General features: G+C 43.7%; 9 protein-coding genes and 1 long non-coding RNA gene across 14 annotated transcripts; 3 read left to right on the plus strand and 7 right to left on the minus strand.

The window, feature by feature from the left end:
* Positions 1-6,197: 6,197 nt before the first annotated feature.
* Positions 6,198-24,921, minus strand: LOC109893133 (trafficking regulator of GLUT4 1). Of its 2 annotated transcripts, XR_004210362.1 has the most exons (6): positions 24,635-24,921; positions 14,889-15,141; positions 12,652-12,938; positions 11,927-12,059; positions 10,591-11,058; positions 6,198-10,459 (listed from the first exon to the last, which is right to left on the minus strand). XR_004210362.1 is itself a non-coding variant. In XM_020486195.2 (5 exons), exons 2-5 carry the CDS (start codon positions 15,055-15,057, stop codon positions 11,042-11,044), a joined length of 606 nt encoding a protein of 201 aa, XP_020341784.1. In that variant the 5' UTR covers positions 15,058-15,141; positions 24,635-24,921; the 3' UTR covers positions 6,198-11,041. The 2 variants fall into 2 exon arrangements, 1 of the variants encoding a protein (XP_020341784.1); XM_020486195.2 differs by having other exon boundaries at positions 6,198-11,058.
* Positions 24,922-31,340: 6,419 nt separating this feature from the next.
* Positions 31,341-45,229, minus strand: LOC109893134 (major vault protein). Of its 3 annotated transcripts, none has more exons than XM_031827107.1 (17): positions 45,090-45,229; positions 42,913-43,082; positions 42,090-42,285; positions 41,609-41,732; positions 41,043-41,174; positions 40,778-40,872; positions 39,769-40,005; positions 39,466-39,591; positions 39,036-39,239; positions 35,396-35,631; positions 34,977-35,174; positions 34,520-34,664; positions 34,114-34,325; positions 33,313-33,429; positions 32,822-32,948; positions 32,446-32,634; positions 31,341-32,080 (listed from the first exon to the last, which is right to left on the minus strand). In XM_031827107.1, exons 1-17 carry the CDS (start codon positions 45,090-45,092, stop codon positions 31,958-31,960), a joined length of 2,634 nt encoding a protein of 877 aa, XP_031682967.1. In that variant the 5' UTR covers positions 45,093-45,229; the 3' UTR covers positions 31,341-31,957. The 3 variants fall into 3 exon arrangements, with proteins under 3 accessions (XP_031682967.1, XP_031682966.1, XP_031682968.1); XM_031827106.1 differs by having other exon boundaries at positions 39,036-39,242; positions 45,090-45,227; XM_031827108.1 differs by lacking the exons at positions 42,913-43,082; positions 45,090-45,229 and having other exon boundaries at positions 39,036-39,242; positions 42,107-42,264.
* Positions 45,230-45,449: 220 nt separating this feature from the next.
* On the plus strand, positions 45,450-47,473 carry LOC109892200 (uncharacterized). Its single transcript, XR_002255583.2, has 2 exons — positions 45,450-46,052; positions 46,387-47,473. It is a non-coding gene; the product is annotated as an uncharacterized LOC109892200 (long non-coding RNA).
* A 3,678-nt stretch (positions 47,474-51,151) lies between these two features.
* LOC109893135 (ceramide synthase) lies at positions 51,152-71,382 on the minus strand. Its single transcript, XM_020486198.2, has 7 exons — positions 70,732-71,382; positions 67,858-68,465; positions 67,598-67,681; positions 63,587-63,812; positions 63,012-63,107; positions 62,569-62,678; positions 51,152-54,629 (listed from the first exon to the last, which is right to left on the minus strand). Exons 2-7 carry the CDS (start codon positions 67,980-67,982, stop codon positions 54,353-54,355), a joined length of 918 nt encoding a protein of 305 aa, XP_020341787.1. The 5' UTR covers positions 67,983-68,465; positions 70,732-71,382; the 3' UTR covers positions 51,152-54,352.
* Positions 71,383-72,221: 839 nt separating this feature from the next.
* LOC109893136 (serine/threonine-protein kinase NLK2) lies at positions 72,222-92,132 on the minus strand. Its single transcript, XM_020486202.2, has 11 exons — positions 90,586-92,132; positions 90,270-90,399; positions 87,987-88,042; positions 87,560-87,666; positions 87,200-87,285; positions 86,028-86,237; positions 80,522-80,623; positions 75,710-75,796; positions 75,350-75,548; positions 75,114-75,207; positions 72,222-74,995 (listed from the first exon to the last, which is right to left on the minus strand). Exons 1-11 carry the CDS (start codon positions 90,897-90,899, stop codon positions 74,947-74,949), a joined length of 1,434 nt encoding a protein of 477 aa, XP_020341791.1. The 5' UTR covers positions 90,900-92,132; the 3' UTR covers positions 72,222-74,946.
* Positions 92,133-92,304: 172 nt separating this feature from the next.
* Positions 92,305-107,692, minus strand: LOC109893137 (myc-associated zinc finger protein-like). Its single transcript, XM_020486203.2, has 7 exons — positions 106,728-107,692; positions 106,263-106,413; positions 98,639-99,006; positions 98,210-98,478; positions 94,858-94,921; positions 94,033-94,204; positions 92,305-93,824 (listed from the first exon to the last, which is right to left on the minus strand). Exons 1-7 carry the CDS (start codon positions 106,758-106,760, stop codon positions 93,493-93,495), a joined length of 1,389 nt encoding a protein of 462 aa, XP_020341792.1. The 5' UTR covers positions 106,761-107,692; the 3' UTR covers positions 92,305-93,492.
* A 10,028-nt stretch (positions 107,693-117,720) lies between these two features.
* cdipt (CDP-diacylglycerol--inositol 3-phosphatidyltransferase (phosphatidylinositol synthase)) lies at positions 117,721-127,430 on the minus strand. The gene is made up of 6 exons (XM_020486205.2): positions 127,191-127,430; positions 124,197-124,331; positions 121,766-121,919; positions 121,053-121,134; positions 120,571-120,652; positions 117,721-120,204 (listed from the first exon to the last, which is right to left on the minus strand). Exons 1-6 carry the CDS (start codon positions 127,231-127,233, stop codon positions 120,059-120,061), a joined length of 642 nt encoding a protein of 213 aa, XP_020341794.2. The 5' UTR covers positions 127,234-127,430; the 3' UTR covers positions 117,721-120,058.
* A 2,694-nt stretch (positions 127,431-130,124) lies between these two features.
* On the minus strand, positions 130,125-167,090 carry LOC109893139 (serine/threonine-protein kinase TAO2). 2 transcript variants are annotated; one of them, XM_020486207.2, is made up of 20 exons: positions 166,556-167,090; positions 162,479-162,619; positions 162,209-162,280; positions 161,888-161,989; positions 161,764-161,809; positions 161,510-161,606; positions 159,649-159,762; positions 159,434-159,525; positions 158,981-159,074; positions 158,674-158,755; positions 158,387-158,554; positions 156,555-156,761; positions 156,180-156,308; positions 155,647-155,883; positions 153,644-153,772; positions 152,339-152,542; positions 135,124-135,363; positions 134,810-135,022; positions 134,271-134,453; positions 130,125-134,130 (listed from the first exon to the last, which is right to left on the minus strand). In XM_020486207.2, exons 2-20 carry the CDS (start codon positions 162,608-162,610, stop codon positions 133,204-133,206), a joined length of 3,468 nt encoding a protein of 1,155 aa, XP_020341796.1. In that variant the 5' UTR covers positions 162,611-162,619; positions 166,556-167,090; the 3' UTR covers positions 130,125-133,203. The 2 variants fall into 2 exon arrangements, with proteins under 2 accessions (XP_020341796.1, XP_020341795.1); XM_020486206.2 differs by having other exon boundaries at positions 134,801-135,022; positions 166,556-167,089.
* Positions 167,091-172,441: 5,351 nt separating this feature from the next.
* On the plus strand, positions 172,442-188,397 carry LOC109892202 (trypsin). The gene is made up of 6 exons (XM_020484636.2): positions 172,442-172,571; positions 180,723-180,743; positions 180,866-181,028; positions 181,504-181,772; positions 184,388-184,536; positions 187,468-188,397. The coding sequence occupies exons 1-6, from the start codon at positions 172,514-172,516 to the stop codon at positions 187,783-187,785; spliced, it is 978 nt and encodes a 325-aa protein (XP_020340225.2). The 5' UTR covers positions 172,442-172,513; the 3' UTR covers positions 187,786-188,397.
* A 25,638-nt stretch (positions 188,398-214,035) lies between these two features.
* saxo3 (stabilizer of axonemal microtubules 3) lies at positions 214,036-217,669 on the plus strand. Its single transcript, XM_020486208.2, has 5 exons — positions 214,036-214,327; positions 215,031-215,210; positions 215,306-215,422; positions 215,761-215,855; positions 216,066-217,669. Exons 1-5 carry the CDS (start codon positions 214,226-214,228, stop codon positions 216,439-216,441), a joined length of 870 nt encoding a protein of 289 aa, XP_020341797.1. The 5' UTR covers positions 214,036-214,225; the 3' UTR covers positions 216,442-217,669.
* Positions 217,670-248,209: the final 30,540 nt, after the last annotated feature.

Here is a 248,209-nt window from a genome sequence, read left to right on the forward strand (position 1 = left end):
CCAGACGGATTAGCAGGACGTGTACTCAGAGCATGCGTGGACCAACTGCCAAGAGACTTCACTGACATCTTCTACCTCTCCCTGACCGAGTCTGTAATACCTACATGATTCAAGCACACCACCATAGTCCCTGTGCCCAAGAAAGCGAAGGTAACCGGCCTAAATGACTTCCGCCCCATAGCACTCACGTCAGTAGCCATGAAGTACTTTGAAAGGCTGGTCATGGCTCACATCAACACCATCATCCCGGAAACCCTAGACCCACTCCGATTCACATAGCGCCTCAACCGATCCGAAGATGACGGAATCTCAATCGCGCTCCACACTGCTCTTTCCCACCTGGACAAAAGGAACACCTATGTGAGAATGCTGTTCATTGACTACAGCTCAGTGTTCAACCCCATAGTGCCCATTAAATTCATCACTATATTAAGGACCCTGGGACTAAACACCTCCCTCTGCAAATGGATACTAGACTTCCTGACGTGCCGCCCCCAGGTGGTAAGGGTATGCAACAACACGTCTGCCACGCTGATCCTCAACAAGGGGGCCCCTCAGGGGTGCGTGCTTAGTCTCCTCTTGTACTCCCTGTTCACCCACGACTTCGTGGCCAAGCACAACTCCAACACCATCATTAAGTTTGCTGACAACACAACAGTGTTGATCACCCACAACAATGAGACGAGGAGGAGGAGGTCAGAGACCTGGCCGTGTGGTCCCAGGACAACAACCTCTCCCTCAACTTGAGCAAGACAAAGGAGATGATCGTGGACTACAGGAAAAGGAGGGCCGAACACACCCCCATTCACATCGACGGGCTGTAGTTCCTTGGTGTCCACATCACCAACAAACTATTATGGTCCAAGACAGTCGTAAAGAGGGCACAACAACTTATTTTCCCCCTCAGGATACTGAAAACATTTGGCATGGGTCCCCAGATCCTCAAAAAGTTCTACAGCTGCACCATCGAGAGCATCCTGACCGGTTGCATCACCGCCTGGTATGGCAACTGCTCGGCATCCGGCCGTAAGGCGATACAGATGGTAGTGTGTACGGCCCAGTACATCATGGGGCCAAGCTTCCTGCCATCCAGGACCTATATACTAGGCGGTGTCAGAGGAAGGCCCCCCCAAAAAATCTAAGACTTCAGTCACCCAAGTCATAGACTGCTCTCTCTGCTACCGCACGGCAAGTGGTACCGAAGCGCCAAGTCTAGGTCCCCCCCCCCTTTGTTTTTACACTGCTGCAACTCGCTGTTTATTATCTATGCATTGTCACTTTAACCCTACCTACTTGTATAAATTACCTCGACTAACCTCTACCCCTGCACATTGACTCTACCCCTTGTATATAGCCTTGTTATTTTATTGTGTTACTTTTGTTTCATTTATTTGTAAATATTTTCCTAACTTATTGTCTTAAAACTGCATTGTTGGTTTAAGAGCTTGTAAGTAAAGGCTTCAGGTCTCAGGAAAGGTTACTCATCACACTGGCGTAGTAGTAGGCATATTTAATGAAACTCAGGTGAATTACAGGTCAAGATGATTAAAGACGGGATCTCTTTATCTTTGATAGAGAAATTGGCGTGCTCAGCTCAAACGTTTTGTCGTCCAAAAAATGATTTGGGTGCTGGGTTCCAAAGGCTTATGCTGGAAGAAAGAAATGAAATCTGTTTTGTTTTGATCACTGCTGCTAAAATATAAGACATTTAAACTTACAGAATATTTCCTTTCTTCAATTATAACTCCTTATCTTTGCCACGTAGCAGGGAGCTATATCGACATCAACTCTCTACTCCTCTGCAACTCTTCACTGGGTCAATTGCAGGCGGTGGCTCTCCTGGGAAAATGCAGGTAAGTACAAAGGAAAGTGTCTAGTGTCACCTGAGTGTCTAAGAAAGGTTAATAACAGTAGCTACATTTGAAGAAAAACACCCAAGAGAAATCAGACACTGGTAACTGCACAGAGTGAGCCACTGCCAGCCTAGGCCCTCCACCAAACCCCTTGCGACTGGGATTTGGTCTTCTGGGTTTGCATCCCAAATGGTACCCTATTCCATATTCACTGCTTTTGACCAGGGCCCAACGGCACTACATAGGGTGCCATTTGGGACGCATCCCGGGTCTGCCTCTAATCTTCCTGTGGTATCAACGTCAGGGCTTTATCGGGAGACGAAGAGGTGCGTGACCCTCTGGACTGGACTGCCATCCTCCATGCAGGAGAGGAGATGCAGATTGTGTGGGAGAGGCTGCAGTCCCTTAATCGGATTGATTGATTAGATAATTCAGTCAGAGAAGCAAATGAAATCCCTGAAGGTTAACTGTAACCTTCTCTAAATGTCTCCTCTACTCTCTTTAACTCTCTCCCTCTCTCTTGACTCCCCTCTTCTCTGTCCCTCTCTCCCTCTACTTCTCGCCTTCTCTCTGGGAAGATCTCAATTGCATACTACTCACGTCCTCTCTCCTCGTCTCCTTCTCAAACCCGATTGGAGGAGAAGATCAGAGGGTGCGGGACATTTTGCTTTCTCATCCAATTGGTTTTGAGAAGGAGATGAGGAGAGAAGACGTGAGGGGTAGACAATTGAGATCTTCCCATAGTCGCTCTCTCGCTTCCTCTCTGTTTCCTTCTCTTATTGGTGAACCAGGAAAATATATGAAGGGTAGAAAAGATATTACTGCATCCTGTACTGACAGAACCCCCCTCCCCTCCCCCAAGTAGGAAACTGTGAAATAAGCAAGATGTAATAATGCACAAGCATGTTAATGTAAAGAGCATGAACAGTAGAAAAAGTTGGAAGAAAATGCTAGGTAGTAAAAAAAAACGATACAACACCAGGAGTCAGATTGCAAATAGTGAATTTCCGGATCTATGGCGCCCTCTCAGAAGTGCATTTATTTCGCACAGCAATGTGTCCTGGGTGATGAAGAGAGTTGACACTATATAGAAAGGTTATAGATATGGTGGTCATCAGAGCTGAATGGGTCAGGCCACCGCAGGTCTGCCCCTTTTCCATGTCATTTTGGTGGTGTTGTTGTTGCTGTGATCATGTCGTATGTTAATGTTATGTGGGTTTTACGTATCTACACTACCGTTAACATTATTGGCCCCTGTTGGATAAATGAAGTGTTTTGAATTGAATGGGATCGAATTGACTCCCTCCAACCAAGGTCAAGCTGCTGTACAAATCAAACACACTTTTAAAATATGAAATATCTGGCTTTCTGGAAGGCAATGAATTGAATACTGATTCTCCTAGGAGGTTAAAAGGCTACGTACTGAATTACCAGCCTGAACTGAAAGACTCTTTGAATCAGTCATTTCAGAACAATTTTGAAATAGTTATTTACCTGGAATCATTTGGATTTGGACCATTTAACATTTGACAATGTCAAAAAATAAAGCGTTGCATGCAATGGGGGGGAAAAAAATCCTCTTAGAGAATATGGAGTGTAGCAGCCGGTGTAACAGTCCCAAATGGTGTCTCCCAGGAGATCTCCTCTCCCTTCCTTTCCCCTGTCCTCTGCAGCACACTGCGTTCTTTCTCTCCATCTGCTAAAACCAGCCAGTCAGAATCTATCTTCTCACAGAGTTTAGTATGTAGACACATCAATCCCTTTTTTACTCCTGCTCGGATCCTGTGCCCTGCATACACACACCCTCCTTTGAACTCTACTAAGACGTGTGTGTGTGTGTGTTTGTTTCATGGCTCTTGGTTCAGAACATCAAAGGCACAGCACATACAGTACACTATTTATTGTTTAATTTTCCTCTCGCATTCTCTCCTTCTTTTACAGCTCTCTTTTTTAAAAACCTTTGGTTTCAGACCCCTCCCTCTCCCCCTTTCCTCTCTGCGTTCAACTGCATTATGATAGTCCAGATTTGTCTTCTTTCTCTCCCTTGCTCGACATGTCTACTTTTATCTTTACCTCTGTCTAACTCTCTAGTTCCTTCCTTTTCTGCTTTTGTGTCGTTCTACCTGTTTTTAAAATATTTTTTATCTCCCTCTTTCTATCTCTCTCTCGCCATCTGTACTCCCACTCTGCTCTCTGCCTCCCCACCACTCCTTACAAACAGAACAAGTCTTATCCATCTCATTATCTGTCTGATAATGCCTTGTTTTTTCTCGTGATTTGTAGCTACCCCTTTTATTTGAGTTTACCTCCATCACCTTTTCTTTCTCTCTTACTGCCATCTCCAGTAGCCGTCCTCCCCAACCCACCGTGCTCCCCCCTCTACCCCTCTCTCCCTCCCTTTTCTTTCTCTCTACTGCCATCTCCAGTAGCCGTCCTCCCCAACCCACCGTGCTCCCCCCTCTACCCCTCTCTCCCTCCCTTTTCTTTCTCTCTACTGCCATCTCCAGTAGCCGTCCTCCCCAACCCACCGTGCTCCCCCCTCTACCCCTCTCTCCCTCCCTTTTCTTTCTCTCTACTGCCATCTCCAGTAGCCGTCCTCCCCAACCCACCGTGCCCCCCCCCTCTACCCCTCCCTTTTTCTCTCTCTCTCCTCCTCACACTGCTCTTTCTCTATCCAGCCTATCCCTCTTTCTCTGCAGCCCCCACTCTTTCCCCCTATCATGTTTTCTCTCTCCTTAATTCCCAGCCACAGAGGCAGAAGCTTTTAATAATTCATATGGATTTCAAATGTAAATGAGATAGAATTTTTATTAACACTGAGAAGTCAGACCTCACTCCCTCCCTGCTCCATCCCCGCTTCTCCGGTTGCTCTCCCTCCCTGCCAACTGTTGCCTTGACAACCGCAACATCCTGGAAACACGTAACAGAAATTCACACACACAAGACAAGAGTGGGTTTCTCGGATACCCTATCTCAAGCACATTCTTAAGGTATGGAAAATGATGGAAGGAGAGCGAGTCTGACGCAGTTCAGGACTAACATGTAGCGAGATGTATTATTGAACATATATATAAACGCAACATGTAAAGTGTTGGTCCCATGTTTCATGAGATGAAATAAAAGGTCCCAGAAATGTTCTATACACACAAAAAGCTTATTTCTCTCAAATGCTGTGCACAAATTTGTTTACCAGTTAGTGAGCATTTTGCCTTTGACAAGATAATCCATCCACCTGACAGGTGTGGCTTATCAAGAAGCTGATTAAACAACGTGATCATTGCACAGGTGCACCTTGTGCTGGGGACAATTAAAGGCTAAAATGTGCAGTTTTGTCACACAACACAGATGTCTCAAGTTTTGAGGGAGCGTGCAATTGGCATTCTGACTGCAATTGCCAGATAAATTAATGTTCCTTTCTCTACCATTACCCGCATCAAACGTTGTTTTAGAGAATTTGGCAGTACCTCCAACCGGCCTCACAACCGCAGACCACGCCAGCCAAGGACCTCCGCATCCGGTTTCTTCACCTGCGAGATCGTCTGAGACCAGCCACCCAGAGAGCTGGTGAAACTGTGGGTTTGCACACCCGAAGAATTTCTGCACAAACTGTCAAAAACCATCTCAGGGAAGCTCATCTGCGTGCTCGTCATCCTCACCAGGGTCTTGCCCTGCCTGCAGTTTGGTGTTGTAACCAACTTCAGTGGGCAAATGCTCACCTTTGATGACCACTGGCATGCTAGAGAAGAGTGCTCTTCGCTGATTAATCCCGGTTTCAGCTGTACCGGGCAGATGGCAGACAGCGTGTATGGCGTCGTGTGGGCTTATTGTTGACAAAATGCACCATGGAGGCGGTGGGGTTATGGTATGGGCAGGCATAAGCTATGGACAACGAAGACAGTTGCGTTTTATCAATGTCAATTTGAATGCAGAGATTCCGTGACGAGATCCTGAGGCCCATTGTCGTGCCATTCATCCGCCGCCATCCAACTCTTATGCAAAGGAGATGTGTTGCGCCGCATGAAGGCAAATGGTGGTCACACCAGATACTGACTGGTGATTTACTGATTGCAGATTTTTTTTGTAGTTATCTGTGACTAACATATGCTTATCTGTATTCCCAGTCATGTGAAATCCATAGATTGAATTTGTTTAAATGAGTGAACTTGTTCAAATTGACTGATTTTCTCACATGAACTGTAAAGTCGTAGAAATTGTGGCATGTTGCGTTTACATTTTTGTTCAAGTGTAGCAATGTACCGTGTAAAACAGAGCTCGTACTCAACTAGGGTTGATTCACAAGGTTCCTTTCAAACTTGATCAATAATCATTAATAATCAAACAGGATCAAGATCAATACAGAGTGCTTTATCAATATATTGGATTAACATAGTAGTGTACATACATACTCATACTGTATGTTTATAAAGCAGTCAATTAAGGCATGCACAGTCAGGCAAGTCTGCACAGATGTCTGATTCAGGATTATATTATAGATCTGTAATCAACGACAATAAGAACAACAACACTGATTAACTAATGGTCTGATGGTCTGGTACCACCGGTGCTGCAGTCTGTGGTTACCTCCCAAATGGCACCATATTCCCTATATAGTGCACTACTTTTGACCAGAGCCCCATGGGACCAGAAATGGAGTAGGGTTTCATTTGGGAGTGAACCAAGATCTCTCCTCCAAAGAGATAATATATCAAAACAGGATATAGATTATATTGGGCAGGATGTAGTTTACAACAAACAGAAAAGGGGATCAAATAGATAATTGTAAAGTGATCCGACATGGCTCAGTTGGTAGAGTGTGGTGCTTGCAATGCCAGGAATGTGGGTTCGATTCCCAGGACCAACCATATGTAAAAATGTATCGCTTTGGATAAGAGCATATAATAAAATAATGATAATCTATAGAAAATAAGAAGGATCAGAAGAACATGAATTAGTTGGGAATAATTCAGTTCTTAATTAAGGAATTCATGAATTGGTGGGAGAAAGAAAGACCTGAGAGATTAATAGGAAATTACGAAGAAAATATGGAGATTTACTCAAGACATTTATGTCGGTGTGTGTATAAATTATCTCATGAACTGGTTGGTCATCGTCGTTGTGATCACATAAGGTATCTGCATATGAATTGTGTAACTAACTGTAAACATGCTTTTTGCGTTCTCTTGTCAAGGAAGCTCAGAAACCAACCGAGTTGAATAACAGCGAAGGCCATTGTAGAATATTGTTTCCTTTGTGTTGTTCAATTGTCATAAAGAGAACAACAACTCTAGCAGAGATAACAGTGAAATAGAACCATAATCATGACAATAGTGATACTAGTGATGATAATAATGTAATAATACAAAATAATTAATAGCTCAATAACAGTCCATATCAAACCAAAGGCATAATCAGGTATTTAAATAAATATATACATACATCTACAATATAGTGCGAGCAGGTTAAATATCCATAGTTGTGCACAACCATTGAGAAATGGAAATAAAAGAAGCCAAAAGTCCGCTTTCACTTTCAGCTGCATATATTTTGCTTATGTGGTTAGTACGAACAGACATGCTACACTTTGGCGTGAATGGGATTACAGGAGACTTGGGCAATGTCCTGATGATCTCTTCTTCCTCCCAAAGTGTGCACTTGTTAACTTTGAAAATAAATAACTGGTACAATAGGTATTGTAGAAACTCCCTCTAGCCAATGCCTCCAGGGTGGGAAAGGAAAACCAGCCACCAGCCAAATGCTGGTAGATTTTGTCATTAGCTGGTAGAATGTCTTTTCTTACCAGCCACATCGGCGGGTGATCACACAGAGCATTTTGGGGCAGTTTTATTATTTATTTATAAAGCCCACATGTCATTTTTTTGTTGTTGAAAAAACCATATTTGTTTATGCGTTTTCTGTGATTTATCTTCATTTTTTTGTGGCTGGTCAAATTTGGGCATCCACGGCTGATGGACTAAAAACGGAATTTCCCACCCTGCATGCCTCCACTAATCCAATGCTTTTAGATTAGTGGGAACTATTGAACGAGTGTACACTTCAGTAGAAAGGATATATTATTGGGACACACCCCCTCACTAACCTTCCAAACATCAAACTCTGGCACTGTCAGAGTGGAACATTCTCACTCATGGGAAACCTTCCCCTTTGGTTTTCAACCATATTGTAGCCTTTCTATGGTAGCTAGCGTAGACCTCAAGGGTGGTTCTGAGGAAGTGCTCCAAACGGTCGGGTGGAGCAGAGTCTCAAAATAACAAATTGGCATAGATTATTCTGGACCCACAAACAAATCGCAGTGGAAAAAGTCAACTTTGGACGTGAACATCATGTGTCGTCATGACAAATAAATATGCATGTGATTTATTTACAACGCGCTGTACGGGTCAACGAGCCTCTCAGCTACCTAAAGATGTCCTTGGTGTAAAAGCATTAGAGTTAACCCAGCCTCCATTAAAAACTCTTAAGTATAAACGCACTCTAAACGATACTGTAAACATGCACAGGGGACTGGGCTCAGGAAGTGAAGGGAATGTGGGTGCCAAGTAGAATATGACACCTTTAAAGTGAGTGGGAGGGGACTGACTCAACTGCTTCTCCCTAAAAACAGCGTCCGGGGGCAGACACACACACACACACACACTGCATTTCTCTCTCACACTCTTTTGCTCTCTCTCTCTCTCACACACACACACTGCATTTCTCTCTCACACTCTTTTGCTCTCTCTCTCTCTCTCACACACACACACAGACACACACACCGACAGAGCACTTAGCCAGAGTCAAGCAAAAGACTGCCTTGCCCCTACTGTATGTGGCTTGGCTCACATTCCAGGCTTTGGCACACAGTGACACACTGACTGACTCCCAGAGGGAGAAGAGGTCATTCTGCTCTGTGAATAACAACCAGACAAGGGCAAACACTAAGCACATAGGAGCTGATACTGACCAGGGAGGAGAGAGAGTAACAACTGACCAAACACCCCAGTGAGGCATTTGTATAGAATTTGAACAAAAGAGGCAAACATCAAAGATAACGAATGCATACTTAGAGAGGTGAGAGGTAAAGTGGGCAATACATTTGCAATACTGAAGTGAGAGGAATGAATTCAAACTGACCAGAGATGGTAGACTATGTTTAGAATTGTGTAAATACTGTCAAGCAGACTGTCATAACATTGTTGTTGTGGAATTGGAAGATGCATGGCTCCCTTGCAAAAGAGACCCTGGTCTCAATAGGACACCCTGTTAAAGTAAAGGTAAAATGAATAAATAAGTTACCAATAAGGAATAGATGATATGGAGGTATATACTGGACAGAAGCGGGGGAAATGAAGAGTAAGCAACCAAATTAAAATGACTGCCTGTCTTTTGTGTTTATTCTAGAACCGGCTCTGCTCAGTCTGTTTTTCCAGTCTAGTATATTCTCTGACTTTTATCCAGCATCAGTATCAAGCACCACACCATCTCTCTTTCTCTTCCCCTCTCTGTCTCTCTCTGTTTCTCTCTCTCACAAGCACGCACGCAAACACACACACACACACACACACACACACACACACACACACACACACACACATCCTCTTTGCCTCTATCTGTGCCAAACAAAGGACTGAAGCCCATGCAGCTATCCCCAATCCTCCCCTCCCTCTTCTCCTCTCCTGTTCTTTATCTCCCTCCTTCTCTCAGCCAATGAGAATGTCATTCCGCTGTATGGGTGTGCCTGCCTGTGTCTCTGTGTGTAACTGCGTACATCTGTCTTCTCTCACATTCCACCGTATGGATGTTTGTGTGTGTGTGTGTGTGTGTGTGTGTGTGTGTGTGTGTGTGTGTGTGTGTGTGTGTGTGTGTGTGTGTGTGTGTGTGTGTGTGTGTGTGTGTGTGTGTGTGTGTGTGTGTGATGTTTGTGTGTGTGTGTGCATGTTTTAGAGTGCATGCGAGTTACCAGCCCTGCCTCAATCCCCAACCCAGAGTGGCTCATTCTCCCCAGATTCCAGGTATTTTTAACCGAAGACGATGAAGCAAAGATAGATGGGGACCCAAGGTTTTTCCCTAAATCAAACTACAGATGGTCCCATCTGTCTCTAACTCCTCCCCCCCTTTACAGAAAAGAACGATATGGAACAAATTCAGAACAAAAAAGCCCCCCCCCCCCCCATCAACATCATCACATTTATCAAAGATCAATTCCAATCCTGTCACCTCCCTCCCTAACTCTCCCTTTGACTTCTTTAACTTGCTCCCATAGTGTGAGATGGTTTCTGACGTCACAGTTAAAAGGATTCCTTGGTTGTGTTACAGTGGTGTGGACTGACTGGAGATGAATGGTACAGTGGAAGAAAATAATCCCAGTACAGAGAAAAGCAGATGTCCTTTGCCGGTGACACCGTGTTTTGTCACGTTCGGAGCAGCTCGGGAGGAGCAGCCTGGGAGGAGCAGCCTGGGAGGAGCAGCCTGGGAGGAGCAGCCTGGGAGAAGCAGCCTGGGAGGAGAAGCCTGGGAGGAGCAGCCTGGGAGGAGCAGCCTGGGAAGAGCAGCTCGGGAGGAGCAGCCTGGGAGGAGCAGCCTGGGAGAGGCAGCCTGGTCCTGGAAAACTATGCAGAGACATTAAATACAGTCTGAGAGACTCATGCAACCATTGCAGGGGATCATGGCATCGTTGACCAGAGTTAGACGTGTCTCTCTTATTCAGAGGAACCAGTCTGGTTGTCACTGTCTATCCTACCTCAGTGTTGTTCTACATGACGCCTTCGACTTTCTGAGTGATGGCGGCAGCAAGTGACGAGTGGTCAACAAAAATAGGTGGGTAACTCCTGATCGCTGTTCGCGGTAAATAATGCATTTGTCTGCAAAAGGTGGGTAAACACTAGAGCAAAATTAAAAACGTGCGTATCCGGCGTTTACATACGTTTACCGTGCCCTAACACCACTGGTGGCAGCGTTGGGGTCCGTGGTGTAGGAGGTAGAGATGACGGACTTGTCTATCCATTTCAGAGAACATATTACAGGCCATACATGCTCGTGCAGCAACAAAAAAAGGGACGAGGGACTATACTGTAGGTTGCAGGTGCTTTTGTAGAATAGTGTTTTGATCGTAGGAAAGGGGAAAAGTCTGGTTGGGATGGTTGTTTTGTGTGCTTGTCTTGTGATCTTGCTCCTGGTTTCCATGGTGACCCTCAGGATTTTATTATGCCTAATAATAAAAGAGAAAACACAAGGGTGTTTGCAAAGATGTCATCGATAATGTTATGAAGTACAAACACTGAAAACGGTCTGACTCAAACCAGCCACAAATGGACGCAAATAAAGAACCAGACACATCAAACGCAGGTTGGCATTTATTGGGCTGAATCTTGTCCTGTAGGCAGCTCTGCAGGGTGGTCACTAGCTGGCCAAGCCACAAAGTGGCCCCTGGGCACAAACCTCCAGGGCACCCCTCCCAACCCTGGAGGTTGGGGGCCCCAGGGCACATGCCCTGTGTGCCCATTCTGTAAGCTGACCCTGCCCTAACCTTAACCTCATGCCTAAGACTAACTTTTTAAAAATCTCATTACTTTTTTACGATATAGACAATTTTGATTTTGCGGCTCACCCATCTAGCGGGGAACCGCTCAGCTCTGCCTCCAGGACAAGATTCCTCCCAATAAACTTCAACCTCCACCACAAACAGAAAATCAAAAACAGATAACAGAGCTACAAAGTCCAGGATTCAATCTGATCGTGTTTGTAGACAAAGCAGCTTTTAAAAGCAATGATCCTGTGTTCACATTCACGGTAAACGCTGCATATGTCGACTCAATAGGAAATTACCATTAAATGGCGCATTGTTGACAACGCATTCAGATTGAATCCTGGCCAAGATAGGGAAAAAAACGAACAAAAAGGTACAACAACGGGCACTAACCTAACCCAGCACCAAAAATCAAGCACAAACACAAACACATACATGACCAAAGCAGGATAGAACACACACAAACAAACAAACAAAAGCTGCATGTAACGACAGACACAAAACAGCACCGCAACAAGAACTCGAGAGCTCAGCCACTTTGGCCACTCACTTCCCCAGTTTAAGACGATGGCTGCGATGATGATGATGACCCCGCCAACTAGCGAGACGATGGACAGCACCATTGCGTTCCGGCCCAGACGCCGCGCCCCGTCAACGTTCCCCAGCTGCAGGCTGTTCCTCGACTGGAGAGTAGGGAGACATGTTATTGATTAGGTTACAAAATGCTAGTAAGTTTACCAAAATTACCAGGTTGTTCAGAAATCCTGGTTGGAAGAATCCTAGAATCAGGAGGGAATTAAGCAGGAAATCCAGGAATCCATAATCTGGGATTTCTGGAAAACCTGGGAATTTTGGGACCCTAGTTGGTGTATATAAAGGGACCACTGCATGAAGAACACAGATATGACATATAAATAAATACACACAGTAATTCATTCACATACCCCTTCTTCAACATACACACACAAATATACCCATGCATGCAGGCAGGCAGACAGACAGACGGAGAGACAGACACACAGGCAAAACTCACTGTGAAGACAAAAAGTTAAAAGCAGTGGGTGGCAGTCCCATCTCTTCTGACCAGAACATTGGCCATCATTTTCTGTTCATTTCCCAGCAGGTGATCACTAACACATTGCGGCCTCCCACTGCTTTTAGCTGTTCATCTTTGTGGTGTTTCTTAGATATCACAGGCACTCATGCACACACACACATTCCTTCACAGACAACACTTACAAACCACATGTCAAATACTTAAAAAGTTCCACTCGCCATAACAGAGAAGACGAGAGCCACGATGTTGATGGGCCACAAGGGGCAGAAGCAGGACAGGATGGCCAGGATCAGGTAGTCTCTAGGGGGCTTGCCGTTGTCCTCCTCTGTCACAGTGCTGGGCTGACGGCTGATGGAAGGCCTGGGAGACCCTGCCCCATGACCCAGCAGGGACCCAGAGCGGCTTCCTTTCCGCGCCCGGCCGTTGGTTGGTTTTGCGTGTTGCAGTCGCTTGGGGGACGAGATGGAAGATGTGGGCGAGGAGTCGGCAGCACACATTCCATTACCTGTAGTAGGGTGGGTAGAGGGAGGCAAGGAGGGGAAGGAGGGTGAAAAGGAGGGACAAAGAAGGAACGAGAGAATGTCCTCATAGTTTCGTTGCCAAAATCGGGAATCCAGACATGATTCAACATCTATAGACGGGTTGGCTGACAACGTCACAAAAACTATGTGCGTGTATAAATGTGGTCGGAAGAGGGGTGTTGTTATGATTCCGAACTCTCAGATGACTAGCAACAATGACAAGAAGCCGATGTGCTAGCTAGTTTAGCCTACTCAAACACCCTGCTCAAACAGAGGGATGCTATGTTAGCTAGCTGGCTATGACTATCCAACCCAACACTGGAACTCTTCCAAGTCAAGGTAAGCTTTTGGTTTTACAAATGTGTTGCCACCAGGGCCTGCCGGCATAACTGCTTACTGACTGTACACTGTAACGTTACTGCATGATTGTAGCGGGTTTACTAACGCGTTAGTTCTATTAGCTATGTTGACTATGATGTTACTTTAGCTACTATGGTGACAACGATGCAGGCTGTGTGTAGCGGTTATGGTTCGGCTTGGAAAGTTTTTTTTCGCCTGGTCACATACAGCTGATGTGTTGTGCATTGAAGTCCACAAGCGAAGGGAAAAGGTGAGAGGAGAGTGAATAGATGTGAGAAGGAATAGAACGAGGCTGCTATGAAAGTGAACTGTGTTTACGCATGATCAGGGGTATATTCATTCTGCAAATTCTGTTGAAAAACGTTTCTTAAACGGAAGCAAACGGAACAAAATGGGGACAAACATACCTGAATTTATCCAATAGAAACTTTTGTTTGCAACTGTTGGACTAATGATTACACCCTATATCAGCTAGATGCAGGCAAGAGTGTACAAGGCGGTATTGAATGTGTCACTGTCTGTCCATGTGAATATGTCTCTGTCTGACTCGTCAACTTTTTCTCTCAACCTGTGTGCACCTACATTGTAAACTTTCATTCATAGACTAGGTTATAGCAACCTCATGTAGTAGCCTAAACCTATCACTGTTACATTGAACTGGGTGAATGGAATATGAATTGACAATAGAATGTAATAGAAATAAGGCCATGCTCATGAAAAATCGTCCTCCCTCATCTTAAATGGCACTGACCACCACTGATGTATAGATATGTGTAATCTAGAGCTCTCTCTTGCTTCTCCTTCACTTTGGAAGAAATTAACTTGTTCAAAACTGTTCTAGAGCGTGTTGATTTTTAATCCGAGGGTATCCTGTTATTGACACACTTGTTGAATTATGCTGCACAACCTGACAACAACAGTAATTCATGAGGCAGTCTAGATAGAGCAGGTGAGTGCAGGTAGGCCTAGACAGAGGCATTTTTTTGTGGTTCAAATCAATATATTTGTACAATTCTCAAATGGCTCTGATACCCCTTCTGAAAAAATATTGCATTCAGAGTGCAGTATAATTTCTATATGCTACAAAAACTGCATCCAAAGTACCACAGTTGACTGCAATTACTGCCCTTTTACTGCAGTTTCAAACCTTTAAATATTTTTTTTTTTGGAAGGGCACAAGTGATTGACGTATGGTGTGGTCAAGCCAATAACCTACATATACTTTTCGTTTGGAAAGGGATAGAAAGAAAGAGTTTAATTGAAAGACTAGTGGAGGGAGGGGAGGATTGAGTCATTGAAAAAAGAAAGGGTGCTGAAGAGAAGGTTGCTATCTGTAAATCATGCATCTGTCTTAAGTGATTCCCGGACGGACAGGGCCAGACACTCAGGGTAATGAGAAGGGGAAGTGAAGGGACATCTCTAGAAAACAAACATTTGTAGAGTCGTAGATCACAACAACAGAGATGAGCTCAAAGTGTTGAGAGGGGTGTTCATTTCAAGTTGGGGTGGGTAGGGTGGAGGAGAACGGGGTGGGGTGGAGGAGGATAGGGGGGGGGGGTGGAATATTTATTTACTGGTCTCCATCTTCTCGCTGATTACTGCCAAGTGGTCTTTGGGTTCTGATTGGCTGGAGTCAGGGGCTGTCTCTTGGTGCTCAGCGCTGGTTGGCTGGGAGGTGACAGTCTGCTCTGGCTGCTGTTCTCCCTCCACTCCACTGGGGGCAACATTGGTGTTGGAAGCCATGGCAGAATGCGGACGATGTTGTTTTCACTGGTAGTTTGGGCCTGTTTGATGATTGGTCTTGATTGGACTTTTGATCTTCTTCAACTGAAATGAACAGAGGAAATAGAGAACATGATTCATTTGACAGTTACTTGCATTGTGGTGTTATCGAATTACCAGTTTGTTAGCATGGAAGTCTTAGAGCTCCTGCAATGTTCTGATCAACCGTACAATATACTATAGACTAGCGTTTCTAAACATTTTATACAGGTATACCAGGGACCAGCCAGCAAGCAATGGCTTTCTTCATTGGGACTGCTTAGATTAAAACTTGACATTTTACCAAATCGTAGTCAGCTAACCATCTGAGGGGTGGGTAAGCAACATCCGGGGACCATATAGAAAGGAAACTACTCAGGGATTTCACCATGAGGCCAATATTGACTTCAAAATAGTTACAGAGTTTATTGGCTGTGAGGATGGATCAACATTGTAGTTACTCCACAATACTAACCTAATTGACAGAGTGAAAAGATGGAAGACTGTACAGAATACAAATATTCCAAAAGATGCATACCATTTGTAACAAGGCACTAAAGTAATACTACAACAATTTGGCAAAGCAATTCACTTTTTGTCCTGAAGACAAAGTGTTATGTTTGGGGAAAATCCAATATAACACATTGCAGAGTACCACTCTCCATACTTTCAAGCATAGTGGTGGCTGCATCATGTTATGGGTATCCTTGTAATTGTTAAGTACTGGGGAGTTTTTCAGGATAAAAAAAATGATGGAATGGAGCTAAGCACAGGCAAAATCCTAGAGGACAACCTGGTTTAATCTGCTTTCCACTAGACACTGAGAGAGGAATTCACATGTCAGCAGGACAATAACCTAAAACACCAAATCTACACTGGAGTTGCTTACAAAGAAGACAGTGAATGTTCCTGAGTGGCTGAGTTACAGTTTTCACTTAAATCTACTAGAAAATCTATGGCAATGGTCAACAACCAATTTGACAGAGCTTGAACAATCCAGGTGTGTAAAGCTCTTAGAGACTTACCCAGAAAGACTCACAGCTGTAATCGCTGCAAAAGGTGCATCTACAAAGTATTGACTCAGGGGTGTGAATACTTATGTTATTGAGTATTCACACAGGTATTGTGTGTAGATGGATACATTTTAAATTACGGCTGTAACACAACAAAATGTGTAATAAGTCAAGGGGTATGAATACTTTCTGAAGGCATATACTGTTGGGAATAGGGTGTTAATTGGGACATAGGATGCTATTTGAGACTACTGCCAATAAACATTTTACCTACTCTGTTAATAATGCACTGTTGCCAGTAGCAACCGACTGACTGACCAATGAGAATATCTTTCCACATAGGTATGACAGCCTCTGGGAATGTAATAGATGTTCTTCAAAGAGAGGAAATGTTTGGAAAATAACATGTTTTTTTACAACTATGCAATACAATAAAGCAATAAAACAGAACGGAGTAGGCTATGACTGAAGACCTGCAATGTTAGACAGAGTAAATGGCAGAGGAAAAGGCACTTCTCTTATAACTAGTTGGAACCGGTTCAGGGAACAGAACCGAAAACCGTAAAATAAAGGAAATTATTTGAGGAACAGAACCCAAACCAAAAACGAAAGTGATCTATTCTGTTCCGAAAATAACATTATATATTTTTTTTTTCCAGTCCCACAAATATCGCAACAAACTGCCTATGCAAAGCCCTCACTCTGTCACTCAGAAACGTATTCCAGGTGTATTGCCGCCACCAACTGGACGGGTTGAAAAAACTGTGTAAAAATTAAATCCATACATGGTAGGGAAAACTAACTTGATCCACCCCCCCAAAAAAATGTACATTGACAAAACCAAAACAAAAATCATACTTCTTCCTTCCTTCATATCTCCATATCTCCCTTCTCAGGCTCTAGGGCTTGAGAGGGTGGTACGGCTTGTGACAACTACTCCACCAAAAAATCTTTCAGTACCAGTAACCGGCTCCGCCAAAATCCACAATGAAGTATGGTTGGCTGGGACAGAGAAGCTGCTCCTTGGTAGGTATGATTCTGTGGACCTAATTAAGATTATGCATGTCATAACTAGATATCCAGCGCTTCGAGGCAAGCCTCCATCCTCTCTCACTCTCAAAGTTGCAGTTGCATCTCGCCCTACATTGTGGCAAGCAGCACAGTGTGTGTTTGTCTTTCATTATGATTAAACCATGCTTTTACGGCAAATAAAATGTGCTTTTAGTGACTTTCCTATACAGATAATATGACTTACCCACTCCAGAAAAGCTGCTCTATCTGGTAAAGTAATTTAGTGTTGAGTTAAAATTTTAAATACATAAAGTACCAGTCAAAAGTGTGGATACACCTACTCATTCAAGAGTTTTTCTTCATTTTTTACTATTTTCTATATTGTAGAATAATAATGGAGACATCAAAACTATAAAATAACACATATGGAATCATGTAGTAACTAAAAAGTGTTAAACAAATCCAAATGTTTTATATTTGAGATTCTTCAAAGTAGCCACCCTTTGCCTTGATGACAACTTTGCACACTCTTGGCATTCTCTCAACCAGCTTCACCTGGAATGCTATTCCAACAGTCTTGAATGAGTACCCACATATGCTGAGCACTTGTTGGGTGCTTTTCCTTAATTCTGCAGTCCAACCCGCCCCAAACCATTTCAATTGGGTTGAGGTCAGGTGATAGTAGAGGCCAGATCATCTGATGCAGCACTCCATCACTCTCCTTCTTGGTCAATAGCTCTTACACAACCTGGAGGTGTGTTGGATCATTGTCCTGTTTAAAAACAAATGATAGTCCCACTAAGCGCAAACTAGATGGGATGGCGTATCACTGCAGAAAGCTGTGGTAGCCATGCTGGTTAGGTGTGCCTTGAATTCTAAATAATATCACTGACAGTGTCACCAGCAAAGCACCCACACATCACACCTCCTCCTCCATGCTTCATAGTGGGAACCACACATCCGGAGATCATCCGTTCACCTACTCTGCGTCTCACAAAGACACAGCGGTTGGAAACAAAAATCTCACATTTGGACTCATCAGACCAAAGGGCAGATTTCCACCGGTCAATGACTATTGCTCGTGTTTCTTGGCCCAAGCAAGTCTCTTATTATTATTGGTGTCCTTTAGTAGTGGTTTCTTTGCAGCAATTCGACCATGAAGGCCTGATTCACACAGTCTCCTCTGAACAGTTGATGTTTGAGATGTGTCTGTTACTTTAACTCTGTGAAACATATATTTGGCTGCAATCTGAGGCTGGTAACTCTAATGAACGTATCCTCTGCAGCAGAGGTAACTCTGGGTCTTTCTTTGTTGGGGCAGTTCTCATGAGAGCCAGTTTCATCATAGCGACTGCACTTGAAAAAACATTAAAAGTTCTTGAAATGTTCCGGATTGACTGACCTTCATGTCTTAAAGTAATGATGGACTGTTATTTCTCTTTTCATATTTCAGCTGTTCTTGCCATAATATGGACTTGGTCTTTTACCAAATAGGGCTATCTTCTGTATACCACAACACAACTGATTGGCTCAAACGCATTAAGAAGGAAAGAAATTCAACAAATTAACTTTTAACAAGGCACACCTGTTAATTGAAATGCATTCCAGGTGAATACCTCATGAAGTTGGTTGAGAGAATGCCAAGACTCAGCAAAGCTGTCATCGAGGTAAAGGGTGGCTACTTTGAAGTATCTCAAATATAAAATAAATGTTAACTTGTTTAACACTGCCATGAAGTATCAAATCAATGTCATGAAGTATCAAATCAATGTCATGAAGTATCAAATCAATGTCATGAAGTATCAAATCAAATCAAACTTTATTTGTTACATGCGCCGAATACAACAGGTGTAGACCTTACCGTGAAATGCTTTACTTACAAGCCCTTAACCAACAATGCAGTTCAAGAAAGAGTTAAGAAAATATTTACCAAATAAACTAAAGTAAAAAATAATAAAAAGTAACAGAATAAAATAACAATAACAAGGCTATATACAGGTTAGTCGAGGTAATTTGTACATGTAGGTAGGGGTAAAGTGACTATGCATAAATAATAAACAGTCTCGTGGGTTGGGGGTAGAAGGTGTTAAGGAGCCTTTTGGTCCTAGACTTGGCGTTCCGGAACCGCTTGCCGTGCGGTACCAGAGAGAACAGTCTATGACTTGGGTGACTGGAGACTTTGACCATTTTTTGGGCTTTCCTCTTACACTGCCTAGCATATAGGTCCTGGATGACAGGAAGCTTGGCCCCAGTGATGTACTAGGCCGTACGCACAACTCTCTGTAGCGCCTTATGATCAGATGCCGAGGAGTTGCCATACCAGGCGGTGATGCAACCGGTCAGGATGCTCTCAATGGTGCAGCTGTAGAACCTTTTGAAGATCTGGGGACCAATGCCAAATCTTTTCAGTTTCCTGAGGGAGAAAAGGTGTTGTCGTGCCCTCTTCACAACTGTCTTGGTGTGTTTGGACCATTATAGTTTGTTGGTGATGTGGACACCAAGGAACTTGAAACTCTCGACACGCTCCACTACAGCCTCGTCGATGTTAATGGGGGCCTGTTCGGCCCGCCTTTTCCTGTAGTACACGATTAGCTCCTTTGTCTTGCTCACATTGAGGGAGAGGTTGTTGTCCTGGCACCACACTGCCAGGTCTCTGACCTCCTCCCTACAGACCGTCTCATCGTTGTGGGTAATCAGGCCTACCACTGTTGTGTTGTCAGCAAACCTAATGATGGTGTTGGAGTCGTGTATGGCCACGCTGTCGTGGGTGAACATGGAGTACAGGAGGGGACTAAGCACGCACCCCTGAGGTGCCCCAGTGTTGAGGATCAGCGTGGCAGACGTATCGTTACCTACCCTTACCACCTGGGGGCGGCCCGTCAGAAAGTCCAGGATCCAGTTGCAGACGGAGGTGTTTAGTCCCAGGGTCCTTAGCTTAGTGATGAATTTTGTGGGCACTGAGCTGTGTCTGACTCCTCCTTAAGATAAGCCACACCCATCAAGCCCCACCCCTCTAACCTTTATGCCACACCCCTCCTATCTGCACACCTCTCTCAGCATTTGGTCGTGTTCCAGGCTGACTACATTTCAGACTCCTGACATATCTCACAACACCTTGATAGGTGTTTTAAATGTCTGCTAACCACATCATATGATCAAACAATCTGATGCCTGACTCCGCAGTCGATGATGTGGTACTCAGCCATTGTTTGGTGAAACGTAAAGTCTGCAATGTAGTCGACCTGGTAAGTGAACAAAGTCTTCCGACAGGTGACGTCACACTTACGTGGCGCTATTCCCTTACGTAAGTTACACAACCTAAGTTAGCTAAGTTAGACAACTACATATCACAGTTACTTGACCGACTAAATCGGACATAAGACAAGTCTGTCAACCCTCTTATCATTTTGAATGAGAGTTAGAGTGAGGATTAGAGGTAATAAGGATTAGTCCGTATCAAATAGTAAGGCTGGGATACATTCAAACCTGCCATAGAGACAGAATCATTGGATCACTTATTTTGGTTTTTGGTTGCAGGTTCAGGAATGGCTGAAGAATTGGAGCATTTACTTGGAACTAACTCTGCAAATAGCACTGCTAGGTGATTTGAAAAGTCATAGTCAATCGATCAATAATATATATTGAACAAAAATATAAACAGAACATGTAAAGTGTTGGTCCCATGTTTCATGAGCGGAAATAAAAGATCCCAGAAATGTTCCATATGCACAAAAAAGCGAATTTCTCTCATATTTTGTGCACAAATGTGTTAACATCCCTTTTAGCAAGCATTTATTTGTTTTCAAGATAATCCATCCATCTGACAGATGTGGCATATCAAGAAGCAGATTAAACAGAATGATCATTACACAGGTGCACCTTGTGCCGGGGACACTAAAATGTGCAATTTTGTAACACAACACAATGCCACAGATGTCTCAAGTTTTGAGGGAGCGGGCAATTTGCATGCTGACTGCAGGAATGTTCACCAGAGCTGTTGCCAGAGAATTGAATATTCCTTTCTCTACCATAAGCCGCATCCAACCGGCCTCACAACCACAGACCACGTGTAACCACACCAGCCCAGGACCTCCACATCCAGCTTCTTCACCTGTGGGATCGTCTGAGACCAGCCACCAGGACAGCTGATAAAATTGAGGAGTATTTCTGTGTGTAATAAATCCCTTTTGTGTGGAAAACTCATTCTGATTGGCTGGGCCTGGCTCCCACTGGTTGAATCAATGTTGTTTCCACGTCATTTCAATTAAATTACATTGAACCAACATGGAATAGACATTAAATTGACATCTGTGTCCAGTGAGCTGGTAGTAGTAGTTGGTTAGACAATTTGACCATTGGAAAAAGAGCTACTGCATAAATACTGCAATGCGGGTTTTATTGAATTGAGTCCAAAGTGTTAATGAAATTATAATTATTATAAACTCGATTTAGGGTGGGGACGGTTTGAATTCCCCAAGCAATCAACCTAACCTGGCTCTTACATATTGTCCACAAGACAAACGTACACCCCTTCCCTCACTTCCTTACTTAGGCAGGGATTTAAGTTGCCCTTTTCTGCAATCAAATGACCGAGTGGCCTCATGGGTGGAATGTTATTAATATTTTAATAATTTCATAATGAATAAACTTTTTTTTTTTTTTTTTACAGAAAATCTGGTGTTTCTATGTCAAACGGTTTTGTTATATTTCAGTCTTCTGTGATGCACAGTATATAAAGTGTAATGTTGGAATGCAAACTCCAATTGAATACATTTAAACTCTAAATCTGACATGTTACATGTATCTTCTTTTTTTTAAGCTTATAACCATTTGTGTGAGGTATATACTTTTTGTTCAAAGTAGATTTGTTTAAGACTACTAAGAAACACTGTGTGGCCGATTTTGCCCACTGCAGTAAATGGATTAAAGGTGCGTTGTTGACAAGCGCATTGCACTGTCGACAATGCACCTCTTAAAGGCAATGTTCTCGACGCTTGTGGAGATAACATTAATTGTAAACACTGTAGATTTTCGGTTTAAGTTTAAATAAGAGGTTTGCACAGGACTGATTTCTTCATCCCACTTCTGCTGCTTTTGCACGCTCCCACTGGCTTCTTGTCTGACTCCCACCCGCTCCTGCAAGAACTGGTCCCGAACCTGACCACAGTCCTGCAATGTTATTTTAGGTGTATGTTACACAGCTTACACAGCAGTTTTGCCGGCCTAGGCAAGATCAAAATGCGCAAAAATAGCCTAAGAAATATGAGGATGAAGTACCATTGATTTTGGGCCTAGTGCTGAGCGATTAGTCCTTTTTTGATGTCAGTTCGTTTAAAAAACTAAATATTAACGGTTTTCGGTGTTGATAGATATATTTTTGTTTTTCATTAAATGCATTATGAAATATGACCTTTAAATTATTTACAGCTTTTAAAATTTAAATTCCAAAGCCACACATTGAGAACATTCAATTGCCAAAACATTCAAAACAGTCCATTGTCTCTAACAACTCAGAATGAAGCAATTAATAAGAGCCCCATGATAGTAGTGAAGGCCCATTACTGCTTATCACTTATTATTAACCATCATTTATTCACATGACTTTATTTAAATAAAATATTTCAGTTGTGTATATTACTCTATTATTTAATTTCATCATCTCATCTCTGCTCAGGCAGCAACAGCCAGAGAACCATCTAATGTAATTTCTGTTCTCCCCAACGAGCCAAGTTCTCCTTGGCTAGCGAAAAGGCTAGACGTGATCATTGGGTTGCCACATCTGCCCATGTTGAAGAGCTGACGAAATCACTATTTTAGTAGTTCTTCAAAATAGGTATGGCATACTTTCAAGACTGCTACAACTATCAATCGGGAAGTATAACTATACACCCCAAACTTCCCCTATCCCTCTCATTGCTGTGTTGAGTACATTCCTCTCTCAAGAGGTCTGTGTGGGTCTGCCGGGAAGAATATGCGCAATGGATTCTGGTCATTGTAGTGAATTACCAAATTACTAGGTTTAATATTTGCCTATTAAAAACTAAATTCTCTGCAGCGTTTTTGATTTGATGTCTTTCGTGCTTGTTAGGATTTATCTCTAGAGAAACAGCGCGCTGAGCTCATAAAAAAGGAACTACGCCATTTAACCGACGTTGGTCAATTAGTTGTTTAATATTCGGGGGAAAAAAACGACATTTCGGTTAATTGCTTATTGGGCGATATCAGCCAATAGGCTAGACATAGTTTGAAAGAAAGCCAGAGTTGGGTTGAAATAGATTAGGAGAGTAGACACGTGCACTTCGCTAGAACTACGTTGTGCATAACTTTTAGCAGGCAGAGACAAATAAATGTGTTATCAATACTTAATATCTAGTCAATGTAGGAACCGAAACTATCGCCTGTCATACTTCGGAAGTGAATGTAATTGGAAAGACAACTGCCTCGGGCTCCCCCCCATGCATATAGCCTACAGGCTATTTAATTGAGACACCACATATAAACACACTTGATCTCGAAAGCCCAACAAAAGGGGAATACTGTTATCCAACGTAATTTACCTTTAAAAGTCAGGTGCAATGCGTTTGCCGATAAGGTGCATTTGACTCCCGGCCTTACTTCCTCTACAACTTGACATTTGGATATTCTCTGTCCTGTAAATACTTTCATTCCATTTACAGGGTTGTTAGAGTATACTGTGTGTACATGTAATTTATAAAAAAGTGTTCGGCTTCGCTAAGAGGCGTTGTTGAGTAATACAATTAAATCTAAGTACCACCCAACCCGCTTTACAAAGATGAATGTTGTGAAAATATAAACATACATGGGAAATGTAATGGTTATTATAATAAATATTGTACATTTTGATGACATTTACATATAATAATTATCTGCAATTAATTCAGGGAGTGAGACTGACATACTAGAGGAGAATGAAGAGGGGATGGAGGAGAGAAGGGAGGGGAGGAAAGTGGAATGAGCACATCATGGAAAATGTGATTTTAGCCCACCTAGACGTGTTTGTGGAGGGGGGGGGGGGACTTGGGGTGAATTGCACATGTAATTCATCAAAAAAGCAGGAACACTGTAAATTCTAGCAAATTCTATGTAAAGATGATCAATGACTTATGCAGACTAACATATATCTGTTTGGAAAACCACTGAATGCATAATGCAAGATGCCTACAGACACATATACATGCATGCCCGCCTGCCTTACACACCACACACACACACAGAGAGAGAGAGAGAGAGAGAGAGAAAGAGAGGCATAAATACACATGCACCCTCTCCCTGCCCTCCCTCGCTATTTCTCTCATGCACAGGAGTAAATTGCAGAATGAACAAATGACTGGTGCATTCTCTCAGACACACGCGCGCGCACCATAGCCTGCATGCACACACAATGATGACACACCCACTTTAAACCGCACATGCAGTAGTGCATACTGTACACTACAGACTGGCTACTGTACACTACAGATAGCAAAATATGAACAAAATCACATAGAAACCGCATGCTATCCACCTAGGCCTACCTGATCTTATTGAGTGACATGAAACATTATCCTTAACATTTTGCTTTTCTTGATCACAAATCCAAATATTACAGAAAATGCAACGTGCGAGAAAAGAGAACACAAGTTCAGTAAGTTACGATTAAAATCTCCACCCAGAATTCGCCGAATTGTCTTTTTCTTTTGATACAAGCTATGGTAAACGGTAACGGTAAAATTAGGCTACAGACCACGCCGTGGGATGTCAAATTGAGCTCTTGTGCTTGCTATGTTGCTACCTCATCTCTCTCTCCCTCTTTTGTTCAACAGCGCTGCAAGATTGAGGGGGGGGGGGGGGGGGGGGGGGGGGCTGGGAAGGGGAGGCAGGAAACTCCCGTGCCCGGAGGCGGGTAGAAAGGAGGGGAGAGAGGGAGAAGTCGACGCAGCACATGCTTTCTCTCGCTTATCTCTCTCGCCCTGCTTTCCTTTATTTTTTTCTCTCTCAGGCTCTATTTCGCTGATGGGGCAAATAGGATACCAACGCGCCACTTGCGCCGTCCACATACCAGTTTAGTTAGTCATACCCCCTCAAGCGTTCCTTTGTCGCTGGTGCACTGACCGACTTATGTTAGCCTATATTTATTCCTATAATCATGTGGTCAATATTGTTGACAGTATTCACCAGCAATTGAAAATACAGTGCATGCTTGGCTATTATTTGGTCATGTCTGGCCCAACTTTGCTCATCGCACCTGAAGTGGAGATTTTCAGTACCAGCCAGGCCGAACCATGAGGGATACTTTAGTGTTGTATGCTAGCGACGTCCTGTGGACAGAAGTGTAGGCCAAGTTATACTGGGTCTGTTTGCTCTTTGGACAAACAAAATATTTGATCACGTTACCAGTTAACGTTATCTTTTTTTTTTTTTTTTTTTTTTTTTTTTTTTTTTTTTTATTATTATTTTTTTTTTTTTTTTTTTTTATTAACAACAAATCAATACATAAAGCACATGAGGGAACACAAGCATACATAGATTACAAATAATAGACAATCGAGCTAGGGGGTACAATATCACATTACAATTACACAAGGACCTTAAGGGACATGCATATACTTACAATTCTAACAGCTTTTTTGTTAGTAGAGCATTTAACCGTCTTAAAATACAGTTCAATTTCTTTTTGTAGGGTACGAAAATGTGGTTTTCTGTTTGTAAATTTACATTTGTGTATATGAAATTTGGCCAAAAGAATAATGAAATTAATTACATAAAAATGATTCCGCTTATTTCTATTGTATGTAAAGAATCCAAACAGTACATCTCTCCACAATAGTGTAAAATCTTCATAAATGTGTTCAATTATAAACCTACTGATGTCTTGCCACAGTTTTCTTACATGCATACAATGCCAAAAAAGATGCACAACTGTTTCTGGGTGGTCATTACAAAAGGAGCAATTTGAGTTGATGTTTTCCTTAAACTTCTTCATATAGTGGTTGGCAGGATAATATTTATGAATAATTTTAAAGGAAATTTCCTTAATTTTGTTAACAAGTAGGTATGTTTGTGGCAACATCCAAACTTTTTTCCAACAGATATTATCAATAAATCCATTCCAATAAGGCATGACATAAGGTATAGATACAACATCCTGCTGAAACAAGGATCGTATCGCTCTGTTGTTGAATGGACCAAAAGAGAAACAAATCTTTCCTACTGATGAGTCAACAGGGTCAATAGAAGGTAGGCTCTGAGGGTCAGGTCTTGACATGTTCCTGAATAACATAGCAACACCTGAGGGAATGGCATCTAAAACAATTGCAAAATCTTTAGGTGTTACAGGGACCTTGTAAAGTGATAAGAATTCTTTATAACTGAGTAAAAAACCCTCTGCATTTACCAGTTGGCTCACCAATAGGATATTATTTCTGAACCAATATTCTAAAAACAGAGAGGTATTTTTATACAATATATCCCGATTATTCCATATATAATATCTGTGTGGAGAAAAATTGTGTTTATAAATTAAGGACCATGACAAGAAAACCTGCCGATGAAAAGCAGAAAGTTTCACTGGAACTTTGTCAATATTATAATTGCAAAACAACATGAAGTTAAGGCCACCAAAAGTAGAGAAGACATGATGAGGAATAAAATTCCAGATAGAAGTGGGTCTTCTTAGGAATTGTTTTATCCAAATGATCTTGAAAGTATTATTTAAAGTAGTAAAATCCAGAAAATTCAGTCCACCATTCTCATAAGTGTTCATTACAACAGTTTTCCTAATGTAATGGGTACGGTTTCTCCAAAGAAAGTTGAAAAGCATCTGGTCTATCTCCTTGCTTATTTTACGGTCAAGATATAAAGATAGAGCACCATATGTTAGTCTAGAGATACCTTCAGCCTTGGTTATCAGGACTCTACCTTTTAAAGATAAGTCCCTCTGTAGCCATTGATTTAGTTTCTTCTGGGTTTTTTTAATAAGAGGGTTAAAATTTAGTAAGCCTCTAGACTTCTGATCCTTTGTAATGGTTATGCCTAAATATGTAAGTTCTTCTTTTACTGGAATACCATAATATGAAGGTGTCACACAATCTTTGACAGCCATGAGTTCACATTTCTTAATGTTAAGATATAGACCAGACGCTTTGGAAAAGGATTGTATCACATTGATCGATATGGGAATTTGGTTAGCGTCTTTCAGAAAAAGTGTAGTATCGTCAGCCAGCTGGCTTATAATAATTTCTTTACCAGCTATGGAAATACCTTGTACAGGACTATTATTTAAAGAATTTGCAAGAAGTTGGGTGATTAATAAAAACAGGTATGGAGAGATAGGACAACCTTGCCTAATTCCTCTCTTTAACTCAAATCTAGGTGAGGTGCCATATTTCAATTTGATAGAGCTGTTACCATTTGCATAGAGAGTCTTAATAGCCTTACAGAAAAAATCCCCAAAGCCAAGTCTCTCAAGGGAGTGGAAGAGAAACTGATGCTCTACTGTGTCAAATGCTTTATAAAAATCTAAAAATAATATGAAGCTATCCTCAGTTATTAGGTCTGAGTAGTCAAGTACGTCTAATACTAGTCTGACATTGTTAGAAATATGTCTGTTCCTCATGAAGCCAGACTGTGTTTCATCAATAATTGCATCCAGAACTTCTTTAATTCTTTTTGCAAGTAGTGAGGCTAATATCTTATAGTCATTATTAAGAAGACAAATTGGACGCCAGTTATCGATGAGCAGCACTTCTTTTTTAGGTTTAGGTATCAGTGTTATTAACCCCTGACTCATTGTAGGAGGGAGAACATTGTTTTTAATACTCTCTAAAAAGACTTCAAATAGGAAGGGAGCTACTTGTTCAGAAAATAATTTGTAAAATTCTGATGTAATTCCATCAACACCTGGTGATTTATTGTTCTTTAGATGTTTGATAGACTCTATAATCTCTTCAACTTTGATGGGTTCATCACACTGTTTAGATTCTATATCACTGATAGAGTGAACATTATTCAGTGAGTTAAAAAACACATCTGTGGATTCCTGACAGTACGTAGAGCTATACAATTTTCTGTAAAAATTGCTGCAGTATTTAGCGATTAATTTTTGGTCATCTGTAATAACACCATCAATGTTTAACTTATGGATAGTGTTATTTTTAGAGTGAAATTTCTCAAGTCTAAAGAAATAGGATGAATTCTGTTCTCCCTCCTCAATCCATTTTTTCCTAGATCTAATAAAGGCTCCTTCTGCTTTTAATTTATATATATTATCCAGTTTATTTTGTAACTCAATTAGTTCCATCTTCTCCTCCCCCAAGAGGTCAGCTGGGGACCTCTGAGAAAGGGAAGTTATCTTAATGATCACCTTTTCCTCCTCAGCTCTTCTGGTCTTAGCAAGATTACTACCATATTTTCTAAGATATTTGGACACCTCAAATTTAAAGAGCTCCCAGTTCTTGCAATAAGATTTTTCTTCACAAGCCCTTTTCCAAAAGTGTGAGAGCAGATCTTTAACCTCAAATGTAACGATATCATTATTTAATAATGAGCCATTTAGCTTCCAGTAGGATGTTCTACCAAGGTTCGTATCAGGGGTAAATATTTTGATATCAATGTAAATAGCCTTATGGTCTGTGAGGGGAGTAGTACAAATATTTGTAGTAACACACTCACTATCAATACATTTGGATATAAGCCAAAAATCTATTCTGGATTGTCTGGAACCTGTTTTGTTACTCCAAGTGAAAGATCTTTTGGCCGGAAACCTCTCTCTCCATATATCAGTAAGATCAAACTTTTCCATAAAAAGTATTAAACCCAAATTCTGATTGGTTGGCCTACCTGGGGGCCATCTATCAGTTGAATTATCTATTGTAATGTTAAAGTCCCCTCCTATCAATAATAACGAATTGGGAAATTTAGATAACCAATGAAGTATATGTTTCTCTATAGATTCAAGCAACTCATCATTCTCATGTTTGGTGTTGTACCCGTAGAAGTTTACAGTAATGAGTGTAATGTCATTGTAACTGATCACAAGACAAATAAAGTGACCAAAGGGGTCACATTCCGAGTGTAGAATATTACCACCAAAGGTATTTTTCATTGTAGTGACACCAGCAGAGCGTTCAGATCCATGGGAAAGCCAAATATCGTTGCCCCACTGTGACCTCCAGAAGTTGGCATCAGCAGAAATTGAGTGAGACTCTTGAAAAAAGCAAAAATCTGTTCGAAATTGTTTAGCAAATAGAAATAAGGCCTTGCGCTTCACACTGTTTCGTAACCCCCTAGCATTAAGAGATAATATAGACAAAGACAAAACAACAAAGATTATATAAAAGTATAAACTGTAGTAGGATGAGTCAAAGACGTAGGAGCAGTGAACGTAAACGATAAGGAACCGAGATCTGCACCATTTAAGTCAATTTAAAGTGAAAATAGCTTATTCCATAACCTTTGAAATTCAACTCAACTGGAAATTATGTTCAAGACCAAACCAAGGGTTCTTGTAGTAAGAGAGACTAAAAATCCTCTTTAGTGTAATCAGGAACTATTTTGAGAAATAAAATAAATAATAATTTAAATAAAAGGGTACCTACTATTTTAAGTACATATGAAAACTGATCATAAAATAATTGTATAACAAAATGTTTTACATATAAACGTTCCTAAGACCTTTTTTGGAAATAAGTATTAATAACTAAATAGAACAATAACCGTGTAAAGTCAGAGCAGACCTGTATGCCATTTAGGACAGTATCTTAGTTACTGTATACATAAAACATAAATTCAGCTTTCAATCTTCTTCGTAAGTTTATAAACAAAATAGGACTTCTGGTCATACAAGAACAAATTAATGAATTGAAATACCTGAGTATTCCTTTAAAATAGTCACCTGATGCTTGTTAGGTAAACCACATAAGGAAAATGAGAATACCATGGCTGAAACCATCAACCTGTTCCTTCTGGTGAGATTTTAGGGAGGAATATGGATTTCTGAACCGTTGATGAAACCTCGTCCTCCGACGAAGTAAGCAGCCTTCCCCTCACTTCGTGCTATCTTGATCGTTGGCCACAACTTGTTCCTTCTTTCTATGTCTTCCGGGCTGAGATGCTCGGCGAAACGCATACCATGGCTCTGAAGGAAGGCGTTCTTCCTAGCAGCTTTCCAGACAGCATCCCTGTAGAATCTGGTAGTGAATAGGATGATGATACCCCTGGGTCTTGAATCGCTTTGCTGTTGCTTCTTGCCGAGGCGATGTACAACGTCGATGGTATCACCAACTTTGTTCTTCTCTGCAGGCAAAACTTCTTGGCAGATACGGATAGCCTCTCCTCGCACATCTTCATTCTCCACCTCTGGCAAGCCGTAGAGTCTCAGGTTCCATTTTCTTGTGTATTGTTCCAGATCAGTGAGACGTCTATGGTAGACATTGTTATTCTTTTCCACCCTTTCCACATTTTTTTCAACTTTTGCCACTCTCGTTTTCACATCATTAATTTCACCACATGCAAACTCCACGGTCTTTTTCAAGCCTTCGATAACCATGGTGTTCGCGCCTACCATTTTCTCAATGGCGTCACACCTGGAGTTGATGAGTAAGGAGAGGGTAGCCACGATGTCAGAGTTCATGTTGGGTTTTTTGGAGGGTGGAGGTTTGCACGGAGTAACCGGTAAAGAGGGGAATTCGTCATCTTCAGCATTCGAAAGCATGATATTATCCATAGGCCAAGTGTAGTTATGGCAGTTGTCTATAAGCACGTTTCTCTCTTGTTGATTAGCAATAGAACGGCTAACTTTTTCCTTTCTTTTTTTGTCACGACTTTGCATGGACATGCTGAAATAAATTATCCAATTATCATTCCAGTCACAGGAAAGGTCTTATATCTTGAACAAATAAAAATAATGACTAAACTTTAAAGAAAAAAAAACAATTTTCACAATCTTTCTGAAGTTTGGTACGGAGCTCGGTATCTTCAACTAAACCCCATGTTGTTCTACGTATATTACATGGTCACATGCATTGGGATTGTCGAAAATAGGTTTATCAAATTGAGGAAAAAAATCTGTGCTAAAATCTCCAGTGGTCTTCTAATAAAAACGTAATCAGTATCAAATCATTGATTAAAGGTGCAATCAGTAAGATTTGTAATGTTGTCCAATGGTCATTTCAATTAATGATATGGTACAATTTGAGTCAGATTTTTCAAGCTCTGTAATAGATAAAGTCAGGCCAGAGCATGTGGCTTAATGTTGTTTTTATTAGTTACTACACAAACTGTAGATGAAGAGTTCGATGCATGGTGGTAATTGCAAAAAAATATGATTTATTCAAATAGATTGAGACACATTATCCAGTGTGTGATTTATCCATGTTCTTTCTGTACACACAAATGGAAGAATTGGCACTCAATGTTTTGGGGAAAGTTCATGCTTTAATTTCTTTGATAAATGGACCAAGAAATGAATGAAATAAATTTGCATAAACCTCAAACAAGGAAAGATTCCTTTACTATCAAGCATTCCGGTTAGTGGAGATATAAAACACATGGAGTTGGACAGCACTTTATATGGCATCGACGGCACCAAACAGATGAGTAAAAAAAAAAGCGTGTAAACCAAGGGAATGTTCACTTGGGCGTCTTTAGTCAGACACACAGCTGTGTGTACACACACACACACACACACGTCAGAATAATCACCACAGTACAGTCGCCCATGTCATCTCCTTAAATGGTCAGTTACTACATCAGACATAATGGATAAACAACCAGAAATCCCACATCTGTAGGGGATTCTTTCAGACTGGAAATTCTCTTCTTGTCGACATTCTCCTCCTTTTCCTATTCTCTTCCTCCTCTCACTGGCCCGGGCTCTGAGATAAAGCTCCCAGAAGGCCGTTGGCCGTGCTGAAGAGGTTGATGGGAGAAGAGCCGTCTGTGATCAGGGTGGACTTCAAACCCAGAGACTGGAGCAGCTTGACCTAGGGGAGGGGAGGGAAGGACAAAAAGAGCGAGAGAGATTATATATCAAATATGATAATTGTTCCTTTCCATTATAACTGATTGAAGAAGAGCCAGTATTCCAGTTCCAATATCTTAAACGGTATCTTATACATGCTGATAATGTTGTCACGCTAAGATAGCTAATTTATTTAAATTGAGATTGGGTGGGAGAAAGACAGACCTGCTCTGTGAAACGTAAAGTAAAACGTTACAGAACGATTCTGACCCGAGCAAGAGCTTAAGGATTCTCCAGGTGCCATTTTTATTCAGACAAAATGTATTGTGTAGCACAAATATGACAGTATATGAATATGACAATTACGGTGTGTCAGGAGTTATGTACCTGTAGCTCGGGGCCGGCTCTGGCCATCTCCTGCAGGGTGTCGGCGCCGATACTGTCCACCAGCTGTTTAAAGCGGTTGCTCTCTATCTCAGCCAGCTTCTGCTGTTTCTCCACTTCCAAACGATCCATCTCTGACTTATAGTTTAGCTCTTGCTCCCTCGCCTTGGACAGACGGTTCAGCTCGCCCTCCTGCACACACACACAATTACAGGTCAGCTACACATAGTATGTGAGCCTTTCAGAATTACACAATGTAGAACACCTTCAAACATTCATCAAACAAAACAGACCCACACACACAGGTCAGCAATTACAGGTGAACTACTGGTTGTTTCAGAATTAAACCATGTAGAACACACAGCAAGAGGATACGTACAGCCTCAATCCTCTGGGCCTCAGCCTTCAGTTTAGCCTCGTTGACTGCTGCCTCTCCCTGGATACAGGCTGCCTCTGCTCTGGCCTGGGCCTCTGCCTTGGCTGCCCCTGTACTCTCCACCGCCGCACTGCAACACACAACGACACACTGTTAGATGGTTAAGGTTGAAAAAACTGATCCTAGTGCTGTACCTTGTGGAAACTTCTTCACCCCAGCGCCACATATCTAACCTCTGCATTCACACAACTCACAATAGCATTATGTTAGGATCTCTGATCTAAAATCTTACTCGATACAACTTCACAGTCACACTACTAAGAACAGCATGATGCTAACTCTAGCCATACTAATTCTAGTCTCTTGCCATAACATTTTCCCATCAACGATGCTAACATGTGTTAGCGTTATGCTAATGCTATCCCCCTACCATTACATTTCCCATAAGCGATGCTAACATTCGTTAGTGTTAGCGGCAGAGCATTAATGGTCACCTGAGGGCCTCCAGCTCCAACAGCTCTTTCCTGGTCTTCTCTGCCTCCGCCTGGTCTGTGATCCTCTGCCTCTCCAGACGACCACGTGCCTCCTGCTCGAGACGCTCTGCCTCATGGCTGTAGGGAGGGAGGGGAGAGAGAAGTTTACGCTTACCCAATTGGCAAAAACAACCCAAACTGAAGATGAACTCTGTGTGTCTGTCTGGTGGTAGGTAGTCTAGCAATTGAGAGGGTTGGCCAGTAATCAAAAAGGTCACTAGTTTGAATCCCTTAGCCGAACTAGGTGAAAAATCTGTCAATGTGCCCTTAAGCAAGGCACTTAACCTGAATTGCTCCTGTAAGTGTGTGTGTGCACATGCGTGTTTGTCAATGACATATGGACAAAGCCATCGATCACGAGCCATTCATTCCCATGTGAAGGCGCATTGAAGCCAAATGAAGTCTTAAGGTGGTGTCTCATGGAGACATAACATGTGCAGCTTGAGCAACTCCAAGAAGTGAGTTGCAGGCTAGCTCAGTGCTGCCCAATCTCATTAAATAACTAAAGTTGAAGGTAGACAGGTGTACTGTAGGCTGCCATTAGCAAACAAATTATTCTTATAACTTCTGTAATGAGATTTTAAAATAAATCGGTTCAAGTAAATATATCTAGTGTATTAGAAGTCATGATTGTCTTCAAATTTTGTATGCAAAGATATACATTTTTCCATTCACTATAATGGGGGGGGATCCTATTTTATGCTAACAATTCCTGCAGTACCATGTTCGGCCTTGAACTTCGACGCGCATCTTGTGTCCTACCGTGCGGCAGCCTCCTGGGAGTTGGTGGTGATCTCGATGGCCAGCTGGACACTCTTCTGCAGGGAGTCTCTGGTCCTCTGGTCCACCGGCTCCACTGACTGGATGTCCACACTGCTGATGACCAGACTGTTCTGGTGGAAGCGCAGGCTGGGACGCACTGCCAGCTTGTCATCAAAGCCAAACACAGAGGAGCAGATGATCCGGTTGGAGTTCTGTAGAGTGGAGGGGGTTAAAGAAGAGGTTAAAGCGTGGGGGTGTTATTGTTGCCTTTGAATCTATTGGCTTGCGGTTTCCATAGGCCTACCTAAACTACAACCGCTCAGGGCTGGAGGCCATGTAGAATTTTAAAAGTGTGTTGAAAAGGAAGAAGAGTGCAGATTTAGATGACTGAGGTGTGTGGACGGACCTTGTGAAAGTCGTCAAACTGCACGGAGGCGACTGCTCCCCTGACGCGGGAGGCGATGGCTTTACAGGCATCACCCACAAAGTCTGGTACCGAGAACAGAGCCGCAGCCTGGGACGGGTCCGCGGGAGACTTCAGGTCAAAGTGCCTGTGAGTGAGTGAGTGAGTGAGTGAGAGATTAAATGCATCAGCTGGCCTACAGACTAGACTAGGGACACAGAGAGACAGACCAAATCGCAGAGGATTCTCAAGCACACACATACGCGAGAACAGAGCCGCAGCCTGGGACGGGTCCGCGGGAGACTTCAGGTCAAAGTGCCTGTGAGTGAGTGAGTGAGTGAGTGAGAGTTTAAATGCATCAGCTGGCCTACAGACTAGACTAGGGACACAGAGAGACAGACCAAATCGCAGAGGATTCTCAAGCACACACATACGCACGCCCCCCCCCTACAAACCCTACCAGTTGTAGCTGAGCTGCAGCTGCAGGCGTGCGTGGTCGGCCGTCTCTATGGTGATGATGTCAGTGAAGAAGTCCGGCCCCAGCAGCAGACACACGGCCTTGATGACATTGGTCCTCTTGGGCTTGTCCCCCGACAGGGAAAGCACGGTAAACTGCTCATCAGGACCCAACATTACCATCTCTGGCCCAAACACCACCCTGAGAGAGGGGAGGGAGGAGAGAGGGAAAGAGAGGAGAGGGGGTGGGAAGAGAGAGGGAGGGCGAAAGGGAAAAGTTAACACTAGGGGCCCTGGTTAAAAGTAGTGCACTATATAGGGAATAGGGTGCCATTTGGAATGCAGGCTCGTTTTATGGGTTGTTTCTGGACAGGGCCAGTGTCATTGTCCCTCCACGTCCGTCTGCCTGTCAGCCATGTGTACCTGGCCTTCTTCTCCCTGTAGTCGTAGACCTGCACGGCAGCGTTGTGGGGAACCCTGTAGGACACCACCTCAGTCTTGTCCCGGGCCGGCATCTCTACTTCCTTTCTGCGGTCCGAGCGGTCAGCCAGGGGATCCTTTGTGGAGGTCAGGAGGGTCTCAACATTCTGAGGCAGATTCTTCGCCCACAGCTCCTCGTCCTGCGTCAGCATGTAAGTGTGGCCAATCACAGCACGGACCTAGAACCAGGCAGCCAATGTGGGGGGGGGGGGGATTTAAGGTTGTTAAATAACAGGTGAATGGATTCCCTGGATCATTTGAATCAGGTGTTTTAGTGTATGTCCTAAATGTCCCCCCTACAGTACATGGTACACTACTTTTGACCAGAGTCCTGTGGGCCCTGGTAAATCGTGCACTATATCATTGGCGCCTGAGCAATGGAGCAGGTGCAATCCCATTTTTTTACCAGAAAAAGTATCCATGTCCTTTTCAATGTTTTTTAGCTAGTCTATATTAAAATACATGTCTGTTTTATTAAAGCTGCAATATGTAACTTTTTGGGCGACCCGACCAAAGTGGGAGTTATAGATAGATCGGTCATTCTCACTGAAAGCAAGTCTAAGAAGCGGTAGATCTGTTCTGTGTGCTATTTCTACACTTCCTGTTAAGTTTCATATTTGCATCTTTGACTTTTGGTTTTGTAAAACAGAAGAAAAAATATATTTTTGGTTATTAAAAAGATATTTCACAGTGGTTTAGATAGTACAACATCTGCTAACCATGTGTATGTGACAAATAAAATTTGATTTGATTTACAATAATGTTTTGTCAAACAAAAATAAGGCAACCTATTAGAATTTTAGCAACCAGGAAACAGCGGAGCGATTTCTACATATTGCACCTTTAACAGATTGCATTTTTGTCTGATTAGGCTTCGCTGGACGTCTGGCTTTCTCATCCAATGGGTTTTGAGAAGGAGAGAGAGGACGCAAGGAGCATGCAATTGAGATGCTTCCCACTGACTCAAAGTAACCTTCCATCAGCCAAAAAAGATTGCACCTTTGCAGAAAACCGAGCAGTTTGCAAGAAGATAATGAGAAATAATCAGTAAGCCTAGTATTACATGATTAAATGTGAAATCATTTCTCCCCAAGCTGTTTAGAGGCATTTAACACCATTCTGCATTTGCACCATATATTTTCCCAACATTAAAATCAGTTAAAAATGTTGTTTTCATTCAGTTACAAAAGTAACAGTCCTGACCGAGCCCCATATGCGAGAGGACCGCAGCCGCTTCGCGGTTATAACGTGGCCATGCTGTCTGTACGCGCAAAATGGAAAAAAATCACAGAATATTTGTAGCTCGATGAAACAGTTCTGCTTTGCTTTATAAGTAATAATTGTCCAAATAAAAACAATTTCTACCCTCATTGCATCAAATACACTACATGACCAAAAGTCTGGACACCTGCTAGTTAACATCTCATTGCAAAATCATGGGCATTAATATGGAGTTGGTCCCCCTTTTGCTGCTATAACAGCCTCCACTCTTCTGGGAAGGCTTTCCACTAGATGTTGAAACATTGCTGCGGGGACTTGCTTCCATTCAGCCACAAGAGCATTAGTGAGGTCAGGCACTGATGTTGGGCGACAAGGCTTGGCTCGCAGTCGGCGTTCCTATTTATCCCAAAGGTTGTTCGATGGTGAGTCAACTTCTTCCACACCGATCTCGACAAACCATTTACATATGGACCTCGCTTTGTGCACAGGGGCATTGTCATGCTGAAACAGGAAAGGGCCTTCCCCAAACTGTGGCCACAAAGTTGGAAGCCCAGAATCATCTAGAATGACATTGTATGCTGTAGCGTTGTTCTATTTTATTCTGTTAAATTACTATAAAATAGGTGCGTCTTTGACTGTGATAAGGGCTCGGGAAATAAGAGCATCTTGTCTGCTAAATTAACAAAAACAAGGCTATGCCATTGAACAGCCACAGGCTTCTACAAGCAAGCGCAACTGCTGAGGCTACTGCCTTTTGAAGATTGTGTTCCACAATATAATATAACATAACCAGTTGATATTACGGTTTCAATAAATGAATCTTAATGGCAGTTTTTAATTGACTGAATATACTGTATATGGGGCAATTTAGCCATTAGGATTGGTTATCTGTAATGTTATGATAAATTAGCCATTGTTGCACACTGTTGGCATATAGATATATGCACACGTTTTCTTTTCTGGCCTTGTGTTCAAAAATACATTCAAATAATTTGAGTACTCGAGTTCAATATAATTTAATAATTTGAGTACTCGAGTTCAATATAATTACTTGTGGCAAAACCTAATAAATAGTTGTATTCTGTTCATATGGACTCCCCTTTTGAAGAAACAATTTGGAATTGCAGGATTTTTTAAATATATTTTTTAAAGAAAGCAAAAAGTGTTTGACAGTCAGGTGCCCAAGCACTATAGAGAATCAGCCAGGTCACACCAGATCCACTGCAGTATTAGATGTTTGTCCAGGGGCCTCATTTATAATCGTTGCTTAAAATGTCACAAAATTTCTGCGTGTGCCATTTCTGAAAATAAAATGTCGATTTTTTAAAAATTTAAATCGCCGCACATACAAAAATGTTGTACTTGACGTACACCATACTATAAATATGCATGTTTCTCATTATAAAATCAGACCGGTTGTAAAACTCTGCGTGCGTGAACAAGCATTAAAACTCAGCCTGGAAAATGCCCTCCATTCAACCTTTTGACACCGCAAAGGACATGGTCAAAATGGTTGTGGACCTGTCAGCAGAACGTTTGAATTCAACAATGTTTGCGTCGACGTTTCCCCAACCGAAACATGGACTGCCCGCACATTCTGAAACAGTGTTTACGCCTGGCTATTAGGTCCAATTAAGTGAGAGATTCACATGGTAATTGGTTGTATGGCTACGACGGGAATATGAACTCAGCACAGCCAGAAAAGATTAGGTATTTATTCTGCAATGGTTGTTAAGATAAAATAAAATGATTTCTAGGTCTTAATTATTTTAGATTTTTTTTTTATAATTCAAATGATTTTTGCTCTTCTTACTAATGGCAAATGGCTGAATTCTTGTTTGTTCTTTCCTGCTTTTAATTTTCATCAAATCCCACATTTGCACAAAATAGCCTACTCGCTTGCAATACAATATTTCAACCACTAGCAGATGTGCATACGCATGGTCTAAGGTTTGCGGGGAGGTGAGCACATTCTCACGTCAAGATTTTTGAAATATAAAAAATGCAAAATTTTGCGTGAAAATTGGAGCACGCACATGTCGGGGTGTATTTTGTACGTACACATAAATGAGGCCCCAGTTCCACAAGACATGGAGGGATACTGTCCACTAGGGGCAATGTGAGCACCTATTACCATCTAGTTAAACTGTGAGCAACAGCTCTGAAGATGGTCGGTTCAATCCCAGTGCTAGGCACATCTCAAACCTTAACCCTTTCCTGACCCAGTCGGAATTAATGTGAAAAAATGTACTGTCATGTTCAGGTTAACCCTATCCCAAAACGATTGCCTAAACTTAACGGTCAAGTTGCCATTTGGGACGTAGCCCCCCGTCTTCAAACATTCCGCTGGGTAAAAACTCACCTTTCCTGTTTTGATGTCTCGGACATAGAGCCCTTCGTTCTCGTCCAATGGGATGGCCTGTCGCCGTAGCATAACCTCCACGGCAGCCGGGGGGACGTACTCGATTGGTCCGCGTAGCATCCAGCGGTCACCGGGGCGACGTTGGACTCCACCCCTCCGGGAGAGCTTGGCCCTCTCCTCCTCCCCCTCATCCTCCTCTTCCTCCTGCTATCAGAGAGGAGAGGGAGAGAGAGAGGAGGGACAGAGAGATAAGGAGAGGGAGGGAAAGTGAGAGAGAAAGAGTGAGACAGTGTGAAAGCACCAAATGTACATTGAATGGATTGTGTACCAGCCAAACCAGACAGTCCTGTTTAGGACCGTCGTTGTATTTGACCAAGGTGCATTTGTGTCCCCTCCCATCTGCATTTCAATTCTTCCACCCTTCCCTCACCTCCTGCGTATCGTTGAAGGCCTCTACGGCCCTCAGCACCAGGCCCTCCTCCTCAGAGAGAATGTAAACATCCTGGATGCCCTCCTCTAAGTGCTCCCCTGGCTGCAGGAAGAACGAACGCTCCCCCTGAGAGGAGGAGGAGAGGAGAGTGTTAAATGAAAGCTCATTGGGGAAGTGACTAAAAGCTACAAAGGCGAATTAATGAACAAAACAGAAGTCACTGAACTTCCTCAAAAAGTGTGTAAAACACCAACGAGTGGCCACACAAAAGGCGTGAAAGACGGAGCTCTCGTTCAGTCTCACCTTGACCACCCTCTTCTGACCCAGCTGTGGTTTACCGTCTGGTCCCACCGGGTCCAGGATCACACAGTACTGACGGCTGCTCAGCGTGGTCACGTTGACCACTCCCACCACTTCCTCGGCAACAGACGGGATGTGTGCCTCCCGCTCCGCCATGGTAACGAGCCACTCTTCCCCAGTGCGCCGGTCCCGCCCCCCGGCGTCACGGAATGGCCGCGTTGCTCGCACGTGCAGTGCTTTCTGAGAGTGGGGGGAAAAAAAACATCAACTCATTTAGGCAGGTCCTACGAAACATCATAAGACTAATAAAATGTATTTTCAAAATAATAGAAGAGCATATTGAGTTTAATTAGGCCTATGTTACGGGTCAGTGCAGCCATGGCTGCACCATTCAAATCAATAGTCCGTTGTTTTGTTTATTAAAAACAGACCCACCTATCCAGTCAGACATATTTTATAGTAAGAATATAACAGAATAAAATACACATTTTTCTCACGGGGATGTGTGGAACCGCTGTTATAAAACAAAAAATAATAATAATAATATTTTGAAACAATCATTTTTTTTATCCACATTTCAGCCCTTTCCTAACATTCACTCCACCTCGTTAGGGAGCAGGCGTAGGATCTGCTCATCATGATACAGATAGAAAATAATACCAATCCTATTTTCAAAAGCACGCGAGTGTCATATTCATAGTTCACAACCTCCTCAGGGTTTTTGGAGTTGGCTATATACGCCAACTCCAGCAAAAATAATAGGCCCACTCTTGATTTAGGCTACATTATTGCATGCTCAGTGGCGACCCGTCATTCAGGGCTGCCCTACCTGTTTTGAGCCCCACATTTTGGCATTAATACAAGAGAGATAGGAGAGAGAAGGAAGGTGAGTGATAGGTCAAAGAGAGGGAGAGAAAGATAGAGGGAGAGAGAAGCGAGGGAGTAAGTGATAGGTAAAGTGTAAGAGAGAAGGGGGGGGTTCTAGATAAAGTGAGGACGAGAGAGGTGTTACCTTGTCAGTGAGGATGAAAGCGTTGACGATGTCGAGGACCTCCTCATGAGCCCCTGGTAGATACGCCCCCACCTTTCTCACCTGCCACTCCTCACCTGGACACACACACACACACACACACACACACACACACACACACACACACACAATCACTCAGCTAGGTAGGTGTGTGCGCACGTCTGTGTATGATAGCGATACATCTGCTACTTGTGTACATACATTATATGTACAATAAAAAATATTAAATACAGTATATGTGTCTCACCAGTGACCCTGCGGACTCCGCCCCTGTCCACGCCCTCCTTGCGCGCTCGGAGGCGGATGGCCTGGTTCTCTCTGATCACCGTGGCCTTGATGGTTTCCAGCACCGCCACCTCCTTCCTGGGGATGTACGTCCCTATGGGTGGGGGTGGGGGCAGAGGTTAGGGGTCAGTGGTTAAAGAAGCATTATTAGGCAACCAGGCTGTGTTTAGAATCGGGTACTACATACCGTTTGGAATATACTACGTGTCTTGCATACTACTTTCTTCTACTACTTGTTTTTTTGGACTTTGATTATATTGGTATTATACTGCACTGTTGAGAGCTCTCAATAATGTATTTCACTGCACCTTTTACACCTGCTGCAAACTGTGCACGTGATGAATCAAATTGGATTTGACTTCAGCAAGTTAAATTAGAAACAAATTGAAAGAGCACTTGCTATCTCTTTAAAACAATGCTCTGATTTGGTCCCCAAAAATATATGCATTGATCAATATGAATATGACCACTGTAAGGACCCAAGAAAGTTGTAATGGATGTGTTAGGAGTTGAACCCAGAGAACTCACCTGGCCCTTCAAACAGCCACTCATCTCCGGCAACCCTCTTCTCTCCTCCCGCGTCCTCAAAGTCCAGCAAAGCCTGCAGGCGCAGAGCAGTGTCTGGGTAGACGATCTGCAGTGCTGTCATGTTCTGGGAGTGGGTGGGGATAGAGGATAAAAACATAATTGCTTTAACTCTCCAAACTTCTAATGCCTAGGCTTTAACTCCACAGGCTAACACAGTTGTGGCATGCAGGAGAACGGGGCTAGCACCCAGGTCCCAGACAGTTATATTATCTATCCAAGTGAATGCCTACGCTTTAGCTCAATGGGATCATAATGGAGGGGTTTCAGTGAACCACACTTGTGTGCTGAGTAACCTCTGCTCGGACACCTGAAGACTTGCATTAGCACCCTGCACTGCTAACACCTAGGCTTTAGCGCTGACGTCTAACAGACAGACAGACAGACAGACAGACAGACAGACAGACAGACAGACAGACAGTACCTGCTGGATTTCCTCACCGGGGTAGAGGGGGAAAGGGTCCTGGGTGAGCCGGATCTCCAGGTCAGCATGGCGAAGCTTGGCCTGTCCCGATGGGTCGAAGAGCACCTGTCCGTTGTCGTCGCGAGCGACAGGGTTGAGCACCACGCAGTAGTGGCGAGGAGGGACCATGGTCATTCGCGCGGGGGAGAACAGCACTCTGGGAAGGAGGGGACGATACAGTCACCTAGTGACTGACACACTAATCGACACTGATGCGCCCGGATACAACAGGTACCTTACAGTGAAATGCTTACTTACAGCCCTGAACCAACAATGTTTTAAGAAAAATAGGTGTTAAGTAAAAAATAGATAAGTAAAAAAATTACAAATAACTAATAATTAAAGAGCAGCAGTAAAATAACAGTAGCGAGGCTATATACAGGGGGTACCGGTACAGAATCAGTTGGTCAGCGCCTGCTCGGACTACACGTCCTGGTAATCCATCTGGCCCAGCGGCCTTGTGAATGTTGACCTGTTTAAAGGTCTTTCATCGGCTACGGAGAGTGTGATCACAGTCGTCCGGAACGGAGTGTAAACGTGTTTGTACAAGGCATATGTTGACTAACCTAAACCTGTAAAGAAACACCTAAAAGGTGCCATTAAAAACTTCATAGTTGGTAACGTTCAAAGTGTGCTGTCAAATAGTGTGTGATGCTGTAACCACAGAGACAAATGGCTTGTTTGGCATCAGGAGGCTTAGACGAAACTGAAAACAACCAATCGCACTAGTAATTAGGAAACTACATGCAGACCTTATCAGATAAACACACACACACTTCCTCACTTCTCATTGTTCTGTCTGATGTAGGTGAGTGGTCCTATCTCCACACGGGCGATATTGGTGTTTTGGTCAAGGACATGGATGTAGTGGTGGGGCGGAATACGAATGATTGACACATCCACATGCCCCACAAATTCCATCCCGCCTCTGCTCCCGCCATTCTTGGATGTCATCTGGAACGGCCGGGGTGGAAAGAGTTAACAGGGGTCTATTCAGTGATGTGAAAGGTACCACAATATAATGAAATAGAGCTGACACAATTTCCTATTCTGACAGATAGACAAGATATAGATTATAGAACAGATATATGATTATCTGAAAAGTTCTGTAATGTTATGTCCTCCAGAACAGGCCCCTTGAAGTAGCCTGCCCTACTGCCTAAAGGTGACGCTGGCCATGTTCGAGAGCATCAAAACCATGATGTATCATGGTCAATTGTGACAGACTGACCTACAAATAACATTGAGTAGTTATTTATGATGCAAGGTGATTTGTAGATCAGTCCGTCTCGGCCCGCCTTTAAAGTCAGCTGCAATGTCTCGGCCCCCCCCCACCACTGTCTGCGTTTAGGGAATTACTATTTATTCTAGAGTGTATGCTATATAACTCAAGAGAAAATGATTCCCATTGGACAGTGTTCTTTAACCGACATGCTCATACATTTGTTGGAACGCTCCTGAATTGTGAGAGCAAATACACCTGACAATAACACTACTGGGGCAACTGACGCAAACTGGATGGGCCAGGTAATAGATACACAGAGGGGCTTGACAGAACAAAAGTAAGTACGGGTCTCTTTATACAAGGCAAAACTATGGACACTCCCACCAGGTACACACATCTGTGCCAAACACATGACAAATCGGTCATACAGACACACACCTTTCAAACTGGCACGCCCAAAACTATTGCTATTTCACTGTACAGTGTGCTGTGTACTGTACTAGGTGTGAAGGGACAGTAACCATCGTCACCCACACCATCTCACAGAAACAATCCCATCCATGACACCAAAAGCACATATGGTATACAACAAAATGTCAAGTGCTTTAAAAAAAAAAAATTGGGGGGGGGGGGGACAGATATTTGCAGACAGCAGTGGATGCATAAATTCTGTCCTGATTTCAAATTGCAATGATCAGTCATGCTTTTGGTCTTAAACTCATCTGGCATGTGAAGTTTGTTGTCTCCACAGCAACATGTTTTGCATTGATAATGCTCTGTGTTCTAGAGGCAGAAATGCAGATGTAAGTGTGCAAAGTGTCTACAAAATAAATCTCCCCTTTTCATCTTGGGTAAAATCTAAGCCTGACATTCAACTTGCCCTACATTGAACACCACAGTGGAAAATAAAATGTTGCAGAATGAGTCAAAGAGCATAACGTTCATCTCTGCTGCTTAGAGGGAGAGAGGAACCCCATAGATAAAGAATTTACAATCAGTGGTGTAAGAGATATGGACATGATAGTTTATTTGAGTGGGTAAAGTGCATCTGTTTTGCGGTTAGTTCCGTACCAGGTGATATGTGTGTTTCCCTTACAGAATTAGGAAATAGCACACAAAGCATTATTGTAATGGCTAGTTCTAATACTTTAACAGTACATTATTCCGTCCTCAAATTCATCTTAAGGCTAAGTTTATCGATGAACATAGCCTTAATAAAATATTTTTGGGAAACCGGACACTGTGTATCCCTTTCAATGCTGTGACCAGTCAACTCCAAGGAAGTACGACGCATTTTCATTTGGAAGTTATGTTCTATGCGTTTTATTAGCAACTTTTGAAATGTCTTGAGAACAGATTCCAAAAGTTCAGAATGTAAATGTAAGCTTAATGCATTGGACCAAGTTGAGATGTAAATGTTATTTTTTAAATTGAAAGCGCATTCTGTTTCACAAACACAAGTTGTAGAAGTTTCCTTTTCCAGTACTAAAGCATGCACTATATTTATCTAACTAGGCAAGTCAGTTAAGAACAAATTCACAATGCTGGACTACCCCGGCCATACCCTAACCCCGCGACCCAATGGGACTCCCAATCACGGCCGGTTATGATATAGCCCAGGCTCGAACCTGGGTCTGTAGTGACGCCTCTAACACTGAGATGTAGTGTCTTAGACCTCTGCGCCTCTCGGCAGAACGGCTACTAACTAATCTAGAGTAGCTATGAGAGTTTCTTACCATTGTTGAATAATTGAGCAGATTTTCCACTTCTCCTAGCTTGGCAAACGTCTGTAGCCAGATGGTCTGTTTTTTTAAACAACTTTATTTGCGCGTATGTGTGTTTTGAGTGGGTTGGTGGGCGTGCCTGGCTAGGCTATGCAGAAGAGGCGTCACTAGTTACCACAGACACAAAGTCATAAACCCCGCCCATTTCTAGAATTTCTCTTCTTTAAAATTTGATTTGAACCTAACCTTAACCACACTGCCAACCTCATGCACAAGACGAACCTTAAAATAAGACCAAAAAGCACTTACTTTCATAATTTTTTACGATATAGACCATTTTTACTTTGTGGCTGGGCTATCTAGTGGAAACCATGCGGAAGCAATCCCGGAAAAACGTTTACAAGTAACGTGATTTACTGGACGACTGCTGTTATGTAGATATTCATAAATGTCCTAGATACGCTTGATAGTACGAAAACCATTGTAGTATCTAGTTCCTTTGCTCTAGGAGCCTATTGACGCAGTACTGACAAATGTTTTTTTATTTTTTATAATAAATGCTACGTTCAAGTGCCAGTCGGAACTATGAAACTTAAAAATGTCCGACTGGTGAACGCGGTACGTGTATAACTTCAAACAGTTAACAATTCTGAAATATCCGAATTTCCAAGTTCCGACTGGTACATGAACGCGGCATAACCCTGTGGTAGGCTACCATAACTCGATTTCTTTTACGTCATCAGTCCCGAACACACCGAATGCGTCATTGCATCAATGCTGCATAACATTTTGCACAGCTAGGCGACTATACTGATGCAGGTATCTTTTGCAGACGGTTGGACACATGGAGGAGAGAATCATGAAAGCAGTATCCTCAAAACTATGTATTTTTGACACAACTGCTGACAGCTACTGGGACATAAACACAAAAAAATGCTGCTTGGAGACAAGTGTCCACGATAGTAGTATTGCCAGGTCAGTTTAGTAGTGAGCTTGTGCTAGATGTGACTAGTTAGCTAGCTATCCTAACCTAGCCAATGAGGTGTGTGTGTGAAAGAAATAGTCATATAAATTATGCTAGTTACTACCCCTGATAACTTCCCCAAATGATAATGTTTGAAAGAGTGTGAGTGGGTATGTCAGATAAATAGTAATAGAAATGGTAGATACTACTGTACCCCTGATAATTTGATCAGATAACTGTGTGTGTGTGTGTGTGTGTACAGTAGGTGGCATGTCCATGATGGCTATCTAAAAACCAAAGTAATGCTAGGTGATGGTTTGGCTTATCATGTTCATGTCTATGTAGAAGAAGACTGGAGGAGGAAGTGGAGAGGACTCCGGGACAGGCATCGGAGAGAGAAGGGCAGAGAAAGATAAGAGGTCTGGGTCAGCAGCTTCAGGCCAGCAGCCTTGGCGCTTCTGCCACATTCTTTCTTTTCTGGATCCATTTATTGTGCCTAGGGCAACGAGTGGCAATTTTACAGCCAGACCCTTTACGTCCTCCTCAAGTGTGGGCGCCACTTTTGCATCAGAGCCCTCAACGTCATTTACAAGTGAGACCACCCTCCTCCACCGGTGCAGCGAGACCCTCTACAACGTCTACATCATCGTTCATCTCTGATGTGTGACCACCACCGGTGCAGCGAGACCCTCTACAACATCGTTCATCTCTGCTGTGTGACCACCACCGGTGCAGCAAGACCCTCTACAACGTCTACAACATCGTTCATCTCTGCTGTGTGACCACCACCGGTGCAGCGAGACCCTCTACAACATCGTTCATCTCTGCTGTGTGACCACCACCGGTGCAGCGAGACCCTCTACAACATCGTTCATCTCTGCTGTGTGACCACCACCGGTGCAGCGAGACCCTCTACAACATCGTTCATCTCTGCTGTATGACCACCACCGGTGCAGCCATGGAAGATGATGAAATGGAGGAAGCACCTCTGGATCTGAGATTGTGACCCTCGAGGAATCAAGGAAATGCAACTGAGATTTTCCAACTGTCCTTATTCCGCTTACTATGTCCTTGTTAGTAGTTTCTCAATACATAGGATAGCATTCATTGTTAGTTGTACATAGATTGCATGAAAATTGACTGAATTGACACTGACACACCGGAGAATTTTGATGCGCTCGTTTTTTTTTTTACAAGACTAAAGGTGAAATGTGTGTTTACCTGTATTGTGGCTACACATTCACTCTTAGTTTTTTTCAGACTCGCACACACACCTCTCCTCCACTCCTCTCTATACCTCAGATCTCCAGTGCCCTGCCCTTTCTGTCTTTATGGCCATGTCGGAAGTTCCCCTACTACATCTAGGCTTTATGAGTAGTCCCTGTATCTGTTTTCAGTTGTGCCAAAAATACATGCTCTTGTTGTTCTTACAGATTACAGGTTACACATTCATTTTAGTATTTTTACGCACACACTTTCAATATTTTTTTTTTTTTTTACAACACACATACCTGTCATGTTCTTTCCTGTACTTGAATACTTATTAATTCTAATGTTTTCATAGTCAGTTTCATGTGTTTATTCATATCTAATTTAGACTTCATTTGTTTATTTCTTCCCTACATCTTTGCAGATCTAATTCAAGATGAAAGTAAAAACATTCTCTTCCCAATAGTTTTTTTCCACACCTGCATTTTGTCAGACCAGTGAAGATGGTGGTAAACTACTATTTGTATGGACCCTAGGTTACCTTTTCCCATTGTTATCATACCAACTGTATGTCGTATATCCTTAGAGGTCCTGCTCACCTGATGTTAATGGAGAGGGAAGGGTTTAAGGTGTGGTCTTTACTCCCACATTTCACTTAAACATAACTTCCAAATGAAGAGAGACAAGGAGACATAAAATAATCTGGGGGGTGGGGGGGAAATACAATTTTATGTACAATGGTGGATGGTTCATAAAATAACCTTGGTGTTAGGGGGCTCTTAAAAGGGCCGTTTCACTCCACGGCATGCTGCCATGGGACTTCACCTGCTGGCGATGAGAAGAAGTAGGTGGTCAGCTTCTCTCACTTGGTGTGCCTGTCTGGGGGTGTTGTTGGCACTTGCCCTGGTGACATCAGGTAGGTGACCATTTGGCGTGCCAGTCTCCATCCGGAACGGGACCTGGAATGACCTCTGCAGGTAGTTGTGGAGAACTTCGCAGGCTTCGACATTTTAGGGACTGAGACCAAGCACGCTGATACAGGGCTGCCAGAATCCCAAAGGCGCATTCAAAAACGAACCTTGCTCCGAATAAGGATTTTAAACCAACTCTGGGAAAAGCTATAGTTCTAATGAACATTCTATAAAAGTACATCTCATGTCACATAGGGTTTATTAACTAGCTAGGTTGCACGTAAAATATATCTAATATCAATCAATTACGGTATCAAAGAGTTAAAAAATCCACTAGAATGTAGCTTACAGGAGACACATCGCCAGAAGTTCAACTGGGCTAATGGACCCCGGTAGTTGGTATCCATTGGGGCGATCCTGGCTCCAACCATCTGGAGCAGGTGATCGCTTCGGTCCAGACGAAAGTAACTTTTAAATTCCTCTCGAAATTGTCGAAGCTCTTGAATGAGACGGTGGAACTCACCTGCATGCTTTCGGGACTTCAACCACCTCTGGACCCACACAGACATGCGCTTTCTGCGGGGCTGGTCCCGGCCCAACAGCGCGATCAAAACCACCTTCCTCAACGTTGGTCTCATTGTTGGAAGGGCCTCTCTCTGCTATCTTGACTATTATTGCATTTCGCTATTTTGGAGGGAAATTATATTATAGGCTCTCACAATACCTTTTTAGATGTCATCGAATAAATAATAAAACACAATGTAAAGAAATGATGCAATCTAATGTTTTTATAATGTAATTCCAGTTTTTACTGGATATGTGTGCAACAAAAATTCAACATTCACAATTTGCTACTTTCTGTCAACTTACCGTACAATTTGATGCATCTGCACCACACAGAACGCTCTGCAACTGCCTCTCAAACGCAGCGTTCCATTGGAAATGAATGTACTTCTGGTGTACTGAAACGCAATGTGTTCGAAGTGTAAGGCACTGCACCTCATTGCTAGAGGCGTCACTACAGACCTTGGTTTGATTCCAGGCTGTATCACAACCGGCCGTGATTGGAAGTCCCATAGGGCAGCATCCGGGTTAGGCCATGGCAGGCCGTCATTGTAAATAAGAACTGACTTGCCTAGTTAAACAAACTGGATTAAGTGGGCCTTGAAATGTGTTCCTTTGCTATGGGAGACGCCGACTGAACAAACTATCTGAGCCGCCATTATCTCACACATACGGTATCGTCCAATGATTTATATATACACTAGATGACAGACAGGGGGCGCTGTTTTGACGCCACCGCGCCTCCATCTTTGCACTCCCCCACTGTTGTAATAATATTTTGGAAGCTATCAAAATGCATTTACTTATATCTACATTCGTTTTTGCGACGTGTATTTTCTTACATTCCAAAGCATACTTTTAAATTATATTATGTGACCTAAATCTTTTTATTCTTCCTTAAAGTATACATTTTGGAAGTTCTAATTTTACTGTCCCCACTACAACAAAAAATACTTAAATACATGTAATTATGTCTTTGAACCATTAAACATGAAATACTGTATAATTCCATTCATTCCTATGGAGGACTGCTTTTCTGAGGCCAATCAATGGCTTCAAGCATCTAGAAATCATAGTATTATAAATCCAGGGTTTATATACATATTTGGTATCATCACACAATTATATAGTTGCCATGGCACCCTAGTAGCAGCCTAAGAAAATACCTCCTGTAAATGTGTTGCTACATATTTAGATATTTTTAGGTCTTTTCAATAATTGTTTTTTGATGCAGCTCTTTTGTTTTTGATAACATTGAGATTTTATTGGATGTTTTTTATTTAAATATCTGGCCTTTTCAGCAGCTTCCAGCCTATTTATATAAGAAGCCAAGTATTGTGTTGGCAGTATCATGTTATGGGTATGCTTGTCATCGGCAGGGACTGGGGAGTTTGCCAGGATCAAAAATAAATATGAAAGGAGCAAAGGCCAGGTAAAAAGTTAGAGGGAAACTGCCTCAGTCTTCTGAAAACCTAAACCTGGGATAGAGGTTTATTTTTCAGCGAGACAGAATTGCTTTCCAAGAGGTGTTTAGTGTTCCTGAGTGGTCTAGTCTCAGTCCTGCTTTTAAAAAATCTGAGGGGTTTAAATAAAGCTGCCCATCAATGATGCCCAACCAAATTTACTGAGCTTGAGCACATTTGACCAGAAATATGGATATACTATGCCCTAAGAGTTGTGCAAAGTTGGTCAAATCTTAATGAAAATGATTCACAGCTGTAATGGCTGCCAAAGGTGCTTCCACCAAGTATTTACTCAGGGGGATGGAGAGTTATTTCTTAAGTTGGAAAATGTTCTATAACTTTCTTTCACTTTGAATATCTGGAGTAGGTTGTGTAGAATTGTAGAACAAAATCTAATTGAATCCCTTTTTAGATTGGATTTTAAGACAGCAAAACGAGAAAGAAGTTCAAGGGGGTGTAGGCTTCCTATTGGCACCGTACACAATTATCCACAATCTAATGTTATATTTCTATCTGCTAAAAGGAATTAGTCTATGTTCAACTAAAATACAATATATTTATAGTATATTTTCCATTTATAGAATCCCACCCCAGTTTCAGACTAGCCTACCCTCAAATTGAGCTATAATAAAAATGACATTCTTTTCTAAATATAGGTACAGACATGACATGCATTTCAGACAGTATTGGCAGTATTTAACAAGCAGCAGTAGTCCTACTTTGACCCTAGTGAAACAGAATTGCCGAGCCCTGGGTACATATTCATAAAGCGTCTCAAAGAAAGTGCTGATCTTTAGCTTTTGAGATCCTAGATCAGCACTCTTACTCTATGAATGTGGGCCATGGACAGTAGCAAGTATAGCCAACTGCAGTCTTGAGAGAATTGATCAAGGAATACCATTTCAATTGATATCATGGTTCAAAGTATAGTGATTCTTGAATTAAATAAACGGACTCCAGGAATCTCCTTTATGCACAAACAATGGGGGACGATTTTATTGGTCAGTCTGTTGCATGTAAAGCAAAACTTCGCTCAAAGTTCTTCACCACGATGAGACTGGTGCTTCTTTTCAAAAGCAGTGCATTGGTGCTAGAATGGTAGATTCCTGATGTCATATTGGTAGTCAGAGCAGAAGAGGAGAGCAGAGTATATGTCAGCCAACAGAACAGTTCTGCGTCCAAAACAGCACCACGGTGTTCCCTACATACTGTAGTGCACTACTTTTAACAAGGCCCTGGTCAAAAGTAGTGCACGATGTAGGGAACAGGTTGTCATTTCAGATACAGACAGGAGTTTACACAGTAGAGCCCACAGTTAGTCAGGCAGCAGTCAACAAACCCATACGTACAGGATATATATCATTTATACATGTATTCGTATGTACATTCAAACCCATTCAATAAATAGAGACACATTCAAATAAATTAATAAAATAAACAAACAATATGGAAGATTTTTGTTGTTGTAATACTTTACATGACAGAGGACATGTAAACTGGTAAAATGAATGACGTTTTCGTTTGGGAGTTAACACTTCCCAGTGAGCAAAATTGGTGGAAAGACATTATTTTGCTCATAGGGTTTAACATGAAGGCATCATTTATAATAGACTAGAGGGGGTCAGTTGCAACAGTAGACATTAGAAGAAGATACCGTTTTGGCTTAAATCGTCACCATATTGTCTTTTAACTCCAACGCCTCTCACTCAAAGCATATCTTCCGGAACTAAACTTTGCCATCGTGTGCAAATGATATATAGTGGCAGTTTCAGCGACCTCTTTCAGTCAGATGAGGAACACTGCCTTTACATTTCAATCACGATGTCAAGCTGAACTTCGACCCTAATCTTTGTTACAACTGACATTTGTGAACATATAATTCATTTTTGAGGAACGATATTTGATTTGTATGATCAACTCCACAGTTTATATCCCTTGCCGGAGGCTTAGGTCTACTTTTTTTTGCATGGAAAAGAATGTTGATCATACAATTTGCCAATGTACCTTTAGATCAGTTATAAAGCATGAAAAAAAATCTATCATAAAAAATCTCAAAATGTTAAAATCGAGTAGCTGATTTGGTTCTGGGTGCGGAGATGAATAAGTCCTCCAATAAGCCATTTTAAACAGTACCATAACTGACCATTGTAAATAGTAACTAAGTTAAGAGTTACAGTGTTCCCAGGTTAATATTGGCCAATGGTCAAAAAAGCCATTCTCTCATTCCTATCATGCAGCAGAAAACAGCCACGATGCATTAAGTATAGTCCAGCGTATTATACAGTAGTCCCTCTATCTGTTCACTTTTCTTCCATGTACCGGTAGAGAGATCTGGGACCAGGCTAGTCGAGTCCCAATGTCAACCAACTCCAAGTCACAACCCAAGGCAGTGGTCAAATGTTCAAGGTCTGTTCACCTTGGGGATTGAGCTTCAAGGACCACATTTCAACCCTCTTGACTTAGGCTTCGTCCCAAATGGTGTTCATGACCCAACCTGAGCTACATCGGTGCCATTGCACGCTGTCAACATGAGTAAACGGCGCCAAAACGGAATTAAAATCACAAGTAAAACAAAATAGTGGTTGAAATAGTGGCGAAAAAGGAGAACTTGGAACCTGTGTTTGCCCCTCCCAATCCAACCTTATCAGTCCCTTCTTTCAGTGCATTGTCAATGTGTTTCTTCTTCGGTCCGATCACACAAATCCCTCAATGCATAAAAGAGAGTACCAGCTGCCAGTGAAATCTACTTCAAATTCCGCCCATGCCGTTGAACACACTACACCAACTTACTTTCTCGAAATCCTTCATAATACTGCTTTAGATCATCTAGGAATCCCTTACATCAGCAGACTGTAGAAAGCCTGGAGAACGAACGCCTGTAGAACGCATCTAGATTCTAAAATGTGGTTACCTTGTTTAGCATGGGGGGGGGGGGGTCTGAGACATTAAAACACATCTCCAGGCATTGCAAAGATCTGCTAAGCTGCACAGGCCCACCCAGTCGTGTATTGAGGACTGCCTTCCAGCGTTAATCAACTTGGATGGCTGACTGGGACAGCGTAGCTGCATCATTGTCCCAGTCGAGTCTACTACTCCCCCCATCTCTCCCCCTCTATGAGTCTCTCCAACATTCAATCTCTCTCTCCCTCTCCTCTTTTGATTGAAGTGGGGAGTGAGCACAGGAGAAAAATCACAACGCATAAATTAAAATTTAAAAACGATCAACATTAATAAATAAATCAAATGCTTTGAATGAGAGCAATATAAAAACCTAAAATGACATTTACTCACCAACTGTTATAAACCCCCATTCCCCTCCTCCCACATTCGTTGTCTAAACAGGAGAAAAGGGAGAAGGACCATTTCAGAGGGGAGAGAAGGCTGAACGAAGCGATACCAGAGGCGCTGTTTGCGTGTCCATCTGTCATGTCCCAAGACAAGACCCGCTCAAATGGATCCCGAGTGGATCATCTTGGTGGACAAATAATACAGGACCGGGATCACAAGTTGAAATACTGGTATTGTCTTTGTCCCCCTTTTTACAGCCACCAAAATCAACTGGTCACCAAATAATAATTTACTACACATTTCTATACATTAATATTCATTTTGTATCCTTCCCTAAATCTTGAACAGCAGTTGAATCTCTTTCAAGAGAAGAATACTTTTTTAATCTATTCTTTTAACTCAAATAAGATGATCACTCTTGCTTCATCCGCCTGTATTCTTCTCTGTATCACTCGATCACTATTGCTCGTCAATGTGTTCTCTCATCCTTTTGCTTTTCAATCCAGTCACCCCCCCCCCCATTCAGTTTGAAATCAGTGTGTACAGACACGTAATATTGAAATATACTTGCCCTTTCATAAGTCTTTCTGTCTATGCTTCCATTTCTCTCCCTTATTAATTTCTTTCTTTCTTTCTGTCTCTTCTTCCAGAGGTCCATGCAACTCTAAAGGGACAATGGAGGGAGGGAGAGAGTGGTAGAGGATGAGAAACAATCTCTCTCTCCCTCTCTCCTAGGTTACAGTGTCATTGCAATACAGTACAATAGATTCCCTTGACAGACCTCGGTCTTCCCTCCCCCGCCCTGGTCTGGCTGGCCCCGTCCCCACAGTGATCTCTCTTCCTCTCCATCTCTGCCTCCCTCTTTCTTTCCCTTTCTCAGTGCGTGTCAGTCTCTCTGTCTGCCTGGTGGGGGACGGGACTGTAGCCGTTGGCTGGGGGAGGTAAAGGGGCTCCCTGGCCGGGGTAGCAGCCCCCATCTTGCTTGTTGAGTGCAGCCGGGGGCCGGGAGCGCGAGGCCCCGGTGAAGAGGCGGAAGGCGCCCCTGCAGATGAGGGTGAACCAGTAGACCTGTGGGGCCATGAGACAGAAGGCCCCCACGTTGTACTGCCAGGGAGCCCCAAAGGGCACTGTGTAGAGGGGGATGGAGGCATACCTGCAACAGAAGGAGGAGGAGGGGGAGGAATGAGGGTTAATGCTCACTTAAATGTTGCTAGTTAACAAGCTTACCCAGATTTTTAAATGTACTTAGTGCAAACTTGTTCATTTGAACAAGTTCTAAAACAAGACACCATGTCTCAATATAGCTATTTATTTATTTATTTTACCTTTATTTAACTAGGCTAGTCAGTTAAGAACAAATTATTATTTTCAATGACGGACTAGGGATAACTGCCTTGTTCAGGGGCAGAAAGACAGATTTTTACAATGTCAGCTCGGGGATTCGATCTTGCAACCTTTCGGTTACTAGTCCAACGCTCTAACCACTAGGCTACCTGCCACCCCTATCTTTAAGGTTTATGGCTAATGTTGGTTTGTGGCTAATGACTTTAAACAAATAATGGAAAAAATACATGAAAAAATACATGCATTTCACATTGTGAACGTCATTTTGCGAAGTTAATTTGATAACATGAAGCAACATGTGATATCAAACAACACGTGACAACATTTCACATGGGAAAACGTGTTTTTAGAACACGAGATCATGATGTCACATGTGCTGACATGTCACGTGTGGTTTCATATTTGCATCCCCATGGGTCACATGTTTTTCACGAGATCATGTTTTCACATGTACTCACGTTGTAACATGTAGATTCATGTACTCAACGTAGCATGTAGATTCATGTACTCAACGTAACATGTAGATTCATGTACTCAACGTAGCATGTAGATTCATGTACTCAACGTAACATGTAGATTAATGTACTCAACGTAGCATGTAGATTCATGTACTCAACGTAGCATGTAGATTCATGTACTCAACGTAACATGTAGATTCATGTACTCAACGTAACATGTAGATTCATGTACTCAACGTAGCATGTAGATTCATGTACTCAACGTAACATGTAGATTCATGTCCTCAACGTAACATGTAGATTCATGTCCTCAACGTAACATGTAGATTCATGTACTCAACGTAACATGTAGATTCATGTACTCAAAGTAACATGTAGATTCATGTACTCAACGTAACATGTAGATTCATGTACTCAACGTAACATGTAGATTCATGTACTCAACGTAGCATGTAGATTCATGTACTCAATGTAACATGTAGATTCATGTACTCAACGTAGCATGTAGATTCATGTACTCAACGTGACATGTAGATTCATGTACTCAACGTAGCATGTAGATTCATGTACTCAACGTAACATGTAGATACATGTACTCAACGTAAAATGTAGATACATGTCCTCACGTTGCTTTACATGTTGTCACATTAACTTCACATAAGAACGTGAAATTCAAGTTGTTTTGGGACCATGTTAAGACATTTGTAAGGCGTTTGTTTTACCAGTCGTCAGGACATCACGTGATGGTCCCAGATTGTCGCAAACCATCACCAACCATTATAAATTCAGTAATGAAAATGGTGTTATTTTATTTTTTAGGGCTGACCCCATTTAGTCGACTGGTCGATTTGTTTGGTTGATAGGCTGTTGGTCTACCGAGATCTCTTTAGTCGAGCAGTAGCAAAAAATATATACATACAATTGCAAGAAAAAGTTTGTGAACCCTTTGGAATTACCCTGATTTCTGCATTGATTACTCATAAAATGTGGTCTGATCTTCATCTAAATCACAATAATATACAAACACATTCTGACTAAACTAATAACACAAACAGTTGTACTTTTCAATTGTTTTATTGAAGACATTGAGTAGTCCTTCACAGTTGCAGGCTGGAAAAAGTAAGTGAACCTCTTAACAACTTCTCCAAAAGATATTTTGAGTCAGGTGTTTCAATTAAGGAGATGAGATTGGAGGTGTGGGTTGCACAGGTGCCCTGCCCTTTAAATGAAGGCACACAAAGCCTGGTTACTGACACATCTGTTCTTCTCTAGAAAGATTGGTTCGTGTGAACCGTGCCACGATCCCAACAACTTTCACAGGACCTTAGAAGACGCATTACAAGAGATGCACGAAGCTAGAAAAGGTTACAAAATCATTGCTAAAGACCTTGGTGTTCATCAATCCCCGGTGAGACAAATTGTCTACAAATGGAGAAGATTCAGGACTGTTGCTCTGACTTCAACTGTATATCTCGTGGTGTACAAGACACCCGTCTGATTGGCGCCTGTCTGAGTGGACTAATCCATTGCGGAGGCCTTCGAGTCCATCACTCTGACATGTACTACTGAAATTGTATATGGTTATAATACAAAGGAACAATGGAGAAAAACACAAAAAATACTGCACTTTCTCTCACGTTGGATAGTGGTCGCTGTCCGCGGTTCTAAAACACAGCGCGCTGTTGAATTGGTGCCTTTTCCTAGACCATGTTGCTACGTGCATAATAGCTAAGTTAACATATTGGTGCTGAGAACGCGGTGGAGGCAGTAGCAGAGTTAGAAGACGAGAAAACAGACCTTGCCTTAATTGTCTAAGAAAAGTGAGGAGAGAGGAAACCAACTTAAGTCTAATCAATAGCCTAACTGTTTAATGTGCCTTATAAATCATCAATATATCTACAGAAATAAGACAGATCCTAATTCAGTTTACATTGGCGTGTTACGTTCAGTAATGTTTTGCTTCAAAACATCCGGTGATTTTGCAGAGCCACGTCAATTTACAGAAATACTCATAATAAAACATTGATAATAGATACAACCATTATACATGGAACTTTAGATAAACCTCTCCTTAATGCAACCGCTGTGTCAGATTTTTTTTTTTTACTTTACGGAAAAAGGTTTTGTCGTGCCCTCTTCACGACTGTCTTTGTGTGTTTGGACCATGATAGTTCGTTGGTGATGTGTGGACACAAAGGAACTTGAAGCTCTCAACCTGCTCCACTACAGCCTCGTCGTTTTAAATGTGGGCCTGTTCGGCCCCGCCTTTTCCTGTAGTCCACGATCAGCTCCATTGTCTTGATCACATTGGGGGAGGTTGTTGCCATGGCACCACACTGCCAGTTCTCTGACCTCCTCCCTATAGGCTGTCTCATCGTTGTTGTCAATCAGGCTACGTTGTGTCGTCAGCATTGGTTAAGCAAACTTAATGATGGTGTTGGAGTCGTGTTTGGCCACGCAGTCGTGTGTGAACAGGGAGTACAGGAGGGGACTAAGTTCACAACCCTGACGGGCCCCAGTGTTGAGAATCAGCGTGGCAGACGTGTTGTTGGCTACCCTTACCACCTGGGGGCAGCCCGTCAGGAAGTCCAGGATCCAGTTGCAGAGGGAGGTGTTAAGTCCCAGAGTCCTTAGTCCCAGGCTTAGTGATGAGCTTCGTGTGCACTATGGTTTTGAACGCTGAGCTGTAGTCAATGAACAGCATTCTCACAGGTATTCCTTTTCTCCAGGTGGGAAAGGGCAGTGTGGAGTGCGATTGCGTCATCTGTGGATCTGTTGGGGCAGTATGTGAATTGGAGTGGGTCTAGGGCAGGGGTGGGCAATTCCAGTCCTCGAGGGCCTGATTGGTGTCACAGTTTTGCCCCAGCTCTAGCTAGCACACCTGACTCCAATCACCTAATCATGATCTTCAGTTTAGAATGCAATTTGATTAATCAGCTGTGTTAGCCAGGGATGGAGAAAAAGTGACACCAATCAGGCCCCCGAGGCCTGGAGTTGCCCACCCCTGGTCTGGGGTATCCGGGAGGATGCTGTTGACGTGAGCCATGACCAGCCTTTCAAAGCACTTCATGGCTACTGACGTAAGTGCTACGGGGCGGTAATCATTTAGGCAGGTTACCTTTGCTTCCTTGGGCACAGGAACTATGGTGGTCTGCTTGAAACATGTAGGTATTACAGAGTCGGTCAGGGAGAGGTTGAAAATGTCAGAAGACATTTGCCAGTTGGTCCACGCATGCTTTGAGTAAACGTCCTGGTAATCCGTCTGGCCCCGCGGCTTTGTGAATGTTGACCTGTTTAAAAGGTTTTTCCTCACAATGGCTACCGAGAGCGCGATCACACAGTCATCCAGAACAGCTGGTGTGCTCGTGCATGCTTCACTGTTGCCTGCCTCGAGGCGAGCATAAAAGGCATTGAGCTTATCTGGTAGGCTCGTTCCGTAACATTTTGCAAGCCCTGCCACGTCCAACGAGCGTCAGAGCCGGTGAAGTAGGAGTCCATCGTAATCCTGTATTGACGCTTTGCTTGTTTGATGGTTCATCTGAGGGCATTGCGGGATTTCTTATAAGTGTCTGGATTAGTGTCCCGCTCCTTGATAGCGGCAGCTCTAGCGTTTAGCTCGATGCGGATGTTGCCTGTAATCCATGGCTTCTGGTTGGGATATGTACGTATGGTCACTGTGGGGGCGACGTCGTCGATGGACTTATTGATGAAGCTGATGACTGAGGTGGTGTACTCCTCAATGCCACTGAATGAATCCCGGAACATATTCCAGTCTGTGCTAGCAAAACAGTCCTGTAGCGTAGCGTCCGCGTCATCTGACCACTTCCGTATTGAGTGAGTCACTGGTACTTTCTGCTTTAGTTTTTGCTTGTAAGCAGGAATCAGGAGGATATAATTATGGTCAGATTTGCCAAATGGAGAGCGGGAGAGAGCTTTGTATGCATCTCTGTGTTTGGGGTAAAGGTGGTCTAGAGTTTCTTTCCCCTCTGGTGGCACATGTGACATGCTGGTAAAAATTTGGTAAAACGGATCAAAAGTTTGCTTTCATTAAAGTACCCAGCCAATAGGAGCGCCGCTTCTGGATGAGCATTTTCTTGTTTGCTTATGGCCTTATAGAGTTGGTTGAGTGCTGTCTTAATGCCAGCATCGGTCTGTGGTGGTAAATAGACGGCTACGAATAATCTAGATGAGAACTCTCTTGGTAGATAGTGTGGTCTACAGTTTATCATGAGGTACTCTACCCTCAGGTGAGCAATACCTCGAGACTTCTTAATATTAGACATTGCGCAACAGCCGTTATTGAGAACACCCCCACCCCTAGTCTTATTAGACGTAGCTTCTCTGTTCTGCCGGTGCGTGGTAAATTCCGCCTGTTCTATATTATACGTGTCGTTGATCAGCCACGACTTGGTGAAACATATGATATTACAGTTTAATGTCCCATTGGAAGAATAATCTTAAATCGTAGGTCATCAATTGTATTGCACATTAGCCAATAGAACGGATGGCAGTGGGAGTTTACTCCCTCGACCTACGAATTCCCAGAAGGCAGCTCGACCTGCGCCCCCTTTTTCTCCGTCTTCACGCAATTGACGGGGATTTGGGCCTGTTCCTGAGAAAGCAGTATATCCTTCTCGTCGGACTAGTTAAAGGAAATCATTTCTTCCAGTTCGAGGTGAGTAATCGCTGTTTTGATGTCCAAATGTTATTTTCAGTCATAAGAGACGGTAGCAGCAACATTATGTAAAAAATAAGTTACAAACAACACAAAAGAAAAACATACAAAATAGCAGTTTGGTTAGGAGCATGTAAAACGTCAGCCATCCTCTTCGGCGCCATCTTATCAAAGATATGTTGTATTCGGCGCATGTTTTATTTTATTTTACCTTTATTTAACCAGGTAGGCAAGTTGAGAACAAGTTCTCATTTACAATTGCGACCTGGCCAAGATAAAGCAAAGCAGTTCGACAGATACAACGACACAGAGTTACACATGGAGTAAAACAAACATACAGTTAATAATACAGTATAAACAAGTCTATATACAATGTGAGCAAATGAGGTGAGAAGGGAGGTAAAGGCAAAAAAGGCCATGGTGGCAAAGTAAATACAATATAGCAAGTAAAACACTGGAATGGTAGTTTTGCAATGGAAGAATGTGCAAAGTAGAAATAAAAATAATGGGGTGCAAAGGAGCAAAATAAATAAATTAATTAAATACAGTTGGGAAGAGGTAGTTGTTTGGGCTAAATTATAGGTGGGCTATGCACACGTGCAGTAATCTGTGAGCTGCTCTGACAGTTGGTGCTTAAAGCTAGTGAGGGAGATAAGTGTTTCCAGTTTCAGAGATTTTTGTAGTTTGTTCCAGTCATTGGCAGCAGAGAACTGGAAGGAGAGGCGGCCAAAGAAAGAATTGGTTTTGGGGGTGACTAGAGAGATATACCTGCTGGAGCGTGTGCTACAGGTGGGAGATGCTATGGTGACCAGCGAGCTGAGATAAGGGGGGACTTTACCTAGCAGGGTCTTGTAGATGACATGGAGCCAGTGGGTTTGGCGACGAGTATGAAGCGAGGGCCAGCCAACGAGAGCGTACAGGTCGCAATGGTGGGTAGTATATGGGGCTTTGGTGACAAAACGGATTGCACTGTGATAGACTGCATCCAATTTGTTGAGTAGGGTATTGGAGGCTATTTTGTAAATGACATCGCCAAAGTCGAGGATTGGTAGGATGGTCAGTTTTACAAGGGTATGTTTGGCAGCATGAGTGAAGGATGCTTTGTTGCGAAATAGGAAGCCAATTCTAGATTTAACTTTCGATTGGAGATGTTTGATATGGGTCCGGAAGGAGAGTTTACAGTCTAACCAGACACCTAAGTATTTGTATTCTAAGTCAGAGCCGTCCAGAGTAGTGATGTTGGACAGGCGGGTAGGGGCAGGTAGCGATCGGTTGAAGAGCATGCATTTAGTTTTACTTGTATTTAAGAGCAATTGGAGGCCACGGAAGGAGAGTTGTATGGCATTGAAGCTTGCCTGGAGGGTTGTTAACACAGTGTCCAAAGAAGGGCCGGAAGTATACAGAATGGTGTCGTCTGCGTAGAGGTGGATCAGAGACTCACCAGCAGCAAGAGCGACCTCATCGATGTATACAGAGAAGAGAGTCGGTCCAAGAATTGAACCCTGTGGCACCCCCATAGAGACTGCCAGAGGTCCGGACAGCAGACCCTCCGATTTGACACACTGAACTCTATCAGAGAAGTATTTGGTGAACCAGGCGAGGCAATCATTTGAGAAACCAAGGCTGTCGAGTCTGCCGATGAGGATGTGGTGATTGACAGAGTCGAAAGCCTTGGCCAGATCAATGAATACGGCTGCACAGTAATGTTTCTTATTGATGGCGGTTAAGATATTGTTTAGGACCTTGAGCGTGGCTGAGGTGCACCCATGACCAGCTCTGAAACCAGATTGCATAGCAGAGAAGGTATGGTGAGATTCGAAATGGTCGGTAATCTGTTTGTTGACTTGGCTTTCGAAGACCTTAGAAAGGCATGGTAGGATAGATATAGGTCTGTAGCAGTTTGGGTCAAGAGTGTCCCCCCCTTTGAAGAGGGGGATGACCGCAGCTGCTTTCCAATCTTTGGGAATCTCAGACGACACGAAAGAGAGGTTGAACAGGCTAGTAATAGGGGTGGCAACAATTTCGGCAGATAATTTTAGAAAGAAAGGGTCCACATTGTCTAGCCCGGCTGATTTGTAGGGGTCCAGATTTTGCAGCTCTTTCAGAACATCAGCTGAATGGATTTGGGAGAAGGAGAAATGGGGAAGGCTTGGGCGAGTTGCTGTTGGGGGTGCAGTGCTGTTGACCGGGGTAGGAGTAGCCAGGTGGAAAGCATGGCCAGCTGTAGAAAAATACTTATTGAAATTCTCAATTATGGTGGATTTATCAGTGGTGACAGTGTTTCCTATCTTCAGTGCAGTGGGCAGCTGGGAGGAGGTGTTCTTATTCTCCATGGACTTTACAGTGTCCCAGAACTTTTTTGAGTTAGTGTTGCAGGAAGCAAATTTCTGCTTGAAAAAGCTAGCCTTGGCTTTTCTAACTGCCTGTGTATAATGGTTTCTAGCTTCCCTGAACAACTGCATATCACGGGGGCTGTTCGATGCTAATGCAGAACGCCATAGGAAGTGACAAATAAAGTTTGATTTGAGACAGAGACAGGCAGACAGAGACAGGCAGACAGAGACAGTCAGACAGACAGAGAGTCAGACAGACAGAGACAGAGTTCAGTATGTTACCTGCTGTAGGCGTAGTAGAGGTAGGGGAAGAGCAGAACTCGACAGATGAAGAAAGTGACCAGCATGAGAGCGCCATTCACTTTATGAAGAAGAGTGTGCTGCTTCTTGTACTGAGGGGGACAAAGAGAGAGAGAGAGAGAGAGAGAGAGAGAGAGAGAGGGCAGGAACAAGGGACGGGGAAAAACAAGAGCAGGGTGAAGGACAGAGAAAGAGCTTGGGTAAATGTCAACCCAAAATCACAGGAGACAAGAATGCTAACATGAAAGCTAGAAAGTGAGCCCTTCAAAATCAGAGAGACTTGAGGCTCTTAGACTGCTGCACAGAGAGTAAGAGACTGAGGAAGAAGAGAGAGGAGAGAAAAAGAGAGAGCAAGAGAAAGAGCGAAAGAAAGAACAGGGGTTAAAAGAGAGGGGGAGAGGTAGGAGTGAGTGAGTGAGTATTACCTGGATGAGGATTTTCCCCAGGCAGACGGACGGAGTGCTGAGTTCAGCCATGAACATGACACCCTGGAAATAATCGCCCTTTCCCTGCCTCCAGAACTAACATCAAGAGAGCGAGAAAGAGGGGAGTGGGGGGAGAAAGCCGGGAAGAGTGAGATGCGATAGAGGGCCATGATATGGCTGATAAAGTTTATAGACAGACCATTGAAAGAAAATCTCAAACACGCACACCTCATCTCCCCTTAAAAACACGTGTCCATAGAAAGGATGTTAACATTGGCGTCCCGTGCCGCTGCCAGTAGCAACGGGAGGCAGATGGGGATTGGAGCAAGAGAGAGTCTAGTCTGCAGATGGTTGCCGGTTAGGGACATTTTTAGCGATCAGAAACCAAGTCACCAACGGTTCATCTCTTTCTATCAAGACTTAAAGGATTATTAAGTGTGTGTGTGTGTGTGTGTATGTGTGTGTGTAATTTATCATTAGTTATTTTCCCCCCCTTTAGACACAAGACAGACCATGCCACGGTAGACTACCAAGATAGTCCGCTAAAGCCACCCTAGTTACAGCGATATAGTTACCACGGAGACGGGGAAGCAGATGGTCACCATGACGACGTGGTGCAGCACCATGAGGAACTCTCTGCGCAGGTAGCTGGCCACTGCCGAGCCCATTGGCTTAGGCCTGCCGCCCTCCTCCTCGTGCCCTTTGACCTGCAGCTTGTGCCAGTAGCACAGGAACATGGCGTAGATGTCGTACGCAAAGTAGGGCACCGCAAACAGGATGTAGGTACTGGTAAGCCAGTGTCTGGAAAGGTAGGGCGCAAGGGGGGGAGAGAGACAGAGAAAGTGAGAAAGGAGAGAGCGAAAGAAAAAGTGCAACAGTTTATTTTCTATGCAACAATGTGTACCTACACTGTAACTACATGTACACTGTAGCTGCCTATGTGACTACCATGTAAATACACTATTAACTATTTCAGTGAGGCCCCAGCCTAGATGTCAGGAAGTTAAGTGACTGGCCAGGATGCACTGCTCTGGGCACGTGCGTGATTTGGATGGGTTTGTGATTTGGTAGTCAAATGCACCTCCCGACTTTGACTGGCAAATGAGGGCAAGGGGGAGGGAGTCGGTGACTGGCAGTATCTCCCTCCTCTCTCTCCTCCTCCTCCTAATTGATGGAGAGATGAGGGGGAAGAGGAGCGGGGGGGGGGGGGGGGGGGGTTAAGAAGAGCAGCTGTGTCACATTGTGAGTTTGTTCTCAGGACAACAGGGTCTGACTCAGAATCACAGCATCTCAGTAGTCTAAAGAATCTTCCTTGCTTACTCTGCTTTTCCTCTCCTCCAATCCTCCTCTTCCTTCAGCCAAAAACAAACCTTCCTCCTCTAACCAAAAACATGACACTGTGTGCATTTCATATAGTTTTGCTGTAGTACACTGTTAACAAAGTTGCAGTTGTAATACCAGTGGAGACATGTTTGAGTAACTACTCCTACAGTTCCATAGCAGCATGCTGCAGTCTCGGTTTCTGGTTTCTGAGTGACTGCATTACAGATACTAAAATAGCTCTGCTGGCTTTGGGACAAATAGAGGTTAATTGGGTTGAAATACTAATTCGGTTAACAGGGACAAGGTGAGCAGGGAGAGAATGACAAGAGAATGACAGATTATTACGCACACACACACACTTCAATACTTCATTTGGATCTAAATTTAAACATACACAGTAAATTGGCCAGAGTTAACTTGTTGATTTTTCAATGTCACATTTCTAGTGTTGATTGTGGAGTTAAATTAACTCTGTAAGAGTGAAATTAACACTCAGTGGTTTAAAATATCCCCAATGTGGGGGTTTATAACCAGTGTTGAGTGTGAGAGTGTCAGTTTTACTCTGGACAGTAAAACATTCCCATCAAAACCACACCCATCATTATCAGATTTCCCAGCATGCTCTTCTGTTTTTTTGCATGTACATTGACTGATTAAATCTTATGCTACACAAAGACAAATAACATACATTCTTCTAAACTGATCCAATCAGTTAGATTTATTGCACCATTTACCAAAATGGTTGTTCCAGTTTAAACTGGTTAGGTCGCGAAAAACTCTTGGGGGAGGAATGCAAGTGTAAGTTTCCGTTTTGTTCCTAGAAATGTTGCTCTAACTTTTAAATGATTGAAGCTACAAAATATTATGACCCCTGAAAACACAAGACTTTCAGAAACACACGTGTCTTCTGTTTCCCTCAGAATAGAGTGGACAGGACCAGGCAGTAAATCAGACTAGTGGAAAAAAAAACATGATCAATGATGGTTCTTTTCTACACAGAAAATCATACACAATTATTGCCTGATGTTTTCCTAAATCCTAAACTTCGCAAATCCTTTCAGATGTATTTCAAACCATACTTCAGATTGATTTGTAATAATGTTTCAGTCTAAAACAATGTTTGACAGACGGTCATAACGCCAATTAAAAAAGTTAACATTGGTCGCTGATTACATCACTTTTTGGGGTTGCGAAAAAAAATGCAATATCAAAATGGGGTCACGGACCAAAAAAGTTTGGGAACCCCTGATTTAGGAAGTCTCTTCACAATGTCACTAACCCCAACAGTCATTCAGAATGCAGCTGCGGGTGAATAAAAATTCCAACTGTTGGATGTCCTAACTGGTGGAATTCCAATAGGAATCATATATCACTTTGTAAGCCAGCAGAATGTGACTTACAGGCCCGATGTGGCCTGTAAACCAGGAGGTTTCTAACACTACTGTGTTAGGGTAGAACTTTGCTATCAAACTAAGGCCTTATGATATATTTAATGTATTGTCCTAAAGAGCTTAATTTTAATGATAACATTTGTCTACAGTAGGAACTCATTTGGTGAAGTCCACAGGACTGAAAATGAATGAATTCAACCACCATGTCTCTGTCACCAACAAATACAGTCATGGGTGTAACTCTACAATTCACTCGAAAAGGCAAGGCACACTGGCAAATTATATTGGAGGAGTGGCTTAGTGGGGGTGTGACTTTCAATTTGTTGCTTTTGGCCACCCGTGAGTGGAAGTGTTGTACCAGTTTAAGTGGTCTACAGTTATGTTAAAGTTTGAGCATGTCTGCTGCCAGGCATTAAAAGACTTGTAATGTCCTTAATCCAACACGAGCGACCTTGTCAAGAGATTCAGACCTCTTTGCGTAATGGTTAAAAATACTACAGGGGGTGTTATTGCATAACACTAAAAGTGTTAATTCCCTGACACAGACAAAGTGTAGGGGAATAGTATGGACTAGTATAGACACTAGTCCAAATTTAACACTGTCAGTATCCACGTCTCCATCCACAGGTTTATGTGAGTAAAGTAAAGTAAAGTCATACCGTATTTTATAAAATAATCACGATTGCTGTGATGGAAATAGGTAGTTTAGGTAGAATTTTATAAATGCCGACAGAATTTGTTCGTTGGACATTGTGTGATCTTTTTGTGTTGGTAACAATAATTATTATGTGAGAAATGGTGGTGGAAACGACTTTATGCGCAAATATTTATAGAATAACCATCATATCAAAGTAAACTTGGAGTCACGCGATGACATGGTGTGTGGTCCTCCCACTATGACTGGGGAAACCATGCAGTTTATTAAGCTTCAGATGAAATAAACGATGATTAACTTCACAGGTTGGTGAAAGTACATGGGTATCTTGATGCGCCTTCCCAATAAAAATCGGAGGGTCTTATTCTGGTGACATGACGCCGTCTGACAAATAAAACCAGAATCTCATCATGTAGACCAGGCTACCCGCACTGTGTCTGCAAGCTGTTGGCCAGAGAGCACGTGCCAAGACCAGTCTAATTTGTGACAAAACTATCCATAGAGTTTCAAATACGATGGAAAAACATTGACTTATTCGGTACATGAAAACTTAAGTGAAAAAGCACATTTTGTGTGCACTACGTCATCACACACTGGCTTTTATCTGCAACATGTCCATTTGGTGGAAACACACTATTGGTGGGAAAATATGCAGATTTTCTTGATGCAGATTTTAGAATATTCGCATGAAAATCTGTCGCCAATTGGATGGAAACCTAGCTAGTGACGATTTAACACTGGAGAGTTTGCGGTGTCGTTAGGGACCCAAATATATTAGACGTCACACTTCTGACACACAGACACACAACAGGGCCGTGCACAGACCTTTTTTTTGGGGGGGGGCAAGTGCTCAAGCGAGAAAAAAAAACGTAACTGAGGTTAATGACTCGTTGAGCAATTATGACTGATTATTTAGTTACATAAAAGCAATAGATGGCCACATCTTATTGGCTAATTAAATGACATATATTTAACAACGACATGCGGGCAGTAGGTTCAGAACAACAATGACAAAAACTGTATACCCAAATTAAAGGGCACTTTAGAGACTGGAAGGGCAAAGAGGCATGTGCTCTGCACAAGTAGAGCCCATCTGTGCAGGTGCCCGCAAACACACACACACACACACACACACACACACACACACACACACACACACACACCTGGAACCCAACTTTACAGCAACTACTACTGCATTATCATTATTCTGTACTTACTGATCCTCGATGATGTCCTCACAGGAGGATGCGATGATGTATCCAGCTGAGGAAGCCATGATGGCTTGGATGGATGACACCAACCTAGTGGGGAGAGAGAGGTCAGAGAGTGGGGTTTCAGTTGACATATTTATACCCATAACTCGGAATAGTATAAAATGTCAAGCAAAGCAGAAGAGCATAAGGTAAAAGGTACGATAGGTAGGCAAGGTCCTCAACATTGACTCATGTATCTGACTTGTAAGTGTGTGTGTGTGTACCTGGCAGACACGATGGTGGCGTCTCCCTCGCTCAAGCCCAAGCCTGGAGTCCGTTTCAGGCCTCTCTTAGACAGCAGGAACAGGCCCGGGAAGAAGATGGAGCCGGCAGCCAGGATGCTCAGCATGGTTCCAGTGTGTGTGTGTGTGTCAACAGGTACCTCACTACTGCCCTCAAACCACTTGACAAGTGGGAAACGGTTGAATGACTGATCTACGCAAAGCTATGGTAGCCGAGTTTCCAACTATCACTCGCTGCTAGATGGTTGAAGGTATATCATTAGAAAGTGTGGCAGCGTGTAAGTGTTGTCAACAGAACACAAATGTTAGTAATGTTATGCTAGTTATGTTAATACTGTTATGCTAGTAGTAATGTTTTGCTATGTTATGCTAATGCAGTATGTGGTCAAATTCTGCATTTGTTTTTCAGTAGGCTAGTTTTGGGGATATTTCGGGAATGAAAATGGACTTGCTAGTGGTTACGGTCCATGTTAATTAAACAGATGCATAAGGAAAGAGGGTTACGATACAGCCGTGGGTGGTATGTCTGTTAACTCCCCACACCTCCCTCCCAACCCCCTGCTCATAACCAGCAGAGGCCTGGGTGGCTTCTGGATCCACACACACACACACACGAGACAGAGAGACAGAGAACAAACAGACAGATGATGGGGCGGATGAGAAACAGAGGGAGAAAAAAAGAAGAGAAATATCAATCAAATCCGTTTCACACACCTTGATTAAGAGTGCAGTAATTGTACAATAAATCAGTCATGTGTAACAGGGTTGGTTGTTTCCACTTGCCTCTAAAGAAGTGTGTATTTAATGTTCAAGTACTCTTATTGGTTGGTTCAATTCCCAATGACAATAAGGCATGTTGTTATTGGCCCCGCTTGTAGAACAGGGGAGATCGTGAATGTCAGGTCTCCCTAGTATGAAAATGTGATGCAAGGGGTAGGTCACGTTCTGAATACCGTATTCTATTTTACAATGTGTATATTCCTGATTTATACACGTGTGGGTATATGGTACCGTTGGGGATTGAGGGGCTTTCTGGGATGTGCTTTGGTATAGGATTGTTGTATATAAAAAAGCGTGTTAGCCAGCATGCACCGATGTAATGGTCAATAGTTCACTGCTAACACAGTTGTTTTCATGCTACAGATTTGACCACCGACAGCCATCAACATCATTAAGCCCTGTACAACTAACGTGCCGTTTCCTGTTTAATCACAGATCATAAACAACGGTCAACTGGGAACACTGGCTGGGATGATTTCTATGAACTAAACACGACGCAAGGATAGTACGATTAACATCCGTTACAGATGCACATATAAAAACTGCCAGCGTGGTGTTTCTATGAATGTCATATTTATTCAGTGTCATCCCTGCAGCCTTTTATAACATGATGAACGTCGTACTCAAATAATTACCTGGTGCGTAGACAGCCCTACACTACACTCTAATCTCACAAACGCTGACAAATCCATTGACTACACTGTAGGCGTCATGTGTCGCTGGCTGCACCAGCTATACGCCGCCTCCGTTGGGGTTATGAATTAATTTGAGGTTTTCCACTGTCATTGCTCTCCAGGCGAATGCATGGACTCAGGGGGACTGGGGAGAGAGACGGGATGAATAGGCAGAGGAAGAGGAAAAAGGTGGCTGGAACCAAAATAGATTTAGAAAGGGATTAGAAAAGCAGGAGATTTAGACAGATTACAGCTGGGAGAGAGGGAATTAGAGAGAGAGGAGATGGAAGGACATTTGACAATGGGGAGTACCTACAGTACATATGGGATATGATGAGGGATATGAAGGGTTGGGTGGAAGAGGATGTTGGGGCGGGGCCTATTGTTCCATCCTAGGCTGTTGGACAATAGATGCACCCTCACAACACAACAGGTTCATCCCATAACCAAAAAATGGGTGCACTTGCATGCGGTTTTGATAAAGGCCTATCTGGGCATAATATAAATACTGTCAGATTTATCTTGGCTAGCTGTGTTCTTTTGTTCAGCACAGCAGTGCATAGGCTGCACCTCCTGACAGTAGACTGTACCAGCAATTTACATGGGGGGGGGGGGGTGATAAAACCACTGCCCCCCTGTATAACCCCAAGCATATCCTGACGTTGCTAACTTGACAGAAAACACAGGCTCGTTAGCGTCAAAACCTAGCTGGCAGACCCGTGCAAAAACGTGTCTCAGACTTAATTGTCAAAATACGCAATGCGCGTCAGTAGCCTAAGTAACACGGTCCTCCTCTAAAATATCGGGACAAGTCTGTTTTGCACTAAATAAGAGTAAACGCAACAATAAGCAACATATTGTTTTGAAAATGGGAGACTTGTGCCGGTCTTGGCACGGCTCCACATCTGCATAGGCTAACCGTTGTCATGTTTGTTTGCTTGCTACTGTAGGCCAGTGTAGACTACAAACCGGACAAATCAATGTAACTATGAGTGCGACTGCGAGCTCGCTAGATTTGCATTCGATACATTTTTACCTACAGTCGTTTCGTGCACAAGAGTGATTGAAGCTTCTAACAGGTTGTGTGGCACGCTGTTTGTCTATTATTAACAACACACACACACGCAAGGGATAAAATTGCCTAGCTTGGCTTCAGTTTTTTTTTTTTTTTTACAGAAAATGCATGCTTGCTTACCAACCAACATGCGATAGATGACAAGATTATTCAGGCCTGTATAGGCTAAAACGTGACCGTTTACGACACACAGGCACAACATTTATTACAGACATATGACGTTTCTTGTTTAACCTCGGAGCAGGGTTGGTGAGAATGAATAGTTGGGTGTTGAAGGGGTACTAAAAGGGAGAGTAAAACAAGAAGAGATGGATAGGCTAAATTTACATTTGGTTGTTGCGGCGTCCCGTTCTGCGGCCCGGTCGGTCGGATCAAGGGGAAATCAGTGTGTTTGGTCCTGGTGGTTGCCTTCAAGTCGAGAATTGTTCCACATTCTCTTTGTGTTTTGTCTTATTCCGTATTCGGGATATCTGCGAGAAATGAGAACGTGCGTCAAGCAAGACAAATAGATGTGTGTGTCCTCCCCGCTTCTGGCGTGTGGTCTCTGTCTTGGTCCGAATCAGAATAGGACTCCCGCCCGACGTGCTGCTGTCGGATCGCTGCTTCAGCAATTTTATTTCCGAGAGGCGAAATGCTTTTGAAGTCGATGGTTCGCTCGAGTGTTTTGATTTATACTGCGAGGGCACTGCTCTTCTCGCCTTTGGCCGCTGTACAACCCTACTGATATCTGAACCGTTATGCCATATCGACCGACCCTATTGCCTGGCCGATAATATTCGATACATTCACTGTGAAGTCTTCTCTGCAGATTATTTTAGGACCTGTCGTACAACTAATTTCAGTAAACAGTCTAGGGGGAAGAAGAAGAAAAAATCCTAGCGTATGCATGATACAGTCACGCTGTGGCTAAAGTGTTGCCATTAAACCGGTTACATAGCCAGTTCGCTACCACCCCTCTCTCTATCTCATCTCCCTTGCTCCCGGGTATGGTAGGCTAATATCCAAGTGTAATTGGCGGATGAGGTCGCCTCATTGGCTATGACTCCTAGGACTAGCCGTGTTGTGACAGACAACAGCTGTCCCTGGATAAAGTATTTTGCTTTTCAAGGGCAACGGACTAATAATAGCCCGAGTCATTTTTCAGATCAAGCTGGCTAGGAAAAAGTCCTTTCGTTTTTTATAAAGACATCAAACTGCAAGTTGTCAAACCATGGGTTGAATTATTAACTTGACTAATTTGGAGAATGAACGTAGCTATGCTCAATCAGATAAGACTGTACAAAGTTCCACAAACAGTTGGGGTCCGCTAAACAAGCCAGCCTACAGTGCTTAAATAGGTCTATAGGCCTACAGCTCTCTAAACATGTCTGGTCTTGGACATTAAAATGTTTAGCACATGGATAGAAAATACAGAAGCGATCTAAATTTGCACAGTCTCTACAATCTCTGCAACCTCAAACTGATAAGCTGTACAATAATGTTTGATAAATTGGGTAACACTTTACTGAAGTATAATACACATTTGTCATATGTATAAACTGATTATAATATCTCAGTATCACATAATTAGGGCTATAATGCAATAGGCATAATAGCCAGTTATTATCAGACACGTTGAAATTTAACCTGTTGAAAAATTGCCAGAGAGAAATTACATTACAACCAACCTTTCTGAACGGGAGAAAAACAACCCTCAAAAAATAAAACACGAGACAAAAGAAACAACAGCCCCTAAATCAACAACCTGACACAGTACAATGTAACGTTGCCCTTTGAGCCCCCACCCCATTGATAAGCAGACAGACACCATACAGGAATATTATCCAGTGACTATCCATTTATTCATTCACTACTTTACTCTAGTTGTTTTCTTAAGAAATTCAAGTATTTGTTGGGAACACAAGTCAAGGACTTTTCCTAAAATAGCATGACAAAAGCATGACGTTTTTTCTTTTCTTCAAAACATCAGTTTCATATTCAGAACAATCAAAAACACACGTATCACTTTTTTCTCCCGTATTTCTAACATCTACATTCCCAGGTGTAGTCTCTCTCCCCGTGCCTATTGATGCACAAACGAAGGATACAGACTTGCTTCCTTTCCTTCAGTAAGGGGTGTACGTCCCAAATGGCACCCTATATAGTGCACTACTTTTGACCAGGACCCTCAAAAGTAGTGGACTAGAAAGGGAATGGGTTGCCATTTGGGACAGATCCTGGCCTGAAGAGAACTGGGCATGTGAAAGCAAATCCCCAACTGAGCTTCTCTCTACTACATTGCTTCAACCTGTCTTCTATCAGTGCCAATAAAGGAAAGAAGGAGAGGATGAAAAGCTGCTTTAAACTATTTAACTGCCAGAGGAAGCTCCTCCAATGAGGAAGATGTCCTTATTTGCTTCTACCTCAAGCATAGCTGGGTCATACTCCTTGATGCAAAATGTGTTCCTACAGTGTGCACTAAGTTTCTTATTGGACAAGTTCAAGTAGTCCCTCACAGTTTGAGTCTTTTCTTTTCGGTGCCTAGGGAATATGACCCTGCTATAAAAGGCAAACAGAGACGAGAGGACAGTGTGAGGGGGATAGAGAGAAGAAAGGAGGGTGTAAGGGAGAGAGACAGGCCCTGGTGAGCTCTTCTAAAACCCAGCCTGCTTGGACTCTCTACTAAAGACAATAGCCAAGTTGTGAAAACCCCCAAAAACGTTTTAAATGAATCACATCACAAAACAGTCAGAAATAAAAACACATTAAAACAAAAAATATTTCCTAAAATCTAATTAACATCACCACAAGGAAGGTTTGTCCATGGTGACAACTCCCATTGCACTGCATCCAAATCCTCTTCCTTTAAAAAAAAAATCATAAATACATACATGCAGGTTTAAGTGAAACATTTTGGCAATCCCCATCGCCCCCTAGCCTACACTGCCAATAGCACCATCAAGTGGTGGGACAAGGGCCTGACCACTGCCATGATGGCAATGCCATCAAGCACAGTACGGCGTCTTCAGGAGCCTCATTTTAGTTAGTACTAGCTCCAGTCAGAGCTTCAGAGCACAGAGCTTTGCGGTTCCTCTTTGTGGGTAAAATAAATAAAAAAATTGAGGCACAATGTTATTGGTGAATAATATCGGTGTGTATTTGCGTGGTCGGGTCCACAGTACTTTGCAACGGAACACCTGAGCCGTGAACTCAACTGGAAATAAACCAATAAAGGAAAACCAATAAAGGAAAACTAAAACACAGCAGCATTTCACCAACACATTTCAACAAGCTGTTCTTCCTGCCACCTGTCCCTCATCCTCCTTCCCTCTCTCCAAGAGGGAGAAAGGAGGCGAGTGACAGAGAGAGCTTAAGGACAGTGATTTAGTACAAAGGAATGACATCATGTTACAGTACATAGTAGTTGAGTTGGATCTATGTACACTTTACCCAGTAGACTCTCTCTGGGTTCCCTTTTTGACTCCAACTGTTTGAGGTAATGAGATCATTGAAGTAGAAAACTGCACATTCCCTTAAACTCTACACACGTGAGCACCCACACACACACACACCGAAATGGCTGACTACTCAGTACATGGGAACAACATGTGCTCAAGTTCAAACTGCCACTCAGAGAAGCTAAATCAAACAATCAATTAAAATATAAAATAATATGATTTTAAAAACATGGGCGAGGCTCCATCTACCTCGAGTCCCAGAAGCTCCTCCCCTGCTGTGGCTCCACCCAATCAAAGAACCCGGTCAATTTGTTGTCTTGAAAATGGTTTGGTCTTATGGACAAGGGCAGATTGTGAGGGAAGATTCAAAAGTAGCACGGAGCCACGCTCAAGGCCAGAGGTTGCTTTGTAGCGCAGATCTAAGACCAGTTTACCGAAGATATTGAGAATGGGTCCAGTGAAACTCTCAAATCAAATCAATAGAACCAATGATTAAAAAAGGTAGGGTCATCAATGTGACATTAACATGCCTAAGTCACTGAGCGCACAGGTAAAGAGAGTATGGTATCGCCAGGAGCACGTTGCTTTTCATCATATTGCACGCAACTGGAATGACTTAACAGAGCAGAACAATTATTCAACATAAATAATAAAACAGCTATTCCTTTGTCTCCGCCATCAACCACGTTGGAGCACAACACAACCAACCTCAACTCTTCTAGTAATAAATGTTTCCAATCCTTTTCCTCTTCTACCAGTCTTCGCTCTTTCTTTATTCCTTTTTTAAAATTCAGCAGCACATTTTAGTTTTCAGAAATGCCTATAGCGTTGGTGTCCTCAAGTCTTCCCCCAGTGTCAATAGTAGTTTTCATAGTTGGGAACTGTAGTTTTCATTGAAGGGAAATGTAGTCTTTAATAAAAGTGAGGATTTCCTCTGACAGACACTGTTCTTCTCTCGGAGAGGCTGGCGTACGGTTTCATTCACACCTCCCCTTCATCCAGAGAAACCCAAGCCTCTCTCGATTATATGGACCAAAGCTTGTCTTGTTCTTTTTATCAAACTGAATTTCCCACGATTCCTCTTGTACATGAATGACACTCCCCTTCATCTCTCCTCCTTCCTGGAGACTTTGGAGGAATGCCACGCAGTAGACCTGAGAGAGATCGAGAAAGATAAACAGAGAGAGATGTAGATAGTACATGGCAAAATAGTATTTTAAGCTGCATGTATGTTAGTTGCGTTCGTCCCTCCCTCCCTTTGGTGTTCCTCACCTGATGAAGGTCTTGAAGGCAGCACTCTGGGGGTTGATGCACAGCGGCACTCGTTTCCCCTGCTGGTGCTCTGTTATGAAGTGATGGATGAGCTCTGATAGAGCGAGAGAGAGGAGAGATTGCGAGAGCGAGATTGCAACAGGCCATCAATTTCAATAACAAGCTGGGTTGGAAAAAAGACAGAAGAGAAGTGACGAGAAAGAGGAGTAGAGGGAAGAGCACCAGATAGCTCCTACCTTTGCCCTGCCAGACAGAGAGCAGGCTGTTATCGTAGCTGTGGCTGAAGTTCCGGTCGGCGGGCGGTTCAAAGTCCCGCGTGTACACACGCCCGCTGGGCACCGAGTAGCAGCACTGGCACATGCACGTGTGGTAGCGCAGACGGCCCTCGTCCAGGTAGGGGTGGGAGAGGGCGTCGCTGCCCGAGATCCGTTTGGCCTGAGTCACACACACGGAGAGAAAGTTGGTCCCCCTCTAATCTTGTATTTTCTCCCTTACTGTAGCGAACTACATTTTTCAGCTCTTGCTTGAACGTCCCTATAAAAAAAAGAGGAAGCCTTTAGAGTGACGGTTCTCTATAGACTTTTGTCTGTACTCACCGGATCAAACACCAGCATACGACACAATAGGTGCACGGCCTCGTGGGTCGCCCCATCCGACAGCATGTATAACACAGAGAGTGACGGCTGAGGGGGAAGAGAGAGATTTCACTTCATGAACTGCTGCACCTAGTTTTAGATAAGGATTGTGGGCAGGGTATAGATCCTATCTGGGCCCGGTTTTCCAAAAGCATCTTAAGGCTAAGTTCACCAATGAACTTAGTCTTTCAAGATGCTTTTGGGAAACTGGGCCATGAGCAGTAATATTTTGGCACCCTTGGACGTTTCTCTATTTCTTCCAAAATATTTTTTGGAGGGTATTAACATAAACACGTTCAGCATCTCCTGGCTTGCACGCATAGCCTACAATCCAAGTACAAAAAAGTACAATAAATTAATTTAATATAGCGTACATCACAATAAATCCATTATTTATTTTAGACAGGTCGAAAGAAACGAAGAAAATGTAGCCTACTTCAGAAGAACAGAATAGCATATTCTGAGTAGTCCTTATGTTAGGCCCTGGTCTGGCTATGGGCTCGACTAGCTCAGCTCATTTAGCAGACAAGATTTGCTTAGAATTCCATGGCATTATTTTAAAGTATGAAGAATACAATTGAACATAGCTGAATATCATAGAAAGCTATTCCCCCCCCCCCCAAACAATTTCAGAGGGAGTGACACATGCAGCTATTCTGTGTTGAGCAGTTAATTAAACATATAGGAGCACCCGTTTCTTTTAGAGTTATTTATGCAACTTTTGTTGTGATAAACTTTGAATGGATTACAAATCTAAACATACAGCCTAAGGCTGCATGATGGGACTAACGATGATTTGAAAAAAGTTGCATGAAAAGGCATGAGTTTTCGCAGGCTGCACATACTTCAGTCTCTCATTCACAATGTGACAAGCACTTCATAACATTCTGACCCATCAGACTATTCTTCATTTAAATCTGGTCGTTACATATAGCCTACTAATATACACGACATGATCAAAAGGTCATCAAATATCTCAATCCAAAATCATGGGTTTTGGTCCCCCCTTTGCTGCTATAACAGCCTCCACTCTTCTGGGAATTCTTTCCACTAGATGTTGGAACATTGCTGCAGGGACATGCTTCCATTCAGCCACAAGAGCATTAGTGAGGTCAGGCACGGATGTTGGGCGATTAGGCCTGGCTCGCAGTCAGCATTCCAATTCATTCCAAAGATGTTTGATGGGGTCGAAGTTCTTCCACACTGATCTCAACAAACCATTTCTGTATAGACCTCGCTTTGTGCACGGGGCATTGTCATGCTGAAACAGGAAAGGGCCTTCCCCAAACTTTTGGAAGCAGAGTCGTCTAGAATGTCATTGTATGTTGTAGCGTAAGATTTCCCTTCACCGGAACATGAAAAACATCCCATGACCATTATTCCTCCACCAAACTTTACAGTTGGCACTATGCATTGGGGCAGGTAGCGTTCCCCCTGGCATCCGCCAAACCTAGATAAGTCCGCCGGATTGCCAGATGGTGAAGCGTGATTCATCACTCCAGAGTACGTATTTCCACTGCTCCTGAGTCCAATGCAGTGAGCTTTACAACACACCAGCCGATGCTTGGCGTTGCGCATGGTGATCTTAGGCTTGTGTGCAGCGTCTCAGCCATGGAAACCCATTTCACAATGCTCCCGAAGAGCAGTCATTGTGCTGACGTTGCTTCCAGAGGCAGTTTGGAACTCGGTAGTGAGTGTTGCAACCGAGGACAGACTGTTCTGTGAGCTTGTCTGGCCAACCCCTTCGCGCTGAGCCATTGTTGCTCCTAGACATTTCCACTTCACAATAACAGCACTTACAGTTGACTGGAGCAGCTCTAGTAGCGCAGAATTTTAAAGAACTGACTTGTTGGAAAGGTGGCATCCTATGACGGTGCTACGTTGAAAGTCACTGAGCACTTCAATAAGGCCATTCTACTGCCAATGTTAATCTATGGACATTGCATGGCTGTGTGCTTGATTTTATATACAGTGGGGCAAAAAAGTATTTAGTCAGCCACCAATTGTGCAAGTTCTCCCACTTAAAAAGATGAGAGGCCTGTAATTTTCATCATAGGTACATTTAAACTATGACAGACAAAATTAGAAAAAAAATCCAGAAAATCAGTGTAGGATTTTTTATGAATTTATTTGCTAATTATGGTGGAAAATAAGTATTTGGTCAACTACAAACAAGCAAGATTTCTGGCGCTCACAGACCTGTAACAACTTCTTTACCTGTATTAAATGGCACCTGTTTGAACTTGTTATCAGTATAAAAGACACCTGTCCACAACCTCAAACAGTCACACTCCAAACTCCACTATGGCCAAGACCAAAGAGCTGTCAAAGGACACCAGAAACAAAATTGTAGACCTGCACCAGGCTGGGAAGACTGAATCTGCAATAGGTAAGCAGCTAGGTTTGAAGAAATCAACTGTGGGAGCAATTATTAGGAAATGGAAGACATACAAGACCACTGATAATCTCCCTCGATCTGGGGCTCCATGCAAGATCTCACCCCGTGAATGACCTGCAGAGAGCTGGGACCAAAGTAACAAAGCCTACCATCAGTAACACACTACGCCGCCAGGGACTCAAATCCTGCAGTGCCAGACGTGTCCCCCTGCTTAAGCCAGTACATGTCCAGGCCCGTCTGAAGTTTGCTAGAAAGCATTTGGATGATCCAGAAGAAGATTGGGAGAATGTCATATGGTCAGATGAAACCAAAATAAAACTTTTTGGTAAAAACTCAACTCGTCGTGTTTGGAGGACAAAGAATGCCGAGTTGCATCCAAAGAACACCATACCTACTGTGAAGCATGGGGGTGGAAACATCATGCTTTGGGGCTGTTTTTCTGCAAAGGGACCAGGACGACTGATCCGTGTAAAGGAAAGAATGAATAGGGCAATGTATCGTGAGATTGAGTGTAAACCTCCTTCCATCAGCAAGGGCATTGAAGATGAAACGTGGCTGGGTCTTTCAGCATGACAATGATCCCAAACACACCGCCCAGGCAACGAAGGAGTGGCTTCATAAGAAGCATTTCAAGGTCCTGGAGTGGCCTAGCCAGTCTCCAGATCTCAACCCCATAGAAAATCTTTGGAGGGAGTTGAAAGTCCGTGTTGCCCAGCAACAGCCCCAAAACATCACTGCTCTAGAGGAGATCTGCATGGAGGAATGGGCCAAAATACAAGCAACAGTGTGTGAAAACCTTGAAGACTTACAGGAAACGTTTGACCTCTGTCATTGCCAACAAAGGGTATATAACAAAGTATTGAGATAAACTTTTGTTATTGACCAAATACTTATTTTCCACCCTAATTTGCAAATAAATTCATAAAAAAATCCTACAATGTGAGTTTCTGGATTTTTCCCCCTCATTTTGTCTGCCATAGTTGAAGTGTACCTATGATGAAAATTACCTCTCTCGTCTAAGTGGGAGAACTTGCACAATTGGTGGCTGAGTAAATATATATATATATATATATATATAAGTGCATGTTGTTGAATTACTTTTGATTTAGAATGGTCCACAAAAAAATATAATACTTGTAATCCGTTGCCTGCACCGGACGTTACGTTAGGGGAAGCTAAGCTTTCCCGAAAGTAAATTGAATTAAATTGCCAAAATTATATAGATAAATAAATTAAAAATAGGATACTAAAGCATTGATTTGCCATGCATTGAATGTTATTTGACACTGATTTGAGTTATATTTTTAGTAGGCTCTCTTACATAAGTCTGCAAAAGCAATTATGCATGTAATGCTTTTATTATAAAAGTTGCATTTTTAAATGGGGAAAATGACCTTCCCCAAAGTTAACTCACGGGCCGTCTACGTATGCCAGGTAGGCTACACTGCTTGTAAAGCAGATTAAAGTGCGTCATTTTAAGAAGTGAGCAAGAAATATAGCATCACAAGAAAGCTGGAATCCTCTTAAATAGAGGCCAGTCAAGTCTTTACACACACGAATGCGCAACAGCCGGGCTTATAAGAACACTTTTCACTAGGCTCTGTAGAATATGGGCTCTCCAACCGTGTTCCAGGGGTCGTATGCCTAGGCTATAGGCTACGTTTGGAGTTATTTGGCCACTTTAGTTGTGATACAAACCTTAAAACATATAGGCCTATGGACTAGGCTACATGGTGTGTGACTATGATTATCATGCACCTGTCGGAACAGAGGCGGGAAAAAATATAAATCAATAATACATGTCATCATATGCACAAATAGCAAATGGAGGACACTTTTCTTGCGGTTCATTTTCATACCAGCCAGGTAGGCTATACTCCTGTTGTAAAGTGAAGCAATGTGCTTAATATTAGGAAAGTTGAGGAAAGTTGAGAAAAAAAAAAAATAGTACTGTAGGCTTAGCCTATAGAAATCTGATGGGAACCTCCCTCGTCGTTTTAACAGGAGCCTTAAAAACTGTATTTTCTCACGCAATTGCATAGCCTATAGAAATGTTCATGGGCTCTCATGAAGTGTTCAATTAGATTTTTGATTGCATTTGCATTGCCGTCAGAGTAATTAGAATAACAATAAGTGCCAGGCCATTAGTGACCGGCAGTTAGCAAGTTCGGTAGGCTACTGATGACAATCAGCGGCATCAGAGCGCAGTTTTGGAGAAGCCTAGATACCGTGACTAAACGGTCACATGGAATTTGATTGCAGTCATGACTCGTGACCGCAGGTGTGGTGATAATACGGTCACAGTAACAACCCTAGTTGGAAGTAAGGTGTTTTCATTTGTAAAATGCAAGCAGTAGGTAGTGAGGAGGAAGTACCGGTTTGTGAGGTCCTCTCAGGATGTGAGCTCTGGCCCCCTCACAGGCAGATGCCATGGCAGAGAGAGGAGGGGTACCCAGCAGATCAGTGATCAGATCCAACTGCGGGGTAGAGGGAGAGAGAAGAGAGAGTGAGGGTGGGAGAGATTTAATTTGACAAATAACCTAAATAAATAAAAACCGACCATCCACAAGGGCCAAAAAATTAAGATACATTATTTGATTACTAATTGTTAGATAAAAGTACAAATTATTGCCCAGACAGATTACACCTTTATATGGCTTTCCCTCCTTCCTCCCTCCCAGGGTTCCCTGCCTCCCACCACTCTACTAGGGTGGTCACAAAATTGTCAGCCGGTGACTGTCAAGCAAATAACTGTCGGCCTCACGGTAAATGACCATTAACAAACACATTTAGCATCTCCTGGCTTCCACACAAGCCACTGATGCAGATCTTTGGAGCATCTACATTTTAAAATGTTTATAAATCCATGTAATATAACCTACACCTTCACAATAAATCCATAATTTATTTTAGACCTGTCTAAAGCAGCATGATATTTAGTCTATTTCAGAAGAACAGAATAGCATACTCTTGAGTTGTCCTTATGTTTGGTCCTGATCTGGCTATGCCAAATATTCTTATTAAAATACTTTTTTCTTTACATAGTTGAATGTGCTGACAACAAAATCACACAAATTATCAATGGAAATCAAATTCATCAACCCATGGAGGTCTGGATTTGGAGTCACACTCAAAATGTAAGTGGAAAACCACACTACAGGCTGATCCAACTTTGATGTAATGTCCTTAAAACAAGTCAAAATGAGGCTCAGTAGTGTGTGTGGCCTCCACGTGCCTGTATGACCTCCCTACAATGCCTGGGCATGCTCCTGATGAGGAGGCGGATGGTCTCCTGAGGGATCTCCTCCCAGACCTGGACTAAAGCATCTGCCAACTCCTGGACAGTCTGTGGTGCAACGTGGCGTTGGTGGATGGAGCGAGACATGATGTCCCAGATGTGCTCAATTGGATTCAGGTCTGGGGAACGGGCGGGCCAGTCCATAGCATCAATGCCTTCCTCTTGCAGGAACTGCTGACACACTCCAGCCACATGAGGTCGAGCATTGTCTCGCATTAGGAGGAACCCAGGGCCAACCGCACCAGCATATGGTCGAGGATCTCATCTCGGTACCTAATGGCAGTCAGGCTACCTCTGGCGAGCACATGGAGGGCTGTGCGGCCCCCCAAAGAAATGCCACCCCACACCATGACTGACCCACCGCCAAACCGGTCATGCTGGAGGATGTTGCAGGCAGCAGAACGTTCTCCACGGCGTCTCCAGACTCTGTCACATGTGCTCAGTTTGAACCTGCTTTCATCTGTGAAGAGCACAGGACGCCAGTGGCGAATTTGCCAATCTTGGTTTTCTCTGGCAAATGCCAAACGTCCTGCATGGTGTTGGGCTGTAAGCACAACCCCCACCTGTGGACATTGGGCCCTCATACCACCCCCATGGAGTCTGTTTCTGACCGTTTGAGCAGACACATGCACATTTGTGGCCTGCTGCAGGTCATTTTGCAGGGCTCTGGCAGTGCTCCTCCTGCTCCTCCTTGCACAAAGGCGGAGGTAGCGGTCCTGCTGCTGGGTTGTTGCCCTCCTACGGCCTCCTCCACGTCTCCTGATGTACTGGCCTGTCTCCTGGTAGCGCCTCCATGCTCTGGACACTACGCTGACAGACACAGCAAACCTTCTTGCCACAGCTCGCATTGATGTGCCATCCTGGACGAGCTGCACTACCTGAGCCACTTGTGTGGGTTGTAGACTCCGTCTCATGCTACCACTAGAGTGAAAGCACCGCCAGCATTCAAAAGTGACAAAAACATCAGCCAGGAAGCATAGGAACTGAGAAGTGGTCTGTGGTCCCACCTGCAGAACCACTCCTTTATTGGGGGTGTCTTGCTAAATGCCTATAATTTCCACCTGTTGTCTATTCCATTTGCACAACAGCATGTGAAATATATTGTCAATCAGTGTTGCTTCCTAAGTGGACAGCTTGATTTCACAGAAGTGTGATTGACTTGGAGTTACATTGTGTTGTTTAAGTGTTCCCTTTATTTTTTTGAGCAGGTTATTAGGTTTTTAATACATTGCAAGGCTGCATGATGCAAATAATGATGATTTGAAAAAAAGTTGCTAGAAAAAAGGAATGTGCTCCATTGTTTTTTCTGCAGGCTATACACACACTTCATCAGTCTCATTCACAATTTGATAAGCATTTAATAAGGCCTCAAATTTCACGGCGGTGTCCCCTTTGTTTGGCTGTAATACACCCTAAAGAAATCCATGCCTGTAGCGGCCAGTGGCCATTGTGCCCTTGGCCCAGAGTGCTGCGCTGAGCCCTTGGCCCAGAGTGCTGCGCTGAGCCCTTGGCCCAGAGTGCTACTTGCACCGATGCACCTCTCACTCACATTGCTCTCCATCACGTGATCGGGTCTTTCTCACAGGCTACAAGTGAAGACCAACACATCGGGGATGCAACTGCGCACGTCCTTATTCAATTCCGAGGTGCATATTAACGATATTGAAAACTTTTCATCAGCCAATAAGATGAGTAACGAACAGCAAAAGCACTAGCTTATGCCAATCTGCTATACCCCATAGTACAAAACTATTCTTATTCGTGCGAAAAATACATAAAATAATCATGTTTTACTCAATGTGGCTGACACAACAGATCAGAACGTTTAGCTTAAAACGTTGATAAACTATTAGGCAATTTCTTCACATTATAAGCACAGGAATACGCACATGGCAGTAGCCTATAAGCGCGACTGTACCATTAGCGGGAAAAGACCATTTTCAAAGGTAACCGTAAATGCGATTATGTATGTAATGCTTTTATGTATGCCAGTTAGGCTCCACACCCCTTGTAAAACAAATAAATGTGCTTAAATTTTAAGAAGTTATTTAGCCACTTCAGTTGTGATACAAACCTTATCAAAACATATAGACCTATGGGTTAGGCTCCATGAGGTGTGCGACTATGATACGAAAAAGTCGCATCATTCACAAGTGATAATATATAATTGACAAGTGATAATAATATTGTCACCCATCAGACTATTCTTAATTAAATCTGGTCTTTACATATATTAAATAATATACAGTACCCGTCAAAAGTTTGGACACTTACTCATTCAAGAGTTTCTTTATTTGTACTATTTTCTACATCGTAGAATAATAGTGAAGACATCAAAACTATGAAATAACACATATAGAATCATGTAGGAACCAAAAAAGTGATAAAATGTTTAAATATATATTTTATATATGAGATTCTTCAAAGTAGCCACCCTAGGCCTTGACAGCTTTGCACACTCTTGGCATTCTGTCAACCAGTTTCATGAGCTAGTCATTACTTTAACTTCTTGGCGCACCAAACCCGTTCGGGAGATCATTTTCGTCAACATCCGCTGAATTGCAGAGCGCCAAATTAAATGACTGAAAATATTTAATTTTCATGAAATCACAAGTGCAATACAGCAAAACACACCGTAGCTTGTTGTTAATCCACCTGGCGTGTCAAATTTCAAAAAAGCATTACAGCAAAAGCTATCCAAGTGTTTATGTTAGGACATCTCTCTCAGCAGACAAAACATTACAAACAGCTAGCAGCAAAGTAGATTGGCCACGAAAGTCAGAAAAGCAATAAAATGAATCGCTTACCTTTGATGATTTTCGGATGTTTGCACTCACGAGGCTCCCAGTTACACAATAAATGTTCCTTTTGTTCGATAAAGATTATTTTTATATCCAAAAACCTCCATTTGGTTGGCGTCTTATGTTAAGAAATCCACAGGCTCGAGCGGTCACGACGGGGCAGACGAAAATTCCAAATAGTATCCGTAAAGTTCGTAGAAACATGTCAAACATTTTTTTATAATCAATCCTCAGGTTGTTTTTACAATAAATAATCGATAATATTTCAACCGGACCGTAGCTTTTTCCAATAGGAGAGAGAGAGAAAATGTCTGCTCCAAGCTGTTGCGCATGCAAAACTCTGCTGGCACCCAGCCATCCACTGACGCGACGTGATCGTTCTCACTGATTTTTCAGACTAAAAGCCTGAAACTATGTCTAAAGACGGTTCACACCATGTGGAAGCCAAAGAGAAAGGATTCTGGTTGATATCCCTTTAAATGGAGGTAAGGCATGCAATGGAACAGGGAGATTTGTTTCTCTTAGACACTTCCTTGTTGGATTTTCTTCAGGTTTTCGCCTGCACTATCAGTTCTGTTATACTCAGACAATAATTGAACAGTTTTGGAAACTATAGTGTTTCTATCCAAATCTGACAATTATATGCATATTCTAGATTCTGGGCCTGAAAAATAGGTAGTTTCATTTGGGTACGTTTTTCATCCAAACATCAAGATATACTGCCCCCTACACTCAACAGGTTAAGACATGAAGATCAGTCAATCCAGAAAATGTCAAGAACTTTGAAAGATTCTTCAAGTGCAGTTGAAAAAACCATCAAGCGCTATGATGAAACTGGCTCTCATGAGGACCGCCACAGGAATGGAAGACCCAGAGTTACCTCTGCTGCAGAGGATAAGTTTAATAGGAGTTACCAGCCTCAGAAATTGCGGCCCAAATAAATGCTTCAGAGTTCAAGTAACAGACACAGCTCAACATCAACTGTTCAGTGGAGACTGCATGAATCAGGCCTTCATGGTCAAATTGCTGCAAAGAAACCACTACTAAAGGACACCTCTCAACCAGCTTCATGAGGAATGCTTTTTTATTGAATACCAAGTGTGCAAAGCTGTCAACAAGGCAAAGAGTGGCTACTTTGAAGAATATAAAATATATTTTTGATTTGTTTAACACTTTTTGGTTTACTACATGATTCCATACATGTTATGTCATTGTTTTGATGTCTTATTATTCTACAATGTAGAAAATAGTAAAAAATAAAGAAAAACCCTGGAATGAGTAGGTGAGTGCAAAGTTCTGATTGGTACGGTTTGTATCAAAACAGGGGCCGGGGGGGAAATACATATCATCTATGCACTTAAATAGCGAATGGCGGACACTTTTCCTGTGGTTCATTTTCATGCCAGCCAAAGATAAGCAATTGGCTTAATATTAGGAAAGTTGAGAAATAAATAATATAGTAGGCCTAGCCTATAGAAAGCAGGTGGGATCCTCTTCTTATTAGAGGCCATCAATGTTGTGCAACAGGAGCTCATGGCCTCTCATGAAGTGTTTGAATAGATAACATTTGCATTGATGTCAGAGTGATTAGAGGGACAATAGAGTGCTGAGTACCAGGCAGTTAGCAAGTTTGGTAGGCTACTAATGACCATCAACAGCATCAGAGCTTGGAGAAGCCTAACTACCGTGACCAAAGGGTCACATGGAATTCGACTGCCTTCATGACTCGTGACCGTCGATGTGGCGGTAATACGGTTACCGCAACAGCCCTACCCTCTCTACCTGTTGTATGGGGCTCTGGGCCTGGAACAGGATGCGTCGACCCAGTAGTTCGGCGAAGATGCATCCCACCGACCAAACGTCTATGGCAGAGCCATAATGGCGGCTGCCCATCAGCACCTCAGGAGCCCGGTAGTACTGAGTCACCACCTCCTGGGTCATGTGACGAGACTGGTCCGGCTCCTCCACACGTGCCAGCCCAAAGTCACAGATCTGAGAGAGCGGGAGGGAAGGAGAGAGAGAAAGAGGTGAGTGGAAGAGGGGGAATTTAGTTATATAATAACATATACCGAGTATACAAAACATTAAGAACGTCCTGCTCTTTGACATGACAGACTGACCAGGTGAAAGCTACCTTTTTGATGTCACTTGTTAAATCCACTTCAAATCAGTGTAGATGGAGATTTTTTTTTTAGGCAAGTCAGTTAAGAACAAATTCTTATTTTCAATGACGGCCTAGGAACAGTGGGTTAACTGCATGTTCAGGGGCAGAACGATAGATTTGTACCTTGTCAGCTCCGGGGGTTTGAACTTGCAACCTTCCGGTTACTAGTCCAACGCTCTAACCACTAGGCTACCCTGCCACCACATGGATTGTGTGTGTGCGCCATTCAGAGGCTGAATAATGGGCAAGACAAAAGATTGAAATGCTTCTGAACAGGGTATGGTAGTAGGTGCCAGGTGGAACAGTTTCAGTGTGTCAAGAACTACAAAGCGGCTGGGTTTTTCACACTCAACAGTTTCCCATGTGTGTCAAGAATGGTCGACCACCCAAAGGACATCCAGCCAACTAGACAACTGTGGGAAGCATTGGAGTCAATATGGGCCAGCATCCCTGTGGAATGCATTCAACACCTTGTAGAGTTCATGCCCTGATGAACTGAGGCTGTTCTGAGGACAAAAGGTGTGGGGGGCAACTCAATATTAGGAAGGTGTTTGTAATGTTTGGTATACCCAGTGTAGGTTGACCACTGTAAGTACAGCATAATACACTTGTATGTTTGTGAAAAGGTGTAGATTATATTCTTCAGCCCATATTGAGCTCTACTAGGTAATTTGTTTCTGTGCCAAGCATCATACTTTTTTTGTCATGTCTTTTGCGGAAGTTCAGACACACATATTCACATTCATACATGCGGACACACGCCTAAACAAACGTGTACACACACAGTTACCTTGAGCAGGCAATTGCTGTTGACTAACAGGTTCCCAGGTTTAATGTCCCTGTGCAGGATGCTAGCAGAATGCAGGTACTTCAGCCCTGAGAGAAGGAGAATCACTGTTACTCATAACAGTCCAAATATAGCCCCTAGCCAATTCCCCTTCAGTGTTTGCAGTCAATGACAACATGAATCCGTCAATATGGCCCCATCACATGAAACAAGCTGGCTCCTTTAACCCTGCAAACCAAGAAAGGATAGGGGGGAAAACTCACAAATGGGTTGTTTTTAGGCTCAGCAGTCAACCGTTAACCTTGACTTCCAACTCCATTCCAACACAGCGCCTTTCCCTACTCCTCCCTCCGTCCCACTCACCTCTGAGGATCTGGTAGAGGAACACTTTGATGTGGTCGGTGGTGAGGGGCTGGGGAGACACGATGACTTTGTGGAGGTCACTCTGCATCAGCTCAGTGATCACGTAGCTAGTCAGGCATTGCCCGTGGTCAAGGAAACAGACGTCTATTAGATGTGGCATAGATGGAGTATTAAGCTTTCTTCTATCTATAGTCAAGTAAAATGTAGCTATCTATCATAACACAAGACTATCCCTAATGGTATCATCTCGGTTGAGTTTTATCTTGATGTAGAATGTATTATGTAGATTGACTGTTTTGAAAGGAGGAGGACATGATAATATATAGAGAAACTGGGACAGAGAAAGTGCACGAGTGAACAATGGCTGACACATAACAGTCATGTGTGCAAGTGTATGTGTGCACGTGAACTTGCATGTGAAGGATACATTTCCTCGAAGCAGTCGATCTGCGGAGGCTGCAGAATGTCCAGAGCTGACAACACCTGTAAACACACATCATAATCATCCTTCTCGTTGTTTTAATGATTAGAGCTCTAAAAGACAAAACAGACAGGTGAACGGTTAAAAGCAGTGAGTGGCCATCCTATCTTTGGCTGTCATTTCGTGTTCATTTTCTGATGCTTGTACACGTTGAATCGCCACTGCTTGTCAACACTCAGCAAGTGATCTAGCGTCCGACATTTGATATTTGATATGGCACTTCAAGTGCCTTAAGTGTCTAAACTATAACAAACCTCTAACTTCACAGTGCTATTTGTCGAACTAGCCTCTGTATGGAAACATATCAATGAGCAGTGGGGAGATGCATCGCTATGTCTTATGCCTCTATTATGGACGCAATACTGTATGAAAATGTCTCAGAATGGCACCTTACTCCAGTCCAAAGTATAGGAAATAGGGTGCCATTTAGGATGCATCCTGTATGTGTTGTGCAGTCCTGTGTATAGATGTTAGAGGTCGACCGATTAATCGGAATGGCCGATTAATTAGGGCCGATTTCAAGTGTTCATAACAATCGGAAATTGGTATTTTTGGACACCAATTTTGCCGATTTACCAAAACAATTGTTTATTTTTAAAACAACTTTATTTAACGAGGCAAGTCAGTTAAGAACACATTCTTATTTTCAATGACGGCCTAGGAACAGTGGGTTAACGCCTTATTCAGGGGCAGAACGACAGATTTTTACCTTGTCAGCTCAGGGATTCAATCTTGCAACCTTACGGTTAACTAGTCCAACACTAACCACCTGCCTCACGAGGAGCCTGCCTGTTATGCGAATGCAGTAAGAAGCCAAGGTAAGTTGCTAGCTAGCATTAAAATTCTCATAAAGAATCAATCAATCAATCATAATCACTAGTTAACTACACATGGTTGATGATATTACTAGTTTATCTAGCGTGTCCTGCGTTGCATATAATGCGGTGCGGTGCGCATACGCGAAAAAGGACTGTCGTTGCTCCAACATGTACCTAACCATAAACATCAATGCCTTTCTTAAAATCAATACAAAGAAGTATATATTTCTAAACCTGCATATTAGCTAAAAGAAAGGTTAGCAGGCAAAATTAACCAGGTGAAATTGCCACTTCTCTTGTGTTCATTTCACACAGAGTCAGGGTATATGCAACAGTTTGGGCCGCCTTGCTCATTGCGAACTCATTTGCCAGAATTTTACAGAATTATGACACAACATTGAAGGTTGTGCAATGTCACAGCAATATTTAGACTTAGGGATGCCATCCGTTAGATAAAATACAGAACAGTTCCGTATTTCACTGAAAGAATAAAGGTTTTGTTTTCAAAATGATAGTTTCCGCATTTGAAAATATTAATGACCTACGGCTCGTATTTCTGTGTGTTATGTTATAATTAAGTCTATGATTTAATAGAGCAGTCTGACTGAGCGAAGGTAGGCACCAGCAGGCTCGTAAGCATTCTTTCAAACAGCACTTTCGTGCTTTTTGCCAGCAGCTCTTCACAATGCTTCAAGCATTGCACTGTTTATGACTTCAAGCCTATCAACTCCCGAGATTAGGCTGGTGTAACCGATGTGAAATGGCTAGCTAGTTAGCGGGGTGCGCGCTAATAGCGTTTCAAACGTCACTCGCTCTGAGACTTGAGTAGTTGTTCCCCTTGCTCTGCATGGGTAATGCTGCTTCTGGGGTGGCTGTTGTCGGTGTGTTCCTGGTTCGAGCCCAGGTAGGAGCGAGGAGAGGGACAGAAGCTATACTGTTATACTGGCAATACTAAAGTGACTATAAGAACATCCAATAGTCAAAGGTATATGATATACAAATCGTATAGAGAGAAATAGTCCTATAATTCCTATAATAACTACAACCTAAAACTTCTTGCCTGGGAATATTGAAGACATGTTAAAAGGAACCACCAGCTTTCATATGTTCTGAGCAAGGACCTTAAACATTAGCTTTCTTACATGGCACATATTGCACTTTTACTTTCTTCTCCAACACTTTGTATTTGGATTATTTAAACCAAATTGAACATATTTCATTATTTATTTGAGGCTAAATTTATTTTATTGATGTATTATATTAAGTTAAAATAAGTGTTCATTTTATATATATATTTTTTTAAATCAGCCGATTAATCGGTATCAGCTTTTTTGGGTCCTCCAATAAATCGGTATCGGCGTTACAATCATAATCGGGCGACCTCTAATAGATGTATTGCTATCATTCTTACGTTGTCGTGTTTGAAGAAGCAGAGCATCCTCAGCTCTCTGAAGACCCTCTTACAGGAGACTAGGTTCTGGAAGACATTGGGCATCTTCTTCAGGGCTACCTTACGCCCATCACGAGGGTCTGTCACTGACCTGCAGGGACAAGATGGAGGGGTCTGTTTACACTGGTCACCAATGGCGAGGACACGTGCATGCATACACACAGTATGTCTATTTCATTCCCGTTAGATACACACCCTTTTTGGAAAGGAAAACAAAACATGCAGAAACCCCACATGGAAATCAGTCTTTATTCTTATTTGAAATGGCCCAACTTACCAGACCACACCAAATGCGCCATAACCGATAGGTCGATCAGGCTCCATCTCAGCAGGGCTTGGCACTTCACTGGCAGGACTACTATGAGGCTGTGGTACAGCTGCCCCACCACCGGTGCTTCCCCCAAGAGACGTCGGGTGTCGAGGCGTCCCCGCTGGGGTAGTGGGTCCAGTTAGACTTGGAGTTGCACTGAGGCCCGTGGAAGTGGATCCAGTTGAGGTGTTGACGCAAAAATACTTGTTATGCCCCAACTCAGATCCGGGGAACAGGTTACCACATACTGTCTGCTGCAGGCCTGTACCATGGAATGCCATTCTATTTCAAACCCCTATCAGAAGGGTTCGTTTGGGAGCTATGTCTAATACTGTACTCGCTTTGAGCGTTGCATGCATTACATATACATGAACCGAGAGCTTGACTTCAGTATTCTATGCAGGCATGGTTGTGACTCTGTTCCTTGCTTGTAGAACATGCAACAGAGAATGTAAACCATGTCTGATATGGCTAGCAGCTATCTTGTTAGCTATATAATAACAGGAGAAGTGTTATTTAGCTTGCTATTAGACTATTGTCGTGGAATCACCATTATTGGCTTTAGTGAGGTAGGTAACGTTAGGTAACGACAGAAAACTAAAAGTATAACGTCAGCAGTGTGATCGAAAACACTGTCGGGTCCAGAAATTCCTGAGGTATATCGACACAAACGCTATCTAATTGACCAGCGATCACATAATCAATCAACCAGTCTGGCTGGGGGAAGCAATGCCTATCACTGTTAATACATTTGTGCTTTCTGTTTTGTGGCCTAATTTTACGATGAGTAAGAAGTCTCCCCTTATCTAACAATGCTATGTTACATTACCTGGCTACCAGCTCGCACTACATTAGTTTATTGCCCCGGGCTCAGATAGCAACCTTTGTCTGGTTGATGTTAACTAACGAGCTAGCTAAACCGAAAAGTACACACACCTGTGTTTGCATACACTAGCTTATGTTATAGCTAACCAGTTTCAGAGGTAGCTAAATAAAATTTTTAAAAGGTAGCAAACACCAGGTTCTTCCAGCTCGAGTTGTCGGTCAATGAAATTCAGATTCGTAGAACGTTAACTAGCTGGCATTAGACCGAATGCTAACCAGCTGTTCCATGGCCCATATAAGACAGCCGGGTATTTAGCTAGCAGACTTTCGTGACCTATATATTTGCTTTGACCAAAAAACAGTTTCAGTAGACGAAACGAAATTAACGAAAAACCAACCCGCGTGGTTCGCAGAGCGAAGAAGTCCTCTTTTGATTTTACACAACGAAAGTCAGTTTTGCATCACTAACGTTAGCGGAATAACGTTAGCCGGGGTTGCCAGCTAGCTAAATTGCTAACAAGCTAGCCCTATCATACCCACTGATAGAAAATGAAAAGTGCCAAGAGAGATTAAACCGGTTACTGTGTGATATAATTTCATCGCTATTCTCTATGTCACCTGCTAACCATTTCTTCCGAATGATCCCTTTCTTTCTTGGAAATCAACTGTTTGAAATAGTGAATAGTGAGTAGGAGGAGTTGGGGGGGGGGGGGGGGGGGGCTAGCAAAGGACAGGAGAAAAGGTGGGGGAGGGTTAGGCCACTGGTGTAAGCAATGCCATGGACAATAGATCAACGGTTCATAGAATCTCTATTCAGATTATCATAACTACATCTATATAGAGACAACAAACAAACAAACGTTTTTTAAGAATTACATTTTTCTCCAGAGACATAATCATTTTCTATTCTACTGGCACCTCTGATATCAGATGCTGTACATGTTCACAGATAAAGTGCATATAGGTTATACATACTACCGCTTTAATACAGTGACATTAACAGAGGAAATTCTACACCAACAGATGAACAGTCTAGAATGCAATCTCACAAAAACGCGTCACAAAAGTACAAATACTTTTCAGACCAATTCAACTTTGAGAGAATTAAAAATCAGAGCATCCAGACTAATAACAACAAGATCATAGGAAGCAAAGAAAGACGAGCATTCAGTGGCCAAATATACAGACAAATAAATACCCATTTGATGCTATCTGTCTATAAGTGATATGGTAAAGTTACATGGTGATGACATGTTTCTGTTGAAAAGGCAACAGTCCTTTCTTGGGATACTGTTCATCTTAAAAAGCAAAAAGCCAATGTAGGACCACAGCTCAGTCTGGGTGATCATATACTGTATAATCAATATTTCCAAGGAAAAGAAATAGCAATGCATTTGTAAAATCCCAAACATCTTTATGGGAGTTTGGGTTCTATGTGAATGGAAAAGTTACATATTGAACAGGAAAACATTCTCTTTCGTTCAGTAGAATTTGATACAAAAAAAAGGGGGATTCCACAATCTCTCCTTTCCTCTTCTCTCTGGTGGCCACCAATGGCAGTTGATAAAGTGACTGTTGCGTAAACAACAGCAACATCTTAAATAGGATCAAATACAAAGATTCCAGGCTGTATTACAACCAGCTGTGATTGGGAGTTCCATAGGGCGGCACACAATTGGCCCAGTGTTGCCTGTGCCTACCCCAGTGTTGCCTGGACCTACCCCGGGTTTGGCCGGGGTAGGCCATCATTGTAAAATAAGAATTTGTCATTAACTGACTTGCCTAGTAAAATAAAGGTTTAAAAAAACAAATGGGGCCCTGGGGGGTGAATGCCCCTATATGCTGATCCTGGGCCAGTATTTCATTTTCCCCATTAATGGTTAGGATTGGGGGAAGGGAAACTGATCCAGGGCCTGTACTTAGGAGAAATTTCACCCCGGTGCCACATCCAATCCTCTTTCAAGCTGTCCTAACTGCAGTCTATACGGCACCCCTTTACCTCCATCCCCTCTCCCACTTCCCCCTCCCTCTCTCCAATGGGCCTGGCTGCTAGCTGAGAGGCTGGGGGGCGATGCTGGAGCAGTCAGTGACCAGCAGGCCCACGGTTGAGCTGCCTGACAGAGACACGGCCACAGCCATGGTACCGGTCCCCGCGGGGCTACTGCTGGGGCTGGGGGCGCCCTGGACCTGGGTGACGGCGTGGGTGCCCATGTGGCCCTGGAGCTGGGTGGGTGTCTTGCACTGCACCCCACACAGTTGGCACAGCAGCACCCCGCCGGCACCGGCCCCGCCGAACATGCCCCGCGTCCCTCCGCTCTCCTTCCACTCCTGGCCGTGGTGTTTCTGAGCGTGGACACGCAGATAGGTGAGGGTAGTGAAGCCTGGAGGGAGATGGGAGGGAGAGGGAGGAAGAGAGCGGGAGAGAGAGCATTGAGAAATAAGAAAAGGCGAGGAACAAAAGATGAGGAACAAAAGAGAAGGACATATGAGAGATGAGGAATGAGAGAGGGATACCTGTGTAACCACCTCTATTACACAGGTATTCTCCTCTCCTTTCACACGTAAAAAATAACATGGAAGTCCACTCACTGCGGTTGCACAGGTGGCAGGCGTGGTGCTGTGATTGGTTGTGGACCCTCATATGATCGGTGATGTAGGCGGCAGAGAGGAGCTTGCCACAGATGTGGCACGGCACCTTCTCCTCGTGGCGAATCAGGTGGGCACGGAGACGGTCCCGCGTGGCGAAGGCAGACGTGCAGGTCTGTGTAGCACACGCGCCCGCACACACATACACAAAACCATTGTTGAAGCTTGGACATTTTGACATTTTTCTTCGCCACTATATTTTAGAAGCTAAGCAGGTCAATGCCATTAAATTGCCTATAACACATTCATATAGTGTATACATAGAAGCAAGGGACATACAACAGGAAACAAGTTTGAAAATAGGGAGAAAGAACAAGGCAAGAGTTCAAATGTTGTCCCCCACGAATGATGCAGTTTCTGGGAGATCGGTCATTCAGGGCCAGAGGAGTAGCTTTTAAGGGTTTTTCACAAAATCCAAAATAGTGTAAAATCCATCATGACAAACCTTATGCGTCCCTGAGTTAAATTTGCTCCTTGTGAGCCGGGACCTATGTACCGAATGGAATGACTTTAGGTCAAACCGGTTGAGGGGCATGACCTTTCAAAGTTAGCATTTTCATCGCTTTTTATAGCGCCACCATCTGGCCAATCAGTGTCATTTTGTAAATGACTGATCTTTATGGCAAGACCCATCTGAGATATCACAAGTGACTTACTAACTGTGACAAATGGACGGAGACAGATTCATTGCGAGGGTCAATAATACATGCAGAGAGTAGAAAAAGAGAGAGTGAAAGCGTTAAAGTGAGTTAGAAAGAAGAGGATTACCGGGCACTTGAAGGGTCTCTCAGTGGAGTGCACCTGTCTGACGTGACTGTTGAGGTGGTCGGGTCTAGAACAGACAGGAGAAAGGATTAAGATCCCACGTGTGTCTTATCTGTGTCTTTTCGGTCATTTCTCGTCGATAGAGCTACCCTTGCAAAACAGACAGTCACTTAGAACTGTATTCTATTAGAACTCCAGACTAATTTCACAAATGTGTGCATGTACATACACATTACCAGTCAAAAGTTTGGACACACCTACTCATTCAAGGGTTTTTCTTTATTTTTACTATTTTATACATTGTAGAATAATAGTGAAGACATCAAAACTATGAAATAACACAAATGGAATCATGTAGTAAGCAAAAAATCTAAATATATTTTATATGAGATTCTTCAAAGTAGCCACCCTTTGCCTTGATGACAGCTTTGCACACTCTTGGTATTCTCTCAACAGCTTCACCTGGAATGCTTTTCCAACAGTCTTGAAGGAGTTCCCACATATGCTGAGCATTTGTTGGCTGCTTTTCCTTCACTCTGCAGTCCAACTCATCCCAAACCATTTAAATTGGGTTGAGGTCGGGTGATTGTGGAGGCCAGGTCATCTGATGCAGCACTCAATCACTCTCCTTCTTGGCCAAAGAGCCCTTACACAGCCTGGAGGTGTGTTTTGGGTCATGGTTCTGTTAAAAAACAAATGATAGTCCCACTAAGCGCAAACCAGATGGGATGGCGTATCGCTGCAGAATGCTGTGGTAGCCATGCTGGTTAAGTGTGCCTTGAATTCAAAATAAATCACAGACAGTGTCACCAGCAAAGCACCCCCACACCATCACACCTCCTCCTCCATGCTTTAAACTGATTTATCTTTTGACAAACATATCAAGACTTTCAAGGACAGCTTTTTTCCATCTACGTAAAATTGCAAAAATCAGGAACTTTCTGTCCAAAAATTATGCAGAAAAATGAATCCATGCTTTTGTTCTAGGTTTGACTACTGCAATGCTCTACTTTCTGGTTACCCGGATAAATCACTAAATAAACTTAAATTAGTGCTAAATACGGCTGCTAGAATCCTGACTAGAACAAAAAAATGTGATCATATTACTCCAGTGCTAGCCTCCCTACACTGGCTTCCTGTTAAGGCAAGGGCTGATTTCAAGGTTTTACTGCTAACCTACAAAGCATTACATGGACTTGCTCCTACCTATCTTTCCGATTTGGTCCTGCCGTACATACCTACAGGTACGCTACGGTCACAAGACGCAGGCCTCCTAATTGTCCCTAGAATGTCTAAGCAAACAGCTGGAGGCTTTCTCCTATAGAGCTCCATTTTTATGGAATGGTCTGCCTACCCATGTGAGAGACGCAGACTCAGTCTCAACCTTTAAGTCTTTACTGAAAACTCATCTCTTCAGTGGGTCATATGATTGAGTGTAGTCTGGCCCAGGAATGTGAAGGTGAACGGAAAGGCTCTGGAGCAACGAACCGCCCTTGATGTCTCTGCCTGGCCGGTTCACCTCTCTCCACTGGGATTCTCTGCCTATAACCCTATTACAGGGGCTGAGTCACTGGCTTACTGGTGCTCTTCCATGCCATCCCTAGGAGGGGTGCGTCACTTGAGTGGATTGAGTCACTGACGTGGTCTTCCTGTCTGGGTTGGCGCCCCCCCTTGGGTTGAGCCGTGGCGGAGATCTTTCTGGGCTATACTCGGCCTTGTCTCAGGATGGTAAGTTGGTGGTTGAAGATATCCCTCTAGTGGTGTGGGGGCTGTGCTTTGGCAAAGTTGGTGGGGTTATATCTTGCCTGTTTGGCCCTGTCCGGGGGTATCATCGGATGGGGCCACAGTGTCTCCTAACCCCTCCTGTCTCAGCCTCCAGTATTTATGCTACAGTAGTTTATGTGTCGGGGGGCTAGGGTCAGTCTGTTATATCTGGAGTATTTCTCCTGTCTTATCCGGTGTCCTGTGTGAATTTAAGTATGCTCACTCTAATTATCTCTCTCTCTCTCCCGGAGGACCTGAGCCCTAGGACCATGCCTCAGGACTACCTGGCATGATGACACCTTGCTGTCCCCAGTCCACCTGGCCATGCTGCTGCTACTGTGATTATTATTATTATTATTATTATTATTATTTGACCATGCTGGTCATTTATGGACATTTGAACATCTTGGCCATGTTCTGTTATGATCACCACTCGGCACAGCCAGAAGAGGACTGACCACCCCTCATAGCCCGGTTCCTCTCTAGGTTTCTTCCTAGGTTTTGGCCTTCCTAGGGAGTTTTTCCTATCCACCGTGCTTCTACACCTTCATTGCTTGCTGTTTTGGGGTTTTAGGCTGGGTTTCTGTACAGCACTTTTATATATCAGCTGATGTAAGAAGGGTATATAAATACATTTGATTTGATTTACGGTGGGATCCACACATGCAGAGATCATCTGTTCACCTACTCTGCATCTCACAAAGACACGGCGGTTGGAACCTAAAATCTCATCAGACCAAATGACAGATTTCTACCGGTCTAATGTCCATTGCTAGCAAGTCTCTTCTTCTTATTTGTGTCTTTTAGTAGTGCTTTCTTTGCAGCAATTCGACCATGAAAGCCTGATTCACGCAGTCCCCTCTGAACAGTTTATGTTGAGATGTGTCTGTTACTTGAACTCTGCAAAGCATTTATTTGGGCTGCAATTTCTGACGCTGGTAACTCTAATGAACTTATCCTCTGCAGCAGAGGTAACTCTGGGTCTTCCTTTCCTGTGGCGGTCCTCATGAGAGCCAGTTTATCATAGCGTTTGATGGTTTTTGCGACCGCACTTGAAGAAATGTTCAAAGTTCTTGACATTTTCCAGATTGACTGACCTGTCTTAAAGTAATGATGGACTGTTGTTTCTTGCCATAATATGGACTTCTTTTACCAAATAGGGCTATCTTCTGTACACCACCCCTACGTTGTCACAACATAACTGATTGGCTCAAATGAACTTTTAACAAGGCACACCTGTGAATTGAAATGCATTCCAGGTAACTACCTCATGAAGCGGTTGAGAGAATGCGAAGTGTGCAAAGCTGTCAACAAGGCAAATGGTGGCTACTTTGAAGAATCTCAAATATAAAATATATTTTGATTTGCTTAACACTTTTTTAGTGACTACATGATTCCATATGTGTTATTTCATAGTTTTAATGTCTTCACTATTATTCTGCAATGTAGAAAATACAAAAAATTAAGAAAATCCTGGAATGAGTAGGTAGGTGTGTCCAAACTTTTGACTGGTACTGTATGTGCATGTGTGTATACTTGTTTCACAATTGAACCCTCCCCCCTCCCACCACCCAGTCATCCCCCTTCTCACCGTGAGAATCCCTTGGCGCAGTGGGGGCAGACGTAAGGTTTCTCCACCCCTCCTTGGTGTGAGCGTACATGGTAGCTCATGCGGTCTTTCCTCTTGAAGCGCTGCTGGCAGATGGGGCAGTGGTAGGGCTTTTCGTCCGAGTGGGAAAGCCGGTGGCGGTTCAGGTGGTACACATCTCGGAAGGCCTTCCCACAGGCCTCACATGCATGGTTCTTCCTCACCTGGTTGGGGCTAGGGTTGGGGTAGGGTTGAGGCCCCTGGTTCTGGTTCTAGGTTTAATGAGAAGAAAGGGACAGTTGGCTAGTGCTGGCTGTGGGGTAAGTATAGCTACTCTGGCTACATTGCGCAATAAAGTAGGCGAGGAGAGAGCGAGAACGGCTTAGGGAGCAGCAAATGATTCATTTTATGAGAAAACAGGCACCAACCAACCTGTACCATTGTCCCGGCAACCACAACTGCAGCTTGGAGCACCTGGGGCGCAGCCATGGTGACGGTCGCTGGGGCGATGGCCACCGCAACAGGTTGGCCCTCCTGGTTTCCAAGTGGGGAGGGTTGGGGGAGGGATACTGCGGGAGGAGGATGAGAGGGCAGAGAGAGGTGGAGGAGGGAGAGAGGGATTGTTTGCCGCCCCCCTCCTCCTCCCTTGCTCCCGTCCTCCCTCTCTCTGGCTGCTCTGTCCTTCATTTTGATGCCAGTGTGCACCGACTGATGGCGCCGGAGGTTGTAGTTGTTCTTAAACTGCTTGTTACATGTTGCGCAGATGTGTGTGGGCCGGCCAGGCTTGGAGACGGCCTTTTCTAAAGGAGAGATGGAAAATAAAGAGAGAGGAAAGAGAGAGAGAAAGATAGAGGGGAAAGGGAAAGAGGGAAAACAAAAGTGTGAGAGAACGTAACTCCTGAAAGGGAAATAAGGGTAGAGATTGTGGGTTAGGATTCCTACATGGGCCTGACATAATGAATAATTAAGCTATTGGATCCCTCTACATTTGTATACTGTAAGTTGTTTAGGATGAAAGCATCTGGTGAATGACCACCCAGCAAGCACATTTGGTTCCTTGGAAGTTGTGAGAATGTACGTTTTTGATTTCCCATCGGTTCTGGGAATGAAGCCATAAGTTTCTTGACCCCTGACCGGTAAAACGCAAAGCTTTCTAAACATTTTGAGAACAGAAGTGAACATTTTGCCTGTTCTGTGAACGTTCATTTTTATATTGCAGGGAGGTTCTAAGAACATTTTACTCTGGTTTCCTGAAAGTTTTTCTGGAAGGTTTTATTAAGGTTCTGAGAAGGGAAATTATAGGTAATTTGATGGTAATTAAATAACGTTCTGAGAACATGTTTCTGTAAAACTTTTAATAACACTGCTAACTTAGTTTGGGTTAACTGTTTTGAAATCCAAGCATAGATAGGACACATGGAAGTAAATTTGCTTAGGCATTAAACATGCAAAACATTTACTTTTGATTGTGGCACAACATCAGTGAGGTTCAAACCTATGATCTTCTGTTCTTTATCTATAGAATTAGTCCACTGCGCCACCAGGATGAACTAGAATGGCAATTTTTTTCACATTTTTGTCTTTTCAAACAGACCCCATTTCAAAGGAAACAACCACTCATTAAGATCAGGTGTGGCCAATTAGTTGGTGTAGCCAACACATTTAATAAGATAGAGGATGGAAAGAGTTTTGTTTATTCTGAGAACGGAATGTATATGTTTTTAAATAACATTCTTAGAACATTCTCTGAACGTTAATAAAGTTTTCTTGTTTTTTTTTATGGAAAGTTTTCTTAACATTCTCGGAACAATGAGAACATGACTTTAAATAGAACCATGAGGAAACCTGCAGCAAACGTTATGCTGAAGTACTGAAATTCCCACAGAAGAACGTTGTTTCTTATCATTCTTGGGACAATGTGAGAATATGACTTTAAATAGAACCATGAGGAAATCTGTAACAAAAGTTATGCTGAATTACTGAAATTCACACAGAAGAATATGTTTCTTAACCTTCTCTGAACTATTTGAGAACATTCTCAAAGTCAAACCAGTTGGAGAACATCTGAGAATTGGAGAACATCCAAATGTGTAATTAAATGTAACTATGTTTGAACTTTTAGTAAACGTAGTAGTTCTGTTAAAGTCAGGGGCACAACTTTCACTGGGAGAAATTGCATTTTTGTCCCCTCTTAGTTTTATCATTGCACTGTGATACCAAAAATGGCATTTGTATGTTTAGGTCCATGCGCACGCCTTAGAACGGTCGGGTAGGCTGTTTGGAGGTTTCATACAGCTGGATTTAGGACCACATGTACACCAAAGAGCGGGTGGATAGGCTGTGTGAAGGCAAAGCTTTTGAAAAGCTGGCTGGACCAGCACAGGAGAGTTGAACAGAGGCAGCTGCTCTCAGGGTGTATGTGTTGAGCTCTTTCTCTGAGTTGTAAAAGCATGCAAAGCAGAAACTGGCTACTCTTTAGTTGACTGATGTAGCTGGAAAGGTAACTGCTGTTTAACTTAATAGAAGAAAAAAACGAGTGTTCCCAGTGCTGAACTAGTAGTGTAACTGATATGTAACTTTAGCTGATGTTTTATACCCTCTTGACTGAGGTGAATGAATAGTAGTTACCACAGTCAGTTCACCTCTAGCCTGTAGCATTCTGTCAGATAGCGATATGAGGTGGCATTTATTAATATCTAACAGCTGTTTGTATGGAAATGTTCTGTAGCCTTTTTTTCTCATTTCAACAGAAGTAAATGAACTTCGCTAGCTTTCACCAGTTGATGTACCATCAGAGAGAGAGCTGGCCAAAAGTAGGTATTATTTATGCCTCATTCACATTAGACCTGAATCAAACAATGAAACCAGCAGCCAAACGATTGAAGACGGATAATTATGATGTTTTTTGTTGTTGTGGAATGTGAGTTTTTATTCGAGGCAGTATAGCAATGTAATGTTATTGATTTGTCAGTTTCCCTAACTAACTCCCTATTTTTATAACTGACACAGTAATAAACAGCTCTACAGGCTTCACTGTTATGGTGCACCGTCAGTACACAACAATATGATCATCATGTCTTAGCAGGATCAGATGGCGACAGTTTAATTTTATTTGTATTTCACTAGGCAAGTCAGTTATTTGAACAAGGGACTGCAGTGACACCTCTTGCATTGAAATGCAGTGCCTTAGACCGCTGAGCCACTCGGGGGCGCCACTCGGGAGCCCCATAACATACCAAGCAGGGTCAGACAGCCAGGAAAGACCAGTCTACGGAGCTCAGGTGAATTTTGCAGTATATTCACAATATCAGTGAATTTCCATCTTGAATTGATGGATAGACCTACAGTAGCTACAGGAAAGCATTTAAAGATTAAGGTTACAGTCTGGGATCTGACAATAATGGTCATTTCAACTATTGAACCACTGATTCTATTCTGGGATAATAAAATGTATAAATGTACACCAAGGTAATTCTTTGAGCGTTATGCCTCATTTTAGGAGGATCAGGTGGGGATGTGTCTCTGCAGGGTCAGGCAGCCGGGGAAGACCAGTCTGTGACGGAGCTGAGGTGAATTTTAGCAGATACACTATTCTCTCTGTGCAGCAAACAATGGAGAAGACAGAAACTTCAAAGATTGAAACTATTTTAAGGCAGTCTGACAAACCTCCAAAGTTCATTTCCAAACTGTTACAAGGGTTAAATCAGGCATGATTTAACGATGACACAAAGCATGAAAATCAACAATGTGAGGAAGACCTGGTAGAAGATATTGATGATCATGCATGGATACAAATATGATTGAATGCCCAGTCATGTTCATATAATCTTAGACATAAATTACTGCAGTTTAAGACGGTTCCACGGAACGTACTAAACTCAGCAAAAAAAGAAACCTCCTCTCACTGTCAACTGCGTTTATTTTCAGCAAACTTAACATGTGTAAATATTTGTATGAACATTTCTAGGGGGAATGGCCCTAGCCCTCACCCTCCGATCCAACAGGTCCCAGACCTGCTCAATGGGATTGAGATCAGGGCTCTTCACTGGCCATAACAGAACACTGACATTCCTGTCTTGCAGGAAATCACGCACAGAACGTGCAGTATGGCTGGTGGCATTGTCTGCAGGAAGGGTACCACATTAGGGAGGAGGATGTCTTCCCTGTAACGCACAGCGTTGAGATTGCCTGCAATGACAACAAGCTCATTCTGATGATGCTGAGACACACCGCCCCAGACCTTGACGGACCCTCCACCTCCAAACCGATCCCGCTCCAGAGTACAGGCCTCAGTGTAACGCTCATTCCTTCGACGAAAAAAACTAATCCGACCATCACCCCTGGTGAGACAAAACCACGACTTGTCAGCGAAGAGCACTTTTTGCCAGTCCTGTCTCGTCCAGCGACAGTGGGTTTGTGCCCATAGGCGACGTTGTTGCCGGTGATGTCTGGTGAGGACCTGCCTTACAACAGGCCTACAAGCCCTCAGTCCAGCCTCTCTCAGTCTATTGTGGACGGTCTGAGCACTGATGGACAGATGGCGTGTGCATTCCCAGTGTAACTCGGGCAGTTGTTGTTGCCATCCAAGATTAAAGGTATATACTGGGCAACTTTCATAAGGTCTGCATGCCTTATATGGAATACAGTATGACAAAAGGAGTCAGTATTGAAAACATGCCCACGTCAGGGGAGATACCTATTTAGGTAATCGCTAGGTGCTGGACTGCTCAGTCCTGGCCCTGGGGGTCAACCGTCCTGTGGGTTGTCACTCTGGCCTTGGCATAACACACCCAAAACCAATAATGAATGGGATTCTGGCCTTCTAGGCAGTGTTCCTCTGTCCAGTGTCTGTCTTCTTTTGCCCATCTTAATCTTTTATTTTAATTGGCCAGTCTGAGATATGGATTTTTCTTTGCAACTCTGCCTAGAAGGCCAGCATCCCGGAGTCACTTCTTCACTGTTGACGTTGAGACTGGTGTTTTGCAGGTACTATTTAAATGAACTGCCAGTTAAGGACTTGTTTCGCAAACCAGACACTCTAATGTACTTGCTCAGTTGTGCACCAGGGCCTCCCACTCCTCTTTCTATTCTGGTTAGAGACAGTTTGCACTGTTCTGTGAAGGGAGTAGTACAAAGCGTTCTACGGGATCTTCAGTTTCTTGGCAATATCTCACATGGAATAGCCTTCATTTCTCAAAAGAAGAACAGACACAAGTTTCAGAAGAAAGTTATTTGTTTATGGACATTTTTGAGCCTGTAATCGAACACACAAATGCTGATGCTTCAGATACTCAACCCGTCCCTAAAAGAAGGACAGTTTTATTGTGCCTCTTTAATCAGAACAAGAGTTTTCAGCTGTGCTTACATAATTGCAAGTGGGTTTTCTAATGATCAATTAGCCTTTTAAAATAATAAACTTGGATTAGCTAACACAACGTGCCATTGGAACACAGGAGTGATGGTTGCTGATAATGGGCCTCTGTACGCCTACATACACTGCTCCAAAAAAATAAAGGGAACACTTAAACAACACAATGTAACTCCAAGTCAATCACACTTCTGTGAAATCAAACTGTCCACTTAGGAAGCAACACTGATTGACATTCAATTTCACATGCTGTTGTGCAAATGGAATAGACAACAGGTGGAAATTATAGGCAATTAGCAAGACACACCCAATAAAGAAGTGGTTCTGCAGGTGGTGACTACAGACCACTTCTCAGTTACTATGCTTCCTGGCTGACGTTTTGGTCACTTTTGAATGCTGGCGGTGCTTTCACTCTAGTGGTAGCATGAGACGGAGTCTACAACCCACACAAGTGGCTCAGGTAGTGCAGCTCATCCAGGATGGCACATCAATGCGAGCTGTGGCAAGAAGGTTTGCTGTGTGTCAGCGAAGTGTCCAGAGCATGGAGGCGCTACCAGGAGACAGGCCAGTACATCAGGAGACGTGGAGGAGGCCGTAGGAGGGCACCAACCCAGCAGCAGGACCGCTACCTCAGCCTTTGTGCAAGGAGGAGCACTGCCAGAGCCCTGCAAAATGACCTCCAGCAGGCCATAAATGTGCATGTGTCTGCTCAAACGGTCAGAAACAGACTCCATGGGGGTGGTATGAGGGCCCGACGTCCACAGGTGGGGGTTGTGCTTACAGCCCAACACCGTGCAGGATGTTTGGCATTTGCCAGAGAAAACCAAGATTGGCAAATTCGCCACTGGCGCCCTGTGCTCTTCACAGATGAAAGCAGGTTCACACTGAGCACGTGAAAGACGTGACAGTCTGGAGACGCAGTGGAGAACGTTCTGCTGCCTGCAACATCCTCCAGCATGACCGGTTCGGCAGTGGGTCAGTCATGGTGTGGGGTGGCATTTCTTTGGGGGGGCCGCACAGCCCTCCATGTGCTCGCCAGAGGTAGCCTGACTGCCATTAGGTACCGAGATGAGATCCACAGACCCCTTGTGAGACCATATGCTGGTGCGGTTGGCCCTGGGTTCCTCCTAATGCAAGACAATGCTAGACCTCATGTGGCTGGAGTGTGTCAGCAGTTCCTGCAAGAGGAAGACATTGATGCTATGTGGACTAGCCCACCCGTTCCCCAGACCTGAATCCAATTGAGCACATCTGGGACATCATGTCTCGCTCCATCCACCAACGCCACATTGCACCACAGACTGTCCAGGAGTTGGCAGATGCTTTAGTCCAGGTCTGGGAGGAGATCCCTCAGGAGACCATCCGCCACCTCATCAGGAGCATGCCCAGGCGTTGTAGGGAGGTCATACAGGCACGTGGAGGCCACACACACTACTGAGCCTCATTTTGACTTGTTTTAAGGACATTACATCAAAGTTGGATCAGCCTGTAGTGTGGTTTTCCACTTACATTTTGAGTGTGACTCCAAATCCAGACCTCCATGGGTTGATACATTTGATTTCCATTGATAATTTGTGTGATTTTGTTGTCAGCACATTCAACTATGTAAAGAAAAAAGTATTTAATAAGAATATTTCATTAATTCAGATCTAGGATGTTATTTTAGAGTTTTTGGACCAGTGTATATATCCATAAAAAGAAATCTGCCGTTTCCAGCTACAATAGTCATTTACAACATTAACAATATCTACACTGTATTTCTGATCAATTTGATGTTATTTTAATGGGTAAAAAATGTACTTTTATTTCAAAAACAAGGACATTTCGAAGTGACCCCAAACTTTTGAACGGTAGTGTATGGTTCTCAGAACATTATGTGCGTGCTGGGCAGAAACTGTGATGTAATAAAAAAAATAATGAGTGAATCGTCTACATCTGTGATGGTGAGAGCAGTGCAACAATATTAAATTTCTTTGTCTTTTTTTTATCTCTCTCACAACCTCTCATTTTAGTCTCTCTCTCTCTCTCTCTACCTCTCTCTACCCCTCTCCACCCCTCTCTGTCTGTCACAAACATATGCAACAGACACAGGGAGTGTGAAAAGGACATTATTTCCTGAAGTAAGAAATCCCATGGTTCAGGGTGGGGCTGAAGAGATATCAGATTGTATGTGCGTGTTTTCAGCTTTTATATGTAAAGAGAGGACATCAAGGTGCTTCCGCTGAGTCTGCAGCAGCCGTGACTCTTGACAACAAGAAAAACTTCCTCTGCCCCTCCACCCCCCTCCTATCCAGTAGTTTATTGTGGATTCCATATGTGTTTATTGAATTAGAATAATATTGAATAAACATAGTGGTCCTCCGTGGCTCAGTCAGTAGAGCATGATGCTTGCAATGCCAGGATTCGATTTCCGCTGGGACCACGCATAATTTTTTTAATGTGTGTCGCTTTGGTTAAAAGTGTCTTATAAATGGCATATATTATTATTCTAATATTATCATTATAGACTTGTGGAATTGATCAATTGAGTAAATTGTACCTGATCCTGGCTGTATCTCAAATGGCAACCGCCACCCTATTCCACACACAGTGCGCTACTTTTGACCCGAGCCATATGGCTGCTGGTCAAAAGTAGTGTACTATATAAGGAATAGGGTGCCTTTTGGGATATAGAACCTGCATGCTCACCAGGTAAAGGCTCTTCATTCAGGGCGGCTGTGTCCACTGTGGATGGGGGCGGGGCTATGTGCTCTGTAGGGGGGTTCTGGGCGGAGCCAGTCATGTCTGGAAGCAGCTCTGATTGGAGGGCTGTCTCAGACTGGGTCTGTGAGGGCGGAGTCTGGGGAAATGAGAGCAAGAATTAGCTGCTGAGGCTTGAAATACACATCATTGGGGGATCATGCCACCTTTGACCCCAGTCAGCACACACACAAGCTCTCACTCTTGCCCTCATAATCAATACTACAACAAATCTGTAAGGGGCACAGTTGGCAAATTGTCAGCTTAAGACTTATATGACATCACAAACATAATAAGCATGTGTATGATCCCAGGATCCCTGAGCATTCACTTCTGCATCCATAGCACTCTGAAGAGTGAGACATTAAACACAATTTGTATCTTTCTTTCTCTGACACACACACACAAACTTACCTGAAACAGAAAATTACTCCAAGAAGAATCCATTTTGAAGCAGGATGATGTTAGATACTTTTAGTCCAAGAGTCAAAACTAGAAATATATATCCACCTGAGACTTGGGCGCCAACCAACCATAGGCTGGGGCCAACTGATGAATCACTCCACCTGCTATAATGTCTGCAGCCTACCTAGTTCCTCTCTGCAGTTTCAAATATCAAAGGTGAATATCTCTGTGTGAAAGTTTAAATCGCGGTGCATTCAATAGCATAAATTATTATTGAAGATGAATGATCAATTTTGAAAGGCTGTCAGTTATATGACAATATTTTTTGACAGTAATGATAATGTTCAACTAAAATGTTATATGGTGTGGGACGAAAGGATGCAACATGATATTATAACTAAAATGCGACAAAATGGTTGATGCATGCTTTTAATGATGCATTTACAATGCAATTTACATTGTATATTTATATTATAGCCTAAGAAGAAATCCTATTCTCAAATCCATGCAAAATTTGGGTATTACAAATAACGAAAAAATATAAAAAGTAATAATAATAAGTCCGCAGTTGTTTGTAAATACGTGGACGAAGAGTCATTTATTTCGATAGCTCCGAGAGGCCAAAGCGGTGGTGGATTCCAAAGCCTCGGTGTTGCGTAAAATCGTGTCCCTATCTAGAGAGTCCCCGATCGGCCGCAATCGAAAGCTTCGCCTCGGTTTTTCAAACGAGAGGACGACATCTTTCTTTTTTTTTCTATTTCTCTCTCCCTCCCACCCTCGCTGTCTTTCTTCCTTTTATTTTTTTTACATCTCTTCTCCTCTCCCCTCTCTATCTATCCCCCGCCGCCGTGTCCCCTGTTTAAAGGGAAAGTATTTAGTGTAGCTTATGCACCCTCCTCTCTGTTCCCGTCTCCTCCGTGGCGTGCGCTGTTTTCAATAGACCCGTGCATCCGTCTTCTTGCCCCCGCGAGTTCGGCCGACATAAATCACGCGCATCTTAAAGGTAAATATACATGCTTCAGGTGCAACAGCTTCACAGTCATAGGAATATACATCAAAATGACAATTTTTTTTTTGTTTTCAATAGATTGTTAAGGCTAGAAGTGAGGTAGGCTAATGCTCCAGAGATACTGGACTTCTTACTCATATCTGCATCTCTGGCTGTAAAATAATGCTGCTGCAAATTTGACTGTTGTAGGAGAGTTACAATGGCTATTCTATCAAACTTCAAATGACTGGAACAATACACAAGGCAGAACAGAACATCTAGGTTAATTAATGGTCAGTGGCCCAAGCCCAGTTCAGACAGGAGGGGAATCAGATTGCTATTATCTCCAGGAACTTAACTTTTGGTTTATACTTTCATTTGTTGCGCTACTAGTAGTGCCTATTGATGTTTAGGAGGCAGCTACAGTAGCTGGAAGATACCATCTTCTGTTTTTAGTTCATTGAATGTATTTTATTTCATCTGGGTGCTTACATCACTGTGAGCACCCTGGTACTACTCGTAGCCCCCTTTCTTCTCAGTCTTTGAAAACACTGAGCAAGAACAACTTGTGCATTGAAGACTGATGTGTTTGATGTCTTTTAATAATATCTTTGCAGAGCTACAGAAAAGCCCTAAAAGACAGCCTTGATGTCACTCTTAATTTCTTGGTTGTTCTGTGATAAATACACTGAGTGTACAAAACATTATGAACAATGTCCTTTCTTTCCATGACATAGATTGACCAGGTGAATCTAGGTGAAAGCTATGATCCCTTATTGAGGTCACTTGTTAATTCCAGTTCAATCAGTGTAGAGGAAGGGGGGAGACAGGTTATAAAAGGATTTTTAAGCCTTGAGACAATTGAGATATGGATTGTGTATATGTGCCATTTAGATGGTGAATAATGGGCAAGACAAAATATTTAAGTTCCTATGAACGGGGCATGGTAGTTGGTGCCAGGGGCACCGGTTTGTGTCAAAACCTGCAACGATTCTAAGTGTTTCCACATTCAACAGTTTCCATTGTGCATCAAGAAAGCAAGAATGGTCGACCATCCAAAGGACATCCAGCCAACTTGACACAACTGTGGGAAACATTGGAGTCGACCTGGACCAGCATCCCTGTGGAACGCTTTCGTCACTTGGGGGTTGCTGTGCGAAGTTGCGAACACACTGTCATACACGTCGACTCGGAGCATCCCAAACATGTTCAATTGGTAACATGTCTGGTGAGTATGCAGACCATGAAAGTACTGGGACGATTTCAGATTCCAGGAATTGTGTACAGATCCTTGAGACATGGAACTGTGCATTATCATACTGAAACATGAGGTTATGGCGGTGAATGAATGGCACGACAATGTGTCTCAGGATCTCGTCACGGTATCTCTGTGCAGTCAAATTGCGATTGTGTTATTTTCCATAGTTTATACCTGTCCATACCATAACCCCACCGCCACCATGGGGCACTCTGTTCACAACGATGACATCAGCAAACCGCTTGCCCACACAACGCCATACATGTCTTCTACGGTTGTGAGGCCGGTTGGACGTACTGCCAAATTCTCTAAAATAACGTTGGAGGCGGCTTATCGTAGAGAAATTAACATTACATTTCTCTGGCAACAGCTCTGGTGAACATTCCTGCAGTCAGCATGCCAATTGCACACTCCCTCAAAATTTGAGACATCTGTGGTATTATGTTGTGTGACAAAACTGCACATTTTAGAGCCTTTTATTGTCCCCAGCACAAGGTGCACCTGTGTAATGATCATGCTGTTTAACCAGATTCTTGATATGCCACACCTGTCAGGTGGATGGATTATCTTGGCAAAGGGGAAAACACACACAAACAGGGATGTAAAAAAATGTGCACACAAAATTCAAGAGAAATAAACCTTTTGTGCATATCAAACATTTCTGGGATATTTTATTTCAGCTCATGAAACATGGGACTAATACTTTACATGTTGCGATTATATTTTTGTTCAGTGTACATATTTTCCAGGACGTTGAAAAGGTATCTTTCTGGGACATTGAAAAATAAGTATTTTCCGGACGTTGAAACCGGGTTAATTTTCAGTTCTAAATGAAAGTTGAAAATACTTATTTTCCAGAATAGCCTACGAATAGGAGTTTTACTTGACCAGGTCATCAGATCAGGAGAAAACTCCAGGCCCCAGAAAATACATACTTTTGACCCTGTGGTGCCACCTCTGGATCATATTGTAGTTCATAAGGTAAAGGTTTATTTGTTGTGAATTAATCTTTCACTTGTTTTGCCGTCCTCATAGAGGATGAGTCTGGGATTTGCTGTATCACGGTCACATCCACTGTATCTTCTTCAGCATCAAATCAGGAAACTTCTCCATTCGGTTAAGACATTTCTCCTCAAGCTCAGAAAAAGCCCCCCTCACTTTTTCCTCCAGCTGAGACAAAGAGCTCCTCACCCCTCTCTTCACACCCCTTCCACACAGAGCACTGTGAAAACTGATCTCAGACAAGTCCTGGACCTGGGTGAGTGTGGGGGGTTGCAGGGATGACACGTTCTGTAGGAGGTGGTCCCCAGTGATTTCCTGCTCCAGCTCTTCGATACACACTCCAGTCCATCTCTCGGCACTTTTCTTCTTCTCGTTAACATTCTAAATGTAGTTAGCCTGGCTTCTCTCAATGGAGCACACGAAAGCAGTGAAGACCTGCACGCCGTCTGCTATGTCAAGTTCTGTGTCTCTGTTGCTGAGCTCTCCGGAGTGTTTGAACTCCTCGACCTTCAGCTGTCGCTCCTGAATCATCTTCTGCGCCTGTGCTTCCAGCAGAGCCCTCCTTTCTCCATTCTCTTCCCAGAGGGACGGTGTGGTGAGACTTGTAGTGTGTCTCAGTGCAGAACTGACGCACATACGCCTGGTCAGTCCTCCAGAACATCTCCAGGAGTCTGTCATGCTTCTTACACATTCTGTCTTCCAGGCTCTCCACGGGGTCGATCAGCTGAGGTTGCAGGTGAGTCTCACAGAAAGAGGTGAGACACACCAGGAAATGTAGTACCTTGCGCTTCGTCCCCGTGCAGACGTCACAGGCCAGTTCTCCAGACTTAGTAGGGTGCTGCTGGTAGCTTTCCATTGAACTGATTTCCTGAACTGAGCGGCCATCTCAGAAATAAAAGTATCGACACAGATCTGGTCTCCTATCAAAAGTAATTTTACACAGTGGACACTGGCACACGTAATTGCTACCCAAGTACTTTCTGATGCAGGTCTTGCAGAAGTTGTGGTGGCTGGCTCAGTGAACACGTCCAGATAGATAGAGCACTGGAACTGCTCTTCAGACAGTAGACTGCTGCAGGAAGCCATGTCTAGACAGAGACCAAAGATGAAATGATAAAACTATATTATACAATTATAACGCATTTTACTGGAATTATTGGTATAACTTGTGATAATACTTTATGAATAGACACATCCAGCCTAGTTGAAGTGATCAATACATTAAACTGGAGACCAGTGGAGGCTGCTGAGGGGAGGACGGCTCATAATGAATGGAATGATATCAAAGACATGAACCCCCCCCCCCCAAAAAAAAATACGTGATTGATACCATTCCATTCCGGCCATTATTATGAGTCTTTCTCCCCTCAGCAGCCTCCACTACTGGTTACCAACATTTCAGTGAAGTTCGTTTAGTAAAACTGCTTTGAAACATTTTGCCTGCTTGACATTTCAAACTGAATAGGGACCAAACTTGAAATGTAATTTTATATTCAACACTCTTTGGCTATGCTATAAGTTTCCGATGTTAGATCTACTGAACAAAAATATAAACGCAACATGCAACAATTTCTAATATTTTACTGAGTTACAGTTCATATAAGGTCAATTTAAATAAATCTAATCAAATTGTATTAGTCACATGCATCGAATACAACAGGTGTAGTAGACCTTACAGTGAAATGCTTACTTATGAGCCCCTAACCAACAATGCAGTAAAAAAAAGAATAAGAAATAAAAGTAACAAGTAATCAAAGAGCAGCAGTAAAATAACAATAGCGAAACAATATACAGGGGGGTACCTGTACAGAGTCAATGTGCGAGGGCACCGGTTAGTCGAGGTAATTGAGGTAATATGTATATGTAGAGTTCAAGTGACTAGCACAGGTAGTGGTGTAAAAGAGGGGGGGGGGGTGGAAATAGTCTGGTTAGTCAATTGATTAGACGTTCAGGAGTCTTATGACTTGGGGGTAGAAGCTGTTAAGAAGCCTCTATGACCTAGACTTGGTGCTCCGGTACCGCTTGCTGTGCGGTAGCAGAGAGAACAGACTATGACTAGGGTGGCTGGAGTCTTTGACAATTTTTAGGGCCTTCCTCTGACACCCCCTGGTATAGAGGTCCTGGCTGGCAGGAAGCTTGGCCCCAGTGATGTACAGGGCGGTACTCACTACTCTCTGTAGTGCCTTGCGGTCGGAGGCCGAGCAGTTGCCATACCAGGCAGTGATGCAACCAGACAGGATGCTCTCGATGGTGCAGCTGTAGAATCTTTTGAGGATCTGAGGACCCATGCCAAATTTTTTCAGTCTCCTGAGGGGGAATAGGCGTTGTCGTGCCCTCTTCGCGACTGTCTTGGTGTGCTTGGACCATGTGAGTTTGTTGATGATGTGGACACCAAGGAACTTGAAGCTCTCAACCTGCTCCACTACAGCCCCGTCAATGAGAATGGGGGTTTGCTCAGTCCTCTTTTTCCTGTAGGCCACAATCATCTCCTTTGTCTTGATCACGTTGAGGGAGAGGTTGTTGTCCTGGCACCACACGGCCAGGTCTCTGACCTCCTCCCTATAGGCTGTCTCGTCGTTGTCGGTGATCAGGCCTACACTGTTGTGTCATCGGCAAACTTAGTGATGGTGTTGGAGTAAATACATTAGGCTCTAATGTATGGATTTCACATGACTGGGCAGGGGTGCAGCCATTGGTGGGCATTGGAGGGCATAGGCCCACCCACTTGGCAGCCATGCCTACCCACTGGGGAGCCAGACCCAGCCAATCTGAATGAGTTTTTCCCCACAAAAGGGCTTTAATTAAAGACAGAAATACTCCTCAGCACCCCACACCCATCCCCCATCAGACAATCCTGCAGGTGAAGAAGCCTGATGTGGAGGTCCTGGGCTGGCATGGTTCCACGTGGTCTGCTGTTGTGAGGCTGGTTGGATGTACTGCTAAATTCTCTAAAGTAACGTTGGAAGCAGCTTACAGTGCATTCGGAAAGTAGTCCGACCCCTTGACTTTTTCCACATTTTGTTACGTTACAGCTTTATTTGTCCCTCATTAAATGTATGCACAATAACACATAATGACAAAGCAAAAATAGGTTTTTAGAAACGTTTGCAAATGTATTAAATTTTAAACTGAAATATCACATTTACGTAAGTATTCAGACCCTTTACTCAGTACTTTGTTGAAGCACAATTGGCAGCAATTACAGCCTCGAGTTTTCTTGGTTATGATGCTACAAGCTTGGCACATCTGTATTTGGGGAGTTTCTCCCATTCTTCTTTGCAGATTCTCTCAAACTCTGTCAGGTTGAATGGGGAGCGTCGCTGCAAAGCTATTTTCAGGTCTCTGCAGAGATGTTCGATCGGGTTGAAGTCGTGGCTCTGGCTGGGCCACTCAAGGACATTCAGAGACTTGTCCTGAAGCCACCCCCGCATTGTCTGGTTGTGTGCTTAGGGTTGTTGTTCTGTTGGAAGGTGAACCTGCGGCCCAGTCTAAGGACCTGAGCGCTCTGGAGCAGGTTTTCATCAAGGATCTCTCTGTACTTTGCTCCTTTCATCTTTCCCTCGATCCTGACTAGTCTCCCAGTCCCTGTCGCTGAAAACCATTCCCACGGTCACGCCCTGATCTGTTTCACCTGTCCTTATGCTTGTTCTCCACCACCCATATTCCCCACTTATCCCCTGGGTATTTATACCTGCTGTTTTCTGTCTGTCTGTGCCAGTTCATCTTGTTTGTTCAATTCAACCAGAGTTCTGCCTGCCATCCTGTGACTTTGCCCCTACTTTGGATTACCGACCTGCCTGCCGTCCTGTACCTTGGCCCCAATATTCAGGATTATCAGCCCCTGCCTGCCTTGACCTGTCATCTGCCTGCCCCTGTTGTTGCAATAAATATTGTTAATTCAACACAGTCTGCACTTGGGTCTTACCTGATACACACAGCATGATGCTGCCACCACCATTCTTCACCGTAGGGATGGTGCCAGGTTTCCTCCAGACGTGACGCTTGCATTCTGGCCAAAGAGTTCAATCTTGGTTTCATCAGACCAGAGAATCTTGTTTCGCATGGTCAGAGTTCTTTAGGTGCCTTTTGTAAAACTCCAAGCAGGAGTTTGACAAAAGGCAGAGGTAGAGTGGCTTCCGTCTGGCCACTCTACCATAAAGGCCTGATTGGTGGATTGTTGCAGAGATGGTTGTCCTTCTGGAAGGTTCTCCCATTTCCACAGAGGAACTCTGGAGCTCTGTAAAAGTCACCATCGGATTCTTGGTCACCTCCCTAACCAAGGAATTCTCCAGGGTAGTTGTTTAGGCCCCTTGCTTTTTAAATCTTTTACTGATGACATGTCACTGACTTGAGTAAAGCCAGAGTTTCTATGTATGCGGTTGACTCACTCAACAAAGAGCTGCAGTTAGTTTCAGAGTGGGTGGCAAGGAATAAGTTAGCCTTAAATATTACTAAAACTAAAAGCATTGTATTTGGAACAAAACACTCACTAAACCCTAAACTTCAACTAAATCTTGTACTTAATAATGTGAAAATTGAGCAAGTTGAGATGACTAAACTGCTTGGAGTAACATTAGATTGTAAACTGTCATGGTCAAAACATATTGATACAGTAGTAGCTAAGATGGGGAGAAGTATGTCCATAATAAAGCGATGCTCTGCCTTCTTAACACTATCAACAAGGCAGGTCCTCCAGGCCATAGTTTTGTCGCACCTTGACTACAGTTCAGTCGGGTGGTCAAGTACCACAAAAAAAGGACTTTAGAAAATTGCAATTGGCTCAGAACAGGGCAGCACGGCTGGTCCTTGGATGTACACAGAGAGGTAAATTTAATAATTTGCATGTCAGTCTCTCCTGGCTGAAAGTGGTGGAGAGATTGACTTCATCACTACTTTTATTTATGAGAGGTATTGACATGTTGAATGCACCGGGATGTCTAAACTACTGGCACACAGCTCGGACACCCATGCATACCCCACAAGACATGCCACAAGGTCTCTTCTGGAGACCACTGCAAATCTACCAAGACCTGGCCCTCTAAACTTTCAGCTCATACAAGGAGAAGACTGATCAGAGATGCAGCCAAGAGGCCCATGATCACTCTGGATGAACTGCAGAGATCTACAGCTGAGGTGGGAGACTCTGTCCATAGGACAACAATCAGTCGTATATTGCACAAATCTGGCCTTTATGGAAGAGTGGCAAGAAGAAAGCCATTTCTTAAAAATATCCATAAAAAGTGTCGTTTAAAGTTTGCCACAAGCCACCTGGGAGACACACCAAACATGTGGAAGAAGGTGCTCTGGTCAGATGAAACCAAAATTGAACTTTTTGGCAACAATGCAAAACGTTATGTTTGGCGTAAAAGCAACACAGCACATCACCCTGAACACACCATCCCCACTGTCAAACATGGTGGTGGCGGCATCATGGTTTGGGCCTGCTTTTCTTCAGCAGGGACAGGGAAGATGGTTAAAATTGATGTGAAGATGGATGGAGCCAAATACAGGACCATTCTGGAAGAAATCAAGAAATCCTGATGGAGTCTGCAAAAGACCTGAGACTGGGACGGAGATTTGTCTTCCAACAAGACAATGATCCAAAACATAAAGCAAAATCTACAATGGAATGGTTCAAAAATAAACATATCCAGGTGTTAGAATGGCCAAGTCAAAGTCCAGACCTGAATCCAATCGAGAATCTGTGGAAAGAACTGAAAACTGCTGTTCACAAATGCTGTCCATCCAACCTCACTGAGCTCGAGCTGTTTTGCAAGGAGGAATGGGAAAAAATGTCAGTCTCTCGATGTGCAAAACTGATAGAGACATACCCCAAGCGACTTACAGCTGTAATCGCAACAAAAGGTGGCGCTACAAAGTATTAACTTAAGGGGGCTGAATAATTTTGCACGCCCAATTTTAAAGTTTTTGATTTGTTAAAAAAGTTTTAAATATCCAATAAATGTCCACTTCATGATTGTGTCCCACTTGTTGTTGATTCTTCACAAAAAAATAGTTTTATATCTTTATGTTTGAAGCCTGAAATGTGGCAAAAGGTCGCAAAGTTCAAGGGGGCCGAATACTTTCGCAAGGCACTGTATGTGCCTTTCCAAATCATGTCCAATCAATTGAATTTACCACAGGTGGACTTCAATCAAGTTGTAGAAACATCAAGGATGATCAATGGAAACAGGATGCACCCGAGTTCAATTTCGGATCTCATAGCAAAAGGTCTTAATATTTATGTAAATTAGGTATGTTTTTTATATATATATATATATTTTTTTTTTTTTAAACCTGTTTTTCGCTTTGTCTTTAAGGGCTTTTGTGTAGATTGAGGGGGATGTTTATTTTTTCCATTGTAGAATAAGGTTGTACTGTAATTGAACAAAATGTGGGAAAAGTCAAGGGGTCTGAATACTTTTCAAATGCACTGTATGATAGAGAAATTAACATTGAATTATCTAGCAACAGCTCTGGTGGACATTCCTGCAGTCAGCATGCCAATTGCATGCTCCCGAAAACTGGAGACATCTGTGGCATTGTGTTTTGTGAAAAGTGGCCTTTTATTGCCCCCAGCACAAGGTGCACCTGTGTTATGATCGTGCTGTTTAACCAGCTTTTTTTATTAAACCTATATTTAACAGGGCAAGTCAGTTAAGAACAAATTCTTATTTACAATGATGGCCTACCGGGGAAGAGTCGGTTAACTGCCTTGTTCAGGGGCAGAACGACAGATTTTTACCTTGTCAACTCAGGAATTCGATCCCGCAAGCTCTTTCGGTTACTGGCCCAATGCTCTAACCAGTAGGCTACCTGCCACCCCCAAGCTTCTTGATTTGCCACACCTGTCAGGTGGATGGATTATCTTGGCAAAGAAGAAATTCTCACTAACAGGGATGTAAACAAATTTGAGCACATAATTTGAGAGAAGTAAGCTTTGTGCGTTTGGAAAATTGTAGATTTTTTACTTCAGCTCATGAAACATGGAACCAACACTTTACATGTTGTGTTTGTATTTTTGTTCAGTGTAGTTAACGAGCCAAAGCCTGAACCAGTATCTGGGCAGAGGAGATTATAACAAGATCTCCTCTCTGCCCAGAAAGCTACCATTCACCAGCTCTGTCAAAATATGTTTGTTACTCACCAGATATGCCTGCAACTATCATCACATACTGCCACTATATGCACTTCCAAAAATGTGTCAGTGGGGTCAGATAGTGTGTGACATAAGTATGTACGCACGGAGACAGATACACAGTCCCCTCCCAGATTTCATCGTGTAGGACAATGACAACATTGCTAATGCCAAGAGTTGTCTTGAAAGCAGCATCAGAACTCGGAATAAAAGTCTGCATGTTCTTTTGCTTAGAAATTCCTATTGGTTGATTCTGAAAAAAAATTAAGGGATTAGAATTGAATAGGATCTCTATAAGTCCCTCCTATTACCCATGGCGCTGGCTTGTACAATAACGACTCTGGACCTCTATTTTGACTACACTTCCTAGAAACTCAACGGCCACTGTACAAGGTGGGACCTGTGTGGTCCAGCGGTTGCAGCCGCTCACCCTGGCACGCATTTGTGCCAGAGTCGGCATGGGTTCGAGTCCGGCCCACTGCCTTTTAGCTCGCCCTCCCAGTTTCCAGCACTTGAAGGTCTCTTGGGCAGAACCAGAGATTGGTCCTTTGAAAAAGGACACTGTACAAGAAGCCATGCACATAATAACTGAAGATACTGGCATAGGAGAGCAAACTGGTTGGTTCAAAGATGTCTTTATTACCTTTTCATCTATTACCGTTGACAAAGACATTCTGAACAATATCTGCAAGCCGGAGGCACTGCATGGAAATAAAACCTAAAAACACCTTTCTTACACGGACACCCACAATGTATTTGCAGATGTTATCGTAGATCTTACATGGCTTGTTTTTGTTGTGCTCCTCCCTCCCACCTTCGCAGTACACAGCACATTCTCCCAAACGTCTTGTTGAACTCAAATGAACTAGAGACCTTTGACGCCACCTGGCTGATAGCAACGTCGCCCCACTCCAAACCTAGTTTCTAATGGTTGACGATAAAACAGATCAGCCACAGCACATATATATATAGTACACACGGTCACACAGTGATGATAGAAAAGCTTGTCGAATAATATTTATAACACTCAAAACATAATACTCAGGTGGTCTTCACTTGAGCTAAGGAATGTGCACAATATTATAGATGAATGCATGTCTGTAAGCGTGTCGTGAGTATGTGTGCGGCAAGCGCGTGGGTGTGTGTGTGTGTGTATACGTGTCTGCAAAAAAAGGTGTGCGCACATGTCTAAGAAAGTGTGTGCATCTTCCCCATCCAATCATCACTGCAATGTAAAAGTTCAACACCACCTCTACAGTCACCACTACCCAGGGGCGCAACTTTGGTTTTAGAAGTGGGGGGGGGGGGCAATTATTATTATATATTTTTTTATCCTGTCGGATAAACACTCAAAACAGTCTAGCCGACCGCTCGGAGGCGTCCCGCATGGTCCTAAAGCACACCATTGCCTCGTTTTATAATCACATTCCAATGATGAAACCTGGGGGCGACAAAAATGAAATTTCAGAATGTGTGGGGGGGTACGAAAGTTGCGCCCCTACCATTACCAGTTGGTACAAGTTGCAACTAAGCACTGGTTCAGGGTCAGATATGCTATCCTCCTGATGGTCAAGGTTAAGAGTTGTGGTTGGGTAATCTGATCCTAGATCTGTGGCCTGGGCAACTTCTACATTTCACGGTAAGCACCTACACCTGTTGTATTTGGTCCATGTGACAAATAAAATGTCATTGGCTTTGATTACCACAGTCAAAAAAAGAACAAATAATGAGAACAAAAAAAAGGTAAAGTAAAGCTGTAAAGACTCAATTGTCAAGATAACAAGTGAACTGATGGTGAATGACATCTCTAGTGCAACTATTACAAATCGTTACTGATGATGGCGACAGAGAATAATAAAAACAACCATAGGAATTTAAATATTAATAGGAACATCAATAGTAGTGACTTGGAAGTTACCAAAAAAAAAGAGTATTTCAAGATAACCAAGGGTTTGAGCGATACGTGTTATGAAGTCTACTAAATAAGGTGTGGTGGAAAGTGATTCGTGTTGGCTAGTTAGCTAGACAATATTAAAGCCTGCAATGATTTGCTCGCATACAAAAATATACCACCACTGTTTACTTTTTCAAGTTTTGACACCGGTTATAATGTCAGGCTTACAACACTATACAAGTAGGCTTGATAACAGAAGGTTTAAGTTGTTACGATCTTCTAACTAAAATAAATAGCCATCATCAGTTTGGTTTTTTAAAAGGTCCCCTGACTAAGCTTACCTCCATCTTTGCTACATCACACAATAATATTTGTTCTCACACCTTCAACTCTATTCAACAAACAGAGCAACTCTGACTCTGCTTTCTGTCTGTGTCCCAATCCTCTCAAATATCCTAATTTCCTTGCTTAATTTTCTTGTCTCCTTCCCTTCGATATCACTAACGTTTTTTTCCCACCCAATGATTTCACGTCCTTTCCTATCAGTGCTCAAGCGGCGACTAAGAAAAGTGGGTTATTTGAGACTTTTGGGACACAGGGTGCATCTCAATAGTCTAGTGGCTTCCTCTCTTCATCTCCAATCCTTTCTCTCGTCTGATGTGAAATAACTGGATGGGTAAGCAGTATTGACTTGTAGGCATCCACCTTACTGTTTTCACCAATCGTTTTCACCAATTGTTTTCAGATCAGTGCAGATGGAAGGAAAGGACACGAGGAAAGGAAGCCACTTTAGACTATTGAGATGCACCTATCTACAGCCTCCTACACCCTCCCCCTCTTCTTTGCCTTATCCAAACTCGACCTCTAACCCCTAGTCATTCAAGTAGATCCGAGAGGATTGGGTCGGTGCAAAACGTAGGGGGAAAAAAAAGACGGACCTAGCCTATCAGAGGACAAGGTGGATTGGTTCCCAAAGTGTTACACCCATCCTCTCAGATCTACACACGTACCAAGGGATTAAGAGGGCCCCCCCCCTCCCCCCTCCTCCCTCCTCCTCCTCTCACTCGGCCTTGCTCCTCTCCCTCTCACGGTCGGACACGTCGATGGCAGCCATGTTCCTGGAGGCAGTGATCAGGTGCAGAACGCTGATGGCAGACTTCAGCACACACACCACGGCACAGACACCAAGCAGCCACTGCAGCCACACTGGAGAAGAGACAAGAAGAAGAAGTCCCGTTGTTTCCACATTGCCCCCTTCCTAATGCGTAGGACCTGCTGTACAGACCAGCTATTTAGCAGAGGATTACTATGCTTCTGTGAGTGAATATGAGCCGACGTATTTAGACCCGAGGCAAGAAGGGAGGGATATTACAGCGGGAGATTGAGATTTGAAGAGAGGGAGAGAACGGAGAATGGAAGATATGTAAAGGGAGAGAACGGAGGTATGAAAAGGGAGAGAACGGAGATATGAAAAGGGAGAGAACGGAGAATGGGGATATGAAAAGGGAGAGAAAAGAGAAACTAAGAAAAGAAGAGGTGGGGGGGGGGAGATAGTAGAGTGAAGAGACTCACCATGGGGTTCCTCAATGTAGTAGGAGACGTAGAGCAGGCAGAAGAAAAGCTCGTTCCCCATACACATGACAAACAGCACCGGCTATGGAAGACAGAAGTTAGATCAGGCTGTTGGCACACGTACGTGTGTGTGTGTGTGAGATAGAGAGTGTATGTAATAATTGTGTGTGCATGGGCGCATGCTAACAGTTAAGAGTGTTGGGCCAGTAACTGGTTTGAATCCCCAAGCCGACAAATCCGTCGATGTCCCCTTGAGCAAGACACTTAACCCTAATTGCTCCTGTAAGTCTCTCTGGATAAGAGCGTCTCCTAAATGACTAAAATGTTAATGTAAAGTGCGAAATGACTTTTTTTTTTGGTGGTGTGTGTGTGTGTATGACCATGTTGGTGTGTGTGTGTGTGTGTGTGTGTGTGTGAGTGTATGACCATGTTGTTGTGTGTATGACCATGTTGGTGTGTGTGTGTACGACTGGATTTCTTACACGGGAAGTGTAGTAGAGGCGAAGAATGGGGTTTCCAGATAGATCAATGGCCTTGTGGCTGGTGGATCCCTTCATCATTGAGCTGAGACAGAGAAAGAGTGTGACAGAGAGAGAGCGACAGAGAAAGAGAGCGAGACAGAGCGACAGAGAGAGAAAGAGAGAGAGAGAGAGAGAGCGCGAGACAGAGAGAGAGGGAGCGTGAGAGCCCGAATGAGAGAGATACATAATGAGAGAGAGAGAAAGAATGAGAGAGAGGTTTAACCTTTAATTCAGTACAAGGACATAACACCACCATTTTCATCACCATTACATACGCATGTGATGGCCCTGGGTGTATCTCAGTATTCTAAAAACAGCCTTTTCTCCATCCACATTGGGAACAAAACACACGCTAAAGCAATATTGTGGGTGCCTACTACTGGGAATCAGCTGTCACGTGTCCATTCCTTTCAAATCAGTCAAAGGAGAGGATTAATGAGATGAACCCAACATCTCTGTTAGCCACACTGACCTAGATAAAAATCAGATGGACCAACAACCTATACACACTTGGCTGTGGATGGGGTGAGGAGCCCCAATACAACTCAAAGAAATGGGCGACAACCCCCCCCCCCCACTTAATGGACACAAAACATTCACTGAATCCATGATTATTTGTGTAAATCGTATGTAATGTACAGTTGATGGTTCTCCGAGGCTCTTTTGTTACGTACCTGTGCAGGTGCAGCCAGTGGCTGGCGATGTCCAGGCTCATGCTGATCTGGAAGAGGAAGGTGTAGGAGGGGTAAAGAAGAGCTAGGTTGACCAGGAGACACATGGTGGCACAGCGGTCTGTCAACATGTCCAGCATCGCACCAAACTTAGTGCCTACAGGACAGGGGAGACATAGGGAGAGGTTCTTTTTGTGTGGCACATCGATTTATACAAAATTATTACCCAAAATGTATATATTTTTTTACAAATTATGTGAAAAGGAATTAGAGAATGCTGTGCAGGAACTTTAACCACTGGCTGGCAAAGCTCCAGATAGCTTAGACATTTGCAAACTGTACGACTAAAGTGTCTGGAAAATGTGATGCCATGCAGTGTGTTTTACCAATGACAGCGAGAACACAATCTCTTCACTCCCAATCAATACTCCTAAAGTCATCACGATACAGTATTCAATATGTCTGTCTAGGTTTGGGTGATATACCTTTAACACTGCATACTGGAATTTCAAAACACAGACTGATTTTCAATACCGTAAAAATGACACTTTTTTGTGTGTGTGTGTGTGTGGGGGGGGGGGGGGGGGGGGGGGGGGGGGGGGGGAGGGACTGCGTGCTACACCGCTGTTTATAACTGTAAGTATAACTATAATAAATCTAAGATGTGTCAAATAAATTATATCCAACTCAGGGCTCCAGCTATGCATTTGGTTTGCTTACTTTCTAGCTAAGTGGCTAAATGTCAAGACCAATCATCTTGGTTACAGCAGAGACATTCAATCTACTCCTGAATCAAGGTCCCTGTTGCCTAAATGGTTGTGTGTAATTATTATTATTATATATTTTTTTTATGTTTTCAATACTGCCCCTTATGTGCACTTCCGGTAATACCGTGTACCTCGGTATGGTACAGAAACGATATGACTGTATGAAAATCTAGACACCGCCCGACCTTATGTCTGTCGGCTGCAGTCCACTGGAGGTTCCCACTGGTCACTAAAGACACATATAGGCAAGACTGTGTACGTTCACATTTCCGCTCTGTCTATTGTGACATACCTTCGCTTCTGCCATATTCATACTCCTGTTTCATGCACGTTTCAACCACTCGCCCGATCGTTTGATTTCCATTCATGCCCTTTAAAAAATATATATATATTGTTGATATTTGGATCGACGACAGGCCTATCACCTGCTGCCATTGCCGTGATTACAAACACCTGCAAGTGTCCAATGGAAACCTCCTTGTGACCCGCCGTGTTTGACATGAAACCCTGATTAAGACAGCTTAGCCGTCAAAATGTTGGGTGGATAAAGTGTGCAGCTTTTCCTTTTCCTATTGGACTTATTCATTACCAGTGTTATGAAACCTTACAGATGCAAACAGCAAGTATTTTAGCCAATACACAACACAGATACATCAGCATCTCAGACAAGGACTTTAAACATCCGATTCTGTCATTTGTGCAGCTAATGAGCTCCGGTTCATGACCACTGCACTACTTTATAATAGAAGAGACACGACAAAGGCGAGAGAAACATTCTAGCTGTTATTCTCCAGGATTGACTGAAAGCCAGAGACAGATTTAGACTTGGAACAGCTGTGGGAATGGGGCAGGAACTGTCATACTCCGGGCGAGATGTGGTCCTAACTGTACAAGAGGACCCCAAGTGACAAGGATCTACCGGACGTGGGCATCAACAGCGCCCACTAGTCCTCCAGGCCCACTCCTCCGGTATGATGGAGCATGTGGCTGACCCGTTTATGTGGAGAGGCTAAGCATTGCTCTGGGGGGGGGGGGGGGGGGTTGACCAGTATGCCGGGCCATGGGGAGGGTAGCCCTGGTCATCTCCACGGTGTTAGAGGTGATCCTCATAGCCACCAAGGAGGTACCGTTGGGACATGGGGGGGGGAGACACATGCTGCAAAGAGGTACTTCGCCGACATCCAGAACAATATGGACGCTTTTACAACCCAACATGGAACTGTCATTGTACCCACCTAATACTAAGTTTGTTGCAAAAAAAAAAAAGTGTTGCATTGTCTCGTGTCATGGTGACTTTTTACATTTTTTTATATGGACCTAGGGAGGGATTAGCGGCTCGTGCACACGAATAGGCACGACACACGCGTGCACACACACGATCCATCTTCCCTGTGATGACCCATTTCCACTTTCTGTAATTATGATTTTTTTTTCTTTTTTCATTCAAACAAATAATATGGATAACGTGAAGCGCATCCCGTCCGTATCATTTCATCAGGATTTACCTTTAGTGGACAGCAGCCTTATAAGAACATTGTTCCGGTCTTTGATATCAGCACAACGCTCATATCAGTCCGACTCTTGAGACCCAGAGAGTCTGAATAAATCTATCATGGGTTGACTCTATCACAGGGTAAAAACGACATGAATAGTTGTAATGGTGGTACCTTGGTTGAGGGCGCGGGCGGCGTGCCCATCAAAGGCATCCAGGAGGGCACTGAGCAGGTAGAAGAACACAGCTGGTACGGGACAGCATGGCATCAGGTAGAAGGCAAGCAGAGCCAGCACGATGCGGGCATAGCCTAACAGGGAGGATAGGATCAGAGGAGAGGGGAGGATGAGAGAGGAGGAAAGAGGAGAGGGGAGGAAAGGAGGGCCAAGGGTGGGTGAAGGGAGGTGGTGGTGTTAAAAACAGGATTTGGCCAGCCCAATGTGACAACGCATTCAGAGACAGAGACCTTCTCCCCCTCTCTGCGAGAAAAATCTCCAGGCATTCTAGTGAGCTAGATCATCTTAAAGAATTGAGACAGAGAACATTCCCATCCTAAGAGAGTCACTAAGAAGCCACACGTCAGATCCCTAACAGGACGGATATGTCGAGGCCCCCCATCCGATTTGGGTTTTGATTATAGACTTTAAATAGAATATCTGAACTCTTTAACTTTGACTTTGTCTGTCTGGCATGCCAGATTTTTTTTTTTTTTACATTTATTTTACTAGGCAAGTCAGTTAAGAACAAATTCTTATTTTCAATGACGGTCTAGGAACAGTGGGTTAACTGCCTGTTCAGGGGCAGAACGACAGATTTTGTACCTTGTCAGCTCGGGGATTTGAACTTGCAACCTTTCGGTTACTAGTCCAATGCTCTAACCACTAGGCTACCCTGCCCTATGAATGGGTCTACTTTTCCAACTGTTGGGTCCATTTTTCCAGTCAAGCTCAATCAAGCCCAGATAAAGCACGTGAAATGAATTAAAATAGTATTTCAACCAACCCAGGTCTGGCACACAAAACAATCCTTCCAATACATAGCTAGATGGTGATACATGTCGCTGGCACTGGCGCCTTCACACTACTGTTACACTACTAGCCATCTCTCTATAGCTACTTGTATTGTGAATATACAGTGCATTCGGAGAGTATTCAGACCCCTTGATTTTTTTCCCATATTTTGTTGCGTTACAGCCTTATTTTAAAATTCCACATCAATCCATACACAATACCCCAAAATGACATCGAAACAAGTTTAGACATTTTAGAAAATGTCATTACAAATTTAAAAAAACAGAAATACCTCATTTACATAACTATTCAGACCTTTTGCTATCAGACTCGAAATTGAGCTCAGGTGCATCCTGTTTCCATTGATCATCCTTGAGATGTTTCACCAACTTGATTGGAGTCTACCTGTGGTAAATTAAATTGACTGGACATGATTTGGAAAGGCACACACCTGTCTATATAAGGTCCCACAGTTGACAGTGCATGTCAGAGCAAAAACCATGACACGAGGTTGAAGCTCTGAGACAGGATTGTGTCGAGGCACAGATCTGGGGAAGGGTACCAAAAAAATGTCTGCAGCATTGAAGGTCTCCATCATTCTTAAATGGAAGAAGTTTGGAACCACCAAGATTCTTCCTAGAGATGGCCGCCCGGCTAAACTGAGAAAACGGGGGAGAAGGGCCTTGCTCAGGGAGGTGACCAAGAACCTGATAGTCACTGACAGAGCTTCAGAGTTCCTCTCTGGAGAAGGTAGAACCTTCCAGAAAGACAACCATCTCTGCACCACTCCACCAAATCAGGCCAGACAGAAGCCACTCCTCATTAGAAGGCACACGACAGCCCGCTTGGAGTTTGCCTAAAGAACTCAGACCATGAGAAACAAGATTATCTGATCTGATGAAACCAAGATCGAACTCTTTGGCCTGAACGCCAAGCATCACATCTGGAGGAAACCTGGTGGTGGCAGCATCATAATGTGGGGATGTTTTTCAGCAACAGAGACTGGGAGACTAGTCAGGATTGAGGGAAAGATTAACGTAGCAAAGTCCAAAGAGATTTTTTTATTTTTTATTTGACCTTTATTTAACCAGGTAGGCCAGTTGAAAACAAGTTCTCATTTACAACTGCAACCTGGCCAAGATAAAGCAAAGCAGTGTGACAAAAACAGAGAGTTACACATGGGATAAACAAACGTACAGTCAATAGCACAATAGAAGAATCTGTATACAGTGTGTGCAAATGAAGTAAGGAGGTAAGGCAATAAATAGGCCAATAGTGGTGAAGTAATTACAATTTAACAATTGCAGATCCTTGATGAATACCTGCTCCAGAGCGCTCAGGACCTCATGGGGCGAAGGTTCACCTTCCAACAGAACAACATCAGAACAGCACACAGCCAAGACAATGCAAGAGTGGCTTCGGAACATGTCTCTGAATGGCCCAGCCAGAGCCCGGACATGAACCCAATCGTTCATGGACATCTCTGGAGAGACCTGAAAATAGCTGTGCAGCGATGCTCCCCATCCAACCTGACAGAGCTTGAGAGGATCTGCAGAGAAGAGTGGAGAAACTCCCCAAATACAGGTGTGCCAAGCTAGTAGCGTCATACCCAAGAAGACTCGAGGCTGTAATCGCTGCTTCAACAAAGCACTGAGTAAAGGGTCTGAATACTTATGTAAATGTGATATTTCAGGATTTTAATAAATCAGCAAAATGTCTAAACTGATTTTGCTTTGTCATTATGGGGTAGTGTGTGTAGATTGATGAGGGGAAAAACACAATTTAATACATTTTAGAGTAAGGCAGTAACGTAACAAAATGTGGAAAAAGTCAAGGGTTTGAATAGTTTCCGAATGCACTGTAATAGCCAATTCATGATGGCAAAACCGGCTCAAATCAAAACAGACAGATAACATTATGCTACGATTGACTAGGCTGATACCGTAAACTAAGTCACTTCTGTACATCACGCTGGTCCGTACAATTGACCTTATTTTAGCGCCCAAAAAACGTAATACTTCCAGATCAACTGTAATATATATATATATATATATATATTATACCTACTGTAGCTAGCTGCCAATTTGCTAACGCAATCTAGCAAAACATTTTAGCCAGTTTTCATTGGATTGGAACCATCCATGTAAATAGAAACTCACCGATCAAATTCGGAACGAAAAGGAAGATGTTTTCCTCGGCCATTGCAGTGGTATTCAGGTGTTTTAGATAGAGGTTATTTTCGACAAACGACAATATTTGTCTAATTCCACTCTTCAATCTTTAGCTACAGTAACCTTCTGACTTCCTCGAATGTAGATTTTTATTTTTGACATAATACTGTGCGACGTCAGACTTCCGGTGAGACGCACAACTAGGCACCTCCCCTTTAATTGTAACCTGTCGTCCCAAATAACACCCTATTCCCCTATATAGTGCACTAAATTTAATCAGAGCCCTATAGGTCTTGGTCAAAAGTAGTGTACTAAATAGGGAATAGAGTACAATTTGAGACATTCTATAGCCTCAATCATCAAGGACAGGGGACAAGAAATCAAGCTATTTTTGGCTTATGAGGGCACATGCACATCGTATGCATGCATGAGTGTCCTACTTGCTATTACTGTATGAATGATCCATGTACATACGGTGAATTACTGCAAACTCACTTTGCACTGCAAATAACAGCTGGCAATGGCAATGTTCTCAGTCAAAATCAGTAAGCCAATGATCACTCTTGGCTATTTCAGGGCCTTAAAGGATTCTTGTAAATCTCTACAAAGTGTGATCGTACAACCTTGGCCCAGAATAGGATTTGATCTGTCAGTGGCCTGTACAATTGTGCCTGAAATCATTACTGTACTAGTTGAACGGATCTGGATGACCTCTACTAAACACTATGTACTGACTCGGGGACGTGTGAAGGACCACAAGGATGTCCGGTAAGAACAGAGCCAAAGGATGTCAGGGCAAAGAGGTTTTATTGTCACCAAAACACACTCCCAGTGTAGTGGAGGACATACGCTGTATACCCACTATTTTTCAGTGGGCATTGCGTATATTTACTTCTTATAATCCCCACTGTAGTGGATGTATAGGGCGTATCAATTAATAGGGTTGATGGAACAGATCGGAATGTTTAGCTTAAAATTTGATGAACTAGAATTTCTTTACATTTTAGGCGCAGTAATGTACACACGGTAGTAGACCTGCCCGTGAATGTTCCAAAATGAGCTTGCGGAAAACATCGTTCTAAATTAAAGATGCAAGATGCTAGGATAAAGGCTAGGATAAAGCACTGGACCTGGAAATGACTACCATGTGGGAAAGAAATTGTCACCGTAGCATACAATTAATTATACCAGTAAAAGATTAACTATCTGCACAATAATGACTGTAGTATGAGACATCATACTGAACAGCCCCTGTGTAGCCATAGCATTATCGGTGGGTTACAAACATTTAGCAGGAAATGCTAACAAATATACTGAACAAAACTATAAATGCATACATTTCAAAGATTTTACTGAGTTACAGTTCATATAAGGAAATCTGTGAATTGAATTGAATAAATTAGGCCTTAATCTATGGATTTCACGACTGGGCAGGGGTGCAGCCATGGATGGGCATAAGTCCACCCACTGGGGAGCCAGGCCCAGCCAATCAGAATTGGTTTTTCCCAACAAAAGTGCTTTATTATAGCCCACTCTCAGATGATCCCGCACGTGAATTAGCCAGATGTGGAGGTCCTGGGCTGGCGTGGTTGTGAGGCCTGTTGGACGTACTGCCAAATTCCTTAAAACGATGTTGGAGGCAGCTTATCGTAGAGAGATTAACATGAAATTCTCTGGCAACAGCTCTGGTGGATATTCCTGCAGTCAGCATGCCAATTGCACGCTCCCTCAAAACTTGAGATATCTGTGGCATTGTGTTGTGGCAAAACTGCACATTTTAAAGTGAAATTTTCTTGTCCCCAGTACAAGGTACACCTGTGTAATGATCACTGTTTAATCAGATTCTTCATATACCACACTTCTCAGGTGGATGCAGTGGGGGATTTAGGTATAGACGACTGGGCATATTGCCGGCGGCAGCACGGAGCGCCCACACCCAAAAAAATCGTAATGGTGACATTTGCACGATCGGTTTTCTATCGCTCATTTGCACCACACGTCAATGATATGTCACTGTGTGGGACTGTGGGTCAATTAACCTTGTCAGAGAGGGCGCCCTGTTTCTAGTTTGTGAGCTCGGCAGGCTACTGCCTGGGAAGGTCTCCCACTCAGAAGTACGAGATGGGGAGGGGGGTGGGGGTTGGTTGACCTCAGGTCTCCCCACTGGAAGCCCGAGGTAGGGGGAGCACAGGAATCTATCAAATAGCGCACCTCTAACTTTCTACAGTACTAAGGCAATTAGTAAAATCAATCACACTACAAAAGGCTACCAAATAAACCACAATTCATTCATAATACTGTGAATATCTAGTTTCACAGACATATTGTTTCATTTTTTTCTGGTTTGTGTAAAATCGTTAAGAATAATATAAAACCAGTCTGCACACCAACAAGGTGAATTGGTTTAGTCTTGACTCTTGGTTGACAGTGTTGGGGGGATGGGTAATGTAGTCTTGACTCTTGGTTGACAGTGTTGGGGGGGATGGGTAATGTAGTCTTGACTCTTGGTTGACAGTGTTGGGGGGATGGGTAATGTGGTCTTGACTCTTGGTTGACAGTGTTGGGGGGGATGGATAATGTATTGATGCCCGAGCGCCAAATCAACACTAATTTGTTTCTATTGGTATTTGTCGCTTCTTTTTGATATTTATGAGTCTTATTTTGGTATATATTTGTATATTTATATCATTTTAAATGCTATGATTATTTATTTGTGTTCCAAATGTTTGAATAAAAATTAGTGCAGAATGCTTTTTATTTTGTGGCAGGTCGGCGGGGCTGAAGGGGGTTTGCCCAGGGAGCCATACAAGCTAGAACCGTCACTGGGTGGATGGATTATCTTGGCAAAGGAGAAATGCTCACTAATAGGAATATAAACAAATTTGTGCATAAAATGAGAGAAATAAGATTTTTTTGTGCATCTGGAACATTTCTGGGATCTTTTATTTCAGCTCATGAAACATGGGACCAACACTTTACATTAGCATTTTTGTTCAGTGTAATTAGCCTAGCACGCGGAGGCACATAAATGAGTACAAACATCAATCCCTGCAAACAAACTCCACTATCAACTCTCAAATATCTCATAGGAGTGCTGATCTAGGTTCAGTTACACCATTTAGATCACAATGTATAAAATGACATGGACAGGGAGGACTTGATTCGAGATCAGCACTCCTATGGACCCTGGAGTGTTTTTCCCCAAGTCAATTTCCTTTTAAAGGATACACAAAATGTAATCTTCACCTTACATCTTTCATGGTTAGTTACACTAACTAATATAGTCTGTGGGCATTCCTTTGAACTGATACACATTCCAACCAAGTCCGTACAAATGAAGACAGCATCAAAAGTCATTTTTTCCTTTTTTTATTTTTCAAAATTATTTTTGTGTTTCTGTACAACAAATTCTGTAGCAGACCTCCGCTCCACTTTGCATTGAACCTGAACGTAACTTGGCTCCCTCTCTCTGTACAACAGTTCTATATCCCAGCACACAAATCCATTCCTCCTCTTTCTATCAGATTCTCGCTCATCCATCATCACCGTTGCCCTGCCCCACCAACTGAGGTGTATCTCAATAGTCTTTTGAGTCCCCTCATCTCTCCTTCGTTTGAATGATGTGAAAGGACAGGTTAAAGTGAATTTCCAAAACACATCCACCAAAGTCCTTTCACCTAGGACGAGGAAAAATAACTACTTTTGACTATTGAGACCCACCCCCCTCTAAGCGTACATCGGCACTACATGTGGGCAGCGACATCACACATTCTCTGTCCCGTCAGCGCTGTCTCCATGCCCTAGTCTAAAAATCACAGCCTCTGAAAATGAATCTAGCATGATCCCGTCGTGAACGTGTAAACTGAAGTAAACCACCCCAGACGTGTCTGGAGGTAACTTAGAGGTTAGAGTATTGAAATGCACCACTGGAGACCCAATGTTTCCCACCCCACCATTTTGTTGTAATGTTGGTGCTGTTCAGATTTGGCAGTGTGAGTTTAGGAGCCAAAGGTAGATGATTCTCTACACAAGAGATCCTGGGCTCGGTTAGAATACTTTAAAATAGCTCATTCCTTTCTACTACTTGACTACTGATGAGTAGGGAAGGTGAAAGCATAAAAGCGGCGACACTTCGCTTCAATCCAATCCTGTTCTATCCAGAAATATCTTCCAGAAAGGAAGGACACAATGACATTCACACCAAGCTATTTAAAATGTCTGCACTTGCTTGTTCTTGGCTGTTATATATGTATATATTTTTTAAGACCAAAAACAAATTCAGAGTATTTTTGGTGGGGTGTAGTAGTGTATAGGATGAGTACTGTAGTGTACAATCAACAAGCTTGGCTGGTCTGTGTCAACATGAACCACAAGAAGAGAGGTACAATATGGCACAAAACGTGCTGGAGTAGAGGCTGACTTTAGTCTAGAATTCAATATATTCACACACACACACACACACACAGCTAAAAACATGAACGGCCCGTCCACATTTAATACTGGCTCTATAACACCACGAGCTTTCGTGGTAATGCACTGCCCAGTAGACTCCGACCCTGAGACCATAAAGGGAATGCTTGGGGAAAGGAAGTCGTTTTTCTCCTTTTTAAAAAATAATAAAAACAATTGCATTCTTTCCATAGCGCTCCATAACAGTAACATTGCTCTTACTCCCCACCTAGTGGTCAAAATTGGCAATTAAAACTTTTTTTTTTAAACAACATTTTTTTTTAAACAAAATTAGTGTACAACAAACATTACAACTGCTCTAGTAGTAATAATAATAATAGCAACCATATCTATTTTCCCTCAAAACTATTTTCCAATTTCTATTCACATGGCAAAATGATCATTATTATTACTCTACCAGCGTTTCAGAGTGCTTTTATGTACACTAAGTACAATGTCGGACAAAGGTGTTGGACAGTGAACAATCTTCAATTTTACTGTCAAAACTTCCGACAGGTATTATATACTTATATGCATTTCTATAAACATGTATGAATACAATGCTTTCTGTACAGCACTTTCATGCATTGAACTGTAATAACTGCTTGATGCACATGTACTTCTAGGAATGGGTCAAGCGTGAAAAAACTAAGTGAGCATTGAGCTCTGTACACACACACCCGCTTTCATAATGTTCACAGGGAAATTATTGCTCGGCAGTGGCAGAGTTGTGTTGGGTCAGCCGAGCCACCGGATGGCAGTGTTACATCTGTCATATATTTGAAAATCCTATTACCAAAAAAACTACTGTTTCTGTAGTTGCCTCTCGTGGTTCAGCTCCTTGCTCCACCACAAAATGGACAGTATACGACCCATCATTACCTAGTATGCTTCGCGTGTTAGTTTCTGCGTTATTTACATAGTTTACATTGTATTTTAAAGCACCCTCTTTCGAACAGTTTTATCTCCACATCCATTCATTTCTTTCAGTTTGATGTCAGCACAGAAACCCATTGGTGTTAAAACTCCCCTTTAAAAACACTGCTTTCCTCCCACTTGTATCCCTCCCGTCTGTGCAGACATTGTTATACGCTCAGGTGTCTGTCTAATCTAAGCAGCTAGTCTGCTCAACTGACCCCTACTGGTGGCCAGCCCTGTCTGATCTTACTGTTAATAGCCCCGCCCCCTCCCTCATCTAAACCCTTCTCCTGAATTTGTGAGAGAGATGACCTCATCCAACAATAAAAATCACCTTGAACAATAGGAATGGTGGACCTGCTTTGGCTCCGCCCTTTGTGGTGGTAAACCTGTTTTAGCACCACCCCCTCCATGAACAAACACTCTGGTAGAAAGAAGTGAGATCAGGGACATTCAACCCCCCCCCCCCCCCCCCACTTACTGCATGGCATATCTCAAACGACACCCTAATTCCTCATATGAGAGGGTTAGAGTATCGTTTCAGAGGCAACCTCAGAGAAAGGGCAGGCTTGGTTTGTTCTCTCACCCCGCCCCTTTAAGACTGAGGGGTGGAGCCTATCGTTGCCCTTCCCCTTTAAGAGTAGGAGAGGTGGGAGCCGTTGGAGATGTGTGAGGTGACCGAGGTGCTCCGGCTCAGAACCCCCTCGCCCCCCCCTGCCCCGCCGGGCCCCCCTGAGGCCGTCCTCCTCAGGGGCTGGGGGCTGTTCCTCAGGGCCATCAGGCTGGGGCCCCTGGCAACCAGACCCCCGTATCCCCCTCCCTGGGAAGACGAGGAGGAGGAAGAGGAGGGTGGCGAGGAGGAGTAGAGGGAGATAGGTGGTGGGGGAGGCGGAGGTGGCAGGAGAGCCAGAGACTGGGCTGAGGCGTGTTGGGAGAGGTGGTGGTGATGAACTCCTCCCCCGTGGTGATGGTGTTGGTGTCCTCCTCCACCACCCCCCCACTCTCTCTCCCTCTCGCGGTCCTCGCGCTCGCGGCTCTCTCGGTACAGGTGTGGCGTGCTCTGGTGGTGGTGGTGGTAGTGCTGGGGGAGGTAGTGTTGCTGCTGCTGCTGCTGGTGATGGTGATGATGGTGGGAGGATGAGGAAGAGGAGGAAGATGAGGAGTTGGAGGAGTGGCCTCTACCACTCATGTTCATCTCACTATCCCTCCCCAGGCCGTGAGACAAAGTGATCGACTCGGCACGGCTGAAACCACCTCCACCGCTGCAGCTGTTCTGGCTACGCCACGAAGGGGGCGCCACAGAGTTCTGCACGCCGTGGCTCCAGTGGCTCCCGGAGCGAGGAACAGGGCGGGAGGGCCAGCCCCCGGGGCCAGAGGAGGGACTGGGATTGGGGTAGCCCTGGTTGAAGGCCTCGGCGGGGATGCCCGTCAGAGCCATGTTGCTGAAGCCAAGACGCATGCTCTCCGAGTCAAATGCCTCGATTTCCCGTGCCTGGCGCTCCAGTAGAGTACGGATACGCTCCGAACGCTCGTTCTGCAGAGACAGCATCTCTTCCTCAATCTAAGAGAGAGAGAGGGAGGAGGGGAGAGAAAAATAATATTTTAAGTGGCCTATCCTTTTTGGTGTCATCTATATTGTACATATTATCTTGCACACACACACACACACACCCTTCAGACACCCCTCCGCGTCGCTCTCACCCTCTGTTCCAGCAGGGCCCTGCGGATGGACACCCTTTGCTCCAGGTCCTTGGCTTCTCTCTCGTGCTGGGAGTCTGTGTGAATCTTGATCTTGCTCTGGTAAGCATTCAGCAGCTCCAACTCCTGCTGCAGCTGCATCCGCAGCACCTGGTATTCTGCTTCCTGGGTCTCGTCCAATCGCAGCTAGAGGGGGAAGGGGGGCGCTGGACGTCAGTAGAGCACACCCTGGTCTAATGGACAGTTTGTGGATGTCTACCACTCAAAATGTGGGATTTGTAGTCCTAATTTGTAATTTTAGTAGTTCTAGAGCTTAGCATGGACGTAGTAGGTGTTTGTTGAACTGAAGTTTGTTGGTATACATTTTTGGTGTGGCTGGTTTAATATGTAGGTGTATAGTTGATGTGTAGTGGGTGTGATCTGCAGTATGTGGGTGTCTGTGTGGGTTGTCTCTCTGCGTGTGTGTAGTTGTGTTGTAGTACTGCGTCGTTGTAGTTGTCAGGTGTATGAGAGGTGCACGGTAGGGTCCTTGCCTTACTCACAGCCTGTGTGGACAGCATGTCGTTGATGGAGTGGTCGTATTGCTCGGCCAGGATGGCCAGTTTCCTGGTCTGCTCCTCCTTCAGCCTCTTGAGCACCGCCTTGTGGTCGGCCTTGGGAGTGCTCTCCAACAGATGGTTCCTCAGGGCCTTGTACTGACGCGTCTGGATCTTACACGTGTCCTGGAACTGACGCTTGATCTGGAGCTCCTTGGACTGGGAGAGGGAGAAAGGAGAGTGAGGGAAGGAGGGGAGAGAGTGAGGGAAGGAGGAAAGGAAGGCGAGAGAGGGGGAAGGAAGGTGAGACGGAGCCTTACCTTGAGGCTCTTGGGCTGCTGGCGGACCTCCACGGTGTGTTTCTGCCGGAGTTCCTGCTCCCTCCGCTTGTTGTACTCCATCTGGTTGGTGAGCTCTGTCTGGTGCTGCGTGCGGATCAGGTCGGCCCGCGTACGCTGCACCGCCCCAAGCTGACGGAACTCCAGCTCCTGGGTGGACTCGTGGTGCCTCAGCAGCATGGCACACTCCAGGTCCCTCTGGGTCTGCTTCTTGTTCAAGTCCTGGAGGGAGGGGAGAAGGGAGAGAGCCCACAGAGAGAGTTGGGGAAAGGGAAAGAAACATGTAAAGGAAAAAAGATGGAGAGAGGGAGTGAGAGAGGGTAGGAAACATGTCAACCAAGTGATCACAATACAATTAAGTAGCTTTTGTGTGTGTGTGTGTGTGTGTGTGTGTGTGTGTGTGTGTGTATATATACATACTGTATGTATGTATATATACATACTGTATGTATGTATATATACATACACACACACACGATGGGATAGTGTATCGCCGCAGAAGGCTGTGGTAGCCATGCTGGTTAAGTGTGCCTTGAATTCTAAATAAATCACTGACAGCGTCACTAGCAAAGCACCCCATCACACCTCCATGCTTCACGGTGGGAACCACAAATGCGTAGATCTGTTCACCTAATTTGAGTCTCAAAGACAGGGCCGTTGGAACCAAAAATCTCAAAAACGTTGACTTTTTTCACTGGTCTAATGCCCATTGCTCGTGTTTCTTGGCCCAAGCAAGTCTCTTCTTCTTATTGGTGTCCTTTAGCAGTGGTTTCTTTGCAGCAATACGACCATGAAGGCCTGATTCACGCAGCCTCCTCTGAACAGTTGATGTTGAGATGTGTCCATTACTTGAACTCTGTGAAAGCATTTCTTTGGGCTGCAATCTGAGGTGCAGATAACTAATGAACATATCCTCTGCAGCAGAGGTAACTCTGGGTCTTCCCTTCCTGTGGTGGTCCTCAAGAGAGGCAGTTTCATCATAGCGCTTGTTGGTTTTTGCAAATGCACTTGAAGAAACTTAAGGTTCTTGAAATGTTATGTATTGACTGACCTTCATATCTTAAAGTAATAATGGACTGTCGTTTCTCTTTGCTTATTTGAGCTGTTCTTGCCATAAAATGGACTTGGTCTTTTACTTTAATAGGGCCATCTCCTGTATACCACCCCTACCTTGTCACAACACAATGGATTGGCTCAAATGCATTAAGGAAAGAAATTCCACAAATAAACTTTTAACAAGGGACACCTGTTAACTGAAATGCATTCCAGGTGACTACCTCATGAAGCTGGTTGAGAGAATGCCAAGAGTGTGCAAAGCTGTCAAGGCAAAGGGTGGCTATTTGAAGAATCTCAAATAGAACATATATTTTGTTTAAGACTTTGTTACTACATGATTTCATGTGTTATTTCATAGTTTTGATGTCTTCATTATTTTACAATGTAGAAAATAGTCAAAATAAAGAAAAACCCTGGAATGAGTAGGTGTGTCCAAACTTTTGACTGGTACTGTGTGTGTGATGTATGTATGTATGTATGTATGTATAACTTTAGTCCGTCCCCTCGCCCATACCCGGGCTCGAACCCTCTGCACACATCAACAGTCACGAAGCATCGTTACTCATCGCTCCACAAAAGCCGCGGCCCTTGCAGAACAAGGGGAACCACTACTTCAAGGTCTCAAAGCGAGTGACGTCACCGATTGAAACATTATTAGCGCGCACCACCGCTAACTAGCTAGCCATTTCACATCGGTTACGTATGTATGTATGTATGTATGTATGTACGTACGTACGTACAGTGGGGAGAACAAGTATTTGATAACCTGCAAAATCGGCAGTGTTTCCTACTTACAAAGCATGTAGAGGTCTGTAATTTTTATCATAGGTACACTTCAACTGTGAGAGACGGAATCTAAAACAAAAATCCAGAAAAATCACATTGTATGATTTTTAAGTAATTAATTTGCATTTTATTGCATGACATAAGTATTTAATACATCAGAAAAGCAGACCTTAATATTTGGTACAGAAACCTTTGTTTGCAATTACAGAGATCATATGTTTCCTGTAGTTCTTGACCAAGTTTGCACACACTGCAGCAGGGATTTTGGCCCACTCCTCCATACAGACCTTCTCCAGATCCTTCAGGTTTCGGGGCTGTCGCTGGGCAATACGGACTTGTCATGCTGGGAGACCCAGCCACGACCCACCCATCTTCAATGCTCTTACTGAGGGAAGGATGTTGTTGGCCAAGATCTCGCGATACATGACCCCATCCATCCACCCCTCAATACGGTGCAGTCGTCCTGTCCCCTTTGTAGAAAAGCATCCCCAAAGAATGAGGTTTCCACCTCCATGCTTCACGGTTGGGATGGTGTTCTTGGGGTTGTACTCATCCTTCTTCTTCCTCCAAACACGGTGAGTTTAGACCAAAAAGCTCTATTGTTGTCTCATCAGACCACATGACCTTCTCCAATTCCTCCTCTGGATCATCCAGATTGTCATTGGCAAACTTCAGACGGGCCTGGACATGCGCTGGCTTGAGCAGGGGGACCTTGCGTGCGCTGCAGGATTTTAATCCATGACGGCGTAGTGTGTTACTAATGGTTTACTTTGAGACTGTGGTCAGAGCTCTCTTCAGGTCATTGACCAGGTCCTGCCGTGTAGTTCTAGGCTGATCCCTCACCTTCATGATCATTGATGCCCCATGAGGTGAGATCTTGCATGGAGCCCCCGACCGAGGGTGATTGACCGTCATCTTGAACTTCTTCCATTTTCTAATAATTGCACCAACAGTTGTTGCCTTCTCACCAAGCTGCTTGCCTATTGTCCTGTAGCCCATCCCAGCCTTGTGCCGGTCTACAATTTTATCCCTGATGTCCTTACACAGCTCTCTGGTCTTGGCCATTGTGGAGAGGTTGGAGTCTGTTTGATTGAGTGTGTGGACAGGTGTCTTTTATACAGGTAGCGAGTTCAAACAAGTGCAGTTAATACAGGTAATGAGTGGAGAACAGGAGGGCTTCTTAAAGAAAAACTAACAGGTCTGTGAGAGCCAGAATTCTTACTGGTTGTAGGTGATGAAATACTTATGTCATGCAATAAAATGCAAATTAATTACTTAAAAATAATGTGATTTTCTGGATTTGTTTTAAATTCCACCTCTCACAGTTGAAGTGTACCTATGATAAAAAATTACAGACCTCTACATGCTTTTTAAGTAGGAAAACCTGCAAAATCGTCAGTGTATCAAATACTTGTTCTCCCCACTGTATGTATGCATGCATGTAGAGAATTGCCTTGAGACAGTTGAGACATGGATTGTGTATGCGTGTCATTCAGAAGGTGAATTGGGGTAGGGGGGGGGGGGGTGGAATGTCTTGAGCCAATAAGTATTTAACCCCTTTGTTATGGCAAGCCTAAACAAGCTCAGGGGTAAAAAAAATATACAAAAATATAAAAAAGTGCTTATTAAGTCACATGGACTCACTCTGTGCGCAATAAGTGTTTAACATGATTTTTTGAAATGACTACCTCATATCTGTACAGATATCTGTAAGGTCCGTCAGTCGAGCAGTGAATTTCAAACACAGATTCAACCACAAAGACCAGAGAGGTTTTCTAATGCCTCGCAAAAGGGCCTCTATTAGTAGATGCTGTGACGACCCTCCCAGTCTGCCTGCTATATTCTCCCCCTTTGCTCTTGTTTTCCTTACAAGGATGTCGTCGGTGGAAGGAGCTGGGAGGGTCGTCAGCGGAATGGGACACACCTGGGCCCAGGTGTGTCCCAGGATAAATTCACCTGTCCCCCATACATGGAGAGGACTCTCTCCACACAGACACACTTGGATTTTGGTAGTGGTATTTTTGTGGCCGTTTTGCTATCTTTCAACACCCCTCATTATCACATCTATGCACGCAGCCACTCACACCATTGTTAATTGTATATAGGTCACTTCAGTTAATAAATATATATTTGTTTTGTTCCTCATCTCCTTTTTTGGTACGTGCTTTGGGCCGGTTCGTGACATGTCCGGGCTCGTCCGGGATCATAAGGTTGGTTCCTAGACATCCTGATAGGTAGTATTTTGTTGCATTATGGATGGGTTAATGCTTATTTGAATGTGCTTTGTTTGGTATTCACGGCACAAGTGTTTAGTATAGTGCCTTTAGATACGCATCAGTGATTTTGGTTATCCGGTGACATCATCAAACAAGTGCGTTGCCTGGTAGAGTATGCCAGTGGGCTTAATACTAGCGTCGTTGGGGCTTACTGGTATGTGTATTGTGTTTGGGGGGAAAACGTGGAGTTAATGTTTGGAAACGCCGTAGATGCTTTGTTTGCATCTTTTGTTACAGCTTTTTGAGTTGTAATGTTTGGTACCCAGTGCTGGTTGCCTTTGTTTGATAAACTTGCCACTGCGGTGGATAGTTGGTTGTGTTCTGTGTTGGAGAGGTTATCATTGGTTAGTTTCCAGGCCCCTGCCCAGGCTGGAAACCCTTGCTCTACTCGCTGTTGGGACATTGGTCTGAGGTGAGTACAAACTGCTGTGTACCTCAGTGGGAGATTTGGGTAGGGTAGTGTCATTTGCAACCCGGAGCCACTCCTATACCTTGACTTTGTTGTCCTTAACTTCTTATGGCTGGGGGGCAGTATTGAGTAGCTTGGATGAATAAGTTGCCCAAAGTAAACAGCCTACTCCTCAGTCTCAGTTGCTAATATATGTATATTATTATTAATATTGGAAAGAAAACACTAAAGTTTCAAACTGTTTGAATGATGTCTGAGTATAACAGAACTCATATGACAAGCAAAATCCTGAGGAGAAATCAAAAAAGGTAGTGAGAAATCTGAGCTCTGTATGTATTCACCAATGAAATCCCTTGAGATATGTTGTACTGCCTAGGGGTTCCACTAGATGTCAACCATCAATAGAAATTATAATGAGACTTCTATGGTGTTGTGGGAGTGAATGATAGCAGATTCAGTCAGGTGTCTGGCAGTCAGCCATTTTCTGATCATGCTTATTCCTCATGGTAGTCACGTGCGTTCCATGGCTCATGAAGACAAGGAGGAATAGTCCGGTTGGAACTTTATTGAAGGTACATGTTAAAAACATACTAATGATTGATTCTGTACATAGTTTGAAATGCTTCTTCGACCTGTATATAACCTTTTGAAGTTTTTGTCCGATGTAACGATGACCAGAATGAGAGTTTGGATATGTATACCAAACACGCTAACAAAAAGGTATTTGGACATAAATTAGACATTTTCGAACAAAACAAACTTTATTGTGGACCTGGGATTCCTGGAGTGCTTTCTGATGTAGATCAAAGGAAAGGAATATTTATCATGTAATTTCTTGTTTATGTTGACGTCAACATGGCGGCTATTGTGACAAATGTTTCTGAGCGCCATCTCAGATTATTGCATGGCTGGCTTTTCCGTAAAGGTTTTTTGAAATCAAACACAGCGGTTGCATTAAGGAGAGGTAAATCTATAATTCCATGTGTATAACTTGTATTATCATCTACATTTATGATCAAATCAAATCAAATTTATTTATATAGCCCTTCGTACATCAGCTGATATCTCAAAGTGCTGTACAGAAACCCAGCCTAAAACCCCAAACAGCAAGCAATGCAGGTGGAGAAGCACGGTGGCTAGGAAAAACTCCCTAGAAAGGCCAATACCTAGGAAGAAACCTAGAGAGGAACCAGGCTATGTGGGGTGGCCAGTCCTCTTCTGGCTGTGCCGGGTGGAGATTATAACAGAACATGGTCAAGATGTTCAATGTTCATAAATGACCAGCATGGTCGAATAATAATAAGGCAGAACAGTTGAAACTAGAGCAGCAGCACAGTCAGGTGGAAGTTGAAACTGGAGCAGCAGCATGGCCAGGTAGACTGGGGACAGCAAGGAGTCATCATGTCAGGTAGTCCTGGGGCATGGTCCTAGGGCTCAGGTCAGTTGAAACTGACCTGAGTATTTCTGTTGAATGATGTGGCTATGCAAAATGACTGGATGTTTTTGGAACTAGTGAATGTAACGCTCCAATGTTAACTCATATTTTGATTAATATGAACCTTATCAAACAAAACATACACAATACATGAAGTCCCATTAGTGTCATCTGATGAAGATCAAAGGTTAGTGATTCATTTTATCTCTTTCTGCTTTTCGAAACTCCTCTCTTTGGCTGGGAAAAAATGGCTGTGTTCTGTGGCTATATGTGGTGACCTAAATCGTTTGTGGTGCTTTTGCTGTAAGGCATATTTGAAATCGGACACTGTTGTGGGATTAACAACAAGAATAGCTTTACAATGGTATGAGATACATGTATGTTTGAGGAATGTTAATGAGATTTGATGTTTTGAAAATGGCGCCCTACACTTTGACTGGCTGTTGTCATATCGCTCCCGTTTAAAAAATATATATAATAATAATTTTTCACCTTTTTTTAACCAGGTAGGCTAGTTGAGAACAAGTTCTCATTTGCAACTGCGACCTGGCCAAGATAAAGCAAAGCAGTGTGAACAGAGTTACACATGGAGTAAACAATTAACAAGTCAATAACACAGTAGAAAAAAAGTCTATATACAGTGTGTGCAAAAGGCATGAGGTAGGCGAATAATTACAATTTTGCAGATTAACACTGGAGTGAAATGATTAGATGGTCATGTACAGGTGGAGATATTGGTGTGCAAAAGAGCAGAAAAGTAAATAAATATAAACAATATGAGGATGAGGCAGGTAAAATTGGGTGGGCTATTTACCGATAGACTATGTACAGCTACAGCGATCGGTTAGCTGCTCAGATAGCAGATGTTTGAAGTTGGTGAGTGAGGTAAAAGTCTCAAACTTCAGCGATTTTTGCAATTTTGCAACACAGGCAGCAGAGAACTGGATTGAAAGGCGGCCAAATGAGGTGTTGGCTTTAGGGATGATCAGTGAGATACACCTGCTGGAGCGCGTGCTACAGGTGGGTGTTATATCTGTTCTCAGTGAGCTGAGATAAGGCGGAGCTTTACCTAGCATGGACTTGTAGATGACCTGGAGCCAGTGGGTCTGGCGACGAATATGTAGCGAGGGCCAGCCGACTAGAGCATAAAGGTCGCAGTGGTGGGTGGTATAAGGTGCTTTAGTAACAAAACGGATGGCACTGTGATAAACTGCATCCAGTTTGCTGAGTAGAGTGTTGGAAGCTATTTTGTAGATGACATCGCCGAAGTCGAGGATCGGTAGGATAGTCAGTTTTACTAGGGTAAGTTTGGCGGCGTGAGTGAAGGAGGCTTTGTTGCGGAATAGAAAGCCGACTCTAGATTTGATTTTAGATTGGAGATGTTTGATATGAGTCTGGAAGGAGAGTTTACAGTCTAGCCAGACACCTAGGTACTTATAGATGTCCACATATTCTAGGTCGGAACCATCCAGGGTGGTGATGCTAGTCGGGCGTGCGGGTGCAGGCAGCGAACGGTTGAAAAGCATGCATTTGGTTTTACTAGCGTTTAAGAGCAGTTGGAGGCCACGGAAGGAGTGCTGTATGACCTCCACTCGTTTGGAGGTTAGATAGCAGAATGGTGTCGTCTGCGTAGAGGTGGATCAGGGAATCGCCCGCAGCAAGAGCCACATCATTGATATATACAGAGAAAAGAGTCGGCCTGAGAATTGAACCCTGTGGCACCCCCATAGAGACTGCCAGAGGACCGGACAGCATGCCCTCCGATTTGACACACTGAACTCTGTCTGCAAAGTAGTTGGTGAACCAGGCAAGGCAGTCATCAGAAAAACTGAGGCTACTGAGTCTGCCGATAAGAATATGGTGATTGACAGAGTCGAAAGCCTTGGCAAGGTCGATGAAGACGGCTGCACAGTACTGTCTTTTATCGATGGCGGTTATGATATCATTTAGTACCCAGAGCGTGGCTGAGGTGCACCCGTGACCGGCTTGGAAACCAGATTGCACAGCGGAGAAGGTACGGTGGGATTCGAGATGGTCAGTGACCTGTTTGTTGACTTGGCTTTCGAAGACCTTAGATAGACCTATATCCATCCTGCCCTGCCTAACAGTTTGGGTCCAGGGTGTCTCCCCCTTTGAAGAGGGGGATGACTGCGGCAGCTTTCCAATCCTTGGGGATCTCAGACGATATGAAAGAGGTTGAACAGGCTGGTAATAGGGGTTGCGACAATGGCGGCGGATAGTTTCAGAATTAGAGGGTCCAGATTGTCAAGCCCAGCTGATTTGTACGGGTCCAGGTTTTGCAGCTCTTTCAGAACATCTGCTATCTGGATTTGGGTAAAGGAGAACCTGGAGAGGCTTGGGCGAGTAGCTGCGGGGGGGTGGGGGGTGGGGGGGGGGGGGTGGAGCTGTTGGCCGAGGTTAGAGTAGCCAGGAGGAAGGCATGGCCAGCCGTTGAGAAATGCTTGTTGAAGTTTTCGATAATCATGGATTTATCGGTGGTGACCGTGTTACCTAGCCTCAGTGCAGTGGGCAGCTGGGAGGAGGTGCTCTTGTTCGCCATGGACTTCAGTGTCCCATAACTTTTTGGAGTTAGAGCTACAGGATGCAAATTTCTGCCTGAAGAAGCTGGCCTTTGCTTTCCTGACTGACTGCGTGTATTGGTTCCTGACTTCCCTGAACAGTTGCATATCGCGGGGACTATTCGATGCTATTGCAGTCCGCCACAGGATGTTTTTGTGCTGGTCGAGGGCAGTCATTGTCTGGAGTGAACCAAGGGCTATATCTGTTCTTAGTTCTGCATTTTTTGAACGGAGCATGCTTATCTAAAATGGTGAGGAAGTTACTTTTAAAAGAATGACCAGGCATCCTCAACTGACGGGATGAGGTCAATGTCCTTCCAGGATACCCGGGCCAGGTCGATTAGAAAGGCCTGCTCACAGAAGTGTTTTAGGGAGCGTTTGACAGTGATGAGGGGTGGTCGTTTGACTGCGGGTCCGTAGCGGATACAGGCAATGAGGCAGTGATCGCTGAGATCCTGGTTGAAGACAGCGGAGGTGTATTTGGAGGGCCAGTTGGTCAGGATGACATCTATGAGGGTGCCCTTGTTTACTGTTGAAGGAATTGAATTCCTCTGTTTTAATTCCCAATTAAAATGAAACACTGTCAATTCATAACGATTTGTAAGACCCTTATTTTATAGGAATGGACAGAGTCCCGGTCTTAAAGTCAAGTAACAGCCTTTATTCAAGAGAGTACTCCGTACATACACATTTTACCACAGGTTATAAACGGAAAATGACGTCAGCGTTTTCTAAATGTTCCGTCTCTTCTTGACACTGGTAGAAAGGCTCTATAGCTCTCAAGCCTTCCCTCCTCGCCTAGAGCCAAGGTCAGTCAGTGTAGATAAGCATTCTAGACAGTCTGGAGATAGTTCCTTCATTTGTACCAAGGAACAGACCGTCATTGTTCTAAACTCTTGACTACATTATATTCAATACTGGAAGCAAGAGAGAAAATTCATACATGTACAGACTTATTTCTGGAGAGAGTAATATTTAAAATTAATAGTTTGAACTGTTTGGGTATGGACCTGGAAAGTATGACATTACTTTGCAGGTTCTCTCTGCAGTAGACTGCAACTCCTCCCCTTTGGCAGTTCTATCTTGACAGAAAATGTTATAGTTGGGTATGGAAATCTCCGAATTTTTGGTGGCCTTCCTGAGCCAGGATTCAGACACGGCAAGGACATCAGGGTTAGCAGAGTGTGCTAAAGCAGTGAGTAAAACAAACTTAGGGAGGAGGCTTCTGATGTTGACATGCATGAAACCAAGGCTTTTTCAAATCACAGAAGTCAACAAATGAGGGTGCCTGGGGACATGCAGGGCCTGGGTTTACCTCCTGGGTTAATGGGATTGCAGCCATAAGAAGTTAAGCCATTTTGCCACAACTTTAGAAGTATCCTTGGTCATTGTCCATTTGGAAGACCCATTTGCAACCAAGCTTTAACTTCCTGACAGATGTCTTGATTGTTGCTGCAATATCCACATAATTATCCTTCCTCTGATACCATCTATTTTGTGAAGTGCACTAGTCCCTCCTGCAACAAAGCACCCCCACAACATGATGCTTCCACCCCTATACTTCACGGTTGGGATGGTGTTCTTCTTCACCCTTTTTCCTCCAAACATAACAATGGTCATTATGGCCAGACAGATCTATTTTTGTTTCATCAGACCAGAGGACATTTCTCCAAAGAGTACGATCTTTGTCCCCATGTGCAGTTGCAAACTGTAGTCTGGCTTTTTTATTGCGGTTTCGGAACAGTGGCTTCTTCCTTGCTGAGCGGCCTTTCAGGTTATGTCGAAATGTGGACTCGTTTTACTGTGGAAATAGATACTTTTGTCTCCAGCATCTTCACATGGTCCTTTGCTGTTCTGGAATTGATTTGCAATTTTCGCACCAAAGTACGCTCATCTCTAGGAGACAAAGTGTCTCCTTCATGAGCGGTATGATGGCTGCGTGGTCCCATGGTATTTATACTTGCGTACTATTGTTTGTACAGATGAACGTGGTATCTGCAGGCGTTTGGAAATTGCTCCCAAGGATGAACCAGACTTTTCCTGAGGTCTTGGCTGATTTCTTTTGATTTTCCCATGATGTCAAGCAAAGAGGCACTGAGTTTGAAGGTAGGCCTTGAAATACATCTACACCTCTAATTGACTCAAATGTCAATCAACCTATCAGAAGCGTATAAAGCCATGACATTTTCTGGAATTTTCCAAGTTATTTAAAGGCACAGTCAACTTAGTGTATGTAAACTTCTGACCCACTAGAATTGTGATACAGTGAAATAATGTCTGTAAACAACATTTGGAAAAATTACTTGAATCATGCACAAAGTAGTCCAAACCGATAGTTTGTTAGACATTTGTGGAGTAGTTGAAAAATGAGTTAATGACTCCAACCTAAGTGTATGTAAACTTCAGACTTCAACTGTATCATCTCTTTTGTGTTTCCCAGTGTAATTGGCATTTCTCTTGTTGTGGTCTGGTGTGCTCAGCAGAGGGGAAGAGCAAGATTATTTTGAGAATTTACTTGTGACTATGGCGTCTTATGTAGATGAGTTAATTCGCTGTCCATCAGAGTAACTGTTAGAATTATGTACTAAAGAACTTGAAGATCGCTGATCACTACCAGGTTGAAATTTGTGATAAACGTCTAAAATTCTCATATATATATATATATATATATCTCAACCTACTAGAAGTTACCACTGGGCAGCCTCTGCCGAGGACTCGCCATCTCCCCGTTTTGCTACAATGGTCGTTCTGTCTGAGCCCTAGTTGAGACTGACTCCCGTGGTAAATCTGACTTTGGTCAAGACTGTTACTACTGTCAGGGTTCTGGTCATTGGAAAAACGAATGTCCTGTTCAGCCTCCAGTATTTATGCTGCAATAGTTTGTGTCGGGGGGCTAGGGTCAGTCTGTTATATCTGGAGTATTTCTCCTGTCTTGTCCTGTGTGAATTTAAGTATGCTCGCTCTAATTCTCTCTCTCTCTCTCTGAGGACCTGAGCCCTAGAACCATGCCTCAGGACTACCTGGCCTGATGACTCCTTGCTGTCCCCAGTCCACCTGGTCGTGCTGCTGCTCCAGTTTCAACTGTTCTGCTTGCGGCTATGGAACACTGACCTGTTCACCGGACGTGCTACCTGACCTGCTGTTTTCGACTCTCTAGAGACAGCAAGAGTGGTAGAGATTAGAGGTTGACCGATTAATCGGAATAGCTGATTAATTAGGGCCGATTTCAAGTTTTCATAATCTGAAATCAGTATTTTTGGCCGCCGATTTGCCTATATATATTTTTTTTTAAACAAATGTTATACCTTTATTTAACTAGGCAAGTCAGTTAAGAACACATTCTTATTTTCAATGACTGCCTAGGAACGGTGCCTTGTTCAGGGGCAGAACAGATTTTCACCTTGTCAGCTCGGGGATCCAATCTTGCAAACTTACAGTTAACTAGTCCAACGCAATAACGACCACTCCACAAGGAGACTGCCTGTTACGCGAATGCAGTAAACCAAGTTGCTAGCAAGCATTATACTTATCTTATAAAAAACAATCACTAGTTAACTAAACATGGTTGATATTACTAGATATTATCTAGCGTGTCCTGCGTTGCGTATAATCTGACTGAGCATACAAGCATACAAGTATCTGACTGAGCGGTGGTAGGCAGAAGCAGGCGCGTAAACATTCATTCAAACAGCACTTTCGTGCGTTTTGCCAGCAGCTCTTCGTTGTGCGTCAAGCATTGCGCTATTTATGACTTTAAGCCTATCAACTACCGAGATGGTCCTCCAATAAATCGGTATCGGCGTTGAAAAATCAGTCGGTCGACCTCTAGTAGAGATGCTCTGAATGATCGGCTATGAAAAGCCAACTGACATTTACTCCTGAGGTGCTGACCTGTTGCACCCTCTACAACCACTGTGATTATTATTTGACCCTGCTGGTCATCTATGAACATTAGAACATCTTGGCCATGTTCTGTTATAATCTCCACCCGGCACAGCCAGAAGAGGACTGGCCACCCCTGGTTCCTCTCTAGGTTACTTCCTAGGTTTTGGCCTTTCTAGGGAGTTTTTCCTAGCCACCGTGCTTCTACACAGCATTGCTTGCTGTTTGGGGTGTACAGCACTTTGTGACATCAGCTGATGTAAGAATAACTTTAAAATACATTTGATTGTTCTAAAGGGTAAATTCAGTGCTTATGTTAAACCTAAACCCAAGGCATTAGCAGCGCCTGTCCCACATCAGTTCACTCTTGTCACTCTCTCATGCCCAGGGGCATGTGAAAGTCCATATTGACCCAGATTATTTCCCTTTCACTAAGGAGGGTTGTGTCCATGTCAGGAAGTAACAACCTAGTGCCAGTGAAGATCTTGAGACACACAGGTGCCTCTGATCGTCTGTGTTGCCCTTCTCTGCGGAGACTGATTCGGGGTAATCGTGTTTTAATTAGGGGAACAGGTTTGAACTCTGTCAGTTCCATTGCAAAAACTGATGTGGGATTCTGAACTGGTGAAAGGTGAGGTTGTTGTAGGGGTGCGTCCTTCGTTGCCTATTGAGAGTATTGACGTTATCTTCGGGAATAACTTGGCTAGTGAGCGTGTATGGCCTGTGTCTCCATCTCCAGTGGTTTCCAATAGGCCATCAATTGTAGGGATTCCCGATGAGAGCGCAGAGTTTCCCCAGAGGTGTTCTGTGTGTGCGGTGACGCGTTCCATGAGCCTTGGCGACCTGGCCACTGCGCTGGCTAACGATGGTACAAAAATCTGTCACTACATTTCCCTGTTATTCCATTATCTCTGCAGGATACTTTCTCTGCTCGTTTTCCTTAATAGGATGTCGATGGGCGGAACTGGGAGGGTCGTCAGCGGAATGGGACACCTGGGCCCGGGTGGGTCCCGGGATAAATTCACCTTTACCCCATTCATGGAGGAGAATCTCTCCATGCAGACACACTTAGATTTTGGTTGTGGTCGATTTGTGTGTTTGCTTTGGCACCTTTCAACACCCCAGCTATGCACACAACCACACACACCATTGTATATAGTCTACTTCAGTTAATAAATATGTTTTTGTAACTTTGGTGCCTGATCAATTTCACATAGAAATGCAATGTTAAATGTCATTCTCATTGAAAGCAAGTTTAAGAAGCAGTAGATCTGTTTTGTACACTAGTATAACAGGTGAAAATACTATTTGTTTATTGAAAATGTGTTGCCTTCAGGAAGGAATCAGACAGACTTTTTCCACAGTTCCATTTCATACATTTTAGAATAAGGCTATTTCCTCACAATACCCCATAATGGCAAAGCTGTGCTGCGACACTCCCCATCCAACCTGACCGAGCTTGAGAGGATCTTCAGAGAAAAAAAACCTCCAAATACAAGTGTGCCAAGCTTGTAGCGTCATACCCAAGAAAACACGAGGCTGTAATCACTGCCAAAGGTGATTTTAAGTACTGAGTAAAGGGTCGGAATACTTATGTTCCTAGCAAACATTTCTTGCTTTGTCACTACGGGGTAGGTTGAGGGAAAATAAACAATTTTAGAAATCGGCTATACGATAAAAATGTGGAAAAGTCAAGGGGTCCAAATACGTGTCAGGGGATTGAGTTAAGCCTCGCCCCACCCCTACGGTCTATTTCCTCGAATTGCTGGCAACAGTGTGGGGGTGTGGATTTACATGCTAATTAGGCTTGGGCGGTATATCGGCGCATTTGGAAATAGCCACAGGATGGTGTATCAATACATTTTAATATTTGTAGCTATACTAAACAAAAATATGAACGCAAAGTGTTGGTTCCATATTTCATGAGCTGATATAAAATATCCCAGAAATGTTCCATATGCACAAAACACTTATTTCTCTACAATTTTGGGCAGAAACTTGTTTACATCCCTCCTGTAAGTGAGTATCACTCCTTTGCCAAGATGGCATATCAAGAAGCTAATTAAAAACAGCATGATCATTACACAGATACACCTTGTACTAGGGACAATAGAAGGCCACTCTAAAATGTGCAGTTCTGTCACAACACAATGCCACAGATGTCTCAAGTTGAAGGAGCGTGCAATTGGCAGGAATGTCCACCAGAGCATTTAATGTTCACTTTTCTACCATAATGTTTTAGAGAATTTAGCAGTACGTCTAACCGGCCTCACAACTGTAGACCATGTGTAACCATGCCAACCCAGGACCTCCACATCTGGAATCTTCACCTGTGGGATCGTCTAAGACCAACCACCCGGACAGCTGATGAAACTGAGTATTTCTGTCTGTAATAAAGCCCTTTCTGGGAAAAACGCATTACGATTGGCTGGGTATGGCTCCCCAGTGGGTGAGCATATGCCCGCCATAGACTCGGACCTAATAAATGTATTGACTGATTTCCTATGAACTATAACTCAGTGAAGTCGTTAATTGTTGCAGTTAACATGTGCAATACTTTGAGATAAAGCAGATTGCTTTTCTCATTTCACCTGTCACATATGAAGCATACCGTAGTTCCCCAGAACAGTTCAGCCAGTGATGTGTTTGTAAATAGCACAATGGAAGAAAGCAGGATCAGGTGAGTCCAGCTGTGTATTGACAGGGGTCGTGTTTTTTATCGAAAGTCAGTGTTGTTGTTTCCCCCCCCCCCCCCCCCAATAGAGTGAACAGGAAAATCCAACTATAGTTTTCCTTCACAGAAAATACATTAGAGCAACACATTCAGCAATAAATAGCTTAATAGTCAGTGAGTTAACAAAAACGATGCATGGCCATTCTATTTTTAACATTTATCAGTCACATTCGGTAGCTCATACCCGTGCATGTAAACTCAGCAAAAAAAGAAACGCCCTCTCCCTGTCAACTGTGTTTACTTTGAGCAAACTAAATATTTGTATGAACAGAAGATTCAACAACAGACAAACTGAACAGGTTCCACAGACATGTGACTAACAGAAATGGAATAATGTGTCTGAACAAAGGGGAGGAGGGATCAGTATCTGGTGTGGCCAGTATCTGGTTTAAGTACGGTGCAGTGCATCTCCTCAAAGACTGCACCAGCTTTGCCAGTTCTTGCCGTGAGATGTTACCACACTCCTCCACTAAGGCACCTGCAAGTTCCCGGACATTTCTGGGGGGGAATGGCTCTAGCCATCGTCTTCCCTGTGTCTTCCCTGTAACGCACAGCGAGATTGCCTGCAATGACAACAAGCTCAGTCCGATGACACTGTGATGCCCCAGATGGACCCTCCACCTCGATCCTGCTCCAGAGTACTAGTCTCGGTGTAACACTAAATCCTTCGACGATAAACAGAATCCGACCATCACCCCTGGTGAGACAAAACAGAGACTCGTTTTGCCAGTCCTGTCTGGTCCAGCGTCGGTGGGTTTGTGCCCATAGGTGATGTTGTTGACGGTGATGTCTGGTGAGGACCAGCCTTACAACAGGCCTACAAGCTCTCAGTCCAACCTCTCTCTGCCTATTTGGGACAGTCTGAGCACTGATGGAGGGATTGTGCGTTCCTGGTGTAACTCGGGCAGTTGTTGTTGCCATCCTGTACCTGTCCCGCAAGTGTGATGTTCGGATGTACTGATCCTGTGCAGGTGTTGTTACACATGGTCTGCCACCCAGAGAACAATCAGCTGTCCGTCCGGCATCCCTGTAGCGCTGTCTTAGGCGTCTCACAGTACGGACATTGCAATTTATTGCCCTGGCAACATCTGCAGTCCTCATGCCTCCTTGCAGCATACCAAAGGCACGTTCACGCAGATGAGCAGGGACCCTGGGCATCTTTCTTTTGGTGTTTTCCAGAGTCAGTAGAAAGGCCTCTGTAGTGTCCTAAGTTTTCATAACTGTGACCTTACTTTCCTACCATCTGTAAGCTGTTAGTGTCTTAGCGACCGTTCCACAGGTGCATGTTCATTAATTGTTTATGGTTCATTGAACATTTATGGTTCATGGGAAACAGTGTTTAAACCCTTTACAATGAAGATCTGTGAAATTATTTGGATTTTTACAAATGATCTTTGAAAGACAGGGTACTGAAAAAGGGACATTTCTTTTTTTGTTGAGTTTATAACTTTACGACCTGGATTGCCGGTCTTGCAATGTTTTTCGTTTGCGCTCGTTAGCATATTTAGCAAGCAGAATCCATGGAAATTTGCTATTACTCGTACTAATTTGGTTAGCATTCTAGTATTAGACACCCAATGGGCTTTGTGTTGTTTGGCGCATCCTTGTGTACTAAACCGGTAGTACCGTAAATCCCAGGATGAGAGAAGGATGGTATGACGATATGAAAATATGGATAATGCCCAAACCTATTGCTAATCAATTCAAATTTTGTGCGAATCACACGACTATGACATGTGGCTCTAAATCGAGGCAACAGTTGTATTAGATGTGACTTTGAAAAATGGCAAAATTGTCAATCAAAATCATTTTTAGCACATTAGCCATATTATTTTTGGGATGCCAAATTGATTCTGATTTGAGGCATATAAAGTTTAAATATAAAAACTTTCTAAATTAACTTCTGCTTGAAGTCGATAATGGTGAGGTGGGGGGGTGTTCTAAGGCTTATGCTAGACCTCTCTGAGAGACCTCTCTGAGCAGGTCAATCTCCCCCAGTAATATACCTATACTATAGGTATTACAATAGGTCTGCTTTACCTCTCTGAGCAGGTCTTGTTCCAGATTGTGTCGGGCCAGCAGCATCTTCCTCTTGTACTGGCGACACTGCAGCTCGTAATACTGCCTCTGTCTCCTCAGCAGCCCCGCCTCCTCTTCCGCCTGCAGCTGCTGCAGACACTCCTTCTGACGCACCAGCCATTCCTGCTTCTCCCGCTTAGGGGTCGACTGGTTCTCATTCAGTTCCTAGTAGAAACACAGGGGGAAGGGTTAGAGGGTGACACCAGCCACCCCTGCTTCTCCCGCTTAGGGGTCGACTGGTTCTCATTTGGTTCCTAGTATAAAACAACAGGGGGAAGGGTTAGAGAGTGACACTAGCCACTCATTACAACACAGGGGTAAGGGTTGAAGGTAGGGACGTGACAAATGGCTCATAAAATTGCAGAGTAATGGTCCAATTACGTATGCATGAACACTAGAGCCGGGCAATTAAGTTAAACGTACCACAGTCATACCATTGAAAGCGCCTCGGCTAGGGCATGTTTTTTGGGCCAAAGGGTAGAATCAGGCTTTTTAATTGCCGACAAAACCTTCTCCAGAGAAGTTTTCGAAGTGCCACTGAACGGGTATTTTACTTGTCTGTAAAGGAATGCCGCTTCTGAAGAGGAACTAACTGTCAATCAAGGGATGGAGAGAGAGGGGAGGGGCACAGTATAGGAAGGTCGGCCACCAGACAGACGGAGTCAGAACCGTGCACTAGGCCCATCTATTGGCAATCAAAAGCTGCATCTCACAATTTCTAGCAGTAAAAACAACTTCAGTAAAGCAGGGTCTATCATCAATGAATAGGCTAGGGGAACAGGCCGAAGACTGAACACACACCTGCATTATTAGTGAAGAGAAAGAGCAGATGAGCCAGCTGCACTGTGATAAAAAAAAAAAAAATCCGTAGGATTACAAATAATTTGAAGACTTCAAATTAACCGCAAGAACAGATACAATGTTTGATTAAAACAATTTCAAACCTTGCTTACATTGGTTCTCTATGCGTGGGAATACTCGGGAACAGATTTCTGAAAATGTTTAGCTGATTTGTGGAGCTGTTTTCCTAGTGTTTTTACATTCTTATGTGCAACAAGGAAACATTTATTATTTGTTTTATATTTTGCTAAGAAAAATTGGGGGGCCAAATGACATTTGGCCTGCGGGCCGCCAGTTGAGGAATCCTGGGTTAGGGGGTGACACAAGCCAATCAAAACACCTGGGTCAGTCCCATGTGACTGCAATTGTATGGTTGTCCTGAAATGGTTGGAATAAGGTTGTCGTGTGGTTGGAATAAAGTTGTACCTCTTTGAGCTGGTCCTTGCGCTGGCGGTACTGGCGTTTCTGAGACTCCAGTAGACTGGTCAGCTCTTTCTTCTGCTGGCTCAGGATATGCTGCTGGAACTTCTTCTCCTCAGCTAGGGCTGCCTTGGTCTAGAGAGAGAGGGAGGTATTTGGTATTTTTATTAGAATCCCCATTAGCTGTTGCAAAAGCAGCAGCTACTCTTCCTGGGGTCCACACAAAACATGAAATAATACAGAATATTAGACTAAAACAGAACTACAATCTTTTTTTTTTTTTTTAAAGGCACACGTAGCTTACATATCAATACATACTCAAACTATCTAGGTCAAATTGGGGAGAAGCGTTGTTCATTTGAGCAATATCAGATTTTCCTTGCAATAATAGCTCTCTATATAATACTGTACGCTTTCTTGAATTTGTTCTGGATTTGGGGACTGCGAAAAGACCCCTGGTGGGGCCAGAGCTGTGTGTGTGTGTGTAAACTGACGATGCAAACATTTTGGGATTTTCAACACGTTTCTTAAAAAAAGAAGTGATGCAGTAAGTCTCTCCTAAACTCTTAGCCAAGAGACTGGCAAGCAAAGTATTTATATCAGCCCTCTGATTACAGTGAAGAGCAAGATGTTCCGCTCTGTTCTGGGCCAGCACTAGGTCTTTCCCTGCAGCACTCGACTGGACAATAATCAAGATTAGACTAAACTAGAGCCTGCAGGACTTGTTTTTGGAATATGGTCATCAAAAAAGCAGAGCATCTCCTTAAGCTGAGCATCTCTTTTTCCCCATCTTAATAACCATTGAATCTATATGTTTTAACCATGATAATTTACAACCTTAGGTATCACCAAGTAATTCAACAGTCACACCACTCATTACCAGATTCAGCTGAGGTCTAGAACTTAGGGAATGATTTGTACAAAATACAATGCTTAGTTTTAGAGATGTTCAGGACCAGTTTATTACTGGCCACCCATTCCAAAACAGACTGCAACTCTTTGTTAAGGGTTTCAGTGACTTAATTAGCTGTGGTTGCTGATGTGTATATGGTTGAATCATCAGCATACATGGACACACATGCATTGTTTAATGCCCGTGGTAAAAATAGAAAAGAATAGAGGGCCTAGAGAGCTGCCCTGCAGTACACCACATTTTACATGTTTGACATTAGAGAAGCTCCTATTAAAGAAATCCCTTTGAGTTCGATTAGATAGGTTGCCATATCATGGATTCAGAGCTGAGGTTGAAAAACCATAACACGTTTTTTTAAACATGTTATGGTCAATCATTTCAAAGGCTGCACTGAAATCTAACAATACAGCTCACAATCTTATTATCAATTTCTTTCAACCAATTATCAGTCATTTGTGTCAGAGTAGTGCATGTTAAGTGCCCTTCTCTATAAGCAAAATAATTGGCAACATCAAATGGTTTTGAGATGAAAAAACCATCTAATTCGATAAAAGATGGAGTTGAATGTGTCTTTCTGCCCATAATTTCAGTACTCCAAAGTTTTTTTCCATCATTCTTTATATAATTGATATTGGCTTCATAATACAGTTTTCTTTTTGTTGAGTTTAGTCACATAATTTCTTAATTTTCAGTAAGTCAGCCAGACTTATTAGCCACTCCTTTTGCTCCATCTCCTTCACCATTACAGTTGTTCAATTCCTCATCAATCCATGGAGCCTTAACAGTTCTAACCGGCAGTTTCTTAACAGGTCCATGTTTATCAATAATTGGAAGAAGCAATTTCCTAAATCCATCAAGTGCAGCATCTGGATGCTCCTTATTAATCACATTAGACCAAAAAAATAAAAAATCATCATGCAAAATACTTTGTATGATACACTATTTTAGACCACAATATTGTGATGGAGAAAAATAATAAATTCTGTTCATCTTTCCACAGTACTCCTTCCCTACTTCTTGCCCGGTTTGACCCCCTCTCCTCCAAAACTCTGGTTCTCCACCCCTCCTTCTTTCCTCCAGTCCCACCATCCCTCACCTCCTTCTCCAGTATGGCCTGGTGTTTCTTGCCCAGTTTGTCCCCCTCTCCTCCGAAGGTGTTCCTCTGGTTCTCCAGCTCTTTGTCTAGTCTCAGCTGGTGCTCATCCATCTCAGCCTTCAGCTTGTTCTCCAGGCCCATCAACTGTTTCTGGTGCTGCCGCCTCATCCTCTTATAGCCAGACATCTGCTCCCTCAGAGCTGAGCCTTGTTCGTGCTCCTGGATCTGACGAGTAACCTGGAGAGAGAGGGGAGAGGGAAGAGAGAGAGGGGGAAGAGAGAGTGGGGAGATAGAAAGGAGCGGAGAGGGAATGTGTCTCAATAGTATCTGAATTTTCGATTGAGCCTGCCTGGAGAGACAGGTGGGCGGGGTTTTCAGTTGTGGGCCAGTTCCATTGGATCGCAGGCAAACTCAATCAAGCTGAGGCAAAGTAATTTTAAGAAAACAATAAAAGTGTTCATAGTAGTATGAGAGAGGGGTTAGGGGTTGTGCTAGTGGTTAAGTCAGAGAGAGGGGTTTGGGGATGTGCTTACCAGGGAGGCCGTGCGGATGGTGGCGAAGTGGTCCCGGTTGCGGTAGTAGGCCCTGCGGCGGGCAGCTGACGAGGGCTGCTGCTGGTCTATCTCTGGCTGGTATGGGTCATCATAGATATTATCCTGACCCTGGGGGAGGGGGACAAGGAGAGAGAATTCGGGAGGAGGGGGAAGTTTAATTAATGTCCACAGACAAATTGCACACACCCGATATACTTACCACATACACACACCACCATCTTCTTTCTCTCTAGCACACACGCACGACACACACACCTCTCAGACTTACAGTAGGACGATGCATAATGGAGGAGACTGCTCTCTCAGACTAACAGTAGGGAAGTAAAATGGAAGAGACTGTTCTCTCAGACTTACAGTAGGGCGGTGTATAATGGAGGAGTTGGAGGTGACCGTGTGCTCCCCCTCGGTCATCATGGCCATCTCGTTGCTGTCGTCGGAGCCGTCCGCCAGGCTGTTGACCGAGGAGCTCTGGGAGCTGGCGGAGATGGACATACTGGGCACAGACTGGGAACTCTCCATGCTGCCCACAGTGCCCGTGCGCAGCAGGTACTGCTCCACCTCCTGGGTGAGAGGGAGGGGGAAGGAGAGAGGGGAAGAAAAAAAAGAGACATTATAGAGGCAGAAAGTTAACATAAGATACAATGCCTTCAGAAAGTATTCACGCCTAGACTTTAACCAAATGTTGTTGTGTTACAGCCTGCATTTAAAATGGATTACATTGAGACTGTCACTGGCCTACACACAATACCCCGTAATGTCAAAGTGGTATGGTTTAGACATTTTTACAAATGAATTAAAAATGAAATATCTTGAGTCAATAAGTACTCAAGCATAAATACATTCAGAACAAATGTGCTTAACAAGTCATAAGTTGCATGGACTCACTGTGTGCAATAATAATGTTTAACATTATTTTTGAATAACTACCTCATCTCTGTACACACATACAATTACTGAGGTCCCTCAGTCGAGCTGTGAATTTCAAACACAGATTCAACCACCAATACCAAGGAGGTTTTCCAATACTTTGCAAAGAAGGGAACCTATTGGTAGATGGGTAAAAATTTTAAAAAAGCAGACGCTGAATATCCCTTTGAGCACAGTGAAGCTATTAATTACACTTTGGATGGTGTATCAATACACCCAGTCAGTACAAAGACACAGGCATCTTTCCTTGCTCAGTTGCCAGAGAGGGAAAAAAACATTCAGGGGTTTCACCATGAGGCCAATTGTGACTTTAAAACAGTTACAGAGTTTAATGCGCCTGAAAGGAGAAAACTGAGGATGGATCAACAACATTGTAGTTACTCCACAATACTAACCTAATTGACAAGAGTGAGAAGGAAGCCTGCACATAATACAATATTCAAAGACGTACATCCTGTTTGCAATAAGGCACTAAAGTAAAATTGCAAAAAAATGTGGCAAAGAAATTCCAACTTTATGTCCTGCATAGTGTTATGTTTGGGGTAAATCAAACAACACATCACTGAGTACCACTTCATATTTTCAAGCATGGTGGTGGCTGCATCGTGTTATGGGTATGCTTGTCATCAGTTTTTTTAGGATGCAAAGAAACGGAATAGAGCTAAGCACGTGCAAAATCCTAGAGGAACACCTTGTTCAGTCTGCTTTCCAACAGACACTGGGAGACAAATTCACCTTTCAGCAGGACAATAACATAAAACACAAGGCCAAATATACACTTGAGTTGCTTACCAAGACCACATTGAATGTTCCTGAGTGGCCTAGTTAGTTGACGTAAATAGGCTTGAAATTCTATGGCAAGACTTGAACATGGCTGTCTAGCAATGACCAACAACCAAAAATAATAAATGTGCAAGTAAGTATACAATCCAGGTGTGCAAAGCTCAGACTTACCCAGAAAGACTCATAGCTGTAATCGTTGCCAAAGGTGAATCTAACATGTGAATATATTTCTAAAAACATGTTTTCACTTTGTCATTATGTGTAGATTGGGAAAAATATATATATATTTAATCCATTTTGAATTCAGGTTGTAACAACAAAATGTGGAATAAGTCAAGTGGTATGAATACTTTCTGAAGGCGCTATAAGTGAACGACACAGATCTGCCCTAACATGTGTGCCCGTACCCCCTCCTCCCCACCCTACAACCAGAAGAGGTCCATTATGGGCCTTATTAACATGGGGGGAGCTCCTACCTCCTCCTCCTCGCCTCCCTCTGGGGTGGGTCCGTTGTGGGCTTCGTGGAAGAGGATCTTCTTCATCTTCCTGTACTGAAGGTTGTCCAGCTCCCGCACTGCGTCCTTGGTCCTCGCTATCAGGTCCATCACCGCCGTCAGGGGACGCTCACGACACAGAAACCGGTGCTACCGACGGAGGAAGGAGGGGAAGAAAGGAGGCGGGGAAGAGGGAGTGCAACGAGTTAGAGAGAGAAATTGGGGAAGAGAGGAGGAACGAGGAAGAGGTGTGTGTGCTGCACTCTTACATTGAGCAACACATCAGAGATAGGCCTGTCCTGGGGAATCTTCTGTAGACAGGAGTCCACAAAGTTACGGAAATAATCAGACCTGCGGCGCAAGAGAGAAGAGAGTTCCGTCAGAGAGGAGACAGAGAAAGAGCTGGTGAGTGAGCGAAAGAGAGCGTTAAGAGACAACGAGACTGATGTACAGGCGAGATCATGAAAAAAAGGAGTTCAAGAGTTAAGCAAGGGGAGGGGGGGGTTAGGTGAATGACAGACAGATAAGTGAGTGGAGAGTTGTGCATGAGGGAGAAAGAGGGAGAGTGATGCTCACCAGTGATTGGACGCTAGGATGGGGCTCTCGTTCTGCGCGATGTGGTATAAGGCACTCATAGCATTCATATTGAACAGAGGAGGCTTCCTCTCCGCTAAAGGGAGAAAAGGAAGAGCGAGAGAAGGGTACAAAAAGAAGAGTAGCGAGAGAACAATCGAGAGAAGGTAAGGGAGATGGAGAGAAAGTGACCAAGTGAGAGAGAGAAGGGAGAGAGAGGACGTGTTCGCTAGCAGCGAAAGCAGCTTAGCGCTGAGTCTCTTAAATCCCAGTAACAATGCCGGAACAAACAGACAACAGACTATTACCAACTCCCAGGGGTTAGGGGTTTTGGTCAGACCACTTAGACAGTGAGGGCCTGGGGTTAAGACGCCTTCATATTTCCTATATTATGCTACATTGTTAGTTTGAACTTCTGAAATCTCTCTCTTTCTTGATGTGGTGTGCAATGCCTACCAAGCTCTATACAGGTGATGCCCAGAGACCAGACGTCCACCTTGCCGTCGTACTGACCCTCGTCCATCGCTAGGATCACTTCCGGAGCCATCCTGGAAAAAGAGTGAACCCTCCCTTTATAAATCAGCCGCTGGTGTGTAAAGCAGGGGGTGGGGGGAGGATTTGTAGATTCACGGGAGAGGACCAGCAGTACTTTGGCATTTCTAGCTCCTCACCAGTAGGGGGTTCCTACAAAGGAGTTGGCGGGGGCAACAATGGAGGCAGAGCCAAAGTCTCCCAGCTTCACCTGGCCCGGCTCTGTCAGGAGGATGTTCCCTGCCTTCACATCCCTGAGAGGAGAGGAGCAATGTTAACATGACAAAAACAATGTTGACACAATGTGACAAAAACAATGTTGACACAACAGTAACAATGTTAACGTTGACAGCGCAGAGATAAAATCCACAGCAGGATTTTTAAAATTCAACGGACGGCCGCACAGATTTTTTTGGGGGGGGATGACAGGTATGCCAAAATCAATTTGCGGGCCAAAAAATGAGCAGTTTAAAAATATATATATATCAAATCAAATGTATTTGTCACATACACATGGTTAGCAGATGTTAATGCGAGTGTAGCGAAATGCTTGTGCTTCTAGTTCCGACAATGCAGTAATAACCAACGAGTAATCTAACCTAACAATTTCACAACAACTACCTTATACACACAAGTGTATGTACATAAAGATATATGAATGAGTGATGGTACAGAACGGCATAGGCAAGATGCAGTAGATTACCAAGTCTCAGGGGTTGGTAATCTATATATACACACCCATTATAATTTCTGCATACTTTCCATACAATTGTAGACGTTCAAGAGTGACCTGGAGAGTTTCCTTAACCCATGATCATTTTCACCCCTGAAAAAAACCCTGATTTGACCCTTAAGGCTAGAAACCTCTTTGCGATCGTGACATTCCCTAATGTAGCATATATGGTATAGAAGAGAATAGGGCCCGGTTTCCCAAAAGTATCTTAAGGTTAAGTTCACCGTTAGAACCTTCGTAGGAGAACCGTTAAAAATCGGTACTTGAAAACGCTCGGAATCTAACGCCTACCCCGGACCACTAGAACAGCTAATTGTGTCATTACATGCCTCCCGAATCGCTTTCTACACAGCAGATCTCCGCTAAAACAGAATCACATGGCTTAACCGTCTCTGTGACCGCGGAAACCTCAGAACAAAGTTGACCACAAATACAAAAGGTGCCCATGTCTTTGCAATTGACCCAAACAAGCGACGTATATAAACAAAAAACGCTTTAAACTAAAAACCGAGACAACTGCACAGATATAAAACTGTAAACTATAGGCCTATTTCAATCATATTAAAATACATTTCATATTCAATCAATTGGGGTTTATTTTGCTACTTGTAGGCTACTGTCTACAACTTGTATCAACATATTGCATGATGTGGAGCCGAACATGTGAGCAATGTGCCAAATCTGTGATTAATTGCATTTTTATTGGGGAAGCACTAGAGTAAGCTGCCTCGATATCTGCAGCCGTAGGTGGTAGTATCTCCCTCTCGCTCTTTCTCTGATTGCGTCAGTATTGCAAAAATAACTTGAACGTTGCAGAAATATTTGAATGGGGAAAGCTGATCCGAGAGCAGCGATCCTATCAGAGACGACACATGCTCCGACGACATACGTTGTAGTGCCGTTTTGGAAAACTCGTGTTCCATCTTCGGCCATTGTAGGAAAGAGCCATCGTTAAAAACTCTAGTTCCATCGCTATCGGGGAAAATGGGCCCTGGCTATTAAGGCCACAATGGAATGACCATTGAAACGGCACTGAGTAAAATCCCTGAGACGTTACAGAGGTATTGTAGAACCAATGACGACAGACTGAAAGACGCAGCATTGAAAACAGAACTGGAATTGAACGGCCAGAAATCGCTCTAAGACACTACACAGTGACAGGATACGGACAACGCAGCAGCATGGACCGAGAGGTTGTAGTAGTAGTTTCACTACGTCGCTTTGGATAAAAGAGTCTGCTAAAATGGCATATATTTGTATTATATTACCTGTGGATCATGTTGTGGGAGTGAAGATAGGCCAAGCCCAGCAGTGCACCATGGGTAATAGCAGCTATTTCCACCTCCTGTAGTGGCTTCTTGTGAACTACAGAGAGGGACAGAGAGACAGAAAAAGAGAGAAAAGGAGAAAAAAGAAAGAGCAAGAGAGAGTCCAGTTATACACAGAGCTTCAAAAACATGCTAAATGCCCTTAAAAACATGACTCAAAACAATCCCTGCAGTTGTTTCCGTGGTGCACTAACCTTCCAGAAGATCGGAGGCGGAGCCCAAACAGTACTCCATCACCAGCTGAGGGAGAGAAGGGGGCAGATTATTAGTAGACACTCAAATCGTGTAACTGGGGGCACACACACTGCTAATACTGACCCATGCTGTGTGTTCTCTGAGGTAGCATCCTCTGTACTCGATGGTGTTGGGATGACGGAGCTTCTGGAGGAACTTCACCTCCTTGATGATATCCTGCCATTTCTGAGGAGAATGAGCGACAGCAGGGGTTAATACCAAACATCGGGCCACAGGGAATCATGGAAAATAGACTAAAAGTCGATGTTTCAGGGACAAGTCTAAGCCATTCTTGAATAGCCTATGTAAGGGTTCTGACTCTGGTCCTGGAGTGTGCAGGCTTTTGTTCCAGCCAAGCACTAACACATCCGTTTCTATTTGTCAACTTAACACATGTTCCCTCACCTCGTTGGACTGCTTGCCAGTGTAGGACATCTTCTTGATGGCCACCACCTCGTTGTTGCGCACATCTCGGGCCTGTCGGACACAGCATCGAGAAAGACAGTCACGCACACACACTCCTTTCAAACCTTCAAATACTGAAAAAAACAACAAGAGGTTCTGGCTCATACAAACTCTCAAAACACCTTGTCACACACGTTGACAAGGAGAGCTAACACACACACTTTCTTAATCAAAACTCTCCCCTCCCCCTAATATAAATGGTTCCCTTACGAAGTAGACAGCCCCGAAGCTGCCATGGCCGATCTCTCGGAGGTCAGCGAAAAGCTTCTCGGGGTCATCTCTGTAGAAGAGCTCAGCCACATCCGGGTCCTTTAGATTGCCCGCCCGCACACTCGAGGGCATAGCCAGGGCCTGGTCGACAGAGGGAGAAAATTAGGAGGGAAAGAGAGAGGGGACAAGGGAGATCGAGGTAGAGGAAACAGAGAAAGGGTGTGGAGAAGAGTGGATAGAGAAGAGAAAGGTGCAAAAAATAAAGAGAGAGGGACAGAACAGAGATTAGAAGGGTAGGGGAAGAGATAGAGAGAGCCTAGGGGAATAGGGGAATAGAGAGAGCGTAGGTGAATAGAGGAAGAGGTAGAGAGAGCGCCTAGGGGAATAGAGGAAGAGGTAGAGAGAGAGCGTGGGTGAATAGAGGAAGCGAGAGAGAGAGAGAGTAGGAGAAAAGAGGTGCAGGGGAATAGAGAAGAGGTAGAGAGTAGGTCTGCTCTACCTATCTCTCTGATTTGGTCCTGCCGTACATACCTACACGTATGCTACGGGCACAAGACGCAGGCCCCCTAATTGTCCCTAGAATTTCTAAGCAAACAGCTGGAGGCAGGGCTTTCTCCTATAGAGCTCCATTTTATGGAATGGTCTGCCTACCCATGTGAGAGACGCAGACTCAGTCTCAACCTTTAAGTCTTTACTGAAGACTCAACTCTTCAGTGGGTCATATGATTGAGTGTAGTCTGGCCCAGGAATGTGAAGGTGAACGGAAAGGCTCTGGAGCAACGAACCGCCCTTGATGTCTCTGCCTGGCCGGTTCACCTCTCTCCACTGGGATTCTCTGCCTATAACCCTATTGCAGGGGCTGAGTCACTGGCTTACTGGTGCTCTTCCATGCCATCCCTAGGAGGGGTGCGTCACTTGAGTGGATTGAGTCCATGACATGGTCTTCCTGTCTGGGTTGGCGCCCCCCCTTGGGTTGAGCCGTGGCGGAGATCTTTCTGGGCTATACTCGGCCTTGTCTCAGGATGGTAAGTTGGTGGTTGAAGATATCCCTCTAGTGGTGTGGGGGCTGTGCTTTGGCAAAGTTGGTGGGGTTATATCCTGCCTGTTTGGCCCTGTCCGGGGATATCATCGGATGGGGCCACCGTGTTTCCTAACCCCTCCTGTCTCAGCCTCCAGAATTTATGCTACAGTAGTTTATGTGTTGGGGGGCTAGGGTCAGTCTGTTATATCTGGAGTATTTCTCCTGTCTTATCCGGTGTCCTGTGTGAATTTAAGTATGCTCGCTCTAATTCTCTCTCTCTCCCAGAGGACCTGAGCCCTAGGACCATGCCTCAGGACTACCTGGCATGATGACACCTTGCTGTCCCCAGTCCACCTGGCTATGCTGCTGCTCCAGTTTCAACTGTTCTGCCTGCGGCTATGGAACCCTGACCTGTTCACCGGACGTGCTACCTGTCCCAGACCTGCTGTTTTCAACTCTCTAGAGACAGCATGAAAAGCCAAATGACATTTACTCCTGAGGTGCTGACTTGTTGCACCCTCGACAACTACTGTGATTATTATTATTTGACCATGCTGGTCATTTATGGACATTTGAACATCTTGGCCATGTTCTGTTATGATCACCACTCGGCACAGCCAGAAGAGGACTGACCACCCCTCATAGCCTGGTTCCTCTCTAGGTTTCTTCCTAGGTTTTGGCCTTCCTAGGGAGTTTTTCCTAGCCACCGTGCTTCTACACCTGCAGGACAATGATCCAAAACACATCTCCAGGCTGTGTAAGGGTTATTTGATCCAGAAGGAGAGTGATGGAGTGCTGCATCAGATGACCTGTCCTCCACAATCACACGACCTCAACCCAATTGAGATGGTTTGGGATGAGTTGGACCACAGAGTGAAGGAAAAGCAGCCAACAAGTGCTCAGCATATGTGGGAACTCCTTCAAGACCGTTGGAAAATAATTCCAAGTGAAGCTGGTTGAGAGAATGCCAAGAGTGTGCGAAGCTGTCGTCAAGGCAAATAGTGAATACTTTGAATAATGTAAAATATATTTTGATTTGTTTAACACTTTTTTGGTTACTACATGAGTCCATATGTGTTATTTAATAGTGATGATGTCTTCATTATTATTCTACAATGTAGAAAATAGTTTATTTTTAAAGAAACTATTGAATGAGTAGGTGTGTCCAAACATTTTTGACTGGTACTGTATATTTTTAAAACAAATAAAATAGTTTGCCAACCATGTTTGTAAGCTTTTCCAGTGATGAAGACATGGATGTCTCATGGTATGGTGGAGTATGCAAAATGGGTTAACTTTGAGCACCTTTATCTCCTGAATGTTTTGGCATTCAGGTCCAAAAAGACACTTTCTGACCAAGTCTTCCACGGGCAAACATGTATAGAAAGTTTGGTTTAAATCAAAGGGGATACTGTCAAAAAAGTTATTGAATTCAAGTGGATTTACCCGACACCTATATTTCCCATTAATTCAAGATTGATGTCTGGCCTGCAGATATCTAATAGTTTGCAAATAGGCTACATCATATGGTGTGGAATATCATGACATGCAGCCTAACCACCTGACAAATGTAGATTTGGTGGTGAACTATCCTGTTAAAAACAGCCAAGTCCCTATTCAAACAATTCAAATGCATCCTCCTTCCTGCCTCGAAAGTCACTGATCTCACATGGTTGTACAGGTGCAAGCATGGCCTTCCATCATGATGATTTCTCCAGTCATGTCATGCAAGATCAGTGATGAGCCTATTTCAAGGAATAAAGGAAGTAAGGATGCCTAGACTTTGAGAGTGTGACCGCTGGAGAGGAACTAGCAGAGCTAACGTAACCAACTCCAGTGATTCAGTCTGGAGTGAATGCATCAAGACATCGCCTTAGGGCCCCCACTGGGCTTTGGATGCTCTCTTTAAATCAAGCCTTTCAAATAATGTGTGCGCAAGACAAGTGTTTGTGTTAGCGTGTAAGAGTGTGTGTAGGGGTGTGTGTGTAAAGGACATGCCATGTCTGTACATTATAGAGACTTCATGGTCTTTATAGAAATCCAGTGAACCAAACCCACGACTTTAGGGTCAAATATTCAATATGCTCTGTTACACAATAACAGTCTATTGGTGCTCAATTCAAGACCCATGTTAACACAGAAGACCTACAGCTTGATCTAGTTAACTGCGATGTCATCAGTGGCTGCACTGAGCATATCACCGGTAGGTGTTGTCAAGCAATAAACACTAGGGAGTTATTGCAGCTGATGTGAATTGATGGCCTATATTGTTGGTTTGAAATTGATCCAATTCTCCAATGTCACACTATTTTCCATTCCCTATTTTCCCCCGTTTTGTTCCAGTATGTATTCACCCTTTTTGCAGTGTGGTGTGAGTCATAGTAAAGTAGGTAGCTAGTAGCTGAAAGCCCCAACATGATCTAACTGATTTAGCAAGACTAATTCTGGAAGAAATGAATTGGGTCATGGAATGCTTGGCTACAATAAAACCAGTGTGTGTCATTCATTTTATTTATATGTCGTCATGCAATGTAATGAGTCTTGTGTGACAGACGGGGTACGAACCCGGGTCTCGCCCTAGGTTGAAGGGGATATATTTTCAACTCGGACCTAGGCTAACGTTAGGTCCTGCCTCGCCATGAATGAGTCTCACTCACTTTCAACTTTGTTAACTACACGTTTACAAGTATGTCTATGCTCAAATTGGGGTTGTCATTGAGATATCTAGCTAGTTATCCACATTAGTTATCGATACATATTTTTTGGGGCTCAGGCATGTCAATGTCAGCTGAGTTTAGCATGATGGCTAATTAGCTATCAATGGATGTATGCAAACACCATACCGTCGTTAGTTGAGTAAGCTAGTTAGCTATGCCTTGCCAGCAATGCCAGTTAGCTGGTTAGCTCGCCAGTCAATTAATTTCAGTCAATTGATATGTTAACTATTCTGATACTAAATACACGCCAAGGCCAGAATCGCAAACTGGCTAACTAGCGCTAAGATGGACGGCTAGCTAACTAGCCATCATTGTTGACAATAAATTGCAAACACTTACCACGGCTTGTTATGATCCCGCTCTAGCTACAGGAAAAAAAAACCTAGTAACGTTAGTGGTGTTCTCTTCAATTGGGGGGGGGGGGGGGGGGGGGGTCTCAAATCGACGTACGATGCATTGTCATCGATTTCCTTCTCACATACATCCGACGACGAATTTGATTTGTTCTCAATTTCATAGGCTAGCTATCGGTAGGGCTGAGCAGAAGCTAGCTAGCTTAGCTAGCTGTCTGACTAGCTACTTAATCCGTTCCGAACTGGTGAGCCACTAGCCAGTTAGCTTAGCTGGCTAGCTACTAGCTAACGTTAGCTGTATACGGGGTGCGGCTGGTCTTCTTCCACCTCGCCTGCTCCCCTTCCTTTCATATCGTATTGTATCACTACATCAGTCTTTCCGTCAAGTTTCAAAAATGTCTAATATGCTTCTCCCCTGTCAGTGTTTTTCTGTCTCACACCTTTTTTTTGTTCAGGAAAAAAAAACAAGATGGCTGTGAGTGGGGCGGGAGCCATGCGGAAACCGGAAGTAACGCGCATGGTTGTCAAATATTTTTATGACTAAATCTCATTGTTCTATCTGTGTGGGTGTCTTCTTCTTCTTCTTGTCCGCTTCCGGCACACTAGACTCTGTAATGCGTATTGCTGCCTTTCAGGCTGGAGAGTGAAGTATACACTTATCTAAATAGCCTCACACCCGTAGGCGAAGGCAGGTGGACTAACGAAACCACAACTTGCTATTTCGCTCTGTCTGTCAGTTGTGCCCAAAATAGTTACAAGCAAAAATGTGGTTACACATTACACCCAACTCAGTCAGGTCACCGAAAAATATCCTCAGCATACTGAGGCTAGGAGGAGTGGCGTCACTACAGACACCCTGGTTCAGGGTTCAAGGTCCCTGTAACACCTAAGATTTTGCAATTGTTTTAGATGCCATTCCCTCAGGTGTTGCTATGTTATTCAGGAACATGTCAAGACCTGACCCTCAGAGCCTACCTTCTATTGACCCTGTTGACTCATCAGTAGGAAAGATTTGTTTCTCTTTTGGTCCATTCAACAACAGAGCGATACGATCCTTGTTTCAGCAGGATGTTGTATCTATACCTTATGTCATGCCTTATTGGAATGGATTTATTGATAATATCTGTTGGAAAAAAGTTTGGATGTTGCCACAAACATACCTACTTGTTAACAAAATTAAGGAAATTTCCTTAAAAATTATTCATAAATATTATCCTGCCAACCACTATATGAAGAAGTTTAAGGAAAACATCAACTCAAATTGCTCCTTTTGTAATGACCACCCAGAAACAGTTGTGCATCTTTTTTGGCATTGTATGCATGTAAGAAAACTGTGGCAAGACATCAGTAGGTTTATAATTGAACACATTTATGAAGATTTTACACTATTGTGGAGAGATGTACTGTTTGGATTCTTTACATACAATAGAAATAAGCGGAATAATTTTTATGTAATTAATTTCATTATTCTTTTGGCCAAATTTCATATACACAAATGTAAATTTACAAACAGAAAACCACATTTTCGTACCCTACAAAAAGAAATTGAACTGTATTTTAAGACGGTTAAATGCTCTACTAACAAAAAAGCTGTTAGAATTGTAAGTATATGCATGTCCCTTAAGGTCCTTGTGTAATTGTAATGTGATATTGTACCCCCTAGCTCGATTGTCTATTATTTGTAATCTATGTATGCTTGTGTTCCCTCATGTGCTTTATGTATTGATTTGTTGTTAATAATAAATAAAATTAAAAAAAATAAAAAAAAGTAATAAAAAAAAATGACAGGCTGTGTCACAACTGGCCGTGATTGGGAGTCCCGAAGGGAAGCGCACAATTGGCCCAGCGTCATTGTAAATAAGAATTTAACGTGCCAAAAGTAAACTGCCTGTTGCTCAGGCCGTGAAGCCAGTAAGAATTAATTTAATTCTACAGTATTTAAATTAAATATTTCAAGGACAAAATTACATGTATTTAAGTATTTCTTTGCTGTAGTGGGAATAGTAACAGTTGTACTAAATTATACTTTAAGGAAAATGTTTATATATTTTCTAATATTTGGTTTTAGCTCATGATTTAAAAGCATGCACTTAGGTGTCTAATAGAATACAAACAAACATATATTTCATAAATATAGTAATAGTTTCCAAAATATTTTTTACAAAGATGGGGGAGTTCCAAGACAGAGTCGTGATGGCTTCAAAACAGCTCCCCCAGTCAGTCAGTCATCTAGTGTATACCGTTGACTTTATCCACATTTTGTTACGTTATAGTCTTATTCTAAAATTGATTTTTTTTTTACATTTAAAAACTCAGCAATCTACACATAATACCCCATAATGACAAAGCGAAAACAGATTTTTAGAATTTTTTGCTCATTTAAAAAAATATATATATTTACAGTATTTAGACCCTTTGCTATGAGACTCAAAACTGAGCTCCGGTGCATCCTGTTTCCATTGATCATCCTTGATCCAGACTCCTTGACTATTTACATTTTTTTGTTAGGTTACAACCTTAATCTAAAATGTAATAAATCGTTTTTTTCCCTCATCAATCTATACACAATACCCCATAATGACAAACCAAAAACAGGTTTAGACATTTTGGTTGATTTATAAAAAATAAAAATAAATGGAAATATGACATTTACATAAGTACTCAGACCCTTTACTCAGTACTTTGTTGAAGCACCTTTGGCAGTGATTACAGTCTCGGACTTCTTGGGTATGACGCTTCAAGGGAATAACGCTAAAAGCTTGGCACACCTGTATTTGGAGAGTTTCTCCCATTCTTCTCTGCAGATCCCCTCAAGTTCTGTCGGGTTGGATGGGGAGAATTGCTGGACAGCGATTTTCAGGTCTCTCCAGAGATGTTTGATCGTGTTCAAGTCCAGGCTCTGGCTGGGCCACTCAAGGACATTCAGAGACTTGTCCCGAAGCCGCTCCTGCTTTGTCTTGACTGTGTGTTTAGGGTCGTTGTCCTGTTGGAAGGCGAACCTTCGCCCCAGGTCCTGAGCAGGTTTTCATCAAGGATGAAGCTGAAATAAATCCCCACAGCATGATGCTGCCACTACCATGCTTCATCGTAGGGATGGTGCCAGATTTTCTCCAGATGTGACGCTTGGCATTCAGGACAAAGAGTTCAATCTTGGTTTTGTCAGACCAGAGAATCTTGTATAGGTGCCTTTTGGCAAACTCCAAGCGGGCTGTCATGTGCCTTTTACTGAGGACTGGCTTCCGCCTGGCCACTCCACCATAAAGGCCTGATTGGTGAAGTACTGCAGAGAAAGTTGTCCTTCTGGAAGGTTCTCCCATCTCCACAGAGGAACTCTAAAGCTTTCTCAGAGTAACCATCGGGTTCTTGGTCACCTCCCTGACTAAGTCCCTTCTCCCACAATTGTTCAGTTTAGCCGGGCGGCCAGCTCTAGGAAGTCTTGGTGGTTCCAAACTTCTTCCATCTAAGAATGATAGATGCCACTGTATTCTTGGGGACCTTCAATACTCAATAATTTTTTTGGTACCCTTCCCCAGATCTGTGCCTCGACTCAAGCCTGTCTCAGAGCTCTACAGACAATTCCTTCGACCTCATGGCTTGGTTTTGGCACTGACATGCACTTCCAACTGTGGAACCTTATATAGACATATGTGTGCCTTTCCAAATCATGTCCAATCAATTGAATTCACCGCAGGTGGACTCCAATCAAATTGTAGAAATATCTCAAGAATGATCAATAGAAACAGGATGCAGCTTAGCTCAATTTTGAGTCTCATAGCAAAGGGTCTGAATACTTATGTAAATAAGGTAGTTCTGTCTTTTTATTGGTATAAATTAGCTAAAAAAGAATAAAAACCCGTTTTTGCTTTAACATTATGGGATATTGTGTGTAGATTGTAGAGGATTAAAAAACAAAACTATTTTAGAATAAGACTGTAACGTAACAAAATGTGGAAAAAGTCAATAGGTCTGAATACCTTCTGATGGCACTGTACATGTAGGTAGGGGTAAAGTGACTATGTATAGATAAAATAGCAAGTATCAGCAATAGAAAAGGGGGGGGGGGGTCAATGCAAATAGTTGTGGTAGCCATTTGATTAATTGTTCAGCAGTCTTATGCCTTGGAGATAGATGCTGTTAAGGAGTATTTTGGACCTAGACTTGGCACTCCGGTCACGGTAGCAGAGAGAACAGTCTATGACTTGGGTGGCTGGAGTCTTTGACCATTTTTTGGGCCTTCCTCTGACACCGCTTAGTATAGAGGTCCTGGATGGCAGGAAGCTTGGTCACAGTGATGTACTGCTGGGCCATACGCACCACGCTCTGTAGTGCCTTGCGGTCAAATGCCGAGCAGTTACCATACCAATTAGGTTTCAGGGAAGACCGAGATGCAGACAGTGTTGAAGTAACAAAAGTTTATTACTGGTGGAGACAAGCACAAGGTAGGTGACATTCTATGTCTTTAGTTTTGCAGGTGGACCAATTTATTGGTGCATTCCCGAAAAGCTATCCAAGGATTGTTCCATAGGGTTGTGTGTTTTGGGAGTGACATATTCTTGAGATTGAGTTCATTTTTATAGGGACAATGCACATTAATCAACTTTTCAGTAAAAGTGTTGGTTTTAGCCAGCCGGGTTAATGTTCAACCTCAGTCCCTGGGCAGGTTATTGAAAACAATTACAATACAGACAAACAATGAGCAGAGAGCATAGGACAACCATCACGTAGCATGCAGACAGAGCAATAGCACAAAAAACAACAAAACAAAATACATAAAAGCAACAAGAATACGTCAAATGTTCTTCCATATTCTTCCAGTGTTCTTAACTATGAAGTTGTTTATGTTCTTAGCTTCATCCTTTTTAATTTCTTGACGCTTCTTTACTGCATTTCTACACAATTTTTTAACTCTAAAATTATATTTGGAGAACAGCAAAATCCCAAAATAAACTAGATGTTCTCCAGCCATTATCACTGCACCAAATACCCATTGTTTCAGACTCCTAATTATCCTTACACCTCTCAGGACTCTAGCCACTTCCATTGTTTCACCACTGACTTTTGGGGGGTTAAAAACACTCGGTGGAGAATAGAGATCCTGACTGCCAACACGTCCAGCCTGAGACATGCCATTAAGTTATCCTCACACCTCCCCATTGTTACAGTATGAAGGAAGTTAGAGGTAGTTTCGCAAGCCAATGCTCGTTAATGCAATGACTGGCGGTGCAGGTGCTGGAGGAGTGCTCTGCTGTAGGAATAGTTGAGCTACTGGTGTCATCAGCCTTTCGTTTATATCAGCCACAGTGTTGTAGTCTTGCATCGGAGTCAGCCTGTCAATGAGTTGTTGGAAATCCATGCTCCCTTTTGGTGATGCATCGTTTCTCATGTGTGAAAAGGTTCCTGTTGGGGCCCGCGGGTCCCACAAACAAATTTTATCAATGAAAAAATAAAAACAGTCAATAGCTTATCTCCTTTACTGTATTGGACCAGGCTTGAAATAATCTTTTTTTTTAAATAATTTACTGCATTTCTGCACAATTTAACAACTCTAAAATGCTATTTGGAGAACAGCCAAATACATGATTTGCCAAATCATGATTTTAATTTAACTGAATTGAGAACAGTTGATATTGAAAGAGTGCTAAATTAGGAAATGATCGGTGACATAAGGTTGTGAAAGACACACACACACACAAAGACAGAGAGAGAGAGCGAGAGAGCAAGAGAGAGAGAGAGAGCAAGAGAGAGAGAGAGAGCAAGAGAGAGAGAGAGAGAGCAAGAGAGAGAGAGAGATGACAGGATGTAAGAGACAATAACCAGTATTGTGAGGTAAGTGTCACACCCTGACTCAATACAAACAATTACCTACCTACGTACATACAGTACCTCCCCGTTCAACAAAGAGTATTTTAAAGACAGGACACAGTAAGCCAGAGCAGCTGATAGGATGGACTCGTGGTGGGCATTGTGTGCTGTGGTAGTAACGTTGACCTGCATTGGAAAAGGTAAGAGGGAATTATTATTTTAAATCAAATGCAGTCAACTAAGCTATATGGAATTGTTTTAAGAAGGTCGTACCGAGGATCATTTAGCTATTTGATTTTTAAGATCTGCCTTCTGGAAATGCTTTCTGGAACATTTGAACTTTCATGTGCCTTCATAACAAACTTGAATGCTATCTGTAAATATGGATACAGTTGTCAAATTACGCGCCTAGTGTGTTTAGCCACGGAAAAGACAGGAACCTTCCCACTAGCCATGATTGGAAGTGTGCCATGTAGAACGCTTCTGTCTATAACATGAGCTGCTCAGTATGTGTGTGTAATCATTTCTAACGCAGCTTTTTTTGAAAGATCTCACGAAGATCTGTGATAATGTTGCTAATGCTCTCCACTTTCTGGAGGACAGGGTTTTGAAATCAGTGGAATGCCTGGTGGAAACATATCTCTAGCTTAAACAGGTTTTTATTATGCCAAATTAGATTTTTGTGGGAGCGTGGATTTCAACCTTAAGGGGTTAAAAAGACTGCCTGTGAATATTCTGTGTTTGAAAAGAGAAGAGGATTAAAACGGTGATTTTTTGATATTACTGCTTTAACAGTATATTACAGGACCACAATCTATTTTGGACTGTGTTTATATTTTTTTCAGTAATGTGAACTGCCTCCGTAAACAAATACTAAATTTAGATTAAAAGTGCACTGACATTATTTGGTTAAAAACAACCCAGTGCTGGGTAAATATTGGACATGTCACGGCTGGCTGAAGGACTGGACCAAGGTGCAGCATGGGAAGCATACATGTTTTCTTTATTAAAAAATGACGCCGACAAAACAAAGAACAAAAACCAAACACTGCGCCTGGACTGGACCTAGATGCCGAGGAAGGCTCCTGCCATGGAGCAGGACTGGACGCCGTGCTCGGACTGGGCATCGGCGCAGAGTTAGGCTCCTGCCCTGGAGCTGGAGGTTCCGGATCGTGGACCGTCGCAAGAGGTTCCGGACCGGGGACCGTCGCCGGAAGCTCTGGACTGTGGAGGCGCACTGGAGGCCTAGTGCGTGGAGCCGGCATAGGACGTACCGGACTGGGGACACGTACTTTACAAATGACACAATCCTCAAGGCGAGTGTGGAGAGCTGGAACAGGACTTACTGGGCTGTGGATGCGTACTGGAGACCTGGTGCCTGGATCCGGCACAGATTTCACCAGACTAATAGCACGCTCCTCAGGACGAGTACGGGGAGCTGACTGAGGTAGCATTAAACTAATTAGATGCTCCTTAGGGAAACTGTCGTACATCTTCCACCAACTCAACAACTCTCTCCACTCTTTCTCCTCCAATACCTCCATCCACTCTGACTCTCTCCTTTCACTCTCCTCCAGTTTCTCCCTTTTCTCGCAGACTGGCTCTGGTTCGCGCCTCGGCTCCGCCGACCACCCCATGTGCCCCCCCAAAAAAAATCTTTGGGCTGTCTTTTGGGCTGTCTTTTGGGCTTTCTCTGTGGCCGCGAACACCAGCGTCGTCACTGTCCTCCCTTCTCTCCTTGCATCTCCCGCCAAGGAAGGCGATCCTGTCCTGCCAGGATTTCCTCCCAAGTCCAGGATCCCTTCCCATCCAGAATCTCTTCCCAAGTCCATGTTACCCTCTCCTCCTGGGCACGCTGCTTGGTCCTGTTGTGGTGGGATATTCTGTCACATTCGCTGGAAGCATACTCGGACCAACGTGCAGCGTGACCAGGGTTCCACATCTTTATTAAGTGAAACGCACAAAACAATAAAGAATACCGAAATGTGACGAAAATGTAGTGCTGACATACAACTACACATAAATAATATCACACAAAACACAGGTGGAAAAAAACAACTTAAATATGATCCCCAATTAGAGACGATTACCATCTGCCTCTCACCAACATAGAAAAACAAAACTAGAACCCTACATAGAAATAATAAACTAGACTAACCCCCAGTCACGCCCTGACCTACTCTACCATAGAAAATAAGGGCTCTCTATGGTCAGAATCAAATCAAATCAAATCAAATTTATTTATATAGCCCTTCGTACATCAGCTGATATCTCAATGTGCTGTACAGAAACCCAGCCTAAAACCCCAAACAGCAAGCAATGCAGGTGTAGAAGCACGGTGGCTAGGAAAAACTCCCTAGAAAGGCCAATACCTAGGAAGAAACCTAGAGAGGAACCAGGCTATGTGGGGTGGCCAGTCCTCTTCTGGCTGTGCCGGGTGGAGATTATAACAGAACATGGCCAAGATGTTCAAATGTTCATAAATGACCAGCATGGTCGAATAATAATAAGGCAGAACAGTTGAAACTGGAGCAGCAGCACAGTCAGGTGGAAGTTGAAACTGGAGCAGCAGCATGGCCAGGTGGACTGGGGACAGCAAGGAGTCATCATGTCAGGTAGTCCTGGGGCATGGTCCTAGGGCTCAGGTCAGTTGAAACTGGAACAGCAGCATGGCCAGGTGGACTGGGGACAGCAAGGAGTCATCATGTCAGGTAGTCCTGGGGCATGGTCCTAGGGCTCAGGTCCTCCGAGAGAGAGAAAGAACGAGAGAAGGAGAGAATTAGAGAACGCACACTTAGATTCACACAGGACACCGAATAGGACAGGAGAAGTACTCCAGATATAACAAACTGACCCCAGCCCCCCGACACATAAACTACTGCAGCATAAATACTGGAGGCTGAGACAGGAGGGGTCAGGAGACACTGTGGCCCCATCGGAGGACACCCCCGGACAGGGCCAAACAGGAAGGATATAACCCCACCCACTTTGCCAAAGCACAGCCCCCACACCACTAGAGGGATATCTTCAACCACCAACTTACCATCCTGAGACAAGGCTGAGTATAGCCCACAAAGATCTCCGCCACGGCACAACCCAAGGGGGGGGCGGCAACCCAGACAGGATGACCACAACAGTGAATCAACCCACTCAGGTGACGCACCCCCTCCAGGGACGGCATGAGAGGGCCCCATCAAGCCAGTGACTCAGCCCCTGTAATAGGGTTAGAGGCAGAGAATCCCAGTGGAAAGAGGGGAACCGGCCAGGCAGAGACAGCAAGGGCGGTTCGTTGCTCCAGAGCCTTTCCGTTCACCTTCCCACTCCTGGGCCAGACTACACTCAATCATATGACCCACTGAAGAGATGAGTCTTCAGTAAAGACTTAAAGGTTGAGACCGAGTTTGCGTCTCTGACATGGGTAGGCAGACCGTTCCATAAAAATGGAGCTCTATAGGAGAAAGCCCTGCTTCCAGCTGTTTGCTTAGAAATTCTAGGGACAATTAGGAGGCCTGCGTCTTGTGACCGTAGCGTACGTGTAGGTATGTACGGCAGGACCAAATCAGAGAGATAGGTAGGAGCAAGCCCATGTAATGCTTTGTAGGTTAGCAGTAAAACCTTGAAATCAGCCCTTGCTTTGACAGGAAGCCAGTGTAGAGAGGCTAGCACTGGAGTAATATGATCAAATTTTTTGGTTCTAGTCAGGATTCTAGCAGCCGTATTTAGCACTAACTGAAGTTTATTTAGTGCTTTATCCGGGTAGCCGGAAAATAGAGCATTGCAGTAGTCTAACCTAGAAGTGACAAAAGCATGGATTAATTTTTCTGCATCATTTTTGGACAGAAAGTTTCTGATTTTTGCAATGTTACGTAGATGGAAAAAAGCTGTCCTCGAAATGGTCTTGATATGTTCTTCAAAAGAGAGATCAGGGTCCAGAGTAACGCCGAGGTCCTTCACAGTTTTATTTGAGACGACTGTACAACCATTAAGATTAATTGTCAGATTCAACAGAAGATCTCTTTGTTTCTTGGGACCTAGAACAAGCATCTCTGTTTTGTCCGAGTTTAATAGTAGAAAGTTTGCAGCCATCCACTTCCTTATGTCTGAAACACATGCTTCTAGCAAGGGCAATTTTGGGGCTTCACCATGTTTCATTGAAATGTACAGCTGTGTGTCATCCGCATAGCAGTGAAAGTTTACATTATGTTTTCGAATAACATCCCCAAGAGGTAAAATATATAGTGAAAACAATAGTGGTCCTAAAACGGAACCTTGAGGAACACCGAAATTTACAGTTGATTTGTCAGAGGACAAACCATTCACAGAGACAAACTGATATCTTTCCGACAGATAAGATCTAAACCAGGCCAGAACATGTCCGTGTAGACCAATTTGGGTTTCCAATCTCTCCAAAAGAATGTGGTGATCGATGGTATCAAAAGCAGCACTAAGGTCTAGGAGCACGAGGACAGATGCAGAGCCTCGGTCCGATGCCATTAAAATGTCATTTACCACATTCACAAGTGCCGTCTCAGTGCTATGATGGGGTCTAAAACCAGACTGAAGCATTTCGTATACATTGTTTGTCTTCAGGAAGGCAGTGAGAGGAGGAGTCCGTAATTTGCTTTCTAATAATCATAATCTTTTCCTCAAAGAAGTTCATGAATTTATCACTGCTAAAGTGAAAGTCATCCTCTCTTGGGGAATGCTGCTTTTTAGTTAGCTTTGCGACAGTATTAAAAAGGAATTTCGGATTGTTCTTATTTTCCTCAATTAAGTTAGAAAAATAGGATGATCGAGCAGCAGTAAGGGCTCTACGGTACTGCACGGTACCGTCCTTCCAAGCTAGTCGGAAGACTTCCAGTTTGGTGTGGCGCCATTTCCGTTCCAATTTTCTGGAAGCTTGCTTCAGAGCTCGGGTATTTTCTGTGTACCAGGGAGCTAGTTTCTTATGAGACATTTTTTTAGTTTTTAGGGGTGCAACTGCATCTAGGGTATTGCGCAAGGTTAAATTGAGATCCTCAGTTAGGTGGTTAACTGATTTTTGTCCTCTGGCGTCCTTGGGTAGGCAGAGGGAGTCTGGAAGGGCATCAAGGAATCTTTGTGTTGTCTGTGAATTTATAGCACGACTTTTGATGTTCCTTGGTTGGGGTCTAAGCAGATTATTTGTTGCAATTGCAAACGTAATAAAATGGTGGTCCGATAGTCCAGGATTATGAGGAAAAACATTAAGATCCACCACATTTATTCCATGGGACAAAACTAGGTCCAGCGTATGACTGTGACAGTGAGTGGGTCCAGAGACATGTTGGACAAAACCCACTGAGTCGATGATGGCTCCGAAAGCCTTTTGGAGTGGGTCTGTGGACTTTTCCATGTGAATATTAAAGTCACCAAAGATTAGAATATTATCTGCTATGACTACAAGGTCCGATAGGAATTCAGGGAACTCAGTGAGAAACGCTGTATATGGCCCAGGAGGCCTGTAAACAGTAGCTATAAAAAGTGATTGAGTAGGCTGCATAGATTTCATGACTAGAAGCTCAAAAGACGAAAATGACATTTTTTTTTTTTGTAAATTGAAATTTGCTATCGTAAATGTTAGCAACACCTCCGCCTTTGCGGGATGCACGGGGGATATGGTCACTAGTGTAGCCAGGAGGTGAGGCCTCATTTAAAACAGTAAATTCATCAGGCTTAAGCCATGTTTCAGTCAGGCCAATCACATCAAGATTATGATCAGTGATTAGTTCATTGACTATAATTGCCTTTGAAGTAAGGGATCTAACATTAAGTAGCCCTATTTTGAGATGTGAGGTATCATGATCTCTTTCAGTAATGACAGGAATGGAGGTGGTCTTTATCCTAGTGAGATTGCTAAGGCGAACACCGCCATGTTTAGTTTTGCCCAACCTAGGTCGAGGCACAGACACGGTCTCAATGGTGATAGCTGAGCTGACTACACTGACTGTGCTAATGGCAGACTCCACTATGCTGGCAGGCTGGCTAACAGCCTGCTGCCTGGCCTGCACCCTATTTCATTGTGGAGTTAGAGGAGTTAGAGCCCTGTCTATGTTGGTAGATAAGATGAGAGCACCCCTCCAGCTAGGATGGAGTCCGTCACTCCTCAGCAGGTCAGGCTTGGTCCTGTTTGTGGGTGAGTCCCAGAAAGAGGGCCAATTATCTACAAATTCTAACTTTTGGGAGGGGCAGAAAACAGTTTTCAACCAGCGATTGAGTTGTGAGACTCTGCTGTAGAGCTCATCACTCCCCCTAACTGGGAGGGGGCCAGAGACAATTACTCGATGCCGACACATCTTTCTAGCTGATATGCACGCAGAAGCTATGTTGCGCTTGGTGATTTCTGACTGTTTCATCCTAACATCGTTGGTGCCGACGTGGATAACAAGAAGACACATTGGGTTGACCCGTCAGAGTAAATGTCATTCCGGTTCATACATTGTATTGTCTACACATGTTTAGGTTGAGCACTGACACTTTTGTAGCTGAAAAAGTAGTATGATAATTAAAACATCATATTCTTCACAGCAATGTCCCAAGCAATGCTATTGTTTCAAATAACTTTTTTGGGGGGAGGGGGGTTTCCACACAGAATAAATAAAAGATTATCCCTCAAACTACTGTTGTATATTCTCGTCATGATTGATTTGTTCTTTAACGATGAGAAATAGACTAGTCTAGCCCAGCCCAGCCCACATTCTTCTGTCATTCACTGCTGAATTTCACCCACTTTACACAGTGATGTTGTTGGTTTAGATATTAAGATAATGAGAGTGAGAATATTTCTAACACAGGAGGTCGGTGGCACCCTAATTGGGGAGGACGGGCTCGTGGTAATGGCTGGAGTAGAATTAGTGGAAAATGATCAACCACATCAAACACATGATTTCCATGTATTTGATGCCATTCGTTCTGTTCCAGCCATTATGAGCTGTCCTCCCCTAAGCAGCCTCCACTGATTTCAAACTTGAAATTCTGGAAATGGCTGTTTTCTTTCATTCCATCCTCCCTTTGCCCTGAGAATGACTTCCACTGAGCGGCATTGAATAGTATGAGCAAAGGGAGGTTGGTATGGCAAAAATGCATCGAGTTAAACCACAAGTTTTGCCTATGACAATAACAGAAGGGTAACATTTCCAGTGGTGGAAAAAGTACCCAATTGTCATACTTGAGTTAAAAGTAAAGATACATTAACAGATAATGACTCAAGTAAAAGTGAAAGTCACCCAGTAAAATTTTACTTGTGTCATGCCCTGGCCATAGAGAGGCTTTTATTCTCTATTTTGGTGTAGGCCAGGGTGTGACTAGGGTGGGCATTCTAGTTTCTTTATTTCTATGTTTTCTGTTTCTGTGTTTTGGCCGGTTAGGGTTCACAATCAGGGACAGCTGTCTATCGTTGTCTCTGATTCGGAATCATACTTAGGCAGACTTTTTTCCTTTTGGTGTTGTGGGTAGTTGTCTGTGTTAGTGGCTTGTATAGTCATAGTCAGCGTCTCGGTTTTTGTTGGCGACATTCAAAGTAAAAAGAAAATGTACGCTCACCACCTTGGTCCGGTCATTTCCCTGACGACGTTCGTGCCCACTTGAGTAAAAGTAAAAAGTATTTGGTTTTAAATAAACTTAAGTATCAAAAGTAAATGTAATTGCTAAAATATACTTAAATATCAAAAGTATAACTCCTTTCAAATTCCTTTTATTAACCAAACCAGATGGCATGATTTTCTTGTTTACATTTTTTTACGGACAGGCAGGGCACACTCCAACACTCAGACATAATTTACAAACAAAAGCATTTGTGTTTAGTGAGTCCGCCAGATCAGATGACCAGGGATGTTCTCTTTACGTGAGTGAATTAGACCATGTTCCTGTCCTGCTAAGCATTGAAAATGTAACGTGTACTTTTCGGTGTCAGGGGAAAATGTATGCAGTAAATAATGGACTACATTATTTTCTTCGGGAATGTAGTAAAGTAAAAGTCCTCCAAAAAATAAATAGTAAAATGCAGATACTCAAACTACTTAAGTAGTACTTTAAAGTATTTTTACTTAAGTACTTTACACCACTGAATATTTCTGGTTAGTGGGCTGTTTCAGTGAATGACCAGTTTGTTATTTTTCCCTCGTCTCCATTCATTCTGGATAACAACAAACCCGTGTTTTGTAAGATTTCACAGGCACCTTCTAATTCCAGGCAGGGGTAGTTCAGCGATTTTATTTTTTACGTAGTATTTAAATATTAGCTTCCTCCCCTATATTAGCATGTCAATTTAAGTACTATAACTTGGCAACTGAAAAAAAAACTTTAATAACACCAATCCACTTTCCCTCACCCAGGTGGCCATGCACAGTTGGATGGTAAGTTATTACATACAACTGCAGAACTTCAAATCAGCTTTTGTTTTTTGTTTCTCTTTTTATAATGTGAGGGATTTGTGTGTTCTATCATGAGCCGCCTCTCATGGGTTTGTATCCTCCAGTGTGTGGCACAGCTCCTCTCAACACAAAGATCGTGGGGGGTCTTAATGCAGTGGCAGGGAGCTGGCCATGGCAGGCCAGTCTGCACAGATCCAGCGGACATTTTTGCGGAGGCTCCCTTGTCAACAAAGACTGGGTCCTGACTGCCGCTCACTGCTTCGCCAGGTAGAATGACATAACCTATCCCATCCGGGGTTGGGTTAAATGCAGAAGACACATTTCAGTTGAATGGATTCATTTGTACAACTGACTAGGTATCCCCCCTTTCCCCCCAACCTGTATATTATGCCAATGTGTGATTGAAACGTCTCTATACACTGTATTTGCCTATGTACTATTTTATCTACTGTATTCAGAGAGCTAATTCAAATGATAATGTATTTGGGTAATTTGAGGACAACGCTACCATGTAAATACAAAAACTTGAGTTAAAAACTTGAAAATTACATTTCCTAACAAAAATGTATGTGCTTGCTAGCTTCTATGGCGGTCTGTCGATGATTGTCAAATAAGTGACTCCAGAGAGGTGACATTATCTCTCTAAAATACATGACAGAATTAGGTCAATTGTGTCAGAAAGCACACTAACAATCACACTTATAATCTTTAGCCTCAACTCCCTCCCTCCCTTCATTCTCAGCACCAGCACGTCTGACCTGCATGTCTACCTGGGCCGGCAAAATCAGAAAAGCGTCAACCCCAACGAGGTGTCCCGAACGGTCTCTCAGATCATCCGCCACCCCAACTACAACAGTGCAACCAATGACAATGACATATGTCTGCTGAAGCTCTCGTCATCCGTCACCTTCACTAACTACATTCGGCCGGTCTGCCTGACAGCAGGGGGCAGCACATACTACAATGGCACTACTAGCTGGGTCACTGGCTGGGGCAATATCAATAGTGGAGGTTAGAACTGATGGTCCCAATGCCGACTTTGCATTGTCAAGCCACAGTCAGGTCTAGAATTATTGTCACCCTTGATAAAGATATATATTTTTTGAAACAATGTAATAAAACCTAAATCTTTCAATGCCTCACCTTGCGAGGATAACGGCGCTGAGCCTTTTCCTAATATGAGGTATCTCAGACCATTCCTCCGTACATAATCTTTCCAGATCCTTGATATCCTTCATTGTCAAACCACAGGTTATCAATGGGTTTAATGTCCGGTGACTGCAAAAGGTTAATTTTGTGGTCAATTGACAATTTCTTTGTGTATGTTGATGTGCGCTTGGGGTTGTTGTCTTGCTGGAAGATCCACTTGTGGCAAAGTTTCAGCCTCCTGACAGAGGTAGTAAGGTTTTTGTCTAAAATACCCTGGTACTGGGTGAAGTTTATGATGCTATTGACCTTAACAAGAGCCTCTGGGACCAGTGGAAGCAAAATAGCCCCATAACATCAAAGATCCACCATCATATTTGACAGTAGGTTTGGGGTTCTTTTCTGCTTATGCAGAAAACACCACTGGTGTTTGTGGCCAAAGAGCTTTCTCTCTGTACTCAAATCTCATAAAACATATTAGGAAAAATGCTCAGTGCCATTACTTTTGCACGGCAAGGTATTGAAAAAAAGAGGAGCTAATCATTTTCACCCCTATGTTTTTCAGATCTTTTTTTTATTACATGTTATTACATGTTATTATTACATGTTCTCTGAGCAATTGTTTTAGTATAACATCATTTTCTATTCAATATAGCTCAGTATTTGTATTATTTGACAGTATTTTGTTTCTCATCTTCACCATGGGTGCCAATAATTCTGGACCTGACCTTTACCTGTACATACAGTGCCTTGCGAAAGTATTCGGCCCCCTTGAACTTTGCGACCTTTTGCCACATTTCAGGCTTCAAACATAAAGATATAAAACTGTATTTTTTTTGTATAGAATCAACAACAAGTGGGACACAATCATGAAGTGGAACGACATTTATTGGATATTTCAAACTTTTTTAACAAATCAAAAACTGAAAAATTGGGCGTGCAAAATTATTCAGCCCCCTTAAGTTAATACTTTGTAGCGACACCTTTTGCTGCGATTACAGCTGTAAGTCGCTTGGGGTATGTCTCTATCAGTTTTGCACATCGAGAGACTGACATTTTTTTCCCATTCCTCCTTGCAAAACAGCTCGAGCTCAGTGAGGTTGGATGGAGAGCATTTGTGAGAGCAGTTTTCAGTTCTTTCCACAGATTCTCGATTGGATTCAGGTCTGGACTTTGACTTGGCCATTCTAACACCTGGAAATGTTTATTTTTCAACCATTCCATTGTAGATTTTGCTTTATGTTTTGGATCATTGTCTTGTTGGAAGACAAATCTCCGTCCCAGTCTCAGGTCTCTTGCAGACACCATTCTTCCAGAATGGTCCTGTATTTGGCTCCATCCATCTTCCCATCAATTTTAACCATCTTCCCTGTCCCTGCTGAAGAAAAGCAGGCCCAAACCATGATGCTGCCACCACCATGTTTGACAGTGGGGATGGTGTGTTCAGGGTGATGAGCTGTGTTGCTTTTACGCCAAACATAACGTTTTGCATTGTTGCCAAAAAGTTCAATTTTGGTTTCATCTGACCAGAGCACCTTCTTCCACATGTTTGATGTGTCTCCCAGGTGGCTTGTGGCAAACTTTAAACGACACTTTTTATGGATATCTTTAAGAAATGGCTTTCTTCTTGCCACTCTTCCATAAAGGCCAGATTTGTGCAATATACGACTGATTGTTGTCCTATGGACAGAGTCTCCCACCTCAGCTGTAGATCTCTGCAGTTCATCCAGAGTGATCATGGGCCTCTTGGCTGCATCTCTGATCAGTCTTCTCCTTGTATGAGCTGAAAGTTTAGAGGGACGGCCAGGTCTTGGTAGATTTGCAGTGGTCTGATACTCCTTCCATTTCAATATTATCGCTTGCACAGTGCTCCTTGGGATGTTTAAAGCTTGGGAAATCTTTTTGTATCCAAATCCGGCTTTAATCTTCTTCACAACAGTATCTCGGACCTGCCTGGTGTGTTCCTTGTTCTTCATGATGTTCTCTGCGCTTTTAACGGACCTCTGAGACTATCACAGTGCAGGTGCATTTATACGGAGACTTGATTACACACAGGTGGATTGTATTTATCATCATTAGTCATTTAGGTCAACATTGGATCATTCAGAGATCCTCACTGAACTTCTGGAGAGAGTTTGCTGCACTGAAAGTAAAGGGGCTGAATAATTTTGCACACCCAATTTTTCAGTTTTTGATTTGTTAAAAAAGTTTGAAATATCCAATAAATGTCGTTCCACTTCATGATTGTGTCCCACTTGTTGATTCTTCACAAAAAAATACAGTTTTATATCTTTATGTTTGAAGCCTGAAATGTGGCAAAAGGTTGCAAAGTTCAAGGGGGCCGAATACTTTCGCAAGGCACTGTATGTCACTTTTTTTGTCAAGTTCAGTTTGTATCAATACAGTTGGAGCAGATCAGAAATGTATACAACGGTTTATCGGTAAAAGGTGACCTGTCTCTCATGGCCTCTCCTCCTCAGTGTCCCTGCCCTCACCCCAGACCCTACAGGAGGTGGAGCTGCCAGTAGTGGGGAACAGGAAGTGTACCTGTCTCTATGCTGGAGTGGGTTCAATCACAGGCAACATGATCTGTGCTGGTCTATTGGCAGGAGGAAAGGATTCCTGTCAGGTGATACATCAAATCAAATCAAATCAAATTTTTTTATATAGCCCTTCGTACATCAGCTGATATCTCAAAGTGCTGTACAGAAACCCAGCCTAAAACCCCAAACAGCAAGCAATGCAGGTGTAGAAGCACGGTGGCTAGGAAAAACTCCCTAGAAAGGCCAATACCTAGGAAGAAACCTAGAGAGGAACCAGGCTATGTGGGGTGGCCAGTCCTCTTCTGGCTGTGCCGGGTGGAGATTATAACAGAACATGGCCAAGATGTTCAAATGTTCATAAATGACCAGCATGGTCGAATAATAATAATAATAAGGCAGAACAGTTGAAACTGGAGCAGCAGCACAGTCAGGTGGAAGTTGAAACTGGAGCAGCAGCATGGCCAGGTGGACTGGGGACAGCAAGGAGTCATCATGTCAGGTAGTCCTGGGGCATGGTCCTAGGGCTCAGGTCAGTTGAAACTGGAACAGCAGCATGGCCAGGTGGACTGGGGACAGCAAGGAGTCATCATGTCAGGTAGTCCTGGGGCATGGCCCTAGGGCTCAGGTCCTCCGAGAGAGAGAAAGAAAGAGAGAAGGAGAGAATTAGAGAACGCACACTTAGATTCACACAGGACACCGAATAGGACAGGAGAAGTACTCCAGATATAACAAACTGACCCCAGCCCCCCGACACATAAACTACTGCAGCATAAATACTGGAGGCTGAGACAGGAGGGGTCAGGAGACACTGTGGCTGTGTTGAATTCCAAATACTGTATTTGCAGAGCTAAAGCTGCATTTTAGCTGTGGTTTGCAGAGCTATTATTTAAAGGTCCCGAAGAGTCATTCTGATTCCCCGGTCAAATACATTTTTGTATGACTACTTTTTACTCTCGTGTCAAACTACCAGGAAGTCTGAAAATAGAGACCAGGTGGGGAGCTAGTAGTCTGGGTGGGCGGGTAGCTCACCTTGACTGACGGTTCTTTGAAAATATCTTTGTCAAGCAACAGGGATGCAGTGAGCATTGTCGCGGTGAGCATTGTTGCAAGCAAATTTGCTTACACACAAAGCAGCTCAAACAACATTGAAATTGCATGCAACATCCAATCCAGTCATACATCACATCATGCTTTCACCAATGATTTGTCCAACTATTTTGTTATTGTAACAGCATCAATATAGACAAAATGTTGGCTAAATCATTTATCTAGCTAACCTAAATGGAATTGTCAGCACTGTTTATCAAGCTAGCTAGCTAACTCATTTTGGACAATTTCGATTGAAACAGGGTGAGGGCTGTCTGGGTATATTTAATTAAATATATATATTGACTACCAGACAATCTTCATATATCATGAATATCTTCTTCTTTAAGGTTTTATGGTAGACTACAACTATTGCTGTATTGCCGCCACCTGCTGTATGGGGTATTGAAACAAAAACTATTATATTATGGGGGGGGGGGGGCATTAAATACATTAAAAAACCATCCCACTCCTTCCGTCGTAGTTCAAATCACATCAGGTGCCTGTGTAAACAGAGCAAAAAACGCTGGCGCACTCACAATGATGCCTATTTTCTCCGATTTCCTCTCCGTTTGTGCGGTGGACTTGATAATCAATGCTACAAAGTCCACCTTCTTAACATGAAACATGTCAGGATCCCTCTGTTGACAAGGAACATCATCTTGTGTCTCTACTCCTACAACCATTACTTCTTCAACTCCACTCCTTTCTTCCACTCTTCTCGACGACTCCAGATAGGAGACATTCTGGACAGCCCTTATTCTTGCCATTCTTCAGCCTAACAGGACACTTCAGAAATCCGGGTGTATCTTCACCACCACAATTGCAGCATTTAGGCTCAGCTGGCGTACGGTACCCCTCCCATCTACACACACATGACACATGACCAAATCATTTGCCTTTATCACACTGCTCGGGTTTGGGTCACGTAGGCTATCGCAGGGTATCTCATAAAACCCAAATACATGTGAGAAGGCAGAGACTCTTCACAAGAAAAACTCTAGAACGGATGGGGTGGGATTACTCCTTACTCCATCCGCCATGCGGGCCAGACGTTGTGCACCAACCGCTTGATCCAATTCTTCACGTATACACAGTGCATTTACTTCTAGCGCCACCCCAGAGAACACCCTTGATAGGTGCCCTGCTTCAAAGATCCACACAGGACGCATTCTAATCCAATATCTTCTTGAGGCGCAGAGCATGCTCCTTCTGTTCCATAGATACGCAAAACGACATAATAAGCCCACTTCTCGTTACTCTCATCGACGCCACCTCATCCAACGCATCCACCATTTTTATAGAGACTTCAAACGGATCTCCCAGGTAGCAACATCAATTCAAAACCTTTACTCCGACCAAAAGAGAACCAGAACTAGGCTTGGATTTACTAGATTCCACGACCACCTCTCTTATTTCCTTTTGCATTCGCCACTGTAATCCAATTCCTCTCACTCTCATCTCCACGAGACACACCATCTGATTCAAACATAAAATCTGCTTCCGCCATTTTCCTTAGCCTGCTTTGTATGAATTTTCCAATTGTAATGTCTCTTGATGTAATGACATAACAACTGCATAAGCGTTTTGGGCAACCCTTCCCCTGCTTTTGTTCCATGCGGGCCAAAGGCCTAGCTAGTAGCCAGCTACTAGCTAACACCAGACACAGATGAAAGTGGAAACCTATCAGTATCTTTGCCTTGAAGGAGGGGACCAGTAACTCTATGATCCAACTTTATCAATGTAGAAACAGCAGTAATAGTTTGTTCTGGTTTCATCCAAATATCATCCAATTTCAAGAAAAACATTATTTTGACTGTGTAGGAACTTTTTAAAGACAAATTAGAGATGATCACAAACCAAAATCATGAGAACTTCTGCTGGTAATTGCATTGTTCACTGACCCTGATGTAACATTTGTCTCTGTACAGGGAGACTCAGGGGGGCCGCTAGTGAGCAAATCGGGCTTAGTCTGGATCCAGTCTGGTGTTGTGAGTTTCGGAGTAAGCTGTGCTCAACCAAATTTTCCAGGAGTGTATGCCAGAGTGTCCCAGTACCAGGCCTGGATCAAGAGCCAGATCAGCACGGACCAACCAGGCTTCGTCACCTTCTCCTCCAGTGGGAATAACTCTGACCTCACTGTCACCTGTGCTGCACTGTCCGGTGGGGCCACACACCTCCTCTCCTTCTCCCTCTCCCTCCTCCTATCCCTCTCTCCCATTCTCCTTTCTTTTTATCTTTTCTTATAGGGCATACACTAAAAGTGGATTCTATGTCCACTACACTTCTCATTGTATGTGAAAAGCACTGTAATAGTATGTTAAAACTGTCAACAATAAGTGATTGGTTTCATTCAATATGAATATGAATCTACTGAATCTACTCATATTTTCTTCCTGTGATGTAAGTAATTAAGTTGGAGAGCAAATGTAATTGTGTTATGCTATAGGATTACATTTGGTTGATCATCAGAGCTCAGTTCATGATTGTTAAGAGAGTAACACATAGACATCACACGTGATGATTGAATGGAAAGCTATTTTTATAATTATTTTACAAGTTGTGCATATTTTTCCATCTTGAGTATACTGTATCTGCAAATACTGTAGATACATTCTTTATAGTGAACTACAGCTATTTATCATTGAGCTGAGAATGCCTCTCAACAAGCATCTCCTATCATGTAATGGTGGAGTGGCAGGCAGGTAACTATCAGACTGCCATAAATACCAAGTGTGTATTCATTTAGACCAAAACCGTTGCAAAACCATTTACTCTTTGTTTAATTGGTACTTTTTAAGGAGTGGGGCAGTCCCACTAATTTGTTTGCTTTTATTAAAGAGAGCGAACAGTGTTGGTAAGACAGTGAGAATGATTCAAACCCATGCCGACTCTGGCATACATGTGTTCCAGGGTTGTAGCCACTGGACCACACAGGCCATGTTTACTCTGAAGGGAAATGTTTTGCAACGGAAACAAGAGTTCCTATTGGACAAATTCAGGTAGCTCCCGTTCCGTTCTGTTTGCTTCTGTTTGGTTTGTTTGGTTCCTCGTGAATATACCCCAATTGGTAACCCTCTTACCTGGATTGGGTCATACAAACTCACTTAACCAGAGAGGTGATATCATCTATATTTAGCTAAAATACATCACATAATTATACTTAAAATAAAAGGAATGACATGCATAAATTTATCAGCGGAAAACCAAATGTCCAATCATCAACTCAAATTTAAGTTCATACATTTACAGATCCAAAATTATTGGCACCCTTGATAAAGATGAGCAAATAAATACTACAAATGAAATAATACAAATACTAAGCTATTTAAAAACAACAACAATTCTGAGCTGTATTGTTTGCTCAAAGAAATTGAAAATTATATTATTTGATATATTATATATATATTATTTATACTATTAGCCTTTAAAAATGATAATCTTGGATTAGCTAACACAACGTGCCATTAGAATACAGGAGTGATGGTTGCTGATAATGGGCCTCTGTACGCCTATGTAGATATTCCATTAAAAATCAGCAGTTTCCAGCTACAATAGTCATTTACAACATTAACAATGTCTACACTGTATTTCTGATCAATTTGATGTTATTTTAATGGACAAGAAATGTGCTTTCCTTTCAAAAACGAGGACATTTCTAAGTGACCCCAAACTTTTGAACGGTAGTGTATATACAGTGCCTTGCGATAGTATTCGGCCCCCTTGAACTTTGCGACCTTTTGCCACATTTCAGGCTTCAAACATAAAGATATAAAACTGTATTTTTTTGTGAAGAATCAACAACAAGTGGGACACAATCATGAAGTGGAACGACATTTATTGGATATTTCAAACTTTTTTAACAAATCAAAAACTGAAAAATTGGGCGTGCAAAATGATTCAGCCCCCCTTAAGTTAATACTTTGTAGCACCACCTTTTGCTGCGATTACAGCTGTAAGTCGCTTGGGGTAGTTTTGCAGTTTCGAGTTTTGCACATCGAGAGACTGAAATTTTTTCCCATTCCTCCTTGCAAAACAGCTCGAGCTCAGTGAGGTTGGATGGAGAGCATTTGTGAACAGCAGTTTTCAGTTTTTTCCACAAATTCTCGATTGGATTCAGGTCTGGACTTTGACTTGGCCATTCTAACACCTGCATATGTTTATTTTTGAACCATTCCATTGTAGATTTTGCTTTATGTTTTGGATCATTGTCTTGTTGGAAGACAAATCTCCGTCCCAGTCTCAGGTCTTTTGCAGACTCCATCAGGTTTTCTTCCAGAATGGTCCTTTATTTGGCTCCATCCATCTTCCCATCAATTTTAACCATCTCCCCTGTCCCTGCTGAAGAAAAGCAGGCCCAAACCATGATGCTGCCACCACCATGTTTGACAGTGGGGATGGTGTGTTCAGGGTGATGAGCTGTGTTGCTTTTACGCCAAACATAACGTTTTGCATTGTTGCCAAAAAGTTCAATTTTGGTTTCATCTGACCAGAGCATCTTCTTCCACATGTTTGGTGTGTCTCCCAGGTGGCTTGTGGCAAACTTTAAACAACACTTTTAATGGATATCTTTAAGAAATGGCTTTCTTCTTGCCACTCTTCCATAAAGGCCAGATTTGTGCAATATACGACTGATTGTTGTCCTATGGACAGAGTCTCCCACCTCAGCTGTAGATCTCTGCAGTTCATCCAGAGTGATCATGGGCCTCTTGGCTGCATCTCTGGTCAGTCTTCTCCTTGTATGAGCTGAAAGTTTAGAGGGACGGCCAGGTCTTGGTAGATTTGCAGTGGTCTGATACTCCTTCCATTTCAATATTATCGCTTGCACAGTGCTCCTTGGGATGTTTAAAGCTTGGGAAATCTTTTTGTATCCAAATCTGGCTTTAAACTACTTCACAACAGTATCTCGGACCTGCCTGGTGTGTTCCTTGTTCTTCATGATGCTCTCTGCGCTTTTAACGGACCTCTGAGACTATCACAGTGCAGGTGCATTTATACGGAGACTTGATTACACGCAGGTGGATTGTATTTATCATCATTAGTCATTTAGGTCAACATTGGATCATTCAGAGATCCTCACTGAACTTCTGGAGAGAGTTTGCTGCACTGAAAGTAAAGGGGCTGAATAATTTTGCACGCCCAATTTTTCAGTTTTTTATTTGTTAAAAATGTTTGAAATATCCAATAAATGTCGTTCCACTTCATGATTGTGTCCCACTTGTTGTTGATTCTTCACAAAAAAATACTGTTTTATATCTTTATGTTTGAAGCCTGAAATGTGGCAAAAGGTCGCAAAGTTCAAGGGGGGCGAATACTTTCGCAAGGCACTATATTTGAAAACTTGGACATTGAAAATTCTGTGCAACTTCCAGCGTGTGTTTAATGTGAACACTGAGGCTGTACCCAGTTTAAGTTACAGTTTTAACAGTGGCCATGTAGGCTACTGTGGCTATTTGATTATAATGTAGGCCTACGGTAAGTGGCCTACCATCAAAAACAATGGAGAAAATGCATCCCATAACATTTTAACATGGAAATAGCTGTTCTATAATTCAGCCTACAGTAGCACCCAATGTGTGGTGTTCAATGTAGGTCTACATTCCATGAGACTTTTGAAGAAAAAAACATGCAGGGCTTGACATTAACCTGTTTATCCACTTGTGCTTCAGACAAGGTGACTGAACGTGTTGTTTAATGCAAGAAACCACTTTACAAAATAAAATGAATTATTGTTCCCATACCATTATTACAGAGAATCAGACAAATGCTACCCGCTATTGGTTACTTAGATTATTCAAGCCTGTCTCAAAATACAACACTGCCCTTTTAAGAAAATAAAGAATATCTCTTTACCCGATTTGCTTTTCAAAGATGTCTAGAAATGTATATGTTTTGTGCTCTGTAGGAAGCAATCGCGCCCTATTACTGACTACAACTGATCGATAACTGAATCCTACAGACGAAGAACCATTTCTGTGACAATTTTTCCATTTTAAGATAACCAGTTGTTTTTATATTATTAATTGTGTGTACCACATTAGGTGTTTTATGGTTGACAAATAATTCACCATACCCATATCTTCCAACAACGATTGATATTTTTTTGTTATTTCAAAAAATACTTTTTTATATTGCCGTTTCAATTTTTAGAATGTGGAAGAACAGTTTATCATCTCCAGTGATGATTTCAGTTTGTGGAAGAACAGTATATCTCCAGTGATGATTTCAGTTTGTGAAAGAACAGTATATCTCCGGTGATGATTTCAGTTTGTGGAAGAACAGTTTATCTCCAGTGATGATTTCAGTTTGTGGAAGAACAGTTTATCTCCAGTGATGATTTCAGTTTGTGGAAGAACAGTATATCTCCAGTGATGATTTCAGTTTGTGGAAGAACAGTTTATCTCCAGTGATGATTTCAGTTTGTGGAAGAACAGTATATCTCCAGTGATGATTTCAGTTTGTGGAAGAACAGTATATCTCCAGTGATGATTTCAGTTTGTGGAAGAACAGTATATCTCCAGTGATGATTTCAGTTTGTGAAAGAACAGTTTATCTCCAGTGATGATTTCAGTTTGTGGAAGAACAGTTTATCTCCAGTGATGATTTCAGTTTGTGGAAGAACAGTATATCTCCAGTGATGATTTCAGTTTGTGGAAGAACAGTATATGTGACATTTTGTAAGATGTCCTTTTTTAACATCTGATACGATGTTTTAAGTACTTTCAAGTACAGATGCCCTTCAACTGAATAACTTAAACGCAATATGTAGTTAATTCATTTGTATGGAGGTTCATTTAAAGGTGGTCTATCAACTTTAGCACTGATGATTTTTCTTAAAAGTTGAGTCATGAAATCTTAGTCTCATTTAAAACGAAGCCCTCGATGTGAACATACCATAAAATAACTACAAAAATAGAATACAATTAAATTAATTCAATCAAAACAAGCACTACTTGTACATATCAAATATGGATCAATGTGATGTGCCAATATGCATGTCCATTATGCAGGTCCAATATGCATGTCCATTATGCAGGTCCAATATGCATGTCCATTATGCAGGTCCAATATGCATGCCCATTATGCAGGTCCAATATGCATGTCCATTATGCAGGTCCAATATGCAGGTCCAATATGCATGTCCATTATGCAGGTCCAATATGCATGTCCATTATGCAGGTCCCCAAGGTCAATATTACAAAACGTTCAGAAAAAACATTCTCTTTGTGTTTAACACTATGATCAGCAATTAGGTTTTGAATTGCGTTAAACCCATGCTAAAGGCAAGACATGTCCTTCTGCACTGAGGTGACAGCAGTAAATAAGTATTAACTGCTTAGTGTTAATACTAAATGTGGTGACAATATACAATACTGTACATTGTAATGAATAAAAAAAGGGAATCAAGATCAAATGAACACTCACATACTGTATGTGATGACTTATTGGTTTTTAATTCATTCAGATTAAAAAAGGGTCAAATGATCACACACAAAATAATTCTCAACAGAACACATTGTACATAACATTTTCTACATTAGGAACAACATCTTAAAATTAAATGAATTCAATATATTGTGCTGGTTCCAATCACACACAAATTGATTCACATAGAAAACACCTACTATACATTTAATTTCCTACAATAGGGGTGACATGTCTTCTGAAATGTATACAGATTCAACATACTATACAGGTTCAGGGGATCACAAACTCACAGAAAAAAACGGTTAATTATGTAGCTTGGTTTAACATCAAATGATTCACTCTGCAGTGATTCATAAAAAGAGTGTGCAGCATCTGGCAAGTAGTTGAGCATGGTCATCAGATCTTGGTACTTGTTTTTTTTTATGGGCAGAGGACTCTCATATGCTCTAGGGTAGTGGCTTGCAAAATCGGGAGGTTGAGGTGTAGCTCCTTGTTGTGGTTTGGAGATCAGCCACGATTCCCATCCCTCAAATAGACTGTGGCTCTGTCTGGTGTACAGATTCTAAGGATTCTCAAATGAATTTGGAACAAACATTTTATGTTCCTGACATCAATAAACAACTTTCACAGTCAAGCATTAGGATATTTTATTGTTAGAACAACATGTTGCATGTTGATGGGATGTTCGTAAACTATTCTCTGTACAATACCTGTGACTTTTAACCACCTCACTGAGGTCATCTGTAGTCCAGCTGGTCGCTTGAGGACATAATCTGGGAGGTGCCTCATCACCTTGAATGGTTGTGCTTCAAATATCATCTTTGAAACATCATCAGGTGTATGAAGGACTGACACCTTGCGCCTCTTCTCGATGGTGGCAAAAGATCGATCACAAGGAAGAAAATAATTGACTAGAGAACTTCTGCTCAACTTGGGTAAAGTAACCCATAGAGATGAGCATCGACATCAGATTGAGCATCCGTCAGTTGTCATTCTGCCCACAGCATCTGTCACTGAAGATGATCAACTTGCGCACCTCTGGTTTGCGGAGTGGTGTGAATTTTGTCTTCACCCACTTCAATATGCAGCTTGCCACCTCAATGGACCCTCGGTGTGCAATCCCTGCAGGATACAGTGTAACGTTACATATAACTAGCTAGCTACTGTATCCATGTCGAATCATCCGGTGGATGGAGAAAAAGTAGCTAGCTATGTTTCTTCTGTAATCTAGCAATAACATTTGTAACGATAATGTATAAGTTAGTAGCCAACGAACTTTAGCTAATATGTTTTCTCTATAGTTACAAATTAGACAACCCAGAAACATACATGTTAGTTACTGTACTCTATAGCTAGCTAGCTTGATATACGGTTCTTCCACATACCTCTTTTGGACAGCTTTTCCCAGTTTCTTCTTGACCCTTACGATTTGTATAGGGTTTTCCCGCATCCCGTAAGATCTTCCTTTGCCTGTCTTTCCATTCTTTTAGTTTTATTTTACGTTTCTTTCCCACATTTCGTCTATTTTCATCAGCAACAGAAAAGTTGTGCGCTTGTCCGTCCATTCTGAGGGGTGCACATAAACGGTTATTCCACGAGAGCCTATCTTTAAATTTAAAATGATTGTTAATTCGTGCGTGGAAAGCTTGTGAAACCGGTTCACTATAGATGATAATGATTTTATGTATATCTCTCTCTTTGAAAAAAAAGTTTTTATGTCACATATGGTTCTTTGTATGTAGGATTAAACTGGGCTAATAACTCACTATCTAGCAAAGGATATGAACAAAATGTGCACATGTGGCTACATGCACCTTCGCTTTGATCTCAAAACAAGTGCATCTACTCACCACTGCTCATGCTGTAAACACAGTCCAGTTTAAAGTAAATGACACAGATCCCTATATGGCAATAGTTTATTTGCATATAAGCCTACTGCAGGTCTGATTGTTTGTGCCACACCAGTCTGTGTAGAGTACGGGCTGTAGTGCATGTTAATGCAATAGAATCCTACTCCGATGCGTTCTGCCTACAACAAAATCCCTTGCAGAGTTAGTTTTGTTTCGGTATGTTGCATTGAAAGTTTATTCAATCGCAATTGCCACAGTAAAGGGAAATGTTGATAGGGTTAACAGGAAAAACTCTAGAACAGTGGTCACCAACTGAAAGCCGAGTCAAAATGCAAGCCGAGATCTACCGCTCAGATTTTTTTTAAACATAACTTAAAAACATTTACAACATTAAACAATTAAAAACAGTACTGGAGCAATGAGGTTTGTGTAGTAAGCTATAGGCCCAATACATTAACACCGCATATTGGCTTTGCTTGAATTGCCCTGTCAATGCATTGTTGTTAGGACAATTCTTTAAATTATATTTCAAAATTTGAGGTAGGATATATGATCAGACCTGTAATTGATCCATTGTTGTATTACTTGTGAAGCACAGCCGAGTGAGAATACATTTAAATCATTTGCTTTTTATTTTCATTTTATTGGACTGATGGTGCCTGCATCTGATGGTCAGTCTCAGCGGAGGCAGAGAGCAGCAGACTGGGGGTCTGCCTCTCAACATCCCGTCTGCTCTCCTTTACCAAAAAGGGACACCGTCTTCCAGATGATGGCGAAACTCAAGTCGCACCGCATTATTTCTGCCTCATGCACAAATGTTACTCCTGTGAACAGAGAAAATCAAATATTCCTTCACATTAAAAAAGACCCAAGCCGCTAATAATAACAACTAAAGCATGTAGATACACTTTCCTACTTATTCATTACTGCTGCAGTGATTGTTGTAGCACTAGGTGGAAACAGGAAGAACGCGCAGTTTATGGGTTATGAAAGTGTTGAATACTAAGAGTTGACAGAGCTGAGTAAGAACTTAAGCATGAAGTCACTCATAAAAACAGCATCTCTTTGTATTCGTTGAAATCTCACAGTATCAACCTTGCTGTGGCTTTCTTTTATGTCTGATACGTTACTGCAGACACTGTCATCTGAGCCACCCGATTGGCCAGCGGTAGTCCTATAGGTTTTACATTGACACCTGAAATGGTTCAAAATGGCAACAGTCGCCTACCCGGCGCGCAGGGCTTCTGAATTGGGCGCATCAACTGACAACAGCGGAACACAAGGCTTTATCGTTTATCGTTTTGCAGAAATGTTTGGTGATCGACTAGCGATGCCTTGGAGATCGACCAGTTAGTGACCACTGATCTAGAAGGTTGAGTGAAATTAAATCTAGTACTTCTGTCTGTGGGCTAATATTTCTGCGCGGCAGTCTCGGGGCTACACGAGCAGTTCAGAGGGAACATTGGTGTTAAAGGGGCACGGAAATGATAGGCTTTAGAATGCCAGCTAACTGTACATCGCCATATTGCCATTTGTAGGAGAGAAAGTTTTGGAATTCCCAAAAGTGAGAAGCAGTAGCTCAGTGTTTGACAATTAATTAATGGCAGAGGAGGACACAGTTATTGAGCCAATAAACCTCCTTAGCCCTTTCATGTTGAGTCAATTATCGCCCCAGGTCGAAAAGTTAGTTCTCCTGGCAAGAATAGCAACATACAGTATATCGGCCTGTAACACAGCCGGCAGATGGCGTGTGGATGCTTCCAGATATTGGCCAGGGAGGATGAGTGTGTGTGTTGTAGAGCGGTAGTGTTGATACAGCACAACATCCCAGTGGATAGTGGCTGTATTACATCCAGTCTGAGGTTCCTGTTAGTCTTTTTTATACTGTTTTTCTAGAAACCTTTAGAAGAGGTTACTCGACCAGTAGCCACTAAACCAGTTAATGGTAACCAATAATGGTGAGGTAAATGTAAGAAGTAGAATACACGCGACGGTAATTAAAATGTACTACCGCAGTTTGGCGTGATGGTAACGTTCTTACATTTTGATTGGACGACAGGGGTTCGAATCGCAGAAAGCAACATGTAATGTCATAAATACATGGATATTTATTTTCGATGGTGGATTAGAGTACACATTTGATGTTTGGCTATCAAACATATGTTTATTTCTTAGCAGAGCATACAGGCTGGCTGCTTACCACCAGTTCACCCTATGGGACGAGGGAGAATGTAAGAGGTGTATGGCGCGTCATACAAGCGTTGTCTTCTATTAGGCGCGCAAACCGAGAATCAATTGGCATCTACATATGGTTTGAGCGTTAATAAAAGTAGTTAATTTGATATAGCCTCTGCTACCTAATAAAATGTCTATACATGGAGTTCGTTCTAGGCGTCTGAGTTCATTATTGTTCAAGACATTACATTAGCGCCTTATGTAATAACGCCTTAACAAAAACATATATATGATACAATCTGACTTGCTAAAATGATTCATCACATTCCCATACATTTGGTATATTATAATTCTAAGACAATGATTCTAAAAAATAGTATAAATTATCTGTCGACTATAACAACAGGTTCAAGTGTAGCCAGAAAAATCTAGCTTGGAAGATAAAACTGCTTTGAACGCGCACCACCGGCCCGGTTTTAGATCTAACTTAGGCTGCTATTTAGTGAAAAGAAATGGTAACTACACTGAGCAACTAGTTGGAGTTCTTAGACACTTGAGTTGGCACTTTGTTTGAGAAAAAGCACACATTACAAATAAAAACAAACAAACAAACCATGTAAAATAGGGGGTGTTGAGATGCGTTCAGATATTCAGAAGGAGGCAGAAGGTTTGGGTGCATAAGTGTTGATATTTATTTACAGTTTTCAAGTATAGTGGTAAATTGTAAAGATATTCACAATATTTACAATGCCAAACTGGACGAATATACCTATGGGTGATAGAAAACAAACGAACTGAGCCTCATGCAGGCTTACCCTGCTGCTACCTTAGCTAGGCAGGTTGGGGTGTACCAGGCTCAAGCAGCCTGCCAAGTCAGTTTTCCAAAACAGAAGTGAATTGCCACCTAAAACAAGGCCATCCTGGAATGTACCATAAATCACCATAACACACAAAACTGGCTAATACACAAACATAATTATGTAAAAGTACCACATTACACAATACTTAAATATTCAAAAATACAAACATTTCATAGTGATCAATCTACAAGACATCTACAGTTGAAGTCGGAAATTTACATACACTTAGGTTGGAGTCATTAAAACTCGTTTAACCACTTTTTTAACCACTTTGCATGACACAAGTAATTTTTCCAACAGTTGTTTACGGACAGATTATTTCACTGTATCACAATTACAGTGGGTCAGAAGTTTACATACACTAAATTGACTGTGCCTTTAAACAGCTTGGGAAATTCCAGGAAAATGATGTCATGGCTTTAGAAGCTTCTGATTAGAGGTCGACCGATTATGATTTTTCAACACTGATACCGATTATTTGAGGACCAAAAAAAGCCTATACCGATTAATCGGCCGATTTTTAAAATGTATTTGTAATAATGACAATTACAATACTGAATGAACACTTATTTTAACTTAATATAATACATCAATAAAATCTATTTAGCCTCAAATTGTGACAATACAGAGGCGGATGCAAGATGCAAGCAACGATGGTTTAATGAATACAGTTTACAGCAGCAACAGGACAGACTGACTGTACTCAGACGGAATCCGACCCAGGGACTAGGGCGCATCTTCCGATGATAGCGTGCTGAGAAATCCAGGGGAGTGTGTCCGGATGTGTAGGAGGGAGCACAGCAGATAATCCACACAAGGGCGGTGAGAGATGAGTACGGACACACGACACAAACTCAGAGAAGTAACAACGATCTGACAACAAGAAACACTGGTTACAGAACATATAAAGGGAAGATAAGTGATTCCAGCTGGCACAGACAATCAGGCCGAGATTGGGAACCACGCCCACACAAACACGAGAGAGAGAGAGAGAGAGAGAGAGAGAGAGAGAGAGAGAGAGAGAGAGAGAGAGAGAGAGAGAGAGAGAGAGAGAGAGAAAGAGAGAGAGAGAGAAAGAGAGAGAGAGAGAAAGAGAGAGAGAAAGAGAGAGAGAAAGAGAGAGAGAAAGAGAGAGAGAGAAAGAGAGAGGGAGGCAGTGGATTCATGAACCGTGACAATACCCCCCCCCCCCTAGGAACGCCTCTTGGCGTTCCCAGGCGAATTTACCTGTCGATTGAAATCATCGATAAGGGAGTGATCCAGAATGTCCCTAGCAGGTACCCAACTTCTCTCCTCCGGGCCGTAACCCTCCCAGTCCACCAGGTACTGGAATCCGCGTCCCCTCCTTCTAGAGTCCAAAATACGATTGACAGAAAAGGTGGGTTCCCCATCAACAAGTCGTGGCGGCGGGGGAACCGGGACCGGCGGGTTAATGCGTGCCAGAAACACAGGTTTTATTTTAGACACATGAAAGGTAGGATGAATTCTCCTATACGCCGGAGGAAGCTTGAGCCGGACCGCCACCAGACTAATGATCCTGGTGACTTTGAACGGGCCGATAAATTTGGGGGCAAGCTTGTTCGAAACGGATCGGAGTGGAATGTTCTTAGTAGAAAGCCACACTCTTTGGCCAACGACGTATATCGGAGGCTTCGACCGGTGGCGATCGGCCTTAGCCTTGGTGCGCTCCCCCACCCGGAGAAGAGTCTCACGGGCTCTGCTCCATGCGTGACGGCACCTCTGGATGAAAGCGTGAGCGGAGGGAACAGTGACCTCGGACTCCGTACTGGGAAAGATAGGTGGCTGGTAACCTAAACTACACTCAAACGGAGAGAGACCCGTGGCTGCCACTGGCAACGAATTGTGAGCGTACTCAACCATAGAGAGTTGTTGACTCCAGGAAGAGGGATTCTTAGAAACCAAACATCGCAACACTCTCTCCAAATCTTGGTTGGCCCTCTCCGTTTGACCGTTGCTCTGGGGATGAAACCCTGAAGACAGGCTGACACTCGCTCCCAGTAACCTACAAAACTCTTGCCAAAACTTGGACACAAATTGGGGCCCCCTGTCAGAAACTACGTCCATCGGCAGGCCATGTAAGCGAAAGACCTGATCCACGACAGTTACCGCTGTCTCCTTGGCAGATGGTAATTTAGGCAAGGGAATAAAATGAGCCGCCTTCGAGAACCGGTCCACCACGGTCAAAACAACCGTCTTGCCCTGGGAGGGCGGGAGGGCGGTAACAAAATCTAGCGCGATGTGGGACCAGGGTCTCGAAGGGACCGACAGCGGTTGGAGTAACCCATCTGGGGGTCGATTAGAAGTCTTCCCAGTGGCACAAACCGAGCAAGCCAAGACAAAACTGTGAATGTCACGAGCCATCAGTGGCCACCAAAAGCGTTGCTTAACCAAAAAGCTAGTGCGGCTGACTCCTGGATGACACGCTACGTTGGAGCAATGTCCCCACCGAATAACATCGGACCGACACCCCTCCGGCACAAACAACCGATTAGGCGGGCAACCGGGCGGAGGCGTTACCCCTTCTAAGGCCGTTTTGACCCTCGATTCAACCTCCCATGTGAGTGTGGAGACCACTAGGGTCCCGGGTAGGATGCACTCGGGAGTGGATGGGCGTTCGGAATGGTCAAAAATGCGAGAAAGGGAATCGGGTTTGACATTCTTGGAACCCGGGCGATACGAGAGAGAGAAGTCAAAACGTCCGAAAAAGAGTGCCCACCGCGCCTGCCTGGAGTTGAGTCGCTTGGCGGTTCTGATATATTCTAAATTCTTGTGATCGGTCCAAACTATAAAAAGGTACCCCCGAACCCTCTAACCAATGGCGCCACTCCTCCAGTGCTAACTTCACTGCCAACAACTCTCTGTTGCCAATGTCGTAGTTGCGTTCCGCAGGTGATAACCGATGGGAAAGGAACGCGCAAGGGTGCATCTTGTCGTCAGAAGAGGAACGTTGGGAAAGTACCGCACCTACCCCCACCTCTGAAGCGTCCACCTCCACCACGAACTGACGCGAGGGATCGGGAGCTATGAGGATGGGAGCCGAAACAAAGCGGCTCTTGAGTTTGGTGAATGCAGCCTCGGCTGTATCGGACCACCTGAACGTCACTCTGGGGGAGGTTAAGGCGGTAAGAGGAGCGACTATCTGGCTAAAGTTGCGAACGAAACGCCGGTAGAAATTGGCGAATCCCAGAAACCTCTGTAGGGCCTTACGGGAATCTGGGCTTGGCCAATCCACCACAGCCTTAACCTTGTCAGGATCCATGCGAATACCTTCAGTCGAGACGATGTAACCTAGGAATGGAACGGATTGTGCATGAAAAATGCATTTCTCCGCCTTGACAAAAAGTCCATTCTCCAACAACCTCTGAAGCACTCGTCTGACGTGCTGAACGTGTTCCTGGAGAGAAGAAGAAAAAATCAGTATGTCATCCAGGTAAACATATATGAACTGATCAATCATATCTCTCAGCACGTCATTGACGAGTGCCTGGAAAACCGCTGGGGAGTTGGATAGCCCAAAAGGCATGACCAAATATTCGAAGTGCCCTCTGGGGGTGTTAAACGCGGTCTTCCATTCGTCCCCCCCCCTTATGCGAACCAAATGATATGCATTCCGTAAATCCAACTTAGTGAACACGGATGCTCCCTGTAACCTTTCAAAGGCTGAGGACATCAACGGTAAGGGATAGGTATTCTTCACTGTGATGTTATTCAACCCACGGTAATCAATGCAAGGACGCAGAGAACCGTCCTTCTTCCCCACAAAGAAGAACCCGGCCCCCGCTGGAGAAGAGAAAGGACGAATGAATCCAGATGCCAGAGAATCAGAGATGTATCTCTCCATAGCCTCCCTCTCAGGAACAGAGAGTGAATATAACTTGCCTTTAGGCGGAGACTCACCTGGCAATAATTATATTGCACAGTCATAGGGACGATGCGGAGGAAGAGAAGCAGCACGGGACTTACTGAACACCTCCTTCAGGTCGAGGTATTCAACGGGCACGTTAGACAAATCCACTGCCTCCTCTAGAAACACAGAATCAGACACAGACGAACAAGCAGACACCAAACAGGACTCAAGGCACTTGTTACTCCACATGGATATAGAGTTATGACCCCAGTCAACTCTGGGGTTGTGTTGGGTGAGCCAAGGGTGGCCGAGAACTAATGGTGCAAGGGGTGAGTCCATGAGTAGAAATGATAGTGTCTCAGTGTGATTGCCAGAAGTGATGAGTGTGATAGGTTCAGTGGTGTGAGAAATGTTAGGGAGTTCTTGACCATTGAGAGCGTTGACGGATATCTTGTGCGAGAGTGAGGTGATAGGAATCTGGAGTTTGTGAGCGAGCTTGAAGTCCATGAAATTACCCTCTGCTCCTGAATCCAGTAAGGCTTGGGTGTCGTGCGTGTGGGTGGCCCATCTTAGTCTTACCGGGAGGAGAGTAGATGATGAGGTCTTCTCTGTGGTGACACCACCCGATAGTAGCCTCATGCTTACTACCGGGCCTGATCTTTTACCGGGCAGGAGTGGATAAAGTGGCCCGCTCTACCACAGTAGAGACAGAGTCCTTGGGATCTCCGCCTCTCCCTCTCTTCCCGGGAGAGGCGAGCTCTCCCCAGCTGCATGGGTTCGTGAGCGGAGGCTGAACTGGCCGTGTTCCCGCCGCTGGCATGCCAGCCCTCCGTGTCGTTATACGGTCTGTTAGGGCATGCTCGGTGGCCAATACGACTCAGACGAGCGTCGACCCTCAAGGCTAGTTCCACTAGTCCATTTAAATTCCTGGGAAGGTCCAGAACATAAATCTCCTTCTGGATCCGGTCCTCCAGCCCATGCAGGAACATGTCCCACTGCGCCTCCTCGTTCCACTGACACTCTGCGGCCAGAGTGCGGAATTGGATGGAGTATTCCGATACTGAACGGTCTCCTTGGCGAAGGTCAGCGAGTAGTCTGGCCGCCTCCCTACCCGCCACGGCCCGATCGAAGACCCTTCTCATCTCCTCGGAGAGTGTCTGGAAAGAGGTGCAGCATGGGTCCTGGTTCGCCCACACCGCCGTTCCCCAAAGAGCCGCTTTGCCTGATAGCAGTGTGAGTATGAATGCTACCTTAGACTGTTCACGGTTGAAGGTCCGTGGCTGCAACGAGAATTGCATGGAACATCTCGTAAGAAAAGCTCTGCAATAGTCAGGATCACCTGAATAACCCTCTGGTGTCGGTAGCCGTGGCTCTAGCTGGGAATCCGGCTCTGGTGGGGCGGGTTGAACTGCCGGTGTAGGTGGCGCAGCGAGACCCCTCAGATGTTGTAATTGTTGGGTCAGCTGGGATACCTGCGTCACAAGGGCTTGTACTGCCTGACCTGTGCTGGAGATGTTCTCCTCTTGTTGATCCATTCTCGTGATACTGCGGGAAATGAATTCGGTCAGACTCGTTGAACTCGCTGCATCCATGGTCTGGTCAGATCGTTCTGTGACAATACAGAGGCGGATGCAAGATGCAAGCAACGATGGTTTAATGAATACAGTTTACAGCAGCAACAGGACAGACTGACTGTACTCAGACGGAATCCGACCCAGGGACTAGGGCGCATCTTCCGATGATAGCGTGCTGAGAAATCCAGGGGAGTGTGTCCGGATGTGTAGGAGGGAGCACAGCAGATAATCCACACAAGGGCGGTGAGAGATGAGTACGGACACACGACACAAACTCAGAGAAGTAACAACGATCTGACAACAAGAAACACTGGTTACAGAACATATAAAGGGAAGATAAGTGATTCCAGCTGGCACAGACAATCAGGCCGAGATTGGGAACCACGCCCACACAAACACGAGAGAGAGAGAGAGAGAGAGAGAGAGAGAGAGAGAGAGAGAGAGAAAGAGAGAGGGAGGCAGTGGATTCATGAACCGTGACACAAATAAATAATGAAACATGTTCAATTTGGTTTAAATAATGCAAAAATAAAGTGTTGGAGAAGAAAGTAAAAGTACAATATGTGCTATGTAAGAAAGCTAATGTTTAAGTTCCTTGCTCAGAACATGAGAACATATGAAAGCTGGTGGTTCCTTTTAACATGTGTTAGAATTGCGTAAATTAGAATCTGGTATCAGGATAAATATAACAATGAGTCACCGATTGTATACTATGTATTTTTTATTAGCTAAGTAATAAATGGCAAATGCAACTTTCGTATATACGGGCTTACTGTAATACCTCGCAGGGCAGAACAGAGAACTGACAAGATGTATGTAAACAGTGTTCTTATACTGTGATAGACATTTTCCCAACCCGTCTGTTGGCCTATCACAGTAGAGGCTGGGCGTGGTTTAAACTTGCCCAGCCTATCGCAGGCGCTCAGGCGGGTCCCCGCCTCTTGGCGCTTCTTGGAGTCCTCCCTCCGTCGATGTATAGATTCCTACTGTTCTGGTATCACCCCTAGTTATAACAGTTGGTCAGTTCCTGCTATTGTGTTGTTCAGTATTTCCCCATCTCAGTTAAACCTCGTGATGACCACCCTTCCCTATCACAACTTTGTAAGATACAGCAAGTCACACCATGTGCACAATATTGTTACATACAAACACAAGGACAAAGCATCTGCTGGGCTGTTATCTACAGTTTTGCAACATGCAGGTCACATCATGTTACTCACTTCTTGTCACACACACAAACAGGCAAGTAGCAAGCAGTTATTTAATCTCATAATGATGCTCCAGTGCACAAATGCAGATACCTCACACAACCAACATCAGATAATATTTAATCATATATATTGTAATGGCTATAATGTAAAATACAGAATCCCACAATCCCCCTTTTTCACACCCCCAAGGGTAAATAATATAATGTAAAATACAGAATCCCCCACATGAGTCTTCAATATTCCCAGGAAAGAAGTTTTAGGTTGTAGTTATTATAGGAATTATAGGACTATTTCCCTCTATACCATTTGTATTTCATTAAGCTTTGACTATTGGATGTTCTTATAGGCACTTTAGTAATGCCAGTGTAACAGTATAGCTTCCGTACCTCTCCTCGCTCCTCCCTAGACTCGAACCAGGAACACAACGACAATAGCCACCCTTGAAGCAGCGTTACCCATGCAGAGCAAGGGGAACAACCACTCCAAGTCTCAGAGCGAGTGACGTTTGAAACGCTATTAGCGCGCACAACGCTAACTAGCTATCCATTTCACATCGGTTACACCAGCCTCATCTCGGGAGTTGATAGGCTTGAAGCCATAAACAGTGCAATGCTTGACGCACAACAAAGAGCTGCTGGCAAAACGCACGAAAGTGCTGTTTGAATGAATGCTTATGCGCCTGCTGCTGCCTACCACCGCTCAGTCAGATACTTGTATGCTTGTATGCTCAGTCAGATTATATGCAACGCAGGACACGCTAGATAATATCTAGTAATTTCATCAACCATGTGTAGTTAACTAGTGATTATGATTGATTGATTGATTTTTATAAGATAAATTTAATGCTAGCTAGCAACTCACCTTGGCTTACTGCATTTGCGTAACAGGCAGTCTCCTTGTGGAATGCAATGAGAGGCATGTGGTTCTAGCGGTGGACTTGTTAACTGTAAGGTTGCAGGATTGGCTCCCCCGAGCTGACAAGGTGAAAATCTGTCGTTCTGCCCCTGAACGAGGCAGTTAACCCACTAGGCCGTCATTGAAAATAAGAATGTGTTCTTAACCTGTCTAGGACATACATCCCGCTAGGGGAACGTTTGGCCGGAAATTGCCTGGTATGTCATTATTAAAAGTAGGGGGGTAGCCTTAATAGGTTTTAACTGACTTGCCTAGTTAAATAAAGATTAAATAAAGGTGTTAAAAAAAAATATATATATATATATATTTTAAATCAGCCAAATCGGTGTCCAAAAATACAGATTTCCGATTGTTATGAAAACTTGAAATCATATGCCACCGTCTACTTCTGATAGGCTAATTGACATCATTTGAGTCAATTGGAGGTCATCATGGGAAAATCTAAAGAAATCAGCCAAGACCTCAGAAAAAGAAATGTAGACCTCCACAAGTCTGGTTCATCCTTGGGAGCAATTTCCAAACGCCTGAAGGTACCATGTTCATCTGTACCACGCAGCTGTCAGGAAGGAGACGTGTTCTGTCTCCTAGAGATTAATGTACTTTGGTGTGAAAAGTGCTCATTCAATCCCAGAACAACAGCAAAGGACCTTGTGAATATGCTGGAGGAAACGTGTACAAAAGTATATCCACAGTAAAACAAATCCTATATCGACATAACCTGAAAGGCTGCTCAGCAAGGAAGAAGCCACTGCTCCAAAACCACCATAAAAAAGCCAGACTATGGTTGGCAGCTGCACATGGGGACAAAGATCGTACTTTTTTGAGGAATGTCCTCTGGTCTGAAGAAACAAAATTGAACTGTTTGGCCATAATGACCATCGTTATGTTTGGAGGAAAAAGGGGGAGGCTTGCAAGACGAAGAACACCATCCCAACCGTGAAGCACAGGGGTGGAAGCATCATGTTGTGGTGGTGCTTTGCTGCAGGAGTGACTGATGCACTTCAAAAAATAGATGTCTTCGTGAGGAAGGAAAATGTTGTGGATATATTGAAGCAACATCTCAAGACATCAGTCAGGAAGTTAAAGCTTGGTCGCAAATGGGACTTCCAAATGGACAATGACCCCAAGCATACTTCCAAAGTTGTGGCAAAATGGCTTAAGGACAACAAAGTCAAGGTATTGGAGTGGCCATCACAAAGCCTTGACCTCAATCTTATAGAACATTTGTGGGCAGAACTGAAAAAGCGTTGGCGAGCAAGGAGGCCTACAAACCTGACTCAGTTACACCAGCTCTGTCAGGAGGAATGGGCCTAAATTCACCCAACTTATTGTGGGAAGCTTGTGGAAGGCTACCCGATACGTTTGACCAAAGTTCAACAATTTAAAGGCAATGCTACCAAATACTCATTGAGTGTATGTACACTTCTCACCCACTGGGTATGTGATGAAAGAAATAAAAGCTGAAATAAATCATTCCCTCTACTGTTATTCTGACATTTCACATTCTTAAAATAAAGTGGTGATCCTAATTGACCTAAGGCAGGGAATATTTACTAGGATTAAATGTCAGGAATGATGAAAAACTGAGTTTAAATGTATTTGGCTAACATGTATGTAAACTTCAGACTTCAACTGTAATAATGATGGGTGTGGTTTTGATTGGACTGTTTTACTCTCCACAGTGTAAAACAATAACTCTGGCCTCCCGGGTGGCGCAGTGGTTAAATCAAATCAAATCAAATTTATTTATATAGCCCTTCGTACATCAGCTGATATCTCAAAGTGCTGTACAGAAACCCAGCCTAAAACCCCAAACAGCAAGCAATGCAGGTGTAGAAGCACGGTGGCTAGGAAAAACTCCCTAGAAAGGCCAATACCTAGGAAGAAACTTAGAGAGGAACCAGGCTATGTGGGGTGGCCAGTCCTCTTCTGGCTGTGCCGGGTGGAGATTATAACAGAACATGGCCAAGATGTTCAAATGTTCATAAATGACCAGCATGGTCGAATAATAATAAGGCAGAACAGTTGAAACTGGAGCAGCAGCACAGTCAGGTGGAAGTTGAAACTGGAGCAGCAGCATGGTCAGGTGGACTGGGGACAGCAAGGAGTCATCATGTCAGGTAGTCCTGGGGCATGGTCCTAGGGCTCAGGTCCTCCGAGAGAGAGAAAGAAAGAGAGAAGGAGAGAATTAGAGAACGCACACTTAGATTCACACAGGACACCGAATAGGACAGGAGAAGTACTCCAGATATAACAAACTGACCCCAGCCCCCCGACACATAAACTACTGCAGCATAAATACTGGAGGCTGAGACAGGAGGGGTCAGGAGACACTGTGGCCCCATCCGAGGACACCCCCGGACAGGGCCAAACAGGAAGGATATAACCCCACCCACTTTGCCAAAGCACAGCCCCCACACCACTAGGTGTGTTAAGGGCGCTGTACTGCAGCGCCAGCTGTGCCATCAGAGTCCCTGGGTTTGCGCCCAGGCTCTGTCGTAACCGGCCGCGACTGGGAGGTCTGTGGGGCGACGCACAATTGGCCTAGCGTCGTCCGGGTTAGGGAGGGCTTGGTCGGTAGGGATGTCCTTGTCTCATCGCGCACCAGCGACTCCTGTGACGGGCCGGGCGCAGTGCGCGCTAACCAAGGTTGCCAGGTGCACGGTGTAGCCTCCGACACATTGGTGCGGCTGGCTTCCGGGTTGGATGCCGGCTGTGTTAAGAAGCAGTGCTGCTGGTTGGGTTGTGTATCGGAGGACGCATGACATTCAACCTTCGTCTCTCCCGAGCCCGTACGGGAGTTGTAGCGATGAGACAAGATAGTAGCTACTACAACAATTGGATACCACAAAATTGGGGAGAAAAAGGGGTAAAAATTCAACTAATAAAATTTAAAACATTTAAAAATAACTCTAGTTATTAACAGCAACACTGGGAGTTATTTTACGCCACTGAGTGTTAAACTCACTCTATAAGAGTGAAATTAACACCTGAATCAACATTAGAAATATAACACTGAAATATCAACGCTGGCCAATTTGCTGAGTACACATTATATGACTGGCGACGTAAGCAACATCTTTTTTTGTTATGACACAAATTAGTAGGCTATTCTGCTGACACTGACAAACAGATACAAATGACAACCATCTAATCTAGGCCTACGAAAAGGGGAGATACAAATGTACAATGTGATGTTCATCTAGCCTGGATGAGGAAATTATTGTCCCCCCCAAAAAATCTTTCCAGTGGCACTGGTCCAATGATGAAAGACAGTGAATATGCACCTATTTACCAGGGATATGGCTAACGCTCTCCGCTGTTACCAAAAAAGCTACTGTTCACTCAAATGGGAGTTGAGAATCTTGAGAAACTATTTACTTTGTCTTTGTTTTCAGCAACAGGAATTTGCTTTCTAAACTATATTTTTCTGACAATTGCATTTAGAAATATTGCGATAGGCCTATTAAAACGGCTTTTCACTGACAGCTGCAACTCAACAATCACCTATTTGCAGCGCACCATGCACACTGCCCAAGTTGTGCACTAAAAACAATCCACAGCTCATTTTTAAAGAAGCAAATGATCCTCTGTGGCCAAATCACACCCTCTGGTGCAGTATTTTAAAATATTGTATTTATTTATGTATAGATGTGAGTAATTATATAGCAAATTTGGGCAAATGTTATTACATTTACTTTAGGGGAAGTTTATAATCCCTATCCTATTGGATGTGCTGCGTATGCCGACGTCAATGTGAAAGTAACCAGTGCAATAAAACAGCTGGCCACCAGCCAGAGTTCAAATGCTATATCTAGCTTATGTTGCAAGTTCAAACCCCCGAGCAGACAAGGTACAAATCTGTCGTTCTGCCCCTGAACAGGCAGTTAACCCACTGTTCATAGGCCGTCATTGAAAATAAGAATTTGTTCTTAACTGACTTGCCTAGTTAAATAAAGGTAAAATAAAAAATGTCGGCAGTTTCACATTGGACATCATTCTGTTATTTAATGACATGTGCCACTCATTCTGACAACCCACTCATCCATAAAACAGCACGCTGTCGTAAACCATTACAATGTACAGTACGACGAACAGCACGTCGTACCGCACATAACATTTACCCCCTTTCTAAAACCAGGGTCTGGTACCACATATAAAAATGTCCATATGGCAAGAACCTAGAGTGATACCTGAAAGAAAGAAACATTAACCCTTAGACGGAAGAGGTAAATAACGACTCTCCGAACTAGCCAGTTCAGTCCATTAACCTGGAGGTTGACTAAGACACCTAACGGAGCCTAAGTATGAAAGCAGGTTAAGTAGTCCCTCAGATGAGCAGCGCGAGATCGTTCCCTCATAGGCCGTTCTTCAGCCGCCCCCCCTCCCCAACAAGTGGCTCTGTCCCTTGGGGAGCCCACAGAGGCTGTGGCTCGGGTGGTAGTTGTGGAGGAGGTCCAGTTTTGTGTTCCTTGAGGGGCAGGGACTTTTCTGAGGCGGCTGGCGTGCCAGCGTGATCCATTGCTCAGCATGAAGGTTGCGGCCCCCAGTTGTCGACTGACCTGCAAGGGGTCCTACAAGAATGAGGCCATTTTGTTGCACCGCTGAGGCTGTCGGGCTCGGACGCAGTCTGACACTTGGATGATCGGCGTCTTCACCCTGTGTGCGTTGTCAAAACTCTGTTTCATTGCTCTTTGTTGCCCGGTTCTGCTGCTCTGTGTTCTGAGTCTGTCCAGTTGCAGTTCCATCTCACGACCTAGCATGAGAGATGCCGAGGAGACCTGTGTTGTTGTGCGTTTGCTTGCTCTGTAGTGCATTATAATTTGGTTCAAAGCAGTTTGGAACGTGCACCCCTAGACCAGGTGCGCTCTGATGCCATCCTTCAGCTTTTGGTTGAAGCGTTCCATCCCTCCGTTAGCTTGTGGGTTGCAGTAGGCCGTGCGGATGTGTTTGATTAGCTTGTTGCTGAGATAGGAGGAGAACTCGACAGAGGTTAGCTGGGGCCCATTGTCCGTGGTGAGGGTGAGGGGTAGGCCCCACCTTGTGAACAGACTGTCTAGGATGTTCACAATGGCTTGTGCTGTGACAGTTATGAAAGGAACCACTTCTGGTCACGTAAAGTGGATGTCATATGCCACCACCAGTAAGCGCTGATGGTGAGGGACTGCATGCCCATGGATCTCGCCACAGATGTCCAGCTGGATGTGCTCCCAGGGGCGGGACGGCCACGCGAGAGGCTGCAGTGGGGGTGGGGTGGACTTTCCTGTTTTTACACTGTAGCACAATCCCTGGCCAGGGCTTCAATGTCGTGGTCGATGCCTGGCCACCACACAAGGTCTCGACATCGCAGCTTGACCTTCACTGTGCTCAAGTGACCCTCGTGCGCCATTGATAGAACACGTCAACGCAGGCCACTCGGGACCTCAGTGCAAAAACCTTAGAGAGACCAAGACTTCTTCCCAGCAAGAAAATTTGTGCTTCACCCTGGCGTAAGTTGCCAGCTCTTCTGGCACACGTGATGGCCATCCTGTGTGTATGTAGGTGTGCAGGGTAGACAGTGTGGGATCCTGTTCCGATGCTTGCTTCAGCTCATCCAGTGAGACGGCTGACTGAAGGGGAGCGTAGAGCATTTGTATGAGCTCTGTTTTGTTGTCGTCTGGCAAGACGGTCAGAGTTATCCCTCCCAGGAGTGAACTTCAGATGATTGTCATACTGTCTGAGGAGGTCGGCCCATTTTTGTGGCCAGTTCCTGCTGCTGACAGTAGTGTTGTGAGGGACTGGTGGTCGGTTTGGAGCGTGAACAGCCGGCCGTATAGGTAGAGGTGCTACCTTTCGCACGCCCAGACACAGGCCAGTGCTTCGAGTTCGCCCACAGAGTACCGTTGTTCAGTGGGGCTCAGGGCCCTTGAGGTGAATGCGACGGGGCTCTCAATGCCATTCTTCAGCTGTGAGAGGACAGCTCCTAGTGCTCCAGCTGCGGTGTCACAGGTAACAATGGTGGGGCAGACAGGGTCAAAGTGAGCCAAGACTGGGGCTGTGGTGAGCTGGCTCTTCAGTGAGTGGACCACGTCTGAGCAGTCTGCCCTCCAGGCCCATGGCTCGTCCTTCTTGAAGGGCTGGCGATGGGGCGCTGAGGTCTGAGAGTAGTGGGGCAGAAACCGGAGGTAGTCGGCTGTCATGCCCAAGAATGAGGCCACCTGAGAGGCTGAGGTCGGTTCTGTGATGCGGAGGACGGCTTCAATGTTCGACATGAGTGGGGCAATGCCCTTGGCCGACAGGCGGAGCCCCACAAACTCGACGGCTGGAGCTGCAAAGGTGCACTTTCCACCATTCAGGTTGTTCCGCAATAGAGCACTGAATACTCTGTGGAGTCGATGGTCATGGATGTGGAGGTCATGGCCGTGGACCACAATGTCGTCCAGACAGACTGCCACTCCGGGTATTCCAGCGAAGATGGTGCTCATCACCTTCTGGAAGCAGCTGGGGGCGGAGCTAAGTCCAAAAGGCATGCGTGTGTATCTGAACACACCAGCATGCGATGACCACGTTTGAAATCCAGGGAGCAGAGTTGACTGGCGCAATGATGCCTAGCTCCAACTCTGACTGGAGATCTTTTGTGACATCATCATGCAGTGCAAAGGGAATGCGCCACAGGGGCTGCATGACTGCGGTCACATCCGGGTTCACTAGGGGCCTGTGAGCAAAAGCTGTGAGGCAGCAGAGTCCATCAAACAGAGTTGGCCAGTTCTTTTGCCATGTGCCGGTAACTTGGGGGGATAGTTGACCCACTCATCTCTCAGTGTGAACCCCAAGCCTGTGAAGAGGTCGAGGCCCAGGAGGTTGGCACCCCGCTTTGCAACGTGAAATGTGAATGATTTGCGCTTGGCGCAGTAGAGCACTGGAACCTGGAGGGTGCCTGCAATGTCTATCTTGGATCTACCACACCAACACAGGGCAGTGGAGCGCTGTTGGGAGTGGTAGGTGACTGAAAATCATGTAAGTGACAAGGTTGAGCAATGACACCGCAGTGCCAGTATCCAGTAGCAAAGGCAAACCCACCTCGACCAGCTAGCTGCACAGTGCATGTCTTGAATGACACATGGTTAGTGGAGACGGTTTGGATTTCAGTGTGTTCATGTTGAGAGTGAGATGAAAATAAGGGCCTGTTCTGGGTGGAGCTAGTATGCAGCTGGGGCAGAACGACACACTTTAGCAAAGTCATTGTATTTTGAACAGTTCTTGCATATTTTCTCACAGGCTGGGCAATTTGAAGCCCTTGAATTGTGAGAGCTAGACCCGCAGTTGCCACAGCTACTTATGTTTGTTTATCAGTCTGCCTGCTGCAGGGGCATGCCGGTGTATGTGTCCATGCAGCTATCAACGTGGTCGGGCGTGCACAGCGTGTGATCGTTGTAGTGCGCCTGCTCGGGCTGAAGTTGCTGTGTGAGAATGGCTAGGGGCTGAGTGTATGCTGCGGTGCTGTCTGTTAACATAGTAGAGCATTCCAAAGCCGCTTCAACCTGGACTGCTATTTTAATAGCTCCATCAAGTTGTAAATTATTCGATTCCAAAAGCAGTATCTCCTTGTCTTTTCACATAACATCCCCTCTATCAACTGATCTCGCATTGAACTGTCCTATAGTTACAAGAGCTAGCCAAACTCCTCAGATTAGCCATGTTGCTTTGAATGCAGTCACCCGGGCGTCAGTGTCTTTTCCATAACCGGTAGCGTCGGAGGAGCACTCGCTCTTTCCCGGCGAAGTGGTTCAGTAGGATGCTGACTTCAGCGGTGAATTGTAGGAGCCGATCCAAGCGCTCTGAAAATCATCTGTACCGAGGCAGTGACGGAGCAGTACTGTCCTCCACTTGTCTGAAATACTAGAAAAATCCACATCTTTGAGATAAGTGTTAACTTTCAAGCCAGTTATTCCACAGGACTAGAGGTTCGCCAAGCACGGCGAGGAATAGTGCTGGCTGTGGTAAGCTAAATTCAGCCATCTTCGTCGCCAATGCTATATCTAGTTTAGCTGTCAAAGAACGCCACAGTTTCACATTGTACATCACTCTGTCGTGTAATGACATATACCACTCATTCCGACAACCCATTAATCTGTAAAGCAGCACAATGTCGTAAACCATAACAACGTACAGTACGATATAATAGTATAATCTGTCTGTCTTGGTGTTTGTAAATAAATATTGTCACTCAAAAAAGATGCAACACTGTTTCTGGGTGGTCATTACAAAAGGAGCAATTTGAGTTGATGTTTTCCTTAAACTTCTTCATATATTTGTTGGCAGGATAATATTTATGAATAATTTTAAAGGAAACTTCCTTAATTTTGTTAACAAGTAGGTATGTGTGTGGCAACATCCAAACTTTTTCCCAACATATATTATCAATAAATCCATTCCAATAAGGCATGACATAGATATGTTGTATAGATACAACATCCTGCTGAAACAAGGTTCGTATCGCTCTGTTGTTGAATGGACCAAATTAATTAAGTAAAAGTCCACTGTTGTTTGTCCATTGAGTGACGTGTGTGCGCGCGCAGAATTTGCGCTAGTAGCGTCTACGGTATCTATGACGATATTACCAAAACAAAGCATAATGTTCAAGCACTGTTGAAGCTCCTGTCGTGTTGTCTTTCCTTTTCTGCTGATTTGAAGAACATGCGTATACATGTGTGATATCTCGTTTTCTTCATTCATGTAAACATATATTTTTTCATGTAAACATATGGTATTTTAGTAGCTAAGTGAACAGGGAGTTCCTGTTGTTGGGTCAACTGTCACATCAATACAATGGCTTTGTGGAAGGGACACAGGCGAGAGCTGGGACAGACAAGTGCAGGTGTCAGCCATATGTATGTACAGCCCTTGCCTTTTTATGTGGAGAGTCACAAGGTAGGTTTAAGAGGAAGACGATTTACAATTTGAATTAGGCCTAATAAAGATTCAAAGAATTCGATTCAAAGAACTCTGATTATAAGTCTTATAAATTTAGCAAGAGATGTGGCTCGGTAGGTTTGTGTTTCAGCAGCTATGGGCTATAGGCTATTTTATGATCATCAGTGTTTAAACGTGTTTACACCCAATCTCTCTAGCCTCGTTTATACCTGAGCTAGCATGTCCTGATCTTGTTCACATTCTGATTGTGTGCACATTTTCAGAAATATGGTCTTAAAATGTGTCTCATATATCCACTGTCAGTATTGTGACCAGATTTCCTGTATGCAAATTATTTGACAGCTATTCTTTCAAAATAATATTGCTATATACATTTTTTAAAGACACATTGACCATAAATCAATAGTGCCACCTGTCAATGATTTTGGGATAATGATGATTTACATGGTTTCACGGTCCAGATCTGTCTACACTTGTAAGATATTCAGACCCAATGTGTGCCTGACTTCCTCCAAAAGTGGTCAAGGAGATCTGATCATAATCAGATCCCAATGCGTCTTTTAATAGTCTACCCTGTCTGAAAAATGTGGGTACAATCAGAATGTGGAAAAGATCAGGACAAAGGATGCATGATAGAACCAGGTATAAACAAGGCTTCTTCTCGCCACACACACACACACACACATCTTGTGTGTTTCAGGGTGCATCTCTGCCCCCTCTGTTCCAGCATTCTCCCCTGGTGTCCACCAGCAGTCACTTCTCTGTCACCTCACGCTTGGAGCACGACAGGAAGCCTCAGACGGGACCCCTGGCCAACACACTGCACCCACGTGCCCCTCCACACTGGAACACACACTTCCTCAATGAGCTGGCACAACAGGTAAGGAGAGAGCGATTGAGTGTGTATGTGTGTGTCTGTGTTTTCATTCAAAGGTAGCACCTGATGGTTGTGTGTGTATATGTCTCACCCCCCAGCTCCGGGACTGTGGGACAGTGCGCCTGCTCTCTCAGCCAATCAGTGAAATGCAGGACAGCTACAGGGGCCAGGCTGCTCCACATGGCCCCCTGCTGGACCACTACTGCACCCTGCTGGTAAACAAACAAACTGACAGACAAACTGACAATAATATTGGGCAATATTTCATGTTCTGACATAATGACATTGGGCCCGATTCAGATAAGTACACTTAACATGGACTTAGGTCTAAGTTAATAAGCATGGATTTAAGTAAACATGTTTTAACTGAAGTCCATGTTAAGTTAACTTCTCTCAAGTCTGAATAGTGTATTTGTGAAATGGAAATTGTGAATACATCTACCTTTCAAAAGTAAACAATGGAGCCAGTAGAATGTGTGAGTGGAAAGGTGAGACTAAATGAATGAATGAATGTCCAACCTGTATTCCAACAGATCTGTATATCTTCTCTCAGGCACTTTATAGACAGCTTGATCCAGGCCAGACCCCGACTGTGACAGCAGATCCTTTAGTCAGCACAGCTCATGCATACTACAGGCGCTTTAGCAGGTACCACTACACCAAAGAAGTGTGATTGTGTGTGTGTGTGTGTGTGTGTGTGTGTGTGTGTGTGTGTGTATGTATGTATGTATGTATGTATGTATGTATGTATGTATATGTGTGTGTGTATTTTCTTTATTTTGCCACTAGAGGGTAGTGTGTTTTTGTGTGTGTCGTATCCCTCTCTCCCCTACCTTTCACCTTTTTTTCTCTCCTCAGGTCAGAGATTGCCCCTTCCTCTGGTCTGCAAGCCCCTTCCTCCTACCTTACTCTGAAGAAGAGCTCCACCCACAGCCGCCTGCCGGGCCACAAAGCCCCTCCCACCATGTCCTGCCACCCTTGGCTGCCCCGCCCCTCTTTGCCCTTACCCTATGGAGGGAAACACAGCCTGTACAGGGACAGCTTCCGTGTGCCTGTCCCTCACCCTGCTCCCTCTGGTCCCTCGCCTGTTGCAATCCCAGACTGGCGACAACCCGGGCCTGAAACTGGTGCTGGAGGAGCTAAGAGAGGGCTTCTCAGGGACATCGTGGAGGTCCCCAAAATGTACCTGACAGAGAACCGGGTCTATGGGGGGAACCGGACCGTACTGGTCTGAGACCGTGCTGGTACGTGTGTGTGTATCAGAAAGACAACTACATGTGTGTATTTTGGAGATGTCACCAAGTGCGATCTAAAGTATACAAGGACCATGACCCCACTTTGGAGTCAACCGTCCAAGTGTTTTTTTGTGTGACTATTTATCAAAGGCCCAATAAACAGGTAGGGTTTGAAGAGGACTGTAGTGGACTGATTGATTTATCAATCACCACCAGTGATGCATGACCATGGGGTCCCAAGAGACACAACATATTTCAGGGAGTTGTAGGAAAAAGGCTGCGAAGGCTGAGCTGAGATCAGTTTGGGCATGAGTGTTACTTATTGTTAATGTTTTAATGGGAGCGGGCTAAGCGGGTCCAATATCTATGTTTATGGGGTCCTTCAGTCTGGAGCTAGAGAGAGATAGACCAGGGCAGTATACTGTAAATACTGACTGTATGTATGTATGTGTGTATGTGCGTGCGTGTGTCAGGGAGAGAGAAATGCTGAGTAGGTTAGAGGTTATTTTGGCATCATCTCACAAATTACCCTCATAATCCACTGGAGTCCCTCCGTCCTTTCTGCCTTTTTCTCTTCCGCCCACCTGCTCTCTCGCTCTTTCACTCTCCTCCCCCTCGTTCCTCCCTCCGGCAACATGCCAGACGGAAGAAGAGAGACAGAGAGAGAGAGATGGAGGGAGAGAGAGAGGGAAGAGATGGAGTAGGTTTAGATAAACATACATATGTTTATACAACTCTACTCAATCTCTTCCCTGTCTCTCTCTCTCTCCTCTCTCTCTCTCTCTCTCTCTCTCCCTCTCATTCTGTCTCTCTTCTTCCATCTGGCATGTTGGGGCAAATAAGGAGGTTAATACATAGAAGTAACAAATACATTAGGAATGATGTGCACTTAGCGCCAATTCAGAAAGAGAGGAAGATCTACGGTCGGGGAGAGAGAGCGAAAACGACAGAGAGAGCATTCAGATGAGCAAGTCAGAGATGTACAGACTAAGCTGACAGAATCATTGCTTATCACATCTGTGTATTTGTGTGTGTAGGCCTAAGTGCAACATCATTTATCTGCAGAAAATAAAAATGGATTTAATAGTTAGACTAATATACAGTAACTACCTGTATTTGTGTTGCATGTGACTTGCCCAGATTCTATAATTTATCTGAACATGTATTTGAATATCAGACTGTGCATTAAAGTTGTTGCCAGCTCTATAAAATAAACTCAGCAAAAAAAGAAACATCCTCTCACTGTCAACTGCGTTTATTTTCAGCAAACTTAACACGTGTAAATATTTGTATGATCATAACAAGACTCAACAAGTGAGACAAAAACTGAACAAGTTCCACAGACATGTGACTAACAGAAATGGAATAATGTGTCCTTGAACAAAGGGGTAGGTCAAAATCAAAAGTAACAGTCAGTATCTGGTGTGGCCACCAGCTTCATTAAATACTGCAGAGCATCTCCTACTCATGGACAGCACCAGATTTGCCAGTTCTTGCTGTGAGATGTTACCCCACTCTTCCACCAAGGCACCTGCAAGTTCCCCTACATTTCTGGGGGGAATGGCCCTAGCCCTCACCCTCCGATCCAACAGGTCCCAGACGTGCTCAATGAGATTGAGATCTGGCCTCATCGCTGGCCATGGCAGAACACTGAGATTCCTGTCTTGTAGGAAATCACACACAGAACAAGCAGTGTGGCTGGTGGCATTGTCATGCTGGAGGATCATGTCAGGATGAGCTTGCAGGAAGGGTACCACATGAGGGAGGAGGATGTCTTCCCTGTAACGCACAGCGTTGAGATTTCCTGCAATGACAACAAGCTCAGTCCGATGATGCTGTGACACAACGCCCCAGACCATGATGGACCCTCCACCTCCAAATCAATCCCGCTCCAGAGTACAGTCCTCGGTGTAACGCTCATTCCTTCGACGATAAATGCGAATCTGACCATCACCCCTGGTGAGACAAAACCGCGACTCGTCAGTGAAGAGCACTTTTTGCCAGTCCTGTCTGGTCCAGTGACGGTGGGTTTGTGCCCATAGGTGACATTGTTGCCGGTGATGTCTGGTGAAGACCTGCCTTACAACAGGCCTACAAGCCCTCAGTCCAACCTCTCTCAGAGTATTGCGATCAGTCTGAGCACTGATGGAGGGATTGTGCGTTCCTGGTGTAACTCGGGCAGTTGTTGTTGCCTTCCTGTACCTGTCCCGCAGGTGTGATGTTCGGATGTAGCGATCGTGTGCAGGTGTTGTTACACGTGGTCTGCCACTGCGAGGACGATCAGCTGTCCATCCTGTCTCCCTGTAGCGCTGTCTTAGGTGTCTCACAGTACGGACATTGCAATTTATTGCCCTGGCCACATCTGCAGTCCTCATGCCTCCTTGCAGCATGCCTAAGGCACGTTCACGCAGATGAGCAGGGACCCTGGGCATCTTTCTTTTGGTGTTTTTCAGAGTCAGTAGAAAGGCCTCTTTAGTGTCCTAAGTTTTCATACCTGTGACCTTAATTGCCTACCGTCTGTAGGCTGTTAGTTTCTTAACGACCGTTCCACAGGTGCATGTTCATTAATTGTTTATGGTTCATTGAATAAGCATGGGAAACAGTGTTTAAACCCTTTACGATGAAGATCTATGAAGTTATTTGGATTTTTACGAATTATCTTTGAAAGACAGGCTCTTGAAAAGGAGTTTATAATTCAATCATGTTACCACGGTTTCCCAATTGGTATCATATTAATTTATTAATATCAATCAATTATTCAAGTTTTATTGGGTTTTCCCACGCCGAACCATTGTCTTCCGACAGGTGTCATCATGGTTCCCCTCAGTCATTTGGGGTGTCCCCTACACGATGCTGGTAGTCCCTCCACATTATTTATTTACTAATAAAGTATCTGATATTGCACTAAGGATGCTACATTATTACCTTTCTTCAATAACTGTATACATCCAAATGGTCTCTGGGCTGCTCTGACACCAATGTAGCGATCCTTAGTTGGGGGATTTAATAATGACGATCTACCCCGGCCAAACCCTAACCCGGACGACGTTGGGCCAATTGCATGATACATGTCACTGTATTTAAAGATGAACTCTGCCACTCCAAACAGGGCACCAGGTGAATCCCTGACCAGGTTTACCCCATCTGCGGGGGAGGAGGAAACAGAGTCAAATATGAATGAATAACGGATGAGTGAATTGTCAATTAATCAATGGATGAGTGAATTAATTAATTAATAATCAATGGAAAAATGAATGAATGAATGGACTAATTAATTAATGAATTTTCTCATGGAGATGCTCATTCAATTCTTCATAGGAAAGAGGATTAGTTATATTTTCTTCTACAATGTATAAGACCAGGCTTCCGTCTAGCTTTAGCTAGTTCATTTTCAAATGAAGACGTTTGTGGGATGATTTAATCTGACTGTGTGGAAACTGGCAACTGATTTACTGATGCAAGTGCTATTTGCCCTACAAAATGTTGGCATTCAGATAGTTATTTCTGGCCACCCGTGAGACTAAATGTAATTCCTGTCTATCTCTTCTCTTGCGTTGATATCACATGATAAGGTTGAACTCTGGTTATTTTGATACTTTAAAAGGTCCTGAACAGCCATTTTGAAAAGTACATTTCTCTCATGACTAACTACCAGGAAGTTTGAAAAGACAGGCTGAGCTTATATTCATTAGATCGCCTTGACTGTCAGCTCTTTCAAACACCTATGTCAAGTAACTTCGATGCAGTGTTGCAGTAAAATCGTCACAAGCAAATCTGGTAATACACAAAGCAACTCAAACATTGAAACTGCATTATTATTAATCTCCCGTTTGGCATGTCTCTTGTGATGCAGCTTACAGCAGCACTGATGGAGGTTTTGACTTGAAAAATGTTTTCGCTGCATAATATTTAGAAGTTTTCCCTTTTCAGGTTTAGAAGAAGTGACTACTAAATGCTAACTCTCGTTCGTATTAGCTGGTAGCATAGCTAGCATACAGAAAACGGTGGTGGTTGTAAAAGTTGTTTTTAATTGTAATGCAGTTGATTGGTGACATGAACATGTATTGGGGTTGACATACAAGCATTATACTCAGATTTTTTACCTGAACATAGTGTGAAGAACACATTTAAAACAACAGCCTAAATGTAGGCAAATTTTTCTGTGGGGGCAATGAGGAGATTCGGGATCTTCCCCCACGGCATCTTTTCCTCACACGTTTCCATGACATTTTCATTGTTTTGGTCAAGTTCCATTGACTGCTTTACCGCAGGGGGGGTTCATGAGACATGAGCACACCCTAAATGCAGGGGGGGCGGGGGGCTCTAAATAATGCAGGTTTAACCATTCTCCTATTTGTTTAAAATGACATTTGTGGGCCTCCCGATTGGTGCAGCGGTCCAAGGCACTGCATCGCAGTGCTAGAGATGTCACTACAGACCCGGATTCGATCCCGGGCTGTATCACAACCAGCCGTGATTGGGAGGCCCATAGGGCAGCGCAAAATTGGCCCAGCGTTGTCCGGGCTAGGGGAGGGTTTGGCCGAGGGGGCTTTACCTGGCTCATCGCGCTCTAGCAACTCCTTGTGGCAACCTTTCCTTCATGACCTGGCCTCTGTAAATTGATTTGAATCACCTTGATCCCCTCTGTCGAAGACATTTGGACCTTCTTTCTTTATATTTTCAGTGGTATTGTTAACAAACATGCCCCCATAAAGGAAATGAGAATTTAAAACAGGTCCAGCCCCTGGTTTGACCGTGATCTGGCAGAGTTACTCCACCTCAAGAATTACATTTGGCGAAAGGCTCGGCACACGCATACTCAGGCTGACTGGCTGTCGTTCAGGCAATTGAGAAATAAGTGCACTCAGACTAACCGTAAGGCTAAAGTTATTTACTTTAAGGAGCAGTTCTCTCTCTGTGGGTCTAACCCCAAGAAGTTCTGGAAAATGGTGAAAGACCTGGAGAATAAACCCTCCTCCTCACAGCTGCCCATGTCTCTTAATGTTGATGATGTGGTTGTTACTGACAAGGAGCACATGGCTGAACTCTTTAATCACCACTTCATTAAGTCAGGATTCCTATTTGACTCAGCCATGCCTCCTTGCCCGTCCAACATTTCCTCATCTCCCACCCCTTCTAATGTGACCAGCCCTGATGCTCCTCTCTCTTTTTACCCTGCCCCGCTACAAAGTTTCTCCCTGCAGTTGGTCACTTAGTCTGAGGTGCTAAAGGAACTCCTTAAACTTGACCCCAGAAAAAACATCTGGATCAGATGGTTTAGATCCTTTCGTCTTTAAGGTTGCAGTCCCTATCATTGTCGAGCCTATCTCTGACCTTTTTAACCTGTCTCTCCTTTTTGGGAAGGTTACCATTGTTTGGTAGACAGCCACGGTGGGTCCTTTATTTAAAGAGAGAGATCAAGCTGATCCTAACTGTTAAAGGCCCATTTCTATTTTGCCCTGTTTATCAAAAGTGTTGGAAAAACGTGTCAATAATCAACTGACTTTCTTGATGTCTAGAGTATTTTCTCTGCTATGCAATCTGGTTTCCACTCAGGTTATGGATGTGTCACTGCATCCTTAAAGGTCCTAAATGCCCTTGATTCTAAGCAATGTTGTGCTGCTATTTCTATTGACTTGACCAAAGCTTTTGATACGGTAGACCATTCCATTCTTGTGGGCCGGCTAAGTAGTATTGGTGTCTCTGAGGGGTCTTTGGCATGGTTTGCTAACTACCTCTCTCAAAGAGTGCAGTGTATAAAGCCAGAACATCTGCTGTCTCAGCCACTACATGTCACAAAGGGAGTACCCCAAGGGTCGATCCAAGGCCCCACGCTCTTCTCAATTTACATCAGCAACACAACTCAGGCAGTAGGAAGCTCTCTCATTTATATGCAGATGATATTCTTATACTCAGCTGGCCCCTCTCTTGATTGTGTTAAACGCTCTACGACAAAGCTTTATTAGTGTCCAACAAGCTTTCTCTGCCCTTAACCTTATTGTGAACACCTCCAAAACAAACGTCATGTGGTTTGGTAAGAAGAATTCCCCTCTCCCCACCGGTGTGATTACTACCTCTGAGGGTTTAGTGCTTGAGGTAGTCACCTCATACAAGTACTTGGAAGTATGGCTAGACGATACACTGTCCTTCTCTCAGCACATATCCACGGTGCATGCTATTGTAATCTCTCCTCTTTCACCCCAGCTGCCAAACGAACCTTGATTCAGATGACCATCCTTCCCATTCTAGATTACGGAGACGTAATTTCTAGATCGGCAGGTAAGAGTGCTCTCGAGCGGCTAGATGTTCTTTACCATTCGGCCATCAGATTTGCCATCAATGTTCCTTATAGGACACATCACTGCACTCTATACTCCTCTGCAAACTGGTAATCTCTGTATACCCATCGCAAGACCCACTGGTTGTTGCTTATTTATTAAACCCTCTTAGGCCTCACTCCTCCCTATCTGAGATACCTACTGCAACCCTCATCCTCCACATACAACACCCATTCCGCCAGTCACATTCTGTTAAAGGTCCCCAAAGCACACACATCGCTGGGTCACTTTTTAGTTCGCTGCAACTAGCGTCTGGAGCGAGCTGCAAAAAACACTCAACTAAACAGTTTTATCTCCATCTCTTCATTCATCATTCAAAGACTCAATCATGGACATTCTTACTGACAGTTGAGGCTGCTTAGTGTGATGTATTGTTGTCTCTACCTTCTTACCCTTTGTGCTGTTGTCTGCCCAATAATGTTTGTACCAAGTTTTGTGCTTTTACCATGTTGTGCTGCTGCCATGTTGTTATGCTACTGTGTTGTTGTCATGTGTTGCTACCATGCTGTGTTGTCATGTGTTGCTGCCATGATGTGTTGTTGTCTTCTGTCTCTCTTTATGTAGTGTTGTGGTGTCTCTCTTGTCGTGTTTTGTCCTATATTTTTTATTTTTTAATCCCAGCACCCATCCCCGCAGGAGGCCTTTTGCCATTTGGTAGGCTGTCATTGTAAATAAGATTAGCTTCTTAACTGACTTGCCTAGTTAAATACAGGTTAAATATAAATGGAACATAAATTGTTGGTGTTTTACAAATAGTAGTCCACATAGATGGGCATTCCTAAAATGTAATTTCCGGTGACACTTTAGGCCGGTCGTAGGCAACTCTTACCCTAAAGGACCAGAGCCTGCAGGTTTTCTTTTCTACCTCATAATTTGGACATCTTTTTTTTATTTCCACCTTCATGGATGTTGGTTTGTGGTCTGGATCCGGACCAAATTTGAACCAATCATTGACATCTATGTTTGGTTCAGATTTTGTCCGGTCTGGACCTCGATTCGGCCAAAACATAGACAACTATACATGACATCTTTTCAACTTTCATTCAGAATGGAAAATAACCTGATTTCAACACCCAGAAAATACGTATTTTTAACTGTCATACAGAACTGAAAATAAACCTGATTTCAACGTCCGGAAAATACATCATTGCACCTTTCATTATGAACCTAAATAGAACTTAACTTCAACGTATGAAAAATACATTATTGTGCTTCCTGGGACTGTTCTAGTTTTGTGGGGGTAGCAATTATTTTGTCTCCACTAGGGCTGCAGAATGGCTAGAACCATCCCTGACCCCAAGTCTGCCCCCCTCATGCGCACTTTTTGTTCCGGCAACTCCTGATTTACAAAAACTTCTTCAGGATTGGTGGGTCACCTGCGGGGCGGTTGAGCTAACGTAGGCTAATGCGATTAGCATGAGGTTGTAAGTAACAAGAACGTTTCCCAGGACATAGACATATCTGATATTGGCAGAAAGCGTACATGTTTGTTAATCTAACTGCACTGTACAATTTACAGTAGCTACTACAGTGAAATAATACCATGCTATTGTTTGAGGAGAGTGCACAGTTTTGAACATGAAAACTTATTAAGAAATAAATTAGGCAGATTTGGGCACAACATTTTTAACAGAAATGGATCATTGGATCAGACTAAAACTTTGCACATACACTGTTGCCATCTAGTGGCCAATATCTACATTGCACCTGGGCTGGAATAATACATTATGGCCATTCTCTTGCATTTCAAAGATGATGGTACACAACAAAACAAACCAAACGGTTGTTTTTTTCTTCGTATTATCTTTTACCAGATCTAATGTGTTATATTCTCCTACATTCCTTTCACATTTCCACAAATTTCAAAGTGTTTCCTTTCAAATAGTACCAATAGTACAAATAGCCTGAGCTACAGGCAGTTAGATTTGGGTATGTCATTTTAGGTAAAAATGGACCAAAAGGGGCTGATCCTTATTAAGCACTGCTTATGTAGCCATACCAAATGTAACATATCATACACATTTGAGTGTCCTGGATTTATGTTTACTATGTTACGTCTAGTCTATGAGACTGGTCTGCATGGGGCGATTCTCGCTTGGATAAAATAACATTCTCTCTCCTCAGTCCTCTCTCCTCCAAATCAAATCAAATTAAATTGTATTGGTCACATACAAATGGTTAACAGATGTTAACGCAAGTGTAGCGAAATGCTTGTGCTTCTAGTTCCGACAGTGCAGTAGTATCTAACAAGTAATATTACAATTCCCCAACAACTACCTAATACACACAAATCTAAAGGGGTGAATGAGAATATGTTCATATAAATATATAGGATGAGCGATGGCCGAGCAGCATAGGCAAGGTGCAGTAGGTGGTATAAAATACAGTATATACATATGATATGAGTAATGTAAGATATGTAAACATTATTAAAGTGCCATTATTTAAAGTGGCATTGTTTAAAGTGACTTGTGATCCATTCATGGAAATGTTCCCAGCAGTCTCTCTGAGTTGGTGATTGCTGTTTAGCAGCCTAATGGCCTTGAGATAGAAGCTGTTTTTCAGACTCTCAGTCCCAGCTTTGATGCACCTGTACTGGCCACGCCTTCTGGGTGTTAGCGGTGTGAACAGGCAGCGGCTCGGGCGGTTGTTGTCCTTGGATGATCTTTTTGGCCTTCCTATGACCGGGAAACTGATAAGTGGTCAAGAAAAGTGTCCTCCACTCCTTGATAGCCTCTTTTCATCAAGGATACTCATGTACATCCTGCCACAGAAGAGTTTTGACATCTGCCACACCCCACTGGAATCAGCTTTTGTTTTGTCAGAGGAGAAAAACATGCACAAGTTTAAAAACAATATGCTACTTATTGTTTTATCTATAAATGTCTTGCACAACTAACTACATTTGCTTTGAGCACTCGAACCAAATCATTTGGGATCCACCTCTCTAAATGTCATTTGCCTAATAATGCGCGAGTCGAGATCTGGACCGTCTCATTTCAATCGAACCCATTTCCAATCATATGCATATCCACTCTCCTCGCCGACTCCCCTCGACAATTCTCCTCGACAAACTTTGACCTTTTTTTAAAAGGAGATGAGAGAGGACGGAGGAGAGAGGACGCAGGAAGTGAGGACATCTAATTGATAAAAGGCCCAGGTGCCACCTATCCCTTCAATAGAGCTAAAGGGAGGGAGAGAGGGAGAGAAACAGAACGAGGGATTGGGATACCAAGGATTCGCTTGCATGGAAATCCAAATGAATGGCATACTATAATAAACAGAAATCAGAAGGGAGCAACAGGGCGAAGGAACCAAAATATAGCCTACCGCTAATCAGAAACATTTGCAAGTTTAGAACGATACAAAATTCGGTGCTGTACAAAATCAATGTGTGTTATTTCCTGACAATGGACTACGGAAAATGGACTACGGAAAACTCCACACAACAGATGTATGGAATGGGTCACAAGGTTAAGATTTGTATGAAAGATACTTATAATTCAACAGTTTTCATTGTGTAGAGTCTAGGGTCTGGCCCCCCAACTCCATACTAGAGCCATGTCTCCATGTATGGTCTATGGTACCACCATGTATGGTCTATGGTACCGTACAGAACAGAAACATTAACTCATGCTCTGGAATGCTCTTCTCATGCAAATCACATCCCTCTCAACAAAAACACTTTCATAACTTTTCATATTACATGTACAACCCATAGTATGGAAACTTCAGCTATGTAGTATGTGTACTTTCCATGTTACAGTATTTTGTTTATAACATTTTTAATGACATCACAAAATAACCAACTAAATGATATTAGTGTTCTTTAGATCGCCTCTGACCATTCCCCACGTTCTACGTTTGAAATATTGTTCCAGTATTCGCTTTTGAACATGTTAGAGTTTCAGTGGAAAAAAGGTATGTTGAGACAAAGAACATTCCTTGGGTGAATTTTGAGAGCACAGGCATGGATCTTCTCCCTTGATTTACAACAGGATGTGAGTTGTTAATCCCCACTAGTTATTTCCTTCCCCCTCTACAGATGAGAGGTGTCTGATTGAAGTTATTCATTGCAAACCTGATCTGACCTATTTGGATTCTTGTGGACAGTCATGACAACTGTCCCAGACCATTATTCCTGCTCCACCAAACTTTACAGTTGGCACTATGCATTCAGGCAGGTAGCACTCTCCTGGCATCCGACAAACCCAGATTTGTCCGTCAGACTGCCAGATGGTGAAGCGTGATTCATCACTCCAGAGAATGCGTTTCCACTGCTCCAGAGTTGAATGGTGGTGAGCTTTACACCACTCCAACCGACGCTTGGCATTGCACATGTTGATCCTAGGCTTGTGTGCGGCTGCTCGGCCATGGAAACCCATTTCATGAAGCTCCCAAATGTTTTTTGTGCTGATGTTGCTTCCAGAGGCAGTTTGGAACTCGGTAATGAGTGTTGCAAATGAGAACAGATGGTTTTTATGTGCTACATGCTTCAGCACTCAGTGGTCCCATTTTGTGAGCTTGTGTGGCCTACCGCTGTGTGGCCTACCGCTGTTGCTCTTAGATGTTTCCACTTCACAATAGCATCACTTACAGTTGACCTGGGCAGCTAATGCCCATGGCACAAATTTGTCAAACTGACTTGTTGGAAAAGTGGCATCCTATGACGGTGCAATGTTAAAAGTCACTGAGCTCTTCAGTAAGGGGATTCTACTGCCAATGTTTGTCTATGGAGATTGCATGGCTGGGTGCTTGATGTTATACACTTGTTAGCAATGGGTGTGGCTGAAATAGCCGTATCCACTAATTAGAAGGGGTGTCCACATACTTTTGTTTATAGTATAGATATACAGTAGGTACAGTACAGTTTATATACAGTTTATTAGGTACACCCATCTAGTACCGAGTCGGACCCCCCTTTGCCTCCAGAACAGCCTGAATTATTCAGGGAATTCTACAAGGTGTCGGAAGCGTTGCACAGGGATGTTAATCCATGCTGATGCGATGGCATCACGCAGTTGCTGCAGATTGGACAGCGGTACATTCATGCTGGGAACAGCCCGTTTCATCTCATCCCAAAGACGCTCTATTGGGTTGAGGTTTGGGAACTCGCTGTCATGTTCCAGGCAATGTTTTATCACTCCTCAATTGTCCAGTGTTGGTGATTGCATGCCCACTGTAGCCACTTCTTTTTGTTTTTACGTGATAGGAATGGTGCCCGGTGTGGTCGTCTGCTGCAATAGCCCATCCATAACAAGGATCGACGAGTTGTGAGTTCCGAGATGCCGTTCTGCACACCACTATTGTACTGTGCCATTATTAGTCTGTTTTTGGCCCGCCTGTAAACCATTCTCATTCAACCTCTCTCATCAATAAGCTGTTGTCGCCCACAGGACTGCCGCTGACTGGATGTTTTTGTTTGTCGCACCATTCTCGGTGAACTCCAGACATGGTCTTGCGTGAGAAGCAGAGGAGGGCAGCCGTTTCTGAGATACTGGATCTGGCGCGCCTGGCACTGACTATTATACCACGCTCAAAGTCGCTTAGGTCCCTATTTTTGCCCATTCTAACATTTAATTGAACAGTAACTGAATGCCTCGATTGACAGCTGCCTCTGATTGAGAACCATACTAGGCCGAATTCAAAAACCAACATAGAAAAACAAACATAGACTGCCCACCCCAACTCATGTCCTGCCCATACTAAAACAAAGACAAAAACAAAGGAACTAAGGTCAGAACGTGACAGTACCCCACCCCAAAAGTGCGGACTCCGGCCGCAAAACCTGAACCTATAGGGGAGGGTCTGGGTGGGCGTCTGTCCGCGGTGGAGGCTCTGGCGCGGGCGTGGACCCCACTTCACCATAGTTTTTTTGCGCCTCTTAGCCCGCCTCCGTGGCCTCTTTAGAGCGGCGACCCCCGCCGCCGACCTTGGACTGGGGACCCACGCCACCGGTCCCGAATGGACGGGAGATTCCGGCAGCGCCGGACAGGCGGGAGACTCCGGCAGCACTGGACAGGCGGGTGACTCCGGCAGCGCAGGACAGGCGGGGGACTCCGGAGCTGAAGGGCGATTCTGGCATCGCCTGGCTGACTGACGGCTCTGGCAGCTCCTGGCTGGCTGACGGCTCTGGCAGCGCCTGGCTGACTGACGGCTCTGGCGGCTCCTGGCTGACTGGCGGCTCTGGCGGCTCCTGGCTGACTGGCAGGCTCTGGCGGCTCCTGGCTGACTGGCGGCTCAGGACAGACTGGCGGCTCTGGCGGCTCAGGACAGACGGGAGACTCCGGCGGCTCAGGACAGATGGGAGACTCTGACAGCGCTGGGCAGGAGGAAGGCTCTGGCAGCGGTGGACAGGCGGGAGCACCTGTAGGGAGAAGATGGAGAGACAGCCTGGTGCAGAGGGCTGCCAACGGAGGGCTGGTGTGTGGAGGTGGCACCGGATAGACCAGACCGTGCAGGCGCACTGGAGCTCTTGAGCACTGAGCCTGCCCAACCTTACCTGGTTGAATGCTCCCCGTAGCCAGGCCAGTGCGGCGAGGTGGAATAGCCCGCACTGGGCTGTGCTGGCAAACCGGGGACCCCATGCGTAAGGCTGGTGCCATGTACGCCGGCCCGAGAAGACGCACTGGAGACCAGATGCGCTGAGCTGGCTTCATGGCACCTGGCTCGATGCCCACTCTAGCCCGGCCGATACGAGGAGCTGGGATGTACCGCACCGGGCTAAGCACGCGTACTGGGGACACGGTGCGCTCCACCGCATAACACGGTGCCTGACACGTACGACGCCCTCTCTCTCCACGGTAAGCACGGGGAGTTGACACAGGTCTCCTACCTGACTTCGCCACACTCCCCTTGTGCCCCATCCAATAATTTTTTGGGGCTGCATCTCGGGCTTCCAGCCGCGCTGCTGTGCTGCCTCCTCATACCAGCGCCTCTCTGCTTTCGCTGCCACCAGCTCTGCTTTGGGACGGTGATATTCCCCAGGGTCCTTTGCCGTTCAGAATCTCCTCCCAAGTCCAGTTCTCCAAATATCGCTGCCTCTCCTGCTGCTGCTAGTTACCACGCTGCTTGGTCCTTTTGTGGTGGGTGTTTCTGTAACGGATGTTGTCTGGAGAGAGGAGGACCAAGGTGCAGCGTGGTAAGTGTTCATGTCTTTTTAATAAACAAACTGAACACTGGAACAAAACAATAAATGATGTGAACAAAACTAAACAGTACCGTGTGGCCCAAACACTCACATGGAAACAAACACCCACATACCAAAAGTGAAACCCAGGCTACCTAATTATGATTCTCAATCAGGGACAACAATTGACAGCTGCCTCTGATTGAGAACCATACTAGGCCGAACTCAAAAACCAACATAGAAAAACCAACATAGACTGCCCACCCCGCCTCACGCCCTGACCATACTAAAACAAAGACAAAAACAAAGGAACTAAGGTCAGAACGTGACATCGATGCCTATCTGCCTGCTTTATATAGCAAGCTATGGCCAAGTGATTCACTGCCTGTAGGAATGATTAATTTTGGTGTACCTAATAAACTGTCCAGTGAGTGTAGATATACAGGATGAAAAGGAAACCGTATACAGTATAAATATATAGGTCTGGTTATGACTAGCTATGGCATTATGCTACAGAGTATACCATTACATTAGTGTCTGCTGATGATCCCTATCTAATCTTTTCAGCTCTCTTTCTCCTACACACTCGTCCTTTTCTTTCATCTATCCCCCTCTACTAGAAATCACTCCCATTCCTTCTCTGTTTCTTTCTATTCCCATTCAACCTATTGCCCTCTACTGACCCCACAAAGACACAAGGCCCGACCTTTCACCTAAGACTGACACACACACACACACACATACACTATCCTACTGACTCCCTCCCCGACTCCCTGGGATAAGAATAGGTTCCATCAAGTTCACATGTGATTTGGCTTAACACAATTATATCCCTCCTTCTCTCCCATTACTCCTTCTCTCTTTTTCCCTGTATTCCCTGAGTGCTTTACGTGGGCCTATAAAGAGGAGGTAATTAACCGCGAAGGGCAGTTTTATTAATTAGCTTTTAACGAGAGATGAGTGAAGAGAGGAGAGAAGGGGAGAGGAGGAAAGGGGTTAAAGCTATCTTAAGGATATTGTTAGCTCTAGATATGGGAATAGACGGGATGGAATCGTTTCTGTCAGGAAACACTTCACCTCTCCCTCTGTCTCTCTCGTTCTTTCCGTCTTTCTCTTTTTCTTCTTCTAGGGTGTGTTCATTTGATTCTCTCATCTTTTTTTGTCTGGGTTTGAGACAGTTCTCTATTCTCTTTCTCTTTTCTTCTTTCATTCTCTATCTCTCACTTTTTACGTGTCTCTGTCCCTCTCTCTCTCTCTCTCTCTCTCTTTCTAGTCTCGTTTATACCTGGCGCTAATCTGGTGCCTGATCTTGTCCACTTTCGGATTTTCCCCACATTTTCAGATGTGTGTCTACACATGGTATTAAAATGTGTCTCTTATCCGTCCACTGTGTCCACATTTTGTGACCATTTCCTGGTCACTCCCTGTATGCAAATTATTTCACAGATATTCTTTCAAAATAATATTTATTTATTTAAATTCTTGACGTCATAAGGTGGCACACCTGCCAATTATTTCAGAGGACAGGAAAAGGATTTCTTAAATGGGTTCACTGTCCAGATCTGTCAACACTTGTAAGGGCATATCTACACTTGACACTTACATGCGACTTCTGAAATCAGAATTGATCGCATTGAAAAGACAGGTGGTTAGGGACGCATTGTGTGCGGATAGCTCCTCAGTCTGGACGCAATCATGCTACCAAAAGTTCACGCAGTGAGTGGCGTCATCACCACTCCACCAACAAGTCTTCAGAAAATGGGAGCGGGAGGCACCTTTTCATTATAACATTGTAGGAAACACTTCCCTAGCGTGTGAGGAAAGTATTCGCTGCTCTCATAAATACTAGCCAGCTAGTTAACATTTAGAAAAACAAATGTTTGTTTTGCTAGAGTTATGCTAATCGTTTGCAATCCTTTAGCTTTGCTAGCTAGCTTGTTAGTTAGCTACAAGCTAGCAACAAATAATCAAGTTGTTGTTGGGTTATAATCATATTTTGCCAGAATACTTACTGGCATTTGAATATAGTGTGGGAAAAGGGTATCCTGACACAATGTGGACATGGTGGACACATTTAATCGGAATTCCATATTCAAATGAGCATGATTATGGTGTTTGCATAGCTCTACTGTACAGTAATATACAACACCTACAGTGAAAAACAAAAACACTTGATTTAGAGTAAACTGGACTCACTTTCCTTGGTGCTGACGCTGTTACACTTTCTCAGTGTAAGAAATGAACCGCTGTAGTGTTACAGTAAATCATTTTGGGGTGTGGTTTTAACACTGTATGGTCTAAAGGCTAATTTGCATATTTCACAGGGTGCCTTTTCTTGTCAAGTGAATAGTAGAGTTACCGCCCATGACTATTTGTTAGTGACAGAGACATGGCTATTGAATTCTTTCCTTTTAAAGGCCTGTGGCTTTTACCAAGTGAGTACAAAGGCGAATGCTGTCATTAATATTTAACACTGAGTATAGCAAACATTAGGAACACTTTCCTAATATTGAGTTGCCCTCCCCAACGTGTCGAAAGCGTTCCACAGGGATGCTGGCCCATGTTGACTCCAATGCTTCCCACAGTTGTGTCAAGTTAGCTGGTTGTCCTTTGGATGGTGGACCATTCATGATACACAGGGTTGGGTAGGTTACTTTTTAAATGTAATCAGTTACAGTTACTAGTTACCTGTCCAAAACTGTAATCGGTAATGTAACTTTTAGATTACCCAGATGGAGACAGTGTCAAAGTAACAAATGTTTATTATTAGAACAGGGGGGCAGGCTATAACTTGGGTGACTGGAGTCTTTGAGAATTTTATGGGCTTTCCTCTTACACTGCCTATTGTATAGGTCCTGGATGGCAGGAAGCTTGGCAGTGATGTACAGTACAGTGATGTACTGGGCCGTTCGCACTACCCTCTGTAGCCCCTTACGGTCAGAGGAAGAGCAGTTGCCATACCAGGCGGTGATGCAACTGGTCAGGATGTTCTCTGGTGCAGCTGTAGAACCTTTTGAGGATCTGGGGACCCATGGCAATTTTTTCAGTCTCCTGAGGGGGAAAAGGTGTTGTCGGGGCCTCTTCACAACTGTCTTGGTATGTTTGGACCATGATGGTTCATTGGTGATGTGGACACCAAGGAACTTGGACACTCTTGACCCTTCTCCACTACAGCCCCGTCAATGTTAATGGGGGCCTGTTCGGCCAGCCTTTTCCTGTAGTCCACAATCAGCTCCTTTGTCTTGCTCACATTGAGGGAGGGTTTTTTGTCCAGGCACCCCACTGCCAGTTCTCATAAGGCTTTACTTTGATGGCCTAGTTTAACCCTAACACAGTGGTGTTTAGAAACTCCTGGTTTACAGGCCACATCAGGCCTGCAAGTCGAATTATGCTGGCTTGCAAAGTAATGTGTAATTCCTATTGGAATCCAGCATGAGTTTGGATATTCAACAGTTGTCGTTTTTATTCACCCGCAACCTGCATTCAGAATGACTGTCAGGGTTAGGAAAGTTGATAAGAAGACTTTACTAATAAATTGTATCTATCTTTGTGTGGCATAAGATCAATGTATCAATCAATTGATGTACATGCAAAAACACAGATATTAAAAACAATCCTAAAAAATCTGCTTCCAGTAAAGCATGCTGGAAAATATGATATTGATGGGTGTGGTTTTGATGGGACTGTTTTACTCTTCAAAGTGTAAAACAAAAATTCTGGTTATTAACAGCAACACTGAGGGTTCTTTTACACTCTTAAAGAGTGAATTTAACTCCTGAATCAACACTAGAAATGTCACACTGAAAAATCAACACTGGCCAATTTGCCATGTTGAAGGAGTGTGTGTGCTGTGTGTGTTTGTGTGTGCCGTGAGTGTGAGTATTTTCTCTCCCCCACAGCAGTACCCCTAGTCTTAAGGTGATTCATGCCCACTGTCGACGACCTGGTGTGAGCGCCTGTGGTGCTCGTCTGTGTGTGTGTCTCTATTCGTCTCTCTCTCTATTCTCTCCCTCTGTTTATTATTCATCCCTACCTGACTCCCTCCACCCTTTCCTCTCTCCATCCACACCTCCTTCTTTCCCCACACCCCTCCCTCTCTCCCCCACCCCTCCCATTCTCCCACTGGTCTCGGCTGTTTATTCATTACAATTGGGCCTGCTGACACACATACACACACACACACACATACACATACGAGGTAGGGTGCAGAGTAGAATTCTTCATGCAGTACCGGTTAACAGGTCATCAAAGAACAATGACAACCCTTTCTTTTTTAAGGCGACAGAGAGAGAGAGAGAGGGGGGGGGGGTAGATTTAAAAGCTCACCAACACGGCAGCTAAAAAGTAGGGGTATCGTAAACCAGCAGCACACTGCACCGAGAAAGAGAGGGAGAGAAAGAGAACGAGATGGGGGGGAGAAAGGGAGGGGGAGACTGCAGCATTTTGTCAGTCCGCAATACCCCAGTGTGTCCTCTAGATGTCTCCTGTGTACCACAATGAAAGAGATGCAGGCAGAGATAAGGAGAGAGGCACTGTAGAGAGGGAGATGGAGAGGGAGAGGGAGATGCAGATACTCTACAGTGCATAACAGCCAGCCACATACGGTTGGGTAGATCTCTCTCCCTCTCTCGCTGTGTTCACTGTGTTCACTGTGTCTCCCCAGAGGTACTCATATTTATATGTGGTATTCCATATCTGCGTACTTCCCCATTTGAATCCTCCTCCTCCTCCTCTCCTCTCTTTCTTATTTCCTTCTTTCTATATTTGCTGTATTCCAACTCTTATTTGACTCTCACACACATTTCATCTCTTCTCTTCCTCTCTGGTAACCCCCCCTCTCAGAACCAGTGTACGTTTCTCTCTCCTCCCTCTACTATGATCACACCTTCCAGCCCCTCTCCTTCTGTCTCACCTCCCGTTTTTCTTCTTCTCTGTCTGCATCTTTTTTCGCTTGCTTCGTTCACTCTCATTCTTCTCGGCTTGCTTCTATCTCTGGCTCTATTCTGATGTTGTCGCATCCCATCATCTTACGCGCACACACACACACGTGCACGCGCGCACGCACGCACGCACGCACGCGCGCGCACGCACGCACACACACACACACACACACACACACACACACACACACACACACACACACACACACACACACACACACACACACACACACACACACACACACACACACTCATACACAGCAAGGATTTTCCTGTTTTCCAGTAGAACCCGCTTTTTTTCTCAGTCAGCTCACCTCCCTCCTTCCCTATCTCTGTCCCCCTCTCTCCCTCTCTCCCCCTCCCAGGGCAGTGTCAGTACTGATCCTAGTCTCTGGGTCCTTAGTTCAGTCATTGTATTAACCTCTCTCCCAGGGCAGTGTCAGTACTGATCCTAGTCTCTGGGTCCTTAGTTCAGTCATTGTATTAACCTCTCTCCCAGTGCAGTGTCAGTACTGATCCTAGTCTCTGGGTCATTAGTTCAGTCATTGTATTAACCTCTCTCCCAGGGCAGTGTCAGTACTGATCCTAGTCTCTGGGTCGTTAGTTCAGTCATTGTATTAACCTCTCTCCCAGGGCAGTGTCAGTACTGATCCTAGTCTCTGGGTTGTTAGTTCAGTCATTGTATTAACCTCTCTCCCAGGGCAGTGTCAGTACTGATCCTAGTCTCTGGGTCGTTTGTTCAGTCATTGTATTAACCTCTCTCCCAGGGCAGTGTCAGTACTGATCCTTGTCTCTGGGTCGTTAGTTCAGTCATTGTATTAACCTCTCTCCCAGGGCAGTGTCAGTACTGATCCTAGTCTCTGGGTCGTTAGTTCAGTCATTGTATTAACCTCTCTCCCAGGGCAGTGTCAGTACTGATCCTAGTCTCTGGGTCGTTAGTTCAGTCATTGTATTAACCTCTCTCCCAGGGCAGTGTCAGTACTGATCCTAGTCTCTGGGTCGTTTGTTCAGTCATTGTATTAACCTCTCTCCCAGGGCAGTGTCAGTACTGATCCTTGTCTCTGGGTCGTTAGTTCAGTCATTGTATTAACCTCTCTCCCAGGGCAGTGTCAGTACTGATCCTAGTCTCTGGGTCGTTAGTTCAGTCATTGTATTAACCTCTCCCGACTGTGGGCTACTGTGTGTGTGTGTGTGTGTGTGATCCCTGTCTGCTCCTCTCTATCACTCTCATACAGTGCAGTCCTACGGAAGCCCTTACTCAGCATGTTAGCTTAATTAATATTGTGTGTGTGCGTGCGTGCGTGTGTGTGAATGAGTGTACTACCATAGGTGTAACTGAATGTTTGTGATGTAGACCTGTAACCTTTTTGTAATGTTGAAGGTGGGTGCTGTCCGTGGTGCTGAAACCATATCCCACGTCTACTATTAGTAAATTACATATTATTTGCCTCTTGCTATGATCATAATCCCAGTATTCACGTTGATATGAACATGTTGTGATTTAAGTTGTTATGGCGACACGTTGGTTGGCTGTAACATGGTATGCTCTGAGAAGGGTCTATTGACAGCAACATTGTTTTTAAAAATCTATTTAAATGGACCATCTGCAGTTGCTACATCCATATTTTGAGTTAAGTACATACCCATTGATTCTTGAAGAACATAAGTTATAAATTCCTCATGAGCTTAGTTCAACTGTCGCAAGGCATCAGAACCCAAAATATGATCTTGTTTTACTCCAATGTATGTGAACAATTTCATTGTAGCCTTAAAACATGGTTAAACCATCCCTCGGCTGTTTACCGAAACAGTGGTGCGTTGTTAGTTTTCTAACTGCAGATTGCCCCTTTATTATTAACATGTTATAATTTAAATATTTATGGCAACATAAAGGTATATACAGTTGAAGTCGGAAGTTTACATACACCTTAGCGAAATACATTTGAACTCAGTTTTTCACAATTCCTGACATTTAATCCCAGTAAAAATTCCCTGTTTTAGCTCAATTAGGATAATCGCTTTATTTTAAGAATGTGAAATGTCAGAATAATAGAAGAGAGAATTATTTATTTCATCACATTCCCAGTGGGTAAGAAGTTGACATACACTCAATTAGTATTTGGTAGCATTGCCTTTAAATTGTTTAACTTGGGTCAAACGTTTCGGGTAGCCTTCCACAAGCTTCCCACAATAAGTTGGGTGAATTTTGGCCAATTCCTCCTGACAGAGCTGGTGTAACTGAATCAGGTGTGTAGGCCTCCTTGCTAGCACACACTTTTTCAGTTCTGCCCACAAATTTTCTATAGGATTGAGGTCAGAGTTTTGTGATGTCCACTCCAAATACTTGACTTTGTTGTCCTTAAGCCATTTTGCCACAACTTTGGGAGAATGCTTGGGGGTCGTTGTCCATTTGGAAACACCCATTTGCGACCAAGCTTTAACTTCCTGACTGATGTCTTGAGATGTTGCTTCAATATATCCACATAATTTTCCTGCCTCATGATGCCATCTATATTGTGAAGTACAACAGTCCCTCCTGCAGCAAAGCACCCCCACAACATGACGCTGCCACCCTCGTGCTTCACGGTTGGGATGGTGTTCTTCAGATTGCAAGTCTCCCCCTTTTTCCTCCAAACATAACGATGGTCATTATGGCCAAACAGTTCTATTTTTGTTTCATCAGACCAGAGGACATTTCTCTAAAAACGACGATCTTTATCCCCACGTGCAGTTGCCAACCGTAATCTGACTTTTTTTATGGCGGTTTTGGAGCAGTGGCTTCTTCCTTGCTGAGCGGCCTTTCAGGTTACAGTGGGGCAAAAAAGTATTTAGTCAGCCACCAATTGTGCAAGTTCTCCCACTTAAAAAGACGAGAGAGTCCTGTAATTGTCATCATAGGTACACTTCAACTATGACAGACAAAATGAGATTTTTTTTTGTCCAGATAATCACATTGTAGGATTTTTTATGAATTTCTTTGCAAATTATGGTGGAAAATAAGTATTTGGTCAATAAAAAAAGTTTATCTCAATACTTTGTTATATACCCTTTATTGGCAATGACAGAGGTCAAACGTTTTCTGTAAGTCTTCACAAGGTTTTCACACACTGTTGCTGGTATTTTGGCCCATTCCTCCATGCAGATCTCCTCTAGAGCAGTGATGTTTTGGGGCTGTTGCTGGGCAACACGGGCTTTCAACTCCCTCCAAAGATTTTCTATGGGATTGAGATCTGGAGACTGGCTAGGCCACCGCAGGACCTTGAAATGCTTCTTACGAAGCCACTCCCTTGCTGCCCGTGCGGTGAGTTTGGGATCATTGTCATGCTGAAAGACCCAGCCACGTTTCATCTTCAATGCCCTTGCTGATGGAAGGAGGTTTTCACTCAAAATCTCACGATACATTGCCCTATTCATTCTTTCCTTTACACGGATCAGTCGTCCTGGTCCCTTTGCAGAAAAACAGCCCCAAAGCATGATGTTTCCACCCCCATGCTTCACAGTAGGTATGGTGTTCTTTGGATGCAACTCAGCATTCTTTGTCCTCCAAACAAGACGAGTTGAGTTTTTACCAAAAAGTTATATTTTGGTTTCATCTGACCATATGACATTCTCCCAATCTTCTTCTGGATCATCCAAATGCTCTCTAGCAAACTTCAGACGGCCTGGACATGTACTGGCTTAAGCAGAGGGACACGTCTGGCACTGCAGGATTTGAGTCCCTGGCGGCGTAGTGTGTTACTGATGGTAGGCTTTGTTACTTTGGTCCCAGCTCTCTGCAGGTCATTCACTAGGTCCCCCCGTGTGGTTCTGGGATTTTTGCTCACCGTTCTTGGGATCATTTTGACCCCACGGGGTGAGATCTTGCATGGAGCCCCAGATCGAGAGAGATTATCAGTTGTCTTGTATGTCTTCCATTTCCTAATAATTGCTCCCACAGTTGATTTCTTCAAACCAAGCTGCTTACCTAATGCAGATTCAGTCTTCCCAGCCTGGTGCAGGTCTACAATTTTGTTTCTGGTGTCCTTTGACAGCTCTTTGGTCTTGGCCATAGTAGATTTTGGAGTGTGACTGTTTGAGGTTGTGGACAGGTGTCTTTTATACTGATAACAAGTTCAAACAGGTGCTATTAATACAGGTAACGAGTGGAGGACAGAGGAGCCTCTTAAAGAAGAAGTTACAGGTCTGTGAGAGCCAGAAATCTTGCTTGTTTGTAGGTGACCGAATACTTATTTTCCACCATAATTTGCAAATAATGTCACGTTCTGACCATCGTTCGTATGTGTTTTCCTTGTTTTAGTGTTGGTCAGGACGTGAGCTGGGTGGGCATCCTATGTTGTGTGTCTGGTTTGTCTATTTCTATGTTTGGCCTGCTGCTGCTCCAGTTTCAACTGTTCTGCCTTATTATTATTCGACCATGCTGGTCATTTATGAACATTTGAACATCTTGGCCATGTTCTGTTATCTCCACCCGGCACAGCCAGAAGAGGACTGGCCACCCCACATAGCCTGGTTCCTCTCTAGGTTTCTTCCTAGGTATTGGCCTTTCTAGGGAGTTTTTCCTAGCCACCGTGCTTCTACACCTGCATTGCTTGCTGTTTGGGGTTTTAGGCTGGGTTTCTGTACAGCACTTTGAGATATCAGCTGATGTACGAAGGGCTATATAAATAAATTTGATTTGATTTGATATGGTTCTCAATCAGAGGCAGGTGTTAGTCATTGTCTCTGATTGGGAACCATATTTAGGTAGCCTGTTTTGTGTTGGGTTTTGTGGGTGATTGTTCCTGTCTCTGTGTTTGCACCAGATAGGACTGTTTAGGTTTTCACTTTTCTTGTTTTGTTTAGTCTGTTCATGTATAATCGTCTTTATTAAAAACATGAATAACCACCACGCTGCATTTTGGTCCGCCTCTCTTTCACCAGAAGAAAGCCGTTACAGAATCACCCACCAACCAAGGACCAAGCGGCATGGTAAACAGAGGCAGCAGCAACAGCAGCAGTGGGAGAGGCTGCACTATTTGGAGAAATGGACTTGGGAGGAGATCCTTGACGGGAAAGGACCCTGGGCAGAGCCAGGGGAATATTGCCGCCCCAAAGCCGAGCTGGAGGCAGCGAAGGCAGAGAGGCGGCATTATGAGGAGCTAGCACGGCAGAGCGGCTGGAAGCCCGAGAGGCACCCAAAGAAATGTCTTGGGGGGGGGGGGGGGCACAGGGAGAGGGTGGCAGAGTCAGGAGCCAGACCTGAGCCATCTCCCCCTGTTTACCGTAAGGAGCCATGGATGTTATCGGAGCTATCGGCGAAGCTGAGGGCTGAGTCTGAGAGGGTCGAGGAGTTATTGGACAGAATGGAGGAGAGTGAACAGATGGGAGATGAGGAGACACTCGAGGAGGTGTTAATAGAATTGGGGGAGTGTGAAGAGAGAGAGAGCAGTTGATTTGGCGTAGTATGCAAGGCATTCGCCTTGAGGTGTGTGTCCCCAGCCCGGTACCACCAGTGCCGGCACCCCGCACCAGGCTGTCTCTCCGTCCCATCAACACAGGTGTTCCCGCCTGTCCGGCGCTACCAGAGTTTCCCGCCTGTCCGGCGCTGCCAGAGCTCCCGCTCCTCAGTCCAGAGGCACCAGCGCTCCTCAGTCCAGAGGCACCAGCACTCCTCAGTCCAGAGGCGCCAGAGCCCCTCATTCCAGAGGCGCCAGATCTCCTCAGTCCAGCACTGCCAGAGCCTTCCTCTCCAGTGCCGTCAGTCTGCCCAGCGCCGTCAGTGCCGCCAGTCTGCCCAGCGCCGCCAGTGCCGCCAGTCTGTCCAGCGCTGCCAGTGCCGCCAGCCTGCCCAGCGCCGCCAGTGCCGCCAGTCTGCCCAGTGCCGCCAGTGCCGCCAGTCTGCCCAGCGCCGCCAGTGCCGCCAGTCTGCCAGGAGCCGCCAGTGCCGCCAGTCAGCCAGGAGCCGCCAGTGCCGCCAGTCAGCCAGGAGCCGCCAGTGCCGCCACTCAGCCAGGAGCCGCCAGAGCCGTCAGTCTGCCAGGATCTGCCGGAACCGCCAGTCAGCCAGGATCTGCCGGAACCGCCAGTCAGCCAGGATCTGCCGGAACTGCCAGTCAGCCAGGATCCGCCAGTCAGCCAGGATCCGCCAGTCTGCCAGGATCCACCAATCAGCCAGGATCCTCCAGTCAGCCAGGATCTGCCAGAACTGCCAGTCAGCCAGAATCCGCCAGTCAGCCAGGATCCGCCAGTCAGCCAGGATCCGCCAGTCAGCGGATCATTGTCATTTGTTGATAACGCCTACTGTGCTGTAACGCTCGTCCTCTTCTTCTGACGAGGAGTAAGAGATGCCCCATCCGCCAGTCAGCCGGGATCCGCCAATCAGCCAGGATCCGCCATTCAGCGAGCAGGCCTTTCTAATCGACCTGGCCAGGGTATCCTGGAAGGATATTGATCTCATCCCGTCAGTAGAGGATGCCTGGATATTTTTTTTAAATGCCTTCCTAACCATTCAAGAAATTTAGAACCAGGAACAGATATAGCCCTTGGTTCTCCCCAGACCTGACAGCCCTTAACCAACACAAAAACATCCTATGGCGTTCTGCATTAGCATCGAACAGCCCCCGTGATATGCAGCTGTTCAGGGAAGCCAGAAACCATTATACACAGGCAGTTAGAAAAGGCTAGCTTTTTCAAGCAGAAATTTGCTTCCTGCAACACTAACTCAAAAAAGTTCTGGGACACTGTAAAGTCCATGGAGAATAAGAACACCTCCTCCCAGCTGCCCACTGCACTGAAGATAGGAAACACTGTCACCACTGATAAATCCACCATAATTGAGAATTTCAATAAGCATTTTTCTACGACTGGCCATGCTTTCCACCTGGCTACTCCTACCCCGGTCAACAGCACTGCACCCCCAACAGCAACTCGCCCAAGCCTTCCCCATTTCTCCTTCTCCCAAATCCATTCAGCTGATGTTCTGAAAGAGCTGCAAAATCTGGACCCCTACAAATCAGCCGGGCTAGACAATCTGGACCCTTTCTTTCTAAAATTATCTGCCGAAATTGTTGCCACCCCTATTACTAGCCTGTTCAACCTCTCTTTCGTGTCGTCTGAGATTCCCAAAGATTGGAAAGCAGCTGCGGTCATCCCCCTCTTCAAAGGGGGGGACACTCTTGACCCAAACTGCTACAGACCTATATCTATCCTACCATGCCTTTCTAAGGTCTTCGAAAGCCAAGTCAACAAACAGATTACCGACCATTTCGAATCTCACCATACCTTCTCTGCTATGCAATCTGGTTTCAGAGCTGGTCATGGGTGCACCTCAGCCACGCTCAAGGTCCTAAACGATATCTTAACCGCCATCGATAAGAAACATTACTGTGCAGCCGTATTCATTGATCTGGCCAAGGCTTTCGACTCTGTCAATCACCACATCCTCATCGGCAGACTCGACAGCCTTGGTTTCTCAAATGATTGCCTCGCCTGGTTCACCAACTACTTCTCTGATAGAGTTCAGTGTATCAAATCTGAGGGTCTGCTGTCCGGACCTCTGGCAGTCTCTATGGGGGTGCCACAGGGTTCAATTCTTGGACCGACTCTCTTCTCTGTATACATCAATGAGGTCGCTCTTGCTGCTGGTGAGTCTCTGATCCACCTCTACGCAGACGACACCATTCTGTATACTTCCGGCCCTTCTTTGGACACTGTGTTAGCAACCCTCCAGGCAAGCTTCAATGCCATACAACTTTCCTTCCGTGGCCTCCAATTGCTCTTAAATACAAGTAAAACTAAATGCATGCTCTTCAACCGATCGCTACCTGCACATACCCGCCTGTCAACATCACTACTCTGGACGGCTCTGACTTAGAATACGTGGACAACTACAAATACTTAGGTGTCTGGTTAGACTGTAAACTCTCCTTCCAGACCCATATCAAACATCTCCAATCCAAAGTTAAATCTAGAATTGGCTTCCTATTTCGCAACAAAGCATCCTTCACTCATGCTGCCAAACATACCCTTGTAAAACTGACCATCCTACCAATCCTCGACTTTGGCGATGTCATTTACAAAATAGCCTCCAATACCCTACTCAACAAATTGGATGCAGTCTATCACAGTGCAATCCGTTTTGTCACCAAAGCCCCATATACTACCCACCATTGCGACCTGTACGCTCTCGTTGGCTGGCCCTCGCTTCATACTCGTCGCCAAACCCACTGGCTCCATGTCATCTACAAGACCCTGCTAGGTAAAGTCCCCCCTTATCTCAGCTCGCTGGTCACCATAGCATCTCCCACCTGTAGCACACGCTCCAGCAGGTATATCTCTCTAGTCACCCCCAAAACCAATTCTTTCTTTGGCCGCCTCTCCTTCCAGTTCTCTGCTGCCAATGACTAGAACGAACTACAAAAATCTCTGAAACTGGAAACACTTATCTCCCTCACTAGCTTTAAGCACCAACTGTCAGAGCAGCTCACAGATTACTGCACCTGTACATAGCCCAGCTATAATTTAGCCCAAACAACTACCTCTTTCCCAACTGTATTTAATTAATTAATTTATTTTGCTCCTTTGCACCCCATTATTTTTATTTCTACTTTGCACATTCTTCCATTGCAAAACTACCATTCCAGTGTTTTACTTGCTATATTGTATTTACTTTGCCACCATGGCCTTTTTTGCCTTTACCTCCCTTCTCACCTCATTTGCTCACATTGTATATAGACTTGTTTATGTGCTGTAACGCTCGTCCTCTTCTTCTGACGAGGAGTAAGAGAGATCGGACCAATGTGCAGCGTGGTAAGTGTCCATAATGCTACTTTATTTACATGATCACTAAACTACAAAATAACAACGTGAATAACCGAAACAAACGAAACAGTCCCGCGTGGAAACAAACACTGACACGGAAAATAATCACCCACAACTCAAAAGAGAAACCAGGCTACCTAAGTATGGTTCTCAATAAGGGACAACGATTGACAGCTGCCTCTGATTGAGAACCATACCAGGCCAAACACAGAAATCCCAAAACATAGAAAAAGGAACATAGAGAACCCACCCAACTCACGGCCTGACCATACTAAAACAAAGACATAACAAAAGAACTAAGGTCAGAACGTGACATGTGCATTCGGAAAGTATTCAGACCCCTTGACTTTTTCCACATTTCGTTAAGTTACAGCCTTATTCTAAAATGGATTACATTTATTTTTGCCTCATCAATCTACACACAATACTCCATGATGACAACGTGAAAACAGGTTTGTACAATTTTTTGATAATTTATTAATGATAAAAAACAGAAATTCATTATTTACATAAGTATTCAGACCCTTTGGTATGAGGCTTGAAATTGAGCTCAGGTGCATCCTGTTTCCATTAATCATCTTTGAGATGTCTTTACAACTTGATTGGATTCCACCTGTGGTAAATTCAATAGATTGGTCATGATTTGGAAAGGTACACTAGTCTATATAAAGGTCCCAGAATTGACAGTGCATGTCAGAGCAAAAAACAAGCCATCAGGTCGAAGGAATTGTTCGTAGAGCTCCTAGAAAAGACTGTGTCAGAACACAGATCTGGGAAGGGAAGGGTACCAAAAAAAAAATGCAGCATTGAATGTCCCCAAGAACACAGTGGCCTCCATCATTCTTAAATGGAAGAAGTTTGGAACCACGAAGTCTTACTTTCGCTGACCACCACTGAGCAATCGAGGAAGAAAGGCCTTGGTCAGGGAGGTGACCACAAACCCGATGGCCACTCTGACAGAGCTCCAGAGTTCCACTATGGAGATTGGAAGACCTTCCAGAAGGACAACCATCTCTGCAGCACTCCACCAATCAGGCCTTTATGGTAGAGTTGCCAGACGGAAGCCATTCCTCAGTAAAAGACACATGACAGCCCGCTTAGAGTTTGCCAAAAGGCATCTAAAGGACTCTCAGACCATGAGAAACAAGATTCTCTGGTCAGATGAAACCAAGATTGAACTCTTTGGCCTGAAACATGGCACCATCCCTATGGTGGTTGCAGCATCATGCTGTGGGGATGTTTTTTTCAGCTGCAGGGACTGGGAGACTAGTCAGGATCAAGGGAACAGAGAGTACAGAGTACAAAGTACAGAGAGATTGTAAATTGATTTTTATTAACCCTTCCACCACCCCCCCCCTCATCGGAGGACAATTTGTTTTCTTTCTTTTTTTTGTACAGCTTTTTTGCTACATGTACACACATTTTCCATACACATTTTCCATACACATTTTACATACACATTTTCCATACACATTTTCCATACATGGTACTTTCATATAAAGCAGTCACATAACAATAATACATTACCAAACATAAGTTCATTTAAGCCAACCCTCAGCCACTCTCAGCCCATCCCATCTATCACCGTAGAACACCCTCGTTTGGTTTCCATGTGCCATATATTTTGAGGCAAAGATGAACGAAGCAAAGTACAGAGAGATCCTTGACGAAAACCTGCTCTAGAGCGCTCAGGACCTCAGACTGGGTCGAAGGTTCACCTTCCAAAAGGACAATGACCCTAAGCACACAGCCAAGACAACGCAGGGAGTAGCTTCGGGACAAGTCTCTGAACGTCCTTGAGTGGCCCAGCCAGAGCCCGAACATGAACCTGATCGAATATCTCTGGAGAGACCTGAAAATCAGTGATGCCAACTTAGCAATTTTGTTGCTAGATTTAGCATCTTTTCAGACTAACCTGGCTATTTTTATTTCAAACAGCACCAAGCAACAAATGTAGCTACTTTTAAAAATGTATTTGGAACTTTTAGCAACTTTTGAAAAGTGACTCAAACGCTAAAATGCACACAAAATGTTCCCTCTGAATGAAACAAAAACAATTTTCTCTGTCACACACTCAATCACAACACAGTGCCTGGCTGCAACAGTGCATTGTGAGTGATGTCAGCAGCAGGTGCTCAGCTCGGCAGCACAGGCAGCAGCAGGCCAGCAGCAATTTCAGCAAATTGCAAATCATTGTTGGCTGACTGCAGCAGCAGTAGCATGGGTTCGACCAGCCAAACCCAATGACTATAGTTGGTCACGAATGTTTGATCTTGAACAGAACTTACAACATCAATCAACATGCCTCAATCAAAATTGTACAGCCAAAAGTACAGAAAAGAGTGGGACTCTGTACCTGAACAAATTTCAAATCATATTTTTCCTGTGATGCCAAGTCAATTTGAGTAACGTTATTGTGTATTCTATGTAATGACGCAGTTTTACGTTACCACGCAATGACATCACAACGTCATTTAGCAACTTTTAGCAACAAATCAACCTGCCTCTAGCAACTTACCCTGAAAATTTGTTGGCAACACTGCTGAAAATATAAGTGCAGCGACGCTCCCCATCCAACCTGACAGAGCTTGAGAGGATCTGCAGAGAAGAATGGAAGAAATTCCCCAAATACAGCTTGTAGCGTCATACCCAAGAAGACTCTAGGCTGTAATCAAAGGTGCTTCAACAAAGTACTGAGTAAACTGTCTGAATACTTATGTAAATGTGATATTTACATTTAAAAAAAAATGTATTTATAAAAACTGTTTGCTTTATCACTATGAGGTAGTGATGAGGGGGGGGGGGGGGGGATAATTAAATCCATTTTAGAATAAGGCTGTAACGTAACAAAATTTGGGAAAAGTCAAGGGGTCTGAATACTTTCCAAATGCACTGTCACCAACCTTTTATAGCATGAGAGCTACTTGAATGAAACATGTCGCGAGCTACACATTTTTTTATAGCTTTCGGCACATTCTTTTCCTCTCCTCTCCCTTACAAATCTTTCCCGGGTCCAAAGTATACAAAAGAAAGTAGTGCACTGCACTGTTTTCTGTCACTATACCTGGTTAAAATATTAGTTAATAATCCGTTTTGTACCTTTAAATTATGTTTTATTTTTTTCAAATGATGTTTTCTCAGTTTTTTTTCTTCCTGGTTTTAGATTTGTTTATCACTCTCAAAATTACAATTGTTCATAGAGAAACAACGAAATGTGATGTTCTGAGTCCATGTCAATGTTTAAATCACATCAGAATACCTTTTTTTTAGGGGGTTGCCTGGAACAAGACTAGCACATTTAGATGTTTGATTGTAATTCCCCTTTAATTGCGTGCGCACCACACAGACATGCGGGCAATATTGCTGTTCAATTAATTGGCAGATATTGTGTTAGGTTTGGCTTTTTAAGCTAATAGTGGCTAACCACTATAATGTCAATGTTGCGTTGATTAAATAGTACCTGAGCGCTTGCGGTGTAACACGTGAAAATTCCATATATTTTCAGAATTGTTTGGTGAGCTACAAGCTACTGGTAGCTCGCGATCCATCTGTCGGAGACCCCTGATCAACAACGTTGGTGTTTTACATTGATAAGCGCTTTCTGATGTAGTAATTAGCTGTTAGGGTAGCCTAATGGTTTTTGGAGACATTGCAACAACAGACACATTTTTATTGTATTTATTGAACCTTTGTTTAACTGGGCAAGTCAGTTAAGAACACATTTTTATTTACAATGACGGCCTACCCCGGCCAAATCCTAACCCGGACGACGCTGGGCCAATTGTGCGCCGCCCTATGGGACTCCCAATCACTGCCGGTTGTGATTCAGCCTGGAATCGAACCACACCTCTAGCACTGAGATGCAGTGCCTCAGAACGCTGCGCCACTCGGGAGCCCCCATATATAAAGGGCATGGTATATTATCTGAAATGTACTCCGTCATTACAGTAACATTCTAGCAGAAACATAAATCACAGTAAATCTCGCCCTCGGGTTTCCTTCCTTTTCTCGCTCTATTTTTTTTCTTCTAAATTTCCGTCCGCATTCGGAAATACCCGAATGTGTCACGTGTTTTCACTGACGCGCGGTATGCACGCTGTCCATGGTGATGAAACGGACAACCACTCCAATCATCTACAATGCAGTTATTTATTCAAAGATTATGTGTGCTGACCATTGATGACTATTTGTATACCGCAAATTAAATGTCATCATTGTAGAATAGTTTACTTTGATTTTTGTATCAATTTCTCCATGTCATGTTTCCTTCAAATTCCTCAATGTTCATATTTAATTATGACAGATATGAAAACCCCTTCCCCAAAACAAAATATTACTGTCCCATACACACTTTTAATCTACACATTTTACTTTGAGGTTTGTAGCCCCCCTCCCCTCTCTCTCCCTCTCTCGCCTTCTCTCTCTCTCTCTCTGCCTGTGGTTCCCTCCTTCCTCTCGGGGGGACTGTGGTCCGGTCCGTGGCAGTTTGCCTGGACTTAATGAAGCGATAGCATGAGGTAGCGGCACAGAGGACATCTGGAGAGGAGGGGAGTGTGTGTGT

This window comes from Oncorhynchus kisutch, linkage group LG6 (genome assembly GCF_002021735.2).
Source record: "Oncorhynchus kisutch isolate 150728-3 linkage group LG6, Okis_V2, whole genome shotgun sequence".
Taxonomy (NCBI): Eukaryota; Metazoa; Chordata; class Actinopteri; order Salmoniformes; family Salmonidae; genus Oncorhynchus; species Oncorhynchus kisutch.

Coding starts and splice junctions, on each gene's coding strand:
- LOC109893133 (XM_020486195.2), bottom strand. CDS start 15,057: ATGGCTTCCAACACCAATGTTGCCCCCAGTGGAGTGGAGGGAGAACAG. Junction 12,939..14,888: donor CAGCGAGAAGATGGAGACCA/GTAAATAAATAT, acceptor ACCCTACTACAG/GTAATGGAATGTGTGCTGCC. Junction 12,060..12,651: donor CTCTCGTCTTCTCTGTTATG/GCGAGTGGAACT, acceptor CCTACTCTCCAG/TCGAGGAACAGCCTGCAGCT.
- LOC109893134 (XM_031827106.1), bottom strand. Junction 41,175..41,608: donor GTGGCTGTTTGAAGGGCCAG/GTGAGTTCTCTG, acceptor CCCCACCCATAG/GGACGTACATCCCCAGGAAG. Junction 33,430..34,113: donor TCCCAGGAGGCTGCCGCACG/GTAGGACACAAG, acceptor CCCTCCCTACAG/CCATGAGGCAGAGCGTCTCG.
- LOC109893135 (XM_020486198.2), bottom strand. CDS start 67,982: ATGCTGAGCATCCTGGCTGCCGGCTCCATCTTCTTCCCGGGCCTGTTC. Junction 63,108..63,586: donor TCTGCTTCCCCGTCTCCGTG/GTAACTATATCG, acceptor TCTTGATGTTAG/TTCTGGAGGCAGGGAAAGGG. Junction 54,630..62,568: donor CTCTACTACGCCTACAGCAG/GTAACATACTGA, acceptor CTTCTGTTGCAG/GTATGCCTCCATCCCCCTCT.
- LOC109893136 (XM_020486202.2), bottom strand. CDS start 90,899: ATGGCATTCCATGGTACAGGCCTGCAGCAGACAGTATGTGGTAACCTG. Junction 90,400..90,585: donor GGCGCATTTGGTGTGGTCTG/GTAAGTTGGGCC, acceptor TTGTCCCTGCAG/GTCAGTGACAGACCCTCGTG. Junction 75,208..75,349: donor CTCTGTCTGGCAGGGCAAAG/GTAGGAGCTATC, acceptor TCGCTCTATCAG/AGCTCATCCATCACTTCATA.
- LOC109893137 (XM_020486203.2), bottom strand. CDS start 106,760: ATGGATTCTTCTTGGAGTAATTTTCTGTTTCAG. Junction 106,414..106,727: donor GGAGTAATTTTCTGTTTCAG/GTAAGTTTGTGT, acceptor TCATTTCCCCAG/ACTCCGCCCTCACAGACCCA. Junction 99,007..106,262: donor GAATGAAGAGCCTTTACCTG/GTGAGCATGCAG, acceptor TCTCTCCTTTAG/AAAAGGCCGTCTCCAAGCCT.
- cdipt (XM_020486205.2), bottom strand. CDS start 127,233: ATGGCCGAGGAAAACATCTTCCTTTTCGTTCCGAATTTGATCG. Junction 121,135..121,765: donor CACTGGCTGCACCTGCACAG/GTACGTAACAAA, acceptor TCTCTGTCTCAG/CTCAATGATGAAGGGATCCA. Junction 120,653..121,052: donor GCCTCTACTACACTTCCCGT/GTAAGAAATCCA, acceptor TGTCTTCCATAG/CCGGTGCTGTTTGTCATGTG.
- LOC109893139 (XM_020486206.2), bottom strand. CDS start 162,610: ATGCCCTCGAGTGTGCGGGCGGGCAATCTAAAGGACCCGGATGTGGCT. Junction 161,607..161,763: donor CGCCTCCGATCTTCTGGAAG/GTTAGTGCACCA, acceptor CCCTCTCTGTAG/TTCACAAGAAGCCACTACAG. Junction 159,075..159,433: donor CATCACCTGTATAGAGCTTG/GTAGGCATTGCA, acceptor TTCTCCCTTTAG/CGGAGAGGAAGCCTCCTCTG.
- LOC109892202 (XM_020484636.2), top strand. CDS start 172,514: ATGGACTCGTGGTGGGCATTGTGTGCTGTGGTAGTAACGTTGACCTGC. Junction 172,572..180,722: donor GTTGACCTGCATTGGAAAAG/GTAAGAGGGAAT, acceptor TCCCTCACCCAG/GTGGCCATGCACAGTTGGAT. Junction 181,773..184,387: donor GGGCAATATCAATAGTGGAG/GTTAGAACTGAT, acceptor TCTCCTCCTCAG/TGTCCCTGCCCTCACCCCAG.
- saxo3 (XM_020486208.2), top strand. CDS start 214,226: ATGGCTTTGTGGAAGGGACACAGGCGAGAGCTGGGACAGACAAGTGCA. Junction 215,211..215,305: donor TCAATGAGCTGGCACAACAG/GTAAGGAGAGAG, acceptor CTCACCCCCCAG/CTCCGGGACTGTGGGACAGT. Junction 215,423..215,760: donor ACCACTACTGCACCCTGCTG/GTAAACAAACAA, acceptor ATCTTCTCTCAG/GCACTTTATAGACAGCTTGA.